Raw genomic sequence first — 266,956 nt, 5'->3', positions numbered from 1 at the left:
CATGGCAAGAACAAAAACCAACTCCCGCAGGCATTCCCTAAACGGGACGCAACCAAATGCGTGCGAACACGCTCTCTACATCACCGCCAGGCCGCTACGCCATGGCGAAATAAACCCAACAACTGAACAGCGCTAACAAACAGTTAGTAAGAAAACATTAAAAAAAAAAAAACGTTCAGAAAAAAACCGCACCCGAGAGACAAAGTTCAGCGGGGCGAAGAAACACACACGAGTCGGCCCCACGACATTGAAGTCTGGCAGGATGACGGCGTCCAGATGATGCTCGAATCTGTTCCTCTCTCTATTACGCACATCCACGACGGCTGTGCGGAACAGTGGCTGTATGAAAGGAAGTGAAGAATAGATTCGAGCAGGCGATGCGCGAGAAGGTAACCGAGACTATGCTTCAAGCTTCATATCGGGAGAGGAGCTTTCGAGGTAGTTTCTGCAGTTACTCAAACTTTCTCTTTCCCCTTCCCTTTTTCAAAAGAACACGTCAGCCGGCGCTAACGTTTCATCTCGGGAGAAGCCCACTCTTTACAAACGGTTATAGTTGACAAGGAGGCTGACTTCGACCCAACTAGTCTCCGGGCAGAATACAAACACAAGTATATTTACCAACACGCTCGTTTTAATGTCAGTCTCCGGGCTTTGCTGTTTCCAAAAGAGATAACCCTTTATAAGGACAGAACGAGCGGGTTGGTGGGGATAATTAAACTTAAACACTCTTTTCTCGTTTTCTTCCTCAAGTTTAATAGATAACCCTTCGGCGCTATCGGATCTTCCCGGAGAGAGAGAGAGAGCACGGCCGTTTCAAGGTAAGGATAGGGCGCTCAAAGCTAGGGCAAACAGGCGGTATCGTTTCACGCATGCACGGATGGCTGGTATCAAATTTCCCCGCATCCCTAACGAAACCGGCCCATCTTCGTGTGTGCGTCTGCGGGATTTCTGTCCCGCGCCGCCGGTTTTAGCGCGCACGCAGCGTTGTTTTGGCTGGCAGAACAGTTGTTGACCGTCGACATTGTAAGGCCGTGGTGTCCTCATCCTTTCAGGCAACGATTCCTTTGCTTTCTCTTGTGCAATACTCTGACAGACTCCTCCTGGGTGGCTGTCACTGTTCGCCGCGTCAACGACACAATCGTACCATTTCACTAATCGTGACACAGGGTGCGCTGCTCGCTTTACTGTCACGGGCCGTCCCATCTAACACAACGAGCGCGAAAGGTCGTGGTCATCTGCTGGCTCTGAAAGGGCGGGACGTTCATGCAGGCCAATGAGGGCCCCGAATCAATAAGACGTCTGCCGACTCCTACACGTTAAAAATTTGCGACACCTGCTGGTCTGTTAAGAAGTGTTGCTTTCTCTTTTTGGAACTCCTCCGATGTAGCTTGCCGCCTATAATAAAATTTAAATAATCAATAAATATATCAGGGTGGCAATACTGTATTTCATTTTTATGTGGGAACGTTGAAAAAAAGAAAAAACTCTTTCCAAGCTTGTGAAGACGCGCAATTCGCAAGTCCATTTCGAGCCGTAAAAACACGTTTTTGTACGATATTGATGCTTAAATGTAGAACATACAAACAAAATATACACTTTCTAGGCTTGATTTTCGTGTAGACAACTATCATATCTACATTTGAACAAAAAATAAAAAAAATAAAAAAATGGGTTTTTTGAGAAAATCAATTTCAAAAATGGTACTTTTTGGTTTTTGCATAATATTAACGTAAACATACCTCAAAGGATATTTTATACACCCAAGATATATTATAATAAATATAAAGAGCGTGTTTTGGGCTCTCCGTGGACATAAAAAATATCGGTGTAACCCAAGTAGATCGCCAGTAATTAATTGTCAAAGTTCGTCAACAATTGACCGAGGAGGCGTTTTTGACATTTTTACAGAAAAAAAGCAAAAGGCCTAAAATTATTTCATGGTAATGGAGCCTTTTAAATGTGTCCACAGAGTGCTTCAAAAAATATAATATAATGTGGACTGAAAATCCATGGCGGGAGATAAAGCGAAACATCCGACCCACGACGGGTGTGAAAAACACTGCTTTTCGCCGCGGCCTCTTTAAAAATTCATAAGTCGAGAACTAAAAATCCGACGAACTTTCGGTTTGTGTCGACTGCGGTTTTAGAAACGGCGCCATAACATATATTTTTTTCATCGAAATTAAAAGTTCGACCCTTTTTGCCTGCACGATTTGAGATGAAACCACCCATATATATATATATATACATATATATTGGTGGTTTCATCTCAAATCATGCAGGCAAAAAGGGTCGAATTTTTAATTTTGCTGAAAAAAATATATGTTATGGCGTCGTCTCTAAAAACGCATTAGCCACAAACCGCAAGTTCGTCGGATTTTTTGTTCTCCACTTACGAATTTTAAAAGAGGCCGCGGCGGAAAGCAGTATTTTTCACATACGTCGTGGGTCGGATGTTTCGCTCGATCTCTCGCCGTGGATTTTGAGTCCACATTATATTACCTTTTTTCAAGCTCCTTGTGAGCACGTTTAAAAGTCTCTAATTCCATGAAATAATTTTAGGCGTTTTGCTTTTTTTCTGTAAAAATGCCAAAAACGCCCCCCTCAGTTAATTGTGGACGAACTTTGACAATTAAATACTGACGATCTACTTGGCTGACGATCTACTAACTGACGATCTACATAAATATTTTTTATGTCTACGGAGAGACCAAAACACGCTCGTTCTATATTATAAAATGACTCGGTTGTATGAAATATCATTTGAGGGGTGTTTGCGTTAATGTTATGGAAAACCAAAAAGTACCAATTTTGAAATCAATTACCCCCCCCCCCCCCCCCCAAATTTTTTTTTTAATTTTTTGTTGAAATATAGATATGATCGTTGTCTACTCGAAAATCAAGTCGAGAAAGTGTGTATTTTGTTTGTATGTTCTATATTTGAGCCTCAATATCGGAAAAAAAGACATCTTCGTTTTGCAAGACCTAAGTCAGACCGACCTGTGCGTTTCTATCAATTGTGAAAAAGTTTTCTTGAATTTTCGTCTACGTTTTGTAATCAATTATAAACTTATTTTGTGGTATTGAATAGTTATTTATGTTTTGATAAGAGCAGGAAACCACGAGAAACATATCTAACGAAATCAGCAGGCCTAGTAGACATTCAATATCGGAGAGGCACAGACGTTGTATATTGTTTCGATTTATAAAACTTTCACTGCAAACTAGCATGACTAGCTATTAGCTGTCATATTACTAAGACATAGAAAGTCACCACATCGTTGATATATGAGTATACAATATATATATATATATATACAATTCTTTCCGAAACCAAACGCTAGGGTTTGTTCACCGCACATCGCACAGATCACCAGGGAATGGCCCTTTCCCTTCCGTAATACGCAAAAGTGATGACAATGAAACGGTCCGAAACACACGGAGAGACTGTCGCGGAGAGGGGTAGGGAATAAAAAATAAATAAATAAGAATAAAATTACCCAACTCCGATCTTCACGAAAATTGCGTTAAAAAAATAAAAGATTTAGGTTCGAGCGGTGGCAAGGCGATAGGTCCACGCCTGGTGGAGAGTCAGACAAAGAAGTCGACGACACGTAAAGCTAAAAAAATAAATATATATATATATTGTGGGCACCCTGGCGGCTCCCAAGCCAAGTTGCCCGACTGCGAGGCTCAAGCCGAACTTTTCCCGCGTGGCGGCGACGTCACGCCAGCCACGCGCACATCGGATGCGCCGCCTTGATAAGGGAGATCAGAGGCGGCGCACAGGGAGTCGCTGCCTGGACTCAGGCGCCGCTGGTAACCATGTTAATCGTCTCGTCCATGTCCCATTAAATGTAGTTTCTTGTTGTTGAAACCGTTGGCTCCGTGTTATTCCTCCGGGTCGGGTATGCAGCAAGGCAAACCGACCACAATGGCGCCCAACCGTGGTATATATGCTACCCACTCGCAGGAATTTCACGGGGCTTGGTTTCTTCTTTCGGTAAGCCTTTTTCATATTCCCCGTGTTTCCTATCGTTGTCTCGTGCTTCCGTCACGTCCACGTTTGTTGTATTGGCGTGTTTGTGACCGTGTCTTTGTGAACGCGGCAATCGTTTTGCGCGCTTGTGTTGGGTTTTTGGGGGCGTTTCTTTTTTTTGTGCTTGCAGGAATGCTCACGCGGGAGCAGGAAGCCGCGATGGCCGCAGCAGCACAAATGAACCTGCTCACGAAGGTCACGGAGATGTGCGACTCCGTGATGCAGCGCCTGGCCCACACGCCTGGCCAGCAGGAGACCCCACCGCGAGAGCCCAGGCCACACTTGACTGTTCCGGTCTACATGGGGTACGACGACGTCAAGTCTGTGGCAGACTTCCTGGGCGAGCTGCAGACGTACCACCTTGCCTCCGGTGCCTCAGAAGCCTTCATCGTGGACCGGATTGTCCCGCTGGCGTTACAAGCCAGCGCCAGGTGCTGGTTGGGGTCACAGGCCCCCTTCGCCAGCCTGGCGGACTTCCAGACAAGGCTTCGCGAAGAGTTCCTGCCTGCAGGCTACGCGACGCAGATTCTCCGAGAACTCGAGGCAAGGACGCAGCACCCGGATGAAAGTCTGGTCCGGTACGTTCGGGTCATGCAAGAGCTCTTCAAGAGGGCGGACCCGAAGTCACCGGAGTCGGACAGAGTAGCTCGGGTCAGAAGACAGTGTCACCCCAGGTACCACGTCTACCTGATCAACCGCACCTTTGAGACCCTTGAAGAGCTAGCCCGGGGCGCCCGCCTCATCGAGGAAGCTCTTCATGCCGAGCGGAACTACGTGCCGCCGCCACCAGCCAAGTACGCGCTCGAGCCGGCATGCGCATGGCGGGGCCCCGAGGCCTCCACGCAAGTGGACTGTCCGAACGAGACCTCCCTTCCCCACCACGTCAACCAGGAGAGTTGGCGTGGCATGCATGGTGAACTCCCGTGCGGGATAAGCGTATGTTCGCCTAACTCTCCCCGAGAGGTCCCCGGAGGTCACAGCGAGGCCCGTGAGGGTTTCGGGCGGGGGTCGCCACGACAGGTGGGAGGTCGTTGGCCGTGCCCTATCGCAAGCTGGGGCCCAACGGAGATCACCACCCAAGCGAACCATCTTCATCAGTCTGCTCCTGCAAGTGCTGGCGAAAACTGGCACGGTGCGGTCGCAAACCCGCAGCCCAGCAGCATTGACCCCCGCCGCAACGGAACAAGCCCTCCCCACAACAGCCAGTCGCAAGCCTGGTGGAGGCCCTCCCATAGTGGTTCCTTATCCGATCACTGGAGGCGGTCCGACGGGCACCTCGGTGCCGGTGGCCTAAGCAGGCAACTGTCGTCGGACTGCTGCTACGAGTGCGAGCAGCCCGGCCATCACCGAAACCAGTGTCCAAGACTTCCGGACACTACAAACAAGAAACTACATTTAATGGGACATGGACGAGACGATTAACATGGTTACCAGCGGCGCCTGAGTCCAGGCAGCGACTCCCTGTGCGCCGCCTCTGATCTCCCTTATCAAGGCGGCGCATCCGATGTGCGCGTGGCTGGCGTGACGTCGCCGCCACGCGGGAAAAGTTCGGCTTGAGCCTCGCAGTCGGGCAACTTGGCTTGGGAGCCGCCAGGGTGCCCACACACATAGCGGCAAAGGGCCGGAACCACAACCAGGGAAACTACTACGGCCGGCGACGCTGAAACCAGACAGCCACTCGCCGACGGCCGTTGCAGTCCCTGGGAGCAGTGAGGCCATGGCACAGATTCCATCGGTATGTCGAATCCAGCCTGAGCCTAATATCATTGAACCGCGCATGACGATTTCACTGCTCGATTTTCCCATTGCCGCACTTTTGGATTCCGGGGCCGCTATCTCGCTCATAGGGGATTTCGTTTTCGAACTCTGCAAAGCAAAAAAGATAAGCCTCCGGGAGTGCGAAACCCGTTTGCAGCTAGCTTCTGGTACAGCGATAACAGCTGGAGGAGCCGTGAGGCTGCAGATTCGGTTTAATGGAAAGAAGCGGCGTCAGCGATTTCTTTATATGCCAGGACTTGTGGTACCCGTGATCTTGGGCCGAGATTTCATTACAGGCGAAAGCATGACACTCGACTTTTCTGGTGGTGGATACCGGCTGGGACAACAACCGGAGCTGACTCCATTTACCAAAAGGGAGGACTGCATCCCTAACTCGACCACTGCAGCCCACTTCACCACGGTGCCCGACGTCTTGCCTGCCGGCGTTCGAGAATCGTTGCGAAAGTGCCCCGCAAGCAGCCAGCAGAAGCAGGTGCTGCAAGCCGTCCTGGAGTCTTTCTCACCGATGTTCACGGAAACACCTGGAAAGACTGACATTCTGCTGCACCGCATTGAAACCGGTGACGCGCCGCCTCGGAGGTGCAACCCTCGACCGATCAGCGTCCACAAAAGGGCACTCCTTGATGCGGCGCTCGAGGAAATGATCGACACCGGTTCAGTACGTGAGTCGAAGAGCCCCTGGGCATTCCCCGTTGTTCTCGCCCCGAAAAAAGACGGAACAGCCAGACTCTGTGTGGATTACAGGCGGCTTAACGATGTGTCCGTACGAGACAGCTACCCTTTCCCCAGCATTTCCTCCGTGATGTACGCGCTCGGTAACGCGACCGTGTTTACAACGCTGGATTGCAGTCGCGGGTTCCTTCAGATAGAGATTCACCCATCAGACGTTCCAAAAACGGCTTTCATCTGCCACAGAGGGTTGTTCGAGTTCACCCGACTGCCGTTTGGCTTATCTAACTCTCCAGCCAGTTTTCAACGCCTGATGGATGTTGTACTTGGGAACTCGAAGTACGAATTTGCCATGGCATACATGGATGACGTGGTTGTTTTCTCGAGAACTATCGAAGAGCATGTCGAGCACCTTCGCATTGTACTTGAGCGAATGCGTAATGCTGGGCTCACGATTCATCCCGGAAAGGTTCAGTTAGCCGCGCCCAAGATTAACCTCCTTGGATTCGTTGTGGCATAGCCTCCTCTATACGGAGAAAGCCTGGCACATCGACGACGGAGCCATAGAGCGCGCGGCCGCAGGAAAAAGGAGAGGAGGAGCGCGCCGAACGGTGACCAATATGGTAGCGCAGAGCAGAAAGGGCAGACCTAGACAGCGAGCGCTTGGGTCATGAGCGGCCGCTCCCCGAACCACGCTTGGTTTTGTGTTTTCGTCACCGTCGTTTTCGTAGTCCGGGAGAAACGGGCGCGGCGATTCGAAAGGGCGCAGGGAGAAACGGGAAAGGGTGAACGTTGAGTTTCTCCTCTCCGCGATGGCGACAAGAAAAGAGAGAGAAAAAAAAAAAGATTGTTTCTGCGTTTGGCCGCTCGCTCTTTTGTGGCGCTAGTGGTCAAGGTTCTCTCCGCTCCCGTTTCTCCGCCCCTCCTTTCCCATTTACGGCGGCCGTCTTTTCCCGCGACGCGCCAGGCTTTCTCCGTATAGAGGAGGCTATGGTTGTGGATAACGGCACGCTCCGCCCCAACGAAGATAAGTTGCGCGCGCTAACGGAATACCCAAGCCCACATGACGTAAAGAGCCTACAAAGATACCTCGGAATGATTGCGTTCTACAGGGATTTCATTCCACACTGTTCCGAGATATCGCAACCGCTCAATCACCTCCTAAAAAAAGGCGTCAAGTGGTGTTGGGCCGAACAACAACAATGCGCATTCGCAGCCCTTTCAAAAGCCGTGACTGACAACGCTTGTTTACAGCTCCCAGACTTGAACAAGCCGTTCGTTCTGCAGACAGATGCAAGCGACTGTGGCCTGGGTGCTGTATTGCTGCAGGAGTATGGCGGTGTGCTTCGGCCAGTCGCTTTCACGAGCCACACGCTAACTTCAGCCGAGCGCAACTACAGTGTCGCAGAACGTGAATGTCTCGCCATTATTCATGCTTTGAAGCGCTTCGATATGTACCTAGATGGCGCAACGTTCCAGATTCAATCTGATCACTTAGCGCTATCATGGCTAAGGGGACTTAAGAATCCAGCTGGACGTCTTGCTCGTTGGGCGCTTACGCTACAACAGTACGACTACTCCATTGTGTACCGCCCGGGGTCAACTAACAAAGTTGCTGATGCGCTTTCTCGTGCTCCACTTCCTGAGGAACACTCGCAGGATACCCATGGCTTGGTGACCATCGCGGCCACGACACGAGGATCCCCAGATTCACGGTGGGGTACATTGGTGAGCCGCGAGGAGCTTCGCAAGGCGCAGCTGGATGACGGACTCTGCCAACGCGTGTCCGCTTGGCTGGCAGCAAGAGGTCCAGTTGACCGCCCAAGTGACGAGGAGTTCGACTCCTACTTGATGAGCGACGACGGCCTCCTGCTGCGCTACATCCCCCAGGCCGACGACGATCCGGATGGCTCGGCGTTCCGGACCGTGATACCCCGCAAGCTACGTAAGCTTTTCATCCGATACATGCATGACTCTGCCTTGGCAGGACACAGCAGTGGGAGCAAGACTTACGAAAAGTTATCCCAAATTGCTACCTGGCCAGGCATGAGGCAGGATGTGCTCCGATACGCTCGTAGCTGCTCGGTGTGCCAGAAGGCAAAACCACGTGGTGGCCAGCCCCCCGGTCTCATGCAAGCAATCGCGAGTCAGAGCCCTTGGCAGATTTGTTGCTGTGACGTCATGGGCCCCTTCCCACGTAGTACCCGGGGCAATCAGTACTTGTTCGTGGTAACCGACCACTTCACGAAGTGGGTTGAGTTATTTCCATTGCGGAAGCTAGATTCGCAAAAAATCTGGGAGTGTCTACTCGAAACATTCGCTAGGTTTGGCTTTCCTGCACAGCTTGTAAGCGATAATGCCTCCTATCTCACGAGTAAGGTGTTTGTGGACGCATGCGCGGTGCTGGGAATCAAGCACAAAAGAACTTCCCCGTACCACCCGCAAGCAAACATCACGGAAAGGGTAAATCGGAACCTTAAGATGATGCTAGTGGCCTACACCGAGCGCCACAAGGACTGGGACGCGAAACTGCCCGAGCTGGCATTCGCAACCCGTACAACCACTAATCGGTCAACGGGTCTCACTCCTGCCCAATTAAATTTCGGCAAGGAGCTCGCATTCCCGCTTTCTAACAGCCTCCATTCTACAGAGTCTGGAGGAAGGCCTCGCCCCTACGTGAAGTTCGCAGAGGACCTGCGAAAGCGCTTCTCCGATAACCTTCGAGAGGCCAGAGAAAATCTCGACGTCGCCCGGGTACAGCAGGCTGAACAGTACAACCGGGGGCGACGTGACTTGCAGTTCGAGGTGGGAGATTTTGTACTCCGGCGTACTCACCCACTGAGTGACGCCGCTCGAGGCTTCGCAGCCTCCCTCGCCAACAGGTGGGAAGGTCCGTTTCGCGTGCGTGAAAAGTGCTCGCCACTCACTTACAAACTAGTTAACTGTGAGTCTAGTGAGGAAACCGGACCTGTTCATGTCACCGACCTTAAACGATTTTTCCAAGCAGAAGACGAAGATTCCTCGCAGGACCGGAACGACACTGACGGCAGTCCCGTTCCGGAAACCCCCTTGTCTCCACCAAGGCGGCGGTATAACCTGCGACGTCGGTGACACCAAAGAGAGAGGAACCTTTTTTTTTTTTGTCTCCTTGGCTTTGCCTCTCTCGCATTTTGGGGGTAGTTTTCTACTTCCACGGATCTGCCCCTTTTTTCAAGAGAGGGGGGAGAAGATTGTGTGCCCACCTCAGATCCGTTATTTCAAACTTTCTGGAAGGGGTCCAAAGATAACGTCAGGCTCAGCCCTCAACTGAGTCCCATGTCGTCTGCTTCCATGTTTTCTACGAAGCTGACTCATGGACAAAACCGTCGCCACACCCGCCATCTGAACGACACGGCGGCCGGTCTCATCGTGGACCGCGGCCACCCTCTACAGGACTCAGCAGCAGCTGGCTAGGATCAAGGACCACGTGCAAAGCAGCCACCTGGTGGAGCCCTGATCCCGAACAAGCGACAAGCTGGAGCTGACCGAGCCGCCGCGCTCGTCAGCAGCCGCCGCGCTCGTCCAGCAGGCGCCGGCCGGACTTGCAACGTCAGTCCGCCCAACAGCGCCATCCACCCCCTGACGCCCACAACGTCTCCGTCATCGACATGCCGGACGAAGCTTGAGGGGGGGGGAAGTGTGGGCACCCTGGCGGCTCCCAAGCCAAGTTGCCCGACTGCGAGGCTCAAGCCGAACTTTTCCCGCGTGGCGGCGACGTCACGCCAGCCACGCGCACATCGGATGCGCCGCCTTGATAAGGGAGATCAGAGGCGGCGCACAGGGAGTCGCTGCCTGGACTCAGGCGCCGCTGGTAACCATGTTAATCGTCTCGTCCATGTCCCATTAAATGTAGTTTCTTGTTGTTGAAACCGTTGGCTCCGTGTTATTCCTCCGGGTCGGGTATGCAGCAAGGCAAACCGACCACAATATATATATATTAGTAAAGACGGAAAAACTCAGCCGCACATGGCAAGAACAAAAACCAACTCCTCCGGGCATTCCCTAAAAGGGACACAACCAAATGCGCGCGAACACGCTCTCTACAGCACCGTCACGCCGCTACGCCATGACGAAATAAACCCAACAACTAAACAATGCTAACACACAGTTAGTAAAAAAACATTCAGCAAAAAAAAAAACAAAAAAAAACGTTTAGCAGAATTGCACCCGAGAAACAAAGTTCAGCGGGATGAAAAAACACAAAATGAAAAAAAAAAAAAAAAAAGTCTTAACTGACCGACGCCGAGTCCACTCCCACGACACTGAAGCCTGGCAGGATGACGGCGTCCAGATGATGCTCGAATCTATTCTTCACTCTGTTCCGCACAGCCACGACGGCTGTGCGGAACGAAGTGAAGAATAGATTCGAGCAGCGATGCGCGAGAAGGTAACCGAGACGTAACATGCCTCGAACTTCTTATCGGGAGGGGAGCTTTCAGGTACGGTTACTGTAGTTACTCAAACTTTCTCTTTCCGCTTCCCTTTTCTTAAAAGAACACGTCAGCCGATGCTAACTTTCATCTTGGGATAAGACCACTCTTCACAAATGGTTATAGTTGACAAGGAGGCTGACTTCGACCCAACTAGTCTGCGGGCAGAATAAACACAAGTATATTTACCAACACGCTCGTTTTTAAAGGGGCGATGCAACAATTTTTGTACTTTGCGCAAATACCGCTTAGAACGGATCCCTGACGTTAATGACCTATGAAACACGCGTTCGTTTTTCACCCCACGCAATAGAAGTCCCAGAAAAAAAATTAAGGAAAAACGAGCAGCGTTCACCTCCTCTACTCGCAGCCACAACAAGCGGCCACGTGATCTGGAGCCGATTATATGCCGCCAATGTAGATCATAGCCACGCGCTGGGGTTGGCAAAGCACATGACACGCGCTGAATTCCAGACATTGTTACGGCTCGGCTATTGTCGTCGTTGCAGCGATTGGACACGGGCCATTACCCGAATGCTTCTCGAGCTAGTAATTATCACGAGCCCAAATCGAGTGCCCACGCAATGCTCGGGTCCAATCTATGAACAGCATTCAAATATCGTCATATGGGTGTACTGCGATACCCACGTTACGTCATAAAATTTTGCAAAGGAGAGATTGAATGAGAATGATCGCTTTTGTCCTTGAAATTACACCGCAACAAAGGAGTTTGTTTGGCCAGCGGAGTTGCGTGCGAGTATACTTGACTCCCACTAGTGCCAGTAAGCACATGTATAGTGAAGAACATTCCAACTGAATATTGTTGCACAGCTCCAGTCTCCGGGTTTTGCTGTTTCCAAAAGAGATAACCTTTCGGTGCTATCGGATCTCCGCGTAGAGAGATAGAGCACGGCCGTTTCAAGGGATAGGGCGCTCGAAGCTTGGGCTTGGGCAAATACGGGGTATCGTTTCACGCGTGCACGGATGGCTGGTTTCAAAATTTCCCCACATCCCTAACGAAACCGGCCCATCCTCGTGTGTGCGACTGCGGGATTTTTGTCCCGCGCCGCCGGTTTTAGCGCGCACGCGGCGTTGTTTCGGCCGGCAGAACGGTTGTTGACCGTCATTGTAAGGCCATGGTGTCCTCATCCTCCCAGGCAACAGTTCCTTTGCTGTCCCTTGTGCGATACTCTGACTGACTGACTCCTTTTTGGGTGGCCGTCACTGTTCGCCGCGTCAACGACACATTCGTACCATTTCACTCCTCGTGACACAGGGAGCGCTCGCTTTACTGTATAAACACAACGAGCGCGAAAGCTCGTGGTCATCTGCTGGTTCCGGAAGGGCGGAACGTTCATATAGGTTAATAACGGCCGCGAATCAATACGACGTCTGCCGATTTCTACACATTAAAAATTTACGACGCCTGCTGGTCTGTTAAGAAGTGTTGCTTTCTCGTTTGAACTCCTCCAATGTAACCTGCCGCCTATAATAAAATTTATATAATCAATAAATATAACAGGGTGGAACTACTGTATTTCATTTTTATGTGGGAACGTTGAAAAAAAAAAAAACATACTTCCAAGTTCGGGAAGACGTGCAATTCGCAAGTCCGTTTCGAGCCGTAAAAACACGTTTTTGTACGATATTGATGCTTAAATATAGAACATACAAACAAAATACACACTTTCTCGACTTGCTTTTCGAGTAGACAACTATCATATCATTTTTAAAAAAATTAAAAAAATTAAAAATGTTTTTTTTTAGAAAATCGATTTCAAAATTGGTACTTTTTGGTTTTCGCATAAAATTAACGTAAACGTCCCGCAAAGGATATTTCATACAACCGAGTCATTTTATAATATATATAAAGAGCGTGTTTTGGGCTCTCCGTAGACATAAAAAATATTGATGTAGCCCAAATATATCGCCAGTATTTAATTGTCAAAGTTCGTCAACAATTAACCGAGGTGGCGTTTTTGACATTTTTACAGAAAAAAAGCAAAACGCCTAAACTTATTTCATGCTATGAGAGCCTTTTAAATGTGCTCACAGAGTGCTTGAAAAAAGTTAATATAATGTGGACTCAAAAGCCACGCCAGGAGATCGAGCGAAACATCCGACCCACGACGTATGTGAAAAATACTGCTTTCCGCCGTGGCCTCTTTTAAAATTCGAAAGTAGAGAACAAAAAATCCGACGAACTTGCGGTTTGTGGCTACTGCGTTTTTAGAGACGACGGCATAACATATATTTTTTTCGGCTAGATTAAAAATTCGACCCTTTTTGCCTGCACGATTTGAAATGAAATCACCCATATATATACAGGGTGTTTTTTGTTTAAGTTTAACATATTTGTTTCAAAAATGTCGTGAGAGTTACACTTATTGCGCTTGTGGAGGTGAGTTATACGGCCAGGGGGACATATTGTAGGGGGCTAATCGTAACGATCAGTCATCTAATTAATTAAAATCTGTTAATTAACTTTTTAATTAATGAAAATAGACATATGGTTCCAATTAGAAACTTGCTCAGCGTCATTGAAAACCACTAAATCAGACATTTTCAGAAAGACTTTCGGTGCGTGAGAAGCGTAGTATTGTACTAAAGTTACTTCTCGTGGAGCAGGTAAAAGCCTGGCGAACACAAGCGTCGCTGTGGTCGCCGCGCCCGGATTGGGTGAGGTGTACCGTGACGTCAGGGGGAGTACTCCGCTCCGCGATCTCGCATCGGCTCGCTTCCCAGCACCGGTTTCCTGGTTTGGCGTTGTGTGCCGCAAGCTCTTCGAGGAGCTGGACTTCGTTTACCTGGTGTGCAAGACGTTGAGTTAAGCCGATATTGACGTGCTTCCGTACATTTTATAAGCCTGCGTCCCTTTTAACTTTAAAATTGGGATAAAAATCCCGAAAGCTATCGGCGGAGGCAATTCCGCCGATGTACCTCCCCGGTCGTCCACACGACACAAGGCAATCTTGTGAGGGGTCGGTAAAGCGGTGGCGCAAGTGTTTCAGACGCTGGAATTCTGTTCCTTGCACGTTTATGATTTAAGACGATATTACATCCCGCTTTCAAGGAATTTGAAATGGCATTTATATCATGGACCTTTGGGTGGTCGGCAAATTAGCTCGCGACCCTGAATCTGCGCTGCCACTCTGCAAGCGCTGGTTCGCAGATGTTTTAAAGGCCCTGCGTCTGATGATTTTGAAAGTGCTCATGGAACAGGGTTGTTTTCAATAAATGTAGTTTCTTCGTGAATTAATTATATAGTTTACACACGCATGCAGGCATATTTCTTTGAAGCTGCACAATTACTGGAAATTAGTTTGAATGGTAGCAGCAAAAACGGCCGAATTGCCCCCAGTTGTCTGTATTTATTTATTTATTTATTTAAAATACCCTCAAGGCCATTGGCATTACAGAGGGGAGTGGGGGTTAGTGGCAGTATTACACTTCGCAGCTCAATCTGAGCAGTATAGATTATTTATGGCAGTCCTAAATAAATGGTCAGGAACAATTGTTGCGATAGATGCGGGAAGGTGGTTCCATTCCACTGAAGTTTTCGGAATGAATGACTCTTGGAATGCATTAGTGTTGCATTTTAGAATGTCTACTTTATACATATGATCAATGCGAGGTGAAATATAAGAAGGTTGATTCAGCAGTCGGTTGTGAAGTAATGAGTTAGTATGGTATATCTTATGAAAAAGACATAAGCGAGCTATTTTACGACGTAAATTGAGGTTAGGCAACAATAGCCTAGTTTTCATTGAGCTCACGCTTGCGGTGCGATGAAAGTTATTAAGAATAAAACGAGCAGAGCGATTCTGAACTAATTCCAGGTCGTTAGTTAGTTTGGAATGACCGGGGTCCCAGAGAGAAGCAGCATATTGTAATTTAGAGCGTACAAGCGTTTTGTACAGAGTTAGTTTCAAAGATGAAGGGGCAAGTGAAAAGTTTCGTTTTAGATAACCCAGCATTCGATTAGCGCTATTAATAACATACTCAACATGCATTTGCCAGGAAATATCTGAGGTTATATACACGCCTAGGTATTTATAAGAAGAGACAGAATGTAAGGGGACATCTTCGAGAAAATAAGAAGGAGGAAAATTACATTTACGCGATACTGTCATGGCCTTGCATTTAGTCGTGTTAAGTTCCATCCCCCATAATTCACACCACTTTGAAACATGGTTGATGTCAGTTTGTAAATTCAGAACATCCAAGGCGTTAGTAACTTCTCTGTAAATAACACAATCATCAGCGAATAAGCTAATTGAAGAAGAAATCGAATTCGGCAAATCGTTAATATAGATAAGGAACAATAGCGGACCTAATACAGAACCTTGCGGTACTCCAGAATGGACGGAGGCGAGCGGGGATGTTTCATCGTTAGCGGTTACAAACTGGGAACGATTAGTGAGAAAACAAGTTATCCAGGACAGAACATTTGCGTCAATGTTAAGACTGTTAAGTTTTAATAGCAGCAGCTTGTGTGAAACTTTATCGAATGCTTTGGAAAAGTAAAAAAAAATGCAGTCTACCTGGGACCCTCGGTCAAGCGCTATAGGTGCAAATCATGGGTGAATGACAAAAGTTGCGTTTCGCAAGAGAAGGATTTACGAAAACCATGCTGAGCGGTGCTAAAAAAAAGGTTAGATTCTAAAAATTGAACTAGTTGTGAGTAGATGATATGTTCTAGTATGTTGCATGGAATGCTAGTAAGCGAAATTGGTCGATAGTTATTCGGGCAATGTTTATCACCTCCTTTGTGGATTGGCACCACCCTCCCTATCTTCCAATCAGCAGGCAACTCTCCAAGTGAAAGCGACAGGGAAGAAATTTGAGATTATATCAAAGAGCAATACATTTTTGTGTTCTTGAGGAACTTTGAGTTAATGCTGTCGGTGCCAGCGGAGGAAGTTTTAAGTTATCGATTATTTTAACAATACCAAATGGGTCGACAAGAACGGGTCCCATAGGCAAAAAATCACTCGCGTCAAATCTACAAATAGGCGTGTTAATAACAGACTGAAAGGACTTAATAAAAACATCATTCAAAACGCGAGCACATTCATCGCTATTAATTACGTCTCCATTCGCGTCCTTGAGTGAAATTACGAATTTTTCTTTTTTACTAACAACATTCCAAAACTGCTTTGGGTTAGTGGCTAACATAGACGGTAGCTTAACGTTAAAATACTTGTTTTTTGCATCTTCAATAGCACTTTTGTAAACTGCATTGGCGTTGTGGTAAGATTCCCAACGGTTACAGGTACTGGAAGATTTAGCGGCACGAAACAATCTCTTTTTCTTGTTCGATAGCCTCCTCAGTGATGGTTTATACCATGGTGATTGATGGTGAGACGTTACAGATCGCAGTGGAATGTACTTGTCGGTGAGAACAGCGACTTGACCCTTAAACATATTCCAGTTCTGCTCAACAGAACGCTCGGAGCAGTTAACAAAATAGTGATCAACAAACTGACTCAGGGCATCGTTTATAGCGTCGAAATTAGCTTTTCGGTAGTCACGAATAAGTTTTATCTGCTTTCTACTATTACACTTTGGTATGCTTAGAGAGATGAGTAACGAGCAGTGATCACTTAGTCCTGGTAGGTGAGATATTAGGGATACAAGGTCAGGTGTGGAGGTTAGAACAAGGTCAAGAATATTTGCTGACGTGGCTGCAATTCTTGTGGGTTCTGTAACTAGCTGCGACAAGTTAAAATCGGAACACATGTTCAAGAAATCGAAACACTCCGACGAAAATGGGTTAGGAAACGGGCTCTCATGTGACCAACAGATGTTTGTATGATATGTATTGACCTGCCAAACTATGCACGGCAATAGTGCCGTAATATGCCATGTTTATACTTTTTCCTGACATTCTTTATTCCAGCCTTGGGTATTCCGAAAATACACCGTTTAGTCTGAATTGTCATTTCCAATTAAAAGAAACACTGCTGCAGGTACCCAAAAGCTTCCTCAGCCTCCAAACTCCCTAGAGCTGGACCCTCTGACATCAGAGGCAAACAGGAGTAAAAGCAAGCATTCGAACGTCTGTCCAGTGGTAGATGCAGCACTAGCAGCAGAAAATGTGGAACCTGTGAAGGGCGACAGTCTGCGTGAGAAAAGCTTCTGGTATTTTAGCTTCAGGGCAATTCGATTTAAGTAAAATTTCCATTTTAGGGCTTAAGGGGCTAATAACGAGCTAGACACCTTCGCTTACGTTTGTTATACATTACTTGAGGGTTGATATAAACAAGTCCACAGATACCACCCGTGTAGTCCATTGAAATACCATCCGAATCCAGCAAAGGTCAAATGCGAGCAATGTATATAATAAATGTTCCTTGTTTTTTTTTACTTTGCTCTTGCACTTGGGCTGTCTTACTTGTAATTCTCTCTTCATGGCCCAGACTGTATTTAACATGTTGCTCGAGCAGCATGTAGCTTTTCTGCTTCGGCGATCTTGTTTAAAAACAGAGATACAAAAAAATAATATACATAACCTGCCAATTCATTCATACCATCAGCACCATTTATTGTGCAAAAGGTAAATCTATAGTGATGCTCCTGCAATTGTGGCCATATTTCTTTATTTTCATATGCCAGCTGTGATTATTGCGTTGCCTGCCCTGTCAACCATGCTTAAAATGTTGGTTGAAGTTTCGCCTGTAACTACAGGCCATACCTCAATAAAGGCTCATATAAAAATTTACACTTCCTACGAAAAACACGCCAAAAAAAAAATTAAATAGAAACGAGCGCGCCGTCAGCTAGCGTCGTCACAGCCTCCACAGGGCGAGCGGGCCGAGTCGGGGAAAAATTCTCTCCTCGCCGTGACGTCACCCCGGTTCGCCGTAAGGGGGCGCCACGCGAACTTCTCGGGGCTAATAGATAAGATATGGAAAAATCGCGTGGGCGCCTTATCGGTAACTTCAATGCACTACTACGCTTCTCACGCACCGAAAGTCTTTCTGAAAATGACTGATTTAGTGGTTTTCGATGACGCTGAGCAAGTTTCTAATTGGAGCCATATGTCTATTTTCATTAATTAAAAAGGTTAATTAACAAATCGTAATTAATTAGTTCACTGATCGTTACGATTAGCCCCCTATAATATGTCCCCCCGGTCGTATAACTCACCTTCACAAGCGGCATAAGTGTAACTTTCACGGCTGTTTTCAAACAAATCTGTTAAGCTTAAGAAAAAAACACCCTGTATGTCAGCCCCATTCCCCATGACATTCATATATATATATATATATATATATGAATTCATTCATTTTTATGACATTCACACACACACACACACACACACATATATATATATGTGAATAAAAAAAATCGAGAAAAAAAGTTTGGCAAAATGGAACCGTTTTTATCCCACTCCTATACTACGCTTCCCTAAAGTCAGAGTGCAGCAGAGGCTACAAGCTGATAGGACCAATAAAGCAGTGCTGAAGACAACGTAATGACACTCGTCAACTTCAAGTTGTATGTCTAACCGGCTAGTGACTTCCATGCTTCATCTTTGTACAGTGCTCTGACTGCAAATAGCCATAGAGCCGAGAGAGCGATAATAAAAATTTTATGAACTAACGGCTCTTTTAGTTGCTTCATAAAATATACCTCGAAAAGCTGGAATACACTAAAATATAAATAACACGTTCAGAGTCGCTGCCTATGGCAGCAACTCTGTGGCATCCTATGGCATCGGGCGCCATAGGCAGCCCGATGCCATAGCTACACGGTGGTATTGGTGACAGCGAAATTATCCCCCCTTCATAAAGGATTATTAAAAAAGATAGAGGATCAAGGGGCTGTGGCGTTGCAGTTATATTTAAAGATTCGGTACAATTGGCGCCAGTGAATTATGTTATCAGTGGCGAGGTATTATGGTGTAGCTCGACATTCCAACAGTAGGTCAGCGGCACCCGGGGCGGTAATTCTCAGCGACACCCGCCCCCCCCCCCCCCCCACGCCCCCCGGCTCGTTGCCCACCTCCAATGCCCCCCCCCCCCCCCTCCCTCTTCTCGTGGCCCGCCGTGACACTCCCCTGGAGCGCTGCCGGTCCGCCCCCCCTCGTGACGCGTAGACTACTTTACGCGCCGTTTACAGGCCACCAAATACCTTGTCAAAACTTTTAGAAGATTTATATAATTACATGGCACTGCACTTCGCCGATAAAACTAAGGTTATTTTAACGGGAGATATTGATTGGACATCCGGTAAAGTAGGTAAAACAGAAGTCGCATCCTCTGAACTTCTGTTAGATATCTCTCCTTGTTTTATATGCGACAGCTAGTGAACGCCCCTACTACAGTATCAGACACAAGCCAAGCAACGTTAGATTTGCTTTTTGTTAGTAATGCGATCGAAGCTTATAAAGTCGATGTTATTGACGGAGTCTCTGATCATAAAATGCTGGTATTCTCTATCCAACTTTCTGAATCGTCATCCCCGGCCCGGGGGGTTGTGCTGGGAATTCAAACAAAGATCAGAAAAACCAGCTCTCCCCTTCACCAGCGCCCACTCAAAAACAGTCAAGCTAGGCCTGGTTACGTCCCTCCTGAAGACTGCGCGATCTAGGTCCTGCCCTCATCTAGCCACAAACAGCGTTATCCTCCAGATAGATAGATTGCGGAAAGGCGGCTATCCAGAAGACCTTCGGAGAAATACTCTAAAGAGGCTTATTACTTCCTCCAACACACCTCCCTCTACACCCCGACCCCGCCGAAAACAATTCGCCGTCATTCCGTACACGAACAACACTTCACATCGCCTCAAGGCGCTCGCCTCACGTTTCGATGTAGGAGGATCGTCTTCAAGTGCAAATTCAAACTGAAGCAGATGTGCCGTCAGGTCAATAATCCTTCCCCTCCAAATCCCTGTCTCAAGAAACATGAAAAGCAGTTCATTTCTTGCCTGAGAGAGGGAATCTATTCCATTCCTTTCTTTTGCGGGGGAGAATATATCGGGCAAACGGGCCGGTGCCTAAATGAGGTCGCCGATCCCAGCGAGGAAACGGTGCACCCGATTGCAGCACATCGCCGCACATGCGGAGAAAGTAAGCCAAGATAAAAAAATTAAAAAAATAAAACGCGCGTGCTTGGGCGCCATCCTCAGAGATTTGGCAGGGAAGTTATCGAATCTTTTGCGATAAAAAAACTCCGGAGTCAATGTCTCTCCCCCCTCGCTAGCCCTCTCTGATAGAGAGATTATCTGAGCCAAGAGGCTGTCCGGGGTTTTTAGACGACCTCGGTGAGCGGCCCGAACAAAACACTCTTCCGGGAAATGTGGTTAGAGATTTCAAAACTCGGATGATGTGTCTGTACCTAGAATGGCATTTTGATGATTTTAGTCAACTTTCTGACGTCAGTGAGCTATGGGGAAAATTTAAGGATTATTTTATCCCACCGTGTATATAATTTTGTCCCATCAAGAAACGTGAGAGCAAAGAGCGTCCATCCTTGGATTACGAGGGAAATCCTACAATTTAAACGAAAAATAAAACGCTGAAGGAAAAGCCGAGTGAAAACTTCCACGGAGATAGCCGATTTTGGGCGAAAGTTAAAGAATCTCATCCACAAGCTAGAGAAAGCTTTTGTGGTAGCGCACTCTCACGGTTCTTGAAGAAATCCCCACAAAACTTTTGGCGCTTCTTTTCATCACCACGCAAATTACAGTTAATAATGAAGCTGTTTCTTTTCCCCTTCGAATTGCAGCTGAATTTAAGAAATACTTTGAGTCCGTTCTTACTGCGTCACGCGACCGATCGGAAGACCCTGCCTATGTTTCTTATCAGTCAAAAATGCCGGATCTTGTTCTGTCGGAGGGTTCTCCCCTGCCCTTGCTTCCGCTGTGAATATTTTCTGAGGGCACCGTCCCTCACGAAAAACAATGTCAACACATACCTTTACGCGTAACTCGTATGTTTTGACGATTCTCTTTTGAGCATCTGTAGTTTCAGGCATTAAGAAAGCAATAAAATTGGCACAATGGCCCAATACTAATGTATATTTGCGGGTGGATGCACGATTGGTTTTAACTTGCTTTTGAACATAAAGGATAAAAAGGCATCTGGCCCATACGATATTCCGAATGCGTTTCTAAGACGATACGCAGAGTGGGTGTCCCGGTACTTATTTGTAATTTTTCAAGCTTCTCTTCGGCAGGACAAGTTACCGGCAAATTGGTTATGTGGCAAAGCTGTGCCGATTCACAAGTCTAGGAACAAGATGGCAACTGAAAATTATCGTCCTATATCTTTAACAGCGACATGCTGCAAACTCCTAGAACATATCTCGAAACATATTATTCACTACTTGTAAGAAAAAAATGGACGGGTTCAAACCCAAAGGGTCTTTCGGTACACCTAAGCATTTCTTATGAGTTGTGAATGCGAAAGCATGCAAGCCGCTCGTCCGCTCCCTTTGTCGTCTGCTTGTCCGGTCTCTTTGTCGTCTGCTGTGCACTAGCGCGCGCGCGCTTCGGGATCTCGGAGGCCATGGCGCAGCGGCCAATGGGAGCCCCGTCGACGCGCGCCAGCCAATGGAACCGAAGGCGAATCGCTCCTATTGGGATCGCGGAAACTAGGAGCCGTTTTCGTGCTTCAAACTGATGACGTCAGCTCGCTCCATGAGACAGTTAATGCTTTCGCATTAATAACTTACTGTATAAGCATCAGCACGGTAGGCAGGGTCTATCAACGGTCACGCAGCTACTTGAATGTGCGCATACGTTTGCGTCTGTTATTAATGAACGTGGTCAAGTTGATGTAATATGCATGGATTTTTCAAAGGCCTTTGACCGTGTTCCGCGTGACAAATTCCTTGAAAAGCTACGTAAATTAGGACTTAATCAGAGTTTGTTAATATAGATACGTTCATATTTAAGCGACTGAACGCAGTATGTTAGTTATAACAATGTATGCTCTCCCCCATTGGCAGTTTATTCAGTAGTACCCCAAGGTTCGGTTTTAGAACCACTCTTATTTTTAGTTTATATTAATGACATAGCTTCGAATCTGCCTTCTTCTGTACATGTTAAACTTTTCGCGGATGATTGTAAGCTCTTTTCTAAAATTACTGCAGTTCGCGATCAAGAGTTACTAAATGCGTCTTTTGGGGTAATCAGTTTGTGTACTACACGGGGCATGGCTATTCATTTTAATAAGACGGTGTTTTGTAGTATTACCAACAAGAAAAAAAAAATATTTGATTTTCGTTATACTATAGGGAGCACAGAACTCGCAAAAGTAGATGAATTTAAGTATCTAGGTGTGATTTTTAGTAATACATTGCACTGGAATAGTCGCGTCGACTATATAAGTGCAAGGGCGTACATCAAAAACTAGCGTTTCTTAGAAGGCACCTGAGACATGCAAATAAAAGCGTTAGATTAACTGCATATAAAGCATATGTGCGTCCGATATTGGAACACGCAAGTTGCGCATGGGACCCCTACAGGAAAAAAAACAGGTCACACAAATGGAAAGAATGGAGAACCTTGCCCTACGATTTATTTTCTCGGAATATAGGCGTACGTCGTCTGTTACTGCAATGAGAGCTGAGGCACAGCTGAATACCCTGGAAAACAGAAATAAAATTTGTAGATTGAAAGAAATATTCACAATGGTAAACGGACTGACAAAAGTTGATTCCGAAAATTATTTGTAGCGTTCGACAGCCCGTTCCCAAAGAACGAGTAACATTAAATCAATTGCACCGTACGTATCACTCCAAGAACGTGTTCAAACATTCATTTTTTGCGGAACAATTATTGAGTGGAACGCTCTGCCAGAAGAACTTGTCAGTTGTTGCAGCCCTGAGCTGTTCGGAGTCCAATGAACCGATTTTTGTTCTAATTAAGTACTGCATGCATTTAAAAACTTTGCGCAGGCACTTCGAATTGCCTCCGCACGCTTTACCCGCACAGAGTGCGTGATTGTGTATTTATTGCGTATTTTTATGTTGCCTCTCCTGCGTAGACCGAAAGGTCTGCAGTATTGTAAGTAAATAAATAAATAAATAGTCCCGTTTCCCATTTCCTACAAAGCATCAAGCATATCATTAAAAAAAAAAGAATTAGGTAGTGAATTGTTTTATGCTGATACTCCGTACATGCCCATTGGAAGCCCGGAAAGCAACGAGCGTGTGGCTTTTGAAGCTGCTTCTTCAGACCCGTTGCTCTCGGACAGGGGGCGTGAGCGCGTCCGCAAGACGCGATCATATTATGCTGGCAGCACTATCGTGGCGGCGCTGTAACGTTCGATTTTGGACGTGCCACGTTCGAATGCAAGCGTCTGTCAGCATCTGCAGACGCGCGATAACAAAACGTCTAAAAACAGAAAAACAAATAAAAAAGAACAATGAAGCTCGTGGCCTCAGCGTCCCATTCAGCTTTATTATTTTATTGCGTTCTTTCGTAGCTTCCGTGAGCCCGTATGTTTCACTTTACGTGATAGCGAATCTGAAGCTACTTGCAAAAACATGTTCCCCCGAACGATGCTCGCACTGCACGAGCGCGCGTGCTTGGAAGGGACACTGAAAGCCCGGGCCCTTGCGGAGCACGCGCGCTAGCTCGTGCAGTGGAAGTATCGCGTTCAGGGACTCAGTGCAACATGCTCGTGCTTGTAGCTTCGACCTCGCCTTCGCATAAAAAGAAAAACAAGTTACTGTAAACGACTTAATTTTCGCGAATATCATCATCACCGTAAACTTTATTAATTGATAAAGTGAACCTTTTGCTAAATTACCCAAGCACCAAGAGCGTGCTGCGAGTGTAGTTACCCACGTAGCAAGAGAACGTCCTGAGAACATTCTGGGAATGTTCTAAAGAACACAGGCAACATTCTTGGAATGTTGCAAATTTACGTAAAAACATTCTATCAACGTTGTCAGAATGTGGCGTAGGCACTTATCGCTACATTCGGGGAATGTTTTTTAAGGGACATTCTTAGGACGTCCTGAGAACGACATAGAATATTATTTAGACATCTACAAGGCAGGGCACAGGCGCGTAAGCCTACTTCTGCCGATTGCTTTTGTTTGTACGAGAATTCCAAGAGAATTCGCGCATAGAAGACACTTTCCCAGTTGACACGCTCGCACCCGTGCCTTTGCCAGCACTGCAGAGAGATAGGCTATGTTCGAAATCTTACTCCAGTAACCTCCTACGTCCGCTGGTAATACCACGTGACATGATGACATCGCGAGTAGACAATCCGTGACTCGATCCTGAAAACCGGGATTATCACCTGGATACTACGCGGATGGGCTTCGTCTTGGGCTACGGCAAAAATAAAACAGCAGCGATGGCGGAAGATAGCAGACGATCGCTTTTGATCATGGAGAAATCACTCGAAAGCACGATAATATTAACCGCTGCGAAGTTTTTCTTTGACAGCGACGACGCGGTGTTCTCGGAGGTGGCTACATCGGCTCCACTTACTCACCTTCGTTTTGGGTTGTATATTAAGATCAAAATTACTTACTCCTTTCAGTTAGACACAAAACAAAAAATTGTGTTTATTAATCAGCGCGATCGCTGCAAGTCTAGTCCAGGTGCCCCTAAACGTATACGTTCCACGCATCGTAGTTTGCACCGGTCACGTTTAGCAGAAATCTAGAGTCCGCTTCCACACGACGTACTTGACGCGATTATGATTACAAAATCACAGAGGGAACTTCCAAACCGCTATAGGCATTTTCTTGAGGAGGGAGAGGTGGTGTGGACTTGTTGGCTGATCATGTACATGAAATCTTCGAACCCTTCACTGCTTTACAAGCGTTATCCTCTCATTACGCACACTCTGGGGAAAAATTACTTCTACATCATCTACTGCGTTCGAACATCTTCAGCCGCGAACGTAAGAATACGGAGTTCACTCCAACGCCGAAGACGAGGATGTGGAGTAGCTCCTGTTTACAATCGCACTCTAATAACAACAGGTATACGTTCCTTCGGAAGATGCACGGTCTGGATATGGTTAACAGTTAACTCGTGCGTTGAAAAGAGAAAATCGCAATAACCACACATAAATGGCTGCACCTCGATTCTCTGCCTTTTTCGAACGTCTGCCTGTTGATTGATAAAGTGTTTAGTGCTTTACCAACCTCAGAACAGACTAGTTCCGAAAGTTCCGAAATTCGGAAAAGTTTCGAAAAATTTTCGCATTGAACTTTTCAGAAAATTACTTATAACTTTTGAATAAGGTATTGGATCGGGCTGAAACTTTGGCCTCTGGTTGTGACCTCTAGCGCTACCCTTGGGCGGAGAATGAGCGTTCGGCGATGCCTAGTTTATTTTTGCGATAAAAAGAACGGGAATTTTTTTTTTTTTTTTTTGGTGACACCTTGCACATCTGTAACAGTTCGAGACGCTCAAGTTTGTACTACCCAAAACAAGTCCTAACGAGTCTCCTTTCGCAGCGCCCCCTGGGCAATGCAGGAGGCCTATACTCCGGAGTCGGATCGAGTAAATTTTAGAACACAGCCTTGGAGTAGAAACAGTAGACGCCCCAGAGCTCGCGCTACCTGTAACAGGAAGCAGAAATAGACACCTCTAGAAAATGCACGTCATAGAATCTTGAATATACATAAGTGAACCACACCACCGCACGCCGTGAATACCTCGCGGCGGAGTAATAAAGCGTTGCACGGACTCACTCATCATTGCCACATGGAGATCAGCGAGCTGAAAAAAAAATGGTGTTTAGCAGACGAATTTTTTATTTCAATGAAGCGCAAACTTCCTCAATTCATTTCGTGACGACAATAACCCGAGGAAATGTATTAGCAGATATAGATTCACAAATTCATTTTACACTACAACGCGGTACTGCAGTTTGCATTTATTCTTTAATTTAATTTCTGGGACGCTTGGAAGTAGAAGCTTTAAAGAATTGTTTTTGTTTTTTTCTTTCTCAGAATTCGAGGCCCCGTAAAACAATAATAAACGCAAAACCGAAAATCGGCATTCCGCAAAGCTGTTAAGTTTTTTTTTTTTTTTTTTTTTTTTTAATTCAATTATTTTTACGCCAATAGGTTCAGTAGTTGCTGAGAATAAAGACCAAAAAGTGGCCATAAGAAATTTATGGGCTCTTCTACTGTGATATATCCTCTAAACGGTGCTTGTTGGTCACGATAAGCGTCCTCGTGAACTTGATTATAATATGCACCTCCCCACGATGTATGCAAGTTGTCTTTTTCTTGAAAAGGAGAAACGAATATCAGCAGCGGCGTAGATTTTCCATTTTCCCGGGGGGGGGGGGGGGGGGTGCTTTTCCGCGCAATTTTTTATTACATCGACGATTATCAGTAGTTTATTTTAGGGGGTACATTTTACAGCGTATGTATATCCCCATGTGTCCGTCGCTGTGTGCTTTATTTTGTTTACATGCCACTACTCGAAGCTCGTTACATGGCACGTAAACAGCGTCTCGGTAAGAATCATGGCCGAGGGGGGGCACGAGCCCCGATGCCCCTTCGTAGTCTACGCCTATGAATATTAGTAAGTTTAAACGAGCCTACCTTCTCAAAAGGCTTAGAGTGCGCGAAGAAGCGACAGCTGGAAAAAGCTGAAATTTCGTGCTAGGGCTGTTGGCCACGTATCAAAAAATATTTTGTTTCCCCCGAGCACTCTATCATTCCGCGTACCACTTTTGGAGAAAAGTACCTATAAGCTTATAATTCTCATTAGACAATTTAAGAATCCTTTTAATTGCGATTTCTCTTATTTTTCTAATAAATTAGACATGTGTAGGAAAACCCTCATAAATTAAACATTAACGTCCAGTCTACGCATCAGCCGTACTTTCTTTAATTGTGTGTTAAATCGAAGCCAACAAATACTTTGACAAGGTAAAAATAATTAATGAATTAATTAATAGGCATACAAATGACGATAACCAAGCTTCGCACATTGAAATAGAACTTGGAATATATCGTTCTTTTATGTACGGATTTGTATGTCCAAACCATATATTACATCTGATTTTTATTTGATGTTTTAGACCATCCCGAGAGCGTCATACAGGAAAAAAAAAAAAAACAACAACAACAACAACAACAGTGGTTTTAGTTTCCTCTCGTATTCAAGAGCGTTTTTTGCTAAAATACCTTTATTTGACTATAACGACATTCTGCTTGTTCAACTGGTATTTGTTTAAGCTTTAATTTGATATATAGTTTATTCCATAACATTGAATGGATCAAAAGTTATCAAAACCAGTTAGAGTTTCGTCAAAGGAGCCGTGTTTTGTATTTCTTACAAAAATAAATAAAACCCAAAATGCATTTTTATTATTATTTGACGCTTTTAATGTATCATTTGCAAAACCATGTAAAATGTTGCTATGTTGTGGGGAACGTCTGAGCCAGGTGAAGCTACCAAATACGTACGCGACCTGTGACGCAAAACTTGAGAGCTAAAAATGTGACGCAAAATGAGTTTTCAGTTTCGTCTTAGTGAAACATTTTCCCAGCATATATATATATATATATGAGACGTACATGACCCCTTTTTCCTGCACGATTTGACATGAAATCGCCATAGGTATGGTGATTTCATTTCAAATCGTGCAGTAAAAGGGGTCATGTGCGTCTCAAAAGGGGAAATTGCCGCTATGTCGATTTCTCGCGATAAATATTTTGTTGAACACGTACTTCTACCTTATTTCGAAAGTACATCGTGTATGGCGTACTTCGCTAAAATTTAAAGTGCATTTAGCCTAACTTTTTCTCTTTTTTGATAGAAATATGAAGTTTAGGATGTCCCTTGAAATTTAGCTCAATTGTTTTTTTTTTTTTTTTTTTCACGTGTACAATATCTAAAGCTGCTCAAAACTAACATTCGGATAGGATGTGCGATGGGGGACATAGGCACAGATTGTGAAATGTGGGGTTATACGCTAACGAACTAGCGGCAGGGACATACGGGTATAGACTCTGTCGCTGATGTACGGGGACCAACGTGCGAGACGACTTCAGCCGGTCTCCTCTGAAAGCACCCGCACGACTAAAACGACGAGACAGCAAGCACGAGGCGGCTGTTCTCGAATCAGCGCCCAGAGTCCGGACCGTGGCGCGAACCGACTGTTCATGGTCGATCATCAAGCACGGTGAATGATCGGGAGCAGGTTTCGGCTCCGGCAGCCGCGCCCCACCAACGGGGGAAGCCCAGGGTCCTTCTCCTCCCATGCCAGCCCTCTTGGCTTTCCCTCTGGGGCGAGGGGTTGCGGGGGCGAGAGGCCCGTTAAATACGCACGGCCGGACCGAGGCTGCCAGAAACATGTCCGGGAGGATCACGGTGCTGGCCGCTGTGGCGTGGTTGGCGGCGACGTCGGAGGCCTGTCGCCACCTCGCCGTGTACCAGGCCACTCTGGTCACCGCCTGGACGCCTGGCAGGTTTCCCAAGCAGTACCCGCACTGGCGGCCGCCTGCACAGTGGTCCCAGCTGGTTGGTGAGTCGGCCAACGCAGCTGCTCCCAGACGAGCAGTCAGCGTCGGCCTTGGATGTCCGCAGTGATGACAGCAGAAGTCGGAACCCGAGGCTGGCGGAGACAAGGTCACGTCCACGCGCGATGAATTACGCGTGGCGGTTCCGCACTCTAGAGAAGCCCGGCACACATGGGAAACAGCATCACCGAGCAGCAATACCGATCTGTGAATGGGACTTTTCCACTTGATTCGGAATCAAAAGCAAAGGCAGCACAAACCGAGTTTTAGGCAATGTCGCATCACTCTGTCTGGCGTCCGATTTGCTTTTGTTCACACTGTTCGCTTGTCGTGCTGCACACCTCGAGAGTTTGATTTGCACGCTTTGCTCGAGAAGCTCGCGAAATGAGCTGTTGCTTATTAGGTTTTGTTGCAGGTTAGGAAAAGCAGGACAAGTTCTTACTGCCTATCCCTCCACTCTTTCCACTTGAGCAGAGCGATCGCTGGGGCCCAGCGTGTTCACTGAGGGCTGCGTTCTAACCGTTCGAACACAAAGCAAAAGATAGAATGTTTACTTCCGTGAAGCGTGGCCTTTTCTTATTCGAAAGCCAGCTCTGTTCTTTTTTCCCCAATTTTGATCAAACCGACCGGGGGTTCATCTTTTTGGATTTGTCGGTGCTTACGGAGAAAAAGGAAGTATTAAGACCTCGAGAGGTGTATACGCAGTAAAGCAGAAGCACTAACGTCACCTCATCGGCCATCGTGGTGGCCTTGCTGCTGAGCGTATACCCTATGCAGCATGCATTCTGCATCGCCGAATTTGTTTTTCTCGGCAAGAACAAATATGAATGACCCAGTCTGACCACCAGCAAAGGGTCATGGCGGCACGTACAAGCCATTTATACGTAGTACACTACGCAACACAGCGCGAACAAGGCATCCGCGCTGTTTCTTTTAGAAAGGGTGTTTCAGCGAAGGCTTTCGAAAATCCCTTAAATTAGGGTGGTTGAGAAAAAGCAAAACTCTTTCCGGGAACAAACTGCCAGCCACGCCGAGCGTCAAGGAATACAAAAATAAAAAAAAACACAAATTAGCTAAATAATTAGCTAAAATGAACTAGTCAACTTATTCATAATTGCAGAAAAATATATGGTTCCAATTATAAACCTGCTGAGCATCACCGATAACCACTATATCAACTCATTTTAGACAGATATAAGGCGGGTGCAGCATCTTATGGCGTTCGGATTAAACTCTCAATTTGGACGCGTTTTTGGTTTCGGTTTTCTGTCGGAGTGCATCTTTTCGCCAGCGGTCCTGCCCCCATGCGACCGAGGCTCGCAACGCACGTGCGCCGTACTTTCCTCCGTCCTACGAGGCAGGCGGCTTCGCGTCTCAGCCACCGGGGCGCAGGGGCTCCAATCGGGACACTTGGCGAAAAAGTCGCCGATGAATCCGGCGGCTGTGATTGGCCGGCGCCGCGCTTGACCTTGGCGCCGTCCAATCACAGCGGTTGAATTCCTCGCCGACTTTCTTGCCAGGTGTCCCGATTAGAGCCCCAGGACCGCTGGCGCAAAGATGCGCTCCGATAAGAAACCAAAACGCGTCTAAATTGAGCGGTTTCCTTTTTCGCCGTAAAATATTGTATTTGCCTTATATGTTCATTTCACTAATTTTATCATTTACAATCCCTTACGTCCGCCGCGGCTGGCAGTTTGTTCCCGGAAAGAGCTTCTTGTTTTCTCAACAACCCTAGTTTTAGCGATTTTTGAAGTTTTCGCTGAAACACGTGGTACAGTGTCGAGCGCTTAAGCACTAAGAAAAAACAAAAACAATTACGTGTTTGTTCTGTGTCGTTCCCTGTGCGGATAAAGGCATCAGATTGCCGAGTAAACGATTAATGATACCATTCAGTCAAAATGGTCCCGAAGTTGCGTTCCCCCAGAGACGACTGGTGTAAGTTATCTAGAGCTCCGTGTTCCGAAAAACTCCGAAAAACACCCGCCGGTAAAATTTTGGTCAATTCGTATTTATGCAAGAACCCCCCCCCCCCCCCCCCCCCCCCCAAAAAAAAAAAAAAAAAAAATTTTTTTTTTTTTTGTTTGTACAGTTTGATTAGCACAGAGTTAATGGTCCTGGGAAAATTTTACCATAGTTATCTTTCAAATGTCGGACCGTTGTCAAAAGGAGTCTTGCCGCTTGTCTCGTCACGGTTGATTCAGGGCGGCAGGTCATTGTACATTCGGGTCACGACAAAAGCCACTCTTCTGGTTTCCAGTTTGGGCCATGCGATTTGTGATTTAGAGAAAGGAAAGGGTATGTTTTAGTAACAGTGAAAGCTATGGCCCATAGGGATTGTATAAAATTGGGAAGAGGGGCAGTTCAAACTCTCTATTACCTCTTTAACCACTCCACCTCGCGCGACCACGGGCTAGATTGGTGGAATAGGATGGGATGACTACGAGCTTCCTAGCGACTACCTCCGGGACTTTATTGATTTTAAGGTATCGGCGTTTATCGAAGCGCCACTTGTGTGTTACTTTTGTCGTGGATAAATTAGTATTTCCAATGACAATGGCACTAACGCCAAATTCAACTGAAGATATTTCAATTGATACAAGCGCGTTTTATTTTTTTTTATCTGGCATACGTTTACATTCGGTTATTAATTATTTATTTACTTTTAATAGGAAACACAGCGAAATTCTAGCCCGCGGCCGCGCGAGGTGAAGTGGTTAAGGATGTAATAGAGAAGTTTCAACTGCCCCTCTTACCTATTTTGTACAATCCCTATGGGCCATAGCTTTCACTGTTACTAAAACATACCCTTTCCTTTCTCTAAATCACAAATCGCATGGCTCAAACTGGAAACCAAAAGAGTCGCTTTTGTCGTGACCCGAATGTACAATGACCTGTTGCCCTGAATCAACCTTGAAGAGACAAGCGGCAAGAGTCCTTTTGACAACGGTCCGAGATTTGAAAGATAATTATGTGACATTTTCCCAGGAACGTGGAGTCTGTGCTAATCAAATTGTAAAAAAAAAAAAAAAAAAAAAAAATTTTTTTTTTTGCGGGGGGTGGGGGAACACATAAACATTCGGAGTTTATCGGAGACCAAAATTTTACCGACGGGTGTTTTTCAGAGTTTTTCGGATTTATCAGACAACACGGAACCCTAGTTATAACTTCAGTATGTCGGATGATAAAGGAAAAATATCGGTAATAAAATAAAATAGGTCGTTTTGGAAAAGTACAAACTCGTGGCATCGATTTTCACGTGCAACATGCGAAGTCTCTTCGTGCTTATAGGGGATATTCAGGGAACGCCATTTTGTTGGACAATGTTCAAAACGCATCGCAAGGGTAGCTATAGCTTTGCATCACGGCCTGCGAGAAATGCACCGGGATGCACGTTCAACGTACATTCCACACAATCAAAATTGTTGTTCTTGAAAGATCATAAATGGGAACTAATTTTGAGCACGCGCGGCGATCAACGTCTCACAACATGGTGTCCCGTGAATACCCCCTATAATGCAATGCAGCATAAGATCAGCAGGAGAGGCTTCGCCCACACAGAAGGCTGCCGTGCCAGTTGGCAGTGGGTCTCTTATGGTAAAACACCACTTATATTCCGTCGGACTAAAACCGTGCACACGTGCAGTACAGCCAAAGCCACAGGGGAGAAAGCGTGTCCCAACCTGTTCAAGAGGAGGGAAGGGAGGAACGAGAGAGAGAGGCTGGGCTTTGGCTGTACTGCACGGGTTTAGTGACGAAAATTCTATAGATTAGATAATTTCCAAGTAACTGCATGTTGCTCGGAAATTCCCCGAGGGCACCTTGAAATTCCCCGAAGACACCGAGGACCGATCTTGCGTTGCAGTTGTTGGTTTGAAGAGGCTCTTGGAAAACAAAAACTCTCGAGCTTGCCGCTCCGTCCTGCAGGGCTGAGCCACAACAGCAGCGTGCGCCTCTGGCAGTTGGGTCACATGGCGACGGAGGGCGTGCGCCAATTCGCGGAGTCTGGCCGCGTGGGCCGCCTCACCGGCCGCATGGTCCAGGGGGACCGGGGCGTCTTGGACTTCTTCCACGCTCCGGCCGTCCCCAAGGGCAGCGGCACTTCCCAGGCCACCTTCTTCGTGGACCCGCGCCACCGCCGAGTGAGTGCACGACCCCAGCTGACGGAGCCGATCGAGCAACGGTGCACAGCCGCCCTTGGGCTGTCCCCGGCTAAAGAAATCACGCACAGTGAATGCGCTTTTTTTTCCTCTGCGTGATTGGTTCAGCCCGTGATAGGCACAGAGACCGCCGTGACGATGTTGACGCTGACTCCATCGGTTCCGTCGAAGCGTCGGCTGCGCTACTCGTTCCCGCCGGACCCAACCCGTCCGTCCCGCCTACCGCATGCTCAAATACGTAAGGTACGCGTGCACCGTTTTTTTTTTTTTTAGAGGGTTTACTGAAAACAGGTATTTCGTGTAACTAATTATGATAATATTTTAGGGATTTTGAGTTGGCCAACTCTACGTAAGAAAAAAACGCTTCATTTTGTCTTCCTTTTTAGCCGAGCAGCATGCTTGATCTCCGGGTTGCGCAACTTTAGGAAACGACGTAATAATTAATGTGTTCTAGTCTGTTGAGAGTTAAGAAATTCAAAGTCCCTCCGACAAAGGGTCCACATTACGTTTACCTTCGCAGACGACAAAAGCTACGGCTCCTGCGACCCATTGCGAGCTGTCAGAGCCAACCACGCGCCTCCCATGGCCATCCCATTACTTCCTGTAATGTAATTACCCGAAAATTAATCAAATCATCGACCTAAATACCCAGAGGGAAAAGCCAGAAAACATTTACAACATTTATTTTCAATAATTATAAAAAAAAGTAATATAATCGGACGAATTCAGCACGGAAGTTTGAGCAACGGAAGGGCCCGTTCACACACTTGAGACTTCTTAGAACGGTGTGCCTTGAAACCTCTTAACAATCCTTAGGACGAGAGAACACACACACTGGCACGCTGGCGCCATCTATGCAGTGACCCTGGAACTGCATTTCACTAGAGCAGGGGTTCTCAACCATTGATGTTTCGCGGACCCCTTGTGGATCGGCGGAGATGATGGAGGACCCCGTTCGTGGTGAGGGGTAGGAAAAGGTACAGGTTAATTATGCTAATGATCTAATAAATGGATATAACGAAGGGCTTGTGTGAAGGAGACTTTGCTGAGCAGGACGTAAGGGCGCAAGGGAGCTTTACTTTGCTCATTGACATACACACGAAAAAACTCACCCGAAAATCAGAATGTTTATTTTCAATCTGAAACAAAGACAACTTTTATTGCCGGGAGACTGACGAGGCAGGGCTTCGCGGAACCCTAGAATACCCTCGCGGACCTCAAAGGGTCCGCGGACCCCCATTTGAGAACCACTGCACTAGAGCAATGGTTTCGCGGGATTTCCTAGGCTAAATATGCGTAATACATATGAGCAATGGTCTTTTATAACATTGGCAACAGTTTTTCGAGCGAAAAAAGAAAGAAAGGATGACGCTTGAGACAAATAGAAAATATACCGCCCATTTTCCACTGCTACCCTATTCGCGACTCCAGCGACCTATAGGGGGCGCCACCACCAAACAAACATGGCGGCTGAGTCCAGGTCGCGTCGGCTCGGCCGAGCCGCCTGAACAGCTGGCGCATTCAATTGAACAGATTGTCTTTTGATTAATGCCCAATTTTACAGGTATTTGAACTGAGACTGCTAAGTGTAGCCGGTGCACATAAACTTGCAAAGCATAGTTTTGTTTTCCCGGTGTTTTTTGTTCTTTTCATGTCAAACTTTCGTTTCTGAGATTTCGTTCAAAACTAATCAGTTTTGATCATCTAAGGAAAGCGGCGATGACTACAGAATTGTTCCACCGAGAGTAATTTTCAGCTAACTCACATGCCTCAACCATGCGACTTATCCGCCCGCGAAATCGAGCTTTTGTGCGTATCCGCGTTTTCCAGTCGTCTTCTAGGTCAACAACACAGGCTGCAGGAAAATCACGAAAATTTAGCAAGCACTTCTTGAGCCAAGGAGCATGTTAACCTGCGGGCGCCTCACTAAGCAGCTGATACTTGTGTTTCAATTGAGGTTTTAGTAGCAATGGAGAAGTCATTTTGACGAGGGGGTTATGTATTATTTACGTACTATGTCCCACTAAAGCCATATTATTATATTCTTCGGGTTGAAATACAAGCTTAGTTGACTAGCTATTAGGTGAACTGCTGAATAAAAGTATATTTGGCAGAGAGAAAGATACTACTTAAACTTAGCCAAATGGTTCTAGCCAGCAGCACGGAGACGAAGAGTCTTCATCAGAGATTCACGCAGAACCTCTCTGTATTCAACTTTGCTTCGAATCCTGAACGGAGAAGATGAGTATTTTTTTGTTGCCGGTCAACCTGAGCAATGTAGACGTATATTGCTGCTGGCTGCGACAGTGGTATAATATAAATATTGGAGGCGCGATAGATCAAAATGCCGTGACAGCTTCTACCGTTCCTAGACTCGTCCCCCACCTTTTGAAAACAGATAATTTCCCTCATTCATCATTCGCAGCGAGCAGGTTTTTCTGAATCAATTGCGAAATCCGCCCAACTTTTTCAGTGTGGTCCAGAGGCTTTTTCGGCGAAAAGCAGCCAAGATGAATAGCCAACGCACCGACCGGCGTGGGTGGCTCAAACTTGAAGCTAACCGAACGCAACCAAACTCAAGAAAAGCAGCTATCAAACCTTCCCATTCACTTGACTTCAACATTGGTGTTCCCCCCAGTGAAATGCCTCGTCTGGCGTCCTCGGTCCACTGTTCTACATCCTTATAAAAAAAAAAAAAAAAAAAAAAAAAACACTTATCAGTTACTAAGCAGTCATCACTTTGAATGTGATTCGAGACAGCCAAGAAATCAAAACCTTTTTCCGTGTTTCCTCCCCATTCAAGAAATCGAAAGCATGCGACTGTGTGTTGTGGAGTAAACGGGCTTTAAAACGCGTGATGGAAGGAAACTATCTACTGAGGCTTCCCCACACTAATGAACACTCAGGCAAACTTAAAAAAAATATTCGGACCTTTGTCAAATCACGTTGTTTGCCACCGCGCCGACAACACGTGTCCGCAAAAGCCACCAGAGACGCGGAGGGGCGCGGAGCGACCTGGTCCGGCTGGTTCCCGGTTTTCCCGCTTGGCGGCGTCCGTTTTGCTGGAGTCGCGAATAGATGGCGCCAGTGTGTCCTCTCGTCGGGCCCTGCAATCATAGTTAAGCGTCTACCTTTTTTGCGGTTTCCACGTCTCTTGGAGTTCGGGCAAGCCAGCGGGCACGGAGAGAGTAACTAAATATCATTGCGTCATATTTTAACCGGACGACGCGAAAACCTCCTCCACCTACGGGGGCGACCCGCGGTGCCGAAAGCGCGCGATATGTGACGACATCGTGACGTTTTAGGTCCTGGCCTTTCTACTGGTCAGATCCGCTAAAAGCTTCTTTTTAGTCGAAATACAAAATATAAGTGGCGCGAGCAGTTTTAATTATTTATAAAAGTAGTTTGTGTTCAGTATTTTAGATCAGAAAAGAAACAAATGCAGTTTATAAAGTACGGAAACAAGAAATGACATGTCGACATACCCGCCACCAAGCGGTGGAAAAGATGGCGCATACTAGAAAGGTGTAGTGGGATCAGGCACCAACGAGCGGTGAGCGCAGAAAACTCCCGGATGTACGCGGCGGCGCTGCGGTCGTATGGACTGGAGGATCCGACCGGTTCCGAGCATTCCCAAGGCACTTCGGCGAGCAGCTTTGGCTTGCATTTTGGCTTTTTGGCGGTATGGCAGCGCGAAGTGGCTCCCGTTCTGAACTGATCTTTACTAGGGGTGTCGCGAACTTTTGTCGAACCAGATATTTTGGTCGAACTTTCGTGGTTCGACTGGGTCGAACCGGTTCGACGAACCTTCGAACTTTTCACCAGATTCGACCGGTTCGATTTTTGTGGACAGTGTGGCCAGAGCTTGATACAAGCATGTCTAGGTTTGGAAAAAAAAATTTTTATGCAAAGGGTTATTTTATACTGTGAACAGCTGCAATTAAAAGAAACTACTTCTAATCAATGAAGAAGTTAATAACTTAATTTCTAGTACTGTATTAACTGAAATACCCAATGAGCGCTGCACTTAATTTATCTCTTAGCCATTATCATCCAATCCGAAGCCAACTGGCCTGTCTGCCACGCATGCGCACACGAGTCGAACCTCAATAGAAGGTTCGTCGAACTTTCCACTAAAAGTTCGAAAAAGTCGAACCTGGTCGAACTCGAACCGCGGCCGGTTCGCGACACCCCTAATCTTTACCCTGTGTTTGCTGTCATTTGTGGCCAATGAAGTGTCATGCCGAATAGGTGTCTAATTGCGCAGCAAATGCAATGCAAGCCGCCCTGGCTGCCCGCTTCATACAGCCTAGCCAGAACATGCTTTAGTGGCGCCCTCTCGAGGCGTCGACACGAAGTGCGGCAGCCGTGACCGCTCGCTGAGCTCACTACCCCTCCTCTAGTTCACGGTCACTCAAGCAACCAAGGACGTCATGAAGGAGGTTATTTTTTGCTCGTTTTTGTAATTTTAATTTGCCTATACGTTTAAAATAAAGCGAAATTCGAGAAAAGAAAAGTTTAATTAAGTCACTACGTTCAGTGCGCTCAGGTTCGGTGCAAATTAAAAACCAGTAGAAAAGTCCTTCCAGGGTCCCTTTAAGAGGTTCCAACTTCCAAGGCACTCGGTCTTAAAGAGCTGTGCAACAATTTCAGTACTTTGCTGAAATCAGTTGGGAGTTGGTGTCTCGACCTTTCTGAAGAACAAAAAACCGCTTTTGCCTGCATGTTCTAGGTTTTTATTTTAAAAATTGACAAAGATTGAGGTTTTCGGCATCTCTCAACTCCTTCACCATCGTCCGAGTCACGTGCGCTGTGACGTGTGAAAGGGGGACGCACGGGGTTCCGGTGAAGCTCTTTGTAGCCATCAGTGAGCAACTAGAACTTACTCGCTCGCAACCACGTGACCACATGCTTGCGCGGCGCGATCAACATGGCGAAAGGAAGAAAGTCTCGTCCGGGTCCGGCCATCCCCGTCCAGCTGTGCCCCCGTCCCCCTCCGACATCTGGCGGCTATTCACAGTAGCAGGTAGAGCTGACGGTTTTTGTTGATCTCGGATAGATGGCGCCACTAAAACTCCGAATGATAGAAGTTTTGTCGATGATACCAGGTTTTTAACGCATTTATATTTATGTTGGAACGACAAGATTTATAGAAAAATTACCTTTTATGGAGCAGGTAATTGCATAACTTCCTATCTTTTTATATGTACCCCATTGATGTCACGCCGCGTGATTCTCATGGCCGCCGCTCGCGGCTGCAGGTCGGAAAATATTCTAATTTTTGCGATTACGCGGCGGAATTGCAACATTTCGAAGGAAGGATATGTGTTTTCTGTCCTTTTTGACAAGACAATGTTAAAAGTAGAAGATGCAAATTCTTTCAACGTTAAAAACGTTGCACAGTGTGTGAACGGGCCTTAACGATCCCAAAATAGTGCCACGTGACTTACCGACTTGCCGGCGTAGATCCCGAGGCCATTCGCATGAGTGGCTTCAGGGATTGGCAAAGACTCGGGACTGACGGATTGATCAGTCGGTTCTGCTGAAGATGATAGCGTCTAGCTGCTGAATCACCGATTTGCGAATGCTGGGAGTTGCACATTCCTGTGTTGATGTGAAGTCCGTAGATTCCAAATCTCGACTATTTTGAGAAGCAGGTAATTATCGTATTTGACTGTCGCTTCAGGCGGCTTTGCTGATGTAGCTCATACTAAACTCTCGGGTTTACGCAGCAGCACACTGCAGTCACACTCGAAAACAAAGTTGCAGCGAGTGCACGGCATCGGTGCACAACACATTTTGGTGATTCGATGGGCCTGAAAGAACGATCGAGAGAGTATACGAAAATAACTAAATGAAGAAAGACATTGAGGAAGAGAACGAGATAGGGATAAGTAAGAAGTCAGTCTCCTAGCATTCAAGTTTACAAGGCGAACCAAGGCGGCCCAAGCGGTGTAGTACGCCGAAACTATAGACCGACACGCGGAGCGGCTCTGTTTACCAACACGGCCGGAAGGCCGCGCATGTGCGGTAGCTATGTGGGCAAAAGCAGCCCGGCTGTCCGTGTTTTCGCCATAGCGCTCTATGGCGTGCGCTCGTTGTTGGCGTTGTAGGGACGCTTGTATCTTTATTTGTGCGTCGTATTTCCTCATAACGTATGTCGTATGCTATGCCCGACTATTTGAGCTCGTTGCCCGAGCCTGAACGGCAGCGGTATCGAAACAAACTGTGCGTGGACGGCGTTGCCTACGAGGATCCGTACGCCTTATAAACAAGGCCTGCTGGACTTCCGACGTAAAGTTGCTGCCACGGAAGTCGACGGCTCAGGTCGTCGTTTATTTAGTTTTTTCGCCAAGCCAGTTCACGGCCGACACGGTGCAGGCGTACAAGTCTCTCGAGGTCTACGATTACATCGAGTCGGTTTCCGCACTGCCGGCGGGATCAGCAGACTATGGGTCGGCGGAAGTGTGTGTATTCATTAATTGATTAAATACACAGAGCGTCTTCAAGTCGAGGTATGATATTTTTCATACCCTCATGACCACAAGGCATTACAACCAGTAAAGGTTTGTCCGTTCTGCAGTCTTGGCGGTAACAGGTTACAAGTAACGGCGTTACCAGGAACGCGTTACTTTTTTCAGCGACGTAGTAACCTACTCGTTACGTTTTCGACACAGTAACGGGTAATGTACTTATGTTACTATTTCAAGTAACGTAGTTACGTTAGTCGTTACTACTTCCCAAGTCTTAAAGAAATTACACTTCAATTGTTTCCGTGTTTTAGGCGTCAAGCCATGTTTTTCTTTTGCGTTTTTTCTCGTAAGTATTTAGGTGAAACCGTGAAAAGAGCTAAAGTAATTATGTTCAGTTTTTGCATGATCATAATGTTTCTTGATATATGACCTGCATCGTCAAAACCGTAAAATGTGTTACATCATAATTTAAAAAAGTAACGCAGAAGTAACGTGCCTTACTTTTTATCGGTAGCGGCAACGCGTCCTTTTATTTTTAGATAACGTAGCTCAGTAACGCGTACCTTTGATTTGCAAGTAACGAGTAACGTATTTCGTTACGTTTTTTTTTTTATTAACGCCTACAACACTGCCGTTCTGTCGTCGATCCCCTTCTGCTCGCTAGCACGGGCGTAGCGAGCCTCCGACGAGCGCTTGGGGGGTGCCCGGGTGCGTTGTGCGCGAACACCGAGGAAACAAAATCCGGGTGGTCTCGATCAGACAACGGTTTCCCTGCACATACGCAAGCCTCGGGACGGAGATTGAAATGGAAGCTGCACTTGCCTCCAAGAAAGTGTTTGCCGCACAAACGGTCGTTCGCGCGAGGCGACCATACTTTTCGGTGCACGGCAGACTCTGAAACGCATTCTATGCGTTTCAGAGTCTGCCGGGAACTTGTGGAAACTCACTCCGCTGCTTTTCTTCGCTGGAATGCTATGACGCCCATGCGAAACGTGCGCGCTTTTGCCCACACCCCCCGGCTCCGGCGCGATCGCAGCGCCGCCGCAGCTCCGTGACGTCAAGCCCGCGTGTCGGTGTATACTGTCACTACGGTAGTGGTTACTGCATACGCCGAAATCACCACGGTATAGTTGTTTTGGCGTACGCAATAACCACTACCGTAGTCTTTTCCGCGTACCCCAAATTCCCACTACCCTCAAACCGAATTCAACACATCTTAACTTTTTTAGTTGGCTTTGAAGAACGTTCTTCAGTCAACGAGTAAACCACCATGATAAAAATGGGTGCGTACACGGCGGCATGCGAAGGCAGAAAGGTTTCTTCAGCTGTGATGCAATTACAGGCGGCAGTGTGTGGTTCAAACAGTTCAAAGGCGAGAGAAAGCCAATGGCATTCTTGCGATCAAGCGGCCGTGGTTTGAGCGACGGGGGTTCGTTTCGTTTTACGAAAACACGTTTGACAGGCACCCGTTTCGTCAGCACTGAAGTATCGTGGAAACCCGCTTCGTGAACCGCACGCTCCCGCAACTTTTAGGTGGCTTCACTTCGCATGTTATCGTAGTTGTGCCTGTGACCGCGGGTTGCTCGCGACCGTGGGTTGCATCTCTGAGGCGTGCCCGTGAGTAGTGCTCGTTATACAGCTAGCTGGGCCACCACCGCGAAGCTCTAAGTTCGGTTTACAACAGGCCTCGCTCTGGGCGGTTACGCCTCACAGCTTTTGGCAGGCAGTCAAAACCCTAAAATTTCGGCAAGCGATCATTTGAAAAAAAAAAAGAAAAGAAAAAGGAGTTCTGGCTGGAAGACGTTGTTTTCGCGAAATGGAGAACAATTCACGGCTTTCAAATTCCTCGAGTAGTCCAAATGAACATGTTTTTCAATCATTTCATCTCAGATTTGCACAAGGAGCAGACTCAGCCACGGGCAATACGTTACTTGTCTCAGTTGTCGGTCGCCCTTTACGGAGTAGATGGTGACCTCAACGTGAATTTTAAAGTACCCGGAAAATAACTAGCGTAGTTGCTTTCGCGTATGCCGAAAATACTACGATAGTGGTTTAGCTATAAGCAATAATGGCTGTAGTGGGGTTTTTTTGGCGAACAAGTTATATCAGCGTCCTACACCGGCCGTTATTATTATTATTATTATTATTATTATTATTATTATTATTATTATTATTATTATTATCATTATTCTTTCAGCAGCAGCAATGTTTCTAGAAGCTTGTTCAGGGTGTTTGGGGAGAGACCACAGTGGGGGAGACTTAAATGCTGCGTAATATACTTGTACGGCATGGAATGTGTGTACTGAATGCTCTTCCGGAGCAGTGCCCGCGGCGCGGCGTTCATTTTCGTCGCGGGCGCCGCCGCCGGCGTACTGTCGCTTTTCCCCATCAAAATGCACGAATGCGCGCGCCTTCACAATGCGCACTCTCGCAGGTGTACACATGGCGTACACCATCTGTGCGAACGAGTGCGTGCACTCACAATATGGGTGAAGAGGTTCCCCGTAAGGGGTGCTTTCCCTAAACATTTTCTCAAAGACCACCGCAAAAGCCGGCGGTAATTTTTTGTTTTTTTCTTTCGGTTGTACACGGGGGGTGTGGGCAACTTAGAGCTTTGCCCGTCTATGGTTCGAGGTTTGAACCCGACGCGACGTTTCCCTTCCTTTTCAACTTTGGGACATAGTTTTTATTTTTTTGTCCACTTCGATTGCGGGTTTAGTCGGAAAAAAGGAGCCAACGCTGGAGAGGAGATAGCCTCCTCTCCCGTGTTCATTCCGCCAAAAGGGAGAGAGGTGGAAGGAGCTTCCACTGAACTCTTAACCTGTCACCGACAATATGCCCGCAAATTTGCCTGACTAATAATAGCAGCAAAAAAAAAAAGGGGGGGGGGATGTTTACTGCATTGAATATTGAGTACCGTAGTCCCCACTGAGCACAAGACGTCTCGTAGCCGGCTTGAAACAGCTCGACTAAGCTAGAGACGTTTTGGGCTACGCAAGACGTCTATAAAACATCTTTACAAGACGTCTCAAGATGTATTGACGTAGACGTTTAAAAGATATCTCAAAGAGGCGACTCACGTCTTGGGCGTCTTTTAGCTGTCTCTAAGATGTCTAGGAGATGCCTTGCAAGACGTCTTGTAGCCCAAAAAAGAGAGGGAGCGTTATGAAATCTACAGGGCGGCTACAAGATGACTCAAGACGCCTTAGGCTATCACCAGGGGCGGATGCAGGAATTTCCTGAGGGGAGGGTCAGCTGTTGGTCAGCGTACCATATGTCTAGGAACCCCCTCCCCCTCTCCCTCGTTTCACGCCCTAAATTTTACACATGCAGAAATCAAGAGGGGGGTCAGGACATCCGGACCCCCCCTCTAAATCCGCCCCTGGCTATCACGTCTTGCAAAGACATATAAAAGACCTCTTGCTCGTCTTGCCAAGACGTCTTTAGACGTCTAATAGACGACTTCGTGTTCAGTGGGGTCAACATGTCTAGCAGTGGCAAGCGAGGTGCCATGGCGACAATAGAGCGGGCCTCAGCATAGGTCGGCATTTCAGGACCCACTCACTCACCATCACATCACCGAAATCTGAAGCCCATCAAAGTCATTCGGAATCGCATCACAAAGTACACCGTCATTCACAAGTCGCATCCCTTCACATCACAGAGTTCAACCGTGCCAAACACTCATCGCCAATCAGATCACGTCCCCTCAAACTCGCCCATATCACGGCTACTGACACTCATGAGGAGGAGGTCTCAATCACGGCCAGTGACTCACATCACGAGTCCACAACCTCTCAAACTCGCCCATATCAAGGCTACTCACATCCATGAGGACGAGGTACCACTCACGGCCATTCACAACACGACCCCTCAGAGTCAACCCATCACGACTACTCACACTCATGAGGAGGAGGTCCTACTCACGGTCAGTCACTCACATCACGACCTTTCAGAGTCGACCCATCACGGCAACTCACACTCATGAGGACGAAATCCCACTCACGGCCAGTTACTGACATCACGACCCCTTAGAGTCGCCCTCCTCACGGCTACTCACACTCATGAGGGGGAGGTCCCACTCACGGCCAGTCACTCACATCACGACCTCTAAGAGTCGACTAATCAAAACTCCTCAAACTCATGAGGAAATCCCACTCACTGCCAGTCACTCGCATCACGGCCCCTCAGATTCGACCTCCCCCCCCCCCCCCCCCCCCCCCCCCATACTGGCTAGTCACACTCATAAAAAGGAAATCCCACTCACGGCCAGTTACTCACATCACGGCCCTTCAGAGTCGCACCCCCCATCACGGCTACTCACACTCATGACGGGAGTCCCACTCACAGCCCCTCGAGTTGCCCCTATCACGGCTACTCACAATCATGAGGAGGGGTTCCCACTCATGGCCAGTCACTCACATCACGGCCCCTCGGAGTCGGCCCCATCACGGTTGCACATACTCATGAGGAGGTCCCACTCACGGCCAGCCATTCACATCACGGCCACTCAGCCGCTCACCATCATGGCTCCGCATCCCCTCATCGCGGGGCTTCGTCGCTACTCGCTACGAGCCGAGCCCGCCGAGCGGGCCCGCGCCTGCGGCACTTACTATGTTGCTCTGTTTGCCTTTTCTTTTGTTTGTATATTTTTTAAGTTTTTAACACTGGACGGGAGACATCCACGTGACGGAGACACCACAGCGCTATTGAGAATAAGAAAAAAAAAAGCTATTATACAAGGCTGCGTCGTTCGAATCTACTTCTTTTGTGGTATAGACCAACTTACCTCACTGACGTCACGCTACTGCGGTGGCCCTGCTGTCGGTACTGTGCATGCGCAGACGCTTCACTCCTCCTGATTTTGGTTTCTGCGCATGCGCAGTGCCCGCACTTGATGTGGACGAATCGGGCTGGTTTTTAAACACTGTGTTGGCGTATAGCGGATGAATTAAACGATTCGTGGCGTTCGTCTGAAAGAAAGGTTCTTGATGAAAAAACGGTTAAAGTACAGGCGAGCTGGTGGATATTTACCATGATGGAACTTAACCCGAGACTGGGGTAGAAACAGAAACTTAAAAGTAGGAGGGACAGAGACAAGTGAAGAAGAGACGTTTTCCATCACGGTTCGGAACGCAAGGAGGAAACTAATCGAGTTCGCCAAAAGTAGAAACGTTCCCTTCAAGATAACATTTGACAAGCTAAAGATCGATAACACCACTTATATGTTCATCGTCGAGAATAACTGTGTCCAGCCAAAACACACCGAAATCACAACCTAAAAACGCGACTAATCCTTGCGCTATCACCATCACCCCGCACTTTCAATATATTTCAAGTGTAATCCCGAAACGCGATATATTATCATTTCTTCATGATAATGATTCTAATATCGCAATTCTACCAAAGAAATGGCTAAAGCCCGAATTCCACAATAAAGAAATATTAACTAATAGCTCTCAATTTAACATTTATCGTCGCGATAGGTTGCTAAAAAGAGGTGCTGTTAATGACCGTTAAATTTCTTCATGCGAAATTCCAACTGATTGTAGTTCTTTCTCTTGACAGCTGTTCTAAATTCATCGACGTTCTCCACGACCAACCCAAATGCTAATGTATTCCAATTCGGTGATTTTAACTTTTCACTAATAGATTGGCCCTCAGTGAATTCACGCGATCAACACGAAATAAACTTTTTGGACGTTTATCAAAACTTCAACCTTGTACAAATTATTAATGACCCCATACGAAATGATAGTATTTTAGATTTAGTTCTGACATCTATCCTGAATCTGTTACCGCCATATCATTCCTCAAAGGTTTCAGCGATCACAAATTAATAAACAACGGTATACACCTTCATAAAAAAAAAAAATCGACCTCTAAATTAATTAGCAATTATAACAAAGCCGACTTTTTTCAATTAACAGCGCACTTTCTTTCTTTTTTTCACGCCTATGCTGATGGATTTCAAGCCAGAACAGTCGAACAAAACTGGCACTTATTCAAGATTAAACTTTCAGAACTGATTGACATCTTCGTTCCACTCGTTCATATCCGATTCGCTAGTAACCAACCATGGTTCACTAAAACGCTAAGAAGCAAAAAGAAGAGACTATTTCGTCTTGCTAAATTGCCCTATGCTCCGGAGGCCTGGACAAGGTATAAAATGTCTGAGAAATATTTCAATTCCTCCATTGTCCTTGCCAAGAAAAAGTACTTTAACTGTGATCTGCCCTCTCTTCTAACTACTAAACCTAAGAAATTATGGAAGGTAATATCACCACAGGAATCGCATTCGTCCATTTCCTTATCAGACGAGGAAGGTAACCCAGTGCCCGATGCCCTTTGTCCCACAGTTTTAATTCTTCACGTCAGTATTCGCCAAAGAAGATCATTCTAACATTCTCTCCGTAGTAGACCTTGACTATACATTCATGTCACCTATTTTGATCAGAAGTTCTGGAATCAATAAACTCATAACTAATCTTGATATCCGACATCATCCGGTGCCGATAACATTTGTTCTAAAATGTTTAAAAATACTCGTACAATTTCTTTAGATATGCGACCCTAATATTTAAACAGTCCCCATCATCTTGCTTTAGTCCCACAGCCTGGAAACTTGGCAAAATTGTCTCCGTTTTTAAATCTGGCACTAAATCATTTGCAGCTATCGTCCCATATCCGTAACCAGTGTCGTGTCAAAATTGCTAGTACATAAAATTTTCTCATTCCATGAGTCATCTTGAAAATAACTTCTTTTACAAATATCAATACGGTTTCCCAAGTGGTACTCACGCGAAGCACAGCTGATAGAATTCACCCACGATATTCATACTAATATGGACAACTCTTCCCAAACTGAAGTTATTTTTCTTAGACTTCTCCAAAGCATTTGATCGCGTTCCCCATTGTCGCCTAATATCCAAACTTTCCTCTTAGTTCAGATCCCAGTTGAAAATTCCCACTGTTTCTGACAATTGAAACCAATGGGGAAAAGTGTTTGTGATTTCGGACTCCTCATTGAAAAAATCCCAATTGGTTCCAATTGTCGAAACCCAATTGAGCATTGCCAATTGGAACCAATTGGGCACGACAATTGGGAAAACCGTTTGTGATTTCGGACTCCTCATTGGAAAAGTCCCAGTTGGTTCCAATTGTTGATACCCAATTGAGCATTGCCAATTGGAACCAATCGGGCACGATCAATTGGGAAAACCGTTTGTGATAACTGGACAATTAAACCTTAATAGATGGTATTTGACCTTTTTTATTGGAATTTAGAGATTCACTCCTTCGGCCTCCTATCGGTTGGCCGTCGTCCTGTTGTTCAAGCGTTGCCCTCTGGTTCGGTAGTTTCCTCCTGGTCCAGTTTTGCCTCTGCAGCTTTCCTAGGAGCACCAATATAGGTTAAATTACTACATGGCCCATATAGGTCTTCATATTTAGCTTGCGATAAGGAACAATGACGTTTTTACTTCATAAAACATGATTATTTATTTAGAAATCAAGTCTTCGATGCTGCAACAAAAGCGGCCAAGGCCGCACAAGGCTTTGCAGGCGGCATTTTGAACTGGTCAAAATATGGATCCGCTAAAATTCTATATTGCTTGAAGGAGAGCATTCGGAAATATCTGCAGTACATCCATAATCGATGGGTAAATTCTGGTAGAAGATAATTAGGAGCATGTATTTTTACGTTGCAAAGAAAAAGAACTGTGACCATGTTGATTAAGTCCGATTCCATACTTCAGGGTACTCAACGACTAGCTGCTTCCTATGAGCCACTGATGCATTCTCTGCTGCAAGGGGCTAGGGCAGTTAATATGCTGTAACTCTACATACACTGCATAGCTGCAGCATCTACAACATAGTTACACGTACTGCATAGTTACAGCGGTTGGAGAGACAAACTTCTGGTGTGTCCTCTATGTTAATAAAGTTCTCCAGCGAAAGCTTTTGCTCCAGCTCTAAAGCGCCATTCAGTTTTACAAAAACAAGCTTCAAATGTACTGCGTCTTTCCGCGAGAAAAGAGAATAGTGTTTTTCTCACCGCAAAAATATACAGATCGTAGCGCGCTCAAACTTCGCCAGATACGTAACCCAAGCCTTTGGTGCAACATGCCACAGTTTTGGAACATAGTGATTTGATTCAAAACGTAGAAGCAATTTTTGAAAATTTCAATGACCAACGTGTTGCCTCCCGCTATCATTTCTTCGCTAAAACGTCAATCGTTCATGTGATATAGACCCCAAAGTTTCAGGACCTACAAGTGTTGTTTTAGCTAATTTCGGAGACACTCTAAACCTCATTTCCTCATTTAAAATTTCCGAACAATCGCTTCATAAGTGTTCAATCAGACAACCCTAAATCTGTGGCAAGTCGGTGCTTTCGGGAATCTATAGTATATTTTGGAATGCTTAAAGGAGCTCTGCAACAATTTCATGTTTTGCTTAAATAATATGGGAGTTGGTGTCTCGACCTTTCTCAAGAAAAGAAGAAAAACTGCTTTTGCCTGCATGTCCTACATACATGGGGTAAGTTACTTCCAAAATGTAATTTAATTACAAATACAGTAATTTTGCTCCAAAAGTAGTTTAACTACAATTACAATTACTACTACGTGAAAAGTAATTCTTACAGTTACGAATCACTTTTAAAAAGTAATGCAATTACTTTACAATTACTTATTTCTGAGAGCTACTCGACTTGGGCAACATAACTTTAAACAAGTTGTATAGAATGCAACGCATTTGTTCATTCCTTGCCCCAATGTTTGAGGAGGCTTAAGCATCGCTGCATAAATGTCACATACTGTACTCTCCTTTTATTATTTATTTGTTAAATTCATGATAGAATTTGACAATTTGGGGAAATGAAGTACTACGTTCTTATATTTTTAATAAATAATACTAAATCAGTTCATACGCTGGAAGACGCCAGATCGCTAAAGAAAAAATTGGGTTGACAGACTTTGCCAGGCAAATAAAAATGCGACAATTAGTCATATATAAATATTTTAAAAGTGTTGATATAAAACCAAAATCCGCGCGCGCTATTACGACCACATTCACATACAAACATGTTAATGTAAATTATTTACATTGAGATGAAATTATAATGGCTCAGAAATATATAAGAACCAAATCGGGGCTCCCGAATCATTGGTGCGAATATTAACAGGTGCGAGGACAGTCTCCAAAATGCTTATGCAAATAATGTCCGAAGTGAAACCAACAGGATATAAACTTGAAAATACTACAAAGATACAAATATGAGGCAATACTGAAAGAGGAACGTGAAAAGCTGAAAAAAAAGAAAAGAAAAATAACTTCCATATACATCATAGTGAATTAAAATTCCCAACCTCGGTTAAAAGGTGAAGCTCAATTTTTTTTCTTCAATATTTTGGCATGTTTACGCTATTGTTTTCTGCTCACTCCGCAGACGGCGCTACACGACATCGTTGAGTTATAGCTCCAAAGAGGATTTTCTCTCAGCCCACAATGTAAGCAAAAAAACAAAAAAGCCAAAAACGCGACGCTTTTTTATTGTATGTGCGTGTGCTTGCGTGTCTATGTGTGCAAGTGTATCATCGAGCGCTAAGACTTCCAGAGAGGTTTCGTCGGCGCCGCAAAGTCTTGCAAAAGTGATTGTAATTGTGCCTGAAATTTTGCAATTACTTATGCTAGAAAGTAATTAAATTACAATTCCTTTTAACCGAAAGTAATTAAATTACAATTCCTTTTAACCGAAAGTAATTAATTGATATTAAAAATTACCAAAAGTAATTAAATTACAGTAATTAAATTGCAGCAATTGAATGAGTACCCAAGTATGATGTCCTAGTTTTTATTTTTTAATGGACTAAGATTGAGGTTTTCGGCACCTCCCAGCTCCTTCGCCATCTTCCGAGTCACGTGCGCTGTGACGTGAATGGGGGAGGCGCAGGGTTCCGGTGAAGCTCTCTCTCTAGAGCCATTAGTGAACAGCGAGAACTCACCCACTCGCGACCACGTGACCACGTGCTTGCGCAGAGCGATCAACATGGTGAAAAGAGGAGAGTCTCGTCCGGGTCCGGCCATCCCCGTCCGGCTGTCCCCGTACCCCTCCGGCTTCTGGCGGCTGTTCGCGATAGCAGATAGAGCTGGCGGTTTTGTTGACCTCGGATAGATGGCGCCACTAAAACTCCGAATAGAAGTTTTGTCGATGATACAAGGTTTTTGACGCATTTATATTTATGTTGGAGCGACAAGATTTATAGAAAAATTACCTTTTATCGAGCAGGTATTTGCACAACTTCCTATCTTCTCACAAGTCCTCCATTGACGTCCTGCCGCGTGGTTCACATATCCGCCGCTCGCGGCTGCAGGTCGGGAAATATTCTAATATTTGCCTCGCGATTACGCAGCGGAATCGCAACATTTCGAAGGAAGGAGATGTGTGTTTTGTCCTTTGTAGCAAGATAAACAATGTCAAAAGTAGAAGATGCGAATTCTTTCAAAGTTAAAATCGTTGCACAGCTCCTTTAGAACATTTTTTTTTTCGCACTGCCACCCGATTAAACTGGGTAGACTTTCTGACTGACAGCTCGGAAAATTATCTTCTGTAAAGTTCCATTCGTTCAGGCTCCTACCCTGTACTGACCATAAAGCTAAAGGTGTCTCGGCATATGTATTAAGAGTAAAGCTATACGTACTACGTAGTGCAACTTCAAACGTGAAAATAGCGCAAACATTTGACAAAGGACGAGTGAAAGAAGTGCGCGGACAAAGCGCTGACTATCAACTAAAGTTTAATTTTCAAGCGAACCAGAAAATAAACACAGGGAGCATAGGAAAGAACCAGTCAAGACACAAACATACAACCCTTCCTTCACTCGTCCTTTGTCAAATTTTTGCGCTGTTTTCACGTTTGAAGATGTTCAACCAACTCGCCCAACTTATCGCCTTGTTGAACTACGTAAAAGAAGTGTTCTTTTACGTAGGAAAAGAAACAAAGAAGTGTTCTTACCTTGACCCCATAACCGTTTGTTATCCATCCTTCGCGCTCCAACGAAGTGGCAGGCCCAATGGCAGTGGCGTCGGAACTATTTTTCCCCTGGGGGAGCAAAAAAAAAAAAAATACTACCATAAACATCATCATCATTATCATTTATTTTCTTTGAGGGTTCATGCAGACACTATACAGGGGTCGTGCATATGATTACATGAATAAATAAACACAGTTAACACACCGTCATAAGACCATGATGTAAACACGCTACAAGTGAGCGCACTAACTGTGACAGATAATTAAAAAGCTAGAACCAAAAATGTATCCTTTATGTGACATTTTCTCAAGTTTTTGTTGCCGATATTCTATTTGTGACACTGACTGTTTATGGCAGTGTCACAAATAGAATATCGGCAACAAAAACTTGAGAAAATGTCACATAAAGGATACATTTTTGGTTCTAGCTTTTTATTTTATTTGTGTTTATTTTTTTGACACTGACTGTTTGACACGATGACGTTTCTCCTGTGTTCATAAATGATTAACGTAATTATGGAGAAACCAAATACCAGAGAGGAGTCGGTAATTAGAAGGAATAGGGCAATAAATGCGATATATGAAAGATACGTGCATATTGATGGCGCAAATTAACTCTAATTCAAAGCAGTCCCAGTTGCTTAGAAAACCTAGGAAAGGAATTTCAGGAAGAACTAGTGGTCGAGTTAAAGGTAACAGAGGTAACATTGAGAAATCTATAAATCGATGACACGGTAGCTCTGTCGCTGAGGCAGCCTTGGAAGCGACACCAAAGTTATCAAAGCTACACACACACAAGCCAGCCCACGTGTCCCGGTATATATGTAGATAGAAAAAAGGAAGGTTGGTCAGCAGTACCCCAGATTTTCACTAATCACATAATGTGAACTCCAGACATACAATAGGATATTATGAAACATAAAAAAGATTCTGCGCGAGATATTGTCAGCTGGGAGGAACGAACAACCAAATGTTGTAAACGTGGTCCAGGAAAAATTACAACATGCGCATATTTGTATCGTAGACCTAAAGTAACATTGCAATAGTAATGTGCCTTTACATTGTCAGCGAGAAAATGACGTCAACGCAATTATAAACATAATTTACATATTTTGTGCATACTTTATAAACAAAGAAAAATAAACGAACAATATTGGCCGTAAAAACGAACAGAAGCGTCGCTACAGTTTCCACCGTGACGTCATGGGGAGAACAGAGATTTTTCTCGTGAGATTATGATCGCACGAATCAAAATACAATCACGCTATCGAAAAATAAAGCAAAAAGGATCTTCCCAGTTATCAGCAGCCGATACCCAACTGTCCGCAAGTTGACTCGGCTGAAATATTGTCTCCTTGACGGAGCCACTGAAACTTCTCGGTGCTAATAACAATAACTTGTAATAAATATAGAGTTTAAATATACCCTCGTGAGTGATGTTAGAACTGGTCAAAAGTCACACAAACACACTTAGGCATTTGAACATTTCACAGTCATGCTGTGCCAAACGTGGACTTCCTTTCCGCGGTTCGTGCGACGAAGGTTTGAATTACGGAATCAAAGCTCAAAGTGGCCGTCAGCGCGCCGTGCACGTGCAATAAGAGTAGATGAGTCAACCTTTCCTGTGACATTTGTGCTTCGAAAGCAAGTTTTCATACGTCGTAGGGCACTGATGGATCGTTCGGATGATGCCGACGACACGGGGACTGTGAGAACGAGAAGCACAAGTTTGAAAACTTCCTCAAAAATTAGTTTCACGTTTGGAGCTTGATCTTTCAGCAATGCATGAACATCTTGGATGGTGTCGCACTTGCTGCTTCCAAGTGACGGCAGCATTATCAATTGTGCAGCAAGGCGGGAGACGTCGAAATCAGAAGTGAGGAGCCCCAGTTCCTCTTCCAAGACTGCGGCAGAGGGAGGCTTCCCCTTGGCGGCATCAGTCACAATTCTTTCTAGACGAACAAGCTCGTCGAGTCCAGGCTGCGTGAATCTCCTGTGAATTTCCGCCGTCAGAGTATCGACCAGCTAAAAAAAAAAATCCTCTCTCAGGGCATCCTGGCGAACTTTCGAGGAGGCCGAGGCCTCGTCAAGCCGTTTAAACACGGCTTTTTTTCTCGGCCTCCGCCATTTTTTGAAATGGAAAATAAAGTAATATTATTATTATTATTATCTTGTGCTTGGGGAATCTATTTTTTATAAAATTACAGTAATGATTACTATTGTGGTGTAACAAGCTGACGTCGCGACCAGTACTACTGTTTTGCATCCAGAAATTGTCGAGAAAATCAATAAAATTGCTAATAATATAAATACTTATATCAAACAATAAAACTGAGGGCTTACCAGTAGGGGTGTCGAGAACGCAGAACGAGGAGCTTGTTGACCATGAGGGCTTTGCTCAAAAACTTTGAAAAATTGAGGCCATATGAAGGTGAGAGTTCAGCTGGGGCAGGGGATTGAACAGTTGAAAAAGACTCCAGAAATATTGGTGACAGGCGAAGCTCTATATCTGTACTTCTCCACACTCGCATCATGGACAGAGAGGACAGACTCTACAGCAGCAGTATGCTGTTTATGAAGGATTGTGACAGTAGCATTTTAATTTTTCCTCTGCTCCGCCCCATCTCCCTCCACCGCACCAGCCAACAAAATGGACGTCGCTACTGGCGGTATACACCAACTCAACTCTCCTACGTCACGCCGCGGTGGTGGCGCGCCGGACGCACTTCCGGTCTGTGGCGGTGGGCAGAAGTCGCCGTGCCAGACATGCATTCCTGTGTTCCCTTGGAAGAAACGAGTCAAAAAACCTGCTTTCTCGTCAAAATGCTGCGACGGGGGTTGTACCAAGAGAGTCTGGAAAGGTTTGAAGATCAGTTTTCACGTGTTTTTGTCCCCTCCGTTCGTCCGAGAACGTGGATAGTAGCCGTGAAAAGGGCGAACCAGACGCTGTCGAACTACGATTGCGTGCGCGGACAACACTTTGTGGTCGCCAGATGTATTTGCTTTGTTCCAACATAAACGAGAGAAAACCGCCAAGTTGTCCGAACCACCTACGGGTTCAGTGCGTCTTCAAAATCACACGGCCGCCTGATCGTTCGAACTTTCGTCTGCTCTTCCAAACGTCTGCTTTTTGTCGTCTGCTCGTTCAAACAAAAGCGGCCCGTAGACCAAACCTTGACCCGGTGATTGCAATAAGAAGTAATTGTAGACCTCAAAAGACTTAAGTAGGCTCGGTGTAAAAAGTAGATACAAGATGTTGATCATTGGTACCGGTGGTCATCACTGACTTGTTAAGCTTGGTCTGTTCCCGCTTCCAATTTTCAGTATCGACGTCGATCACCTCCGCTACCTTCTACACTTTTGCAACACGAGCGACGTCGCTAGCGAAAATAGCTGGAAGAATCTCATCATGGTTTTGGCGTCCATTCTGCGGCGTTCATGCGAATGAATCGCCGCACGTCAAATTATTTACGGAAAGTTTAGCGGCGTAACGAGCCTTGATAATTTCGCTTAAGCGATTAAAGTGGTAAGACATTGCGATGAGGACGTAGAATCGACAATTCCAACGCGAAAAAGAGTAGGCAGACTCACACAGACGCCGACAACGTGACATTCGAGTGGTTTGTTGACGCGGGACGGCGGTGCTTCTTGCCCGTACCCCATTACGCATGCGTTCGAACTGTCGTCTGCTCTTTCAAACTTGGCTGCTTTTTGTCGTCAGCTGGTTCAAACGACAGCGGCCCGGAAACCAAACGTTGACCCGGTAATTGCGATAAGAACCAAGTGCAGGCCTCAAAACACTTTTGAAGGTTGGTTGGGGTAAGTAGGCTGTGTAAACAGATACAAGAAGATATTTATCAATATTGTTACCAGTGGCCATCACCGACTTGTAATGCCCGATTCTGCTTGCGGTTTTCAGTATCGACGTCCACCATCTCAGCTACGGTCCACGCTTTTGCAATCCGAGCAACGTCGCGTCTGAAAACAGCGAGCAGAATCTCATCGTGGGAGTCAGGCTATAGCGCCCATTCTGCGGCGTCCACGTGAAATGAATCGGCGCACGTCACGTTATTCACGCAAAGTTTTGCCTCGTTAGTTTTGCTGAAGCCGCTCAAGTAGTCAGACATTGTTAGGAGGACGTAGCATCAACAATTCCAACGCGAAAAAGAGCACGGGGACTCCCACCGACGCCGACAACAACGCAATTCAATGGTTTGTTTATGGGCGACGGCGGGTTTCTTGCCCACCATCCACCGCGCATGCGCGGCGCCGGTGGCGTCCGCTAGGGGCGCTCCGGTTTGTTTGTAAACATGAGTTGGTGTATATGCAGACATCGACCCCGTCTAAGCCAAACAAGGCTGCCTGACCTTGTCAGGATCCTTAAAGTAATCCCCCGTCGTACAGACCTTTCCGCTTATCCCCAAGCTTCCGAAGAATCATCTACCGGCCAAAGGAAAGCGAGTCGCCTTCTTCCTGCTTCCTAGTCTCAGCTCTTCATTCGCCGACACTGCGGCACTGGACCTTTTTGAAGTAGTTAAATGTCCCCACTTCCAGGAGAGAGGGGGTCGGCAGGTCGAGAGATGCTTCCGGCTAGTTCAGAAAGTCACTCACAGGAATAGTGCGGCTAACGCTAGAAGCCCCCAAGGGCGCTAGGCTGACTCCCGAAAACTCTTTGGAGGCGAAACAAACAGAAGACGCGGTCTTCACAAATTATCGCGGCGCTTCCCCCAGGCATTGCGATTTTTGAAGCTTCTGAAGGTCGCGCACTTGTGGCTGGCGGCCTGGTCGAGTGGTGTCTCTTTTTTTTTTTTTATCTATGTACAGTCTGAAGGTCATTCACGGGAATAGTAAGTTTAAAACGGCGAGTATACCGTTCACCGACAATCGCAAGCTCTCCAGGGACCCAACTGCCACCCCCCCTCCCCCCTTACTCAGTGAATCGGAAGGGCATTTTAAGTTAATTCAAGCTCATGAAGACTTCTTTTGACAGTGAAACGGCTTCCAGCTTTTTGAAGACCCCGAAGGCCGCGTACTTGCGACGGTAGGTTCAGCTTGAGGAATTCTTCCTACGAAGGTCATTTACAACAATTTATCTGCTGAAGACGGCGAACGTCAAAATCGCTACTTTTCCAAAGTCTTTTTCTCCTCGGCCAGGTTTACGCTGGGGGCTTATCCTTCGGGCTAGGCCCCAAATGATCGGCTTTTGTGGCGATAGCTCGAAAATCTGACTGTACGAAAACGGAGAGGCAGCCACAAAACAGCAAAATCAATAAGCGAAAAAGAAAAAAAAAAAAACTTTGACCGAGGTAGATTGGGGGAGCCGTGCTACCTCATTTGTAAATAAGGGGGAGCCGTCGCTCCCCCTGCACCCCCTGTTCCGGCGCCCCTGCCCAATGGAGTAATGATCACCGCACTATTCAGCACTCGCAGCAATAAAACAACACAACCTTCTTGAATCTCTGCTGTAACCATGCCACAGATGCCGCGCGTGCCATCGGTGCGCTTAGTGCCATGTGCGCCATCTTTGACCAGCGTGTACAGACGGTTCCGACAGTGGCCGCCAGTTTTAACAAAACTTAAAAAAAAAACAAAAAAACACACGGGATATTTAGGAAAAACAAATCCTGACATATTTAATTTACGTGCACAAGTTTTCCTCATTTTGAGATTGAAAACAAAAATTATGTGCAAGTGCTATTAATTGGGGACGCCCCATGTTGGGTTGAATTCCAATAAAAAATTTTACCACTTGCAACTTATTTATTTGAACTGATGTTGGGATGATCGAATACTCAATGAAAATACGATTACGATTGGTACCAATTGATATTGTAATTGTACCCAATGGGTATTTTAACTGGGCTGCCGAAAACAAAATATGTACAATGGTTTCTACAGACGACTTATAAATCAAAACCTTACCCAATTTAAAGTAATCGCGCGTTTTACAAGCCTATTTTAATATGTAGTGCCAACTACACCTGCATGTTCAGTGAAAAAAAAAAGTGAAGCCACTTGATACTGCAAGTGGGACATCTATACCAAAGTGGAACGTCATTTGAAGTGGACCAGTTGGAAGTAAAGAGGGACCAGTTAGATCGGTAAAGTTTGACCACTTAGAATAAAGTGGGACGACTTGTAAAACCACTTTAAATTTTCATTTGGGCTAAACTAACTAATGGAAGACAACTAAAGATACAATTGTGTATGAGGTGCCAATTGAAAAGTACAGTTTCAGTTGGGATAATCAAGTGGACATTTTCGTCCCAATTGACATAACCAATTGTTCATCTTAATGCCAGTTGGATTCAACTAGTTACAATCGGTGCCAACTGAACTTGCAATTGGTGCCAATTAGCACAACCAATTGTTTACTTAATACCAATTGGATGCAACTACCTGCAATTGTCACCAATTGAACTTTTAATTGGAACCAACTGGCAAGAACAATTGTTTACTTATTGCCAATTGCATCCAACTAGTTACAATTCGGCATGAATTGAACTTCCATTTGGAACCAGTTGGAAACAACTGGTACCAATTGAAATTCCAATGGTTCTCAATGGTTATTTTTAACTGGGATTCCTTAGCACTTTCATGAATTCTTAATTTTATAACCCTCAGACATCAATTTACCGCGATTAATGAATTTCAATCCAGCTCCACTAATGTAACCTCCGGAGTCTCACAGGGTACAGTTCTTGGCCCCCTTCTTTTCTTTATTTGCATTAACGATCTCCCAACCACTATATTATCTACCATGCGAATTTTTGCTGACGATTGTTTGTTATACAGGAAAATTAAAGGCTCCAACGAATCATGAAAATTTTTCAGAGTAATATTAATAAGGTTTTTGACTGGTGTACAAAATGGCAAATGACACTAAACTTACCTAAGTGTAACTTGCTTTCATTCATCAGAAAACACTCCATCTTATCATTTTCATATTTGTTAAATAATGTCCCTCTCGCCTTTGTTTCCTCATATAAATACATCGGCATACACCTTACCTCCAAACCTGTCCTGGGTGACTCATATTAACACTATCACCGCTGAATCGTTCCTTTTACACTCGGTTCCCTAAAACGAAACTTCAAAGCCGCACCGGCACATCTACGCCAACTAGCTTACGCTAGTTATGTCCACCCGAAACTTTAATATGCTTCATCTATTTGGAATCCCCATCAAAAGTACCTAAGTACATTTAGAATCCGTTCAAAACCGTGCCGCTCGATTCATACCATCTCCGTACTCTAAGGATGTCAGTGTCTCCCTCATTAAGCAAAATGACACTATTCATCCTCTAGAGACCCGTTGACTAATCTCACTTCTTTGTCTACTTCACCGGTTACATTAGAACCCAACTCAATCCGGCACATCACTTTTAGAAGAACCCGATAGAATATATCATCGCTAAAATAACAGCAAAAGTTTCAAACGCATTTTTGGCTGATCATTTGCTTCTAGTAACTCAGCCCTCCGTCTTGCCGTCAAACACTGAAATGGTCTTCCTGAAACCATTTTCATCATATCAGATCCGAAAACATTTCGCAGTGCTCTCTGTAATAATTTTTTGCCATGATAGCGCTCTGCACACTCACTATTTCACATCTTTGAAGCAGACTTGGGAAGTAATCCGTTATAAGTAACGGATTACTTGTAATCCGTTACTTTTTTAAGTAATTTTGTAATTGCCACGTCAGTTTTTTTCGGAAGTAATTTGTAATGTAATTCCGTTACAAAATATTGCTAACGTATTATTTTAATTACTCGTTACTTAAAAAAATACGAACATAATACAGAAACTGGAGCAATATGAGCAGGCATATCAGCAGAATAAAGATAGCAAGTTCAGCAAAATAAAAAACATCAGAAAGGAAAGAATAGCCGAAAAGCAAAGACGATTTTTTGTATAACCGCGGTCACTAGAACCACTAGAAAAACGGGCACTGACAAAACTAGCAAGTAGGACGATAAAACGGAAGTTATCCTCACAAGTCAGTCGTTTGGATGCGTTCTAGCATTCAAGCGGTGGAGTTTCCGTCGCTCAGCAGGACAATCCCACTGTTCCAGTGGCGTCACGAGGGTCGGCGGACAAAATTCAAAGGGCGCTTCAGTTCGGCGCGTTCTTTACGTTATGTTACGTCAGAGGCTCCGCTGCTCTGAAGGTGAAAGAAGAAAATGCCATTTACGCACGCTTGGTTTAAAATTACTCGTCCAGGAAAGCACATAAAGTTCTGATTTGTCATGGAAGATGCTTTTACAGTTATTGACACTTAAGGTCTAAATGTTTTCTTCAACACGAAATTTGACCGGATAATTCCTTTATATAGCGTCATCGGGCCCCGTTCGCAAAGCCTTCTCATTAGAGTTTTAGTAGATCGTTTCAATGATTCCGATCGATACCCGATACTCCGCCGCCGTCTTTGCGCATGCATCGTATCGTTGTAGTATAGGGGATCGTTGTTGGGAGTATCAGAGGTATCAGAACGATCTCTAAAACTCTCTATTAAACCCGCGCTCGTTCCCAAGCCATGCAAGCGTGTGCGCGTGGTCTAGTCGGTAGCGTCACGATTTCCATTTGAACTTTCCCGCTAAATTTTGCGGGAAAATTTCCCGCCAAGATAAGGTCATGACGTCACAACCACGTGTGATGTCACATGTGGTCGCGGGAGTTGCATTATGGGATTTGTGGTCCCGCCGACGCCGGATTTTTGGCGACATAAGCTCCTAAACACTCGCGTTAAAAAAAAAAAAAAAAAAGTGAAAATCGATCAATTTGTTTGTCAACCTCGCGCCACATTGTTTTTGCTGAATTTGTGCGAAAGTTGTGGAAACATTCGGCTTCTCTGAATAACACCGTCGTCGGATGTTCGACAAAAGTTGGGCTTCACTACCGGAAGATTCGGCACTCATTTCGCTAGGAATAAAAGCAAGACGTGTGCTTTGCCAGTGCCAGGGGCGAATCCACGGCCAAAAGACACCGTGTCAGCCATGTCGTGTCCGCTGTTCACAGGTGTCCACCATGTCTAGGCTCGTGCCCAGCCCCGATTGGTTCGTGGGCGTGGACAGCCTAGACCTGTGCCTCAAAGGACGGTGGCGGGACAGGGTGACGGTGGACGCCGACCCTCTGGACGCCGGCACAGACCAGGGCTTGACGTTCACGGCACCTCGCTGGGCGTCGCAGCCGGCCGCCAACATTTCGCGCATCTCGTCCCGATGGCCCACCCACCCGGCGGCCTCCTTCTACTATCCCGAGCTCGAGCGACTGCCCAGAATCGGCTACTTCCAGTTTCGGAAGCTGCGCGAGTATGCCCTCGTCTTGGAGAGAGCCAGGCAGGACGTCGGCGGTGCTACCAGCAGCAACCACATCCTCGACGATCAGCCCCACCGGCAGGCCCCCGCCGCCATCACGACCGTCGAGCCCACATCTGGTTCGATTCCTGATTTTAGGCTGACTCGGTCTCGGCGAACACCCAGCTTCGGGCTTGATACACCAACTCGTGTCTATGACGTCAAACGAAGGCTCGGCCGGCGCGTGTGCTGATGCCTCACGCTTTGAAAAATAGCTCTTTGCGCACACGCAGTGCCTATATACAGGTTTTGTGGGAAAACTCGCTTGTGTCTAAACGACGAGTTGGTGTATGGAACGTTCAGAAAGATGGGAGATTCCTAATATGCTTCACTAAGGGAAGAGTGGGATAGGAACGCGACAATTCTCGTATTAGATGCAAGAAGCCGCGCTATAACGCGCCGGAAGATCCTCTTTCGCAGCTACAAACATACGAGTTTTTATAATGTACGCTAGAGGTTCAACTGGCGTAGTGTCTATGCGACTTCCGGGACGCAACTTGAAGCAGACAGCAACCACTCTATACCGGGCGTCCGCTAGAAAACCGAATTCTGTTTTTCGCACCGCACAAATAAACAGACGTCGCAGAGAGCTCAAACTCCGTCAGAAGGGAGCCCCAGCCATTCGAGTCGTCTGTTCCATAGCAGGTGTGTGAAAAGGAGCTATGATTCTAAGAAAAATAACAACCGAAAATAATGTAGAGTATGTGACGCTGACGGGTGACGCTTATTGCTAATGTGCCCGTCCTGTCACTACATGAAAATGACTCCGTCGTGCACCTTTACGAGTGGTTAAAAACGTTCGAAACGTAAAGAATGAAGTACGTGGGTTATGGAAGGTGTTTTTGTTTATTATTTCCTATGCCGGGCAGCTTTTATTGGGCACTTGTGCTCCCCTGGCGTCTCCCTATATTCAAAGACTTCAAGCGTGTGGGTGATGTTTTAAACGCAGAAGCATCTTCGCACATATTCATGAGCAGAAAGAATAAGCAGTGCTTATTTATTGCAATATTACGTGGCCTTCAATTTATTTTGAACGGCTACATGCACGTGTAGTTACTGATCCGGTGTTACTGCGTAGTTCTTGCCGTCTTTCTTAATTTCCAGATGTTCTTCGTTCGTTTGGCACGTATATCCCCCACGCTGAAAAACGCCGACGCCGTGTTTACACTAACAGTGTCCGACAGTGCACAAAAATGCATGTACGAAGCGGTTTTAGCACAGTTTTCAATGCCGTGAATTTGAAAATAGAAACGCCTTAACTGACCGATTAATGCGACAGCATTAACTGTCCATTGGAGTGAAGCCGGCAAACGACACCTAAATTCCCATTGGCTGCGGCGCGTCATGTGGCTCCATAACAACGACATCATCGTTGCTAAGGGAGGTTCCTGTAAACAAAGTAAATCTTTGAAAAGAAACTTTGGTACATTTCGGTCTGGGTGGGAATCGAACCCGAGCCTCCGGGGTGCGAGACGACTGCGCTTGCCTGACGCCACGGCAGGTCCACGGTTCTGGCACGGAACTACTGCGTAGTTCTTAACTTCTTGCCGTCTCTCTTGGTTTGCCACATGTCCTTCGTTTGTTTGGCACGTTTATCCCCCATGCTGGAAAGCGTCGACGCCGTGTTCGCGCTAACAGTGTCCGGCAGTGCACATAAATGCATGTACGAAGCGGTTTTAGCACAGTTTTCAATGCCGTGAATTTGAAAATAGAAACGCCTTAACTGACCGATTTCGTCTGCGTGACTGAGAAAAGTTCAAATCCTAGTACGTACAAATTATTCGTGATATTTGTTCTTGTAATCGAGCGGAGGGAGTAAATGTACTCGCTTTTTCCAAAAGAAATGCATTACCGGAAGTCAATTTCCGACTGGATGCTGTCTGCTTCAATTTGCCGCAGCGCGCTAGCACCAGTTGAACCTCGAGTCTAGCGTACATTATGGCCGTGTTCCAAAATTTACTCGATATTACTCCGTTGTGGCATTCTAAAACCTTTGCGTTCTAAAACCTACCCGGGTCTAGCGTTTTTCAACCAGTATGGCGTGACACGACCCGCCGGAGTAACTCGGATCCATTTGGGTAAGATTTGGAACACAACCAACATAACTCTATGGCTGATAGAGGCCACCATGTTGTGCCTCCTATCGACGTCGACGCAAATGCCTTCCCTGTGATGAATGACCGGGTGTATTTTTTCGTGCATCATTCCAAAACGAATGTTAAAACGTGACTTTAATTAAAGTGAATAGTTTAGCAGAGACAGCTAATGTATGGAAATTGGGACTGAACATCCACCCATTAATCGATTAATGCATCAATCGCCGACTAATTTATTTAAAAATTGGACCCTTCTACGGTGTTGGCACGGGCGTCATCTTCGCGATTGTCAAAACTCAGCATGCGTCCCTATATATTTAATCATCGGCGAGACATCTGCTCTTCCGGGACGCTATGTCGTCAAAGCGCATAACAACGATCAGTTCTCTCAAATATGAATTAAGGGAAATGACGGATCCGTGAAGCACCAGTTTCGGGTGGTTGAAGAAAATGACAATTAATTGAGCGAATTCCGTTCCCCAAATGGAGTGTTATATTCCAATTTCGCATTAGTTCAACAATTCGATCAGCGTCCACACTAGACCGACTATTTAATCGATTGAAGGCCACCGATTAATCGGTTAGAAAAATCTTCACCGGTGCATGTCCATAACCGAAATATTTTAAAACTTTTTCTCTCGCCCTCTCCCCGAAAGGAAATCCCGAGTTTGCCGCCACTAGTCGCTTCCCCGCATTGCAACCTTTCAAGAAATAAACTGGTCGGTGCGAGAGCATGCTATTTGAAGGCTGCCAGGGGTGCTGCCAGAGTGTCGCGATTGATGCAAGTTGTTGGGCCACTCTCTTAACACCCAAGAGGGTATAAAAATGAGTGAACGTCGAAAACGAATTTTTACTGGTTAGCGTCCGGGGTGAACAAATTCTACCACACTACCGGTCAGCTACCAGTAGCTGTCTACCGGTAACTGCTAAAAAAAAAAATAATAAAAAACATTAGCGTGTTTGTGTTAATTGTCGCGCGCTGTGGCACCTGTTAACTGTAAGTTAAATTTAGGCCCTTAGGGTGCCAAGCATGCATGACAGTACAATGTTCAAACCATAGTGCTTTACAAAATGACGAGTCATGGAACAAACAATCACATTGACAAAAATCTATGGTAGCTTACTGCAGCAACTGCTCATCTTAGAGCGAAACACGTTCTGACGTCATTTTAAGGTCTAATCCTGTTCCTTTTATGAAGTATCCGAATTTTACCTTCAGTAGAATTTGCAGTCTCATTTTAAGTATAGTAAATTCGCATAAACCGCTTCACAGCTATTTCCACGTAGGGATGACATCACGTGCATGTTAACGGAGACCATATAACGGGCACTTTTACTAGGGACTTTTCGTAGACCGCGTTTCCTCCTCCGCTAAGCTCTTTGCAACGAAGAAGCCATCACTGCGCCTGCGTGCCGATGGCCTTGACTGCGCGGGTTGGGGAGAGTGTTGCGCGAAAACTCCCTATTAGTGGGAGGAGTGAGACAGTCAACATGTTTCTTCAGTGAATAGTACCAAAAACTTGAGCTGCTAGACTGATAACGCCGTGGCAGCGGTGCTTAACTCTAATGGCGTGCTACCTGTTTGGCGTAGCGTACACGACTTGAGTCGGTGGTAGCCACATCGGCGCTGTAAAATAGCGGACTCGTTTTGCTCGATTCTTGAACCCCAACGGTTTGGCCAACGGCTGTAGTAAACTAACATTGAAAAGGTGCGTTAATCGGTTGCTTTTAACCACCGCTATTCTAAGCTTAACATCTCACATGTTGTTACAATTGGCAACTTACCGTGTGCAAAGCACTTTGGGAGGGATGGGACAGCGTCTCAGTCCTCCCTTTATAAAGATCGGTGCTCTGACTGGCAGGTCAACACTAAAGCTAACATATGATAATGGTGAATCATTCAATTTTTGTTTTGTGTAAAAGGTTACCGCACTCTTAATTCCCGGTCCAAAACCACAGACAGCCGGAATGAGAAAGACTGCAATCGGTCTTCACGTCTAGTGAAGACCCGCCTGCCCAGCCCGTGACCACGGAGATGAGAGTGAGCGCGACTCAAACCGGCCAGTTCTCGATCGGCGGTTTTCGGGCGGAAAGAAACCGAATTTCGAGCCGCACATTCTGGTCTCATATGTCATGTACAACTAAAAACCTCGGCGAGCATAGATACCCTGTCAGTGTCCCTAAGTTCTGGAGGGAAAGGAAGGCTCAGGAGAAGGAAGCAGACGGAACGCTGGAAAGAGAGTTTCCTTCTCTCCTCTCCGGCATTCCGTTTGCTTCCTCTTCGCCAGCCCTCCTTTCCCTCGAATACTTTATTTAAAAAGCCACTAAATAAAATAATAATTAAACAGTCTGGTTGGGACACGCGCGTCAAGGAATAAATTTTACGCGAAGAAAACAAATTTTCCACTTTCCACTTATTTTCTCTCTCGGCATTCGGGCGCGTGGAGGAGAGGTGGATCGGTTTGGCCATCACGTTGAGCTGAGGTGGAGAGTGTATGACCATTCCGTGGCGTCATGAACTTTGCGCGCAGAATCGGAAATAAATTTCGCGCCGTCAATATTGCTCTAATTATGTTTTATTTATTTTTTGTTTGTGTAAAATTCATTTTTTGACACGCGTGTCCCAACCAGACTGTTAAAAAAAACGTTTTTTATTCTTTTTAGTGCTTCTTTAACCTGCAACTGAGAATCGTCAAAATGTTAGCGCAATCTTGTATGTGTCACACATTCCTCCTTGGGGAGAGGGTGAAATAAAAAATATTTTTGTTCTTAATTTTTTTTTTTTTTTTTTTTTACGTTTTTGGAATGGGGAAATGTCCTGTTCAGCTGATGTGAAGGGTCTTTCACGCTACATTTAGGACCATTAAACTTGTTTCAATGTGTCCATTAAGATACAGAAAAAATTATAGTGTGAAAACTGTCCCATTCTTCCCCTCTCTCCCCTAGTGACGTATTAATGGCGATAATTTCCAGCCGTGACCAGGCGGCCTGAAAACATCTTGGCTAACGGCGAAGGGTGTCGAACGAGTCGCGCTCCGCGATATGAAACGAAAAGGCGGGTGAGAAATTTAAAAAAGTGCCTCGCAAGTTTCGCAATACCTAGCCAAAACCGCATGGTAGCGCAACCATCTCCCCTTCTTAAAGGGGCGGTGCAACGATATTCAATAGGAATGTTTTTCACTTTACACGAGCTTACTGGCACTAGTGGGACTCAAGGATACTCGCACGCAACGCCACTGACCAAGAAACGTCTTTGTGGCGCTGTAATTTCGAGGACAAAACCGAGTGTTTTCAATCAATCTCTCCTTCGCAAAACCTGATGACGTAACTCGGCGGTAGCAGTACCGCCCAGTGACGATATTTGAATGCGGCTCATAGATTGGACCCGAGCATGGCGTGGACACTCGATTTGGGCTCGTGATAATCGATAGCTCGAGACGCATTCGGGTAGTGTCCTGTGTCCAATCGCTGCAATGACGACAACAACCGAACCATAACAATGTCTTGAACTCAGCGTGTGTCCTGTGCCTTGCCAACCCCAGCGTGAGGCTATGATCAACATTGGCGCCATATAATCGGCTCCCGATCACGTGGCCGCTTGTTCTGGCTGCGAGTTGAGGGGGTGAAAATGCTCGTTTTTGTTAATTTTTTTTCTGCGACTTCGGTTGCGTGTGGTGAAAAACGAACGGGTATTTCACAGGCCATTAACGTCGGGGATCCGTTCTAAGCAGTATTTGCGCAAAATACAAAAATCTTTGCACCGCCCCTTTAACCTTCGTGCGTTTCGCGAAACGGTGCCGTATTCAAAGTACTTGGGGGGCAACAGCTTATCGCCGACACCGCAGACCTTCCCCATTTAGATCCAACGCATAGCGATTTCAGCAACTCGCTGGCGCAAGGGCAGTCTCGGGCGGCGTGCCAACCCATCAGACACCCACCGCGCCGCGAATCAGTGCCTGTCCTACTGCTTTTGTTGGTTTTGTCGGGCTTCGTCCACCACACACGCCGCAGAAGACGTCACCCGTGGACTAGACGAGTCAGCGACGGCCTCCTCTCTAAACATAAGCAGGCCCAGCTCGCGCGAGATCCTCGACAGGGGAAATCAACAAAACTTGGGCTCCCGGTACGGGGCGAGGATTGGAGTGTGACCAACTGCGCGGGTGGGCGCAGGTCCAGCGACCCGGGTGGCCTGCCTGGTTTCCGACTGGTCATCCTGGTCGCCGTGCAGCCAGTCTTGCGGCCTCGGAGAGTCCTGGCGCCATCGTCAAGTGCTGCAGCATCCTCGCGGGGGTGCTCGGCCCTGTCCACCATTGCGCGAGCTGCGCTGGTGTGGTAGTGCTCGGAGCTGCCGAAAGCCCCAGTCCTATTTTCGATGGTAGCAGTCTCCGTTACAAGTCCTCGTGAAAAACGTGGTTCTTCTGCTTCGGCGGATTCTCGGGTGGTCAAAAAGTTGACCACTGTTGACAACAAATGGATCGAATTAACCCTAACCTCTTAACCAGTCCCTTCCTACATACATTTGTTCGTAGTGTTTCTCAGGATGTTCAGGCGTCTTTTGCAACTGCCTCTAGGGTGGTTTCATTTGAAATCGAACACGCTTGTCGGAATGGGTTTTTCGATTTTTATTTAAAAAATATATGTGATTGCACCATTTCTGGAAAGAACAAAACCGCTTTTTAAAATTAAAAAAAAAAAAAAATATTTCGTTTCACAAAAAAAAAGAAGAAAAAAAAAAAGAGTGAGTGGAGCAGGGCGAAAATCTGTTTTTACTCCGTGATTTTTCTACCCAGTTCTGTACGCTGGTATGAATACGGAAATCATACAAAACTCACAGTAGTTTTTTGTGCTCTTGTATGTTATTTCGACTATTTTTTAGTTAAAAGAAAAGTACTTTTGTATTTTTGTTTATTGGGGTAAAAAAAAAAAAAAAGCCAAACATCGTCTCTGACGATCCGATGGCATCTTCAGAGCCTTGTAACCAGTGGCGTAGCCAGGATTTTATTTCGGGAGGGGTTCACCGGCATTATTACCCCCCTCCCCCCCAAATGACGAAGCAGGGTGAACTCGGCGGTACGGACGCTCGCGGAAAGATTAGGGAGGCGCTGTTAAGATAAAGCGGGTAAGGCTGCATTCTCATTTTTCAAAACGGAACAGGCTTCATTTACACGAATACGGCCATGGTGGCTCACTGTTCTACCGTAGTTGCGGCCCACCAACTTTAAAAGCTTTTTTACAGCACATAACTCCCTCCGCTTTTTGAGGTACCACTGCATTACCAACGCGTGCCGGCCAGACAAAACAAAAATATAGCTATACTGTCATAAAAAATTAAACAGCAACACACAAACAAAGCTGCGAAATTAGAGCAAGCGTTTATGCACAAACACTTAGCAATATTCCAAGCCGCCATTAAAATGGCCGAGACAGCTGAAGTCGAAATTTAGATGCCGCGAGTAACAAGTCGGCAACGTCACCGCTCTAACATTCCCGCTGGAAGCACGGAAGAGCATTTCAAGCGTTCCGTGTTCCTTCCTTTCATGGATTACCTGATCACAAAGTTAGATGGGAGATTTAAAAAGCACTGGCGTACGTTGCAATTACTTTCGTCGCTTCTGCCTGCAAAGATCTTGGAAAGCGGGGCAGGTCTCGGTGCTGAACAGTTTTTGGAGCTCCATTCAGGCCTGGTTTCATTTCCTGAACTCCAATGTGAGCTGCTCATAAGGGCTGCCAAATGCAAAAGGGAGAAATGTGAAACGCCCGTCACGTGTGTTCCGGAGGCCCTATTCCCAAACGTCCATCGTCTCCTCAAGATCCTAGCGACTCTGCCCGTAACAACCGCGGAAGCCGAGAGCTCGTTCTCTTCACTACGACGGTTGAAAACATACCTGAGAGCGTCCACTTCGATAGAGTGACTGCTCGGACTAGTGCTTTTGAATGTTCACCGCGACATTGAAGTTCAAGCAGTGGACATCCTGGATATTCTTTGCCGTGAACGCAGGTGGCTGCATCTTAATATGTAGGCGCTTGGCACAGATGAAATGATCAAGAGAGCCTGTTAATTGCTTTCTGAAATAACTAGTCACAGTTACTTTTTTATTAGTGGTAGTTTACGGTGTGCTAAAGAACGCTACTACTTCAACGTGTTCAAGGCAGCAGAGGGGTGTACGGGCGTCACGCGGAAGGAGTTAAAATTCTCTTTTAAATGAAAAACCGGTCCTCTATTTCAATTAATAAAATAGTGCTTAACGCTGTTGAACTAACCTAACTTTCTTTTGCAAACGCTTTTAACCTGCATTTCGTGAACATTGGAAGCGGAACTGTACCTGTAAAGTATTGCGTCTTTGATGATAGAAACAGTAGCTTGATCTTTTTAGATCCGGTTGTAGAACCTGAGGTCATTAATGTGATTTTACAACTTAAGAAAAATGGAGCTTGTGACGTAGATGGTTTACAAATAAGGCCTGTTAATTGTTCATTTATTAGCGTCAGTGCTAACGCATATATTTAATCTTTCTTTGATGACTGGTGTTTTTCCTAAACGAATGCAAATAGCAAAAGTGGCTGTACTAAACAAAAAGGGGAGTGTAAATGTTATGGGGTAATTACAGACCGAAAGCACTTGAAAAGGTACTTCATACACGTATAACTAATTTTTCAACTAAGCATTACTTGATATGAGTTTGATTTTATAAAGCGTAAATCTACCGAGGCTGCACTACTCGTCCAGAAAAAATTCATCTTGAAAATTTTGAAGAAAAAAAATTGTTCTTAGAGCATTCATAGACTTCACAAAGGCTTTTGACTGCCTCAATCATTAAATTTTACTAGCATAAAATTTTACTAGCAAAATTGGATGCATATGGGATTCGAGGGCATGTTTTGCACAACTTGAGTGAAAGTCTTACTTACAACATCGAGTGCAATTAGTTTATATTAATGGATATTCGTCAAGTTCGAAGCTTATTCTTACTGGTGTTCCACAGGAATGTATATTAGGTCGTTTTCTTTTCAATATTTACGTTAATGATATTGTAAATATTAACCCTGGTGCAACATTTAACAGCTATGCCGACGACACTAGTTAGCTTTTTTTCAGCTGAAAATGTCGACGCGCTATTTGACATGGAGGCGTTATCTGCATTAGCAATTTGGAGTCGCATTAATTCACTTCCAATCAACGTCGAAAAAACAAAAGCAGTGCTTTTTCGCCCAAAACATAGGCTAGTCACAATTACAAGAGGTATTGTTTTGAAATCCTCCAAAATAGAGATTGTAAACTCTGTCAAGCTCTTAAGTGTCTTTTTTACCGAGAATATGTCACCGGATAGTCATGTCAACTACCTTATTTCTAGGCTGTCACAAGTAGTAGGTGTGATAAACCGCCACCGGTACATGTTACCAGCAAAGCTGAGATTATTAATATACAATTCGATATTTTACTCTTACATAAACTATTGTAACTTAGACTGGGGTACAACGTCGTCGACGAAAATAGACAAAAAACACTTGTTGCAAAAAAAACAAAAAAACGTTAAGGGCTATAGAAGACGTTCCATTTGACTTCCACACAGCTAGTTTATTTAAAAAGTTTCGGGTTATCAACATAGGTGCTCTATTTAGCCATAGACTTGTCACTAGACTAAAACTACAACAAATTACGCGTACAAACTTTTTGATAAACCTTGGGCAGCTCTCTGAAAATATTCACGCGTGTTCTTCCCGTCGTGCGGAATGTTGGGAGGTGGTCACTGCAAGAACAAACTATGGCACACAAATGCTTAAGCATACTATCCCAGAAATACTTAACCTACTTGAAGATAAAAGATTGGAATTTAGTAAATTGTCTCTTGGAGAAATTTTACTAATTTTCTCCACAAATAAATCTGAGTATGAACTAATCTTTTGGGGTCTACAAATAGGTCACTTTCCTGTTATAGCCGATGATAAAATATATTATGTTCGAAACACGCTTTGTTAAATTGTGGTAATGAAGATTTGTAAATGTTTTTTTTTTCCATTAATTTGTCAGGGACTTGTCAAGCTGTGCCATACAGCTTTTTTCCTTGATCGCCACCATCAACATACGACGGATATAAATAATTTTAGTCGAAAGCACGTAACTCTGATCAGTACTCAAGGTGTGCGTGAGCGCAGCGCCACCCCTTTGCTTACAGTGCAGTTGTTTTTAGGATTCATTCAATATTCCTTACATCACTGACATTGTTTTATATTATCAACATGTGTTCGCTTTATTATGTTCGCTTTGGTTTGATTGAACTGTGTATTTTAGTGAGGATAGCTTGTTATTCTTGGCCTTGAAATTGCCATCCTTCACCCCACAAGTGTTTCGAAGTATCCGTTCTCTAGATATCTGAGATCAAGTTCCACAACCCAATGATTGAAGGAATATTGCCCATTTTATTTATTTGAGCATTTTCTACCCCACAAACACTCTTCCCGAAAACATGTAAGTTGGAGATAGTTAGCGCTCCACCTTTGCTCCATGTCCCGCGCAAAACCGACTGCCTGTGCAGGGGAGCCAGCGGGCCCCCCCGGGGGGGAGGGAGGGAGGGGGGAGAGAGAGAGAGAAGGGCGGAGGGGAGGTTTGGCATATCGGGGAGGGGGGTCTCGACCCCCCAAACCCCCCCTCTGCCTACGCCACTGCTTGTAACTCATGAGTTATTATATCTGTCGCTTACCAAATACTAAGCGGGTGTAGTCCCGCACATGGGCTAACACCATTTGGCGATAAATAGTCACTTTTATTCATTAACGCTAATATATTTAGGATGCACTTGTAAAACAATATGTTGCTGTGCTTTAAATAGTCCAGTTCACGAGCAACGCAATATTGGAACTTTTTTGACAACGGCATCGGCTTGCCTCTGCGGAGACGATCGAGCGCGGGGGCAAGCTGGACTTTGTACCGCAGCGGTGGGATGCATGCCCAGAAGTTCAACAGCGTGGTAAGTCAAGACGAACAGAACGAAAGCTGGAGCCAAAGCGAGCGAGCGGTGAACCCGAGACGGTGGCCCTTCTGTTTGAACGAGTGTGTACAGTTAAACAGTAAAAAATAAAAGAGTTGGGTTTTGTTCACGACTGATCGATATCTCTGAATGCCAAGAAGCAACGATTCCCACATGCACAGAAGGCAGCGAAAGCAGTCACTTAATGTCTCTGTAGACTTTTAGTTTCTCCATTTTGTCGCACCGAGCTTAATGTACAGCCTTCGGGAATATGGAAAAGCGATTTGACGATTTTATTTTAGGTGGCTACGGTAGATTTGCTTTGGCTAGGCACACATTGCTTTGGTTTGGGAATAAATAAGGGTTTGTTCTATTTTCTCCTTCAAAATAAAGCGCGTCCGGCCAAGGCGGACTTGGCACCGCTGCATAAACAGCATCGGCGAATGTGTCTTTCATAATGCCGGAGACTGTACATCTCGTGCTGATGTCACCATAGGTTCCTGGCCTGGCTCGCGACTGTAGACCACACATGTGAGGAGCGTAATCCTGTGCGAGCACCTACTGAGGCCCATTCTTCTCTTTTGTGCTTCCTGAATATATCGATTTTCTTTCTCCGGTAAGTCGAAAAGCACAACGCTACTTGTCATTGTTTTAATTATTTTTTTTTTCAACGAAGTCCTTTGACGTTTGTATCTAGGAGCCGCCCTGCGAACAAAAATTGTGGAATGCGGCGCGGTGCTTCAAGCCTTACAACCTGTGTATAATACATATATATGACCCCGGTCTGGCTACATGAAGAGCTCGTTCCGTTTTCTCCGTCCTTCGTACCCTGGCTTTAGACATCGGATAATGGAACATCCGCTGCACCGCTAACGATCGGACTAAGGAATGTCGGTTGTCATCATTACAAAATTAAGAAAATACAGTATGTAGCCAAGCACGAGTGTTCTCCATCAAAATGAATTTACCCGCTGCAATTGAACACACACACACACAAAAAAAAAAAAAAGCAGTATAGTTTTTGCAGTGAAGCCGACCTGCGGAAACGGCGTTTGGCCGTTCCGAGAAAGTGGGAGCGACTTCGATCACTTTTAGAGAAGATGCAACAAAAAAAGGGGGAAATAGCATCAAGCCAATTGAAAGTTCATATGATCGACAGCAATAAAAAAAATAATTTAATGAAATAAATTTTTTTTCGCGATAAAGAGAGTTTAAAATATCGTTTAATCTCATTTTCAACGATATATCAAATTTTATATAAAAACATTCTGTGAAAATAAATTAAACTAAACTTATGCCCGTCGATAGCCCATGTGTAGGACTACACCCGCAAAGTACTTTGTATGCGACAAATATAATAACTCATGAGTTACAAGGCTCTGAAGATGTCACCGGATCGTCGAAGAGACGATGTTTGGCATTTTTTAACTCAATAAACAAAAATACAAAAGTACTTTTCTTTTAACTAAAAAATAGTTGAAATAACATACAAGAGCACAAAAAATTACGGCGAGTTTTGTATGCATTTGGTATTCACACCAGCGTACAGAACTGGGTAGAAAAATCACGGAGTAAAAAACAGTTCATCCTACTCCACTCAATATTTTTTGTGAAACGAAATACATTTTTTTTTTAAATCTTGAAAAGCGGTTTTGTTTTTTCCAGAAATAGGGCAATCACATATATTTTTTAAATAAAAATCGAAATACCCACCCCGACAAGCGTGTTGATTTTCAAATGAAACCACCCTCTAGACCAGTGTTGCGGAATGGGCACCCCCATTCCATTCCCATTCCGGGGAATTAGAGTTTTCGATAATTCCACACTGGGCCCATTCCCACTCCTGGAATGGCTGAGTCGCTCCATTCCATTCCTCCAATTCCTAAACGTTAAAAGTGTCACTTGACAGCTGCATTACGTTGCAGGGTTGGGCAGAAATATTCAGAAATGTACTTGGAAATACAAATACTGGGGCAGATGAAAATAGTTGCTAAGATACTGATGCTCAAGTCTCAAATATATCTATAAAAACGTATCGTAATACGTATCGGAAATACATTTTAAAAAAAGGCAAAAAGTCTTTGGAAATACAAATACAAGAATGCATTTTAGGGAGGGCAGAAATATAAATACTGATAAACAATAAATTTTTCAAATTTCTTTGAGACGCCAACTGAGATGAGGCTTTAAGTTTAAAATTAAAGTTCCATTTTTTTTTTTTTTTTTTGTTCCCGAAATTACTTTTCTGCAGGCTTGGCACTTCGCCTTGAAGGTAGTGGTTCCGGACTAAGAGTCCTGAATGGGTTTAAAAAACATTCCATCAAAGATTGACCGTGGTCCCTTCCCTGGCATCTTGTCTGACCGACCAGTGATGCGAAAAGACTTCGACCTCTAAAATAAATTCCACCAAAACATCACCACTTCCCTGTCCAATAAGGGCGCCCCTGTCAGCACTGCATGACGTCACGGTGGGATGAACCCGTATTCTTGTATCTGTAGGTGTCGCCTTCAACATGAAACTTTACCCACGCTGCTGTATGAAAGGACAATACATACTTTCGTTGTAGGTGACCTCGTTGAAGACCATGCAGGCAGTTGCATTTGGAATTTTCGAGAAAAGTGGACCACCTGAAGCATCCTGAAGCACATGTATCATCTTCTGTTACGTTGAAAAATCGATCCGGTGGCATCCCTGTTGTGACGGTCCTTCCTGCCGACTCGCCGCCTCCAACGCATGAATGGCAGTCTTCAAGTTTCGCCTAGCATCATTCAAACAGGGACCTCGTGGATTGCGACCTGAGATGGCCGGCACAGGTGCGAGCTCTTCGAGAACAGCGCGCTCGAGACGAGTCGAAAGTGTACGAAGTCTGGGTCCGCACAGCGAGGCCACGTCTGGCCTCCTTCCTGGGTATCGGATCACCAGAGAAGCAGGTCACGTTCACGTCGGCTGATGACGTACAGTCGGGGACAAAAGTCCCCAGGACGTGCGAGATCACACAAAAGCGCATGCGCGTCCTACTCTGCCTGCAAACGCGTGTTTTCCCGCTCTTCTGGGGCACAGAGGAATCGGGCACTTGGTACCGCCTCGGAGATAGCGCTGGCGGCTGACGAGCGTCTGCTACACATTCCGAAACTCGAGATACCGCCTGGGGCATTGAGCCGCATTTCACCGTGTCAGCGCAACTTGCTTTATAAACATTTCAGCTTATCGCTCAGTTGAGCTGCCGTGACTTCTTGCTTTATAGGTGCCATGTCTGTAGGCGCTATCTCCGAGGCGGTACCACGCGCCCGATTCCGAGTTTGGCGCCGCACCGCAGAAGAGCGGGAAAGCGCACATGCTTGCAGGCACAGTAGGACGCGCATGCGCGTTTCTGTGATCTCGAAACCTGGCGACCCGCCGGCAGATGGCAGAGCAATGCATTTCAGTCACAGCTCGCGTGTCCTGGAGACTTTTGTCCCCGACTGTACCAGCCGTGCAATACTACAGGCGCAGACGAATTCGGATATGTGTTGAACTTCACTGGTGAAAGGCGCCACCGCCCACCCCCCTCCCCCCTCTGTTCTTTGCTTTGACGCTTGTTTTTTTTTGTATTGCATGTTTTTCTTTTGCGCATAAGTCTGCTAGGGCCTTACGCGGGTTCGCAGTTTCCCGCTCATTTTATTTCTGTACAACCGACTCCCTGACTGGCACGGTATAGCTGAACGTAAAGAATAAATAAATAAATAAATATAAAGAACCTGGCCCATTCCATTCCATTCCGAGCAAAAGGCATCTAATTCCATTCCCATTCCATTCTCCTGAACGTTGCCGCCATTCCATTCCCATTCCATTCTGGGGTCGCGAAAATGCGGAATGATTCCGGTGGCAACTCCGCAACACTGCTCTAGAGTCTAGACGGTCTGTTGCGCGAGTCACTCCAAGTAGGCGACCGTAACGTTACGAATGGCAAGACAGATTGTAAAGGGCATTCAATTCATTCTTCCAGTTCTTCGACAGTTATGGCCACACAAGCCCAAAGCGCGCCCATATTTACAGCCTAGAGTGCAGACACACAGACACGCATTCAAGTGTTCTCTATGCATATTTATGAATTCTTACTGGTGAACATGTTGAGGAAACAACTTTTTGAGTCAGGAAATAGGAGCCAACTTGGCAATTTTTCTAGATTCCCGGACACTGGAAACGGGACACTGCATGGTCGTCCAACTTACAGGAACCATGGGGACCTCTGCAACCGAGAAAAGGGTTGAAAGTGTTAGCTGCTTGACTCAGCACTTATGCAAGTGTCACATATGTTGGTAGCCAATTAGTCACATCGCTCTTGGTTATCAATTCCTTCATATGCTTAAAAGGTCTCTCCAGCCTTAAATGGGGGTTGTTAGTTTCATATAGAAACCTCGTGGCAGGTACCAGGACCTATTCGTGGAAATGTCCACGAAATTTCAGCTCGCGATTTGAAGAATACAGCATATAAAACGCTTCTGGAAATTCTAGTATTGCAACCAACTTGATAAACGAGTCGTGACGTAACAGGTTGCCGTTGTTTTCTAGCTCAACGCATCTCTGGTCTCTCTTCTGAGAGCGGCTCGATGTTGGTGAGGAGGGGAACCAAAAATGGCGTGACGTCACGATTCAGACCAGTTTCTGTGCAGAGGTTTGCATCGGCACGCGGGCTGAGTCACCTAAAATGTGTGGAACATAATGCACGCGTCTTTTGCTGTCTCAGGTAAATGAAAACTCAATTTCCCTGACTAATGCTGATTGCAGTAGAAATCCCCCGACTTTTCCCTGGATTTTCCAGACCCGCCGAATTCCAACAATTCCGTTTTCCAGGTACGTAGGCACCCTGAATTATGTTCTTTACCTTTGGACCTAGGAAAGCACATGCAGAAGATAATTAAATACAGAATTTTCCAAATAAAAATCGACCATCTTGTGTTCATGTAATGCGAAATTTTAAATTATCTAAAACTAAACATGACAACTTTTAGTGTTTCCTGTGTCGGGCTTTCCATAAAATACAGAGCACTCCTGCATATTCAATATGCAATGGCATGCTCCACGGACAGATCCACCTATAGTCGGTGACAGCCTAAGAGTTCAGGGAAAGCTCCTCCCACCTCTTTCCACTTTAGCAGAGCGAACGCTGAAGAGGAGGCAACCTCCTCTCCAGCATTCGCTCAGCTAAAGTGGAAACAGGTAGGAGGGGCTTCCCCTCAACTCTGAACCTGACACTGACTACAGTGCAAGACGGTGCTTCAAAAGACAGTGCTCCAAGGTAATAAAAAAAAGCTCAGGGACGCCGCCTGAAGTATCGTCCACTTGCTTGCAGAAATTTCAGTGACTTATCCCTGGTCGACGTCGTAGAGCCATACGATAATTCAAGAACTTTATATGCCTTCATTGCAGCAATCCCTTAAATTTAGCATGTCTCTGGAAATATTGCAGCGGTACTGGACAGGGTGAGAGCACATGGCAACGCACACCTCACAATATCTCTAAAAGAATATCTCACAATGTTCTCAATAAACTTTGGCTATAAACCCCCCCCCCCCCCCCCCCCTCCCCCGAGTACAAAAACATTTTCAATGCCACATTCATGTGCGAAATACGATGCCAAGCTCTCTTTGGTTCATCTCATTTTCGCACTGGAGACAAGTGAAATTGCCTCTGTAAGTGTGAACACAGTCACCTATTTCTAAGCCAGGTACTCCTTCTATGTTGTTCGCTCAAGCATGGCCCTCATTAGCATCCAAACTTGATCCCAATCATTTTCACTGTAAACGGGCTAGCGTGTGCAATGCATTTTGCAGCAGATGTTTTGTTCTCCACGGGCTGGAGTCACTTTTGTACACGGGCTACATTCTTTTTAAAATAAGCACTAACCTAACCTAAACTAGTAGTTTTAATGGCTGATAACATGTGAATATTATCAAGGGTGAAAGATAAAGCATGCCCACCCTATAACCAAGTATGGTGGTTTTTATCCAACGACAGCTGAAGTGGCACGCAGGCTAAGTTATTTTTTAAAAAAAAGCTGGGTTTTACAAAAAAGAAAAGAAAAAAGAAGCTTTTCTAAAGCAAATCTGTTAAGCCTGAAAAAAAAAATATATATATATATATATATTTCTTTTCTCAGTCATAACGCTTTTCGTTTCACTTTCATGTTTAATTTTTGCTAGCATTTTCAGCAAGTTACCATCACCAGAAACATATTCTATGCCAAAACTCGAGAGGGTTTCATTATCTTCAACTGTGGAAGTCATCCGGGGTGATGCCAGAAACAAAAATCGAGGAGGTGGAGCCTTCTTATTATCAAGTTTACTTTTTTCGGAAGCTTGTAACCGTAACACGTTACTGTTTAGTGGAAATAACTTGTAAACGTAACAGGGTTAGTATCTATTAAAAGTAACTGTAAAGAGTACCGTCATTAGTTGCTTTTAAGATTTTAAGATTAACACTATTCCACACACGACCACCAAATCGTCTCGTAACTTGTGAGAGAGGACACTGCAAGAAATTGCGGCAAAAACAGTCTAAAACAAGGAGAGAAAAAAAGGAGAAAAAAAAAAAAAAAAACTAAATTTAGAATGGTCCCGCTTGGCCAAGCTGGTCCCACCGACTGGAGAATGGGAACGATAGTGTCCCTAATTGTGTATGGTATATCACCCACAGTGCGCGTAGATGGAACAAAGCGCGGCACCTTTAAAGTGTTTCTCTTTTCTTTGTCCGACTGAGGGATTCGGAGCTTTTCGTGGAAGATCGTTTTTTGTGATCCGTTACCAAAACGCACCTGTGGCTTAAGGTACAACTGATTTTTCAAACCTCCACTTTTTGCCGCTAAGCGTATGTTTCCCCCTAATTTGAATCGTTCAAGTCCCAGATGCGCTTTTATGGATCTTGACTTCCCGCCTTAATCCCCCACCCCACCTGCCTTCCCCTTTTTTACAAACCAATTCAGACCTAAGCTTTTCTCCCTTATGTCACTCGCTCGTTGCTGCCAATTCTCTGCTCCCCGAGTCCCGTCAACTTGAGAAAGAGGATTTGCTAGCTCAAAACATCATCTCTGTCGTTCTGCCTTTTTTTGCGTTTTCTTGATACTGAAAGACCGCCATTAGCCAGGACCAGGGAAATTGTGCATCGCTTGATTTGTAGATGTCTGCGTCGTGGGTTCTCCTGGTGGTCCCTTCTAGATGCATTGGTGAAATGAAGTGCAAATGTGTCTGATCTCATTAAAGGGGCACTGACACATCAAAATCATATTTTTTTTTATTATCCGAAACGGTCGAAAACGATGCCGGGACATTACCCTCAAAATTTGAAATTTGGGAATTCAGTATTCGTGAAGTAAAAAAACAATTTCCAAATGCCGAATTCGAAGTTCCCGCGCGATCGGCGCCGGTGCCTTGACGTCAAAAATTGCGGAGACCTGAGAGTCCCCTTTCCTGTCACCACTCCCTGCTGTTGCCATGGCGACCCAAAGCGAGGAGGAAAGGAGCGAGCGCCGGCTAGCGCCGGCGTTGCGGCGGACCGGTTTTGAGCGGTGTCGCCTGTTTTCCGTTGGAGGATACAAATCCAGGAGACGGCACCACAACGAACTCCCGATTTTCGGTATTTCAAAAAGAAGGGCCGTAGTGCGTTCGCAATTGCGTTAAAAAACATGTTTTAGGATGGCCGTCATTAAATGTTATAAAGATGCCGCCTACAAAGCTTCTAAATTTCCTGATTTTTGACGTCACCGATCAAAAGAAGCGAGGAGGCGAGAGGCGGGAAAATCAAACGCCAAAAATAAAAAGGCGCGCGTGCGCGCGGGAAAATTTTTTTTCGCGATGCGGTTTTTTTTGCGTGTCTATGGCTGCAACTTGCATCGTTTTAGACAATAAAAATAAATACGACCTTTGGGGTGTCAGTGCCCCTTTAAAGGAGCGATGCAACAATTTTTGTACTGTGCACAAATACCGCTTAAATCGGATCCCTAACGTTAATGACCTATGAAACACGCGTTCGTTTTTCACCCCACGCAATAGAAGTCCCAGAAAAAAATTTAAGAAAAACGAGCGGCGTTCACCCCCTCAACTCGCAGCCAGAACAAGCGGCCACGTGATCTGGAGCCGATTATATGCCGCCAGTGTTGATCATAGCCACGCGCAGGGGTTGGCAAAGCGCAGGACACGCGCTGAGTTCCAGACATTGTTATGGCTCGGCTGTTGTCGTCGTTGCAGCGATTGGAGACGGGTCACAACCCGAATGCTTCTCGAGCTAGCAATTATCACGAGCCCAAGTCGAGTGCCCACGCAATGCTCGGGTCCAATCTATGAGCCGCATTCAAATATCGTCACTTGGGTGTACTGCGATCCCCGAGTTACGTCATCAAATTTTGCAAAGGAGAGATTGAATGAAAATGATCGCTTTTGTCCTTGAAATTACACCACAACAAAGGAGTTTCTTGGCCAATGGTGTTGCGTGTGAGTATCCTTGAGTCCGAGGTGTGCCAGTAAGCTAGTGTAGAGAGAAAAACATTCCAATTGAATATCGTTGCACAGCTCCTTTAAGAACTCATGGAGCAAATATTGAGCTAGATTTAAACAGCCAATTGAAATTCTTGATGCAGTGACCCTTTGTGCCTCGGTAAGTGCTTCCTTTACGCCACTGCCATATGGTGTCCAGCGAATTTGAGGGAGCAGTATCGATGCAACATTGATCTTCAAGTTTTCGAGAGAAGTGCCGTGTTCCATGAAAGACTGTGCACACAAAGTAAAAAAGGATTCGACCTACAAGTTGATCGGGGTGTCTTATAAGAACATCTACAAAACTGATCGCAAGATATGACTTACAATAATTTTTTTTGTACCTGACGATTTTTATTGCTTGTTTCATTTGTTCTCACCGAAGATATCCGCATTTATGATTGACTGATTATAACTCGCACCGCATTTGGATATACCCGAGATTATTGGTCACAGGTGTATATGTGACATCTAAACCCTAGGGGGGTCGTCCCTATTTTCAAGTTTTTCTTAGATCCTGGATCATCAACCAGCATCAGCTGGCTCACCATTGTGAAGAATTAAAGTCGTTTGTAATTTTCTCAAAAAAACTAACTAGAAATGCTTTATCCACGTCTAGTCAAGTAGTATTTGTAAAAGTTACGAAAAAGTATAATGGCATTACTTTTTTGCATTAACTGTGACTGCAACAAGTTACCCTTTCAATTTTGTAACCGTAACTGTAACAGTTACTTTTTCCCGATTAACTGTAACTGTAACACAGCTACTTTTTTTAGCAGCAATATGCCCATGACTGCTTGAGTGATGGAAGCAGCATTTGACCTTTTGTAGCAGGTTCTCTAGCAGGCAAAGCATTTGTCTGGAGCAGTCCACTGATCCTTTTTGAGCAGGTGCCAACATCTGTTAGCACATCACTTGAGAATGAAAAAGTGATTGCATCCCTAAATGAGTTCATTTATGATAGTGATCAAGGGTTCCCCTTTAATACTCGAGCATATTACTTACCGTAAAATACCGCGGAAGCGCCCATTTCATTGAAGCGCCCACCATTAACATTTCCCAAACTTGGGAATTCTGCAAATTATACGTTAAGCGTCCAATTTGACTGGACAAGCGCCTACCGTAGAATACTGCGCATCTGCCCATTCCACATTAAGCACCCATATCCAAATTTCTAACATATGAAAAAATATGCACAGTACATTTATATGTAAAATTTATGACCGGAAAAGTGCACGTCCCCCATTTTTTTTTTTGCGATTATCTCTAAATTTTGAGTGGGCGCTTGTCCGGTATTTTACGGTATTTCTAGATTAACCCAATATTCAGTGAAAGTGGGGTGGGCACTCACCAGTATTTTACGGTATCACCATTTGTAATAAGAATAGATAGGGCGTGAAAGGAACACAGTCTTCTTAAAAGGCCCCTAAGAAGAAAAAAAATTTTTTTTTTTTAAAGTCTGATTGGGACACGTGTAACAAAAAATTAATTTTATGCAAAAAAATTTTTCTTTAGAGCAATATTGACGGTGCGAGACGCGATTTAGTCGGTAGTCACCTCCTTTCCACTTGTTTTCCCTCTCGGCACTTCGGGCGCATGGAGGAGAGATGGATGAGCTTCGCCTTCACGTTGAGGTGGGAAGTGCGAATGACCATCTCGCTGAGGTCGAAAGAGTGAACGTCATGGACTTTGCGCACAGAATTTGAAATAAATCTCTCGTCGTCACTGTTGCTCTAAAATTATTGTTTTTTTCGTATAAAATTTATTTCTTGACACGCATGTCCCAACCAAAGTGTTAAAAAAAAATTTTTTTTCAGGGTTTTTTTAAATCAGGCTTTAGTCAGAGTAGGTTTCATTTACAATGGGTATTAAAAAATGGTTGAAAAGTGAATCATAGTGCAACACTTCCTTAGGATATATCCTCTCTCCCCTCCCCATGTTACACTCGGTAGTCTGTTTAGCCTGTAAATATAATTTCTAAAAAAATGCCAGCAAGAACCAGCATATCCGTTAATACATCTACCAGTAAAAATGTGTCTTGTAAGTTTGATAAACCTACAAAACTCGAGACTAATATCATAACTGCAAAAACAACCCCCAAAAATATTATAAAAGCCTACACTTGCGCTTTAAAGGTGACACTGCTCTTTAGCAGCGTAGGAACCAAAGTTATGCCAAATTTTGCTGCTTTATCCATTGACAGCTGCCTGGAAACTACCGTGACCACCGTATTTACTAAAATATATATGAACCCATGTTTTCTTTTTTTTTTTTAAAGGTGAAACAGCGCAAAAAGACACGGATAGGAAAGATGTACATACACAGAGTACTGTGTGCGTACATCTTCCCTGTCCGTGTCTTTCTGCGCTGTTTTACCCTTTTAAAATGCAAAACCAACTAGCCCAACTCACCACTGTGCAACCATGTATTCTTCCCTCTCTTTTTCCCTGCTCAGTTTTTTTTTTACTGAGATTAACTTACACTTACGAAAAACAAGGTCGACCTGTAATAATCCTGAGTATAATTTGCGTGCCTATTGCACTAAGCCAGGCGCTCCCCCAGGTCAACTACTGCTCCTAGCACTCCGATGCAAAGCGGTGAAGCTCAACGTGCGCATGCTGGTGAAAGGCAGTGAAGGTTGACGCGAGAGGCGCAAGTGCCACGGTACTCTGCAGCCACCAAATGAAGGCATGTGGGAGACATGATAATCAAGTGATCGTGTCAGGAGCACAAGACCCTGGTTCTGTTTTATCACAGTAGCTGCGATCAACAATCCTACTATTTTGCAAAGTTTTCTCGGGACCCTAGTTCCTGACGTTGCCGACATCGTCTGGAAATTTAGGCGATGGCGGCGATGTTTTCATGTCCTTGTTCATCCCTTCTCTTGTAAGCATAAGAGGCCATGCTGCCTACGAGAGCCAAGCAGTGAAAGCAAACAATGGAGAAAAAACCTCCTCTTGGAGCTTCTCAGCATTGCCGATACGCGGCGTTGATTTCGCTAAATCTCATATTTCAATTTTGTCAGCAGAATACAGCCTTCATAAAAGAAATACAATGTTATCGCATTTCGACATGGCCTGCAGCAAAGTATAGCAGAATCATGGGCCCATCTTTAAATCGACACGTGCAAACGTGAAGCGACAACTGTTTCAGATTCCGGTAAAGCAAGAGAAGGCAGGGTGGAAGGGTTCCACAAGATGGAGCGAGAGCTAGTCATGGTTTAGAGCATGGATTTTCAAACTGGGTTCCTAGGAACGCAGGGGTTCCCCAGGGTGCCCTTATTGGTTCCCCAAGTTCCCAAATGTCCCCTGCCATCCCTGCCCCTAAGCAGTAAAGCGTTTCTTCAGTTTAAGCACTATTTTAACAGATAAGAACCACCCGCTGATGCATAACTAAAGTAAAACCTCGGTAATTCAACCCCCGCTAATTCGGAAATTAAGATAATTTGAACTGCCGATTTGGTCGCGTCAAACGTGTGTATTAGTCAATGGCACCAAACGCTCATTAATTGGAAGGCAGTGGCACGCTATGGTTAATTCGGATGAATTCGGCAGGTGCCGCAAGCTATCACCTGTTCCAAAGGGTATGATCGCTATCCATCCGAGGTGCACACGTGGTTTTTCCAATGGTTCTTCGCTCTTCCGGTTCTCCAAGTTTCGCACCAGTTTTGCTCTGGATTGCTGTGAGTCAGCGTGCTAGTCTCCTGGCATGGAAGCGGCAGAAGTACAGCTGCAACGGAAAAAGAGTAACACAAGCAACCGATGACCGGAGCGGCAAAATCGCGACACGCGGCGCTATTGTTCCCGAGCGCGCTGATAGCAACAGTGATGTTTCATGCCTCAAAGCGGGGGTGGCCGGCAGAAAGCAGCCCATCCTAAAGCCCGCATTTTTACAGCTATCTTATCCCTAAATTTTCTGCCGGCCACCCCCGCGTTGAAACATGCAACGTGACTGACACTCTCGCTATCAGCGCGCTCAGGAATAATAGCGCCGCATGTCGCGATTTTGCCGCTCTGGCCATCGGTCACTTGTGCTAGTCGCTTTCTGTTGCAGCTGTACCAGGCCAAGAATTTAGCAACGAAAGTGAAAATACTGAGGGCCTTGAAAGGCGGCGTCCCTCGACAAGAAGTGATGGAAAGGTACGACATCAAGAGAAGCACTTTGGCCATGTACGTGAAAATTGAGGCCGAGATCCTACAGGCTTTCGAGAGCGAGAAGTTCAACGCGAAAAGAAAGCAGCTGTGGAAGGCGGCGCACCCGAAACTAGAAGAGGCTTTGCTGCCGTGGATCGTCAGCGCACGGGATGCGCAGCTCTGACAGTGCGAGTGCGGTGGAGCACCTGACCGTGCCCAGGAAAGTTGTCGTCTCCGCCCAAATGTCGTCCAGAAAGCAGGCGGCAATAACAGATTTCTTCTCAAAATAAAGGTATGTCACAGGGAAACATTTTCGGGCAGTTTTCGTTGTCCTTTCGATATTTCGACTTTTGGATAATTCAGACATTTTTGCCGGTTCCATGAGATCCGAATTAACGAGGTTTTACTGTACGAGCCAGATGCCCCAAAGTGTGCACATTACTGTTCACATGGTCAGGAGGCTTGTTTACTGCTTTTCTGCACCAACTTCGTGACAAGGGCAGGTTTTCTTATAAATACAGGTAACTCTCCCGGCGGTTAAATCTCCCGCAAGAGGGATTTTGAGCTCACGTGACCGTCTATGTGGGGAAAAGGAACTAAAAGTATCACGCGGCTACCGCGAGTCCATCCTCACTTAGAATATTAACCCTTTGAGTGTCGTGCCCAAGTATACCGTAAAATACCGGGCAAGTGCCCACTCATAATTTAGAGATAGCCGCAAAAAAAATGGGGGATGGGGGCTAGTCCGGTCACCAATTTTACATTTATATGTACTGTATGTATTTTCTCAGAGCTTACGAATTTGGGAATGGGCACTTAATGTGGAATAAACGGATGCGTGGTATTCTACGGTACTCAGGCGCTCCCCGGCACACCCCTGCCCCGCCGAACTATACTCTTTTCGAGTTTTTAATTTATTTCTTGCCGCTCCCACCTTAAGTTGATAAAAAAAAAAAATTTTGCTGGAAGCGGAATTTTTGGATAAGATTCCGAGTTTATTTTCTGTCAAATTCAGAAGGTGTTTTTCCCAGTTTATTTTTTGATGAAATTTCAGTTTATCATTGTTCAATTCAAAAGAAAGTGCATGTATCAATTAATCTTTCTTCAGCCGGATTTGACATTGGTGCCATTGGCAATACTAATTTGTACCAAGACAAGTTGGAAACAAGTGTTGCTTCGATCAACGTTGATACCTTAAAATAAAAAAATTCCCGGTGTTGTCACTGGGAAGCTCGTATTCATCCCAATCCTATCCACCAATCTATACCCCGCGGCTGTACGGGGTGGAGTGGTAAAGGGTGTAATATATAGAAGCTTCAACTGCCCACCACCTCTTCCCCCTTCTATGAAATCCCTATTCGACACTTTCAGCGATGGTGGTACCACAGTGTGAAAGTTGCTCTCCCTAACTCAGGGATGATAGGCTTCAGAATAAAGGTGCTTGCCTACATTTCCTGGCGTGAAAAAATTAAGTAAGGCTCTAATACTGCTCGTATATAGCAAAACTAGAATTACTTGCGCGTCGCAGAGCCAGCCTCGTTCTGCTGTTCTACGACGATCATTAAGATGACAGCCATCTCGATAGGCTCTAGTGCGCCCCCTATAGATCGCGAAAGTTGCGAATGGTTCATAGCTTTCACTTACAAAAGCACAAACCCCCCCTTCCTCTCAGAAGCACCGATTGTTTGGCCCAAACTGAAGACTGGAACAGTGGCTTTTGTCGTGACTTGAAAGTACAATGACCCACTATCCTGAATGAAGCTTAGCGAGATAAACGGCAAGAAAAGATCCATTTTGTCAATGGTTCGAGAAGACTGGGGTGGCATTTTCTCGGGACCATTGAATCAGTGCGCTGAACAAGCTTAATTGTAAAATTGTTTGTTTTTTCTTCTTTTTGGCATTGGTACATTGAAATTCTGAGTTTATTGGAAAAATCGAAATTGATGAAAATCTTAAAGGCAGGAGTTTTTCTGAGTTATCCGAAAACACAGAACCTTATCTATGCACAACCCACTAACTATATCTTTTAGTTGTGGTTTTGCCTTTTGACGCCAGGTGAAGTTTTCTGGAGGCAACTTCTTCCGTATGTATTTCCGAGTCAACACTGTTTTTGAATGGCGAGCCTACGTGCTTCAACTTCGCACTCCTTGATGGATGCTGAAATCCAGAAACTGCTAATGAATTCAGAATATGATGACAGTGAAACTGAGTGTACTTGGGAAACTTGTGAAGTGATGCGAGGTGCCACTTTGCGTGGTGCCGTGTTTCGAGGAGTACCGCACAAAGAAAGTTTTTTAAAATGAAGAACTTCAGAAGTTAAAGCCCTCTTTGAATGTCAAGCAACATAAGCTGGTAAATAAATGTACATATTGAAGCATGCAACTGCATTTCTGCATCCAAACATTTTTTTGTTTTTTCGTACAGCGAAAAAAACTTGGCACATGGTGCATGCTGGGACGAAAGAAACCCGGCATTTACCGCCGAATTTACAAACCTCACTCCAATTGAGAGGCCCCTCCACTTCCTCGAAGAAGGTGCAAGGGCCGGCACTGGCCAATCGCGACGGCGGATCCATTATCGCGGTTGGCCAGTGCTGGCCCTCGTGCCTTTTTCGAGGAAATGGAGGGGCCCCTCAATTGGAGTGAGGTTTGTGAATTCGGCGGTTAAAGGGTTAAAGTTAGATTTTGCGCATAAAAAAAAGGCGAAGAGACTTGAAATGTAAGTTAAATGAAAAGCATTCATGTATCATACTTTAGAAGCGGCATGAAAAAGTCATTTCTAGGGAAGGTCGTGTTCACTGAGAATTAAAGAAAACAACAGGTAAGGCTTCTGTCTGTCACGTGGAATCACCTGGAACACTAGGTACTTTCTGCCAACAAAGCCGGTCACATGACCCCAAGAACCCTCTTGCTGGTGAATTAACCGCCGGGAGAGATACTTGCATTATCAGCAAACTGACCCTGGGGTCTGATTTTGGTCACCACGAGAGCGAGATCTAAATTGCCTCTCACAAAGCAAGCAAAGATAGCATATATAGATGGTTTGTCTGCTAACACGAGCAAAGAATGTGGTTTGTCTGCAAGGAAGCACCATTTGCAGATGGAAATAAAACAAGAAAACACAGTACGTCGTCTGCTATTTCACACTGGAAGCCATTGACAACCCGCACTTCTTTTGCAAACCTCAAGCTGCAGTACACAAGCTGACTTCGACCGGTAGATGGAGTACTAAGGACAAGCACATCAGAGGTTGCGAGACCTTTCTTGCTACTTGGTGAGACTGTCTCACCAAGATTTTGCTTGATTTTGAACTCGCGAACGGGTAAAAACTGTCTCACTGGTTGATTATGTGCAAGCTGTGGCGCCACGTCCAATCAGACGCCAAGAACTCTCACTCTCAGCTTGACGAAAATTAGTTAAAGGGATACTGAACCGATATTTCGAGCTCACAAAACAAGGCTGGACGGATAGGCGGGAAGCTGCAAAACCCAAAAGCATCACTCGCACAGTGATATCTTATTGGATCGCCGTATATTTGTAAAAGAAGTGCGCGATTGAACACGGCCGACAAAGGGGGGGGGGGGGGAGAGTCAGGTGTTGGTCAGCGTATCATATGCTTAAGATCCCCCCCCCTTTCCCGTTTCCACGCCCTAAATTTTTACACATGCAGAATTCAAGAGGGGGGTCAAGACATCTGGACCCCCCCCCTCTGAATCCGCCCCCGCCGACAAGACAAGGCACGTCACGACTCCCATTCCCTCTCCTTCTCACTACGTCCCGTCGAGCTGGTGATTTGAAGCGAGGAGGAGAAGTGAGGCCGCTTCCCCTCATTCTCAAATTCTACCGGAGGACGATGACATCAAAGACCTCGCGTGATTGCGCCCTTCTTTTCCAAAAGTACAGCCATCTGTTTGAGATATCGATGTATGAGTGATCTTTTGGAGTTTGTAGCCTCCCATTCAACGCTTCTGCGGCCTTATTTTGCAAAATCTAAATTTCGGTTTAGTATCTTTTTAACCATGGGAGAACTGGGGGCTTCTCGAGGTTGGAAAGTTTGAGGACCCCTGCTTTAGATATATCAAACCTCACCTGACGCACTCAAAGCCACGACAACTCCAAGCATGTTTTCTGCTGTTGTTAAGTAATAGAAGAGGGCGTCACCAATCGACATCTGCAGTGTGTCAAGGGTTACACAGGCTGCCAGGGTTTCAATAGTAAAAAAATTAAAGGGCAACTCCGTTTCATTTTTGATATTGAGAAAACTATGCAGCTTTCTTCAGTATCATCTAGGAAGACCACATGTCAGATATTATGATCTAATTCCGTCTACTATATATTTCAAAAACTGGCCAGCAAACTTTCAAATGAGATAAGTTGCCGAAATCTGCTAGCTCTAGCGTGCGACATGAGGCGCGATCAACAGCGCAGTCAACACCATGGAGTAAAGAGAACACTGAGCCACTATGTCAGAGTCATGTCTACGTCGTTCTCCCGTTTTTGTTTCTGCTTCCCAGAGCAAAATTAATGACGTCATAAGTTTCTCCCCTCGGTGTTGGCTCAATGGCGTCTACTTGATCACCGTAACACGGATTCGCTAGTTTGCGCTGCCCTGCATGCTTCTCGGAGCTGAGAGCTGGGAGTAGTCTGTTTAGTCTTGCCACTTTTGCAGTTTGAGAACGTCTTGTTTATGATATGAGCGCGGGCCGCGTCTCCAGTGCCTAACTGCGATGCGTGGCGAAAGACCCATAGACTCACAATGTTGTGTTGCTGCCTGCTTGAACTACCAGTTGACCAGCCCGGGGTAAGTCATTGTCGCCAAATCGCAGGACAATGATCTGTACCAATTGCTTATGCTCATGACACTAATTTGCTCTTACTAGCTAAATCGAACTGTGTGAAAATATCAGTTGCGCTGGGAAACCAAATGAATGTGCACTGGAGCATACTTATCACGGCATTCATAAATTTCCGCTGACTATTTTGCTATTGACAACGAACGTGTAGTCTGTTGTACAGCTCGATAAAAGTACACAATTCAGGCTACTAAAGCAGGAGACATGTGCACGGTCAAATGACCACCGCGTCAATTGCACTATGTGCTGGGTGTTTCCCAGTGTACGAGTATATGTCTCGCACCTGCAGAAACAAGGCACGAAGACTCAGCTTTTTTTGGGAAAATCAATGTGAACTTTGAGATTCATGTGCCAGACCTATGAAGGGCATCCGGCATGCCCCAGCGAAGGCCTGATGATTAATTTGGACCACCTGGGGATCTTGTGACGTGTAACCGAGATCTCGGTTACACGTCACAGGTGCCCGCGACAAATTGCAGGCACCTCCGTCGAGATTCCAACCCACCAACTGGGGATGTGCAGGTTGAGCTATATATTAAGGACATTTTGTGGCATTTAGAAAAAAAAAGGAGTGCAGCACACAGCTTTGATCGGTGCTGAAAACCCGCAAGCGCATGGGCACACCACCTTCATTGCCAAAAAAGTCCTCCCCGTGTTATGAGCTTACGATGTATCAATAAAGATTTTCTGTTCACGGTGTTCACATAATATGGGTGGTCCCTTCCTGCCGAAAACTTTGCTGTCGTCAAACTTTCGGTGACACATTATTGTGGCGTGTAGGAAAAACAATAATTTGGTACGTCACCTCACACAGCAGAGCTTCGTGGGCTGTACGATGGTTGTTATAACTAAGCTCTATTGCGTCAACGTTATCGGGAGGACAAGTGAATGCACTACGCTGTTGACTCTGCTACAGTTCATTTGTTTGTTCGGAAATTGGCTGTGACATGTTCGTGCATATACATGTGTTGCTTAGTATTCCTCAGCTTCGACAAATGCTTTCGAAATATGCATTTGAGAAAACTAACTTTTTTTTGGAAAGCTCAAGCTGGGCCAGCAGTGGTGCAGACGTCGTTGGCGAACTACATTAGTGAAAAGTGCGAAGCAGACGACACTTGCACTTTGCTCTGCGTTCACCTGTCACGTGGAGGACCACGTGACCTTTCAGACTACACCTGGTTCGATGTGACGCGCACATGACTCCGACGACACGAGACCAATGTTATTTAAACTAAGATTACACAAATAATATTCCACATTTCACAAATCCAAAGACGTAAGGCTGTTTAGTAGTACTTTGGGAAATGAAATGACATGCAAGCCTTCCTGAAATTGAGTGGAGTTGCCCTTTAACAACAACTCTCCAAACCCCTCGCTATATTTAGAGGAAACAAAACTGCAACAGTCATTTTAAGCTAAAAGCAAGAATTCATATGCAAGGGGACATGAAGAGTCCCTAAAAAAATAATTATCACCTAAAACATAACAAAACATCACATGAGAAAAAAAAAAAAAGCAACCGGCTGTGGCATTAAAAAAAAAAAAAAAGAACCAAATATGCATTGCCTTCAAGAGTGATAGACGAAAAACAAGAAAAAGACAATTCTTGTTCCAGCAAGGTCCGAGTCCACTCAAATTTAGCGAGCTTTTTCACCATTTCTTGAATGTTACTATTCAGTCACCATGCAGTGCCTTAAAAGTTTTGATTGAGGTAACTTTTTAGAGCATAGAAAATACTCATTACCGTTCCAGCAGGTCTGCATATTTTACTTCTTTCACAATGACATTGTTAAACACTCCAAGTCATATAGCGAAGGACACATGCAATAAACATGGCACATGCACCCAACAAACGCGATCAAATAGCAAACATTTTACTACACCACAGTTTCGTGCTAGCACAGAGAATCATGGCTTAATAATGAAAGGATACCACTCTAGCAAGTACGATGTCCCCCATCCGGAAGCTCTTGTGCATTTCCACCTGCAATAAATGCAGAATACTACTTTTAGCACAAGCAATGGCTTGGAAAGCACAGATCGATTATGTCCAAACTTTTTAGTGCCACCCTTTTTAGTTTCTTCTCCCTTCTACAGAGATTTAGGTAATTTCCCTGGAAGAGACATTACAAGCCCAAAGGCAAGTGAACTTGCGTAAAGCTTACACAACAAAAAAGGCTCAAAAGTGAGGAGACAAAGAATATAGAATTACTTAAAAACAATGTATTGGTAAGGTTAAATTTTACACACGAAAGAATAAACAAAGAGGATGGAGAACAGAATATGACATCTTTCAACTATAGTCTGTTTCACCTTATGATGTACCGCAGGAAAGGCTACAAGCGCGAGCTCCTTGCTCTAGGGCACATCTTGGCGGCACAAGCTCTCATGCGTTAAGAGCAGCTCCCAACGCTATGAGCTCGCGCTTCTAGCCTTCTCTGCGGTACAACATAAGGTGAAATGGAGTATAGCAACAACAAGAATGAAACAAAACTGCCCCCCCCCTCAAGGCGTCTAGTTTTGCAAACACCTTTGGGGGCGGTTTTTATTTATATATTTATTGAAAGTACCCTCAGGGCCCAAAGGCATTACAGAGGGGGAGAGCACATACATAAAACAAAGATAGTAAAATAGCAACAAGTCAACAATATTAAATATATACCAAACAGAAAAAAAAAGGTCATGGGTCACTGCTAAAATAGTTAGTGATGGAATGGCTAAACAGGTTAGCATCAGTTATAGTAGCAATCAACCCTGAGAGGTGGTTCCAGTCCTCTGCTGTGCGGGGTAAAAAAGAAGATTGAAATGTTGTGGTAAATGAACTTGGAACTCCAACTTTGTGCTGATGGTCAAGACGGGATGAAATGTAAAAGGGGGGGAGTAATCATCTGATTGCATAGGAGAGGATTATGAAAATGCATTGTATGAAATAGACATAGGCGTGAAATTTTACGTCGCAAGGAGAGAAGTGGTAAACATAAGCTATTTTTCATCAATGTGACACTAGCAGTATGGTGGTAGTTGGAAAGAATGAAACAAGCTGACCTATTCTGAATGGATTCCGATTCAGTGATTAGAGTATCGTGACCAGGATCCCAGATGGAGGCTGCATATCCTAATTTAGGCCTGATTAATGTTCTGTAGAGGATCAATTTTAGTGAAAGAGGTGCCAATGAAAAGTTGCGTTTTAAGTAGCCCAACACGCAGTTAGCACGGGTAGTGCAGTATGGTGGTAGTTGGAAAGAATGAAACAAGCTGACCTATTCTGAATGGATTCCGATTCAGTGATTAGAGTATCGTGACCAGGATCCCAGATGGAGGCTGCATATCCTAATTTAGGCCTGATTAATGTTCTGTAGAGGATCAATTTTAGTGAAAGAGGTGCCAATGAAAAGTTGCGTTTTAAGTAGCCCAACACGCAGTTAGCACGGGTAGTAACAAACTGTATGGGGGGTTTCCAAGAAGGGTTATTTGTTAAGTGAACACCAAGGTACGCCATCTAGGTGGTAACAGGAACTGTTGTTAGGTTTACAAGACACTCTCATGTGTTTGCATTTACTAGTGTTTAGTTTCATTAGCCATAATTCACACCAACGAAAGACAGAGTTAATATAATTCACACCAACGAGAGACAGAGTTAAAGGGACCATGAAATGATTTTAAAATCTAATTTCATCCACCGCACGTCGTAAAAGGTGTGAAAAGAAACACAAAAACACAAAACTAGGGAGCCAAAAAATATTATTTGCTATAGAACTTTTAAAAGAAAACTGGACTCTTTTGCGACTTCTTTCCTTCGAAAGCTCTGCCTTTTCACTACGATGCATCCGCAGAAATGGAGCAAGTCAGCCGAATCCACGTCGCCTATTGGGTAAGAGCCTACCTCACCAGCACCGCGATCGTAAACAATAAATAGCCGGCGAATGTTTCCTAAAAGTTTTGTTAAATAATATTCAGACCCACATCTTGTAGCATAATTAGAGATGTGTGGCGAAAATTGCCAAATTTGATAATGCTGAGAGCGAAGCGCCATCTATCGTGTGGTAAACGAAGCAACTACTGCGCGTGCGCAGTAGGGCAGGGGGGCTATGTTGCGCTTTTTGGACTCCCAGGAGACTAGGGAGAGGGAAGTGACATGAACGACACAGCAAACGCAGATTGGGTGTTGATTTCGTTTTCTTCTGTCAACATCCAATCTGCATTTGCTGTGTCGTTGACGTCACTTCCCTCTTCCAAGTCTCCTGGGAGTCCAAAAAGCGCAACATAGCACCCCAGGGCTGGCAGGGCCGAACTCTGACTAACTGAACGTTAATTTTTCTACGTGTTCATCTCGCGCGTGCCGACTTCAAGCAGCAAGAAAAAAATGTACTTAAAACAGACCACAACGAACAAGAACGCTGGATCCACAAACACCCGAGAAGAGCGACAACAGCCGCGAATCGCGCTCCGACGAAGCTCTCAGAATATAGGCCTAGCAGGCACTCCGACTCGGCGCAGCGTTGCTTCGTCGCAAGACCGTCTGTCTGCCTGCGACCGGCTGGCGTGCTGAATGGAATATGCCCGCGCTACCCTTGTGGGGTACCCTTGTGGACCCTTCCCGTAAAATAGTTTGATCGCTGACCTCAATTTTACGTTAAGAGGTGAGGTCAATCTCTTCCCCTTGTTTTCCGAGGCAGTGTTGACGAACACTCGTCGAAAAGGGACCCTCGTCGATTCTCTCTTCTTGTTTTGTGTGATATAGAGCTGAAATAAACGCTGTATGGATTACCTTCGTAACACGGTATGTACACTTCGTTATTGGTATGCCATTTTTATCCTGACAGACTGCACGTCACTGTCGAGCTGTAACAGTTCGTGAGAGGTATACGTGCAATACCGGTCCAACCTTTCTTTGCCGAGTGTCGCGTCAGTATCGAGTTGCAATCATAAAAGATTGGTCCCGAAGCGCTTACCAACAGCGCGAATACAGCACTTCCATCAAACGCGCGCGTCCGCTCCGAGTGTTAACAGGTATTTATGTGGCTCTTGCTGACACTCGTAGTTCAAACGTATCTTCTTTAACGTCGGCTTGCTCCTGCATCTCCGAGACCGCGAAAAACGCCGCGGCAATTTGTTTCCATCTACGTCGCTTTGCAAACGACTGACACTGGCCGCCTTTTGCCAACAATGACAGTTGGGTTGACTTCTGGAGTCTTCACCGGAAGACTCGCTGCACTTCCCAACAGGCATACCGGTGTATGGGACTAGTCCCATGCTGTCGCTGTAGCGCAACATATCTCGTTGAATTTCGCTCAGCTGCGATGCGGCGATGAGAGGCGCCGATTCAGAAAATACATCGGTGACATCGGCGCAGTAAAACCTACCGGCGCACCCCAACTCGTCGCCGCTAATGCTCCCATCTCCTACTGCCGAGAGAACTTCCGGTTCCGGAAATAGCGTACGTCACGGCTTGTTTCGCGGTCAAGAAAAAGTTGATATTTCATTAATTTTTTGTGTAGAAGTTAATAAACCGAGACGAAAACGGATGCCTGTTCGGCATTCAGTGAACATTGACGGTTTAATGTAAAAGTTATCTGGAAAAAGTAAAAAAGTCATTTCATGGTCCCTTTAATATCACACTGAAGTGCAGACAGGTCAGAATCATGACAGATTTCACGGTAAATTACACAGTCATCGGCGAAGAGACAAACGGATGAAGACACATTAATGGGAAGATCGTTAATATAAATGAAAAATAGTAGTGGGCCTAAAGGAGACCCTTGAGGAACTCCAGAATTCACAGACACAGGTGGAGAGTTTTTGTTGTTAATTGTTACAAATTGTGAACGGTTATTCAGAAAAGACCAAATCCGTGAGAGAACGTTAGGGTCAATGTTAAGTTTTGCAAGTTTTAGCAGTAATAGCTCGTGACACACCTTATCGAATGCCTTGGCGAAGTCTAAGAAAATGCAGTCCACCTAGGAGCTTCAGTCAAGAATAGAATGAATGTCATGAGTGAAGAATAGGAGTTGGGTTTTACACAATAATGATTTATGAAATCCGTGCTGTGCTTCAGTGAAGAAATTATTTGACTCTAGGAAATGTACGAGTTGGGAAAAGATAATGTGTTCCAGAAGTTTACATGGTATGCTTGTTAATGAAATTGGACGATAGTTGTTAGGAATCACAAGGTAAAATACCATCTTGCAGCGACTGTTCAAACAATTTGGAAAGGATAAGAGATGAGTATAATTCAGTGTTTTTCAAAAACTTGGAATTAATTCCGTCCACTCCTGATGAGGATGCTAACTTCAGTTTATCTATAATTTTTGCAATACCAGCGGGATCAACAAAGATGGCTTTTGTTTCATTCTTGTTGTTGCAAGTTGAAAGATGCCATGCTCTATGCTCCTTCCTCTTTCTTCATTCTTTTGTGTGTAAGAGGATACAGACACCAAAGATGTGTCCACACAGCTGTGTTTGAACTTTGAAGACTTGCTCTCGGTCATATCGGTAACCTCTAAGCTTTAGAGCTGACGATACAGAAAGAATAAGTTAATAACGATGTGTTTGCATTAAATGAATGTTAACTCTTTCCCGACCGCACCCATAGAGTGTCGATCACCTGTAATCGATGGGTGCGGAGGCTCATTTCAAAACTCCCATGGAGCTCCCATGCTTGCTGCATATCTCCTACCGTAGAATACCGTGCATCTGCCAATTCCACATTAAGCGCCCATATCCAAATTTCTAAGATCTGAGAAAATATGTACAGTACATTTATATGTAAAATTGATGACTGGACAAGCGCCCATTCCCCATTTTTTTGCGATTACCTCTAAATTTTGAGTGGGCGCTTGCCCGGTATTTTACGGTAGGTAGTTTGAAAAGTACAGATTTGGTTTCTGTGTTTCTATTTCCGTGCGACAGTGATTTTTTGGCTGAGCATGAAACCGATGGCGCGTCACCATTGTTGACCCATAGCCGCTTCTACGAGTTCGGCGTGCGCTCACAAACGTGGCAATTCTCGCAAAACCTCCATTGATTTTTCTAGCTCTGATAGCAGCAGTGGGTCTGATGAAGATGCCATTTCATATATAGTGCAATCCACTTATAATGATACCACATATAACAATGTACTGCTTATCACAATCAGTTTTTAGAGGACGATGCGTATTTGCATGGGGTATCCATTCCAGATACAACAACAATCAGTTATAACGACAGCATTTTCGGGTTTTCTCATTACCGTTTTAAGTGGATTGCACGGTACTGCAGTTCTGATTACCTGTGCTTCACATATTGAGAACTCCTTAGCCCAATGGCACGCCACAATTATGAGGGCTCACTTGTCATTTGGTAGCTTTAATTCTTTTTTAGCTAGTACTCTAGGTTTTTACAGATTCTTCTTATCAAAATAAGAAATATTTTGTTTTCTTTTTTTTTAGTAGTGTAGCTATACTATACATTTAGCTAGTTTAAAACAACCTTTAAAAAAAATTGTGCTTGACAAATTAAATTTTTTGTTCAAATTCAAGTCTCTCCTTTGATGTTTGCATCATTCAAAAGACAGCTATTTAGCTTCATTTGTATGTGTGACATTAAATTGTAAACCTAATACAGTATTTTTCGGTGCATAAGACGCATCCCCAATTTTTCGCAAGTTTCTAAGTAAAAATGAGTATATAAGACGCACCGCCGAAAATTTTGGAAAAAAAAGTGTCTTATACACCAGAAAATACTATAGTTTCATTAAAAAAAAAAAAAGCGACACAAAACATGCATTTTTTTTTTATGGTCAGGATAGAGTGAAGTTTGCGCTCAGAATAATATAATAAGGCCATTTCCATGAACAATGAACTAAGCCCACATTACTAAATATTTTATTATGTCATACTAGAGGGTGCTCACTATACTGCGTTTCATACTTGGTGTAAATCACCATCAAAGCTGCTGGCACGAATTAATGGCTTGATCTCCCCGTTCATTTGCATGTCCTCTCGCACAAATGAGCCAAAAGATGAAGCCATGTGCTTATGCCAGTAACTTTGACTGCAATATATTACTAATGTGTGAAACAGTATAAAATCCTGTTGCATCATTAAAATTACAATGGCTTTACCCGTAGACTCACACGCTTTGCTTTGAAATGGCCAAATGCAGTAGCCAAAATAATTCCCATGAACTATGAAAAAGGTTAGAGCCAATCAGCCTTGCAGAGCTCAGCTCAGCGAGGCTGGTATACAAGGGATTCAATTGGTTGTTTACTCAGCACAGCTGTTCTATGTGGACAGGCATGTTTTTGTTCCACCATATTTCATGGAAAATAAAACTTATTATTATTTTAAACTATTTTCTCGAGAGTAAAGCAAACTTCCTGCCCTGCAAGTTAATCAGAAGTTGCCAATATTTCTATTATTGAAAAACCCTTTCTCTCAAAAGAACTCGGTACAACTGAAGTGAGGCGTCGCCATGATTCAGATTTAGAAATGTGATCCATGGAAACACTTTTTCTTCTGCCACTCAGCAGCATTTCTAGTTAACCGGCAACAAGTGCTACCCTACATGGCGCACGTTACCATATAGTTCATGGCGCGCAAAATGCAAATGGGCACTATACTTGTCAAATCGACTTACCTTGTCCTTTTCTGTCTCATGAACATCTTCTTTTCTGAAAGTACATATTTAAGTTTAGAAACAGCCCTTGGAGAATGAAGGGCAAGGGCTACGAAGATCACGCACCTGATGATTCCGCGGAACGGTTCCCAGAGCTCACAGTCTTCTATGGCAATGATGGAACACTTGCAGAAACGATGAGTAACGGCAGTAATTTTGGCTGTGACTATATTTCCTGGAGTTGGGACGTTCTTATCCATTGATCTCTGCACTTGGACAATCTTCTGCAGAATGAGAGACAGGCGAGAAGCACTCTTGGTAAGAACCGGTGAGACTTAGACCCGCAGCTTCTATAGTGACTCACGGGGTCAGAATGGCAGGGAGGTTTCTCGGTGCATGAGCTTCCCACCTTCTATAGCACTTGGGCATCTCACGAGCCTCGAGTGTGCACGTGCGCCAAAGCACAGTGGAAGGCAACGAACGCATGTCGGAGGCCGAGCATCCGAAAGAGACACCCCGCCATTCTCCTTCCATCGGTGACTATAGGAACACTGATTTACTAAATGTGGTAAGAACCAAGCAAAGGCAACCAGATAATTGTACTTATTTGGCTATTGCTACAATAAGTTTCGTTATATCGTAGAAGGATTTATCTCAGCATGCTTTATCTTTCTTGGAAGTACTTCTACTGTGGCCTCCTCAAGGGGAACTGGATGGACCAGTTTCTTTCTCAAAGTATGGGGAGCATGCGACTCCTAAAGAGGGTGTGCCGCTCTGCCTTTGAAGCATGTTGGCAGCGCCAACGACGCGCGCAAGTATGACTTTGCGTTTAGACGCGGCATCTGCTCCTCCACATTCTAATGTGATCACTGCGTCCATGTCTTCCCGTAACTGTGTTCCTCGATCTGACCCCGGAGTAAACGTTTCATACCTTGATTTTCAAAAACCAACCTGCACTCAGCGTGCCTGTGTTCTCGTGCAACACGATCCGCAGGACTGGCTTGAAGCTCGGATTTACCAGTGTGCTCGCAGAGTAACCGGTGATGACAGTAACTTAGGACCATGTTTTCTGTGTACCTGTGCCTATAATGCTTGCGTTCGACAATGATCTGGCAACTGCTACAGAACGACAATGTCGGTGATTGATGGAATCAGCATGAACAGTTTTCTTCGCTCCTCATTTTATCAGTGCTCTTCTCTCGCTGGCGGATCGAGCGGGGCCTACTGGGAATGAGATGATCACAGCTTTTTTTGCCAGCGTGCCGACAGTGGCCCCGAACGCTTGTATAGCACAATGTTCAGCTAAGAATACATTGATTAGAAACGACCGACGCAGTGCTTGCTGTTTGTCGGCTGCTACACACGATGTGTATGCAAAAGGGCTGATCGCCGGATAAGGTCAACCCAATGGTTTCAAAGCTAAATGCAGTTTCCCAGAGCTCGGAACGAGCAGCTTTCAAGCAAGCTTACCTTGTCCTTCTGACGCTCGATTGTGAAGCGACCGGCCAGACTGGAATAGATGTAGCCATGCTGGACATAAGTGCCTTTTCCACCAATGAAAGAATCACCAGCGGCACATAGCCTCTGTCCTAAAGAAAGATGAGTCATCCAAACATGAATATCTAAATTTCACTTGCTGATCTATCATGTATTCTGTACATCTAGGGTTATCCTTGGAGCTCCAGAAAAGCACGAGAAATTAATTTAAAAAAAAATAATAAGCTCCATAACAGCGGCACCTTTAGTAGGCTCGATAAATATTGCCAGTCACAAACATACTTCAAAAGGTGCCACGGATGTAGCTATTTTGTGCAAAAGCCAAAAACAAGTTTTGTTTTTATTTATTTTGAGTTGAAATAGCTGTTACGATGAATTTCGAATTTGGGCTTAAGACAAATAATTCGCCCAGAGTGCACTCTCTCTTATTAATCATGTTTAGAAATAAGGGAAGACGCACAAAACACGAGGACGGACAAGACGTCGTGTCCGTTTTCGCTTACTTCTCACCGCTACCATCAAGCTCTCCAGCTCAAGTATTAATCGTCTCAGGCGCGCAGATTTCTGGGTACAAAATACCAATCTCACTTGGAGAAGCACACTAACCTGGAATACATGACATTTCAAATGATGACACTAACACAAACCCAAAATGCGTATGCAAAGCAAGGCGCAACTGAATCGGAGCAGTGCGGGGCCAGCGGGGCGCGGGGCCGCGCAGTTGAGAGCACCTTTGGGTGGATGGATAAATGAATCCGGCTGAGCCCTTTGGATCGGGCGGTAGCTTACGCCACCTAGCCATTTTGTTTTACCATTTAAGCTTAGAATATTTTGAATGTGAAATCTATATTCACTCCGCACTGCAAAGAAAGTGAGGCTATAAAACCCCCTTGCCATCAGTTAATAAGAAAATACCTTGTTTTCTCTCGCTTTCTGCCACCATGCACTTAATCTTTGCTTGGTAATCTCTACAGTCTTGAAATCCACTCTCCCTTCGCTGTCTACAAAACCCAATGACTTTATTAAATCTATGTTGTCTTCGGTAGGCATAGGGTGAAGCCCTTTACAGTAGAGTATCAAGTGCTTAGCCGTCTCGTCCTCCTCTCCACAAGCAGTGCACACTGTATCCATGGTATCCATTTCCTGGTACTTCGCTCTGTATGTTCTGCTGGTTCGCAGGACACCCGTCCTCGCCTCAATGCTCTCCCTCTAGCCACCGATCTCTTTCTGTGGCCTTAACCACTGGCCTTAACTTTCTTCTTAACTGAGACTCACAAAAACTTTCCTCTTAATTTCGTAGTGCGCTGTCTCCACTTTGTGTCTATACTCCTCATGTATAAATAGCTGAAAACCTTTCGTGCCCATTGCTCCCCATCCATTTGCCTCAACCGATCCTCAAATTCTATCTTGCTCACCGCTTCCCTGCTCTCAAATGACGCCCATCCCATGTCTCCTTGTACTCCCTGGTTTGGCGTTTTGCAATGTGTCCCCAAAGCCAGCCTACCTACTTCGCGCTGTTTTATTTCTAGTCTTGCATGCACTTCGGATTTCATGCATAGCACTGCGTTTCCAAAAGTCAACCCAGGCAAAAATCAGGCCACTTCCAGCTGGAAGTGGACTGATTTTTACCTGGGAAGCCAGGCACCATGACCTTTTTCCAAATCTCTCTCACCACCTCATACCTGTTGTAATTCCAAAGTGCTCTATTTTTCATCACAGCTGCATTTCTGTTGCCCTTACCTACTATATACTTTTCATGCTCACTGAGATATTCTGCACCATCATATATCCATTCTCCTAGATACTTGTATTTACTAGCTCTCTCAACTATAATATTCTGTATCTTCAGCCTCTCAACTTCATCATTGTTAAAAATCATGACTGCTGATTTTTCACTACTGAATTCGAAACCTAACTCCTCTCCTTCCCTACAACAGATGCTCATTAATTCCTGCAACTCTGTCCTGTTGTTAGCCATTAGTACGATATCATCCGCACACATCAATCCCCGTAAGGACTGCTGAATGTTTTGGCCTAGCTTACTGTACGGTCGAATCCAAGCCCACTCTTCTCTAGTTTATCCTCCAATCCTCTCAGATACAACATAAACAGCAAAGGCGATAACAGGCACCTCTGCCTATGGCCTCGTCTTATCTCAATTTTTCCCGTCGCCTTTCCTTCCCATGTTATAATCACCTTATTATCTTACCAAGCTGTGAGCGCCACCATGCGTCACCTCACGTTTTGTTCGTTTTTTCTTGCGTACGTCCGAGCGCGGTGCCTGTCTGCTGTCGATTTCTCGTGGCTTTTGACTCGCGGATTTAGCAGCGCCACACAAATTAACATTGTGGACGTGATTGTCGATGGGGTCGCAAACTTTTGTCGCACCTGATATTTAGGTCAAACTTTCAGGGTTCGACTGGTTTGAACCGGTCGACGAACCTTCGACTTGCTTTCGACCAGATTCAAACAGTTCGACTTTGTGGACAGTGTGGCCAGACCTTGATACAAGCATGTCTAGGTTCGGAGATTTTTGTTTTTATGCAAAGGGTTATTTTAATTTGATCAACAGTTGCAATTAAAAGAAACTAATTCTAATCACTGCAAAAGTTAATAACTTAATTTTTTGTAATGTATTAACTGAAATAACCAATCAGCGCTGCCCTTAATTCATCTCTTAGCCATCACCATCCAATCCGAAGCCAACTGGCCAGCCTGTCGCGCATGCGCACACGAGTCGAACCTTAATACAAGGTTCGTTGAACTTTCCACTAAAAGTTCGACAAAGTCAAACCTGGTCGAACTCGAACCTCGGCCGGTTCACGACACCCCTAGTCGCGACGCAGAAGCCCAAGCATCTCGCGCTTGCGACGCCACCAAGATACAGTCACAATTTATATTTCACACAAAATGCTGTAACTTTAGAAAAAAACAAGTTTTTTGGTCCAGAGTACCATTTTAGATTTGTTTAAACATGAGAATGCGACGCGAGCGGTTGACCGGCTATATCCGCTTGCGTCGCCTCAGCAAGAGAGGTCTCATGTACTGACCTTCGCCGAGAAATGTTTGCGCGTCGCAAGCATCAGGTTGCCGGTGATCGTTGCCAAACCGAGTACAATGCTGTCCCGTATTAAAAATCACAGTCGCGAGAATGCCGCCGACGTCGCACTCACGACGCCGCCAAAGCAGCCGCCAACATAATCCTGGAAGCCGCCATTAACTCTGCTCGTCTTGGCTTTTGCCAACTTCTCATCACGAATCCTCCTTGGAGAAGTGCAAAGACTCTTTGCCTACGCACGTTATTTCCGAGAAATAGCGCACACTAAAATTGCGCACGCAAAGCGCAAAACGTGGTTTGTGTTCAGAGCATGCGCAGTGGTGACGACGCTATTCTTTGCATACACAAAGCTTTAGCGTGCGCTATTCTAAAACTCCCTAATGACAGTTTCAACGAGTTGTGCCTTTTTCCTGCTATGCTGCGCTTTCGTAAAAATGTTCACGTGTTCTTAAAGACAATTCTCACTATTTACACAAGGTTTTAAAAAAAAATGTCATTATTGAATGACGATGAACGAGCAGAAAATGTGTCTTCGGCACGCTGCCGCCCAGCCTCCGCAATGCTCCAAAATGTTGATTTTCCGTGTCCCAAGATGGCCATCCGATGGCTGGATTCGCGGAGGGGGGAAGCTTTATCTAGCAATTGCCATAGAGATCAGTGGCTATTTCACTGTGGATAGCACAGCTTACGCTCAGAGCCGTGTATACAGAGAGTTTGGTCAATGGGAGGCGCGGGCAGAGCCACGGCGTGCACCAGACGCGGAAAGTGGGCTTGGCATGCTCTCTTGGCCAAACTAGAAGCTGAAAAGAATCCCCTAGCGGTGGTAGCGAGAAGCAGATTTGGTCGATTTATTAAGCGCGCAAGAGTTAAATGTAGTAACCCTTTATGGTCGAAAATAGGGTTTTGCTGCTCGGTCTGGGGACCCGACAACCAGGCAACTGGTTGCCTCCCTCGAATCGGTGCAACGTCGCGCTGCCTTCCCGAACACCATCCTATCGAGAACAGAACATCTTCTCCATTCAGTTGGCTGGGACCCACTTCAACTTCGGCGTCAAGCGGCAACCACACGGTTCCTAGCCACTTTTCTGCTACCGGACCCCTTTCTCCCTTTTGCCTCTTCCCTGCGGCGTACCCGCACCGGTGGTCTGCAGCCCCTTTTGACCCAAACGCTCCGTCACTCGCACTCCTTCGCACCTCGTGCAGTGCAACTTTGGAGGCCTCTCCCCGCGGCAATCACCAGTTCACCACCAGTCGACAGTGCCTCACTACAAACATTTACAAAGAGCGTCACAGCCCACCTGTGGAGCATCTAACTCAATTTGGGTTCTCCCACGGAACTTTCCCCTTTATCTATGTACCGGTTCTAGTTATTTATTATTTTTCTTTTTCTGCCATAGAGGCACTGTGGACCCCTTGGTATGGGCGTAATGCCCGCTCACAGTTGACAAACGTTTCGATCATGATCATGCAGAAAGATGTAAGAAACAAATGCGCCACTCGACTCTGTTTTGCTTGCACAGAGTGTGATCGCTCGGAAGGCAGATTCTCGGCCCTTTGCGCTTGGCGTACATATTATGTCATCGTTCCGCTAGTCGCACTCTTCCACCATGATTTTGAATGACCGTGATTGAAACATCACATGCACCATATTTTCAGTCACCAAGAGTTACTCCGATGCACTTATCAGGTTTGTTCCTCGCGGCCACCGCCAGGGTATTATTTCCGGCTTCTGGTTGGCCACATTCAAATTTGTAAAGATGCCCTGGAACACGCCCAGCCTGCTTTCAGCCAATGGCGCCTCCTCATTTGTCTCCTATACTTCCCAACGAATGGCCAAACTCTCTACATATACGGCTCTGCTCACACTTAGCACGTCCCCCATTCGGCTACAGGATTCTCTCTTCCTTTCCAAACACTTTCTCTCTCTGTCACTCTTTTTATTGTTGATTTTACAAATTTTATTGTTGAAAGAATTTGTAACTTGTATTTTTTATATTGTTCATCTTGACAAAAGTGAGAAAACTTACATCTTCCCCCAAAATACTGAAATTTCGCTGTGCAGCCGAAAAGAAAAAAATGCAATATTTCCCCATCTGCAGCCGTGTTCATATCATTTTCTCATTTCCTTGAATAAAACACGGGGGAAAAAAAAAGTATTGTCTTTCATTTGTTAGTTCACAGAGATTCCCACAATTAATTTGCCAAAGTGTGAAAATCATTGCGCCACCCCTTTAAATGTTGATCCTCAGAGCAATTTTATACTTCTCTGGACTTATTTCCCCAATACAAGAACATCTTCATTGTGACTACAATTTTTTTTTCGTCTGTGCTCTCGTTCTCATCAGCGAAAGCCAAGTACTCCCATGCTAGATCTGTGGCCCCTTCTGGGAGGGCACGACCAAGTTCCATACCTTTGGAAGCTCAACCAGTGAAACAGAGACAGGACTAAATTAAAAAGGCTTTATTGACAGACACTCGGTGAACACAAACATGGAGCACATTACAGAGAGGGCCAGGAACAGCTGGCCATGTATTAACAAGAGTGAAGATGCTTACAGTAGGTATGATGCAATGACCTGCTAAAAACCCACTGTCTAAGAAAAGGAAGTCCTCCCCAGTCTCTGTCTGCCCCCCCACACGTGCCCAGAGTCCTGAGCGTTGGTCACACGCCCCCAATGTTGAAGCGGCGTAGGTCGGCTAGGGGTTCGAGCGGCCGCACGGGCCACACGCGAGGCTTCTTGATCGCCAGTGCCTCGTTCCAGAGCCTCTCTAGGCGCAGCACCAACGGATAGATGTTCTGCTCGATCCACTCGGCCACGGTGTACTCGTCAAAGACTTCGCGTAGCACATCGCGTGCCTGGTGCACCAGTGATGTAAGGCTGTACAGTGTCGACGAGTGGTCTTCCAGGACTTGGTCCACTCTGCTGGGTAGCGTCAGGTTGCGACGCACATTGTAGTCGGTGACCCAAGCCTTGCCGATCGTCACATCGTGGATGTAGTCTTGGGCCTTCTTCACTGTCTCACTGTGCGTCTGGGTGAGCCGAAACACGGCAGAGCCCGGAAAGAAACATCCGTATCCCTTCTGCCAGAGAAAGGGGTCGCTCTGAAGGTCCATAGGAGAACGCGAGTGGGTGCACTTTAGAAGGCTGTGATACCTTCCCTGGAGATCGCTGCTGTAAGCCCCGTTGGTTAGCACCAGTAGGTTGAGGATGAGCGAAGGCAAACCAGCAGGCAGCAGCTCGCACAGTGTGGCAAAGTGGTCGTAGCGTTGCCAGCCAGTTATCACTATGCCTCGGAAGCGAGGGAACTTGGCATGCTGCTCAGACATGACCTCTAGCCACCCTTCATTGTTCTCCAGGTGCATGCGGGCATTAGGCACTGTCAGGGTCTCTCCAAAGGCACCCTTAAATGCGCTGGCTGCCCAAATGGACTCGAATGCTTCGCTGTACGTGCCCCAGTTGTTGTAGCTAATGAAGCGGTAGACGTCCTTCACGTACGACCACACCATGGGCTCGACCAACTTGCCCAGGGGCTTTAGTTTCTCGGCACTGATTTGGCGCAGCATGTCGTCCCAGATGATAGGCAGACGGCCGTGCCGCTCCCGCACATGCCGTGCCACCCGCTGCACGTGGCTTAGAAACAGGTCCTCCCTGTCCCGATGGCTGCAACGTGAGCAATAGCCCATATGGAACACCTCATCACAACCAATGTGCAGCCACTTAGCCTTGGGATGCAGTTCCAGCACCTGATCCACAATGGTGCTCACAACCACAAAGCTCTCGTTGCGCGAAGGGCACAGGGCTGTCGGGTGCTCGTCTATCTCGCGCACATGCCTAAACTCGGGCAGCTTGAGCACAAACTCCAGGTGTCCAAAAGTCTGTACCAGTGGTATCACTTCCAAGCTGTTCTCCTTGGCTGCAGCCAGAATCTCGCCAATCTCTGCCTTGGTGTAAGCATTCTTGGCGCGGATTGGCTCCAGTGAGCCGTGGTAAGGGAACATGTCCTCATACTCCAGCAGAAGCCCGTTGGCACCAGCTTCCCGGAGCAGTGGAAACAGTTGCTTCATGTAGGCCACCTTCGGTGGTGCGCCCTTGAGGTCAAGGTGAACAAAGCGTAGCTCGGGCACATATGCCTTGGAATGGGCCCCAGCCGGGAGCTGGGGCTTTGGTTCAGGAGCAGGCCTCTGCTGCTGGCCAGCCCACTGCAGCTCCGCAGGAACAGGAGCAGCCATACCGATGGGAGAGGCAAGCAGAGTCTCCGGGCGGACGTTGGTGGTGCCCAGCGAGCTATACTGGAGCAACACCACAAGGATGACCACCAGAAGCACTCCAAAAAGCAGGATCGGCTTCCTGCGCCACATGGCCAAAACAATCTGATGCACGCAGAGCTTTCCAGTGGCAAACATTGCACTGCTCACTGCAGGGACCTGCAACAGATAATGACTGTGAGGGTCACACATCTGCATCAAGTCTCAAGGACACACAAAGAATGCATTGCCTGTGGCTGTCCACACGATGAAACTGCTCAGTTTGCGACTCATAGTCACAAGAGTATGAGTAGTATGAGCCTTGTCGCATTGCTCACATCCTATGAACCAGCCTGCCCTCAAACCTTTGTATCCTAAAGAGCAAGCATGCCAGTGGGCATTGCACCAATATTTCACGTTCATCCACCAATTCTTTGCACGCAAGGAAGCTGGCATGGACATGGCACAGGCCAGCTGTTCTCGCAGCTCGCATGTGGGCATGTGAACTTTAAAGGTGTAATATTAACTCTAAAGAACAGCTGTTTGCATCAAAATATAGCATTTGGTATTTTAACACCTTTGTATCGGGCACAAGCTACCGCTCAATACAAAGGGTGGTAGTTGGCGCATCAGTCCATCCACACAATACCAAAGTGACCAACGTTGTAAACGGTGGCCACCACGTAAAACCTACAACTAAAAACATTAACAAGTTTTCCAATAGCAATGACAAGTTTTGTTGGTGTTCCATGCAGCCAATAAATAGAGGATGCTATTATTCAACATATAATAATTACAAATGGCATTATGCAAGCTCATCATCAATAGATGCAGATGCGAAACTCCTACACACAGCTAAAGCTTCAAAGCAGCTCCAGATGAGGTGATGGGGAGCACCCAAACACAACACAAACATACTTCAAGGCTTATAAAATTAAAAGCACAAACAATAGACGAAGCCCAATAAGAGAGGCGAACAGGATGAGCACTTACTCTCAACTGCAGATAGATTTTATGGACACATGCCGATGGGCAACGTCATTAGGCGACTCAGTGTGTTTTTATCAGTGGTTGTTAGCTTTAGCTGTTTTTCAATACATGTTCAGTCGAGAGTAAACGCTCATACTGTTCGCCTCCCTTATTATCCTCGTCTATTGTTAGAGCTTTTAATTTTATAAGTCATGAACCAACTTGCATATTTCGCCACTTTAGTATACTTTGTGCATGGGCGTACCAACCGGGGCGCCCCCCCCCCCCCCCCCCCCCCAGTTCTCAGAGCGGGGGGGCAAAGCATGTGTTTTGCCCCCCCCCCTGAAACAGCCGCCACAGGGCAGGGCAAACACTGGCCGGCAACGCCCAAGAGAAACCAAGGGCACCGCCCTCCCTCCCTCCCTCCCTCCCTCCCCCCCCCCCCCCCCCCCCACCCTGTGGGGGGGGGGAAGGGGGAAGGGAAGGGAGGGGGTTTGCCTCTTCACTCAAAAACAAGTTCGTACGCCACCGACTTTGTGACCTTAGAATCTCAACCCCGAAACAAGGACGTCTGCATAATTCCTAAACCCCCGAGACATGGACGCCTATACTCCATCTTACAAATGTCTGCAATAACGACAAAGGCATAGGCATGCGAGCCTAGCTCAGCAGTATACTTTTGTTTGTACAAGGACTCATGCATTGTAGGCACTTTCTTAAGTGTCCTCGGGCCCATGCCCGTCTTCACTGCAGATGGTTGTATCTAATTACTACCTCTGTCCAGTTTTGAGTATCTACCTGTACTGAAAATGTATGTTCCTCCTTGTGGACAATGATGCTTGCCAAAATGAAATAATGAATTTGCAATGGTTAGACACAAATGCTTAATTCTAAGTTCTTTTTTTTTTTAAAGAGTTTATTTATTATATTCTTGTGCATATATGGTGCGCCGGTTTAAAAAACATGGCTTTTGACCAGAAGAAATCTAACTGAACAACCGCGAATGCAAGTGCACGCCGTTACATCGCCATGTCGTAAAAACAGAAGCAAACCTCCCACTCAAAACACCTGGCCTCTAACGCTAGACATAACAAAGGTCATGCGGGAAGGTTTCCCCAACTGTTGTGCAGCTGTAAACGGTTCATTACAACATAGAGAGCTTCCGCAAAATGACTCATAAATTGAAGGCCGGTTAAGGACATTCATGCCTTTGCTACCCCAACAAACGCAACCTAAACAAGCTTTTTTTTTTTTTTTTTTTTACTTTTTTTATGGCGGCGCACTGAAGCAAGCCGAGATCGGATATCAATGCACGCACAACGAACGGGCAAGCAATTAGGAAGTCCTAGCCACACCATCGCAAAACCTTCGAGGTTTTGAACACGAAAATGGCCAAATCGGCGCACACACCGCGGAAAAAAAAAACAAAAAAAAACGGTAGATCTGCACGTTCTGGAACAACGTGAAAGGCGAGTGCTTGAACAGTCTGGCAAAATCGAAGCCGTGCCTGGACTAGAGCAGTTAAACGCTTCGATGAGTTGCGAACGATAACACAAAAATCGCGAAAGAAAGATCAAACGATAACAAGGAAAACGCGCGTTTCTCGACAGAGCCGAGAAACGACATTTTTCAATAAAATTTTACCGAGAATGCAAACGCCACATTACCCCCATGTTAACGTCATTATTGAAGACGACGGCGAAGCACTGCTGTGCGGTGAACGATGACTTCTAAGATGAAGGGGACATCCGTTGACTAGGACACGACAGGCGGAAAACTGTTAAAACCGATTAAATCCAGGCTGCAGCATTAATGCGGATAAAACTTGCAGGGTTATGTAGTGACGTAGTCCCCGTGTCCACCTCCGGTAAGAAAAATCTTTGCTTTTTTTCCCTTTTTTTTTTTTTTTTTTCTTTCTTTCTAACGAGAGACGCGCCGCGCCATCTACGCGGAGACGATGTTCCAGGACGACGGTAAGACGGCAAGGAGGAAATAAAAAGTAAGGAAGAGAGAAAGCCGCCTGAATTAAATTTGTGAAAACACGTGCAACGTGAGTAAAGCCGTGCAACCACAGTTCGCTGGTTTAAGAGGTACACATTTGCGTAGGACTGCCGGTCACTTTCGAGCACGGTGTCCTCCAGGCGCATATGAATGAAAATGAAAGCCGCAAAGCTACGTAACGCACAAGCATTGAGCACGCGCTGCGTCATGATTCGATAAAACAGGCACGTTTTTATCGAAGCTCGGTTTAGAGAACCGGAAGCTCGGTGTAGAGGGACGCTGTTTAAAAACGGGTAGCGCGTGATTTACTGAGGAGCGTTCTCGTTTATCCACCGCTCGTGGCGACCGCGCGAGGGCGCCAGGTTAACAGGGTACATCTAGGGAGGCTCTAGTGAGTGAGGGTGAGAGCAACTAAAAATCGGAGAGCGTTTGTTATTTAATGGCGGCCCCTGAGGAAGGGGGCGGGTTGGATGGATGGATAAATGTTAATGGCTATACCCTTTGTAACGGGCAGTAGCTTGCGCCACCTAGCCTAAGTCTAAAAGAGACATAGGCCAGGTGGGAAAGGATATGCACCAATGTTGCCTGCACGAGAGCAGACGCCCGCTCTGTTGCTCCGTGTGCCTTTCCTCCTCTCGCCTCCCCTTGCAAGCAACGAACGCCTTGGCGTAGCCTTTCTCGCTTCAAGCAGAGTTGCCAGACAAGCAGCAGCCTCCAAGATGGCGGAATTTACCATTTTTCGCTTTAAACAAATAGTTAACCAATCAGAAGTGAGTCACGTGACGTCAATTTCCACGCTAAAATTGGCGGGGAACGCTTCTCGCTAAAGTTAGCCAAAAAATTTCCCCGCTAAATTCCCGCTAAAGTTAGCGGGAAAATTTTCCCGCTAACTTTAGCGGGAAACTTAACCCGCTAAATTTAGCAGAGAAACTGTGACGTCCCATAATGCAATGCACGCGGTTACGCCGACGGCGATGCCGCTCAACCGAGAAACAAGCACCTAAGAGCTGCGCTCTAAAATTGAAAAAAATAAAAATAAAACAATGCCAAAAAGAAAAAGAAAATTAACTGTCAGTAGCTGTGTACACGCATCATATGAGGAGGGTGAACATGGTGAACACCTGCGATGCGCCGCTAAGAAGCGGAAGCAGATTTTTTTTTTTTTTTTAATCTCATATGTGAATGACCTCTCATATCGAAGTGTTGACATTTAAAAAAGAGCAACACTTTTTGGTGTAAAGCCTACAAGTAGAAAAAAATACTGAGCCAATACGGCAGACATATCCAGGAATGCCCATGTCACATGAGCGAATGAAGTTTCAGCGAACAGTGGTCATTTGAGCGAATTAACGTTTTAGCGAATGACGTATCACTGGGGCACGTGTTAACCCACACGCACCTCTTCTTCGTCCACGCTGCTTCGTGGTAAGTCTGCAGCGGTTCGTTATAAAAATGTTAACACACCTGGCCACCCATACATGCCACTTCGCGGTGGCCGACTATTCGCTAAAGTGTCACTCAATGAAAAGTCAGGGGCAGGACTTGGTTCGCTAAAACACCATTCGACCAACTGAGTGCCGCCACCTGGAAAACCATGTTCCAGGTGTATTTTATGAAAAATTCTTCAAAATAAGTGCACATTCATATCCTTTTAAATTTTTTTTTTGTTATGTGATCATTTTCAAGAGTATTACAATCTAGTAAAATAAATAACCTAAAATATATGAGTCTAGACTGGTGTGCTTCAAACCTTTCTATACTCCGGTTCGTCTTATGTTGTACCACAGGAAAGGCTGTAAGCGCAAGCTCCTTGCTCTGGGGCAGATCTCGGCGGCACAAGCTCTCGTGCAGTAAGGGCAGCTGTCAACGCTATGAGCTCGCGCTTCCAGCCTTCGCTGCGGTACAACATAAGGTGAAACGGAGTATAGCACTCTCGCAAATATTCCACATATTGCAAAGACCCTCAAAAAGGCAAGGAAATCCTAGGGGAAACAATAGCAAAGGTAATATATATAGCCTCTTTATCAATTTGTTTACATGTGTCAAGTTTCTATAGTCAATTGGGGGAGAAAATAAAATAATTAAAACTAATTGCCCTCGTATATCTAAATAAAAAATGTGCACAAAGATTATGATCTACAAACGTTACCCAGTCTACTTTGAAGAAAGGGACAAACACTAACATTGTTGTGTCCGTCCCCGGTCTTAACAATATTCGTCACATTGTGATATAAGAAACTCCTTTGTGTTGGTACATTGTGTGCTATACAATGAGCCCAGCTATTGTGGTCTCTAACAGCAAGAAAGGTGTGGAGTAGAGAAAAAGAAGCGAACTCTGCTACACTGAGCAGATGTTGTAAACTCCGTCATAAATTTAGGTGTCTCGCTTCTCAGCGATGAGGATCGATGCTCAGCCTGACCTACATCGTTGGGTATTACAGTTGCCAATTTTAGTATTGGTTGTTCTTTGGCACCTGGCAATGTACATTTTAGTTTATCTTCATTTACATGTGACACCCCCAACTCTGACGTGCACAATAAAAAAAAAAAAAAAAAAATTGTAGCATGTTAAAACAAACCTTTAAAAAATATAAGAGCAAGAGATACATTGTTGCAGGAGGAAAAGCACAAAGCAAAGCCACAATGAAAATGCAAGATTACTCCAATAGAAAAATCGAAGATTAATATGGCAGGCTGAATAGGTGGCACGGAGAAAAACTCGCAAGACAAAAATGCACAAAAAAAAAAAAAAGCCAATTGGAGAAAAGCTTACCCGACATAGCTTACTGCAAAAACATTGGATGCAAGAAAAGCTCAACAGCTTACATGGATTCAGAAAAAAGCTCCTGCAAATCTGTGAGCGGATTCAATCTTGTTTCTTTACTGCTTGCTCTGTGGTTGGACCTTCAGAATGTCCTATTGTCTTCTCATGCCCACAATCTTTTCAGACTTGCGACTTTCCAGATCTCCTTCTTTGCTTGGAATGACAGCACAGGTGTTCATCCTTACTTTGCCACCATGCACACTGGAGTAAAAAATTAAGGATATGCCTCTTGTCACGTTGTCCCTGAAGTGCACTAGTCACCACTGCCTAAGCTGTGCCAATCGACATATTTCACCATTTATAAAAAATGCTTTGAAATCCAGCCCCTTCCAATCGGCAAACCAATGTGATATTTTCCCCCATTTCAGCTATGCACATAATTACGATAAGTTCATGTAAATGTCTGCCAGGATTTGAGGGTTGGTCAAATAATGCGTTCAGAGACTAATCAATACATAACTTAATTTTATTTTGTTCTATATGAATTGAGAAAGTTCAGACAAACTTCCTATGCATATCTATCAGAGGTAGCGCTATCAGGACTGGCTTGATCAAAGTGCACAAATACAATGAACTTTAGCGCTCTGTCCGCACCAGAAGCATGCGGAATGCTAGCACACAAGACTGGTGACCAGATGCTGATTATGACCTGCTCCATTCTTTGAGCTAGCCAGCCTAATTATCTTTGATTTATGTCAAGAGTTCTGCTTTGTAGAGACAACTGAACCATTTAGCAAAACAAGACCCAAAATAAAAAATAAAAAAAAAAAAAAAACCCTCATTGTTCAATGAATCCAGAAGCAGCACCATTCTTGATCACAATGTAAGCACTTTTGTGGCATAAAAAAAAAAAGTTACCAATTTATCACTAAAGATGTTTAAAGCATGTTATTTTACCAGTCCAATAACTTGTTCTAGAAGCAAGAACTGCAACAAAATAAATCTTACCACAAACATAGGCTCTTTAGATTTACTTTCAGTCAACATAACATATATTTCATGTCCCAATCAGTCCCCTTCCAGCTGGATTATGGAACTGGTCCCAGCTGGAAATGAGGCAGTCCAGCTGGATTCCAGCTGGACCCAGTTGGAATCCAGCTGAACTGCCTCATTTCCAGCTGGGACCAGTTCCACAATCAAGCTGGAAGTGGCTTATGTCCAGACGCAGCCGACGCTATGGGGTAATGGGACCAATCAAGAAGCGTCAAAAGCGCAAGTCACTCGGCCTGATGAATGAACATGAACTGAAACACGACAAACACTATGATGGTGAGCTTTTGAAGCTTTCCGATTGGTCCCATTAGCTCGTAGCGTCGGCTGCATCTGGACTTAAGCTGAAACGAAAGTATAACTGCAGTCACCTTTTCATAAAATGTAAAAGGAAGGGTGCAAAGTTGAATCCAAAACTGGTCCCTTCCCCACTCTTTAGTGGACATTTGTTTACATTTTGCACACACATGCAGCATCATTCGTTCACAAAAAAGTAATACTATTCAGGCAATCCACATGGCATAACAACCCGGCTCATGGCAACTACAGAGTTTACATGGTCACCAGATGGTCCCACATAGATAGGCCATAGATTTTCCAGTATTCGATCAGTTATAATGAAAATTGCCGGATGTTTTTCTGTTCATTTATGTAAAAAAATATCTCTGTATTTCGGCCATTCATTTTGCACGGATGCTAGAAACGGTGATTATCGGTGGAAAAATGAATGAAAAACTAAGGGTGAAGCAGAATGCGCAAGTAGGCTAGCTAGTTGGTACATATATACTACATAAAAGTGGCAAAAAACAAACAAAAAAATAAACGAGGACAAAGAGTAGGGGTGGACACAGGGAGCACTCTGAGAGTCCACTCCTACTCTTCATCATTGTTTTTTTTTTTTGCTTTTGCATAGTGAGATTGCAAGTTCAATTTACAATCTGTACACACCCTTATAACGCTTCAAACTTGTATCATAATGCAACAGTTCTTTCAAACCACGGATACAGGTTTTGGCACAGGTTTTGGTCAGAGTACTCTTCAACGGCCGCAGTTTTTAATTTTCTTTGTATCTTCCTACCCTTCTGCTCTGCACAATTGACAGAAATTTAACTGTTCTCAAGCAATATTTTTATGCCACAAGGAAGGCAAGTTGCTCTTGTTTCTTTCCCTAGATTGAATCTGCACTGTAGTTTCGAACACTGTAGTTTAGCTCTGACCGGAATAGAACAAAGACATTGTGACAATCTGTGGTTACCGACTAACTGAGCTAGTTCTCATGCGACTGCCCGAGGAACGTCTGAGAAGGGCTTTAAACGGTCTTCGCTTGGGGAAAAATATTACAGAAGTTGCAGTTCTTTGGTTTTAACTGATATTCTGTTTTTGACACCAGCGGATGTTTATCAGAGTTTTTCGGCTAAAACCAGAAAGTCTAAGGCCCATAATATAACTATGGCTACCAGTTTTCAATAAAAAATATAGGGATGTCACTTCGACAATTCCATACATTTAATTCTGGCCACAATGCCTTTTTAAGGACATTCAATCATCCAGTGTTCATGAGGATGCATTTGAGATAGCCAAATATCCATGGAATGACCTTGACTAATTATGAAGCACAAATAAGGTCACACAGCTTTATTGTCATCTGTATTTTGTCACTTGCAAGGAATTTTTCTTTCTATGCTTCAATTGGCTCTCCACATGAAGGGTGGTCACACTATTTGCCGTTTCTATTAAAACAATATTAATTATGGAAGCAATACAAACTATGAAAACAGTACAAACTTACATCCATATTTTTACAATAGCCAGGGTGGAATGCTAGACGTTGGGGAACCATAATGCACATAACTTTTCCCCCTAAGTAAAACATCTGTGAACTTAGTGCGGACATATCTAAGAAAAAACACTCCATTTCAGTCGAAATTCAAACCTGCACATTATACACCAAGTGTGGACTATAATCAAAAAAATATATTACGATAAAAAAACAACAACTTTAATTTATATCACTGATCTTGAAAGACAAAGGTGGATATATCCATCAAAAATACCAGTAAGCATATGGATAACCAAGGAAGTTCAATTCTCTAATCTCAGGGTTGCCCAGTGATGCATGTTGCACGGGAGCTAGGTCTTGCACAGTACAGCCCTGAAGCCAGAAGCTTTGCCTCCTCCTTTCATTCACCTAGTACCTAAAGCTCATGCTAAGTTATATAAATTCACCCTCCCCAATACTGATTCCGGAGGAGGATAGACACTCCAATGCCAGAAGTGCTAACAGGTCATACAGGCCGACACAGTTAGTCCCTGGGCAGCCAAGTCGAAATGCAGAGAAGGCTGCAGCAGTTAGGGTGCCGGAGCCTGGGCGCCGCGCTTGAAGTGGTGCAGCTGTCTGGCGTTTTCCTTAAAGTTGAAGGGCATCTTGTGGTGCATGTGGCATGCGCCGTAGAAAGCAGTGCCCATGGCCGCAGAGACGGTGGGACGGAGCAGCGTGAACTCGGGGACCTTGGGGCAGAGCACCTCCTCGAAACCTGGGAGAAAGTATGCCCCCCGGCTGGAGAGGCTGCACGCCGCCTGCTTTCCCCCTGTTGCTCCGATTTTCTTTGTACCACCTACAAGACGGAGCTTGATTGTACTGCCCAAGACAGGGAGCCAGGGATGAGAGGCCAAAACACACCACAGACGATGTGTTGTAATTGTTCAGTGTACATTTATTCTTTTCACGCCAACCCCAGCACATGCAGTGGCGCTGATATCAGCATGGTTAATGATAGCATTCGTACAACACACATTAGAGCAGTGTTGGGAAGTACTTTAAGTACTTCCCGGAAAGTACTTTAAGTACTTCGAGTCATTTAACATTAAAATACAGGGGGAGGACAGATGCATAAGTGCCCTGTCAGTGCATCTAACAGACAAGGAATTTGAATTTTTACTTAAGAAGCCCGATTGGGTGTATAAATAGTGTGTTGTTTCAATAAACATTCAGTTGAAAGTAGTGTTTCGTGTTGTCTTACCTACTCTGTCCCTGTCTTGCGGCGCATTTTGTCAAAAGAAGTCATGTATCAACTGGCCCATCTGTCACTATTGATACTTTAAGTACATTGTACTTAAATTACTACTTCAAGTATGTTTAGGAAACTTGTACTTTACTTGAAGTACACTCTCTGAGTATGTACTTGCACCCTACTTAAAGTATTTTTTTCTGGTACTTTCCGAGGAAAGTACAATTCCCGATTTCAAAGTACATTCCCTAAATTTGGTTTTGTTAAATTTGTATCACGAGATGATGCTTTGTCAACTCCGAAGAAATACTGGGAGGGATATTCTACTCTCACCAGAAACGTGAACAGATGACGCATCGCTCCGTGAACAGATGACGCACCGCTACTTCTCGGTCGGTCAGTGCAAGCGAGGAGTTTTAAAATATTAGGAGAGCAAAATTAATCATAATGTAGCACCTGAGACTGCGGTGCAGGAAAATTAAATTTTCAAGTCGAAGTAAAAGACAACAGAGGAGAACGTCACAATGTTTTGATACATTTTGTCTTTTCCTTCTTCTTGAAAGTTCCTTAAATTTTTCGCATCCCAATCTCAAGTGTCACATTATGAATAATTATCACGAGCTCATTTGCACACTCACTGTTTTTGTCGTCTTTTTTTCATTAAGGAGAGGACACTCCTCTATGAGAGGATTGCTTGCGGAAGCTACGGGGCTGACGTCATGCTCTCTCCTAGTACATTTAACCCCCTTAGGTGCAACAATCCAGTGCAAGAGGTGCCAGTTTCAGAAGAGGGACTTTTGAATTTGGCTCCATTCCTGAAAATAACTACTCTGTGGCCACTTGACTATCAAATAAGTTTGCCGCTATTACCCCTGGGCAATGCATACCAGTTAAAAATCGCTGTATAGGGAAATGAAAGGGCATTATGAAAGATGGTGTTAAAATACTTGTACTTTACTTTAAAAGTACACTGTATTTATAGTACTTTACTTCAAGTATGTTGTACCCAGTGTACTTAATACTTTACTTAAAGTATATCACACCTCATTTACTTCATACTTTACTTGAAGTACCTTTTAGATGTACTTTACCCAACACTGCATTAGAGATAGAGATAAAAGAAAAGTGCACAATTTTCATTGATTAGAGTAGACTAGGCCTACAATTTTCTGTGTTATTATCTGATGTAGATGAAATTATCCAAACTACTGTAATTTTGTGTGCTTATTGTGCAGATATAAGAAGTTTAGTTATGGCCCATCTCGGTTATCTACTCTACTAATTTTGTGTGCTAAGCACAGGTAGAAGCTTATTTATTTCCTACTTAGTTTAGTTTTTAGGAAAAGCACGACCTAATGACAAACATCTCTGCCCGACCATAATATATAATGGTAAAATATACCTCCGGTATGTATATTCTACCAAAAAAAAAAAAAATAGTCACATTAACAAAATTTATTACACGTTGAAACTGTTTAAACAACAATAAGAAATTAATAATTATAACTACTGGCAACTACAAGGGGCATACCATATTAATTTACACTTTATTTTCTTGCTGCAGATAAAGGCCACTAACAGGTCGGAAGATATGTCCACCTTCTTGACAGACTCTCCCTGGAGTCGAATGCACTTGCACAACCTGCGTGGGAGCCTTTCCACACCCTGCCAAAGCCAGTTTTTAGAAGTGTATCACACCCATGCTTGGATGGCTGCTCCCAGCTCATCAGGGACTTCGAAATGGCATCTTCTGAGGTTTTTTTTCGTAACCCCGAACAGGTGATAACCACTGGGGGCCAGATTGGGCCGTACACATGCACAACTAAGCACCTGACAGCCCAGGCAAAAATCGGTCCACTTCCAGCTGGATTATGGAACTGGAAATAAGGCAGTCCAGCTGAATTCCAGCTGGCTGGATTATGGAACTGGAAATGAGGCAGTCCAGCTGGATTCCAGCTGGCCCACTTCCAGCTGGATTATGGAATTGGAAATGAGGCAGTCCAGCTGAATTCCAGCTGGCCCACTTCCAGCTGGATTATGGAACTGGAAATGAGGCAGTCCAGCTGAATTCCAGCTGGCTGGATTATGGAACTGGAAATGAGGCAGTCCAGCTGGAATTCAGCTGGACTGCCTCATTTCCAGTTCCATAATCCAGCTGGAAGTGGACTGATTTTCGTCTGACAAGCCGTATGGCGATTTTACTGCAGGTACCGGCCTCCTGTGTGTGGCCAGTATCTGCAGCAAAAAAATAAAATGTACAAATCAATATGGTACGCCCCTCGTGGATAATGTTGTACAGACACCCCTCTACATAGACAAAATTTTCAGGCACGCATCCGCCCCATAAAATTCCTGCCTCGTTAATATAGAAACGTGCAGTCCAGACTATGGATAGTTAGTCTGGGAATGACCTGGGTAAATACATGAATTAAGTTTTATTATTCTGGAAATAAGCTTTCTAAATGCAAGTCAAAAAAAAAAAAAGCTTTTGGGCCAGAGATATACTCTGAACTTTGCTATTGTCTGTTGTTGATTGTCCTTCCTAAGAAAGAGAAAATACCTGGGTGCTAAATAATTGTTTGAATTTTCAGGGCTTTCCAGACAAATGGGCCACTTGCCCTTATGTCCCTACATGTGTTAGGGCCGCAGACAACAAATCTGAAGAACATTCGTAGGTTGTGTCATCTGTATACCTCTTGTGCATAAAAGTAAAGCAGGCACTTCCCTCACCATTTAGGAGGAGAAAAAATGATATGTAAAGTGACAGTGGCAAGAGAGACGATGGCAGACGTAAAACCTAAGCGACTGCTTTTCTGGAGCAGGGAGGACACGGAGAACATGCCCCACAGGTAGCAGGTATCCTACGTTTTTGGATAATAAAGTAGGCACCAAGGCGTTCATGCGGATGAAAGTCTACACATATTTTCTAAATAAACAACATCCTTTTGTAGCCACACTTGTATATTGCAATGTAGTGACAAGTTTCACTGTTTTTGCTAGGCTCAACGAACTTCCATCTTTTCGTTTGTCAACCCTGTTATACATATGTTATCAAAAAAGCTAAGTAAAACCTACCAGTCATGGCTTAGACAGCAATGTGTCTGGCTCATGTCATTACAATTGGTGACGAAAAACTAAGTCTTATCAACGAGGATCGAAAGACAGTTGAGGACGGCGACGCCAGTGTGCACACAAGTGCAGAGAAGAGCTCAACTCATGAAAAAAAAGACAGTTGCTACCGTTGTAACGGTAAGCATCTTCCAACTTCGTGCAAGTTCAAAACTTCAACGTGTCATAAGTTTCAGAAGCGAGGGCACATCGCTGCAGCGTGCTGTTCAAAGAAACGGGCAGAAAAGCCAGCGACGGCAGGCAAGTGTGGAAACTAAAAAAAAAGTGTTCTTTTCCGAGTGTAATTATTTAAAGAAATGTGGCGCACGACGTAGCAATTGAGAAAAAAAGTCTGAGGACACCAAAGCACTTCTTACGAGTAGTGAATGCGAAAGCATGAAGTCGTTTTTCCGCTCCCTTAGTTCATCTGCGACGTCGCGGCGTGGACGGCCACGTTTCGCCGGCCGCCGGCCGAGTGCGCGCTCTCGCGAAGTGGCCTCGCCAGACTGAGCTCGGCCGTACAGCCTCTCCGGAGTTTGCCCAGGCGGGCTGTGCGGCCGGGCTCGCACCGCCGCACTTCTTACCGGCGGCCAGGCCGCTGCGTGCGATGCGCCGCCATGGAGAGGGCTTCTCTGGTGGAGTTTTTTGGAACTACGCCACACGAGAGCCACTGGGAGCCTCGTTCCTTGATGACGCACGCCAGCCAATGGGAGCCTATCCATCAGATCGCGGCTTTACTTCGCTCCATTGGGAAAGGGGAGTTTAGGTGCCATTTGATGCGGCTTCAAAGCTGATGCCGTCGGTTCACTCCATGGAACCAGTTAATGCTTTCGCATTAAAAAAGCCTCAACAGTTCTCTAACCTTAAATGCATTCCCCCAAAGGTTGAGAAGTCTGAGGCCCTTTAGACGCATAATTTGTACGCTTAAGGCGTAGGACATGTAAACAGCAACAAACCTTCACGCAGCAGCTCCCAGCTGTTGAAGACAGACCCGACGCAGACAATGGGCAGGCCCCCTTCACTCAGCCGCAGAGCCTACGTGGGAGACCATCACATTATGGAACGCAAATTGAAAGAGTACCACTAGCACGAGGGAGTGCACAGATATTTTGCAATTTTAGCTCTGTAGACATCAACACATTATTAGTATTTAAGCAACAAAGATATTTGACTGAAACTTTTATTATATTAAAAAAAAAAAGAAATGGTAAAATTAGCCAAAATTGACTGCTTTGACACTTTTGCGTTCGAAGACAATTTATAAAGTATTTACGCCACAAAACACCTTTTACAAGGCGTACAGCACCATCCACAGTATTGAAAAGAATACCGGAAACTTGCTGTAAGAACCGGCTCTAGCGGACGTCGGAGGTCACCGACCAATTCATTGGTAGGTTACCTCCTTTAAATTATGTGGAATTAAAGGGACACTGGACTCCCAAAAATCTTCTTTTTTCCATTAACTGCCTGGATAAAACAAAAATTCACTTACCCCAAAAAAAGAAAAACAAAAAATTCATATTTACGCTGCAACATACATTTTAAGACTGGAATAATTTTGTCTGCTCGCGCGCGTCAGCTCAAAAATTAATTTTAATGGACCTTTTTCCAGTATGCTTCTGCGCATGCGTACACTGCCCCTGTTGCCATTTTCGCAGGACACCGGGACGCGGTGCCCTGCGAAAATGGCGACAGCAATACTATCACCATCTATCTGCGCGCGTATTTAGTCTATTTTGACACTTTGTTTTTAATATCGGTAGTATGGGGTATAAAAAGCACCGAAAACCAATACAACGGCACGATGCCAGTGTGTTCTGACGGGCGGAGGCATGTTGGGCTGCTCTTCCTCTGCAGTTCGCAGACAATTCGCAGACAACTCCTCAGAAGGCGCTCGCTACTTGGAAAAGGTCCACTGGAGGTCAATGTCACTGTGACGTCAAAACAGAAGTAATTTTGTAAGCCTCCCTTTGGTCGGAAGGACCGCAAAGAAATATGCACCCACTGCATCTCCACAACTCGGCCCTCCCCACCAAAAAAAAGGCAAGGAAGGAAAAAAAAAAGCGGAGAGAAAGATGATATGTACGTTGCATCCACGGCTAGGTCTCAATAGACCTTTTGCGTAAACTCCAATAGGCTGTGTGCGAAGCGTGCAGTGAATTATGGTCCTGTATGCTCTTCATTGCCCCTGCAGCATCTATATATACAGGGTGTTTTTGCGAAAGCTTTAAAAAATCTCTAAAAATATGCTGTTAGAGATGAAAGCAAAGTCTTTGCGGGAGTAAACTACCAGCCTTGGTGGATGTCAAGGATTGCAAAAACATACTAATCAACAAGATAATTAACCAAAATTTTCTAATTAGTCTTTAATAAGTGAAAATAAACATATGGTTCCACTGAGAAGCTTGCTACACATTATCGAAAACCACAAAATCAACTATTTTTAGAAAGATGTAGGGCAGGAACAACATTTTCTAAAAAAAAACTTTCAGCCTTTCCACTCTGGTGAAGGGAGACCAGCGAAGCTGTACTATGGTGGGACGACCTTAAAGAAGACTTCTTGGACGACCTCAAGACGACGCCTAGAGGAAGGCATCTAGGATGACCACAAGAATGACTTCTAGAACTACCTTGAGGACAACCTCTTGGACAACCTCAAGGACAACGTCTGGGACGACCTCAAGGACGACTTCTAGGACGACGCCTAGAGAAATTCAGCCTTTCCACTCTGATGAAAACCAGAGTGGAAAGGCTAGAAAGGTTGCCACCATCTACGAGTGACGGCGGTAGCTGTCCAGTTTTGTGTCGGCATTTATTTGGCGACGGACACGAAACTAAAGAAATTAAACCTTAACAGCACCGCTCTAAAAAAAAAAAAAAAAGGCTTAGATTGGACACATTTTTAGATTTCAGTTTTTTATAGAAGCGCATCTTTGTGCCCGCGGTCCTGCTCCTCGGTGGTCGCGGCATGAAACCAGCGCCTCGCCTCCCTCGTAGGATGAAAGGAAGTATGGCACATGTGTGTTGCGCGGCTCGGCCACTGGGGAGCAAGACCCCAAACGCAGAGGCACACTCCGGTAAGAATCAAAAACCTAGAAACGCGTCCAAACCAAGTTCTTTTTTCAGAACGCCGTAAAATGCTGCCTTTGCCTTGTATCTTTCTTAAAATGCGTAGCTTAGCAAGTTTCTCAGTAGAACCATGTTTCTTTTAACTTATTAAAAAAATTAATGAGTAAAGTTTAGTTAATTACCTTGTTAGTATGTTTTTGCAATTCTTAACGTCTGCCAAGGCTAGGAGCTTGTTCCCACAGTTTCTTTTTACCTTGAACAGCATTTAGGGATTTTCTAAGTCTTTCACAGAAACATTCTGTATATACTCCATTAATTTCTCAGCTGACAGTGTGGTGGATGCTACATGCTCATTGGAACAGTCTAACATCTGTCTTTCGTCACATGATCATTCTCATGCCCATACCAAGCGCAAAGAGCGGGGTCAGCTGATGAAAGGAAGGCGGTCCATTGGTCCGGCAAGCGCATAGCTTCCACTGTGCTGTCAGCTTAGTGGTAAAGGGAGTATACCGTATAACACTGAAAAGAGAGAGGGAGAGGGCAGTGCAGTTGCCCATCTGCGAATCCTCCATTGCCTCCAAGGTCAACTCTGTTGTCTGCCACAGCTGGTTCTATACAGTCAGTCGTCAGCATTTCCTGTGGACAGTGCTGCATGCTTTGTGAAAGATCTACAGTTGAACCCGGATAATATAGAATTCAAAGGGGACCGTAAAATAGTTAGGTATACCGATAATTTGATATACAAAAATATGTTAACTTAAGCTCCAGTTGAAATTTCCGCGCGTCTCTGCTAATACCGAAGGCCACGAAAAACGTGACCTTACCAAATAAAGCCATTAAGAGCTCCTAAATACAGTAGAGCTTAGATGAAGATCACAAACACCGCCGCGTTTACGCGACGGTGGTTGCGATCGTTTACACCTGGCCACGACCTCAACACAGCGCGGGCAACAAAACATGAAATTAATTTAGAAAATAAAAGAACAGAAAGAGCAAGCCGCAAAAAAAAAAGACTCAATTCATAAAATAAAGTTAAGCAATAAAAAAAAAACGAAAAAAAAAAAGGTAAACAAAACTAAAGGCCCGTTCACACTCTTGCGACCTCTTAAAACTGGTTTCCTTAAAACCTCTTACAACGAGAGGACACACTGGTGCCATCTATTGGGTAGCAGTGTAAACTTGGTGGTCCGGCATATTTTCTATTTCTCTCACGCATTATCCTTCTTTCTTGCCTTGAAAAAACTTTTGTCAACATTATAAACAAACTTTTCTTATAGGTATTACGCACATTTGACCTCGGAAATACCGCAAAACCTTCGCTCTTGTGAAATGCAGTTCCAGGGTCACCGCATAGAAGCGCCAGAGTGCCAGTGTGTTTTCTCGTCGTAAGAAATTTTAAGAGGTTTTAACAAGTCTCGGTCTCTCTCGGTCGTACTCGGTTGCAAGAGTGTGAACGGGCCTCAAGTCGTTCAAAGTGCGATTGCTCAATTGTTATTGTCGACACACTCGACTTGACTAAGGCTTTTTTTTCTTGTTAAATTATTTTATTTTGGGGCTAAGGCGTCGCGCAGCGACAGCGGTGTTCGGGAAAAGAGCGCACGCTACCATTCCAGCAGCGAGCAACATCCTGCCCTCCCTACGCGCGCGCGCGCATGCCCTTCACCTTGCGTTTGCCATCCACCACTTTTTTTCTTTTTTTTACAACTGCTCTTTTGCTGCGTATCCCCGTGCGCGTGTGCTGGCTTGGCGGTCTATGTGCTCGCCGCGGGCGCAATCCGACCACAGGAGAAGCGACGGGCGGCCGTTTTAGTTCGCTAGGCACAAGCAAACTAATTTTAAAGCTAATTAAACAATCTTTCAATGTTCACCTGGTGGATGCATGTGGAGCCTATTTGGGAGGTAATCTAGCAACGTTGGGGAACTTGCTACGTAGTCATGGCGTAGCAATTTCCTTTGGAACAGCGCCGCTCTTTGCAGTTTTGACATTTTTCTCTTTCCTCCTCAACTCACAAATCGCGCATTGTACCAAACAGTTCAAGAAGATGGAAAGGAGGGACTCCCCTCTTTCTCGGACCCTCGTTTGTGAACCCGGACACAGCCATTGTCCCGCTAAAAGATTAGCCCGTCGTTTAAAACTCAAAGAAAAGTTGCTTTTCCTACCCCGTTCAGCCCTAAGCTGACAGTGTTGTGGAAGCTAATGCTCCTTGGGCCAGTGCTCCTTGGGCCAGCCACACGCTCGCCACCTTACGGGTACTCCGAACGGCTCGGTTGTAACTCGTTGAGGCTATTGACACCACTACAACGCTGACAACACCACCAACGGCAAAGCTCATAACCACGCCAGCATTGCTACGTCACGAATGCGGGGAATCTTTTCTTTCTGTTTTTGTTTGCGCCGGATATCCCATGATGCATCGTGCTCTCCGTTCGCTTCTCTTGGAGCGCTTGCTCGAGTGCACCATTCGGAAAGAAAAATATAGCCAGTCGTTCAAAATGCAAACGTGTGATTGTCATTTGACTCATTCCTGAATGAAATTTGAATATTTCAATATTTGTTTCCGTACCCCTTTAAGGGTGAACAGAGTATAGGTGGGGCGAGCTACAGCCCATTATGAAGAGTACATACAGCCTTTACTATCTAGCCATTCATCCATCGATCATTTTACTTCATGCTTCTCACTTCTGTCTTTAACAGTAAAGGATACTCTTTCACACTGCAATTAGTTTTCTTATTTTATACCCCCCCCACACGCACACACACACTTTCCTTTCTCCCGCTGGCATGGGGTCCCCCATCACTTTGGTGCCCCAAGGGGTCCACGACACATCAATGGTTGAAAACCACTGCCCTAGACCTAGTGTCTAAATAAAATCCAATTCACTTCATTATGTCAAAAATGCATTTTCACCCCCTAAAAATAAGAACAACATTAATGCAATATTTACTCTGCACAACGCAATACAGTTGAGCCCAGTTATATCACACCTGGGTATTGGAATTATTGTTTATATCGAACAGTCCAAACATCCCCTTGAAAATCATATGTAAAAGTATAGGAGCGTTGTTTTTCTGTATCAAACTCCCATGGCCTCCCATGGCCTCCCATGGCGGGGTCACTCGATATAGCGAACAAAGCAAGCACAGCCGCGCCGGCGGCAAGCACATAGCTCGCGTTACGAGGCTGGCAGACCGTCAAGCCAGCATACGCGCATAGGGATACGCAGCGAAAGGGCAGGAAAAGAAAGAAAAGGGGAGGATGGCAAAAGCAAGGGGAAGGGCAAAGAGTGCTTGAACGGTAGCGTGCGCTCTCTCCCCAAACACCGCTGTCGCTGCGCGACTCCTTAGCCCCAAAAGTAAAATAGGCAAAAAAAAGAAAAGTCTTTGTCGAGTGTGTTGACAACAACTGATGAGCAAGCGCACTTTGAATGCCTAATTTTTGTTTACCTTTTTCTTTTGCAGTTTTTGCACTGCCTTTTTTTTTGCCTTTCTTTTTTTGTGGCCTGGATGTAGTGAGGTTTCCTTTTTTCTTGCTTACTCAACTTTATTCCATGGATCAAGAGTTCTTTCTCATGCGGCTCACTTTTTTCGGTCTTTCATTTTTTTTTAAATATTTTTTGTGCTTTGTTGTCGGCGCTCGATCGCAAACACCATCGCGTAAACGCCGCAGTGTTTGTGATCTTTGCCAACTAAGCTCTACTGTATTTAGTGGCTTTCAGAGGCTCTATTTGGTAAGGTCTGGTTTGCTGCAATCTTCGGTATTAGCAGAGACGCGCGGAAATAAACATATTTTTGTGTATCAAATTATCGATATATTGAATTATTTTACGATCCCCTTTGAATTCAATATATCCGGGTTCGACTGTAATGAGTAGCGTATTATTTGAAACTATTGCCGTATTTACTCGAGTAATAGCCGCACTGTTTATGAAGAAAACCTGAGGGTTTGCTTTTCAGCGAAGCACGCAAATTGCCAATCACCACAATAGGCAGCATGATTCCAGCGGTTTACAGGACAGATAACGTCTTTGTGTGAAGATACCATCTGTGAAGATTGCATTTGTATGAAGAATCATGTTCTCGATCTAGTATTCGCTATGTAATTTATGCGCAACGCGATGATTGGCTGTATATATGTTTTGCGGGAAAGCAGACGCAAGGGCCTCGTTCATAAACAGTGCGGCTATTACTCGAGTAAATACGGCATTCAAAAATTCACACAACAAATCGCCCAATAATCAGATAAAAAATCTTCGTCGGTGCACAGCCCGAGTATGCAGCGATACACTTTTCAAGTGCACATGATCTACAAGCCAATCGTACCAAACGAAGGATGTGACCGCTCACCTGATCAGCATGAGGAGCGACCGCAGCCACGTGGTCTGCAAGATCCTTACCCGCCAACCGGAAGAGGTGCCGACTCAGCTGGTCTCCTTCAAGGGCCACTGACACAGTGACGTGCATTTGGAATACAAATCAGGTTAAGCTAGCAATCAGACAGCAGTGCTATTGATACTAGGGTGCCCACAACGCATGTCGGACTGGTGTGCTTAGCGTTTTACACTTTCCATGCACCGGAGTGCCTGCAAAAAGGCAGCAAGCAAACTATGTCACTGGGGCCTTCCAGATGTGGCTCAGCTCATCACAATCCTGGTGCAGTTGGTTGTATAAGTGCAGCAGACATATGGACATGGCCTGTGCCAACGTAACAACATCCAAACCTGTGACTGCTCAAGCTTCCGTCAGCCAGTCAAGGCCGGACACGGCTGAACAGGAGTCTGCCGTCTCCCAGTTCCATTGGCCAATGTGTTGGCAGTTGCCAGAACCAATGACAGTGTTGTGGCAAACTGATACAATGCGCAATTGTGACATCCCTAGGTAGAAAGCAAGTGGATGAGACACGGTAAGCACACCGAGTCAGAGGTGCATCCTAGACATGCTATCAATACTTCACTTTAAAAAAAAAATACTCACATTTTGCCAGCTTAATACAGAGTCCCGCAATGAATGACTTGTCGAAGTTAGAGTAGAAGTAAGGCAGAAGTGCAAACATGTCCTCCACCTGCAAGGAACAGGACTAACTTGAACATGGCAGCTTATATATGGCAGTCCAAAAATGCTTCCCTCTGTCTACACTAGCAATGAAGAACATATTGGTATACATCGTTTTAAGTCCTAGTTAAATGCTTACACTGAAGTGCTCCTTGACCAGTTCCCTGATCCTTTGAGCGCTCCACTTTGGTGGATGGAAGTCCTCGTCCTCACTGAGAACTGTTTTGATGGCACGTACGGAGATGGTGTAGCCTGGACCATGAAAACACGAGCGTGACACTTGTCAGAAGCGGCTTAGAGTGAGACTCTGCTCAGGAAGTTTGTTTTGTTGCTTGAACTTCAAATTTTATATTTTAATCATACTGCAGAAATGCACAAAACAATTTCAGTGTGAGTTTAGGAAGAAGGCACACAAAACTGCCTTTTCTGTGTTGCAATGTCTGACACGCTCCAATGACAGTGAGAGTTTCGGTACTGCGAAACGTTTAATGCCATCGTCAGACAATGGCAGTGCTTCTAGTTTGCACCACAATCTAAGGTTGCATGTAAAAAGGGCACTAACTGTTGTAAAGAAATCCAAGACTGAAACTTCTAAACATGATAGTTATGTTTGTTCTTAACCTTTCTTGGCAAAACTTTCTGGACACTGCAATGAGATGATCCAAAGGATTAACAGGGACCACTGCATGGTAAAAAAATAACTTTTAAATGCTACCTGGATAGGCCACATGTGTCGTAAGACGCACTTCCCCGAAAGAAAATATTAAAATCTATTAAAGGGCAACTCCGCTCAAGTCCGAAGATTTCGGGAAAAAAGTGATTTCGCACTAAAAAGCCCTAGTAAAAGACACTACGTCATTTGGTTCGCGAAAAATGGGATATATATTTTTAAATCTAATTTTAAACACGAGCAGGAATCGAAACTGAATCTTCGGCCCCGTCCAACAACGTTGGCCTCGGGCCACCAAGAACATGGCTATCACGTGGTTCGAGATGTCACGTGCTCCTCTACGCTAAGACGGGCTGGATTGGGGCGGGCGTGTACCAGGCGCAAGTGTCGTCTGCACCGCACTCTTCACCCTGTTTTGGTGTCTACGACATTCGACAATGTCTGAACAACTGCGGCATAAGTCTGTGCACATAGTGTCTATAGTGTAGACGAAACTACCGGAGACAATAATCGCAAACGGTGAGACAATGATGGCGGTTGTGACGTGAAAGACGGTGGTAACGGCGGGACTACGACGGGGCGGCTGAATGGCTCCCAAGAAGCATGCTGCGCAGGCGGGCCGAGAGGAAACGTTGCCGACGTCGTCTGTTACGCTTGCCCGAAGAACTAAAAACAAGCAAAAGGGGGCCATAGCCTTGACTGCGCTGTTGGTTGCGCCTCAATCTGCCCATTTGAGTCTGCCGATTTCGGCAACTTGGCGAATTGCAAACTTTGCCAGACTGTTTAAGAAACATTTAGACACAACTAAAATTTGACCTCCGGTCATCTTAGATGATACTGAAGAGGACTGCATTGTTTTTTTTCAAAAACAAGAATGAAGCGGAGTTGCCCTTTAATGCAATATTTACCCCGTGGGACGCATAGTTCAAAGAAATCTCATTCGCTCGTGCACGCTGGCTCAAAAATGGCTCCCATTTTGAGGCCAATGTCATAGTGACATCAGGATAGGAGCCACTCTCTCAGCCTCCCATTGGCGGGAAAAAGCATGAAGGAGAGGTACACCCGTTCCCTTGTATCGTCACACACTCTCCTCCGCGCGCTGCGAAGAGGCATAAGAGCAAAAGTGGAGAGGAAGTTGACATGTACGGCTCTGTCAAATTACGCTTCGTAGTATCAAAATCATGTTGCTCTTTTTCTTTTTAAAAAAGGCAATTAAAAAAAAATTATCTTAAAGCAACTTTTTAGACAAAGTTTACCTTTGGAAATCGTCAGAAAGCAGATATGGAAAGAAGCCTATGCTTGGATACCACCCAATATATACTATACCCAACCTGATCCTTCGTCGCCTAGGAGGTGACCCCAGCCACCACAACGGTGCACCGAATTGTCCGGGTTCACCAGCAGGCAGTTGGTGCCGGTTCCCGAGATCAAGACTACACCACCTGCAGGGCACCACACAGTGAAGCCGGAAGACTGAAGGTGTTCTATAGACTGACACGCTGTTTACAAACAAGCCCACACTTGCCCACACCAGGTGTGGGCACTACGCGTGCGCAGAAACCTAATTCGCGTGAAGTGAAACGTCTGCGCATGCGCAGTGCCGTCGACAGCGCCACCGCAGCTGCGTGACGTCAGGGCTGCATGTTGGTCTATAGTTTTTTAGAGCACAAACAAAACAGAGCCTTCAATTCCCAGATCTAGATCACTATACCCAAGCGAAAATTTCTAACTGGGACCAGTTGGCACCTCAACTGGTTTCAACTGGGACTAACTGGTACCAACTGGGAATGAACTGGGACCAATAGGAGTCCAACTGGGACCAGCTGAGGGGTCAACTGGTTTCAACCATTCCCAGTTGGGAGTCAACTGGTTTGAACCATTCCCAGTTGGGAGTCAACTGGTTTGACTCCCAGTTGGGAATGGAGTGAACTGGGACCAGTTAGGGAAGGAACTGGTTGGAGCGATTCCCAGTCGGACTTCAAATGCCTTTCCCGTTCCCAGTTCACACGGGGCAACAATTTTGACAAGTTGGGGGTGTACTGAACTTTGCTAATGAAGAAAACTAAAACACTTAAATTTTACATTTATACAAATAGGTAAATTTTTAATTACTGGGTACATTTATATATTTATAAAAATAATATAAACATTTTAATTACTGGGAACATTTATATATTTATAAAAATAATATAAACATTTTAATTAACTAAATAATTTTTTTTAATTGGAAAATATAATTAGTGACAAAACGTGTTCACCTAAATGAACATTTAGCGCATCATTAAAATATATTAAAACATTTATTAAAACACCTACCATATTTTTTTTTTCTTTTAATAAATAAATGTATCTTCTGGCCAATCAGAGCTAGCGGGCCGCCGTGGCACGCGGGTGCGGAATAGTGGTACGCGCTGTCGACAGATGGCGCTGCCTATGCTGACGCCGGAGTCGGACGGACACGGTAGAGAAGGGTCGCCATCGCCCAAGTTGGCGTCGTTATGAAAATGGCAAAACTACAGCTGCGCTTCTTTGGACCTAACTGTAAACACACCATGGTGGCGGCGGTGAACTTCGAGGATGGAAAGATGCAGTGCAGCGATCGGAGGGCACCCAGGAAAGACCGGACGCACATAGGCCGGACAGAAGAAAACGCCGCGGAGGGCACAATGGCGAAAATGGCGGGAGGTCTACCTCGAAAATGTTCGACTGTTGTGACAGAGATTGCAAGGTGGGAGCGCTACCGCATCCTATCGGGACTTCACCTGCGCAACGCGGGATCACGGGTAAGCACCTTTCTTCACGCGATGGGGAGAGAAGCTGAGGACGTCTCGACTAACACGCCAGCGGCCGATCTTTCTTCATCTCACGAATACTACCTCTGAAAAAGCGCTTCAATCGTCGCAAGCAAGTGGCTAAACCCGGAGCGTGTACGTCACCGAACCTATTACAGTTGAACCTCGATGTAACGAAGTCGGTAAAATTCGCAATTTACTTCGTTACATTGAAATTTCGCTAAATCGAAATTTGGCTTTAGCATGCGAAAAAAAATTCCGAAACATTTTACGGGTATGAAAACTCACCGAAAATGACATTTATTTAGGGGCGAAGTAGTCCGCGAGTTTTGCTTGCGCCTTGTCCGACAGTAGCAGCGGCGTCATACGGCGTTCGAGCGCCCAGAGCGCTTGCACGGCATCCTGCTGCCCATCCCTTAGCGAAAACTAATACGTTTGAAATATACCACATTCTAATATGAGTGTATTTGAAATACAATTCATAATTGTAAGTAGACGAAAAATATACCGAAAATATAAACTTCTTTTTTTGTTACTTAGTACTGAAATATACTTCTAAAAATCATTTTAAAATACCTTTACTTAAACTACATTTGAAGTTCCTTTCATGCGTTTTGAAATATGTAAATACCAAATTAATAGGCACAAAATACCTTTCACATATATTTCTTGAAATATTTATTTAATTCATGCAAAATATACTCCAACCCTAAAAAAATGGAGCAATCAAGAATACGTGCAGAATACTCTTAAAATACCTGAAAATCGTAAATACTGTTGTGTTATACTCTAAGTACCTTTTTACTGCAATACTTTGGTAGTTTGACTTAAACTACCAAAATATTTAAAAGCTCCCCTTCTGAAGTTCACTTCAAGCAGATATGGAGTACACTGAAGCGCCTAAATACATTTGATTAGTTTGGCAATTGTATTGCGCAGCATCGCACTGATAAATCAGCCCAGTTTATGTTATTGTTTCCTTTTTTCTATCAAGAACACACCTGATCAGTTAATTGCACACCAATCACAAACGGGGTTCGGGAACTACAACCACAACATTTGGTGATGCTGGAAAGCTTCAGCAGGTGCTGTGAACAGATACGTTTGGCGTGGTTTTGTTAGCACAATGTTAGTTCACTGAACGTGTATACTCACCATTGTACGTGATGTGAATAGTGACTTTAATACAGTGACATTAACTACCATATTAAATAGTCAACTACTAAAAAGGAAAGGCAAAACAACTACTGTAAAATATTTATTTTTCGCGGGCTCAATATTTCGCGATTTAGGTCAAAGTTGGAGTTTTGGAATAATTCGCAAATTCTAATTTTCGCGACGCGCTGGGATCGCAATATAGATTTTAATGTTTTTACATTTTGCCGAAATTGTTCACAGGACCTATTTTTCGGAATTGTAGGCGATTCGCCAACTTTGCGAGAATTAGGTCCTCACGAAAATAAAGTCGTTTACAGTATTTTAAAGTGAAGAAACTGCCTTGATTCGCTTCGCCCTGAGTGGTGCTACGCAGAGAAGCAATAACATGTATTTTATGAGCCGTTTGTGTGGATATTGTTTTAGGGCTGTGCCGAATTGTTATTAGTTGTACCAATGCCTTTTAGTAAGAGATATCGTCCACGAACTTCAAAACACTGTTTCCCCCTTGACAGACTCCCGAGGAGAAGATCGAATACATGTAACCTTAATAAGCGCAGAGGTGGTCACCGAAAAAATTATTACCTTCAATATGTAGGCTATATAAGGCTCTAGAGCAGTCGACGGGAGTGTGAATGAGCTCTTCAGTGCGTCATGGTGTTTGTGTTTGTGTTCGTTTCTAATGTGGCTTTGTGAGATGTATTTAGTAGTGCCTTCAAATACCACAGGGACACCATTTTTTGACAAAATCGAAAATAAAAAAAAATTGTGTAACCGGTTTTTAATTCACAAATGGCATCTTGAGTGTGAAGGAATAATATTTTTGGTATATCTAAAATATTTTTTGATTCATATTTATAATGTATTTTGAATACATTACGCGCGTATTTCGAATGCGGCCAAAATAATACAGAATAAATACAAAATGAATATTCGTACTAAATATATTTCAACTTCGTTTGAAGTACGGCCTCTTTTTGCTAAGGGATGCGACGCCGTGTACCTCCTCAGTACGTCCATTGCGTCGAGCACTTCCCGAGTGCTCGTGATCTCGGCAGTTTCTTCAGGATGGCGTCCAAAACGTTTGCTTTCTCATCCAAAGAAAGAACTTTACGTTTCCTTATGGCAGCAAGCACGTAAGTGAACCGCCCGGTTAAAAAATAAAGCTGTTTAGTTTAGGCAGTTTAGGCGGTGCCAATGTTTCCAACCTACACAGCACTCTTCACCGCACAGTTTACTTGCCCCCTTGCCACCCTTGCGCCCACAGTGATGCTTGCGCCGCTTGCGCCCACGCTCGCAAGACGATAATCGGTCTTTTCGGTCTTCTCCTAGATGGCACTGCCCGTGCGGTCGCGCCATCACGTCGCTCCCCCGCTGAAGTTGGCTCCCGCGCTACCCGCGGTGCAGTGGAGTGGACTATGGTTATCAGTGAATGTCAGTGGTGATGCTGGTATGCCGTGTTAACTTTTTGCTCGGCATTTTCTGGCCAACCTCGCGGAATCCGCTTTGCCGCATGCCTCGCCGGTGCTACCGGCGCCGCATCCTCGGGCAGCCTGGGAACGTTGGAAGGCCTGTCCCCGTTAAGTAACCTATCAAGCGCTCGCGTTTGCGCATAATTTTTTTTTTAACCACAATTTTTTTGCGAAGTTGTTTTTTAGAGTTGATTTATTTATTGCCTTCTATGGCAATGGCACTTCGATATAGACTTAGACTTCGTTATATAGAGACTAAAAATACATGGGGTCTATGGGCAAGAAATTATGAAAAATAAAATACTTCGTTAAATCGAAGATTTCGTTACATTGAAGTTCGTTATATCGAGGTTCGACTGTATTTAGTTTCATTCTCCAAGTTTTTGACAATAAAGTCTTGTCAACCTTCCATTTTGTGTCGTGCTTCATTGTTGCTGGAGTTGGTACGCAGCGGTAACTGGGACCAACTCCAACTGGGACCAGTTGTAACTGGGACCAATTCCAGCTGGGACCAACTCCAACTGGGACCAGTTGCAACTGGGAATTGTTCCATAAACCAGTTGCAACTGGGACCAGTTGAAAATTTTCGCCTGGGTAGTTGTTTATTAGACGTTCCAAGAAACAGTGATTCCTACGTCTATAGTGTTTACGAGCTGTGCACTTGGGAGTATAATTACCGTAAAGTTCCGAAAGAATGCCCACTCAAAATGAAGAGATAAATGGTAAAAAACATGGAGTGGGCTATCTTTGGGAATGCCACACCAAAACTTTATCAAAAATTAATGATAAACACTGGGGTACCCACTACAAACCACGTGACACGGGACCTGATACTCTAGATCGCGGACACCGCAAATTCTAGTTTCACGATGCGATAAACACACGAGAATTCGCTACAAACTCCCGTGTCACGGAAAAAGATACCGCGAGTTCCAGACGCAGCAGATTCGCGCCTTACCATGCGAAGGACCCGCCGAGAGCTTGTATCTAAAGGGAACGAATACTGTGAATCGCCGATGCAGCACATTCAAGTTTTATGGTGCAATGAACACGCGGGAACTCGCTACAAACTTGCTTGTCACGGGAACCAATATTGCGCGGGCAGATCGCGGACAAAAACGCGGGAGTCCGCTACAAACTCGTGTCTGGGGAACACACACCGCAGATCGCGGACGCAGCAGATTAGCATTTCACGACGCAATATACACGCGAAAACAACTCGCGTGTTATGGGAGGCGATATCGTGCTCGCAGATCGCAAACAAAAACGCAGGAACCCGCCATGAACTCCCTTATCAGACTTCCCGGTATCAGGTGCGATTCCCGTCGGACATTGCGTGACGTCCGACGGGAATCGGGGGGGTGGGCGATGTTTCGGAATTTTTATGTTGCAGAAAAACGGGATGGGCGATCTCTCGGGGGCGGGCATTCTTTCGGAACTTTACGTAATAACATTTTATGTTTTTTTTGTTGTTGTTTTTTTCGCATAAATTATGTATTTACATTTAGAGAGGTTTTTAGTTGCTTTTCTTTTTTCTACTTTTGAGCGTTATCAAAAGCATATACTACATACATTTCCAACTATGATAATGCCAATGTTCAGATGCAAACGCTATAGGAAAAGGAATGAAAAAAAAAATGCTTAAAGGATTTTTGTTTCCAATTACCGTGGCAGACTTGTTTGCTTGACGCTCACTCACCATTTGGGGCGACGGTCTTTAATGCACCGATAACGTCACTTTGCACCACAACTGTCTTGGCAATGTCGGGATGTTCTTCCATAAATGCTTTTTCCAAAGCTCGGTTGCTCGTTTCCTGCTCGCAGCCACTCATGCAGAGACTCTGTGGGGTAGAAACAAGCATAACTGTATGCAGGTGCCTGGAAAATAAGATATATTTTCTTCTCAAAAGAACAGTCTGGCCGTAGAAAGAAAGGTTGCCTTCGTTTTGAGTGAAAGCCGCAGGCTCAGACACTCGGCAGGAGCTCTCACAGCAAACTAAAACGAACACTTCAGTCTTGAAAAGTAGGGAGAGAAGGGGCAACAAATTTGGAAATTGATATCCCCACACCGCCCCCCTCTGCAAGATAAAAGTGTTCATGTCAATGCAGCTTGCCTGCACCCATCCTTAAAGGGATACTGAACTCCCCAAAAACATTGTTTAAGTGCCTAAATGGGACACATATATGTCACAAAATAAGCTTCCCAGAAAAAAAAACAAAAAAAGGGACATTTTAGTGCAATACATTTACCTATGTCGAGAGACTCATCTTGAGTTAGAACAAAATCCGAAACACGCTCCTATTTCGGAGTCAGCATCTCAGACTCCAGATAGTGATGGTAGCAAAAACAAATTTGAAGAGGGTGCAGGAAATTGGTGCTCTTCAGAGTTCCTTGCACTCTTGGGAACCCATTGGATCCGCACCACCGCTCATCATTCCTCAGTCAATGGCCTGGTGGAGCAAATGCACCAACACCTGAAGGCCGTCATCACCGCATATGGTGAGGGCTCACGCCGGACCAAAGTATACTGCCACTAATGATGCAAAACTATCGAAAAATTTACTATCAATAGTATTGATAGTCTTTCCAAAACTATTGATAGAGTCAAAAACTACCAATATATGGACTATCAATACTATCGAAAGTCAGCTTTCAGAAAACTATCTAGCGTTGCAAAATTGAAGCACTACCCGAAAAAGAAATGATGATCAATATGTACGGGCAGAAAAACATGTGGTTGTAGGAAAAACAGAAATTGAAAGGAAACAAAACATATGCCTGAAACCGAAAGCGGGCAAAAATGGGACCCGCTTTTCCCATTGAAATTTTCGGAAAATCACCAAAAAAACTTTGAATAAAATATAGGTTCATGATGAAACCACGCATATTTTATTTTAGCGGTGAAAAAAGCCCTGTAAAGATTTTTTCGAAACACCCTGTATTAAGTGTTTTTATTGCTCTTACAATCATCTTTTATTTTCAGGTACCAAAAATAAGAAATCGCGTTAATTATTTTGGACACGAGTAAAAAAAAAAAAAAGAATCTAGATTAACATACAACATGTCATGCTTATGCGACTCATCATCCATTTATTTACCTCAATCACATGTATTTTATCTGAATCGAAAGGTTGTCACGAAGTAAGGTAGGTTGCCTAAAGTACCCGTGATTGGTAGAACTTTGCGTGGCAGTATTAAACGTTGAATCGTACTGGTGCTCTCGAATTAAAGAATTAATAACAGTGCATAAAATCGTGGGATGGCACCTGATCATCATATTCATCATGAAATATAGTTTAGGAAAGACATTTCACAATACAGTCAAACCCGTTAATAACAAACAGCAGGAAACGCTACGATCAGTTCGATATAGCAAGTAATTCAATATAGCAAAAACCATTTACAACGAACTTCCACGATGCGTTCATTGTAAGCAGAGTTTGTTCTTTTAGCTTATCTCCCCTTCCAAATCGCTTCTCCTCGTGGGCAACCATTTTGGGATGAAAAGTTTTTTTTTTTTTTCTGTGCGTGCACGCAGAGTGTATTTTTTTAGCGTTCTGCCATCTGAATTGCTTCTCTTCGCTCTATTTTGTTCGCAACTTGAGCTTTTGGAATTTTCTGTCTTTCTTCTTTCCTACTTTTTTTTTTTTTTTTGGGGGGGGGGAAACAGGTTAGAAGACGATTGTTTGCACGTTTTTGGAAGCCTTCCCGGGGGGAAAAGTTTGATATAGCCAATATGTTGTTCGTTATAAAAAATACTTTTTACATGCATTTTTATTTGCATAGTTTGTGAGTTCAATATCGACAATAATTCGCGTTACGTGGGTTCGTTCTAAACGGGTTTCCCTGTATATATGTAGGGTTGTTCGTTTTGGGGTAAAACTCTATTTTACCCGATTTTTACACCCCGAACATGTTTCAGGAGAATCGGGTTAAACCCGATTTCTCCCCGAATTCGAAAACCACATAACCAACCCATTTATTTTTACGCCGCACAAAGTTTGCGGTGCTCACATGCTATCTACCCTACCTTGGGACAACAGTGGCTCATAGTTCATTTCACAAGCTGTGTGCAGCACTGTTCTCAAACAACCGCCCAACGAGCGCGCCTAATTCATTGTGACATTCTACAGAGGCCGGCTGAAGAAAAGTGACAACAGGCGTTCGGGCCTCGGAGGGACATTTCCGTCTTTCCGCTGTGCAGGTGGAACCGCCTCGGCACGGCATGTAGCTTTGGCCCTGCTGCACGGAGCTTGTGAAGTGCACTACCAATTCCCCTTTCACCGCTGTTAGGTGTCGACGCACAGCAGGGTCTCTCGGGTAGCATGGCCATCTCGCTGGCGGTTTACCTTTCTCACGAACAATGTCCGAGCCAGTCAGTCGCGTAAACAGATCGGGACAACTTAACAGGTTTATTTCATAGCAAAATATCTGATCAAAGACGACCGTCCCTCAAACGGTCAGGGTTATGTTGACACCTGAGGGAGAGGAGGATTCCGTGGGAGATGCCTCCATTGAAACGACCGATGGCAATCGGAGCTGGAAAACCCTGATGTCCCCCTGATTACCAGCTTGAAACAGATCCCTAATTTTAACACGTTAGCATTGAAAAGCTCGTAATACCCTGCGAAAAAAAAAGAATGTATTACAGAGTACATTTGTAAATTTAACCCGAAAAAACCCAAATTTCAGAATGTTTCCACAAAAAACCCGATTTTTACCCCCCGAATTTAAAAAAAATATAAAAACCCGAAAACGAACAACCCTATATATATGATGACCACGCCGCAACTGAGCTAAAAGCAATAACACTTTCAAAATGTCACAAAGGTGTTAGGACAAGCCCTTTCAGTCTACCTCTTATACCTTATATTCCTGATGGACTCCCCCCTCCGTCTGGGGTTGTCGATTCAATAATTATATTTGCGCCACTTGTTAACACTGATTCACCAAAAAACGGTGAAGTATAAACAAAAGGCGGAGGTGGTCGAAGCTTTGGGAATAACTCGAGAATGATACTCCTGTGAGACTTAGAGTGGCTGCCAACGTTCGGCTGTCCCTTTCTTTCTTTTCTTTTTAGGTGACCCTCCCATGCACACTTCTAGTTATGTATCGTCGGATTAATAGGTCACATTTAGGCCTTTCAATGCTTCTATTGTCGGGGACAACTTTCTAAGCCAATTTAGCAACAACGAAAATATGTTTCGGTGCCTCAACGTAAGATGGGTTGTGCAACAATTTTCATACATTCAGTAAAAGCCGCTACGAACTAATCCCCGACGTTGATAACTTGCAAAAACTCCCATTAGTTTTCCTCTCCTCTCAATGGCAGACGCATAAAAAATAAAGGAAAGAAATAACTTTGCCCCCTCAAATTGCAATTAGAACAAGTGACCATGTGATCCGACGCTAATTATATACCGTCAGTATGTGGCAAAGCATAGAGCATGGGCTGAGCTTCAGACATTGTTAGAATTAGGCTAGTCTCGTCTTTGACTGAACACAAGCCATTACCCCAATGTTTGGCGCTGCTCATTGTCATGAACCCGAGCACCCGACTCGGGCTCATGACAATCGAGTATGTCGCGGTGCAAAGTCCTGATGTCATCTGACATCAGGGTGTCAACAATGCTAATATCTAGTTAAGTTCTAAATTTAAATCGATTTGACGCAGTGATCGACTTACGCGACTATGCCACGAGGCCAAGCAACATGACATTACTTGAGAGCATGTCTTGACACTACTACAGTATGTCACGTAAATATGTGACACATGATTAATCATAGTGCCAATACAAAAGCACAACGAAAACCCACAATTTCTCATACATTGCAATTCTGCATATGACATTTGATCAATACATATATAAGTATACAGCTGCCAATTTTTTTTTATTCTCAAATAATCACTTTGTGATAGTACTAACAAAAAAATAAAAGATATTGCAGTGAACCGTTTTTGAACTGGTTACCATTGTATTTTTTTACGGTTCAGTTCGGGTTTAGTTCCAAAATGGTGTCGAAGCTTTCGGTTCGGTTCAGTTCTGATTCGGCTCCAGTTCTCGGTTCGGTTCCGGTTCGACACTCTGCTTGCAGCACTCTCAGACATGTTCTGAAGGAACGAAGTGCATCTTATCCATGGCCTCAGAGATCCCGAAGTGCGCATGTCGGGATCTCAGAGGCCATGTCTTATCACTGGCGAGCTGTCCCAGAAATGACTTTGCGGCAGCACGTGCTTGAATTAATCTTCGGGGACTACTCCAACGTGAAGCCTTGTCTCGGACAGCACGCCAGTGATAAGGTGGACTTTGCTCCATCAGTGCACGTCTGAGAGCGCTGGAAGCGCGACGCGCAGGCGCGTTGTCACGTGGTCTTTTTTTATATTTTGTAGCCTTTCTTTTTAGTTTAATAAAAAGAAGCGCACAAAGTGTATCATGTAGGAAACACCTTAATTGAGACTTTCTCAATCCGCTCTACAACTTTTCAGTTCACATCTCGGCTCTTAAAGAGACACTGACACCCCCCAATTTTTTATTTTTTTTTTCATGTTTTGCCAGGCGCTTTATTATGGTGTCGGAGGACTACCCAATTAATATTTTGCAACTGAGTATCGTATATTTTTAATAAAGCCAAAAGATGCAACTGCTCGAAACCGAAACTGAAACCCGCGCACGGAGGTCGGAGAAGTGGAGAGGAGAGAGTGGAGTGGCGGAAGTCACGTGGCTACACCCAACCGCGCGCTTTTTTTTTTTGTAGCGTGAGCTACACTGGCCGAGGTTGAGCAGTTTCACGTGGCTCGCATAATGAGCCGTGCTCCATGCTGCGCATGAGCAAGGAGCAGTGACGTCACACGGCGCACAGATGGCGCGCCGGAGCCGTGCCCGCTTCGCCGATCTGCGCATTCCAGAGGAGTGACGTCATAGCCGCGGCAAACGCACTGGCGCCGTCGCGTGCCCAGCTGTGCGCCTCCGCTGCGCAGTAGCCAAGTCTGACGCTGCACCGGAGCCGCTTGATAGCGCCTCTCATTTTGTGCGCATAAGCTCACGCTACGTATATCCTGGCATAGCCGAGCTAAGCCACCGCAATTATTTTTTTTCCCTCTCTGCGTAGCAGACGACATGCGTGGCGGCGTAGCGGAACTGTTTGTCGTGCAATTCTTTTGCAGTTATGTTTGTTCCACTCGCTGTTCTGTGCTTCAAGAAGAGTTGTTTTGTACATTGAGGAGTTGGAGATGAGTAGTGAGTGCCCGTGGTGAATTTCAGTGTTCGGCTCCGAAAAGAATATACCCAAGATGTTGCGTGAAGAGCTGGCTCACATGTCCTGCGTCCGAAAAAAAGTGGCATTGTGCAACAGAGTTTCCGAAAGATCAACGGGATTGGGACCAAAGGCTGGCTGCGATTCCTGTAGAACATTTACGGGCACCTCGGAAAGCGGACGCTACCCAATTTATGTGCTCCTTGTATTTTGTGGAAAGTGATTATATTGACTTTGCAGGTGTCAAAAAGGAAATCCCATTCCATTTAGTTCAGCAACGTTTCGTCCACAACATTTGTTTGTTATTTTTCTTGTTTGTTTCTTCAGTGACAATTGTAAAAAAAAAGAAATGTAAATATCGCAAAATGTTTGAAAAAAAAAAAGGTACGCTTTCACTGGGGATTGAACCCGGTCCTGCCGCGTGTGAAGCGGACGTCTTTCGTCTGAGCTACTAGGGGAACTCTTGCCTCAGTAATAATGCAGCCGGTAAACTGTAAGTTGGAAAGTTTGCTGCCGATTTTCCTCCAACAAAAGCACTCTCGGGTCGAAGTTGGGAAGCACCACGCATTGGCATCATTCGCACCTAGTAAAGAAATCGTACGAGTGCATATTCAACTCGAAGTACACACTTCGTGCTTGACGTTTGCGCGAGCGATGTCTTCTAGCCACGAGAAGGGAGCGACGGCTCGGCGACATTTTCGTGCAGGTAGAGCGTTCAGTGCGCGCTCCATTCATAAAATGTTCCGAGCACAGTCTAGAGGATGACGTTGGGGAAAAGTTTTTTCGGTTTATGGACGCAACCCACTGCAGCCGGAGATTGGGGTCATGGGGAAAACGATGCAGCTTAAAGACATTGCAGCCACACTTGCGGAATTCCGTGCAAGCTACATAGGTCCTCGGACAGTATTAAACGCTTTCTGTTGTTATTCATGCACCCTATAACCCAGCAATGGTGTCCCGATGACCGGGGGGCTGTCGCCATCAAGGCCCGTGGCTCAAATTAAGTTTGGGAGTTTAAAACGGAGAAGAAAGCGCGAATGAAGTTCGGGCAATGTATACACCCAACACCGGCGAAGCCTCTCAACCGGGACTTTCTCTCTTTCTTTTGCACAAGCAAAGGGGGAAAGCGCCGGTGGCCCTTTCCCCTTTTCTCTCTCACCCTTTTTTAATAAAACGATCTATATATAATTATACCCCCTCCCCTAATTACAAATGCTTCAAAACCTAAAACTTTGGATGTTTTCTGTGCCCATTACTTCATACATAGTCATTAATTTGCATGGTGTTTGTTGTCCCACTTCTTTCATGACAAATAAATAAACAAATGGCATCTCCACCAGGATTGGATTAACAAATCAGAGAGGTGCAAGAAGGAACACCTTACCAGGCATTCAAGCTGACTGCTGGGATCCAATCCTGCATTCTTCTTGGCATCCACGACAAGTTTGTGAACCCGTTTTCGACACTCCTCCATTCCAACCAACTGAAACGAGTGTTGGGGTAATTGGCTGCTTTTAGGTAACTTTCAGAGCTCACCCAGTGGTTCATGGCCTTGCCATCCGCCCAGGCTAAGACACTGCCACCCTCATCCAGCAACACCACCTTAGAGAAGGATGCACCGCTGCAACAAGAAAAGAACAAACTTGCATAAAAGCACATCTTCCCAAGTTGGAACAATTCAAGACAGGAATTATAACACTAATATTTTTCGCTTAAAAATAGGAAGGACTGCTGCAAATCAAAGCATCCATTATTGGATCTGACAATAGGTTTACCAAGATAGGATAAAACCCAATTTTTCTTTCGACACATGGACAGAAAAAGATTTTCTTTTCTAACCTAATCAAGTCTCAGGTTTTCATTGTGTGTAATATATTTTATAGTTTTTTTTGTTTTTGTTTTTTTGTGATGTGCTATTTATTCGCTTTTTGAATTTGGCACTTCTCACCCTTGACCTTGCAGGGCACTGCAGTTGCAATTTAACACACAAATAGCGCAACGAATGAAGATGAGCAGGAGCACATGTCCTGTCTTCCCTTCTGCTGTGATTGTGTTTCGTAACGATCAACCAACTCGCCCACCAGATTATTTTGCCACTACAGTTACATTATCTGTTGCTTTTTGTTTTTTTATTTGCTTTTCTGACAGATTAAGGTCACTCTGCAAGAGGAATATGAGGAAGACGTTCTACTTGATTCATGACTCAAAGCAACGAGTTTGCTGAAGACTGGAAAAGAAAAGGCACATCTTTTGAGATTCACACTGAGTTTGATTGCTGTCACTGTTGTACACAATACAAACATCTATTAGGAAGACTTGGAGGGTGAGTGACCACTTTTATGCAAAGCACTTTTCAAATTTGTGAACCGGTATCATCAGCAGGTAAGCCCTCAAAATTTCTGAACACAAAAAGGTACCGGGCTCCTTTTGTAAAAGAGAGATAGCCCACCTAACATACCAAGAGCATATTGGCTGAAAATATGAAGCGGGCTCCCTTTCGTTGTATAATCAAGAAAAGTTGTAAAGTGCTATTTTTAGATTGTGTCCCTTCCAAGCTTGTTATAATGGCGAGGGGCAATGAAGCAAAGATGATTGTACTTCCCAGTCAGCAACGCTCGCTTATATCCCGCCATAGCGAACCAGCCGCATTTACGCCGAGGCCCATCATTGATCCCAACACTATCTATTACTATGAGTGGGCTATCTTTCGGTGTTTAAAAATATATAGCAAATCAAACCAAAACTAGAGGTGGGCTGTTATTCGGGGGTGGGGCATCTTTCGGGATTTTACGGTAGGTCTCATAAAATGCACATAATGCACCTCCTTTAGCAATGCCTGACGAGGGCCGATTTCCACTTTTATGTACCGGGTGTCCCAAATAGCGGCCAGGTTCTTTAAATCAACCAAAAAATTTAATTTCTTAACCTATCGCGCTACGATTTTGGGCAGCGCTGCTCACAGGTGGTGCATTTTTTCTATAAAATTTGTGAAGAGCAAAATTACCCGAGGAAAAAGAAAAAAAAGAAAAAGGCTTAGCTCCTATGGAAATGCAGCGAAGTCACCGGTTTTCAAACAATAGGGCGCCCTTTTGATTGAAGATCGGTGGCCTCACTGGGTTTCTATAGGAGTTAAGCCTTTTTCTTTCTTTACTTTTTCCTCGGGTTAAATTCGCTCCTTGCAAATTTTACAAAAAAAAAAAAAAAAAGCACCATCTGTGGACAACGCTGCACAAAATTGTAGCGCGATAGGTTAAGAAACCGAATTTTGCGGTCGATTTAAAGCGCCTGGCCGCTATTTGGGACACCTGGTATTTTTTCAGCGATCCCGAACTTCGCTGTAACCTAATGCAGCACGTGGTGGATGCCGCAATTGTGAATTAAAAAGTCTGCTCATTTTGTGTCACAGATTAGAAATTGAACTGATAAGGGTAATTCCAGTGTCAGCCAGCCCATATTTTTTGGAGGCTAATGGCCAGCATTAACACTGCTTTATAAGGTGACATCCTGCGTATAATAACACATCCATTTCTATTTCTTTTTAATATTTCATACATTAGTGAGGAAATGGTAAATTTCAGTAATGCATTTTTGTGAGACATTTCAGCTGGCTATACTCCTAATCGCCTTTCTATGTGGTCCGTTTGATATTGATTTTATTTTCAGGCATGTGTTGGAAACAAATACCTGATCGCAAGATAACACAAAATGGACACGGAACATGAACAGCGAACGGTTAGATATGAAATGCACATAATGCCCATACAAAACAATCGTTAAGATTTTGTGTTTCCGGATAAATAAACAAAACGAAAAACAGAAAAACACTTGGCCGTAAAGTATTTTTCAATTCAGATTTATATGAAAATCTCAAAATTTTAAGGTCACAATGAAACAAAGGAATAAAAAAAATATAGAGCACAGGGTCAATGGTCCTGAGGAGAGGCCACTCCAGTTTCCTTTAAAATCTCGGACTATGGGGGTATTTAGTGGACATCATATTCGAGGGTGCTGTTTAAAGCGCATACTCATAACGAGCTCATGTTACTAGGCTGCTAAGGCTGGCAATCTTGATGGTGTGGACAGCACGTTGCAAAAGACCTGTGGAAGCTTGCCCGCAGCATACACTCAGCAGTCACGCACACAACTATGGCCGCCAGTTAATAGGGCATTCACTGTTTACCTCGCCAAGGTTTGCTCAGGATAACGGATCATCGTACCTCCGGATCACATCAAAACCACTGTTCTGGTTTCCAGTTTCAACCATATACTGTAAACGACTACATTTAAAGGCTCAATATTTTGCAAACATTACGAGGTCCGCATTTCGGGAATATTTTGTGGACACAAAGTTTTGCAATTTGGAGTCATATAGGCTGTGTATGTTTGGTACCATGAGGCGGTATATTCGCATGATAAATTTTTCAAAGTATTTTTCAAGTCACAACATTAAAAAAAAATAAAAAATTAGGCTTTCACAAAGATTGAGTCCTTTACAGTAGTACTATTTCTGCTTTTTTGAGGAACCAAGAAAGGAGGGGAGGTGGTTTTCTAAGAGTGGCTATGAACCCATAAATTTCATAGTGGGGAGTGGGGAGAGCAGCTGAAGATTTCTATACATTACTTCCTTCAGCACTCCACCCTAGTTATGCAGCCACAAAGTGAAGTGGTGGAGTGGGATGGAAATATACGAGCTTCCCAAGGACTATGTTCAGGGGTTGAGATTTTTAAGTATCATTTGTTGATGCACTGTCAGTGCAGGGGCACCAATGCCAAAGAGATATCCGATACGGGCGAGTTCTTACGAATTTAAGGTATACATTTGTGTCCAGATACTACTTTGGATTTTAAATTTTAGAAACTTGAGAATCAGAATTTAAATTTTAATTTCGGAGAATCGGGAATTCAACAAAAATGAACTCCGATAAACCCTGAATTTTCGGCAAAAAAAACAAAAAAACTAACAAAACACACTTGAAAAAAAGGAAACAATTAACCAGCGAATCAGTGGGGCAAAATACGAAAGACCTGTGTGGTCTTGTCTACTTTTTCTATGTTTATTTACGTACTTTTCGAGAAAATGAAGTTACAAGGAGCAGACGACAAGACTGCGCGTCAGCAGAAGCTCCGAAAAAGTTTCAAAGGGTGGACAATCGCGCGCCGCGTCAGCGAAAACGTGCGATGGAACGTGCCAGTATGCAAAATGCGGCGCAGATCACTAGCAATAATTAATCGAACGTATTTAAAGCGTCCGAGACGGATAAACCCGGTCCACAAAAAAAGTTTCACGGGTATGGTCGAAGGGGTGGTAGTCCGCTCGGAATTTATTTAGAGCGACTGGCATACGTCCGCGAAGGCGCCCCGCTGATGGACGCCGCTACATAGAAGCAGGACCGTGCACCCGTTACGATAGAAAATAAACAACGTACCCTTCCACGCCGCCGAAGACTTTCATCGCGCCACCTGAACCTCGACACGCCGAAACGTACTATCTGGAACGTCTGAACTCTTTTTAGCACAGCGGTATCGAGCTCAAACCAGATTGCCACGCAACAACTCTACGCCCACAATACGGTGTGGTAAATAAAAAAAAGAAAAAAAAAAGAAGTCGATACAAAATTTTAGGGAAGGAAAAAAGAAAACGAAACGACACGAAAGAGATAGCCTCGAACACGATGATCCCCCTTTTTTTTTATCCAGCCTCCCGCGCCTGCCGTCTGACTTTACCTCCTGCTCACGAACGTATCGCGAGCAGCTGGCGGTGCATTATCAGGTACTGTATTGCCAGCAATGCGACGGACAGGTAGAGGCAACGGCTACCCCTTTCGAAAGGCATTACCGCGGAACCTCCTCATCCAATACTCGTTTCGTTAAATTACTCCTCTTCGGTTCGAAGTAAACGGGGTATGCCGCTGGCAGAAGTACGAGAGCACAGGCGACGCATTGGATAACAGTGGTACGATTAACAAACAGCCTATCCGACCCACTGTGATCCGGCCTATCCTTGATTAACAGCATATTAACAAAGACCACAAACACCGAACCATAGAGTTATTATAACTGTTATAACTCTGATTGGTACAGACAGATGGATAGAAGGATAGATATTGGCTGTTCTCTTTATACCGGGCGGTAGCTTGCGCCACCTAGCCTTAAATTAATTCAAAAATGTGTTTTCTTTTTTTTTTTTTTATTAACATGCCTAGATCTTTGCCTTTACGTTCGCCTCCCCTCCGGTTCTATCCCATCCAGGAGTAGCCTGGTATGTACGGTGGTTCCTCCCCATCTCTAAGGTGCGTTTTGTGAAATTTTCAGTCTCTAATTGTTCACCAATCTCCCCCCACTTTATTTTGTTTCAGCCTCCCTGCATGTTTATGCACCCTATATTGAGTTCATTCTTTCTCTTCTTTGCGGGGCCTCCCTCCTGCTCCTGCGGTACTCACACCCAGAAGCTTCTCCAGACTCTGGTACCGGTGCATATGGCACTGGTACTACACGCACCGGCTCAACAGGTTTTCCCAATATGTTGCCATCAACGTTACTAGAACCGCTCAGTTGGGAAACTGCCATAGAGACTGCTCGGAAAAAGTGGCCCAAGTGGCCCCAATCTCTCCACCAGAACCGAGCTAATGGCGAACACAACGCCGCCATTTCTCCCGTAGCGGCCACTCGAGGAGCTGCACTTTACTTCTATTTTGGCTTTAATCGGCCCTTTTGGCGCCGAAACAGATACAGCGGAAGAGGTTACAGGGGTGCCACCCCCGTCTCCCCAGCGGACGCGCCGAAATGCACCTAGGTCGGGACGCGCTACCTGAAAGGACCGCTGAGGCATGGTTGTATAAAAACGATAGGATTATAAAAACATCACGCGCCCTTTATTTTGTACTAAACTCCAAAATATTTCATACAAAAAGAGTCGTTTCCGTTTGTTTTTACGCAAAAACATGCTTTCTAAAAGCTCAAGGTGACCACAGTACAGACAAATGATAAAGAGTGGCGCTGTTGTCGTATTTAGCTCGGTCTCGGTGGACGCCAACGGCCCAGGTTTCGACGGCGAGTTTCCCAACTGAGTGTTCTAGTAACGTTGGTTGCCATGGAGCCTAAGGTGCTCTGCACACTTATTAAACTTATTAATGCGAAAGCATTAACTGTCCCATGGAGCGAGCTGACGTCATCAGTTTGAAGCGCGAAAACGGCACCTAGTTTCCGCGATCCCAATAGGACCGAAGTAAAGCTGGTGGATTTCCCCTTTGGTTCCAATTAATGGCTGGCGCGCGTCGACGGGGCTCCCATTGGCCGCTGCGCTCGTTAGTTCCACGACCGCTCACGCCATGGCGCTTCGTGTCCATGAGCGCGCGTTTAACGCGTACCCAGGGGAGCACGCGCGCTGACCGGCGACGAAAAGTACGCAGCAGACGAAAAAAAAGAGCGGACGAACGGCTTGCATGCTTTCGCATTCCCAACTCATGAGACATGCTTAGGTATACCTCGAGCTTTTCCCTCCCAATCGGTCGATTTTTGCACTAAGGCTCCGATTCCACCACCTCTTCTTTGTCCCTTTGTTCTATTGCACCCTCCCACACGTAGGGTTAATGGATGGCTGCTCTGCATCTCCAAGATGTGTTTCTACAGATCCGGGCACACTGATTTTTTTCTGATCTAGTTGTTCAAATTCCGCCCATTTTATCCCATTTCTGCTGCCCTGCCTGTTTATATAGTTTATACTTCCTTGTCCTTTGGATTTTTGTGTTCTAGCTCTACGTTTTTTGTTTCATCCCCCTCCCAGCCCCGGCCTCTAGGCTTTGCCTTTAGGGTCCTGTGTGTATTAAAAAAAAAAAAAAAAATACATCGCTCTACATCTAATCCGTCGACCCATACTTCCAGTGTGCTCACAGTAGTGAATACCGTCTGCACCAAATGGAACGGCAGATGCTGGGTGGTACACCTCTCCGTTTATATCCATTCCCGTACCCCAGCTCCCGCCCCAGCTCCCCATATGACCGCATTTGCCAGGACCACCTTCCTCTCCGTTTTTACACTCTGCCCCGTAATTATGCACATGACGATTTGAACCCATTCAGACGCGTCGCCCTCAGTTTCCGCACCCCGTCTTTGATTTGTCTCCTCCCTGCAAAATGTTCAGCCCAGCATGTACCACCACCAGGTTCTGCCCGTCCGTGCTGTCCCATAAGTGGTTCTTTGCCCCCTTTATAACTTTTCCGATGCAGGTACCTGGGTACGCTTCCATTGTGACCCTTTCATCTTCTTCTACTTCTCAAGCGAGACCTGCCTTGCACCTGTTCACGTTTGAACTTCCCACTACAAGGACCCTCTTTTCCTCACTTGACCCCACTCCAGTTGAGCCACGCCCACCAACAGCCCTGTCTGGTTCACCACATTTGTCTCCTTTTTACTATTCTGACGGTGGCTCTGCTGACGGTCCTGCATCAGCGCCCCCACATAGCTTTGTCTAACTGCCGTCGTCCCCATCCCCGTTGCCCACACTGGTGACAGACCGCGCGCCTTGTCGTCCTGCTTCGTCTCAACCTGTCCGCTATTCTCTGTCCGACTCCCCTCTATGTTCTTCAGTCTCTCCTCCAGGGCCTGTCGCTCATCTCTTTTCCTTCTCAGTATTGGCTCTACAGTTCTACAATGTGCGTTACCATTGTCATGCTCTCAGCTTCAATCCTATCTAGACGTGCCTGTAAGACTATAACTTTCATATAAAGTATCCTGCCTCCGCTTTCTCAGCGCCCTCAAACCTAGTTTCTGACATATCAACCCAGCTGAGGCGTAGAGGCAATAAAGGTTTTAGCTGAGTTTGAGACGTTGTGTGTCCCTTTTTCTTCCTACTTCACGAGTTTCCGTTTTTCAAACCAGTCTCAGGTTTCAATCATCATGTATAACTTACACCAGCTCGCCTGTACTTTAACCATTTTTTCAGCTTAGACGCTCCCCGCACTGTACCTGAATGGCTGCTCCCAGAGCCCATGCTGTCCTAACACAGCACAAAACTTGAACAAAGGGGTATGCTGCTTCAAATCTAACCGATCCCCTCCCCCTCCCCCCCCCTATCTACTCCACATATGAAATGGGCTCTCCCCACGTGTCTATAACCATTCAAACAAAGCTTGTGGCATCGTCGATAGACTCCCGTGCCTACAAAAGCAAATAAATGACGGAAAGATACCAGCGCACGCGTACCCTAGACGCTCAAGAACACTTTGAAGACGTATGAAGTATTCCGACCAATGACCATCCCACTGCCACTCTACACAAACATCGCCTCAAAAAGCGGCCAAAGCGGCGCTTTTTGAGGCCATGCTTAGTTGCCGCAGTAGTTGCAGTCAAGTCCTTGAGTTGCAGTGGTAGGGAGGCTCAAGTGAGGGTGGGTGCAACTGCTAGATCGGCGATCACGGGACATGGACGCCATTTAATTGCTAAATTTTGCTGGGAGTCTATGGGGCAAAGGGTCGTTTTCTTTCCTAACTCGGGTCATAAAAGCCCATTAAGGTGCTTGAATAATTTACACAAGGTATAAATGATTACTTTTCCATAGCCACCAGTTTTGTTGCGATAGGTTAAGTATTTTTTTAACGCGAAAAATGGTAAATTCCGCCATCTTGGACGTTGCTGCTTGTCTGGCAACTTCGCTTTCTCCGCTCGACGTTTGCAATTCTCGGAGCGAGAAGGAAGCGAGAGAGGCTGCGCCAAGGCGCTCGTTGCTTGCAATGGGAGGCGAGAGGAGGAAAGGCGCATGGAGCAACAGAGTTGCAACAGAGCGGGCGCCTGCTCTCGTGCAGGCAACACTGGCGCATATCCTTTCTCGAATCCTCTCCCTCAGGCGCCGCCATTAAATTGCAAACGCTCTCCAGGTTTTGAGTTGCGCCCACCCTCACTAAGTGGTAAATGCGGTGGCGCCCACTGGTGGCGCCCGGCTCGCCCGACCAGAGTAGGGGGGCTCCCTAGACCAGAGCCCGAGCCCGGCGGCCCGGCAGCGCCGCGTTGCCGTAGTGGTCGTGGTAGTAATGATCTTTCCCGGCGTTTGCCCCATCCGGCGTGGTTTACCGTCACCGCCGACGGACAGCGGGCTCTCGCTGTCCATGTATGGCATGTATGGGAAGCGAGTTGAAGGGAAGCCGATCGATTAGAAGTAAATACTGACTCCGCGCGTCCGCCGAGGATCCGCCGTCGAAGGAAAAAACAACAACATCGGCAACGAGCTGCGGAAAACGCCCCATCTTCCCGCAGAGCGGAGAGCTGCGGTCATGTTGCAGGCACTAGCCCGAGCAGTGTTTTTGTTTGGAGGCTGCGTGCTCGGTAAGTGGGATGAATCGCGCGGGACCGTCCCTCTCTGCGGCACTCTCGGGGTGATTCTGTTTTTTCTCTTTTCTTTTTCACGGGCGCTTTCGAATTTGTTTTTGGCCTCTCTTTGCTCATTTCAGGCTTGAAAGTGCAAGATGTCCAGAACGAGCTTTTGCAGACTACTCAGGTCTTTCATTTCTACATAGACAAGAACATGTTCGATGCATCCATAGGTGTGTATGCAGCTCTTTGCATTCGAAATACCACCGCATGTGATTTTGAGTGAGACTGACCTGTCACCCGAGTGACTGCCATGTTGGGCTTTGTACGAGTCCTCGGAGCGTCAGTGTTGTTCCTTTTAGGTAGCTACGGAAGTACAGAATTCAGAGCTGCCTTGCTAGGAAAACCTGACCTCCCCAAGTGGATGTTTTTAAGGCAACCAAGCAATTCGGACCGAGCGCTTCTGTATGGCTCCTATCATGATCATGGAGAGCTCAACATTGAGGTAAACAGAACTGGCTTCGCGCGTGTGCCTAATTCGCTAACGCCAACGTTATGGGTTCCAGATTTGCGCCATCAACAAGTACAATTACAAGACTTCTCTTCGGGTGGTCAGTCTTCAAGTGGAAAAGCGCCAGAGTGAGTAAAGAAGGTCAAAACAACCGCATGTCTGTGTTACGCTCTCCCCCGGGACAGGTTTTCCTCATTAATAGCATACATTTTGTTTGGTTTTTAAGGTGAAGCACTTTACGAGGTGGAGATGAAGTTCTTGAATCTGAATATTGAAGACCTCTTTGATGGAAACTGGCTGTCAGGCTTGGAAGAAATATTTCGAGATCATCTGTGGAAAAACAGCCCCGTCATCTATGTTACCAAGGTGGCCTCTGTGGTGGACATTGGAGGCAGAGTTCCCGTCAACCCAAAAGATAAAGAAGGGTAGGAGAGAGAATCTTTGCAAATTTTCTTTTTCTCAGTAAATTACTCGCATGCTGCAAAATCTCCCAGGTTAAGCACATCTGTGATGTCACACGTCATGTATAGGATGTTATGTCAATCCTGGAGCTCTCTCTAATATCGGCCAGAAAATTTGGTGCCTGCACATAGCAATATCAAATTTTCATCAAAGACGTGTATTTTTGTTTTACTAGTGGATTTTACCTTGTGAAGTTGTGACGCATAGTTCCCTTCCCATAAAAAATTGAGAACAATTTACCCTTCACATGGCCAATGGTGGATGCAGACGACTGAGTTAGCTGAGGGTTGTGCTTGTGACGCCATCTATCAATAGGTGTAGCAAGCAGACAACTCACTTGCTTGAAATCAGGTGACATCGTCATCTACTCTCTTCTCCTCTTGGGAGATGCCAGTGCAAGCAGAACCCTCAGTTTGTTTGGTCGTTTGCTTCTGCAGCCACCATTGAGCATCACAAGGGTATTCTTATTTTTTACAGAAAAGGAGCTACGCCTTGAAATTTCATTGGGTAAAATCATCCACAAAAGTACATCTTTCATAAAAATTTCAGAACGCTCCGTGCTGGGACCCATTCTTCCCACCGATCTTAGAGCGAGCCCTGGCATTGATAACACCCCAATTTTCTTATTACTTTGATCATGTCTTCACCCACCTTCTGGAGTATTTTTGCACGTGTTGATAGAGCCGGCATTCGACAGCGCAAGGCCCAGAGGAAAAACTAAACCGAAAAAAGGAGAGGGGTATATATGAATAGTTCAAAATAATTTTTTTACATTAGGTTTCTGTGTGCCTCTATATTTGATTGCATTCTCATGTACAAAAGATAAACTCAAATAAGCAAATGTTCCAAAAAGTGACAAAATATACCTGCAAACTGAGAAAGCAGAACTGTGTGAATGTTCACTTTCTCTGTGCATATTTTGTATATTCCAAAGGGTACAGAAATAAGGTTCTATACTTTGCAGTATGCCTCTAATGATTAAAAAAAAAAGTGCATTTAGTTCTTTGGTTTGTCCAGCTAAGGAAAACATTCCGAAACCATTTTGTGTCCTTCCGTTTCATTTATTTTTCTTCAAATAAAGTCCCGATGAGGACAGTTCATGAAATCCCATTCTCCTGCGGACACTCGTACATCGTTCAAATGGGGCGATGCTTAAACATCAGACTTCGCAAACATCACAGTTCGTTAAAAGGTGGAGTGTAATTCCATTTATCAATACATTGCCAGTACTGCAGCTGCAAATCATTGTTCAGCGACACAAATATCTTGTACAAACATCAAACTCAGTTATTTAGGGAGATTATTGAGAACCTACCATATTGCAAAAAAGAAAACAATGCCCGTGAGCCAACTATCAGTGAACCTCGGGGTCAGTGAGATGGCCTTTTTGGACCATGTATGACTTCTCCTTCGAAGAAAAAAAAGTAGCGACTCCACAGTGAGAGAAAAAGAAGTGACACCACAGTGAAACAAAAGGACCCCATACCTGCGTGTTTTCAAAATAAAAAAAGTTGATAGTCAGTGCCTTGCCTTGTTTGTATTTCTCGTTTCTGTGTGTGTTTCGCGCTGTTTTTCATCATCCCGATGGGTCATTAAGGATTAGCATATCAGTTTCCAAATAAGATTTGAGGAACTTCACTGCATGTTACGCAGTGACATGCAGTGATTTTCTATCTTTCAACTACACTACCTTGGGTTCGGTTTATCTTTTTGTGTCTTCTGATTGTGGCATCACTCTCTAGAAATCAAATTAGAAAGAGAAAGAAAAACAGGAAGCTTTTTTAGGCAGAATACACACTTTTGTTTTTTATTAAAATAAAAAAGAGTAGCTCGCAGATTTTTTTTTTTTTTTTTTTTTTTTCAGAATGGCAGTGCATGACCAAACTTTTTGGTTGAGAATTCAACGAAGCTTTGTCTTCTGTCGAAGGGCAAGAGGCACAGAAAAACAAGCCAACTAGGGAAAAAGGCCATTGTTGCTTCGTCTTTTTTTCTTTTTTAATTTTTCTGAGAAGACAAGTAAAGAAACGCTAGTCGGCAAGAGCATGGGGCCTCTCTGGCAGTTGCAGGGCCCCATTGCTAGAATGGGGCCAACTTCTCAGTCGCCTATGCCTCTACTTCGTTCACCCTCGAAGGGGCGATGCAACGATTTTCGGTGGCCAATTAACTGCGGAAATTACTCTGTGTCACCTATAGAACGAAGAACAGAACATTGTTATTTCTTGCGAGCACTAGATTTTATATTAAAAAATGAAACAAATTGAAGGTCAAAGTGCCTTGGTCGCCTTTCGAGTGACATACTCTGGGGGATCATGTGGTTTCCCCTTGGGTTCTCTCTTCAGAGTCCCCAGCCGCTTCCTCCGCGATTGTCGACTTTTAAAAGATTAGCATCGTCGAAGGTCATGGCGAGCGATCAACACAAAGTGCTGTTCGCCATGGTGCTGACGGCAAGTGTCGCAGCGGAGGGAGGCAGGTTTTATTGATTTCCGCGAATTCCCCATAGACGCTGTCATCATAGTTCCCGTAACCGCCACACTTGGCTGGAGATTGGCAAATAATTCGTTTCTTTGCGATTACGCAGCGGAATAGCAGTTTTTCGGGGCAAGGTAATGCGTTTTTGGTCACTTGTGCTTGGATAAACAGTGTAAAAAATACAAACTGCCAACTCCTTCAACAATAAAATCGTTACACTACACATTTAAGCTGAGACCACGGTGGGAGCTACGTGGCCGCTGGACCAATCAGCCGCCTCCCTCTTATCACCTGACCCTCTTTTGCCCCGTGATGACGGGGCAAAAGAGGCGTATGACAGGTCCAGCGAGGACGTAGCTTCCACTGCAGTCTCAGCTTAGGGGTGAACGGAGTATAACGCCGTCTCTGTATGTCCAACAGGTTTCTAAAGAACCACCATATAAGCAGGGCCTTCCGTTTTTGGGTTTTATATTTAAAAAAAATTCTGGAGGTGAAAATTGTGCGGCAACAGGTTTTTCTAGAAACTAGTATGAAATTCGGGTTTTTGGGTTGTACTATATAAAAATCAATAACTATAAAGTGAAAAAGTGCAAATAATTGGGAAGCAAAGAGAAGGGGACAGGACAGAGCACTTTCTTACAACTGACTGACATGTATTGAAATAAGTTGAAAAGGACAAAAAGGAAGTGAGGGAATCATGAGTGATGAAGAAGAGCCATCAAAAAGAAGAAAGCATAAGAAAAGGAAAGGAAAATCAACGCATTGAAAACATTTTTTAAACAAGAAAATAATTAAAAGAAACATCATCAAATTGAAATGTAGGTGTTGAGAAAAGTCATATGAATTGTTCCAAGTATAACTGTTCTTTGACTAACAGTACCACAGACGGTGTGCTAATACGGGATGCTCCTTTTGACAAAATAGTCTTGATAAAGTTCACAAGCTCTCTTGTTGTGAGAACGCTTTAGAATCAACGTATCGTCGAACACTGGGGAACAACCACAGTCTTGCACGTGTACAGCTAAGTGGCTGGATGGCCACTTAACGATTTGAGCGAAACGGCATGCTCCCGCTGTCTAATGTTTACGCACTGGCCAGTTTGTCCCACACAAACTTTTCCACAAGTGCACGGGATGTGATACACATTGCCAACGCAGCAGCTAATATACTTGCGCACGTGTCTTGCGTCTCATTGGTCGGTGGTGTTTTTTGGCATGTTGACTTTGGGGCAAAGTCTTGAGTTTCTCCGGTGCCGAAAAAACAATAGGCATGTCAAACCGGGAGGCTATCCCCTTCAAGTTGTGAGATAGGCAGTGGATGTGTTGAATTTTAATCAATAACTATAACTGACAATAGGAGTATTCATGGGTTTTAGGACATAGAATGTTTTATTTACACAAACAAGTAATTAATGTGCAGTTCATTGTATTAGTACATGGTAGAAGGGCTGACTTGGTCATTTCAATTTTCAACAAATTTTTCTTGATACGCATAATCGTCTGCAGGCGCAGCATTTCTGTCACGATAGACCTGTCCAGTCTTCAGACATATTTTAACTGAGGTAATGTTTTCTCATCATCAAAGCCTCCGTTTGCAACGCAGAGCAACGTCAGTCAGCACAGCATTCGGTAGTCTGGGGTGGCGCTCTCTTATCAAAATTGCGTTTGTGAAAATATTTTTTTTTTCCCCAGAAAATATTATTTGAATATTTTTTGCGTTGCTTCTGTCATGCACACTTTCAACAAGTCTTGTTAATGAGATTTCTACAATGCCAAAAAACTTGAAAATTGTTAGATATTTGTTTTGAATTCGGGGAAAAAGTGTGTTTAACCCAATTTTCAAAAAATATATTTGGGGTATAAATATAGGGACATTTTGGGTTTGACCCTGAAACGAAGGGCCCTACGTATAAGTCTTAGTTTTCTGCAGTTACTGAAAAATATGAATGAACATACATTGAATGTTATTTCTGACAGCTGGAAATAATCTTAGGCTCTTCATGTGGAAAATAGCAATAGCTGGTTGAAAGAACTCGAAAAGGAGCCTCCTGGAAGCCTCCGAATGGCAGGTGATGTCTCTCAAAGAGACGTCGCTCACCTTCTTCACACATTAAAGGAATGCAAGCATCGCAGTGCGGGTAAACTGAGCAGGTGTCTCGTCAGTAAGTGTGTTCCACACCAGCAGCTACCACACCACCTTAAATTGTCATGCTTTGCTTTTGGTGGCACCTTTTGAATGACTATATCCAGATGATTATAATTGTACTACTGGATACCGTTGAAGTCTGTGTGATGGCCGGCCCGAGGCTTGTACCGATGGGTGCGTCCCTCTTCTGTCCAGGGTGGTGGTGCGCATCGGAGGCACGGCCAACTTCTCTCAGGACCTGCGTACACTGGAACTGGAGGCCAACCAGCTCAGAAATCGCGTTCCCTGCCCTCCTGACTATAAACGCACCTCGGCTGAGTACCGCTTCCGGAGGAAGAATTTTTTGTCCGACTGGTGTGGATTCCGACTAATCACGGTTAGTTTGGCCACAGAACTGCCTTTGTGTGTGGCAGTATTTCTATCTTATATATTGTTCTTTTTTTTTTTTTTGCATCCGCTTATGTGCCCTTCCCTTCTGTGTCAGCCATTGATGGTGCTTGCTTGGCTACCTTATCAACGTGCACACTCCACTCATTCTTGATGTTGCCTGTTGATGGCAACATAAAAAAACTCCTTGCTCAGGGCTTTGGCCACACTACCAATGTAGAAGGCGGATGTCAAATGGAGTTTCTCACTGCAGAAGGGGCTAAAGACCTACAGTTGAACCCGGTTATATCGAATTCACAGGGGATCGTAAAATAGTTCGATATATTGATAATTTGATATACAAAAATATGTAAACTTAAGCTCCAGTTGAAATTTCCGCACGTCTCCGCTAATACCAAAGGCCTCGACAAATGCTAATTAGAGTGAGCTTAGTTGGCAAATATTCAGAGTTTATTGGATAAATCCGAATTGACCAAAATTTTATTGCGAGTGGTTTACTAAGTTTTTTTTGGATTTATCCGAAAACACTGAGCTCTAGATATAACCGGGCTCCACTGTATCTACAAAATCATGCAGCTGAGGGGTCTTTCAGTTGGGCTGATTAATGTCCACTTTAAAGGGGTACGGAAACAAAAATTGAAATATTCAAATTTCGTTCCGAAATGAGTCAAGCATGACGGATAATAACCGTAAATGATAATCGCTTGTTTGTATTTTGAACGACTGGCTATATTTTTCTTTCCAAACACTGCACTCGAGTAAGCACTCAAAGAGAAGCGAACGGAGAGCACGATGCATCATGGGATATCCAGTGCAAACAAAAACAGAAAGAAAAGATTCCCTGCATTCGTGAAGTAGCAATGCTGGCGTGGTTATGAGCTTTGCCGTTGGTGCCGTTGTCAGCGTTGTGGTGGTGTCAATAGCGTCAACGCGTTACAGCCGAGTCTTTCGAAGTACCCGTGGGGTGACGACCGTAAGGCTAGCCCAAGGAGCGCATAGCTTCCACGACACTGTCAGCTTAGGGCTGTACGGGGTGGGAAAAGCAACTTGTGTCCGAGTTTTGACAGACGGGCTAATCTTCTAGGGGGAGAATGGCTGTATCCGGGTGCACAAATGACGGTATGAGAAAGAGGGGAGTCCCTCCTTTCTGTATTTTTGGACTGTTTGGTACAATGCACGGGAGGAAAGCTAAGAAGGAAAATGTTAAAATTCCAAAGAGCGGCACTGCTCCAATGGGACTTGCTATGTCATGACTATGTAGCAAGTTCCCCAATGTTGCTAGATTGGCTCTCAAATAGGCTCCACATGCATCCACCAGGTGCACATTGAAAGATTGTTTAATTAGCTTTAAAATTAGTTTGCTTGTGCCTTTCAGCAAAAGACTGGTATTTTTGAGGTTATGCTGCAACATGCAACACATTAAAGCTAAAAAATGGGCGCTGGAATTTCGTTTCCCTACCCCTTTTACACTTTAAAGGGCCCCATTTGGTGTTGGCAACAGAATTTCAACATTTGTGGAGAGATAACAGCTACTTAAGATCCAGATGTAAAACTTGCATCTTGAGACTGTGGAAAACTGTTTAATAGTACTTTGGTATAGTGTGATATTCACTAGGAGATGAATAGCTATATTCATATTCTTGGAAGTGTTGATCGGAACGAGTTAGCCCCATTGAGCACGCTTTTTACAGAGCACCGGTGCATTGCAGAGAAGCTACACCCACAAAGCTCGCGGTACGGGGTGTTAATTCTTTGCGGTAAGAAGCGCACCCAACGGCGCTAATCTGTTGTGATCAACACTTTAAAAAGCACGAATATTGTAGTCGTGCGCTTAGGTGAAAAGCACACGTTCAAAGCGGGATGGTACACTCGCGCACCTGTTGCAATAAAAAGAAACGGGAACTTTGTGAATATAAATATCTACATTGTAGTAAATTTTTCAAAATTGAACTGTCGCTGTTATGCAAAAGTGTGTGTCAGGCTGAGATGTCCCGATCACCTGCTTATAACAAATCGCTACTTTGCCTCACATCATATTTAGATGAATTTGTGATAATTCAAACTTCTGATATTTCAAACTAAATTTTGTGGCTTCCTGGAGTGTGAATCAATGAGTCAACTGTAGGTCACTTGCTATCCTCACCCCCACCCCTCATATTATTTGTCTAAGGTTGTGGATGACAAACCTGAAAGGTCATATGCACCCCCTGTGCATAAAAGTTTCAATGTACCATGTCTTTTGTGTTCACACTCGTCTATAATGTTTTTGACCTTGGTCAATTATTATGAAAGATTTGCTTACCTAATAGCAGGCACAGTTGCTAAATTTTGCACCTATTGAAGCACAAGTTTGTGGCCACTCAGTTCTGGGGCACTGCTAGTAAGCTGAAAAGCTTGAAGGTTGTTAGCGAGTGAAATTGGTTGCACTGACAAAAGGTGCTTTACACAGCTCCCGGAACGCTTGGATGGAGAGGGCATGATGCAGCATCACGACCTGGCCTTTTCCCCAATTTCCCTGGAAGAAGACAGCTTTGATCCTCCTGGTATTGATCACATACCCCGGCGGGATTTTCTGGCCGACTTCTTGCTCTCGCTCGTGGTCCCGGCCTGCGCCACGGCCGTCTTGCTCAGTGCGCTCGTGTGCGTCATGTGCTGCCATCACGAGTGAGTATGACACACCCCATTTTTGTGCAGGGCTCTGCCAAAGTTTGAAAAGTCGGACTGAGTTGAAGATGGGCTGACTTCTGCTGTGCTACCTGACCATGAGAGCAGTGGGATGATCTAAGAGGGCTAGCGTGTTGCAATAACTAACACTCTTGCTCGAAGAAATAGGTATTTAAACACCTGCTTATTTTTAGGGATTATGGGGTGAAATACTAGTTGAATGTGTATTTCCAGACTCCAGAGCTTGCCCTCAAATTGCCTGACGATCTTACATTTTTTTCGTCTGAGTCCCAGATTACTGGAATCGTCCTTCTCATTTTATGATCAATGTGGACATCTTTCTTCTTTAAAATATAGATTAAGGACACTTGGGGTGAGCCAGAATTGCGTATGCTTTCGCTTTTTTTATATAAGAGCTGTAGACATATTTTGTGCACCATAGTGTGCAAACAAGAGCCAAGTAGTATTCATTCAATTTTTTTTTCTCTTGGTTTTGTGTCCCTTGACTACTGGATATACAACAGGTACCCAAACTGGGTAACAGCAAATTTACGTACTGACAAGCTTTCTGACAGAATAAAAGTGGTGGAGGCATATTGACCCAACCATTCTGGCAGCATGAAGTGCAGTGCTTTCTATCTAAAAGGATTGTTCTCTTTTTCCCCCATTGTAGGGAGGACGTTCCGAGGTGAGTATGCCAGTAGCTCGTAGTTGACCCGCTTGGACATCCATTGGTCGATTGCCCAGTGTGCAGCTAGAGCAGCACAGCTCCATCGAACGTGCCACCAACACACTGCGTCAGATGGCCTCCAGACGCAACCTGTCCTCTGCGGCATCGTCTAGGGTCCACTCCCGGGCGGGCAGTCCTCTCGACTCCTCTCTGCCTCGGCCGTAAGTCAACTCATAGTTTGTAGCTGCACGAGCATACCCAGTCTATCTGCGGAATGTACATGAGCGCCATTGAGTCGTAAAACAGAATCTTGCAATAAGCCAATCAATCGAGGTCAGTGAAACTTCACAAAGGTGTCTTTAGGTGGTGCATTTGTCATACCCAGATTGAGTGAGTTCCTGAGAAAAATACGAGAAAAGGAAAAGGTGCCATCTGCGGGTAGTGACGTCCACCGCAGTGATGTGATGGCTGCGCCAATTGCGCCAAACTGCGCCAAGGGGCTAACACTGCTACATCCTGCTACATTTTGCCAAAATATGGGTAATCTGCGCCAAGCCTGCGCCAAAGGGCAAATTTTGGTCGCCTTTCAAAACCGAAACTAAACTAAGTACCGTAACTGAGCATGCATGAGCTAGGCGGCGCAAACGGCCGCCCGACACAAAATACCCTGCATCAATCGTCCATGGTTTTTTGCATGATTTTTTCCGCCATGCCGTCTCTTCTTTCACGCTCTCGTCGTCTCGTAAGCGTAAATCTCGTCTTGCGTTTTTTTTTTATTTTTATTTTTTTTTAATTGATAGATGCCGGCGTGTGTGTGTGCTGCGACGCTAGCGTGCTGGGTACCAGCCATGGCGTGACGCTGTGAAACGAAACTATGTTTCGGCACGGCGGGAGTTACTTTTTGAGCTGAAGCTCTCGCTCCTGAAATCAACGGCCACACGATGTTGCAGATATGGAGCTTCCTAAACTGAAACATAAGGACCGCCGCATGTTCATCAACATTCATGTTCTTGTTTAAAACATACGCTGCTACAAAAATCCCTGTCTATCTCAAAGACTGCTGTGTCGAAGTATTGATTACCTAGGTTTCTCTTGGTGGGCTTTCTTTCGAGAGGGACCCCGGTACGCGAAAAATGTGTCGCGAAGAAAAGTTGAAGTGAGCTAAAGCAAAGAAGGGAATGTCTGCACGCTAAACCCGCAGAGCGCGCTTGTTTGTCTCGAGTTCAGTCGTTGCACAAAGCGACCCTGGCTCGCGATGTCTTGCATCAATGCGCTCAGGTTCTTTTCTTCTGTGTTTAGCTCGTACCTCGCCTGCCGGCCTTGCAAGAAGCGGCGCTGGACTCTTTTTTGTTGCATGCTTTTGCATAGACTTATGGCAACCAGTTGGCAACGGAGCGGAGAGGCATGGTTTCGGTTTCGATCGAACAGCCGTTTCGCTTGTGCGACGAAGCACGTGCACCTGCAAGCCTGCCGGTGTTGCCCTCACGTGCATGCGAACCAACAATGCAAACATAATTGCATGACAGAGGCACCAGCCGGGACGCTTGCAATTCATTGTTTTACATTTAATTACTTTAGACGAAAATCTGGCACGTCGGCAATCAGTAAAAAACGATGGCAAGCGGTTTTTCGGAATTGCTTGGCAACGCCTACAGCACTGTACACTTGTGGGATGTCGCAATGTCTCTTTGGAGACATTGAAATTGGACATTCATTACTATCTTAAGCTAAAGCAAAGCTTGCCCCAGCCTTGCAGAATGTTTCGAAAAGCAAAAAGAAATGTGTCATGTCATTGGCATTTCAGTTACATCTTGAAAGACTCTCAGGTTGCCGAACTTGACCATAATTGGTGTATTTCGGCGAGCAAGATTCCCTTGGTGTGTCCAGCATTTAAAACAAATATTTTTATTTTTATTAGAATATCTGCTTTAAAAGCTACTTTTGCTGCTCCAAAACACTGTTTTGGCTGCTCCAAAGGCCACTTTTTCTGCTCAAAAACACTGTTTTGGCTTCTCCGAAAGGTGCTCCAAAACGGCTTAGGCCAATCACATCACTGCCACCGTCAAGCAGATGGTTTGTTTTCGTTTTTCTCCCCGTGCATCGTAGGAACAACGTATTTTTTTTTCTTGTATTTTCAATGCTGTACCATTTCTGGTACTGCATTGCTCAAGATGTGCGAAATGCTCAAGATTGACCCTTTGTAAACGTGTAACACAAAAAATTGTCATTGCTGCGAGCCTGCACTCTTGCACTATTTTTATATTTCTGAATTTAAAGAGCATCAAATATGATTGAATTTTCTGAATTGCTGTTATTAGAGTTCAGACAGATATGGCGGTGCTGATTTCAAGGAAAGACAAGAAGTTAATCAAAAAATATAATAAGTCTGTTAACAGACTTATTATGGTTATTGGTAAAAATAAAAACGAAAAATTGCAGTTGAGTTTGAAGCTTATTGTTAAAAAAATTTTGTTGATTTTTAGTTAGACAACTTTTTCAATTTTTCTAGACAGTGAATTTTGAAGATGACTCTTTGTAGACAGACTGGGCTATTGACAACCAGGGCTCACTATCTGTGACAGGAAAGGACACGATTCTAAAGTGGTATAATTAAAACAAGTTTAATAACCAAGATATCTGCACATTCGGCGCACACTGTGTGCATTCTCTCTGCCAAAATCTGATCTGAGCTGGCCACGATGCTCTCCTGGCAGTCCCAGCTTTGGGTTGTATGTATTCTTCTACGTCCTTCCTTTCCTTAAAGTTAGATTTAAATGGCCACGGAAAACCTGTGGCACTAGACCAGAGTTCTACATTTCAAAATGTTTTCGAACCTTTTGAACCCCTTGGTTTGATCTTCGAACCTCAGGTTCAAAATAAGTTTCCGACATCTGCCTTGACGACGCAGGAGATTCGCGTTTTACTGTGTGATAAGTGCGCGGGAAACTGCTACAAACTAGCGTATCACGAGAACCAATATTGTGCGTGCAAATCACAGACAAAAAAAAGAAGAATGCGAGAACCTGTTACAAACTTGCATGTCACGGGAGCAGATGCCATAGATCGCGGACACAGCAGATTCGCATTTCACAGTGTAATAAACACGAGGGAACTGCTGCAAACTCGCTTGTCACACGTACAGATACCGTACCTGTGACAAGAAAGAAAGAAAGCCGGAACAGCTTCACGGTTTGAGTACAAAGTGCACTTGTTGCTGGGCCGGATAGGAAGGGGGGAAAAGAAGACTGCCATTTTGTTTGGTGCAAGCAGCGCCGTGTGATTCCCGGTGTGTTGAACGATGCCAAAGCACTGCATTGCATTTGGATGTCGGAAACTGTACCGGAGGGGACGAGTTTTTTTCAGTTTCCTGCGGAGAAATTCGACCTTGATGGAAAAGCAGCATGGGTTTGCGCGGTGAAGGGTGTTGACCCGTCAGGCCCTACATAGGCTTGGGAGGCAAATGAGCATACTCGACTGTATAAACAACTTTATTTTGGGAGAGCCTGATTTTTGCAAATTTCTCAACTTAAATATTACTGCGAAAAATAGATCCCGCAAACATGTTACTCTGTGGTAAAGAATACATAGCAAACTACTCCCAATTGTAAAGTTTTATGCCCACAAAATATTTCCAAAATTTGCGAAAAATTGAGCCCACAAAAATAATGTTGTCACAGGTCAATCACTTTAATCGCACCTAAGAAAAGCACGCTAGAAAGTTGCAGGATTATTACGTTGCCGCTTTATTAGGCAGGAAAACATAGCTGTACGAACATCACCTAAACTTTGTGACGACTGTGTTCGCTGACACGAAACAACGACAAGCTCGATTGCTACGAGCGATGGAAAGATTGCGCTTCCAATAAAGGTAGGAAATAACAGCCTACCAATGCCGCCTATGACTCTTCCGGTGCTTGTTGAGAACCGTGCCGATAATGTGTGCAGCGCCTTCTTCATTGACGGAAGGTAGACGCCCCGGACGAGGCATATCCCAAAGCCATCTGAGATGTTCCATCTAACGTTGCTGACATAACCCTCTTCTTTAAAAACCCATCCTCGGTGGGCTTGTCACAGTGGGTCCGTCTTGTAGTGCAGGTATTGCCACACTTTGTCCCACAAACCGCGGTGGCTTCAGAACCCTGTCATCGGGCTGAAACTGGAAAGCGATGTCCTCGGCCATCCTCGGTTGTCACCGAAAAGTAGCGGAGCCACAGAAACTAGACAGAAAGCCGACGCACTGGAAAACAAACCTAGCAATGGGCAAAGATCAAACCTAATGATGCCCTTGTTTTCCAGCCAAGAAACCCTAAAACCCAGTCACAACCAGGTTTCAATGTCTGCCGATAGGTGGCGCCACATCCGGGGAAAAGGGTGGATTCGCGACGAACATTGTGTGATCGATGTTCGGAGGAAATTGGGGGTGCTCAATGTTTCGGAATTTTTACGACATGGATATTCAGCCAAAAAAGCGGGATGGGCAATCTCTCGGGGGCGGGCGTTCATATGGGATTTTACTAGTAGAAAAACATGAATGCTTCCAGCAGTAAATGTGTGCTGTGAATTGAACAGAATAGCAGACACTGTTCACGAGCTATAATTATTAGAATATTCAAAGTTTCTACGGGACATTGCTGACGAGTGATTTCCCTACACACCACCTAGGGAAAGTGTACACCTCCCTTGTTTTTCTGAAGGCACCCCCTTAATTTGCAACGACTCCTCTATTCTCAATGCCCCCCTCCCCCCCCCCCCCCCCCCCCCCCCCCCCCCTAATTTCAATTCCTGGGGAAACCCTTGTTGCTAACTTAGAATTTTCCATTGTTCCAGGTCGAGGCAAGCCACACTCAAACTACGGGCGGTTCCACCGCCCCCTTACTCCACAGCGGAGGTTGACGTCTAAGTGCCACCCTTTGTGCCGCATATTTAGGAGGTAACAGGGGCAGGTAGTTCTGAGCAGATGTCTGCAGTGATGCAAGGTGCGGTGGCAAGGAGCAGAAGACCAAGCTCGTGGAGGATTATTTGTTGGACCGAGTTGCTGAACTTGTACTGTTCCATCTCCTGCTCTTGCCAAGGGAAGTCACAGTTCTGCCTATAATCGTTGGAAATGTAGGGCCTTTGTTGCCTGCTTACCATTTGCTTTATATAGTTCAACTATGGTTTACTCTGCGCATTGCAAGAGCCAAGATGTGCAGTCTGAGCGTGCTTGCCTGGAGTGCATTCCCCTACGAAATCCAAACTGATCTGTCATGTCACCTCATTGTGTGTTCTGCAGGGATCTTGTTGGCATAAAAGGGCATGTGAAAGGTGCATTAGCCAGTCCACATATCAAGAGATGTGCATGTGTAGAAAAAGGCCAGAATCTACGTAGCATTTAGTCTGATTTGGGCTGTGCTTGACAAGGTAGTCTTCACTGCCTTTATGTACCCACTGCAAGCTGAGGTTTAAACTTCATATGATATTACCATTGGATAGGTAAGGCACATTGGCAACAAAACAGTCTATACTGTGTCTGCATAGACTAACACTGGCACGCAAGGACTACAAAAGCTGGCTCTAAAATGCAACAGCACTTGCAAGGGAGTATTGGGTGCCAGTGGTGCTTACGTCTCTTGTAGCAATTCCTTGCTATGCTTGTGTATAGAGCTCTTCACACTAATTGCAAAGACCTCCCTTGTTCTTCCATTCTCTGGAGCACTGGTTCTCAAATGGGGGTCTGCAGACCCGTTGGGGTCCGTGAAGGCAATCTAGGAGTCTACGAAACTCTTCCTCATCAATCAAGCCCGGCAATAAAAGTTGTATTTTTTCACATTGAGAAGAAACGTTCCAATTTTCGGGCGAGTTTTCTCGTGTGTATGTCAATCAGGGTGTCGAACCGAACTGAACCGAAAACCGGAACCGAACCGGTATTTTTTCTGGAACTGAACCCGAATCCGAACCGTTATATTGTTATCGCGATGAACCCGAACCGGAACTGAACCGGAAAAAAAAATAACGGTTACCGGCTCATGTCAAAACGGTTCGGCCACGCGCTGTTGACAATGAATGTGCTATCAATGCCATTTGTTTTTTAAGTGCCGTCAACTGACACACACCTCGCTTACATATTTTTCTTCTCCACACAGTCTTGGGAATATAAACGCTGCATCCATGAATCTTGACAAACGCTGCATCCATGAATCTTGACATAGGAACCAGTATTGCGCTGGTCGCGGCTTGCACGGAAGAAAGAGAATTGGAAGGCTGTGCAAAAAAATAAAAAATCGCGTAACGGGACTTCATTTTCCTACAATCTCGTAAATCCTAAATGCTGCTGTGTGCTCATTTCATAACACGTTTCTAGAACGCGCGAGTTCTTGAAGCTTGCTTCCATCGGAATGAGAAAAGAAAAGGCTGTGGAGTTTGATAATAATGCATCCGGTTTTGTATAGGCACTTAGAAGCTAACATATTTGTGAGACAGCGAACTCTTCTATTTTAATATTTACCCTATTACGTCCTTCTGGCGTTGCGTTCGGTGAAGTGATTTTCATATTCCGTATCTTGTTTAATGAAAACTTCTTTAATTAAGGGTCTAATTTGAGTTACCGAAGGCTAGTTCAAATAAAGAAAGCTGTATTCTCTCCCCACTGTTCCTTCAATTGCTTACACGCCGAGGTGGCGGGATAGTTAGCGAGTTCTACTTGTAAGTGGGTTTGTAAGGAGGTCGCGGATTTTACAGCTACTGCGTCGGACCCAATTAGATGAAGTCCGAATGCGTAAACGTCGGTGAGGTAACCTTTGAGTGCATATAAAGAAACCATTCCTGGTAGAAATCCCTGAGCCTTACACTACGATGTATCCCGTTTCGTATGTGCTGATTTCAGATGTTTTATTTGTAATTTATTTTGATGTTGCAATTTGTCATTTAAAATTTCTGAACCGGTTCGCGAACCGGTTCAGCGCCCCGAACCGGTTCGCGGATCGAATTAATTGAACCGGAACAAAATAAATTTACCTGAACCTGAACCGTAACCGAACCCGTATTTTTTTCGGTTCGACACACTGATGTCAATGATAGAAGTTTACTTCACACTAGCCCTTAGTTATATCCATTTATTAAATCATTATCATGATTAACCTATACCTTTCCATTCTCCTCACCACAAATGAGGTCCTCCATTATCTCCGCCTATCTACGAGGCGTCCGCGAAACATCAATGATTGAGAACCACTGCTCTGGAGTGTCATTTGTTGCTGCTGTGAGAATATCAAACTTGGTTCTAAAGCTCATCCTCATTTTTATTCTGAGCAATTCCAGAGAAACTCATGCATAGGATGCTTGTCAACATTCTTAGGTTGTACAATATTTCCACTGCTGTTTTGGACAGGACATAAGGAATTATCTTCGCTAGAGAAAAAGAGGAGGGATTCTCGCCAGACAGACGTTCCAAAATAATATTTGATCAAAACTCAGTCCATTCATATAATGTGTTTATTTATAACAGAAGACAGGACAGAAACCTTTGCTATTAAATTTTTGACTTTATCGAAATTTCGATTGGATGCCACGGTTATATTCTTTTTACTGTGCAGAAGCACTCGGCATGTGGATAAAACTTTAGTTTGCTGAAAACTTCATGTTAACAAGACAAACTTTTGTCGTCTTGTATGGAATGGCCCTTGTTCATTTATTGTCAAAGGCCTCCCCCCCCCCCCCCCAGGGGGGAGGGGGGCTCATGGTGTTTCGACCACCCCAAAACCTTCCATTTTGCTGGGGCCTCCTCTCCCCCTCCCCCTCACAGCATTTTGTCATAAGCGGGGTGCCCCTCGAATTAAAATCCTAGCTACGTGCCTGGTCGAAGGAATTCACCTTCACAAGTTGACATAGATTTTTTTTTTTTTAACTGTTTAAAGTGAAGTTTGATTTAGTGCAATGTAATGTAATACATACTTGGCGTACAATCTTCGAAAATAAAATGCCAAGACTACCGCTGCATGTGTGGTGCAATGGATTTTATTTCTCGAGACAAAGAAAGGGAGCCAACAAAGCTATGCAATACATGCCTTGCAGGTAATGTTCATTCTGATTGTCTTAACCACTGACAGTGGTTCCAAGGATATTTGTATCTTGATTCTGCTGTACTGGGTCCAACCATCGCAAATTGATCATACACAACATTCATCTTTGGATATGTATAAAATAAATACGAGCACTTAAATATCACTATTTACAAAACACAGACAAGATAGCATTCAGAGGTACCTGAATATTGCAGGGGTTCAAATGTGCCATTCCCCAAATTGTTCATTTTCTCATACTGCGGTAGTAAAAGAATATGCCTCAACATGGTTCACCTATCACCCATGTTTAGTGGGCCTACTTGATTCCCAACAGATTGTGTATGAAGAAATAGGAAGTTAATGAACTCGACGCGGTTCAGTGGTTGCACTGCGTCCAAATTTAAAGAGTTGAAAAAGTGGCAAAGCATGCAACACTGTGTACAAAAGAACAAAGAATGTGCAGTTAGTTAAGCAACCGGAAAGAATAAACACAAACAGTTGTATCGTCTGTTTGCGTCCCGAATTTGTGTTTATTCTTTCCGGTTGCTTAAGTATTTACCAACACGCTCGTTTTTTTAATGTTTTAATGCAGTTAGTTCCCCTTGTTTGAACGGCACACTACTCGACATCACCATCATCATAAGCTCGGTGACAACTGACAATCGAAGGAAGGATCAACTCGATGCATTTGCATTCTCGCAAATGCATGATTGACGGAAAGCCAAACTCGCAAGCGCCTCGGAGAATTCTTCGCATGCGCCAAAAACCTGGACACCTTTCGACAATCGACAAGTCTTCGGACGAGGAGTGCATCATTTACTGCTGGTAGTCCAGAGCGTTGCCGAAATCGTCCTTGGTGGGTTGGCACCGGGCATCCCAACAGGTCATGCCGGCGTCGCAGGGGCAGAACAGGGTGTATGTGTTGTGACTGGCAAACTCGATTCCATGGGGGTACCACAAGCTGCGGTTCTCGGGTGCGTTGTTCGGGCGGCACGTGTCGCCGATCTGGCCCAGCTTCATGCAGATGGGGATGCTGAAGCGCTGCATGCCTGCAAGCACAACATGGGGCTTGTCAGAGAACAGTCTCCTCACCATGCGCATTTTACTGCCCCAAATGATTGAGCTTGAAGGAATAAAAAGAAAAAAAAGTTTGTAGACGACATGGCAGGCACTTGATTAAAGGTGTGTTGAATATGTTCTGGGGAGTTAAAAATGCAACAAAGAAAATCTGATATATCGCAGGAAAAGACAGCACTATGCAGGGGTATAGTAATTTTTTTTCTTCACTACGCAGGGGAGCTTGGCCGTCGTGGATGAAGGATGCAAAAATACTCAAAAGCCAGGAGGCATCATAATTGAAATAAGAGAACCGACCTGACACAGAAAAAAACAAAAAAAAAAACACAATTTCATTAGACGTTTTGCCTCCCATGCGAGAGGCATCTTCAGTAGTTACAAAGCAAATGCAAGGTTCAACCTTGCATTTGCTTTGCAACCTCAACCCAATGCTATTTATCAGGAATGTTCGTATAAGCTTCGTGGAGAAGGCCGCGGTTTTTTATAACACACGGATGTGCCCCTGCGTTCGAACCACGATTCTAGGAGTTTCCGGGGCCTCCATTTATCCCTCCTTGCCAAGGTCGCCGCGGCCGTAAAGAACAGTGTTCACCCCGCAATAGGTTTTTTTTTTTTTTTTTTTTTTTGCGAGGCAGAACAGCAGGACAAGTTGCTCTTCCTAGATGTCTAGATGTATGTGTATTGAGGACAGGTGAGCCGGGAACCACCTGGTTGAAACGGCTGTGTACCGCAAACCATGTGAAACAATTTTTTGGATATTTTGTCCCATCACAAGACGTCGGTAGTGTGATCGTTTGTACGCAGATCAAATACTGCCATCTAACGAGTTCCGTGGCGCAAATGAGATGACTCGTTTACAGGAAGCATTGAAGAAACGTCACTACTAAAAGCGTTTTGTTGAAGAGGTCAACAACCAAGTGAAAGAATGTGCAACCGAGCGAAATGGAAAGAAATACAAATAGTGTGCATTCCCTATGTCAAAGGGGTCTCCGAATCTCTGAACCGCGCTTTGAGGCCTCTTGGCATTGGAACTGTTTACAAGCCATGCAGAACTATTGGAAATCCCGTTTCCAAACCAAACTCAACCCCGGCGAACGTTCAGAGAGGCGTTATCTACAAGATCCCCTGCAATGACTGCCCGAAGTCCTACATTTGACGATATCGGACAGAAGAGAGAGACCAGACTCAAAGATAGGGTGACCAGACGTCCCGTTTTGGCCGGGACAATCCCGTTTTTGAGGTCCGCTTCAGCCGTCCCGTCTTTTTGTCCCAATCAAGAATCGTGTCCCGTTTTTGCAGGAGTGCATAGTTTCGGCATTGGCGCAAAGCGAGTTGAAGCAAACCGAAACAATGCCTACTCGTTATAAGTATAGTTTACAAAAATAGCCGTAGGTACTTTAACATATTTACCCACAGTAAAATTTGGAAAACTGTTCTTGCCCACAAACACTTTTTCTCTCGCGAAGACGCGTGTGTAGACATACTGAATATAGCACGCATGCAGTATGTTAACGTTTTCAAATAGCAGTTATTGCATTAAATGTTTTCTCCCAATCTCAATCTTTAGTACGCTCCCCCCCCCCCTTCCCCCCCTCCCTGGGCTGGGATGTCCCGTTTTCTACCTTGAGGAATATGGTAACCCTACTCAAAGAACACAAGCGTGACGTCAGGTACGCATCCTACGCGACGCGACTGAAGACAACTTGCGGACCATCTCTTGATTTTGCGCTCGCGACGACCTTTGCGAGGGAGGCCCCAGAAACTTCTAGAATCGTGGTTCGTCGGCAGCTTGGTCGGCAGGGACACGTCCGTGTGTAACAAACACCGCAACTACTCAAGATGCCTCCCCCATAAGAGGCAAAACGCCTGATGAATTTTTTTTTTCTTTTGTGTAAAGTCGGTGTTTTTATTTTAATAATGTGGATGAAGGAGATGCACAATGACGCAGTGAAAGAAAGCCCGGCTGGCTCGGTCGCCACCAAAAGCGTGAAAAAACGTCAACTGAAAAGCGGAGCGCCCTTGTCATCCCCACCGGGGCACCGAGGTGCGCCCCGTCGTCTTCGATCAAGTGCACCGGTGCGCACCGGGCGTCCTCGATCAAAGGAGCGCACCCTCCCGGTGCGGCTTTTCGTTGCCCCAACGCGCACCAAGAAAATGGACGGTGCGCCGGGGTGCAGTCCCATCAGGCATTGCGGCCAGGAGCGGGAATCGAGGAGATGGCGACCTTGCGAAAACGAAGACGCATTGCTGCTGCACTCGATGAAATTCTCAGCTCTTCTGACAGCGAGGACGACGAGCTTCTTACCATCGCCGCGATTACCGCTGATTGCTGCGATGGCAAGCAGCGCCCGAAAGTTATGAACTTCGTGGAAAGCGTTGCGAGGCGTTTCGATTACACCGAGGTACGGCTATTATTTGGTGGTTTTCTTTCTTGAACCAACAGTGATGGACATGTGGAATTGTCACCCGCTTCGTGACCCCATCGCCAATCACGTCCACGATCTTCGTTTGTGTGGGCCGCCAAATCCGCGAGTAAAAAACCGCGTTATGGTACGTTTACACCTGAAAAGAAATCCGCTGCCGCGGGAGCGGATCCGCTGCCGCGGGAGCGGATCCGCTCCCGGCGGCGTCGGCGACGAGCTGGTTGTGTTTACATCTATTTCCTTCGAGCAGTGGCGGCAGCGCCGGCTGCGGCAGCGGTTCCCGTAACGTCTCGTCAAATATGACGAGAAGGCGCGAGAGTTCCCGCCTCGGCTCTCTCTCTCCCGGGCGTTGCTGCTCCCGGAAGAACGCGTACTCGTGACGTAGGCAGCGTCGCGCTGCGCAAGAATGTCACATCCGGTCAGCGAAACGCCTCGTTCGGCGGCAGAAATAGATCCCGGACCTATTCGGCTCGCCGCCGCGTTTTCCGCCCAGCGTTTCGCCCCAGCGGCAAAAGCTGGGCGGATCCGCTGGCGGATCCGCAAGTGTAAACGTACCATTAAGTCCGCACTCCTTTACTCCTACTCCGAAGCTCCCAGTTTCATACTCCGAGCGCAGCAACTAAACTGCGCATGGCATACAGGAGCGCGACACACCGAAACTGTCGACGAGCCACACGACCTCCTTCCGACCTCACGGTTATGACGAACCCGGCATCTCGTGGATACGTGTGGCAGAAGCCGACATTATTTCGAAGATAAATCAATTAGGCCCGTATGGATATGCATGCAGTTCATATAAACCGTTTGTCGACGCAGGAAATAGCTTGGCACGCTCGTTCGATAGCTCAACTCGTTTTCAGGGAAGACGCATGAACAAACCTTTTTCCTCGACGCTGACTGATGTTTCGGCTTTCCAATCGAAGTATCTTTATTCGCTGGGCTAAGCATTGGGAAGTTTTAGTAGACCGTTTCCGCAGCCCTCTAAGCACCCGGATAGCGCTCCGTAACCCGCCACAAGGCCTTGAACTATGCAGACAAAGCTGGCGTCGCGCATGCGCAGCTGCGGCGCTTACTTTACGGATACCGTAGCGGAGGAGAAAAACGATCTACTACAACTCCCTATTATAAGGGGCGGCGGTCCGGCTTTGGTTTTCGCCGTCCCGCAACGCCGTCCGCAACTCACTACGATACCCGAAACTCTACAGCCTTGGGTTTCAAATCAAATCGTTTTTACCTGCTGGATTAAGCACTAATCAATTGAAAAGGAGCAGCGGTCCGGCTACGCCTTTCTTCTCGACAGTCTCAACAACAGTGCAGCCATCTTGTTTGTTTACAAGGCGCCACGGAGCGCGAAGAAGTCACTCGCGCTCCGAGAAAGAATCGGTGCACGGAGAGCGCGCTCGAGTGTCAGGATTTCCGGCGGCACTCCTGTTTAGTGAAAAGAGCGCTTTTGCACTGTCCTGGTTTTAGGGTGATTCCGGTGCGCGTTGATCGAATATGCTAAAGCCCCGTTCACACTCTTGCGACCGAGTACGACCGAGAGAGACCGGACCGGTTTTTAAGCCTCTCGCGATCTCTTAGACCAGCTCCGCGCTGCAGTGCATCCGGTCCTAAGAAGTCGCAAGAGGCTTAAAAACCGGTCTGGTCTCTCTCAGTCGTACTCGGTTGCAAGAGTGTGAACGCGCCTTAATAGTTGTACGCAGATAGAACACAAAGTACCAAAAATTATTCCTGAAAAAAAAAAAAAAAGAAGCTTGGTGGAGGATTGCTTTTTTCCTTTTCTTAACTTTTTTTGTTTCTTTTATTATTTAGACGACCATTTACAGACGGAACTTTAAAGCGTGCCTTAGTCACACGTATTTTGTTGAGGCGAAAGTTTTATCTTTGTCCCACTGGCTTTGGGGTTAAGTCAACTCGCCGCGAGTGATGCGGCCAAGATTATCAGGTGCGGCAATCTTCGATGTCGCAAGATCTAACCTAGAAGTGTCAAGGAAGGCAAGCGCGATAGACATAGCCCCCGATCCAAAAATCGAAATCCAGCACGTACCTAAGACGCAGCACTCCCCGGGCTGGCAGTCCTCGGGTCCACTGCAGGCCTTCTCGAAGCCCTGTGGTTTCTGCGAGCTGGCCTGTGTGTACCACGAGAAGACAGGTTTGAGCTGCTAACACATTTCACAACCGTAAAAAGAAAAAGAAAAGTGTAATGATTGCTTTTTTTTATTATTATTATTTGCAAGATGGGGAATAGCCGCCTCGGTGGCTCCAAGGCGAGAGCGCTGGCCTACGGATCCCCATGTGGCGGGGTCGAATCCCGGCCGAGGTGCCCGCAGTATGACGGAGGCTTATTGCGGAGAAGGCGCCGTGTAACCGAGCTTTCGGTTGCACGTCAAAAGATCCCCAGGTGGTCCAAATTAATCCTCAGTCCTCCGCTGGGGCGTGCCAGATGCCCGTCGTAGGTTTGGCACGTAAAAAAACCCCAAATTTGATTTTATTTGCAAGATGGAACGAAGATTTAGACTCATCGGTACAGGCATTCCAACTGATCTGAAAGCGAGGTTAGGGCCAGTTTGGATCTATATGAGCTAAGTATTTTACGCTAGAAAAGGTGTTTTACGCGAGTAAATATGCAACTTGTATTTATTAATATTTAGGTCACCCCGGGTGGCGTGCGAGGCTGAGTAGAAAGATAATGCGGAGCGCGAGTTCGTCTGCTTCTTTTGCGAGGTTGTGGTGACGTCAGAACGCCGCGCTCTGATTGGCTCTGATAAAAGGAATCGGAACCAATCAGAGCTCGGCGTTCTGACGTCGCCACAACCCCTGCAAAAGAAGCAGACGAACTGGCGCTCCGCATAGAACCCGTACGCACGTTCGCCTGGGAGCCCGCCGCCCGGGATACAAGCTCAAAAATAACAAACACCGAGCTCAATGGGGGTCGACTTCACTATGGGTATGGCTACTGCTGCTGCAGCGAGACCAATCGGCGCTTTTCTGCAGAATCAGCACTGCTATGGGACCCCGAGGAAAGTGCAGATCATTTCGACTTCTGATACTAAAAAAAGAAGAAAAAAAAAATAATTTCACAACTTTGTTTGTGGGCAACGCACCGTGCACGAGTAAGTATTCCTGTAATTCTGAAAGATTGCACAATGCGAAACAGCCTCATGGTCCCAACCCCAATTAGCGACTTTTTTTTTTTTTTTTTTTTTTGGAAACTAAAAAGATTTTTGCAATGGCTTAAAAAAATCACTTTGCCGTTTAATTTGTTTAGCGCTTTTCAAATACACCGAGCGATCATTCCAGCCAAGTTCCGGGAATTTTACGCTTTGTTTTTGTCAATGATAGCGTGCACTTCTTTTTTGTTTCTTTACTCGGCTGTTGTCATCCAAATTGACAGCTCTACAAAAAAAAAAAAAAAAAGGTCAAGTTTTTTTGTTTTTTTTTGTAAATGGAAATGTTCGTGGCGTACAAAGAGCGCATTCCAGCCGCACTCTCCCACCGACGCAAATAAGCTTGTTTCTAAAACGTCTTCAGCACCAGACCGGTTTCCTGTTACAAAAATAAAACAGCAAAAAAAAAAAAAAAATGCTCCAGGAAGAAAGCTACACGCGCCAGGCGCACAAAATCAATTTTGTTGCGTCAAACTCTTGTCTCCGTTGTCTCCGCGCACCAAACATGCGAGTCCAACCACGCGAGTGCAGGAACTTTCCTGTCCGTCCCCAAGAGATATCGAAGACCGCTCTCGCTTACGTCATTTATTTTATTAATTGTTTTTTTTCAAGATTGATAGAAAAACTACGCACGCGGGCGGAACACGAAGCAACGCGCTCGCGTGGTTAAAGAAAAGAAAAAAAAAGAAAAGGTATTGCGAGACCGTAAATATTCTAGATTTTCGTACCCGTACCCTCGGTGCGTATCAGCACCGAACACCGAAGATGTCGCACTCCCGAGCGGAGCACCCGCCGACGCCGGCAGTTTTTACAGACCGGACCGCCCACGCGAAGCGACCTTCCCACGTGCTTCGCGGGGAAGGCTTCATCCCGGGCTCTTCTCGAAGCCACTGATAGCGGGCGTGCTCGAAGGATCGGGTAACGTTCATTGCGCGGTCGTGGCCTTGAAGACAGCGTGTCGATCATATCGGTCGCTTAAAGGCCGACGTAAAACCTCGCTCCCCTGCAGGGAAGATAATCCTGTTAGCGTCTTCCTCCTAAGACTGTGAGGGAAGTCGTGTTGGGGTTTGGTCGTGGCAAGTTCAAAGGTTGAGAGAATATGGGAAATAAGGAAGCGAGAAAAAGTGAAAAGAGCGAAGCGTACGTCGGCCTTTAAATGCATCTGACATCCGACACTCTTCCGATAAATTCGTCCGGACACTTTTCTAGCGCTTGCAGTTTTGTTCAATCCGTTTATATATATATATATATATATATATATATATATATATATATATATATATATTGTCCTATTCTCCTTTATTCACACTGGCTGTGTTCAGCTGCGTTTGCGAAACGGTTGCGGATGCGGTTTACGAGAGACCTCGTTCAGACACACGGAGACGCGATTGGCGGTTTCTCGGCGATCACGCGTGATCTTTTGAGACTTCCATCTGGCAACCTCGTTTTACAATCCAAAATCCAGTTTAATCCACCGTTTAAAGTCAAAATTTAGCTAATTTAATACTGAAGTTTTTTCGTTTTTTTTTTTTTTTTTTTTTTTAGTATGTTTGCACGCATTACGATTTTATGCAGCGAAAAAGGAGACATCGATACGTAAAAGCCGCCTGCGATTTCCCTCGACTTCGCATACAAGGGGAATGCCCAGCTAGGCGCGTCTTGGTGACTCTAGAGCAGGGGTCTCCAACACGTGGCCCGCCGGCAAATGTCGAGCGGTAGAAATGGCATGCGCCGCAGTGATCTCATCGCGCCGATTCCTTTGCGCTCGAAAAGTTGCTTCGCTCTTTTAACGTATTCACGCAATATCTATCTGTGTTCACTTGCCGCCCCCCCCCCCCCCCCTTTTTTTTTTTTTTTGCCTCTTCAGCTTTTGTAAGGTGGAACGATTTCGCTAGGCTGGAAGCGCGAGCTCTTCGTTGAAGAATGCATCTCGATTGCGCTGACTCGATCCAGGAGCAACTTCCAGAGATAAAACTAAAAGCTCTGGATCCTCGTCTTTAAAAAAAAAAAAAAAAAAAATATATATATATATAGAGAGCCATCAAAAGACAAGTAGTTGTTCAGACTGTTGTTATAAAAATCGCCAGGAAAGCAAGAACTGTCAAATTAACCGATTTTTTACATTTCTTTTTAGGAACGTGTTGAGTTTAGGTAATTTCTGAGTGAATTGAGTAACGGGAACGGCAGTGTACTTGTTCTCTTAAAAATGCCAGCACGTTGGCATGTCGGTGTCATTTGAATTCTTGGTATCGCAATAGGTCAGGGCCCAACGTAGTCGTATGCACGAATCAGATCTAAAGATGTCACCGACAAAACTGAGTTTACAAAAAGCATAAAGCATGAGTTCTCTTCGCTTCAAAATTTTCGCGATTCACGAAAGCGGTTGGGAGAAATCGGTCTCGAAGCGGTTGGCACAAACGCGCTCGTACCGCTCGATTGCCGCTTTGCGGTTGAGAATGCGCAGACTTGAAGCGCCCGTGCTGGTGTTTTGTGTTTTGTGTGTGTCTCTCCCTGTTGTGTCCCCGTACTTTTGCGCGGTTACTTCCCTCAATGAATCTCTTGTAGACCCTTCGTCTCAACAAGTCAAGAATGACCAAAGGATGCCTCTCGGCACAGGTGTACGGAAAGGCATTCGAAAATCGAAATATGGGAGTTTCGTCATATATATATATATATATAGTATTGCCGCTCGAAAATCCCAAATATGATATCGTCAAGACCATATTCGCGATTTCCGTACCACAAATGTTTTTTTTTTTTCTGGAAAAACAGTTTTTTTTTTTTTTTTTTAGATTCGATTTTTTGAACGATTTTTTTTTCTTTTTCGCTCGGTGATGTGCGTGAAAAACAAACCGAACCTTCCAAGAGAATAAACGACTAGGTTCAACTCAAGGTGCGCGGTCTACGAAGCTCATATGGCGAGGTTGGCCTATTTCGCTTAGGGAGTCGCATCGTCCACTTTCCAAAGCTTGTAGTCAAAAGGCTCGAGGTACACCTAAGCACTTCTTATGAGTTGTGAATGCGAAAGCATGCATGTCGTTCTTAGCGCCGCGGCCGTTTCTGCTCCGGCCCTGGCACGCAGCGCCATGCATGGGGTGGTGCCAATTGAAACTGACGGGCGTCGGCTTCATATCATTGCCGTTTTTACGTGGATGTTTGCGTGGTTTCAAAGCGGGGATGCCTGAGATCCCGGCTTCGGGAATTTAGCTGCCGTTTGGCGCGGCTGATGACGTCGGCTCGCTCCATGGGACAGTTAATGCTTTCGCATTAATAAAGTGACGCCAAAGCGACCGATATCTCACCATGGCGCACAGCAGCAGGATAGCTCCAACCGAGAACAACATTTTCAGACTTGGGTATCTGGAATGAGACAAAACGAAAACATATAATGAACATACAAAACAAACAAACAAAGAAAGGATATTTCTGACAACACTAAGGAATAGGGGGTGTATCGGGGTACACTCGTTGCCCCATATGTCACGCCCCCAAACAACGATTCGACGTTCAACACCCAGACGACGAACCGACGACACCCACTTTCACGAGCGGCTTGATACTCGACCGATACAACTCATTCAAATAGCTAATGTACTTATTAAAGGCTACAATCAGATAATGAAGGTTTTTTTTTGGTCCTGCTGCAATACCTCAGTGTTTTTTTTTCTTATTCTAGTTTTTGATACGCACATTAGCTATTTAGTACGTTATATCCAACAGCTATCAAGCCGCTCGTAAAAGTTGGTATCGCCAGCTTAAAGTCAGTACACTGAACGTCCAAATGTAGCTTTGGGGGTGTTACATATGGGACAAGGGGTGAACCCCTATACACCCCTATTTCTCAAAGTGAAGATATTTGAAACGTGTATCAACGGGATGGTTCCGAAACCAGCTTCAAACGTTCTTTTTGTGGCGTAATCATAAAATAAAGAGTGAGAGAGAAAGAGAGGCAAAAGATTTTAAAAAGAAAGAAACAAAGTATACATCACGCGTGAGACTCATTCCTCCACTTTCTCTTTCATTGAGAATTGGCGCTTACAGGCAGGGAAGTGTATAACCGCCGGGGAATTCGCCGCAGCCGAGGGTGCCTTATCTTTCCGCAATCCTCCATTGTGTTCCCGTATAAAAAGCGGACTATCGTGCCTTGCATTAGCCCGATTCTCTCCCTGCTCGGCGGAGAGCAATGCGGAACGACTCCGGTCTCGTGCACACTCAGTTCAGCGGCAAGAGATGCGCCTCGCTCATCTCTCATCGGATCCACATTCACGGCGAATATTTTTGTACCAATACGTGCAAACATTCGTCGCGAGCGAACACCCCCTCCCCCCATTTTTTTTTTTTTTCTTTTTCGAGCGCGGGGATTGTATTTGATATAGCGGAGGCTTTTTCAGCGTTGGGTCGTTTGGAGCGGCAAACTAGGGTGCCTTCATGTGCGCTTTGCTTAGGGTGATGACATCTTGCCATTTTGTTCCGAACGCTTACTTTTATTTTGCTTCTGAAGCGCGTGAAAGAGCGTGTCCCTGCGCTGACTGTGCTACGGCGACATTTTGTTCTCGACGATTTCTTTGTATTTTCCCTGTGAGCGCTTGCCGTCGTCATCGGGTACTACAAAAGATGGCATCCGCTTAAACAGAAGGACGTTGAGGCACCCTACGACAGTCAACTCTCCGAGCCTTCAAGATAAACTCGCCGTTACGACCCGGACGTGGCGACTCAGTTACACAACGCGCTGGCGGATCGCCTAACCAGACCGCCAATCTAGATTAGTTCCCAGAATCTAAGGCTCAGCTGACAGCTCCAAAATACATTAAAGGGCCCCAGAATACGTTATTCGTGGACCGCCTGCTCTCGACAGTGATGCGGTTTCAAACGAAGCCTGGAAACAGCTTTTCCTTTCCGAAATCGGGCGCGTCCGTCGACCATTTCACTTTTTCTGGCGCGAGAGTGCAAATGATAACACAAAAAAATATTTCTCTACCTTTTTCTTTTTCTGCAACGGGAGAGCAGGTACGCGCGTAAAAAGAAAATAACGAAAAACAAATAACGAAAATAAAACGGCGCATGCATTATACATGATGCATACCGGAGACCGATGGCACAAGCTAAAAAGACGGGCAGCCACAATAAATTTTGTACAAGTAATTAAACATAACGATTGCTAAAAAAAAAGACGAGTTCATAACAGACCAAAACCAACCAAACTAAGTGCCGCGAGTTACAGCCTGTACCAGACTCCGAACCAGGACTAATGACCGTGATCGGCTACGTGGTCGCAAAGGCCGAGCCCTTCTGCCTCCCCCGCAGGACTCCACACACATGCACACGAGCACCAAGATGCGGAGGGCGGCCTCCAGAGTCCTTGAGCCTCTGACGGCCGCTGCGCGGATTTCGACAAACGGAGCGGCGCGCCGTAAACAATCGGATGACAGGGACGTTGCCTCAAAGAGAAAGGCTTCCAGGGCCACCCACACCCGCAGGCTGCCCCCGACCGCACGGCACAGGAAGAGGAGTCCGGGAGTCAAGGTCGGAGCGACAAGGCCGGGCAGCCCTCAAGGCCGACGACCTCGACGGACAGGCAGCCCACGTCTCGACAGGCGGTCCGGGTGGCCGAAGGCGCCTTCTCCGCGAAGACTCCTTCCCGAGAAGACGGGTGCCTCCCGAGAGGTCGAACACCCCGGAGCGTCAAAGGGATGCCTCCACCCTTTGCCAGGGCGCTCCCTTCTGCGCGGAGAACGCCGGCCCAAGATGGATGGGGCGAAGGTGGAAGGTGCCGGTGTTGGGTCTCTAGAAAGCTCTCCAACAAAAAACCAGTCTCGGTGTCGGCCACTTTCGATTTTGATAGCAGCGTTCGAGACTGGCGCGCCTTCCATGCCGCCTTCTTTCCGGCCTCTCGTTGCTCAATGAGGATCAATGCCACGCGGGAAATGTCGCCGACGGGGGCCACTTTCGGACTTTCACGAGACACGCGACGGCGCGTGGTCACCCCAGGCAAGACTACGCGTACCTCGCTATCCAGGATGTGCGGCCTTCCAAATAAAGAGGCATTCTTGCTCGTAATTGCCTTGGCCTTGCGCGTCTCGCGGCCATTGTTGCGCGCAATGGCTGCTCGCCTGCCTTCACTAATGACCACCCACTTCCACCAGTCATGAGCACCTGAACTTGAGCACACGGGACTCGAGATTGCCGCTCTGGTCGCGCTCTCGGCGTTCTTCGGTACGTCTCGAGAACGGCCACCTTCGGGCTGTGTTCACATGCCAGTCACTCGAAGCGTTTTGAGAACCAAGTGGATGTTAGACAAAGACACACTATCGGATGTAAAATAAACCAACCGACTGTGGAGTCCGCTGCCGCCAAGCGGCCGTTCAGACAGGTTCGCTTTGACGTTTCGTCGCATTCTTTGCTTGCCATAAAAACCCAGCGAGCCGGGCGATTAGTCACATCTCGCAGACTGATTAGCGGCGATGATCTTTCCAAGGGTACACGCTGGTACTCGTTACTTGAAAGAGGTCATGTCTAGTAGCTCTTTCCGGTGGAATCTTGGAGCCTGACGTGGTTTCTCTGGGACAACATTTCATGTGTCTGCCTGAGCCATGTTAACAGTTGCTTCGAACCGTTCTGTTTATAGCGTACCGAATATATTGCACCCAATTACTAAACATGCGCTGCAAGAAAAAAAAAAAAAGGAATGGTGGAATTTGATGCTTTGTGTACTGAATGCCATCCCTGGGGGCTTATGGCACCCCCGGGGTTTTCATTTTTCTGCACAGCCTTGTTCGCCACTCAGGATGAAATGATTTGCAAATATTAATAATAATAATAATAATAATAATAATAATAATAATAATAATAATAATAATAATTCTTATTATTCTTATTCTTATTATTATTATTATTATAGGGATTTCTAGCCTTGCTGTACAGATTAGACAGCTCTTATAAGAACCACCACGGGGGGGGGGAGTGAGTGAGTGAGAAGGAACGAACTTTTTAAAGTGCCGCATGGCAGGCCGTATCAGAGAACACGAAGGGGCTCTGACTCGGCTATGACGAGAGTGAGAGCAGTGAACTTAAGGCGGAACTGCGTACTCCCCACCATACGTTTGGCATCGAGCCGATACTGCATCAAGTTCCATATTTATCGGTGCCCCGGTTCGACGCTCGGTTATCGCAGGCGTTGTTTCTCTACTCCTTGCTCTGGGAATAGAAAACGAGACAGCGCATCTTGGCTGAAACATTTGGTCGCCGATATAATTTGTCAACGACCTTTTCGAATAAAGAAAGTCAAAAGTACATAAACGGCTAAGGTTCCTCAATATTAGTGGCATAAAGCTTTCCGTCTGAACCGAACGTCGTGAGCAGAATGTTCAGCATAAGGATGATGAGAGCGGTACGCGAGAAAACATAATGCATTTAGAGGCACGTGCCTCGTGGGAAAGTAAATAGAATACGAAATATCTAGAGGAATCTTCTCTTCTGGGAGGCCCGGGTATAGTGCACTTGCGATAACGCCATGCCAAAAAGCCTTCCTGGCAGGCCGTGGCGGCACCGCACAAACATGCGTGCATTCCTGGAAAGGTCAAAGCAAGATCCCGGAACTTCGGGTACACTTGAAGACGAGCAGCAGCCGCGCGGTTCTCTCGCTCATCCTGTCCACAATCCCTGGAAGGCCCTCGGGCTGCTTCCAAAGCGCGCAGACAGTGAGCGTTTATACAAACAGGCGATCACGGGCCTACGCTAAGCGAACAACCGCTACACGAATCCGCAACAACCTGATATTCAAACAACCGGGGGTCACGAAGTCACGGTCCCCCAGAAAAGGACGGCTCAAGACTCACCTCTCGAATCTCTGAAGAAGTGGCGCAAGGACGTCGCGGTTCGATGGGCAGAGAATGGGTCGTGGGGGTCTTGGGGTTTCGACTCGGGTTCGGTGGAGAGCTCTGGAGTCCTGGCGTGGAGCACGAGGAAGATGAGTGTCGGTCTGCGCGTATCGCTCGGAAGTTGAACAGAGCCGGCGGTGCTACTAACGCTACGCTGCCTCGAGCTTTTATGCGGGAGAGAGTAGCGGTGGTAGCGGCTCGGCGACGGCGCTGCCGGCGCTGCCGTCGGAGTTGCACGCGGCGCGTCTGCTTGGGGAGGGGCGGGGGAGGCGCGCGTTGCTGGACACGTGCTCGGAAGCGTGGCTACGCCGCGTGCCGCCCATATTTCTGTTCAGAAACCTAGTCACGTGATTGGAAACTGCTTGCCCAAGCCGGACCCACTGTCGCGGCGTCAACGTCACGATGGAACCGCTCCTTATGGGGGCTTGTTTTCCTCTTGCTGTCGGGGACGACAGGACGGTCACTTCCACCGTCTTTCCGACCGGGGCACGTTGAGAAATTTCTCAAGTTGTCACAGTTGCCGTCCCGCGGCACCTCGTCTTGTGCGTCGGTGCTCATCTGGCACATGCACGCAGTACGGGCTCTGGACGATGAAGATGGCGAGTGACGCTTTCAACTGGCTTCCTGGAAAAGAGTTGAGCAAAGAGGACTCGTCGCAACATGTCTGCATTTGACAAGTTGGATAGACCTCTTAGAAAGACGCGTGCTCGACGAAGTTACAAGCTACCCTGCTATGTGTTTTGCAAGGTCGCAAAAAAAAAAAAATGAAAATTTTTTTTTCCGAGGAACAAGTCTTCAAAAGTCTGAAGCAGACACAAGGTCCTAAGTATACAAGTGCCACTAAACGCTGTCCATCAGCGACTTTTAAGCACGTCCTTTTACGAACGCCAAGACACCGTACTTGGAATGCCTCTAGGTCAGCTTCGTAACGGAACTAAGGCCTTCGCCGTGTGACGCCTAAGTCCGATGCGGCGATTTACGGATGCAAAATACGAAGCTGCAAAAACTGGCCACCTGCGCGTGCGGCGTCAAAAAGACCGTTCGACGTTTCACCTTAGTATTGTTTATTACAAATGTTTTAGTCTTAAACATTATCCTCTTTTTTGCATCTTTTTTGTTGAAGTTACGTCATCCCTATGGAATATTCAACGTCACGTGTGTCGCTGTCATTCTCTTTTCACACATGACACACCTTTCGCGTTCCGTGGTTCACATTTATTTATGTTGATTTAGAGTTTGCAATTATTTCTTGATGGTGTCGAGCTATGCATCCGATACGAGCTTCCCAGTGTAACCAAGTGGGTACTGTGATGAGAACTGCCGTGGCGACACAGTCGAAGTGTGACGATTAAGAAAAAGAAAGCTCAGACGCGACATTGTCGAATGCACGTGAACGGGTCTACGTGTTGGCTCGCTCTCTTTGTTACCGAAGAATATTTCCACAACAGTCATACGACTGGGTCGTTACCACCGTGGTCGTTACAGTCGAGTGATTGTCATCATTCGACTAGAAATGAAAAGTGAACAACGTAAAGTTCGTCTTTGACAAAAAGGACTAATGAGAAAATATATACTTTAGCTTCCTGGTCCTCCCAACAATCGTAGGCCACGATAAGTAAGGGAAAATGCTTCAGTGTTTATTTAAGATATCTCATAAAGTCAAGCACACCAGCCTCACATAAAACAAGAAATTAAATCAGACACCACTGGCACGTATTTCTCCGTCAAATTATCAGAAACGATACTATGCCCCTGCATGGTTAATTGGTGCATCTCCCTGTAGTGTATTTGAACGGCACGAACCGTTTCCACCAAGGAAGGAAGATCACGAGGTATTTCACAGGTAATATCAGTGAGTATATGATGCTTGTTTCATACTCGGTCTAGAAGGCTAAGAGATCGACTGAAATGGCGCTATAATTTATCTACGGTAACATACAAATTTAATTGACCGCGACTTTTGGACGGACAAAGACCCGCAACAGATGGAGCCTCACGGTCACTAATGTTGCTGTAACAAGCAAACGGGGGACTCTGAACACTATAATGATCCGCGTGTCCTTCAGAGGTGTAGATGAGTCTACAAATAATTAGAGACAACGTGCGTTAATTCATAGATGTGTGGAGCTGGAACACTACTGCGCAGTTCCAAGTGCGAGAAGTAAAACGGGTGAACGAGGGACGGTCATTCTTCCATGAGAAGGGAACCCCCACATCGTACTTCTTGAATCTTTTTTTTTTTTTCGGTGGTATTTTTTTAATAAAAATATTATTATCGTCCCCCCCCCCCCCCCCCCCCCCCCCCTAAAGGAAAAACAAAATATAGTTCTTGACTGTCGGAAGTGACCTTCTAACTGCGACGGTGTCAGCATACGCGTGTCTTCATCGGAATTCGTTGCTGAATGAGCAGCGTGCCCGAACGGAGCCAGTAAAGTTGTTGACGTCTTGGAGCGCGCTCTCTAACCGTCAGCGCATTCAACGGTGGACGGGTCCGCGGACAATAAACGGAACGTTATGCTGCGGGTTGTCCCCGTGCACGAGTCCAACGAACACTGCCCTTTCATTGCGCAGCAAAAACCACGCGCAAATGGTCCGCTCCTAACGTGCACAGTGCGAGCTAAACCATGCGAAGCCGTTTCCGCGAGGTGACGCAAGAGCCCTCGATCCCATCCTGGTACCATGGCAAATACTCCAAAATTAATCCTTTTTTTTTTTCTTTGAGACAACCAGTCTCAAAGTGGGAATGGTTCGGCTGTCTTCTCGGATTCGTTCACCTTTTAACACATCCTCTCTGTGCTGCGAAATATCGGCCGCGCCAAAGAGGACTCGCCCTGTTAAACGAGTGCAGAGTAGGTACAGGCGTCGGGTCCAATCACGAGCCAGTTAGGTACCACGGGATGTATTGCCCTGGCGTGCGTAACAGCTAGTGCGTGCTTCTCGAGCACATGCGTGCACGCATGCCGGAGCAATATGTGGTTTCTGACCGGCTCGGGATTGTACCTGGCCGCTGTACTTTTAGCTCAAATCCACCGTGTGGTGAGGCGAAGTATACGGTTTGGGTAGTTTGATGGCATTGCAGACCCAGCCGAGTGTTTCGTTCCCCAGCGGCGCCTTCCCGATGCACGAAAAGAGCTTTCGGGAGGCGGCACAACGTATGCAATATATTCCCCGGATAACGCATGAAGTAAGGAGCCATGAGGTGGCAGGAACCGTCTTGTGCACTCCTGCGTGCACCTCCTGTGAACGAAAGTTATGGCAGCGTCACGCATGCGCCGAACGCTTAGTGAGATCGGTCTTTTACGAAAAAGCCGAAAGAAAACCAATGTTAGCGTTTGCTAACATTGGTTAGCAAACGCTAACCAATGTTAGTTGCATCGTTTGCAACGAGTGCAAACGATGCACTTGCAAACGCTGACAACTCGAGTCCACTTAGAGCACAAAACACCATCAGCAAATAGGGTGTTTACAAAATACGTTTGAACGGTTCGAACGTGGTAACTTCGGAGTCAGTCGGAGTCAGTTCTTTGTCTAGCTCGTGCCCCGCGCCGGCCGTTAGCCCCTGCCGGAAGCGGCGGACACCGGGAGAAGAAAATCGAGCTCGCCTAGTTCGGCGGCGAACAGCCCGTGGCCCGAGTGAACCCCGAGAGCCCGACCTACATGCGTAGCTGCGAGCAACTCGTTTGTCCCGGAAAATATTCTGCGCCATCTATGAGGCGGAAAAAAATCTGCGTCACAATTTCATTACTATTAAAAAGTGTAAAAATCCTATGGGGGGGGGGGGGGGGGGGGGGGGGGGGGGTCAGGAATAGGCAAATTGACAGCACAGAGGCGGACGGTAGATTTGAAGGAAAAATTTCTAATACATTTTCGTACAACCGACGCAGAAATTCCCATGGGCCGGAGCGATCGAGAGGTGCTACCCTGTAACATGCTTCGCGGTGCCTGTTTAAACAGCCGGCGTGTAGCGTCTCCGTCTATGCGACGTACAGGAAGAGTAAAAAAAAAAAAAAAAGAAAAAGACGTACAGGAAGCAACCGGAGCGACTTTGCAAACAGATCAGCCTCTACAACCTTGGCGGTAACATGATGAGGTAGGGCGCTGCAGAACCTGAACCTGCGCCGCCTATGAGTGCCAATAGATCCGCCGCCGTGGATTTCCGCACAACGCGTTGAAAATAAAGATACTTAAAAAACAACAACAACAGCAAAAATAATTCCGATTGACTGAAATTGTCTGTATTGGGCGTTTTCAGATGGGATCGAACGACCATGTTAGGTCGACATTTTTTATTTTTACCAAAATATACATTTTACTTGTTGTGCAACCGCAAAAACATATTGGAACTTTTTTTTGCGGAAAATAAATTTTATCTTGAGGAACAAAAATCACAAAGTCGCTATCGGTATACGCGCACGTTTTTGCGACTTGCGTGAAACTGTCCCTTTATATATATATATATATATATATATATATATATATATATATAAAAAAACTGTTTTCGCCTTAGGTTTAATTTTTGTGTGTGCAGATATTGTACATAAAATAAAAGGAGGTAAACATGTATTACCGATTACGAAGCAATTCAGAGCTTCATGGATCCGGATCCTAAAAGACTGGAAATCCAACATTTTTAACATGATTTGGACGTGTTTGTTCAATATTCGCTTAAATTGTCATTTAAATTAAAAACAATAACCTTTCTAAAAAACAAAAAAACAAAAAAACACTGAAATGTAGACAGGTTACAAATTTTTCAGTAATTGGAAAATCAGTTTAAAATGAAGGCCATTTGAATTTTTTTTCTACTTTTCACAGATCAAGGCTCATAATCTGTCCTATCAGGCCCTTCAAAGATGATTTGCAATCTTTTTTTTTTTATTTTACAGGGCGCAAAATACGCAGAATTGCCGTAACGGAAGTACAGAAAGGTAGGACGTTGCCGATTTGAAACGAGGGCAAGAAAGGGGCCGAAAAATGTAGGAAGTCTGTAGAGAAAGCACTGTGACAAAAGTTCGTGAAAATTAAGAATTCATACGAAAGATTAGAGGTGATTAAACACGAGGAAGATACATAGAAAATGGGAACGGACATTGTTGTCCGTCCCCCCTGTCTATGTATCTTCCTCAAGTTTAATTACTGTTACCAGCACGCTCGTTTTGTGCTTATTACAGGTGAGTTTGAAGCACAAGCCACCAATTTAAATACAGATTTCTCAGATCAATGAATTTCGGAGCCTACCCTTCGTAGGGAGGCTGGGCTGCTGACGACCAGGTTTAAATAGTGATAAGAAAGAACACATGTTTAAAGTGGTACAATTAAAACCAGTTTAATTAATCAAGATCCTGTGCGCACAATCGGCGTTTGCCGCGTGCATTCCTTCTGCCGGACGCTGACCTGAGTCGGTCTCGGCGCTCTCCTGGCACTCCGAGGAGGAACATTCTTTTCACGTTTTGCCTGTAGCGATCACTGTTCGTTTCTTCGCAGTTGCACCGCAAGCTCGCTACCTCGATTTGCTCTTCGCAGCCATAAGAGACTTTACTCTCAAAGGTATATCTTTTCTGCGTGTACTGTTATTGCTACAAACAGTTGTGGTTGCGAAGTGTCGGACCGCGTAGAGTGCCACAAGTGACAGGTTTGAGTTCCACGCACAACAGAAACAGAGTCCGACTTCTTTGCTTTCATGTCCCTGAACGCTTTGGCGTCAGCTTTCGGGAGGTGGATTAGTTTCACGTTTGGCAGTTTAGTGTTCAGTGGGGCAACCATCTCTGACGCCGACTTGATCACCGACGTGGTGGGCCATCAGAGGTTGTACAACGTTGCCTGGTACTAGTGTTCTACACGTTCCTCAAAAAATGGAATGAACGCTCGTTCCTCGTTCCTACTGATGTTTGGAACGCGTTCCCGTTACAAGTTCCATATCTGAAAAAGGAACTCATTCCCATTACAGTTAAAGAAATGGAACGTATCGTTACATATACGTTACATTTGTATTTTGACGATTACCATATACAATTAGATCAAACAAAGTGGTTATTGTTGTTTTTTTATCTCTCCCATCAAATGGCAACGTACAAATTTGAATGCAGTGATGCAAAGGCACCAAGAGAAGAAGACAAGCAAAAGCAGTGTTTCATTTGTTGATATATTCACCTTTAAAAATCTCAGCTTTTAACCATATAATGTGGTGGGCGACTCAGACGAGCCAAATGTACTGTTACCCCACATTGCACGAGCGTTTCACAACAACCTCACGCGTTTCAATCTAACGAAGTCACTTGTTCGAACATAACAACAGCTGCTTCTCGATGTTGCTGTCCGCAAGACGAGCAAGTGAAGAAGGTAGGGCTGTTGGAAGGTCAGTCTTGAAAAGTACAAGTCCTTCTTCGTGAAGGTTGGACTCGTTGTTCAGTTTGAAGAAATAAAAATTAATTTTTGTGTATATTTTATGTCACCAATATTCGGGATACAAGGGTACGTTCGATACCGGGTAACCTGCTCTTCTGTTGTAACTGTACGTCTATTTGTGGAAGTTCAGTGATGGTTGCACTCGGTCTTAGATTTCTGGGTGTACGAGGTTTCGTGGAAGCAAAGAAAGTAGCTGAGTTTGAAACGTCTTTTTTTTTGTGTCTTTTCCTTCGAGGAAAAGTTTGACTTTCTCTACCGCAGTCTCGGGCACTGAAAAAAGAAACGATGTCCACTAGCTCTCCTGCACCCGACTGTCACCAAGCGAGTATCACAGAAAATTAACCATATGGCAAGTAACCAAAAAGTTAATGAAATCCTGCTCTTCGTACAGATGAATATTGTTTTTATACTTTTAGAATTTCCCTTTCAGAAATAAAATACAAATTACTCCACTGGACGAAAAAAATGAACGCCGTTCCTTTTTCCGTTCCAGTAAAAATGTAACGCGTTCCCGTTCCAGTTCCAGGGATGCAAAATGAAACGGCGGCGTTCCTTCGTTCCTCCTAAAGGAACGCGTTCCAGGAACGCCGTTCCTTGGAACGCCGATCCTTGGAACGCCGTTCCGCACAACACTGCCTCGTGCTTGACACAACCCCCGATTCTATCGCAGGCACTCTTGCCATGTCCAGTTGCAGAAAAAATTACAAAAATACGTAGGTCACATGAGCATACCCAAATTAGATTTCACGATTCTCCATACCGTTGTCATATAAATTAAGTTACAAACAATCTCAGTCAACTAAAATTTTTTTCTTGCAGTTTTTTTTTTTTTTTCGTTGTGCGGCTTTTTACATCGGCGGATCTAGTGGCGCTCACAGGCGGCGCAGGTTCAAATTCTGCCGCGCCCTACCTCCTATATCATGCTACCGCCATGGTTGTATGCTGATCTGTTTGCAAAGTCGCTCCGGGTGCTTCCTGTACGTCGCGTAGACGGAGACGCTACACGCCGGCCGTTGAAACAGGCACCGCGAAGCATGTTGCAGGGGGGCGCCTCTCGATCGTTCCGGCCCATGGGCATTTTTGGGTCGGTTGTACGAAAAAATGTTAGGAATTTTCCCTTAAAAACTACCGTCCACCTCTGTGCTGTCAATTTGTCTTTTCCTGACCACCCCGTAGCATTTTTACGCTTTTTAATAATAATGCAATTGTGAAGAACGAGTATGTGCGCGCCCCATTTATGGCACCCGCGTTAGCGTCAATTTGGCCATATTTCTCGCTTTATAACTTCAAAGCCACACAAATATTGCATTATGTTTTTGCAGATTCTGTTAGTAAATGTTATAAACGTTAATTTCGGAGAGTTTAAAGAATATCAAAGATGGACTCTTTTTTTTTATGATTTTCAAAATATGCATATTTAGTTAGATGATCCTGTGTGAGAAATTCTTGTACATTTCTCCCGCTCACCAGGACAAAAATATTTCATGCAAAGATGAACTATATAGAGGGCAACATACTGGAAAAGTTTGAAGACCTTAGCTTTTATAGATACGGAGAAAAATATTCTTTAATCAAGAACGTTATTGCGCAATGTGCCGTGTTTACGATTTTGTTTCTCAACATAACGACCCTAATACTTTTGTCAATCCTTCCTACGCCTAATTTGTCAGTAAATATTTCTAGACCGGTAGCCAGAACAGTTTTCTGGGGAAAGCCCCCGAAATGCCAACATCGCGTTATACGCAAAACGTGCACGTGACCGAGCAAGTGCTTAAAAATTTTTTTTTCGCAAAGACAAACATTTTTTTTCCAGAACAAGGATTGGTTTTATTCTTCTGGGCATGGAGCGAGAAAAAATTATTTTTTCATCAAAATTAAAAATGGTCACCGGACATGGTTGTTGGATCTTACCTGAAAACGCCCTACAGTTTATTTCTTCTACATCGGTCTCTTCTTCTGTCATCTGTTCTTTTTCCCTTCACTAACCCTATTCTTCTGGTCAACCTGGCAGCCCAAAGTGTGAATATTGCTTCATCTTTCTTTTCTTCACCTAATATATCAGCGTTGTGAGTACGCGCCTGTCCGGACCACGTGGAGCGAAAGCTCGCGCTGCAGAACCCAGGGATCCTGGGTTCAATCCCAACCCTGCCCGTTTCGATCTGGATGAGCATCGTACCGGCGTGCGGTCGTGTATCACTACTGCGTGAGCACGTTAAAGACCCCAGGCTAGCAGTCATACTGCACTGGCTAAACTGCTTATCTACAGTGGGTAACAATGTCGCCATGTTCTGGCCGACTAAACTCCTGCTGTTTTAACAACTAACGACTAATTTGTTTTGTTTTTCGTGTTCTGTGTTCCATCCTCTTTTGTTCTCGTCTCTTTGTGCGCGATTTTTTTTATCAATTTCTACCTGCTTTTGTGCAAGACATCACGAAGTGAGAAAAAGATATTGGGGCTTGACTTACTAATTATTTATTTGTGAATTAAAACTAAATTCTCGGCATAAACGTTTAGCAGGCCCTCTTCTTCAAGATTGACGAAGCCGTCTGCTAGAAAGGTAGCGACGCTTGGTGATTCATTTGTCTGATCAATACGATAACAATTGAAAAGCGACTGGATGTCACAGAATACTGTTTAAATCAACAAAATGTTAGAGCTCAAACTAGCTGGGGATGATTGAACATATTTTAAGACAAAACCCCGAGACCGGAGAAAAAACGAGTAACTTTGGTGTGTCGTCCTTTGTTATTTTTTTTTTTAATTAGTCTTGGGCTTTTTTTTGAACATACTGTTTCACAGGAGGGCGCTGCATATTTGTTAAAGTGCCTAGATAAAAGCTGTGTCTATAGAGAACTGTATTTCTTGGGGTGCCAACTAAGTTAGGCTAAGTATATATCGTTCCTATAACTATATACTGGATACTTCGCCGTGCCTTTTTTGCCCATCCACACAATATCGCTATCAAAAGTCAAAGTCAAACTGAACGTTTAGTGATTTTTACAGCGTGAGATCGGTCTGCCAGGATAGGGCGACGCTGGTTTACACTGTAGATGAGCGATTTCGCCGGCGCAGTACGACTGCTAACCTGGGGTCTTTGACGTGCTCACGCATTAGTGATACACGACCGCACGCCGGTACGATGCTCATCCAGATCGCTACATCGCTATCAAAGTGTAAGAAGTATCTGGATGTTTTCATCGCAATTCAGGCGCAGGTTTGGGGTCGCTATTTTGATTTTTACAAAAATATATAATTTTTGGGTCCATTCTTGAAATGCAAGAGAACGCGAACGGCAAGCTTGACGGATTGTTTTGTTTTCAAGTTATTTACCATTGATTTTGGACAAAGCCAGAACTGACGTTTCTTCCATCTGTCGGGGATCGCAAGTTTGATTGCTCGCTTTTTTGCCACTTCTCAAGCAATTGAACTATAGGACTCTAATCTGACACTTGCAAAATAGATTTTATTTCTGTAAATGAAACAAAAAGAAAATATTGTGTTTTAAAATAATATAACACAATGTCTGATGATTTCCCGTTGATGATTTCCGTCAAAGTTTTGCAAGTTCTTACGTCAGGCCTATTTACGATATTTTAATGACCTTGATATCACCAGAAAGCTCAAATGTAGCCATTTCATTTAATATAATTTCGATAATATATGTACAAATTAATACACGTTATATGCATTTGCTGAATTTTTTTTTATCAATAGCAAGGTATGATCATTGTATCTATCATGAAATAAATAAAATATATAGTAATTTGTGCATATAAGCGGAAATAAAGCTTGAATCTTGTTAACTAAATGTGCGTTTGATTCTTTCTATATATTGTGATAGAACACAATCATTCGCTGTTAGTGTTACTATAGTGAAACACGAGGCAAATAAAACATTATTTTTATGAAAACAGGTTTCAAATTTGCATTTCGAAATATTTGGTCATTGAAATATATAGCGTCTCCCCTAAAATATTTAGTTATTTACACAACAAAAATAAACTACGCACACCGAACGTTTGTTCGCCGCCCAACTGTAGCGCTAGCGGTTCGAACCATATGCTAAAGTTTCAGCGCTAACCTTTCTCTTATTGAAAATTTAATAAGTAAATTTTTTTTCTTTTTTTTAATGTTAATGGGAAAACGGGATCCATTTTCGCCCAATTTCGGTAACTGGCGCCATAGAGCTCCGTGTATTCGAGAGCTCTGTCGCCCGCCATTTTCCCGTTAAAAATGTAATAAAAACTTTGTCATCTGGTTCGTACTGCTAGAGCTACATTTGGTCCGAAAATGAGCGTTCGAGAATGCGTAGTTTATTTTTACGGTGAAAAACACCCTGTAAATATCTTTTGGGAGACATAACAGATTTTATTTTGTACATATGTTATTGAATTTATATGAACTAAAAGAGCTAGATCTGATATTTTTGGTGATATCAAGGTTTTTAAAATACCCTATGTAGGTCACATGTAAGAACTTTCCAAACTTTGCCAAACTTTGCCAAAAGTAATTGAAAAGAGAAAGTTCGACTTTTTTGTAGTTATTCTAAAATAATTTTTTTAATTATTCTAAAATAATTTTTTTAATTATTCTAAAATAATTTTTTTTTAATTTATTAAGTGTCATAAAATTTATTTTGAAAATGTCACAGAACAGTTTCTAGTGCTGTAGTGTGAGAAGCGAAAGAATAGCGACCGATCAATCATGCGATCTCCGACAGGTGGAAAAAAACATCAGTTTTCGCCTTGGTCGCTCTCGCTTCAATGATCGATAACATCAACGCAAGAGATCCGCCATACTTGCCGCTTGCGCGGTCGTTCATTTCAGAAATTCCCCTAAAACGTTTATTTTTAATTAAAAAATTGGACCCCAAACCCGTGCCTGAATTGAGATAAAAATTCCATCTACTAAATGGTCTTATGACAATATAAAGCTTATACATATTACTCTAAACGTCTTATATGGGATACCAGGATACTTGGGGCAAAAAGGTTATTATCGATGATCAGAGAAGCCTAGCTCGGAATTCCGCACTTTTCCAGCTGCCCCTTCTCTAAGCACGCGAAGCCTAATGACTCGTTTAAGACTTCTTATCTTTGTTTCCTCTTTTCGTAAATAAAACTTGCATACACGTAGGGAAAGTAGTATTTCCTTAGTTTAACGACGCCATGAGATGGTTAATTTTAGGCACGTTTTGTGCTATTCGTGGGCCTGCTGGTCGAATTACGTGGTGGAGCCTTGACCGCCCGATTGTTGTCGAGTTATCTACCTAACTTCCCTGAATGAAAGCCAACTTTTTTTCTGAACATTGTTGGCGTGTAAATGTGGAAGGTTTAGGGGAATGTCACGCTAAATCGTCACAAGGTCCAAGTTAGTTCTGCGCAGCACTGCATGCGAGAGCCTGCTTTCCCACGGCGCCATGTGTATCTCGCATGGTGAAGCTTCTAACAGTGTATTCACACGACGGAGATTTCTTCCACAGAGGGGAGCAAACGTCATCTCGCTTCGACGTCACGCGCACCACATCACGGACGCTTACTAATCCTCGGACGCCGCCGAGAGCCGAGGATTGCCTCGTCGAACGACAAGTTCGATGGCGTGTGCAAAAACCATGTGGCAAGCTTGAAGTCGTCGTGTTCTTACACCAACAGCGTCAAAGTTGACAGTCTGACATTGCTCTTGTGGCGTACTCCAACGACGGAAATTTTCTCCAGGTAGAGGGATATACGTCACCGTGTTCTGAGGTTACGTGGGTCACGCCACGGACGCTTGTTAATCCCCGTACTCTGCAGGGAGCCGAGGACAAACTGTTCCCTTCCTACAGATTGCCCCATCGCTCCGGCGAGAAAGGAAGATGGCGTCGAACGTTGAGTTCGATTAGTTTGATGATGTGCGTGAAAAGCAGTGCTGATGCTTGAAGTCGCTGCCTTCTTAAACCAACAACGTCAAAGTGGACAGTCCGACGCTGCTCCCAATTCCGTCGACGAAAGAAAAATTAACCCAATGTCAGACTGTCCACCTTGCCGCAGTTGGTGCAAGAAGGCGATAACTTCAAACTTCCACCATGCTTTTTACACGCAACATCGATCTTGTAGCTCGACGTCATGTTATTTTCTCGCCGAAACGGTGGGACGATCCCCAACTCTCGGCGGAGTGGCGTAATACGGGGATTAGTAAGCATTCGCCAGGCGGCGCACGGGACCTCGAAACGCGATGACGTCTGCTCCTTTCTGTGTAGGAAACCTTCTTTGTGCGAATACACCGTAATTTGCATTGGGTGCTTAGGCAGCGGAAAGTTAAACTACCCCAAGTGGCGCCCGGTGTCTTCGATGTGGGCGAGAAATTTAGTACGCGGGTACGATGCTCATCCATATCAAAACGGGTGGCGGCAGTGGCGTCACTAGGGTCAGCGGCACCCGGGGCGGTGGCCCTCAGCGGGAGGGGGGGGGGGGCGGTACCCCCCCCCCCCCCCCCCCTTGCCCGTCCCGCTCGCCGCCCGCAACGAACTCCTCCCCCCCTCGGGACGCCACTGGGTGGCGGTGTGGTTTGAGTCGACGATTCCTGGGTTTTGCGGCGCAATTTTCCCCTCCGCGTTATTCTCCTTATGTGTTTAGGTTTTAAGCCAAGTGTGCCGATGCACAAGCGCTTGCCTCGTTCAGCAGTTGGAAGAACCATGGCCGGGCTAGAGTGAACAGGTGCGATCTGCGGCCGCAGCTCGAAGTGGTCGCTGTAACCATACCTTTTCTACAGCGCTTTAATTCCTTCTGTGAGGCACGTCCACCTCACCGCGTTGGCCTGTTTGCTCTGGGGTTGAGTTGTAGAAGTTCCTGGAGTAATTAGGCATACGGGTCATCAGGCCGTCTGCCTTGCAGCGACGAACATGAGAGTAATTTTCGCCTTGTCGTTTTGAGGGATTCCCGCACGTTTATTGCTCTTTGCTGCTTCGAAAGTTGTCATGTCCTTGACCACGTATTCAGTGAAACGACTTATGCGGAACACCTCTTCCTCGTCGTCTTCTCAAGAAATTAGTTTTTATAGACAGGCGTTTAACTATCGTAAGCCGAAACATAATTCACTCGCCTCACTACAGTTACAGATACGCATATTGGTTCACATTTTTCATCCCTGCGATTGGGAAACAGTTGTTCAGGATGGCTCAATCAAGGTTGGGCAAGGTAGTGTCACCCACACGCGGGTAAAAGGTTCCATTGCTCTTAGGCAAGAGTGAAGGCCGGAAGAAAAACCTCTCTCTAGCCTGGCCATAAAAGAACATGGCAGGGCAATACTGATCATCTCGCTTAATTTTATTCCGCAACACTGATTGTGGGTACTTGTAAGAACGAAAGAGAAGCGCGAGGAAACTTCACGAGTTGTAATCCTGGCTGCTTATCCATAGTTGCTAAGGACAAGAGTCATGGTGGGTGTAAAAAGCCCAGTGGAAGCTTGGACTCGTCGCATTATTTAACTAACACCGTCAAAGTTGACCGTTTGACATTTCTCTTATTTCAATAAATGAAAGAAAAATTATTCGCAAGAAATACGACTTAGGTAGGGCTTAGCCCATCGTGCAACAGCTCTGGTAGCGCCCTTCACGAATCACGTGCAAGGGTTTTATTGGACCCTTTTCCAGAGCGTCAGATTTGAGTCGCAACAACTGGCTTTCTGTTGCCTCACTGAGATTCCCAGCCCCTAAAATTGGTAATAACAAATTAAGCACAAGACAACTTTTTGGACATAACGCTGGTGTGTAGAACTCAAGAACCGGTCTCGCGACCACAGGAATGAAGTTAAGCGTACCAAATGATAGGGAGAGAAAGTGTTAGTCATGGCTGCGCCCATGCACATCTGCTTAAAAGCGCCACCCTAAGAAGTTTCCTGAACAAGTAGTTCTTTAATTTTGGTCCCAACTTAACAGATGACAAATCGGCCATAAAAACTCCAAAAGAACCTGCTGTTATGTTTTTTTCTGTCTTTAAACAAAACTGAGCAACGTTTACTGAAACCAGAAGCTGCTAATTTGTATACGCAATAATAATTTAGCTTGTTTACACTAACATTATTTTTCAAGCGGTAAAACATATATATTGAAATTACCTTTTTTGTCTAAAGAAGGTTTAATTCCTCTGCAGTCCAAAAATTTCTTCAGAAGCACTAAACGCAAAATTTGAAAAAAGGGCCACGATATGCAAACGCACATATACTATTTAAGTTTCTCTGCCTGAAGTTCGGATACTTTGTGTTGAAAAAATTACTAAGGGCGGTGTATTTTCACTCCAAAACAATGTTTGCCTATTTTTGGCATTTTTATTAATTTTCACGCGAGCCTTAGAGCAAACATTGAGCATCAATGTTAATGGCATTTGCACACATTTTAAAGCTATACGAATTAATAACTGTTACAAGTCAGACGTGAAAACCGAGAAGTTGTGGAAAATGATCGTGAATTTACTTCCATGAAGCCTATTTTGCAAGAGATGTAGCTCTCAATATAAGATGAAAATGAAAAAAAAAAAGGGTCACGATATGCAAAGCAAGCACTCTTTATTAAACTCTGCCCATTTGTACTACCAAACCATGTACGGCCAAAAAACGTCTTTTTACATGCTCCCAGCGAGCAGAATTTCTAATATACTCATATAGTTTTTATATCAAGGTGAAGATCATTTCGTACTCTATATATTGGCATCTAATAAATATTTTTAGAAAGCAACCAAGCGTGAGAGTTGCTATGCAAACACCTGCTTATATCGTAATGATTTCATGGCCGCCGTGAAGCCTCAGCCTTAAAGGGACCAAGAAATGAGATTGGGGATGTGATAAATTGGGATTTTACTAATCGGATATTGTTTAGTCCGCCAAAAGAAAACTAGTGAACGAGGGTAGAAAGCCAAAAGCCTGCTTTTCGGTGGCAACATTTGAAAATAGAGCGGACTATTTTGTAGCCACTTTCCTTCCAAAGTGTTCCGCCTTTTCACTGTGATGCATCCGCGGTGCCCAGGCGCGTCAGCCTACTCCAGCTCACGGATTGGACACAAGCACCGCGTCACTCCACCGTATGCGTTCGTCGACAGTCAATTCGTCGACGAATATTTCAATTCGCGTTCGTGGCCAATGAGTGCCGTGACGGCACTTATCATCACTTGCCAATGACAAGTTCCATGGTGTGCTTAAAAAGCACGGTGGAAGCCTGGAGTCATCGCCTCCGGTGCCCAAGCATGTCACGATCACGTGATTTCGCTTTTCAGTTCAGGATCAAAGCTAAGTACGAAGAATTAAAAAAAAAAAAAAAAAACATTTCATGGTCTCTTTAAGGAGTAGCAAATCTAGGCACGTGAGTTCTAAATCTAAGCGGCATTTATTAATTCCTTTTTTTCCCCCTTTCAAATCGTGATCACGATGCAACTCTAACGCTTTTAAATTCATTTCAAAAAGTAAAGATAGCTTTAAAATACATGTTGTGATCCTTTTTTCCGACTTACGTAGCGTAATCAGGCATTTTTAATGCTGTAATAAAAGGGTTGTCCACTACTGCTTTTCCCGGTAACAGGAATGCCAGTTGACCAGGTGAAGTGCGAGGCTGGCGCCACGACTCGATCTGATTTCCAGTTGTTTCTCCTAGTGCGTTGCACTAGACTTTTGTCGAGTACATTCACAACACGGGTGCACAAATGAAGATAGAAGTGGAATGTACGTGAACCACACAAGCTGCAGTGTTCGCACATATACTGCGGCAAATCCACCTTTACCGGAATCTGGAGTCGTAATCTTCGCTGACACGACGGGGAGCGCATATCAGTATTAGAGTAGGCATCCATCCGTCAGTGACAAGACTACAAAAGAGATTTATATTACTACCCCCTCCTCAAAAAAAAAAAAAAAAAACATTGTTGACAGAACTCTCACATATCGCCGACAATTTTTTTTTTTTGGTTCGCGGGGGGGGGGGGGGGGGGGGAGGGGGAGGGGGGGGAGATAATGGTTACTTTCACAATTTAGCGCATTCGCAGAATAGCGACGTGAATGAGCCTCGATAGCACGCCCTTGCCTCTTTTATTTATATTTTTTTGTTATTTTTCTAGTGCCAGACGCTAACGCGTGCAGTGTCGGACAATATTGTCACGAATGACAGGCGGAGAGATGCTTAATACAGTAAAAAAAATTAAGCGTTTAATACGGCGAACTTGCGCCCAATACAAAACCAGAGGTACAGACGTCGCGGGCGTCGAAGGCGGCGTGACAGCTGGATCGAGTGATGGCGAAATACTGCCCATCTGCAGCCACGGGCAGGCTCTTTTATAGGAAGAGTAGCACACATCGCGTACGATTAGAAAGTACTACAATAACGTTATGCATAAGCATATCCGAGAACGCGGCATTTTGAGGGATTAGGCTCGATCTGGTTTGAGCTATGCTCAGAAACTGGTTGCCTTCCATGTCTCAGCTTTCAAACAAAGCATAAATTTGACGTATGAACTTTCGTTTGCAATTTCGATACAATGTGGCCAGCGGCGTACACAAGCTTGGCTTTGTGCTCAAGCTCTTACATGTTTCATAGCTGTATTTGTTCGGCCTATTGTCTTACCGAACATTGCCATTCATAGAGCTTCTTGATTTTATTTTCTTTTTTTAGAATTTTGTAAGTATTTTTTGGACGCACGTTTGTACAATTAGAATTGTATTTTTTTTTCTAAACCTCTTGCATTCCTTCCATTGCGCTGGGCCTTTCAGCGCAAACAAAGCCCGGCACTGAGGTAGCACCGCTGTGGTGGCGCTGCTGTCGCATGCGCATTTCAAGTGAATTTTGGATCTGCACACGCGCAGTGCCCCCTCCTGGGGAAATGTTGACTTGTTGGTAAACTGTGTTGATCTTTATGTCGCTGGGACGCGCGTACAAGTAATTGTTGCGAGTTTTTAAATGCGACAGCATTTCTTTCAAGAAAGGGTGGGAAACTTTCAAGAAAGGCCGGGAAACTCGGAATGCACAACGCAGGTCAAGAGTCACGCAGGTCTCCACAATCTAAGAGGGTGGCAGAAACTTTCTGGCTGATAGGGGCCGCTAGTGTTGCGTCAATGTGAGCAAAATGGCAACGGCCGGAGACTTGGGGCGCTTGAACCTTTCTGATATCCTCGAAGAGCCAGGCTTATCATGACAGGTGTCTACGTTTCTGACTCACCAAGATATCAAAATAAAACAAAATATCTGACTAATGTCTGATATCGAAGCTCTTCATTCGGAGGAAACATCGAAATATCTATCAAATTTCCGGTGTTTTTGTGTTCCACCAGCCGGTCCGTTATAGATTATTCGGCTTGCATTCGTCAATGTTTTCACGCAAATACAAAAAAAAAAAAAAAAAAAAAAAAAACACAGAACGTTACTTATTCACTCACCTCGAGGTCGTGCTCGAAGCGAACTTCTATTATAGTTCGTTTTACGCCGCCATATTTGTAAAGTGATCAGTAAGATCGAGACAGTGGTACGAGCGTGATCATGACGGACAGGCTCAGCAACCGAGTCTCGAAACGGCGACGTTGTACTGCGCGCGCGCATTCCCACACTGCTTCTTGATACAAATCAATGCTTTATACTCCTGACCTCCACCAGCTCGCATCACCTCAGAGTTTGACAAACAACGTGGTATCTAATAAAGAGGCGATTGCACCAACGCTCTTGGTCGGGCCTGTGGTCGCCAATGGCGCTCCTCGGCTTGTTGCATATGTGTGAAGTCTGTCCCGGCTTCACTGGTTAACTGGAGCGAAGTGGTATATGAATCAATGAAACCAGTGATTCATACACCCTTCTCCAATACCGCCCTGACACATCCCTAGGCTGAGTCCAACAAGGTCCAACCCCACGCCCCGAATTTCCTACGGAAAATACACAATCCTATAGCTGACCCCCCTCCCCCCCCCCCCCCCCCCCCTTCCCCCCGAGCCCTTCCCAGAAAGTAGTAACCCTCCCCCAGATCAGATTGACAATCCCGCATAAACCTCTGGGCGGAACTGTCAATCCTACAGGCCCACAGAGGCGAAAAAGATTGCTCTTGCCTGAAATTTAACTCTAATGGTTTTAGCTGACGAGTCGCCCTCTTGGAAACGGTCCTTATTGTTCCTGCCATGACTTATCATGTTGGGCTGCCAATTACACGGAGTGCATTTGGTCGCCTGTGACGAAAGATAGAAGACAAGGCTTCTTGCCAATGAACGCTATCGGTGTGCTGCATGCAGGAGAGCGAGAATCCGAAGAGAAAAACAAACAAGATGGAAACGCCAAAGCGAGTCAATTTAATGTTTCCGGCGGTAGGCTTCCGCGCCAGAGCTCGTCGACGACCAGATATCCTGCGTCGAGCATTGCAGGCCACGGGTGTCCCACATCTTGGAAACAGGGGACACATCCCGGTGGCCCCGCGTCCATAATTCATCGATCGGGTGGCGCCCGGTCCTCGTTTCCAAAATGTCATTGAACGCTGCATCGCTGCTTCTCCGACAGAGACATCTATTTCGCGACACAAATAAACAACAACATAATTCTGTTCCGTTAAATACATGGGCCCTCGTATTTTGCACCGTGCCCATTTGTAACATAAAATGATTGATCTAGCAATCAAATAAAGGTAAACCGGCTGAATGGCTCGATCCATCGATCACAAACAGCGCGCGTCGACACGATCGGGACCGGCTGTTACCCGCACTTTTTCCATGCGGCGCCAACCTTTGCCGGCTGACTTTACTACTAACGTATGTGCATAAATTCAACCAGGGATGGGCATTATTTTAAATACAAGTATTTGAAATACGTATTTCAAATACTTCGTGTATTTTGCATTTGTATTTAATTACAAATTGGGTAATGTATGTGACGTGTGTATTTAAATACTAAAACGTGGGTATTTCAAATACAATTGTAATTAAATACAATTTTGTGGGCGAAAATACATCCCTCAAATTTATTGTCACTGTCCAGAGCAGGAATAAAACTACGTCTGCACCGAATGCAGTGTCTCAATCAAGCACAAGCGTTTAGTGACTTTGGGATTACGGTGCTAGTCCAGGACAAGAATGGTGACGAAATCGACGTTCACAGGCAGACTGGCAAAAGAAGTGCCTGTGACAATTCTTTAGATGCTTTCCAGCCTGATTTCCATCCATATTTTTGCCTGGACCATTCTTAATGCGCGGGTCGTCCAGATTTTCGTAACTGGTGCGAGTTGCAACTATAAAAAATTATCTAGCTAGTGCTGCACGTCTTGGTCGTCTCGGTTCTTTGTTGGTCTATACCAAAAAGTAATCGACAAAGAAAGCTGCTCGAAGCTCTGTACTTTTTTCACCTATTACGTCCAAGCTGATTACATTTTTTTGTGATTATATTTCTATTACGTTACTAGAGCCTCGCGCACTAACTCCCGAGTGTGCGATGCAAAATTAAAATGAGATAGCAGGTGCCCTGAAGTCGCTGATGCTAATTTTGAAGAATGTATTTGGAAAAGTAGTTGGAGGAGACCAAATATATTTGGTTGTATTTGTATCTTGTACTTAAATGCTTTTTTTTGTGGAAATGTCAATAGATTTGTAATTAAATACATTTTTGACGAAGTATTTTGTATTTGTATTTCGATACATATTTGTATGTATTTCGCCCATCCCTGAATTCAATTATAGCAGGGCTGGCCAGATGAACATAATCAAAGAGCAAACAACAACAACAACAACAGCAACAACGAAAAACAACAACAAAAACAAAAACAACAACACACAACAACAACAGAAACAAAAACGACAACAAAAACAACAAAAACAGCAACAACAAAACAACAACAAAACAACAACAACAACAGCAGCAACAACAACAACAACAACACAATTTTAGGTGAAAGCAAAAAAAAAATAAATAAAGTGTGTGGTCAAGGAGAAATGGATTATTCCATGAACCAAAATGGCGACCATTCGGGGACCTTGGCTCTGATTATAATGCAATTAAATGCAAAGGTGCAAGCGAGCTAGACAAGAATGACGAAAATAATCCCTAGAGAAGGGGAGCAAGAGGGACGAGGGACAAACACTAATCTCCAAACACAGCTAGGTGACTGGTGCCCGACCGAAAAAATCGGCCTGCGCCCTGGTAACAGCCTAGAATGGGCTGGAATTCTTTAGAAGAGTAGAACATTAATAAAAATGAGGATCCGGGCCGCGAGCGGGATTCGCGAGCCCCATTCCCCTGCGTGACTGCCGCATCCGTTGCCGACTCCGCCACGCGCGCGGCAATATCGCCTACACTTTGCTTCACCTAAAGTCCAGACGCAGCCGGCACTACAAGCGGATGGGACCAGTCAGACAGCGTCAAAAGCGCCCCATCATGGTGTTCGTCATGTTTGTGTACGTGTTCTATCGTCGCTGAACCAATCATAAACATAAAAAAGCCCAGTGACTTGCACTTTTTACGCTGATTCCTTAGTCCCATTACCTCATAGCGTCGGCTACGTCTGGACTTGAGCTGAAAGGAAGTATAAAAACTATCGCTTATGCGGTATTTACACCACGTCCGAATGTACAACAAGATTAAATTTATTATATTTATATCACGAATGCAGGGTGTTTATTTTGGGCCTTACACATCATTTTTAAGAATTCGTTAAGGCTACACCAATAGTTTAACGTCATCACGATGAGTTGAATACTTAACTAAAAGTTCTCGAATAAATGAGTAAACATAAACATATTCGTCAAATGAGAAGCTTGCCGAGAGAAATCCCAAACAACTAAATCAGTAAATTTTAGAAAGAATCGCCGCATATGGGAAACGCGGTGGTGCGCTAAAGTTGCCGCCACTCGTGCTGCAGGCGCAAGGCTGGCGGTGTGTAAACGCAGATGATAATTTCCTCATCCGCCTTCATCGTGCCGAATCAGCAAAAATCAACTCGCATACCGAGTAGCATAGATTCCGTAGTGGCGGTGGTTCGGCAGTTTCGCATTCGTTCATCTTTTGAAATTAACTGGTGACGAAATTCAAAATTTAGGGCCTTCGACTACAATTAAGCTGCTGCTGTGGCAAATCCTCTAAAATTGGCCATATTGGAGTAAACTTGTCTCGAAGTGGACACGCTTCGACTATTTCCAGGCGTTCCTTCGTCATTTCAAATTCGGGCACGTGCGCCTCATCCAGGAACTTTTTAAGATTAGCCGAGTTCTTGACAGGTGACGAAATGCACAATTTAGGTTTTTTTTGACTAGAAGCTGCTGCTGTGGTAAGTCCTCTAAAATGAGCCATCTGTGAGAAAGCTTGTCTCGAAGTGCTCGACTGTGTTCAGGCATCAGTTCACTATATCAAATTTGAGCAGCCGTGCCTTGCCCGGGGACGCTTTTAGATCGACCGCGTCCTGAGCTGGTGACTAAATATAAAATTGAAGGCCGCAGACTACAAGCCGGGGCTATTTAAAAATCTTGCGATTTAGTCCTCTTCGATGAAGATATCAAGTCGGATATTTCAATGCGGTCTTTTCCCGATTTTCGTTTTGTCATGTTTGTGTGCAAGGCGTTAGAGACAATTAATTTAATGTAAGCATTTAGGACGTGCTTAAACTTAATAATAATAATAATGATGATGATGTTGTTTATTTTTCGTCAAATGCATGGCGGAGGAAAAAAGCTGCACAGACGCAGCTTGACCAAACCTCGCCCCCCCCCCCCCCCCCCCCCCCCCCCTCGTCCTTACTCTTGGCAGCAGGCACACGGAGAAAAACACAGATTAAAATAAAGCATTAATGTATTACGATTTGTGAAAGCAAAACGATAAAGTTTAACAAGTCATTTTGGAACATTACTATAGAATGAAAATGTATATAAAAATAGCGCTGCACATTTGCCCGTTTAAGATTTTTCAAAGCATTGTTCTATACAACAAAGTAACAGTAGATCGAAAGCCCGGCGTACAAATTTAACTAATTAAAAAAAATTCTCCAGAAGAATAACGTATGTAAGGCTAAAAAATAATGACTATCTTTTCAATCTAAATACAATTGCCACAAGAAAAAAAATCAGTTCAGAAAAAACGCTTGAATATCTTTTATTGATGACACCAGAGGCTGCATATTTTGTATATTGAGATAATTTAGCATGCTGGGAAGATTGTATGATAACATATTACTTTCGGCATGTGAATGTGAAGTTCATAAGAACTATCATCCTCTCATAAATCGTTTATTCACCGCAATACTCTCATTCCTTAAAATAAAAATCGCTTTGTTATAATCACAAAGCCTAAACAATTAACACAAATATTGTTTGTTATAATTTCAGTTTATCGTGTTATAAATCAGCCATTTTTGTTTGCTAGTTTATTGATGTCTATAGTAGAATACTGAAGATTATCTAAACGTCTAAACGAGGACGACGAAAATTGGTCTCAGGAACACAAGAAAATAAATTTGAGAAAAAACTATATGTACCGAGAACATTATCGATTCTTCTCGTTTACTGCAGTGTAATGGCAAATATTGTATTTTGTTGTATTTCTACATTATGCTCTCTTAAACTTCGTTGATACTCAAAAATTTGCGTTAGGTGCCTCCGAAATATATTTTTCTACAGATGTAATACAGATCTAGATACTACAGAATTTTCCATAATATCGTGGAGGGATTCTATTCAATGTATACAATTATAGCGAGTTTCTTAAAACAAAGAATAAACTGTACACTTCGATGAACCTGGATACTATCAGTAGGGACAATTCATGAAAAAAACGAGGAATCTGCAGTTTACACGGCATCTTGCAATTTTAGCACAATAGCGGTATATGATAGAATGAAGCAGGTAGCATGGCAAATTGTTCATAGCGTAACGTTTCGGTGTTACGGCGATATTTGTATGTTAAATACACCGGTTTCTATGGGAGCGCTGCCGTAACCCGCTAACAGATGGCACAAGCATACGAGGGCACACATTTCTGGGGATGGTAAACGAGTCGTTCTCAAGCTTTAAACAAAGGGAAACCACACTCTCAAGCAAGTCAAAATAGGGAGTTTTAGTAGACCGTGTTTCCCCCTCCGCTAAGCCCCTCCGCTACCCGCAACTCTACAGCCAAGGCCATCGGCGCGCAGGCGCAGTGGCGGTTTCTTCGTAGCGGAGAGCTAGCGGAGGGGGAAACACGGTCTACTAAAACTTGCCAATGTCTCTTCCTCTCCCATCACTTCTGCACGCCTCAATCTCATTTCTCAAGCGCATCGCGCAGCCTGCCTTCCGGGATTTCAAAACAACGAGCGTGAATGACTCAACGCATTCTAAAACACGTTCGATTCAACAGTTGAGTCAAGGGCGATTCAGACACTTGCGTCGAGTCTGACCCAGTGCAACTGCAACGGCTTGCGACCTACGGGTTGCTATGGCAACAGCTGCGTCGGCTCCAACAAAACCGGTTTTTGTCCCGTTTTGTTGGAGCCGATGCAGCTGTTGGCATATCAACCCGTAAAGGCCCGTTCACACACCTGCCACAGAGTAGGACTGAGAGAGACAAGACCGGTTTTTAAGCCTCTTGCGACGTCTTAGGACGAGCTCCGCAGCAGCGCGCCCGGTCCTAAGACGTCGCAAGAGGCTTAAAAATCAGGCTCGTCTCTCTCCGTCCTACTCGTTTGCAAGTGTGTGAACGGGCCTTAAGTCGCGAGTCGTCGCAGTGGCACTCGGTTGGACTCGACGCAAGTGGGTGAACCAGCCTTCAGCAGGAGAAAGCCAGGAGCACGAGGGTTTTGAGCAAGGTTGCGGCTTTTCAGTTAGCGACTACGGATGCGAAGGTCAAGTACAAACTCACGGTACAAGCGTCATATCCAACTAGCCCACCTTAAAATTTTGACTATACGGATGGCCGTGGTTCTGCTGGTCTTTTTCGAAATGCGGGCATTCCATCAATGGCTGATAAGTGTGGGCAACCTGGAGATCTAAAGCGTTGGACAATGTGGCCCGCAGGCCATATCGTTCATAGGCCCCCTGCGTTGCACAGGAGGCGCTGCGAAAAGGGACTTGTCAGGACTTGATTGGGGTAGAACAAACTTGAGAACGTGCCTGCACTGGTGCGGAACGGGATAACAAGGAACATACAAAGGGAAAAAAATTATAGCGATGTCGAAGCACAGGTACGATAAGAGCGTGAACGCGTGGACCAGGAAACTCCGTATATAACACGTTCCAAGCATAAAAAAAGCGAAAACAACAACAACAACAACAAAACTGCCTGGACGTTACATGTTTTTTCGTCACCACCTAGAGATAAGAGACGCGTACCATAGCGGGGGTGGCATGAATCTGGAACTTTCGATTGTATTGCGGCGTTGAATCTGGCCAATTTCAGACGTCGGTGTTTTTCCGTTCTTCAGCATCTAAACACACACACACACAAAGGAAAAAGAGAAAAACTCAGCAAAAGCGCAGTAAGGAGTGCGAGGCCGAATAAGGCGAGCTTGTACTATATCCAAAATGAGAGCGTCACAATTTGCTTAAAGCTTCAACGCAGGAGGCCTATAGTTGTTTGCACCGCGAGGGGGCCAAGTGCAATTGACCCCGCGAAGATTTGGCTTTTCGGAGCTGCAATGGGGGACAAGCGGGGTTTGGGGCGCCGGCGATGCGCCGCGAAGCGACGTGTACGGGAGGGCCAGGTGGGTTAATATTTTTTAATAAGCCATCCGGGGACTGTCGCCGCGAAGCGGCGTAAACGGGGGGCCCGGGTGGGTTAACACGCGACCCAGGGATACACCCTCTGTCCCCCATTGCGCCCCCAAAAAGTCCGCCCCGCCATGCAAGTGGCGCTCCGCCGCTGATAAAGGGCCGTCGAGGCTGGCAGCGTATCTTGGGATCGCGGCGTGGGCGATAACGGTCAATAAACCATGGAGTAATATAGTATATTAGATTGGTAGTATGGTGGCTAGAAGGGGAGTGTGACGGGCGCCGTATGCGCTCAATGATAAAAAGGGGCGCGCAACGCAATGAAAATTTTGAGAGAGCCTAGATTGTAGAGAGGGCCCATCTCAAACCATAGGGTACGTTTGCAATTTAATGGCGGACGCCACCGGCGATGATGTGTCGCAAGTGCGCATGCTCTACGTTTTCGCGTGGCGAGGGGGAAAGCAGGTGGAGAGGCTGAGACGCTCGCAGACGACCAACGCGTTCGTCACCTCCTCGCAGCTCGTATTGCAAACGCGGCCCAAAGACCACGTGACCCCGAGCGAGCAGTTGGAAACTCTCTGTGGTTGTAGGCTCTCTCTCGTCTGCTGGCTGCAGCGCCCCTAGTTGCCCCCTGTAACCTCTTCCGCTATATCTGTTTCGGCTCCAAAATGGCCGATTAAAGCCAATATAGGAGTAACGTACAGTTCCTCGAGTGGCCGCAGCGGGAGAAATGGCGGCGTTGTGTTCGTCATTAGCTCGGTTCGGGAGGACAGATCAGGGCCACTTCTTCAGATAAGTCTCTATGGTAGGGTGCCTTCATGTACGTACATGAAGGCTCCCTACTCTATGGCAGTAGAGTAGGGAGCCTTCACTCTACATGGCAGTAGAGTGGCCCCAGCGGACTCGCCGCCACGTACTACCGAAGTTAAAATGCACCTAGGTCGGGACGCGCTACCTGAAAGCACCGCTGAGGCATGGCTGTATAAAAACAATATCAATTGTGCCGCAAAACCCTGCAAACTAAAGATTTTAAAAACATCACGCGCCCCATCATTTTCTACTAAACTCCAATAAATTTCATACAAAAAGAGTCTTTTCTCTTTGTTTTTACGCAAAAATATGCTACGTAAAAGCTCAAGGTGACCACAGTACAGACAAATGATAAAGAGTGGCGCTGTTGTCGCATTTAGCTCGGTCTCGGTGGACGCCAGCGGCCCAAGTTTCGACGGCACGTTTCCCAACTGAGTGTTCTAGTAACGTTGACCAGAACTAAGTCTTTAGCTGTCATCATCACCACCACAGGGGTGTCACGTGAAAATATCGCGTCTCTGATTGGCTGCAGCCGCTTCAACCGTCTTCGAATTGCTCCGAGTTGCTCGCTTGTTCGAGCCGGACCCGATCTCAGCAATTCGCGTCGATCTAGGGAAAGCTTGGGAACAACCCGCCAGCAAGCTCAAAATTGCTGGAAAAGTTGCCCCGTCTGAAGCGGGCCTTAGGATTACAACATCGGCTAGCTGGTGCAGTGGTGCCTAATTATTTATACATTCGTTATATTTGTACCATTAAGATATAGTTTTATTTTAATTTACATATTTCTAAAACTATAAGTATACATTCGAACGTTTAAAAAAATATATATTACAGCGACTGCGACAAGACGCACGACGTTGCAGCCGCCATAACGGCATAATGGCAGTCTAGGAGGCGGGGGCGGATGTCGGGTCCTGTTGCCTTCACCGTATGGAGTTCTCGACGTTCCTTCTTTGTGGCGAAGGTGAGACGGTTAAAGTGCAATCATGTGGAGAATGTTGCGAGCGTCTCTGGAACGTCAGCTGCGTCGCCGAAAAGCTATTTTCTGTTTCCCATAAATTCGAACGAGCTGACGCTACAAACACGAGCGTGTCGTCTTGAAGGACGCTTTCACTTCACGAGCCTGCGTGCATTACAGGTTCGTTTGAAGCGTCGCGCTCGCTCTCGTTGCTCGCCCTTACGATGAAATGGAGTACACATTTCAATGGACGCCTGCAGGACAGTTATTTTTGTTATAATTGTCTTTGTGGTGAATAAATATTTCTGCATTACTCAAATCTCTCGTACGGTGTTCCCCTTCTTTTCTGAAGCAGTTTTAGTTTTATATTGAATATTGTGCATGGTCTGCTCTTCAATTTGAAATTTAGGCTTGAATTTAAGCGATCGATTCCTACCTAAATTCAAAGTTCTAATTAGTCACGGCAGACTAGGTGGCACAAGCTAACGCCTAATACGAACTGAATCAATTATACTAGTTATCTACTTATTCACAAAGCATCCGTCTATGTCTCTAGCCATGTAGTGAACGGAACATATGGAACGGAAGCGCCTAAACAGGAAGCCGATATCAACCTCACAACAGCCGCTAGGTGCTCTGACATTCGTGTGAGCCGCTGAGGCCTATATGGCCACCCTTTACGTTAGACTATATTACTCTATAAATAAACGACTATGTGCTTTTGAACCAGTACGTTGTGTCATTTCCCGAGGCGGGTAGCTGCAAGAGAATTCCTGCAAAAGGTCACGACATCGAAAAAGCGACGTCAGCAAAAAGTCAACGGCGTTGTCTCGTAGGATTCTCGCTTCTATGTTTCACCGGCGTAGATCCGCTTGTTTGTAGATTGCGCAAGTCACTCGGTGTCAACACTCGGAATAGGCAGGCGTCCCGGTCGCGACATCATATGCGCGCTCTTTTGCGCGTAGCAATGCTAAACACCCAAATTCTTAAAAAAAAAAAAAAAAGTAAGATATGTTTTGTTTTTTAAGGAGCGCGTTGGTATCGCATACAAGTTTTTACGCAAGAGTTACACATAAAAGATAGAACACGGACACCACATCTTAGGCGGCTATGTGCTTGCGTTGGGGGTTTAGTTGCGATCAAAACTGCGCGCACGTGCTCTTCGCATCTTCCGTCAATTTGGTAGGACACAGTTCCTTTTGCTATTCGTAGAATTACGCAATTCCAAAAGTATTCTGGTGGTTTGTGTGGTGCTGTGGAACTTAAAGCGCAAAGCCCCTTGATAAAATGAGCGCTGTACGTTTCTTCCAAGTACCGACAACCATTGTTGTGCGAATGCGCGAAACACGTTCCTCGAGCGACTGCTGCGCCGCCATTCGCTTCCAAAGGCCGCTCATTTCGGATATGCGCCGTCCTTCGCTTCCAAGTTGCTGCACGAGGCACGGCACTCGTGTTTTGACGCATTTGAGGCTACTTGCAAAACACATCAACACACGAAGGGGCTTTGTTCAAGCGGAGTTCGAAGCCCACCCTACCGGTTCGGATTTGAACAAGCAGACTGTTCAGATCACGCACTGAAATTTAAGATTCCAGGTTAGCGATGACCGTGCAGTTGCCGAATTCCCCTCTACAGTGATGAATATATGGGAAAATGTTTTCACACTGTATACGAGCATCCCTGCGGGCCGCAACTCTAATTTGATTTGCTTTACCGCACGGTGATGGGGAGCCACGAAGTTTCTTCGGGGCGGGATCGTTTTTGACGCGCAAAACCCAAAGAAAGCAGCTAATAAAGCATGGCTTATTTATCCTCGTGGCCAACTTTCTGGGACATATTCCGTAGAACAAAAAAGTTTTCGAGGAAATATCAAAATTCTAATTGATTTGCTTTTTATAATACCCTGGCAATTACAGTCCTCGGTAACATTACAATATTTTTGTGAAGAAAAGCAGGAATTTATCATTTTGTTAATGTGGCCTACGTGATTCAGTGCGAAAAAAAGAAAAAATCTTTGTAGAGCCGTAGAATAAAAACTATTCGCGTCCAAAAGTTTAATTACTGCTTCTTAGTATTTCACAAATGTCACCTAAAATATTCCCTAAAACCGTTGCGATGATATTTTTTGTTCAGTTGAAATTTTAATTTTAGTGCACTTAGCAGAGAAGCGCCAAGAGAGGTCCAAAAAAATTGAAGATCCATGTTTCCTTTTTTTTTTTCTGTTCTTTCATATTACATCTGGGATCGGGTGTATAATATATTCTTGTTTCATGTTGGGGATTAAGAAGAGCGATGAAATCTATGACTACCCAATTTAGGCACTAAAATAGATAAAAGGAGTCATGCGTTTGGGCTCCAAAAAGATCAAAATTGTCGATAAAAACACAAAAGAAGCCCTTTAATTTCATATCTTTTATAAACTTCGTTGTAAAGTTTTTTTTTTATAATTCCACAAGTTGGAACATGTTTTTTTTTTTGTTTTAACGACAGAAAACTGCAACCAAATCTACTAACATTTTACTAAAAAAAAAAGAGAGATGTTCTCATGGGGTTGACCATGCTTGCCGTCAACCTGCAGAGATTCGCGTCGATGTATGCAAGATCTCTTTCCAGATTTGCTTTAATGAACATCACTTTCGCCGTCAAGGGAGTAGCTCGCGTCGCGTACGAGCTGCCAAAGCAAATATTTTAGTACGTTAAAGTCTCAAATAAAGCTTTTCAAAGGCTATGCGCCGTGTTTTTGCCCTCCGCGGTAACTTTTTCTGCGAAAGAATAAAATAAAATCATCCATTAAAAATGCACATAAAAAAACAAAAGAACTTGAGGAATGGCAGCGGCGCAAATAAGAGCACATAGCTTGGCACGGTATGGCTACAACTGTAATAAAATAGCAACTAAAAAAAAAAAAACTGAGAAAGAGACAGACAAATTTTGAAACGTCGCATTTGGGCGTTCATAGGCGTTTATAACGAAACTGCGCCGCAGGGGCGTAGCAATTCGCGTGATTTCCACGTGTGTGCTACGTAACTACGCACGAACTTTGCGTAGGCATGTAGCACACACCTTGAAGGCAGTCAAGCCGCTGTCCGGCTACGACGACTGAAGAACCTCGTGTCAAGCCGCCGGCAGACATCAGGCCTAGCGTAAACCACCACCGATCACACACAGAACAGCTAGCACCAAACATGTTCTCGCGGATTCGCTGCACAAATTGCTCGGTCTCACCGGCGTGTCCATTCTTCGCTCGGTAACGTTCTCTTCCATCCTAGGGTGCCTTCATGTGCGCTTTGTTTAGGGTGATGAATCCGAACTATTCGAAATAGTGCAACTATTCGAAATGAATAGTTGAACCTCCAGCAGGCATTGCAGACCTTTGCAAACTTTAACGTTTTGATGCATAAAAGGTTCAAGATGTATATAGGGATTGCAGGTTCTTCTTAATTTAGTTGTCTGCTTTTGTTTATTATGAAACAAAAATATAGGGAACATCGACTTCAACAAATAAAACTCGTTGCCTCTCCGATCCAACAATAATACAGTCAATTATTTTATTGCGCGGGGATATTTGAGCACAATTGTAAAGGTGGTCATTATGAAAGACTAAAAAATTGATACAATTTGCAAAAATGCAACTTGTTTTCCTAGCGACAGGAATTGATGCAAATTAAGGGTATAATAATTCGGTGTGGCTTAAGGTTAGATAAGACAAAACGATGGCATTAAAATGTCCCCACCTATACTGGCAACTGAGTGGCGATCGAGGAGAAGTAAGCCGAGTATACTCTTTTAGTCATTTAATTAATAAACGTAGGATATAAATAATTAATATTTGTAGAGGCAATTTTTATTTTATTTTATTTATTTATTTATTCATACTGCTCGCCTTTTTCAAGGCTTTGGCAGGAGTGGTACAACATAAATTCGAAATACATTGCTCGGTTACATAAAATCAACAGCGTTGGCAGTGCCCCACAGCACTGCAGCACTAAATACAAGCGTCAATTCACACCAAAAGAAACACAAGCGTGCAAAGATAAAAGTGAAAACGTAGTTGGTCTCAAAAATAGAACACGATCGGAGTCTCACGGCTAAAGGAACAGCAAGGCAAGCGTGCAACAAGGTTTTGACCAAATCATATCTACTATAGGTTCGCGCCAAAAACCGTGACAACGAACCCCCTCGACCACGTCGGCTAACAATGACTGACAAGACAATAAAAAAAAAAAGACAAAAAAAGCACACAGCAAGGTTCAAAACATGATTGTCTATTCAATTCATGATAGACACTGTGATAAAGAAACGCTCTCGACCACGTCAGCTGGCAAGGAATTCCACTCGCGGATAATGCGTGGAAAAAACGAATGAAGGAATGGCATTGTTTTTAGCAGAACATTCTTTGATTGACAGTCGGTGTGATCTCCTCGTTGCCCGCGGTTGGAAGAAAGACATATAATTGTTTTTGTTGATTTTTAGGCTCTCGTTAACAATAGGATACACAAGTTTTAATCTGTCCCTCCGGCGTGTTTGCTCCAGGCATTCAAGGTTAGCGTCTGCTAAGAGCTGGCTTGGTGATACTGACCAGCTGTAGGTGTTGTAAATAAATCTAATTGCCTTTCTTTGTATTTTCTTCAGCTTCGTTATGTTTACCTCCGTATGTGGATCCCATCCACGGCAGCGTATTCAAGAATAGGCCGTACGTAAGTTTTGTAGGCCATCAATTTTGCTGATATGCTAGAATGACCAAGGGACCGTCTTAGATAGCCTAGCTTTTGGTACGCGCGATTTACAATGTAGTCGATGTGGTTGTTCCACCGCAGATCAGATGATATGATGACTCCCAAGTATTTAAAAGATTCCACTTTTTGCAAGGGTACGCCGTCTATCTTGCAGGGAAATTGTGAAATGTTTTTTTTTTTTTTAATTGATGGTCATACATACGGACTTTGCGTTGAGTGTCATCTGCCACGTTTTGCACCAATGATTAATTTTTTCCGAGGAATTTTCAATAAGGATGATCTTCAGGAGTAGTAACTTCTTTATAAATGATGCAGTCGTCTGCAAAGGGATTAATCTGGACTTGAATGTCGTTTAAGAGATCATTAATAAATACGAGAAACATTATAGGGGCCCGAGAACAAGACCCCTGCGGTACCCGAGAGTCAACATAAACGGAATCAGAGAATGTACCATTAATTACAACGGTTTGGCGACGGAACGATAGATAGTCACCAACCCAGCTGGTGATCGTGTCGTTTCTTAAAATTGATTTTAGGAAACAACACATGATGAAAGTCAACCATCACAAGAGGCCACACACATGTTGTATGAAGATATAAGTATAAGTAGCATAATTAATAAAATATGTGACGTAGGTTCAGAGTAAAAAAAATATAACCACGATTTTAAAGGATATACACCGAAAAGTCCGTAAATCCAAAAGTCCATGCACCGCCAAGTTTGTACACCGAAATGACCGTAAATCGAAATGACCGTATACCGAAACGTCCTACACCGAAATGTTCTAAACCAAAAAAAGACCCCCCCCCCCCCCCCCCCCCCCCCCGTCTTGCCGACTTGCCGTCCGGCCCGCCTCCGTGTCGGCTTCGTGACGACGGCCCGTTGCTGCAAAAGGATGCCGACCCCTGTCCTCGACCCCTATTCAAAGGACGTGCTTCTGCATGCTAGAGGTCCTAAATAGCTTGTTAGCGTTAAAATTTTATAGTCAAATATTTACTACACAGCGGTTTTTATAAAACTCTAAGAATTGACCTCGCACGTACGGTCCAGCTAAGAAAACTTCCACGAATATTAGTGATGCGTAATATGTGCAGGTGCACATTAGCTACGTGCTACTAGATGCATGAGGTTGCCCGACAGAGCAGAGGCATTCAAATTCGTTGAAATTCACGCGGTTTTCAATTCATTAGCAAACACCGGAAACGTTTCTCACGTCGGCGCGAAAGGCCGTTGCGAGGAATATTGTAACTATACTAAGGTAGCTTCCATACCGCCTTTCTCAATAAGTTATGCAATCTACGACGCTTGTCTGACGCAAGCCTCCGAAAGGTTTCCCTGACACCCGCGCGAAAGGGTTCGACCGAGCAAGGGTGGGGGCAGGTCCGAGGGAAGCCGAGGAGGCACACCACTGGCCATGAACTCTCGAACTTTGGAAGGCTTTTCGTCGAGCTCCGGTTTTTCCACGCTGCCTCCCTCCCAGGCGTGATTGCCGCTACTGCACGCATACCTCATACAGGCACTTGATAAACAGTACTCTTTATTTTTGCCCTTCTCTGCTTCTGATCCTTGCACAACGTAAAATCGCTGTGCTCGGAGCCGCGCCTCCATGACGCGAGCGCTCGTTCGATGGGATCAAATCAGATGTTCGCTCTCGCTCGCGCCGTGCTATGTGCAGCTCATACCAAAACTTCGCTAACCGACAGTTTCCGAAAATGGTGCCCGCAAAGTCAATAGACTCTGTGACGGGCGTATGTGGTCGGATGTGGCTCGGAGGGCTGCGCACGGGATTCAGTTATTCCCCTGATAATCGACTACTTTTTCTTCATATAATAACCGTTTCCTGTTTTTCATCGTCCATAGTCCCCAATCTTACTTCTTCCATTGACTCGGAGATCAGTAAAAATCTGGACAACGACGGAGAACAACACCACCAACCCCGTAAGTCTATACGAATGCCACGAGTTAGACTTGATTAACAAAATATGTGGTTCACTGTGTACCTATCGCTCTGATTGTTCAACCATCATCTACACACGTTAGAATGCAATTTATGAATGCGATTCAATTTATTTGTACAAGAGACTGGTGTGTGCGGAACCGTGTGAGAGAAGGGAAAAAAATGGTACAACCCTTCCGCGGGTCTATAGGGGCCAAATCGTCGCAAACCAACTCGTCGAAGGGCAACTCGTCGAACGCCAACTTGTCGAAGAGGCCAGCTCGTCATAGGGCAACTCGTCAAAGGGCAATTTGTCAAAAAGGCCACCTGGTCGCCACTGTTTTAAGTATTTTTTTTATATTTAGCCTTCGTACTCCAATAACAATATATTATATGACCAGTTTGTGCGGGCCGCAATTTGTACAATAGCTTCTTTTATTATTATTCTCGTACTCTCCAGTAATGTTTCTCGAGGGCGACAAAGGCACTGTGTAAATATGACGAAGCTGGCTCGAGGGGGCGGTTCACGGATCGGTGCAGCGTGGACGAGCCAGGCTAATGGCACACATTTGAATGTGTGGAAAGTGGACCATCACGGCGCTCGTCGTCTCTGCGCAACCACCGGCTGTACCAATCGCGCATAGAAAAGAAAGGGCACGGCTACACCGCAGGGGCGGTCGTTAATGAGAAACAAAGTAGAGTGTTCCGTCACTTTGCACGCCTTTTAAAGGAGCAATGCAATAATTTTTGTACTGTGCACAAATACCACTTAAAACGGATCCCTAACGTTAATGACCTATGAAACACGCGTTCGTTTTGCCCCCCACGCAATAGAAGTCCCAGAAAAAAATTTAAGAAAAACAAGCAGCGTTCACCCCCTCAACTCGCAGCCAGAACAAGCGGCCACGCGATATGGAGCCGATTATATGCCGCCAGTGTTGATCATAGCCACGCGCTGGGATTGGCAAAGCGCAGGACACGCGCTGAGTTCCAGACATTGTTATGGCTCGGCTGTTGTCGTCGTTGCAGCGATTAGACACGGGTCACAACCCGAATGCTTCTCGAGCTAGCAATTGTCACGAGCCCAAGTCGAGTGCCCACGCAATGCTCGGGTCCAATCTATGAACCGCATTCAAATATCGTCACTTGGGTGTTCTGCGATCCCCGAGTTACGTCATCAAATTTTGCAAAGGAGAGATTGAATGAAAATGATCGCTTTTGTCCTTGAAATTACACCGCAACAAAGGAGTATCTTGGCCCATGGCGTTGCGTGTGAGTATCCTTGAGTCCCAGGTGTGCCAGTAAGCTCGTGTAGAGAGAAAAACATTCCAATTGAATATCGTTGCACTGCTCCTTTAATTCCCCCGAACGCTGCAGATTGGGAGTGCCGCGGGTGCGTGGTGAGTTTTCGTGCGTCAAAGTGCCAGCACAGACTCTACAGCCAAGTTCGCGAGAATTGCAGAGATGACAAAACATTGCAAACTAAAACGTCCAAAACCTAATGAATTTCTGGATTGTGAGGATTGGGGTTAACGCGTAAAAGTTACTTGAGTGTTCCGAGAATGCGTCTTGGTGTTTTCAGAAGCAAACAACCTGTATAAAAAAAAAAAAAAAAAACGAACAACAATAAAAATGCTTTCACATGGAACGCCCAATTCGACAAATTGCCCTTCGACAGGTTACCTTTTTCGCCGAATTTTTCTTTCTGTAAATGGACCTATGACAAATTGGTTTTTGACGAGTTGGCCGAATTTCCGGGCATATGTGTAGAGGAGTAGCCCCCTTTCGAAAGACACGTGCAGATTATTACAAGGTCGGAACCACTGAACAATGGCGGAACAGCTGACATCGCGGATGGTGCAAGTCATTCCAGAAGATAGCGAATGCGAACGTCGGAGTGCGGCCAATTAACGCTAGGTTCCGACGAGCCAATCGAACAGCGTCGAAAGTCCAACGTCATTGCGCTCATCACCTTTTCCTGTAGGTGTGTCTAGCATTCATTCTAATCCAAGCAAACGCATAAAGTGTGCCATTACGTTGCGGTTTTATTCCACCATTGCGCAGGGATTCCACAGCTACCGCCAGAGGGCAGTCGCTCGAAAGGGGTCTATTCCCGTTGAAGCTTCTCATTACCAACACGAAAATTGACAATACCCCCAAAAAATACCCCCCCCCCCCCCTTTCCCCCGAAGGAAAAAAAAAATTAGAGTGCAGAAGGAGACAAACACAATTTTCTACGGTGCTTTTTTTAAAGGAACACCCATCTAGTGTGCTGATTCGTTGCATCCCAAATCAACAATAGCGTACAGATAAGACAGAAAAGCAACCATGAACCGAGAATGAATTTGAATTCTAGTCTTAATAGTATCGACTGCAAGCAGCCATGGTCGACTCGCGTCGAGCTGCCCATGCTGTCACGTGAGAGGACGGACGCAAACAAACTCCGCGTGGGACGAAAGGCATTTCAGAGCGGCGACGAGAATGATAAAAAGAACGGTCGTCTTCGATCCTTTCCCGGAAAATTTGGCCTGGCTTTGTTTGGTCGCCGATGTGCAGCGGTCTCTCCTCGTCCCACGTACGGTGAGACGTCGTCACGAGGGCGCCTCCCCGTACACAAGTCGGTTGCCGGATAGATGACGGTGGCCCGGGAATGCGTCGAATGGTTTCCGATGGTTTCCGATGCTTACGCCAAAGGGGGGCTGTTGCGTGCGCGATCCGCATGCAAGCCTGTCTCTCGGCGCGTGGGTCAAGGTCAAGCATGCACTTTCTCCACTCCCGGGGGTTTTCCAAAGTACCGCGTCAAAGATTTGTCCGCGTCCCTCCGACGAGGATATCCGACCGCCCAGGTAATGACGCACGCCCGAGGATGCCGCCGGCTCCTGAGGGTTGCTTCCTTGGGTGCTGGTCAGCCAACCGCGCGAAAGATTTTTCACACCACAGTCCCCCATCTCCCCACCCCTCGTGTTACTTGAACGACTCAGTTCACAGTGTTGAAATTTGAATTACCGCGGCCCGGCAGAGACAAAAGTTGCGAGTATGATCTAGGCTCCTTTAATGTTGCGACTTGGGGGTTGTTCCCGTTGCGGATCTGCCGGAGTGAATTTCGGCTGGGTACAGGACCAGGACAAGAGTTCCAGGAATAACGGAAAGCCGGGTGTCTCAGCCAAAACTAATATTACGTACTATATATAGCAGTAGAAAGCAAGCCACGATGCAGCTCAAGTAGGGACTTGAGGGGAAAAGTTCGCGAGCCAATATGGGTCGAGCAAGCGTCGAAACTACTTTGCTTTGCCCGCGACACTGTCTTTTTCAACAGGTTCACTCTTTACAGGATCGCACGCGTCTCCAAAGTTCATTAGAAAGCTTTAGTAGAACATTTCGATATCTCCGATACCCCCGATGACGATTCGAAGCATGCGCAAAGGCAGCGGCGGAGTATTGGGTATCGTTCTCGCAGTCACCGGAAAGGTCTACTAAAACTCTATCGTTTCGGTGAGTCATGACTCTCGACGGGCCACGGCGTACTTGATTTCTGGAAGCTGGCACAGTCATTGAAGACGCCTTCCCAGGTGGTCGTGACGTCAGTGATGGTTCGGACTCCGGTTGTTTTCATGTTTTGTCTTCGGTCCCCCCCAAGCGTAGTCGACCTATGGGGAAATTCACCCTTTTCAAAATATGTGCAGCCTCCTGGGTGCGCGACTCATTGATACTGAGTGGCTGGAAACAACGCGCTCGCGAGCTTCTCCGATCCACTCGACCACCCTCTTTGGGTACATACCCAACAGCGTCAGCCACATCCTGTTGGTTTTAGCAAAAAAAAAAAAAAAAAAAAAAAAAAAAACACTCACACAAACAAAATTTGAAAAAAAGTTTTGATTATATTTTTATTTACACAAACAAATAAAACAAATCAAGGAACAACACTACTATGGTACCTCAGTAAGCACATTCTCAGCAGGTTTCGAAGTCGCCACCCTCAGCGTCGATGCAGAGACCGAGGCGCTTCTTGAAAATTTCGGCGATGGGCCGCAGCTCCTCCAGCGTGATTCGGTCCCACTCGTGGCGCAGCGATTGCTTCAGCGACTCTAAACTTTATGTGGCAATTAGCAGAAGCCCTGGCCTCCAGAACTGCCCACACGCTGTACTTCACCGGGTTGAGATTCGTAAAAAGCTTTTCTTCTCTGAAGAGGGTACGTCCCAGCGGTATACCTCCGTGCACGTCAATACGACGTGTCAGGAGGACCCGGCCACCTGACATTGGGGATTCGCAACATGGGCTTCTGAAACTGGGGCTTTTCAAAAGCGGGGCAAAAAGGGCGGGGGCGTTTGCCGCGGGGCATTTGACACGGGGCTTTTGACATCGGGTGCTTTCGTGCGCCACCCGTCTTCACCTTGGTATGCGGTACACTGCCTATCCATTTCTTCATACTTTTCCTATACGTCCTAGTTCTCAATAATCTCGTTCTAGCTTCAAACATCAATGAACTCCTTTGCGAATTTTCATACCAATGTTCCTTCCCTATTTCCTGTTTTCGTACCACAGTTAAAGCCGAGTTTCCCTGCATTATTTCCTCCCACAGTGTCCTCTCGGCCTCCTTCACTTCATTTTCTACAGAGGTAGACTGCTCTGCCCCAGCACTGGTGGTATTTAAATTTCAGCTTTCGGGTTCGGTTTGTTCATTTAGCGTTCAGACCCTTAATTTATAAATCTTTATATACCTTTCTCGCCCATCGCGTATCCTCCATTGTGTCTAGTTTTTGTTCAAATTTTAATTTTGTGATCGCCTCTCTTACCTCCAGAAATGACCAGCCGATGTCTCCCTGCGCTCCTTCATTTAATGTATTCCCATGCGCCCCCAGTGCCAGTCTGCCACGCTCCTCTGTCGGCTCTCCAAACTCGACTGTACTTCAGATATCATGCCTAGTACTGCATTACCAAAAGACAAACCGGGCACCATAAATCCTTTCCACATTCCCCAAACTACTTCATATCTACTGTAATTCCATAGTGCCATATGCTTCATTATCGACAAGTTTCCTTTCTCCTTTCCTTAGCATATTCTCTTCCTATTCTTCTAAATATTGTTTTTCCTCATTCAACCACACCACCCAGATATTTATACTTCTCCGCGTGTTCTATTAAGTATCTTGCATTTCCAGTGGGTCCTCCTTTTTATCGTTAAAGACTAGTATTCCCGACTCGTCGCCACTGAATTTCAGGCCCATAGAGTTCCCTTCCTCTCCACAGATTTGAATCAGCTTTCGTAATCTAACCCGGCTATCTGACAGTACAATGCCGTATGCGAAGAACAATCATAGTATAAGTTGGTTTACTTTTCCCCTCCCTCTATATACGACAGATCAAAACCTATATTGCACTCTTCTAATTTCTTTTTTATTATACTCAGGGATATCATTAAAATCATGGGCAATACCGGACAACTCTGCCTAAGCCCTTTTTATTGTTGCTGGTTCCGTTATTTTTGTTCCCCATGTTATAACCACTTTTTTATTTGTGTATACCTGTGTAAAGGCCTAACCAAATGTGCACCTAAACTCTCGCAGTTGTGCCCATATATTTTCCTGACTCACATTGTCATACACCCTTTTATGTCTAGAAATGCTATCCATAAAGGTATTTTATTCATTCGTGCCATATCCATACATTGCGTGATGACAAATAAGTTGCCATCTTACCATGTATCTCTTCGGAACCTATTCTGCAGCTTACCTAGAGTACGGTTGCTTTCTGCACCATACTCAAGTATGCAGTTTTGTGTTTGTTTATTTCAGTTTGCCGATAGTCACACCATTTTGTCAATTTCTGTAAATGCTCCTTTACTTTTTTTTCAGATCATCGGATGTTTGTATTTCTGAATAGATAATTGTATCATCGGAAAAATGTTTAATTTTGCCCCCAAGTTCAAATCCTCGGCTTACGTCACTGATTAGTAATAAATAGCCGCAGCTCAAGAACGGATCCCCGAGTCACTCCCGATATAACGGATAAGTTCTCTGACATTCTATTATTCAACCGCACAAACTGGTTTCTACCAAGCAGATAAGCTTCAAGACATATCAGCATTTGATTATTGTTGCTTTGGATGAGAAACGCGATGACAGGTCTTGGCAAGATTCAAAAACACTAACTGGATGCATGAACTTGTCGTGGGTCACTTCTATTAGTTCTATCACTGTAGCGCGACCTAGTCTAGAGTCATGGTGATCACTTCCTAGAAGATTAGTTTCCTCAACAGAAGTAATGTGTTTGGCAATGACGTGTTCAAGGATTTTGCAACTGGTAGTTGTGAGTGACATTGGACGATAGTATTATACATATGTTCTTTCTCCAGTCTTTGCTATTGAAATTATCTTTCCAGACGTCCAGTCCCGTGCAAGGCAGTGACAAGATAGTGACTTTTCATATATGGTGACCCAGTGAAGGGTAAACCATTTTGCTAATTTTCTTCAGAATATATTTGGGACCTCATCAGGGACTTTCGACGTTTTGATATCTAAGTTCGGAAACAAATAAATGTCCTCTCGATTAATCCGAATATCATAAATATCTGTAATCGATGATGTGCGTATTTGAGAATGTGAAGTAATTCATTAGGCTAGAAATGCTTAATTTTTTTTAAATATTTTTTGCTAGGGCCAGGTGCCTCCGAAAGTTATCAAGGAATGATTCTATAAAATAGTGGAGTGTATTATTTATGTAAGATTGCTTAGCGTTTAGTACATTAGTTTTAGCTGTTGAGGCATGCGGCTCCAACGCGTTGGTCGGGTGATTCATTCAAACGCAGACAATTTCTTCACTGTTTTATGCGGTGTTTCAGCTTAATATACTCTGGTGATATACGGGTTTTGTCTATTGATTATTTTGACACGAAGTGAAACGAAAAGTTTCATAGACCTTTCCAAAAGAGGGCTCCTGGCCGGTTCCAGTTTCAGTGTTCGTGCGGATGGCGCGTTATTTGCTCGCTTTCCGAAGCGACCGAGATGCGCATGCTGGGCTGAGGAGATCGCACGTCATGAGCTGAGGACTTGTAAATATTGAAATGATGTATAGCGGCCTGTGCTAGTGTTAAAAAAAATGTCCACGCTTGCTCTGTCAATGTGGTTTCTAATAAAACTTATGGTTTGAACTCTACAAAATGTAAACCTAACATGTCAAGGACACTTTCTTCATCGGCCTGAGTAAAATCTTGAAATGTGGTCTTCTCTGATGGTCGAGAGGACTATGCAACTATATAGTCTGCAAAAGCGAATTTCGCGTGAAAAAAATAACACAACCTTTTCGTTAGTTCGTACCTGGTGCATAGTCCACATCTGGATCCTAGCCCGTGCGTAAAACGAATTGTAGACGGGACACCTTGACAAATACCTGCTTCATTAGCTCACAAAGAAGCTTGTAGTATACATAGGTCTTGTCTTTATCAACATACTTTGTCATTCAGAAATTCTGGCACGTCTAATCATAGTGAACGATCTCGAAAAAAACAAATTCTCGTATAGTCCAACTTGGAGACGCACCGAGGAAATTTTAAACTTTTAAACATGCATAGTTCGAAAAAAAAAAAAAAAGTACATGCGACGTTCGGGGAAATGTTTGGATGGATAGCCTCTCGCAACGTAAGTAACTACAATACAAACTCCGCCCAGAGCAAAAAAAAAAAAAAAAAAAAAAGAAAAAAAAAAGTCTTGTTAAATGTTTTTTGTGGAGCTAATATTGCGGAAACTAAAACCTTTCACCAAAACAAGAAGGGAGGGGGGGGGGGGGGGGGGGGGGGGGGCGAGGGCACTGACGGGTGCACTACTCTTTTCGTGAGCTCATAAGAATGTACACTTCCTTACTGAATGGCGCAGTAACGTCATTGTTCGGGGACGAAACCTCTGTCGCAGCTCTTAAGCTGCAGTGCACTAATGTTGTTTTTAAGGAATGCGCCATCCTACTAAACATTCCGTCGTTCTAAGAGTAATATTCACAGACAGAAGGACGGCGGAGAATTTGTTTTCCTGAGTCTGACTGATATTAGCGATCGTTTTGCCGTTAAAACACAAAAGAAACGCGTTTCGGCTAGATTGTTGGTGAAGGCCAACAACCTTTCGTGCGTCTACGGAATGTAGGGCGATAAAACAGTGCGCGTCCAAATAATGAAGATAAAGCTAAAACATATGGGAAAGGGGCGATAAAACAGTGCGCGTCCAAATAATGATGATAAAGCTAAAACATATGGGAAAAGGGGGGGGGGGGTGATAACGCAGCGATAGCTTCTAGACATACATTGTACAAAAATGCTTGGGTACTATAATAGGAAATATCCGGAAAATAACGGTTAAAATAAGAAAACGGTTCTGTTAGATTAAAATAGAGACAAGCTTATTGGCGAAAAAAAAAAAAAAAAAAAAAAACCAGTGGCTTATGTTATTCGTCGAGAACACATGTTTTTGGTAAATAAACATCCTAAATATACTTGTATTATTGGTAAAAAAACGCAGGTTTTTTACACAAAAAAAACGTCGTTTTTCTTTAAACTCTCTACAAAACGTCCCGTTATCTGTAAAAAAAACAGAGCTTATGTTGTTCCCACATCCCAAACATTTGTGGTGAATAGACAAGGTAAACAAAGTCAGATTACTGTAAAACAACAACAACATAGCTTTTCTCATTCGTGCAAAACGAATTAAACCAAACCCTAGTTTAAAAAAATATATACATATATATGAAGGAATGTTTGTTCGCAATGCAAGGTATCCCTCACAAAACCTATGAAGTTTGTGAGCTTCAAGTGTATTCTTATGGCGTCTGTTTAAATTTAATAGAAACTGAACATCTAATGATTTTGGTCATAAGAAACTCAATATCTATTAATCCACTAATTAGGAATGCAATTAAGTTTGGTCATTAAGAGCTCAATATCCATTCGTTTGAATTTATTCATTAGATGTGCAAACGAGTTTTATCGTTAAGAACCCAATATACATCATTTTGAATTTACGCATTACTTTTTCAAACGAGTTTTATCATTAAAAGCTCAATATTGATTATTTTGAATTTATTCATTAGATATATAAATGGTGTTTATAATTAAGAACTCAATATTCATTATTTTGAGCTCACTCACTATAGACACGCGCTTGAGTTCTCTCATTCGGCAAACATTTATTTGTCTTCTCATTAGTGATTCAACTGAGTTTTTATCGTTAAGTAGTAGACATCAGCAGACTTGCACCCTTCGCAGCCTAGGAATCTCAGAGGCATTGCTGAACAGAACCTCGAGTGACCAAGAATACTAGATTTGCCCAGATTCCCATGCGCCAGAAGTGGAATCCAAACTTTCGAAAGCTCTTAGAGCATATGGTTAAAAGCATTTATTGGCAACATTGCACAATGTATTGCCCCACCGAGTAACAGTTCACTTTCTGTAGCCAGTGCCAATGCGGAGAGCAAGTCGTCTGCTTTTTGCGCAGGAGTTGTGGTGACGTCAGAAAAACGCCGAGCTCTGATTGGTTTTGATTGAAAGGATAAAAAAAAATTCACACTATTTTCTATGGTTTATCTAAAATTGAACGATCACATTACCTCTTTGAGCCATTTTATGTATCGCGAGTATATTACGATCAAAAAGTTCGGGAGTACACGTCAAGTCTGATTTGTTTCGTAACTATTTCTTCTCACGAGCGATAAAAGAATGGAGCAGGTTGCCAAGCGATATTGTTGCCTTGCAAAGTCCAGAATCGTTTTTTTTTTTTTTTTTGAAACTCCAGAATTGTCTTTGAACAATATATTTGAGTGTGAATATGTTATCAACACATTTGTGTTCCTTTCCATGCAGACTAAGGTTGTTTCTTTTTTATGTATGTTTATATGCGTGTGCGAGTATGTATATTACTTTGCGTACTTATAAGTGTCTTGATGACCTATGGTGTGTTAATTCATTTTCGGTATTGTGACTCCCCCTACTGTAATGCCCTTCGGGGTGCTGTAGGAAATAAATAAATAAATAACTACATAGTGGGTAGACCTGAATGCTAGGTGCCTTGAGTACTACCCACTATTTTTTTTTTTCAATCAGCCAATACGAGCTCGGCGTCCTGACACCATCGCAACCCCTCTGCAAGAAGCAGACGAATTTACGCTCCACATAAAAAAGCAGCAAACTTTCTGTTGACTTTTTCTTCGAACATATCTTTGACTTTGTATCAAAAGTTTAAACTAAAGCCACTAAATGAGCTGCGCTTAGAGTATCGGCACTCCGTTCCCCGGCATTGTTGTGGGCGCCGCCATTTTGGCTCGTATGCAGAGCAGACGCAACTGCCGATCGTCATGATTCAAAAGTGCGACTTCCTCAGCATTAGATTCCGTTGTGGAAAGGTCACGCAATATTGCTTTGCTCTGTCACGAACTATTTAAACATTTGTGGAGGGCGGAAAGGCGTTTCCTGTGAATTCAGATAAAGCTTCAGATAACTAGCAACCATGATTTTACGACACAAAATGGCCAAGTGTCGTTACTCTGAAGCGTAGCTTATTTAGTGGCACTAGTTTAAACTATGTCTGTCTTTAGTCACTGACAAGGTGAGAATGACAGGAAGGAGCTTCACTTGTACCGCCACCAGCGCGAGCCTCCTACCTTCGAAAACACTTCGACGTCTCGTACCTCAAGCGAGCGCGCGCTGTGAAAGCACGGCCGAAGGCATGGAGCGCGTGGTGAAGATCGGGCTCTCGAAACACACGGCATGCCGTTCTCACTCTGTCAGTGACTATAGTGACTTCATTGAGCCAATTATAGTAGGCACTTCGTAAAAAAAAAAAAAAAAAAAGATGGAGTTTTAGTACGCCGCACGCTGGGGGACGGAGAGCGGCCCTATAGCGGGCGCGTATTCAATCCATCTTTCAAAGTGACGCACAAGTTCTAGCTAGCAAAGCGTAGCCTCCAGAGGCCTACTAAAAGTCTCTTATAATAAAAATATTTTAAAGCGGGGTAAACTACCGTAACTCTTTAAACATTTAGAAAGTGGAGACACATAAGGGACGATACAGACAATACAGCTTGTCCTGTCTGTATCGTCCCTTACGAGTCTCCACTTTCTATAGGTGTTTAAAAAGCACCAACACGCTCAAATAGTACAAGTTTATACCGAAACTAGTCTCGTCCTGAGTGGCGCTATGCAGAGAAGCGATAACATACCCGCTAGGAAGTGCTTTTGTATACTTTTACCGACATGCGCTAAATAAGTATTGCTTGTACTTTTTTTTTTAACTAAGGGATATAGTTTTTTAACGTCGGAGCACTCTTTACCATTAATCATACTTTCGAGGAGCAGAAACCATCCTAGGAACCTTAATAAATGCTGAGTTGGTTACCGGCCAAATCCATACCTTATATCGCAACTCCAACCCGCCACTCGCCCTCTCGTGGACGAAGGAAGAACCAGAGGAGTGGGGACGGCGGCGGAGACGGTGGCAGGGACTGGCCTCCTGGGTGTGCTGTTACCGCAAGGTTTTGGTCAGCCTATTCGTACATCAGGCAGTTTCACCGAAAAAAAAATGGAGTGCGTTAAAATAGGATTGCGTTCCGCTTCGCAACAGCGTTGCACGAAGGGATCGGGATCTCTTATTTAATTTGAGACTTTTCGTAGATCGCGTACGCTGTGGATTTTGGGTCCTGCGGTCGCCAGCTCAATCTATACTTAACGTGGCGTCAAAAGCTACCACTATAGTGGAAACGTATTTTGTACGACCTACCAAAGTCTATATTTTTTTCTCGCAAAAGTAGAAGAGAGCTGCTCGCTCAAAAGTGTGTCGAGCGATTGACATCGGGAATGGGTTAGCGTTTTTTGTGCTGAAAAGCCGTGAAAGGAACATGACCGTTTGCTCTAAACACTTCCAAAAGACAGACTACGCATACTTCCATTCAGATAAATATAAAGGCAAACAAAAATGCTTTTTAAGTGTTTGTGTAAGCCAGCGATTCGTAACGAGTGCTTAGAACGGACAGTCTTAGCGAGACATGTCGCGGCGCTGCAGATAACACGGCATAAAGGTATAGTATAATGTATATTAAAATATTTTTTATAGAACAATAAATAAAACCTTTAATTACGCCGATGGCATTATTATACAGCTTTAGCATATCGTTACCGCAGGCTACCGTGGGCACGGTAATGCTTCTAGCGCGTGTTGAAAATTATGCTTCAAAGGTGCAGCACGAGCTACAGGTTGCAATGCCACACCGAACAGCACCCTGCGTCCACGCTATGCTAAAACGAAGGATTAATAACCATGGAGAAGTTGATAACGCGTTGCTATGCACTAAAGCCGCGACGGTGTGCACTGACTTGTGAGCCTCTGACGCAGAGACATCAATCTGAGCGCTATCGTCCATTGCTTGGCGACACACACACAAACACACACACACACACACACACACACACACACACACACACACACACACACACACACACACACACACACACGCACGCACACACACACACACGCACACGTATACACGTACACACGTACGCACGCACGCGCACACGCACGCACGCGCACACACGCGCACACACACGCACACGCGCAGACACACGTGCACGCGCACGCACACACGCGCACAAACACGCGCACACACACACGCGCACACGCACACACACACACGTACACACGCACGCACGCACGCGCACGCGCACACGCACACGCACGCACGCGCACGCGCACACACACACACGCCTACACACGCGCACACACACGCGCACACGCGCACGCGCACACGCGCACAAACACAAACACGCGCGCACACACGCACACACACACACACACACACACACACACTTTCACCACCCTCAAGAATATTTTGCCACACACAATTATGTGACTGGCGCCATAAACGCGCTACGAACTGAGCATGAAACTGAGGTTTCCGCACCTTTTAAAAATGAACATGCTCGTTTTTCTAACGCACGTCAACATCTCCGTCACCTTTGTTATGCTCCTGCTCTGACAACTGCGAATTTGTAGCTAAATGAATTAATTTAAACACACTGACCAGCGTCAGCGAGCGGGCTCACGAAAAATCCTGGCAAATCTATCCCCGTTTTTAATGCCATCTTGGAACTACCGCCCAGCTATTGGAGTTGCAAACATAAGCTATAGGTGCTGGAGTAGTCAAAGGGGGTAGAGTGGTGTGCGTGCTTCATGTTGCTTGTGTTAGTTTCCTCCGCGTTCTTGTTCCTCCATGCACTTCGTTTCCTACATGTATACCATGCATTCAGAAATTATAGAGGCAAACATTCTCAGCAAATTGATGCAATTTTTTAAACCGCGGTTGCGAAAATTTTATTGGAACTCAGTCACCAAAATTATTGAAATTCAATTGCTAAACATTCAATTGAAACGCAGTGGCCAATATTCTGTGAAGATACAATAGCAACACAAGAAGAAACCAAATAAGTTTCAACTGAGACTCAAAAACAGATTGTTTTTTCACAAACTTCCAGAACAGAAACCCGCTTTTTTACAAAAAGTGTTTCACATTTCTTCAAGCAGAAACTGTTTTCCCACTAGGCTGGGCAACAGAAAGTCAGCTATTTTATAGAAAGGACAAAAATCGAAAAAGATTATTTTTTAACAAAAATTACGGGAAGAGAGAAACAGACAAAAAGTGATATTAACAAAATAGCACAAACTGAACAAGGACGAAGAGGCGCACCTACGACAGGACTTGCACTGTGTGCATCTCAAAGTGCTCACTCAAAGCTTATAAAACGGATAATAGCCAGGAATGGCTTACATGCGGCCCCTACATAAAGTTGCGAGCATGAAATGTCCTTTGGCTTCGATGCTCAGGTCAAGACGTTATAATCTGCGGGGTTCCCTACCATCGCACTATCGGGTGGGGGTGGTATTTTACGTTTTCTAGGTTAGCCTAGCTCGAAAATAGCTGGCATGGGCAGGAGACGACCCCTGATGAGGGCTATTAAATGGGGTATACAAGCAAACGGTGTTGTTTGTTCCGGTATTGACCAACAGGCGGTCAATCATGCCTGTGTCCCGCAGGAAGGCCAGCACTGGTTTGAAAGTCTTTTGACACTTCCGTCAGGGTCCGTCTGTGTAAAGAATGTCGACTGATGATAGAGGGTTGCCTTTGTTGATTCGGAGGCTCATCCCTGCTCTGTGCACTTTGTACGCCGGGCATGCAATAGGGTGTGGTGGACTGTCTCTTCTGCATCACACTGGTGGCAGTTTGGACTTCTCCGCTTCCCCATCCAGGCTAGGAAGGCATTTGTGTATGGTGTATTTGTGCGCAGTATTTATGCGAAGGTTTCGCACAAGAGTCTCCGCCGACCGAGGAAGCCCAGGCAGGGCATCTCTTGGTAGCATTGGTTCCTGTTTGTCCTGTAAGAGGTACCAGCGGATGCCAAGTGCCACGTAATAGTTGCGGGATCACGGGAGTCGCGAGTCTATCTGCCCGTTCATTCCCTTTGATACCGACATGCCCTGGGATCCATTGGAGGTGAACTGACGATCCCCGCGCTTTTAGCAATGCCAGTGCATTTCCGCACTCGTTGCTGGGTTGGCCATTTTTTTTATGGCCCATCTTGAGTACATCTGTTGCGGCGGTAGCGTGCCTGCTGCTTGGAGGGCCTTGTCAATGGCCACCAGCTGGGCGGTTGTAGAGGATGTAGGTGCATGCAGTTTCCCGCACCACTCCATACTTCTTTCGGTATGTGGAACGCCGCCGTGCTGGAGGTTTGCGACTTGTTTAGGGACCCATCGGTGCACATGTGGAGCCTTCCACTGTTATGATCTTCCAAGTGCGCCTCCATCGCTGTTCTGATCGAGATGGCTGGCGTATCTCTTTTGGACCGAACATGTTTGATTCGGACGTCGTTGGACACCTTGGTCACGTCCCATGGCGCCATCTTCGATTCGGTTGTGACAGCCGGTAGTATAGAGCGGCGACGTCATTAAAGTCTTGTACCGATTCCTTCTACGACACCTTTTCCCTGGACTGGGTATACGATGTAAGAACCATCCGCCTGGGAAAGTTGTTGCTAGTTGTGCCCGCTCGTTGAGTCTTCCTTCCCCCCTTATTTGACTTGCGAGCGACTTTGCTCCCGCCTCTTCGAGGGCCGCCCCGTTTTTGGCGAGATTGGGGATCCCATGTGCCGTTCGAAGTCCGTGTCGATGGGATCTTTTCAACCTTTCCATGTCCGTCTGGGTTGGGGCCATGTAGGGCAGCCTGTATACATAACTCACGATTTTATGGGCGGCAGCGACGGTTGTTTCTGTGCGCCCCCATGATGTCCCCGTCATGCGGCGGATCGCATTCAATGCCCGCCTGCAGGCATCAATCATTACCTTAACGGCTTGTGCCCAGCGCAGCCAGTCGGGGACGATGATTCATAGAAATCGCTGTCTGCTCACTTTTCTGACGCATTTCCCCACCTGCATGATATCTGCTAGGCGAAACTGACGTCCATTTCCGCGTTCAGGAGTCCAGACTGTCTTGCCTTTCAAGACAAAACAGCCCTGCTTCCGCTAAGAAGTTGTCCACCGCCTGGATGGCGATTTGTATGCTACGCTGCACATGTCTGGTGTATATTCCCGCCACCAAGAGGTATACGTCGTCTGCGTAGAGTGATTCTTGCACCGGGAGAGGCGTTTGGGGAATAGTGAGCAATAGAGTGGCCATTACGATATTAGAAAGCACTGGGCTCAACACACTTCCCTGAGGCAACCCTCTCTGAAGAGCACTCGGTGAAGACACGGTGCCCTCAGATCAAATGATCGCAATCGAGTTTATTCGACTGTGCTTGTTGTCTTCCAAGTCGCTCGTCAGGTTACTGTCTTGGACAGCAAGACCTCTTCTGAAGCCAGTTATGCATTCCGGGAGGCACTGGTGTTCATCGAGGTACCAGCGCAGACGCCCTTGCACCAGTCCCTCGAACAGTTTACTTACCCAGGAGGTGAGCGATACCGGGCGGTACGACTTTCCCTAGCCTGGTGGTTTCCCTGCCTTGAGATGGGGTATGGCATTCGCCTCCTTCCACTTGTCACGAACGTCCACAGTTGTGTATCGTCCATAAGGTTTGTGAGAGCCTGTACACCGTATTCTGTCGTTTCCGTCTATCTGCTCGACTTGTGCACGTCACATGGCGTGCCGCGTCATAACGTGCGCGTCACAGTCTTTATGGGGTGTCTTGGCATATACGTGTGACTGGAGACGAGCATAGGTAATTGAATAACGTCTTGATTCTTTAACGAAAAATCCCCAACTACCGTGGGGGTCGCTACTAACTTCCTGGCTGCTTAAGAAATGAAGGGCGTGACGAGCCCCGAGGATGTTGTTATCAATCCCCAATGAAATTGCGGCCCGATGCCGGAAAGTGAATCCCGAACCAAGAAGGGTGAACATAATAAGTCTTTGAAGCAATGGTGAGGGTGCAGGCTAGCAGGTGTAAATTGAGCATAGTGGAGACCAGGGTGTAAGATAGACAGGTGGGGAAACGAGAGCCAAATGAGCGACCGGATTGTGTCCCCCTCGGTTTTCTCTTTTTCTGTGGCGCCATCTATGTGGAGCACCGCGAACTTTCACTCCGGGTGGGCGAACGCTGGCGACCGGTTAAACTGACGGAAAAGGTTTCTCGTGGATTTTCAATGAAGGACTGTCGTGCTCTCAGTTTATTTTGCGCACTCTCCCATAAAGTTCCATGCAAATTCGATTCCAATTTTTTTCTTCTCGCCGCAGCGCCATCTGTCGCAAATCGGGGGTACCCGCAAGCCACCCGCAAGCAGACGAGTACACATCGGGTCACGGCACTGCGGCAGGTTTCTATGGGCCGTTTCCCCACCTGTCTATCTTACACCCTGGTGGAGACTTCGTTCGTGTCGTTCTGTGTTTGTCCCTTGTCCGTATCCCCAGTCTCGGGTTTACAACTATGCATAATAAGTCTGCATTTCTCAAGCTGTCGGTCGTTATGAAACAGCAAGGGGGAGGGCTTGTTCCGAGAACTGGCATGGGTGGCAGGAACGTCTCCGGAGCCCCTTAAAAGACGAGCTGTGGTCCATACTTGTGGAGTGCGGATGCCGTAACTTGGTATGAGGTCACCTATATATTGGGAATTGTGTATCACTAGGAGTTTAAGTTGAAATAAACATCGATGTTGTAGCGCTCCGCTTCTGAAAGGGAAACTGGAGCGGTTCCGTATTTGAGGATAAACCGCATAAATCGTCTCCATTTGGCCTCCGGGAACACGGATATCCAAATTATATTTTAGATTGATGAGCCAAGTAGTCACAAAAGTACAGCACTTTGGTGTGAGGAGAGAATCGTAATGTATTATACAGAGATCTCAACATTTTCACGGCTTCCGCAAGCCTTACCCGAGCAGTCAAGAACGCTGCACGCGTTCCCACACAAGCGTCACGCGCAGGGCAGCTGAAACCTTTGGGTATGACGTCACACCCAACGGTTGATTTTTCTTTTTCTCGCGTTTATTGATACGTTCGGGTCAAATGCTTGTGATATTCAAATTCATAGGACAAAAACAGAATTCACTTCTAATTGTTTTTTTCCAAGAACTTCATCGCTTCCCTCTAAAAGAAAGCTGCTGAGATCCTTGAAAGAACCGAGTTAGAGGTGAATTCTTGCGCATTTTTGTCCCGTGAATTTGAATACCCTAAGCATTTGACCCGTAAATATCACTAGACGCAAGAAAAACCAAAAAAAAAAAAAAAAAAACTAACTGGATGTCACGTTTTACCCAGAGGTTTCAGCTGCCTTTCGCGTGCCACTTGTCAGGGAACGTGTGCAGCGCTTGTGACTGCTCGGGTAAGGCTTGAAGACCGTGGGTGATCATTTCTTCTTTCTGTTTTTTTTTCTTCCAGAACACCAAATCGTTCACAACTAGATGATGCCATGTGTGCCTTCCAAGCAGGCTCAACTTCTTGGTCGACTGGTCGACTCAACTGGACGCTAAGGTTAAGAATACGTTTTGATTTTTATTCTGATATTGGTATTGCTTCTATTCTAGCTTAGAAAGTATTGTAGCTGATTCACTGTAGCCCTAGTCACTCACTCCCATTGTGAGATTTGCTGTGACACAACCCATTAACAAAGTGAAAAAAAGAGAGGTCACTGCTTACACACCTGCAGGAAGTTGAGGACAATAATGCAAAATAAGGTGGTGAGTTTCAAAGGAAGAACCCCCACTGTTATTTCATCTAAAAAATCAAACAAACCTAGGTATAAGTTTTTTTTTTTTTTTTTTTTGCAACTTGACTTTGATAGAATGAAGAAATATAAAACGAGCCTGGAAAAAGACAGTGGGGCGGTTCTCCAATAGAGTTAGTTATTCAGCTACCTAAATGCACTTTGGAAACGCCTATAGATGCTCTTTTATGATATATATATATATATCAGATACTCTGATGATCTATTTGGCCTGTTGCTGTATGTGGAGGCACACAGCGTCTTTAGTTACACTACACGACCTCATTATTCACTACAATATAGTGAGCATATAACTTATCTATTTAGCACCAGCACCCAGAATTTCAATTAGAATTTCTTACATAACATAAAATACCTTTCAAGGGATTTATTATTGCGCACAACTTGGTCCTTTGAATTTTATTGGATCCGTTTGGTATTGTATATTTTAGGTTTCACATCAACATGAGATGGTGCCAATGGCATTGTAGTTCATGGAAGGCTGCGAAACTGGTAATTTTAACATCTTTTATATCCAAAGCTATAAATCAATACTTTATTAATGCACAAAACGGTTGAAATATATAGCTAAATTTTTTATAGTTTTAAGTTCCTCGTTGACTGCTCTCAGTGGACTTGCAACCCTACACTGCACAGAAGAAAAGAGGGGAAGGGGCTAACAGGTGATTGAATTAATTTGTATATTATAAAAACCAGGGAGGGGGTACCAACGGGACTAATAACACTGCCTAAATTCAGCTAACGCGCAGGGCTGTGTTTGAAACAGACCGTTTTGCCTTTTGCCTGGATTTGAGATGTGTTAATGATAGGAATATATGCAGACGAGGTTGGAGAGTGTACCATAAGGAGGGGGGGGGGGGGGGGGGGGAGGGGAGGCAGGCAGAAACTATTCTGTTTTGCTGGCCTCCCTATTTTTCTGCTTCCACACCTGGGTATTTGTCTTCCCCCACCCCACCCCAAGTTGAATTTGTGGGCTATAACCTATAAGGCATACCTCAACAAGACAGCAATCTGAACTTTTTCAAGTTGCTTTTTGTATTCTCCTGTTAGGTGTAGCTGAAAGGTGGTCACAAAACAAAACCGTGCTTGGTAATCTGCCACATTCAAAATCAAACGTAAAAAAAAATGTGGACACTAAATTCTGTAAGTCGAAATCGCCAATGTTTCAAAGTGTCTTATAATACACCTGTAAGTGGTCTATAAGCAGTTGTGTGTCACTAAAGGCATCGAAACTAGAAGAACTTAATGGACTTTTCAGCATGAAACTGTTGAGTTTGTTTACAGTATAAAGTATGATTTTATTGCAGGATACCTAATTTCGACTTTCGAGAAACAAGATACAGAAGGCGAGCTGGTGGTGGCTAATCTGTTCCTTTGACTAAAAGTAATTTTTTTTTTCTGCACCACAGTTTCAGGTGTTAAACGACATGATTAGAAACAAGTGACGTAGGGGTAGGAGGAACGCACACCCAAGCATCGGCACGCACCGCGGAACCACCCTTTTTGACGCCGTGACGACATGACGATATTGTCGTCTGTCACTCTATTGAGAGACGCCAAGAGCCAACCTATCCCGTACCTACACTTTTCCTACGTGGAGCCTACTTACGCGAGCGTCCGTTTCTCCAGCAACCAGAGGAGGTTTTCCGCTTTTTAGCGGAGCAACGGCAGCCAATCTTGTGCGAGCTCGACTGTCGCGTCGCATCTATAATTAAAATAAGCTTCTAAGCGAAAAGGTTTCTCATTACGTGGTAATTATCGCAGATCAGCATAGAGTGCTATATGAATAAAAAGTTAAATGTAGGGCTAAACGTATTGCGGAGCGTTTCGGAACATGGCTGATGCCCGATAGAAAGCGGCCAAAAACACTCTTGCGGAGTTGTAGACGAAACATATTGTTGTTGTGACAAAGCTACTTCGCCGATTGAAATCAAGAACTCAGGGACTATTGGGGCCGCGTTTGCAGCTTTCTGAGCCCCGGCTTTGCCAGAAGAATGTGACGAAGCGCCTAAAGGTAAGGCAATCGCTCTCAAACTCTACAACCGGAGGCTAACTACGTCTCTACTTACACGAGAAAAGGAACAACAAAGTAGACGCCTGCGATCGCACGGCACTTGGTGGGACTGTCCGCTGCCTTTCAGGCAACGCAGCCAAGCAGAAGTATGACTAATAATATACAATCTGTGAAATTCGCTAGCGCGGGAGGGTGAGCTCGCTTAAAATCTCATTCGCGCCAGGTCTCTTTCGAAGACGAGCAAAAGTTATGACCATGATCGTCTTGCTTTTAGTGGAAGGCCCCCTAGATAAAAGTGCGCTCGCGCCAGCACATTTCAGAGATTATCATTTTACAGCGTTTAATCCGCCGTTCTACTGCAAATACACCACACAAAAGGCAGTCACTGTCTGAGTCGTTTCCCTCTATGATGGTCCCATTGGGCATGCAACAACTATCTGCAGATATGTTACATACGAATGAAGCGAACTGGGCGGGCTTGATGCGTGTCCGCCTATAATTCTGTCTGCGGCAAACACTGTCTTTTGTAGGATGTACGAGCAGTGCGGCTGCGCCTTTACGGTTCTATAACCTCAACGGTTCATCAAGTATGTGTTCGCCGCCTCGAAACTGTTCACGAAATGTTCTTCTTGCACAGTGTCTATTAATTAAATTGTTACATTTTCCACAAACACAGCTGTGTGAAGTGTTAGTATAGCATGTTGACTACTCCGTCAGGGATGTACACATGATTACGTCCTTTACTTGAAACATAAGCAAACAAGTTTAATTTTTTTTTTACTTTGCGTAAGTCAATAATTCCCATGCCTTACAGTTATTTCAACCTGCAGCATTGTCCGAACAACGTGACAAGGAGACATAAGAAGTTCCAGTCATTACAAATATTCAAGCTCCAGTTGGTGGTCATCATCCATGGGCATACCTCGGCAAACCTCACTCATGAGGGCCCTCACTCACCCTCACTCACCCTCATCTTCACAGGTGGGGTGAGGGTGAGTGAGTTTCTGAACCAGGAAAATTCATGAGTGTGAGGGTGAGTGAGGGCTGTGAGGGCTGTGAGGGCGGTGAGGGCCGTGAGGGCCGTGAGGGCGGTGAGGGCGGTGAGGGCCGTGAGGGCGGTGAGGGCCGTGAGGGCCGTGAAGGCCGTGAGGGCGGTGAGGGCCGTGAGGGCGGTGGGGGCCATGAGTGCGTGAGGGGCGTGAGGGCGGTGAGTGGCGTGAGGGCCATGAGTGCGTGAGTGGTGTGAGGGCGGTGAATGCGTGAGGGGTGTGAGGGCCACGAGTGCGTGAGGGCAGTGAGTGGCATGAGAGGCGTGAGGGCCATGAGGGCCGTGAGGGCCGTGAGGGCGGTCAGTGCATGAGGTCAAATTAAAAACATAAGCACAAAACTTGCTCGCGGATGCTACACACTACTAAAGGCTCGGGAGTTTTTTTAATTCGTCTATACTGCGCATTCTATACTTTGCATTTGTACATAGTCACTTGAATTACTGTATAGAGTCTTGGGGCGGAACATACACCACGTATTTAGAGCCACTCAGTCGATTGCAGAAAAGGGCTATGAGACTCATTACTTATTCTAGATATACCGAACCAAGTGGTCCTCTATTTCGATCAGTTGGTGTGCTGCCACTAGACCTCCTATACAACTTAAAAATAGCTGAAACAGTCTTTAAAATAATAAAAACTAACGACCCACTCCCATTACAGATATTTAAATTACCATTACGGAATACGAGAGCTGCAACAAATAATCTGTTTAATTTGCCATCTTGTCGAAATGTTTATGGAGAAAGGCTTATTGAATTCAACGGTGCCCTGGTATGGAATGATATCCCTACCGACATCAAATGTAAACCCAATATATTGCCATCCTTAAAGAAGTATTTAATTAAATTGCGAGCCAATGAATAAGTTCAATATCATGCCCTATATATTTTTTTCAATTAGTATGTATGTTGTTTTGTGAATACTTTGATGTGTGCGTACATTTGTTTTGTTTGCCTGCCGCATTGTAAAGGTTATTTCTAATGTTGGACCCGCGACTAGCCTCCACGGCTATGGGTCCAAGCAACGATTGTGTATTTAAAAAAGAATAACAAAGGAATAATAAAGGAAAAAAGGAAAAAGGAAAAAGGAAAGGTGTGTGAGGGCCATGAGTGCGTGAGGCCCCCTTCAGATCGAGCATCTTTCTCAGCAATTTTGGTGTTAATGGTGGGTTGTTCTCTAGCTTTCCCTAGATCGACAAATTGCTGAGATCGGGTCCGGCTCGAAATAAGCAAGCAATTCGGAGCAATTCGAATACGTTTGAAGCGGCTGCATCCAATCAGGGACGCAAAATTTTCACGCGATACCTCGTGCCGGTGATGATGACACCGAATGACTTGGTTCTGGTTTGAAATCGATCGTTTTATTGAAAATAAACTGTTTCAGAAAGGTGCATTAGTATTCTTAACGAGGTTTAAATGCATAAAAACACGTTTATAACGCGTAATTGTGTCTAAATAGTGCAAGAAAAATAAAATGTTATGATGACGATGGCAAATTGCAGCAATTGGTTGCTGCGTGTGATCGCGGGCGGCCCGTGTTGCTGGTGTTGCGACGTAAAGTTTCTGGGCGAAATTGCCCCATCTGAAGCTGGCCTGAGTGGCGTGAGGGCCATGAGTGCGTGAGGGGCGTGAGGGGTGTGAGGGCCGCATGGGCGGTGAGGGGCGTGAGGGCGGTGAATGGCGTGAGGGCGGTGAGTGGCGTGAGGGCGGTGAGTGGCGTGAGGGCGGTGAGGGCCGTGAGGGCCGTGAGTGCGGTGAGGGCGGTGAGGGCCGTGAGGGCGGTGAGTGGCGTGAGGGCGGTGAGTGGCGTGAGGGCCGTGAGTGCGTGAGGGCCGTGAGGGCGGTGAGGGCGGTGAGGTCCGTTAGGTCCGTGAGGGCGGTGAGGGCCGTGAGGGCGGTGAGGGCCGTGAGGGCCGTGAGGGCGGTGAGTGGCGTGAGGGCTATGAGTGCGTGAGGGCCGTGAGGGCGGTGAGGGCGGTGAGGGCCGTGAGGGCGGTGAGTGGCGTGAGGGCGGTGAGTGTCGTGAGGGCCATGAGTGAGTGAGGGGCGTGAGGGCGGTGAGGGGCGTGAGGGCCGTGAGGGCCGTGAGGGCGGTGAGTGCGTGAGGGCCGTGAGGTTCGGTGAGGGTGAGTGAAGGGCTGAAGGTGAGTGTGATTGTGAGGATGAGGGTGAGTGAGGGGCTGAAGGTGAGTGTAGCTGTGAGGGTGAGGGTGAGTGAGGGGCTTAGGTGAGCGTGGCTGTGAGGGTGAGGGTGAGTGAGGGCGACCTAAAATGCCGACCTCTGTCCATGGGCCGTCGGAGCTTCAAACCCTGTTGGGCCAGCAGTCTTTTCAGGCTATTCATCTCAAAGTGCATACATTTGATGAACTTAGTAGCCCCATTATGTGATAGGAGTGAAACCAAGAAACCTTCACCTGAACGAGGCGAGCTATATACTTGCAAGCAAAACAAAAAATTCACAACCACTTTGTAATAAAACAACATCCAGCATTGGTATACTCTCGTTTATTTCAGGCGTAACACACGGCAGCTCTACTGGCTTGTTCTGTCGCCACTGCTACACCGCAGCAGTCTGTCAAAGCGCATGCACTCTTGGTAAACTTACCAAGTGGTAGAAAGTGCCAGTCCGACAGGCTCGGACGACTGCAGTCGTCTGGGAACTGACATTTCAGAATGGTGGGGGTTGCAGTCTTTGGAGATTGTGACACGCCAACAGCAAGATCCTTTGCACGACACCGGTCCGAGACTTTGGACGGATTCCAACATGGCGCATGACGACATGACTTTTGTCATTTGAGCCTCTAACCAATCAGACCCGGTATCTTCTCGCCCGTTTCGTTTTAGGAGAAACAAAACATTTGTCGGACACAGCCTTCCAGGTCACTCTAAACGAACAAAAATATCGCATTGTTGTGATAATCAGATCAAGAATAAATTACCGTCCAGCTTCAGCAAAATCTCAGTCTCTTAAAAGAGGCCAGTTGCATTTTTGTTGTAGAAAAAAAGGCAACAGGTGACCTGCTTGTACCGATAGCGAAGTATCACCCTTTGTGTAGCGTGCTGCGCATGCTCTTTCTGGATGTTCGTGGTCGATCGAGCACAAATAAACTAGTTGAAACTTTGTGCTTGTCCGTGTCTACTCGCTTGTGATTGTCCATTGTGTCGCGCAAAAAAACCTCTAGACTGTATCACCCTTTGTGACTGTGCACTCAACAACTGAAGGGATTTGAAGAAACGTGCACAAAGTGAGAAGCTGCAAGGTTCGATTTTTTTCTTGCACTTAAAACAGGCCAAGTGCAGAAATGCCTGTTTAGCATTTTTCTACGGTATTTAACGCTTTAGCAGGTCATAGTCAGTTGTCCAGATCGAACCAAATCAATATTATTTAAGAACATTATATTGTTTTGCAGTGGGATAAACATATTTAAAGATGGAGGTGAAAGCTTTATTTTGAGCACGGCAATATAAATTAGATCAAGAACTATGATGACTTCTTTTATAATTATTTCACAAGAAAGGGTTTGCGAAGCAGAAACCTGACATTTTTACTCGAGAGAGTTCCCAGGAAGCATCGTAATGTTAGCCCATACTTGCTAAAAGTTTGCCTCTTTAGGGCCTATGAAAAGGCCTGGGAAAAGCGGAGCCACTCGAGTAAACATGGACTTTGGCTTGGGTTCGCAGTGAATCGACAACACATAGATGTGCGTGTTAGAGAAATTTTATATTATGTGTTTCGGTATTGTGCCAATTACATTTCTAATTCACAAGGGTTGTAAATCGGCAATAACAACAACTTCTATAACCTGTCTGAAACATTTTTCTTCTTAGTTCGTTTTGTTTCCATTCACATTGAGTCACAATGTATAGGATTTTGGAATTAAAGGAGCGAGTGAAGTTGCGATTTCTTTTATTTTGTGTTGCTTTCAGAGGTTAAGTCACCATGCTCCTTTCATTTCCCCCTGTCCAACGAGTAACAGACAGCAATTTCTGTTGTGGACACGGTAAGCCAGAGCTTTCAGAATTTTTTTTTTTCGCATCAGAATGGCTGTTTGGTTTGATGCTACTTAGACAAATGCCAGCCAACAACTTCAATCCAAGAAACCAAACGAGGAAATATATCTGGTTGGCTAACAACGATATTTGTGGTTATGAGATCTATATGCTATTAATTATTACATTTCTACTGCTGTATAAAAGATAGTAAACCGTGTGTTTAGTCCCAACTGAAACCCTCTTGAATAATTGTAAAATAACAGTCACTAAAACAATGCGCGTTGTTTTTTACTGTTTTCTGGTGGTGTTTCTATCATTCAGGTACCTGTAATTACGAAGTAATATGTACTTCTTTCTACGATCCACCTCCACCCCAACAAACTGTTTCTTTGTGTAACCACGGCAGGACAAAACATGTTTGACCCTCATTTATTCGAAATAAATTCTTATAGACGGATTAGTGCTGGTGAAAGGTATTCGCCACCATAGGCGTGCGCACGAGAGGGGCAGGGGGGGGGGGGGGGGGGGCGGGCGCCCCCTCTAATCATCTAGGGGGGGGGGGGGGGGCGCAAAGTTGGCCCGACTCGAGGCGCGACTGCGCCGGCGGTATGTTTTCTTTTTCGACGGCATAAAACACCGACGCCAAAGGTCCTTCCCTCTAGTGCGCGCAACGAAAAAAAAAAACAACCATAAAAAGACACCGCGACGTAGTCAGTCATCGAACAGTTCGCGACAAAATCGCGTAGAATTTTGCTTTTCACGATTGGTGAAAAGTACTATATCTCCCACGTGCTACACATTTTTAGTAATCTAGTCGTAAAATATTTTTACCACCACATAACATATCGATTAGCTTGTATAATGTTTGTTGAGCATGACATAATGCGTGCGTGTTATCTTGTGCAAAAAAAAAAGTAATTATAGCCCAAGTTTCTATTACATGTTTCTATCAAGCGCCAGAAAGTAAGATTATCAACTGTACATTTGGATGCTCAGAAGAAAACAAAATGGCATGTCATAGCGTTTATCTTCAATAATTACTAAATATTGTAACTTGCTGTTTCTCGTATTTCTAATCTGCGGTATATTCCTGTGCTTTTAAGCGTTGCCATTACGTTGTGTGTTGGGTGGCGTTTTTCGTCTTCTGCATGAACGTTGCAGACGCCATATGACCGCTTTCGCCATGTGTAGGTGCAGCCTTGCGTTTGCCCTGTATGTATACTATATTTTCCATACTAGCAGAGCCACGTTGTGGCAATATTTTTAAATATTGTGTGCTGTTAAAGATGGCATATGTGTCGTATCTTTCTCTGGTTTAGAAAGAATAAAAATTCTTTGTACGCGCGTTGTGTCACTGACGCCTCAGCTGCACAGGGACAACCTTTCTTTGCGGACGTTTCACAAGAAAGTGAAACCAACTGCTTAATAATATTTTGTATATGTTACAATTCAATATTGTTGAAATAAACGTTTCATAACCATATCTCGTCTCAGCACTGCAATATGAGCGGAAGGACATCAGTGGGAGTGCGTTGATAGAAAGGGGGGGGGGGGGGGGGGGGGGGGGCTCTGGGGAAACCTCGCCCCCCCTAATGAAAAATCCTGCGCACGCCTATGTTCGCCCCATCACAGGTGCTGCTGCCTGTCTTTTGTCCGGCTACTAGTGATGAACATCGCATTCTGCCAAGGGGCAGAGAAGACATCGCTCTTCATGAATACAAAGTTTTTTTTTAATCTATTGAGCTACCTGGTGAAGGTGCTTTACATGCTTAACGTTTAGGTCAGCTTTTTTTTTGTGTGTTTTTGCAGGGGTCTCACGGTGGTCATTTTGAAAGTCCGGGTTTTTGTCTTTATTTTTTAATATACAAGAATAGTGGCAAGTGTCTATTTGCAAACAATTTCTCGTTGCTGTGAGCAATTTGTAAAACGATTACATTTTAGCGATACTGTTTGAGGAGGTAATTTAATATTTAATTGTTGTCACGCAGTGACGCCAAAAAATAAAATGCAATTGCACCGCCCCCGCCCCCCCCCCCCCCCAAGTCCCCCTCCAGGCATTTCAGGTTCCTAGCAAACGATTCGGGGGAACTGGAGGGAAATCCACTCCTGCCCGAATACTTACGATGCTCCTGTTGAAGAAGAGGTGTGACAAGTTTTACTTTAAAAAGCTTTTAACTTCCCTCGAAACTAGCATGAGATGTGTTAAGTCTATCATATCTTCACTGGAATGCTAACAGAGAAATATATTACGCACAAAAGCTGACGAGTGTATGCTTAATGTTGTTTCTGACTGTCATAATATAATCTGTTTAAGTGAGACTTGGCTCTTGGCCGAAGTTCCAAGGAGTCTTTTAATTTCCAGGTTCATATACGGTTTTTCGCAGCGGCAGAGATTATGCTTTAGCGGGCCAGAAATTTGGCGGCGGCGTCTTAATCGTGTTCGACGAATCTGTGTCATCTTTCCGGAGGACAGATTCATAAACATACCAGGAATGTGTCTGGATTGAAGTATTATCAAGCGACGGGTTTAATCACCTCATTGGCAACCAGTATTTTCTGCCTCTGTTTGACCAAAGTAGCTTGTGCAATCGCCTTCGATATACAGAAAGGAAAATTAGTTTTTCAAAGAATCCCGTTCATATTTACGATGATTTTAATCTTTCTTGTGTAAATTGGTCTTCATTTCATTTATACAGTACCCGCAGCGCCTTTCGGCATTATAGCGGGGGCGGGGGGGGGGGGGGGGATACACGCACAAAAAGGAAAACAAATTAACAGGTAATAATCTTCAACAACATTTTAAAACCTCGCGACAACAAAAGTATTCCGACCAGTGGGGTCACTAAAGTCAGTGGCACCCAGGGCGGTAGCCCGCCGAGCCCCCCCCCCCTCGTGGCCCGCCGCGAGACCCCCCTGAGCGCTGCACCCGGGGTGGTCCTGGACTCTGTCCATCACCTGAGCAACGAGCGAGGTTTTAGAAGCTATAGCAAGGCTGATGGCCAATTGTCAGTAGGAATCCATATGCTACCCAATTTTTTTAGCAAAGACTATACAAGTGTAATAGCTCATGTTTTATGTCACCATATTTAACCTTTCCTTAATAACTGGCTTTCTCCACCGAAAAAATGTTTGTTGTTATACAAGTGCATAAAAGCGGTGATAACTGTAATGCGAAAAACTATCGACCTATTTCTTTTACGAGCTTTTTCAAAGGTCTTTGATATGATTATTTACTCGCGTATTTCTTATTACTTTCAACAAACATTTTGTACAGTTCAACATGGGTTTTTAAAGAGTCGTTTTGTGGAAACCAATCTTTGCTCGTTTCTTGATTATTCGGTTCCCATAGTTCTTTCCCGAGGCCACGTAGGTATTGTTTACATTGACACGAGTAAGGCTTTCAATAAAGTGAATCATGATCTTCTTTTTACTCTATAAGTTATCCCTGTATAGCTTATCACTTCCACTTCTTAGCTGGTTTAAGTCCTATTTAACTGGTCGTCAGAGTTGTACAAAAATATTAAACAGCTACACCGATATTTCTACGCCAACATCTGGAATACCCCAAGGATCCATCCTCGGGCCCCTCTTGTTCCTTAACTTTATAACCGACCTCGTATTGTGCATAAAAAATTGACAGCTGTTAATATTCGCTGATGATATTAAGATATTTACGAATATGCGATCATCTGATGTCTGAGTTTTTTTGTTTTTGTTTTTGTGGGATGATATCGTACGTGTTTTTGAGTGGTATTCAGCACATGTTTCGTTGGCTTAATCCAGACAAAGCAAAACTACTGACAATGCCACGAAAACGAAATTTTTTATCTTACCCAGTATGTACTTCAGTCAGCAACTATTTCAAGAGTCACTATTGTTCGCGACCTTGGGATTTATTTTGACACCGGATTTCCTTTTCCTATCATGTCACGCAGATAGTCGCCTGTTCAATCCGAATCCTGGGCTTGCTATTACGCTAGTCTTATGCCTTCACTAATCTCTTATGCATTGTTCGTTTGTTTTCATGTCTGGTACGTACAAAGCTTGAGTTTGGCAGTGTGATATGGAATTCTTTGTCGGCTACTGATGCGTCGCGTATTGAATCCGTGCAAAAACGTTTTATTCGAATTATTTATGATAGGTTTTTTAATATAAGACGTTATTATGACGACGAATACCTACTGAAAAGTCTGTCTTCAATATTTATTAACTCGCAGACTCTCTCGTGGCTTGTTGTTTCTACACGAAATAATCCGCGGAAACTTTGACGCTGACGTGATACACTGCGTCAATTTTCACGTATCACCTCGGTTGTGCAGAAGTCCTTTATTTTATCGTTCTCTAAAAAAATAAAAAAAAAAAAAATAAAGAAAGAAAAAGACGTCGCCAATAATTCACATGCAAATATCATTTAACGATTTAGCATCACCAAAGTGAGATATTTTTGGTGAAATTGCCCCCTTCAAGCATAAACTGGGCCACGTGTTGCATACTGTTTAAGTCAACATTGTTAAGATGCACACTATTTTATTTTCATTGCGTATGTGCCACGACATCAAAACCGTAAGGTTGTTCTGGGGTACAGAGAAAATAAAGGATTATTATTATTTATCACTATTATTATTATTTTCTAAAAGGAAAGTAATGACATACTTTCGCAAGACCCACTACATATTTTTTTCCGTAAAGTTATCATGGCGAACTGCTGTCACGTGTAAGTGAACCGAGGGACCTTGGTGTTGTCTTTGATTCAACCCTGAGATTTGACACTCACGTTACCAGAGTGGTTTAATCGGCCCTGCGCACGTTAAGTACCGCGTCTAGCATAGCGAAGGAATTCGAAAGCTGGTCCTCTTCTTTCACGCTGTACTGTTCCTGAGTTAGATCCCAGCTAGAGTACACCTCAATTGTTTGGAACGACATTTCCAAAACTAACAATTTATCTATCGAACGAGTCCAAAGTAAATTTATTTCCATCTTCAAATATTTTTACCTTGAGAAAGGTGATCCTTGTTCGAACGTTCGGTGTAACTCGCAACTCGTCAGATTGTTGAGCCTGCTGCAGCTTGGGGTGAAGGCAGGTCTGTTGTTTTTGTTTAAGACCCTGCACGGCTCGATTAACTCTCCCAGCCTTCTGTCCGAAGTAAGCCTTAGAGTTCCACGTGTGCCTATACACGGCTTCAATCATCTATTTATATAGGTCGACATTTTAGCCACATAAACCCGATCCAAAGATCGGCTGAGTGTTATAACCGCTACTCTGATACAATCGATATTTTTAACTCATGCGGGAGTAAGTTGGGAAACGCTGTTCGAAACTTCCTCTTGCAACAAAAGGGCTGACCAATTGACGGGTTAGTGTTTGTCAGTGTTCAAGTGTTTGCTTTTTGCTCTCACACCTGATGATGTCTCTGTATTGTGCTTTTGATTTCCTTTGTTGATTGGAGTGTCTTTCGTACCTGTTAATATCTTTATTCTCAGACTGGTGAACTAAGCTTCCCTTTTGCACTCGTGTGTATGTGTGTTTTTGCTCGTTTGTCTTAAGTGTGCCAGCACTAAGACCGATTGGTTGTTCCTGGACACTATAATAAACACTGATTGATTGATTATTATTATTATTATTATTATTATTATTCCAACCAGCCGCTATTAGCTTTCGACGGACCCGCCTTTTTATATTGATTGAAATTTGTGCAATAAATTTATTATTATTATTATTATTATAGTATACTATACACTATATACTAGGTTTATACTAGTATTGGTTTTTCTGTTACCCTTTTGACCTTTTCTTTCCTCTTCTTTTTTTTTTTTTTCCTTGCGCCGCGCGACTTGCCAGGCCTTGCCCTACAAGCCTCACTTGGCTTGGCCAGACCAGTATCTTGTATTGTGTTTTGAATGTTTGTGGAAATAAAATTATTATTATTATTATTATTTGCGGGGTCGAGTCCTACAAGCCATTGTCGGCTTAGACGGACCCGTCATTTGACATACCGAAAGCGTCACGTGTGAATAAAAAGATTATTATTATTATCATTATTATTATTATACTATATTATACGTGTAGTGCGCAATCTAGATAAGCTGGTGTGAGGCATGTCAACTTGTTTTTCCATCCCAGATTGCACTTCGTTCAATCGGGTTTTGGGGCCTATACCTGATAACTCTTTAAAGGGAAGCTACGGAGCTTCTTGGAAAAAATGAGTTAGAAGTGAATTCTAGTGTATTTTTACTCCGTGAACCCGAATACCCAAACCATTTCCTGCGCAAGTATTGTTAAACGCGAGAAAAACGCGAAAGACAGTCGCTGTCCGTGACGTCATCGACGGCTCTTTTGGCTGCCCAAGGCTAGGGAGGCGGGGCTTCAGTCCTATTTTGAAATTGCTCGTATGGCTCTCCGGCGCGTCGCATTGAAATACAATTTTGATATCTGTTAATCTAAAGGCCAAATGAACGCAATTCAAGCGTTTTTTGTCAAATGTAGAAGTGCCCCATCTTCCCTTTAACGTTGATTCATGTGAATATTAGAAGCTTGCGAAAGCATTGGGACGAGTTTCAAATATCTGTAAACAGCTTGAAACCGTCAGTTGATATTTTCGTTCTCACCGAGATCGGCATCTGTTCTTTTCAGTCTAATCAGTTCACGTTAGATGGCTACAGGGCATGTTTTCGCACGCGCGATAATAGTAGAGGAGGGGGCATCGCAATTTATATTAAAGATAAATGGCTCCCAGCGAACTCGAGTGTATCTTTCCAGCACGCGGAAGCCTTAGCAATAAAAATATCACATCCAGATTTTCCTTCGTTACTATTAGCGGTGCACAGGCCTCCCTCGGAAAATGTTTCTCTTTTTTTTAGCCGAACTGGAAGTATTCCTAGGATAGCTGCGGTCTGAGGGTCAACTCTGCTTAGTCGGCGATATGAACATTGAAACGCTAAAATCTAAAAAGTCCATTGTCTGAAATTATCTTACACTCTTGTCACAGTATGGAATTGAAAATACAATTAGTCTCCCAACAAGGGAGGAACGTTTGTCTGGATCACTGGTAGTTTCCCGCACTGATCATATAAATATTAGAGCGGCCAATATTCTGATGAAATCTGCGGTCATTAACCAAAAGCTTTCGGATCATTACTTTATTGGATGTCATTTGCAACATCAGGGCTAGATACAAAATTTTAACAGGAGCGAGTGCACCCGTGTGACTATCACGGACGTGGTTAAACTTGACGCACTGGTAGCCGCTTTTGACTGGAAAGTTTTCCTTCGCTCTAAGGAAGACAAAACCTTGTATCCGGCCTTCGTTGGAATTTGGCAGTCATTTCATGTTGCTGCAAAGAAGGAAGTCTTGTTTTAGGAAACGATCGGATAAACCCTGGTTTAATACGGAAATTATGGCAGCAATTAAGGCGAAGGAGGCGTTGTCGCTGCGGTCTCTTTGAGCACCTAACAACCTGGGGTTAAGAGCTGAATTTAGGTGTGCAAGAAACCGCGTAAATGCAATTCTTCGGTCGGCTAAACGGCGCTACTTTCAGAAGAAACTCTTTAAGGCGAGGGAAAATCCGCATGATACGTGGGAGTTAATCAACATTATCAGAGGCCACGCAGCTCGGCAACCAATTGCACTTCAAAGGTACTTTGGCACCGACTTGCAGTCAACTGTCAATCAATTCAACGAGCTTTTTGCGGCGCCATCCGGGGTTGCCAGGGACAGTAGTATTACGTCACCTAGTACAAGCTCCAATTACAAATCCTCTGCTTCTGCTTTTTTACCTCCTCTTGACATCTATACGTTACGCACTATTTTTTTTTCAGTATAAAGCGAAATATGACGGTGTTGATAACGTCCGGGTTAGCGATCTAGTTCGAAATTTCGACGCTGTCAAAGAGGGCCTCCTCGCCATGATAAATGGGTTTTTACTGTCTGGTATTATTCCATCTAATCTGAAAGCTGCATTTGTTAAACCACTTTTTTAAGGGAGGCACGCCACATAGCTACGAGTGTTACCGTCCTATCTCTATCCTGCCATGTATTGCTGATGTGTTAGAAAAACACTTATTCACCGTGATGAGCTGCTTCAGTGATAACTCTGGTGTTCTGTCGCGCAGCCAGTATGGTTTTGTTGCTGACAGAGGCACCTAGCCGTTGCTTGAGGATTTTACTGATCTTATTTATGATGCTTTTGAAAACAATCTATTTCCCTGTGCTCTTTTTTTTTTTTTTTTTTTTCGACGTGTCAAAAGCATTTGACTCTGTTAGCCATAAGTTGCTTCTCTCAAACGACATAATTTTGGCTTCCGCGGGCCTTTCTTGGCTGTTCTTCAAAGTTTTCTTTCAGGTCGATCCCAAATAGTATTCGTCGGCACTTTCAAAAGTTCACGCGTACTAATAAAAGTCGGTGTTCCACAGGGATCCGTTTTGTCACCTCTGCTTTTTAATATATACGTCAACGATCTTTCAGCAGCAGTGTCTTTAGTGGCAGTGTCTATAGTGGCAGTATTTTTCAATATGCGGACGACACGCTACTTCTTTCATCTCCGATAGGAACTTTTCAAGAAACCAGGGCCCGTTTCCTCGAAGCTGGTTAACTTTAACCGCGGTTAAAAGTTAACCGCCCTTCCCTACTAGGTACCTTCAAGTACCTAGCCAAGTTTAACGAGGGCTGGATGAGCGATAGCTCCGTGTTTTATTATGGGGTCGTAGCTGGTGTCACCTACTGGCTGTAGCAAATATACGTGGCTTCCGTGGAAAGGTTCCCGAAATGGGGGGACTCAAAAAATGCGCGCTGCCGGGTTTTCGCTACGCAGCGCGGCATACATTTGTGCTTAAGAAACAATTTTTATTGCTCGTGGTACAAATAATCGGCAAGGTAAAACTAAATTAACTCTTGTTTGGAAATTCTCTAAATATTTGGCTGTACGAAGTGAAGAAAAGCCTCGTTGAAATTTCCTTCCGAGTTCGAAAGAGGACGACGAAGTTGAGTCCTAGAAACGATCAGAAAGAAGTGAACAGTGAAAGGGTGGGCGGTACACCGGCAGCATGTTGGAGACCTTTTCATCCTCCTCCGCATGGGCGCTGCCATCTTGGAATCACGTGACGCGGCAGCCATTAGGTTGCTTCAACTTGCTGCTCCGTTCTCCCCTCTGCGCCTTGGCGGATGCGTTGTATTCGTGTTTTTCGTCGCGTTTCACCGCGCTTTTTTTGCCTTATTTCGGAAACTGTAGTCCGATACGTCTACTGGACGACTAAGACATCACGAGGGTAGAAAGGTCCTTATGATAGCTGGGGTTTGTTTACTAATAGTGGCGGAACATTCTCAGTCAGAAGCGCGTATATTTATATCGCGCATTTAGGATCGGAAGGCGTCAAGAATAGTCAGTGCAAGCAGACTATCTGTATTTCCTGAAAGTAGCGTTCTTTGCATTCATAATATATCGAAAACAGATTCTTTTGATTACGTCAGGAAACTTGAGGAGGAGATAGACAACGAACGTTTAACTTGTGTTTTATCTGAGGCTAGATGTAACGGTTCGCCAATATCAGGCGATATGTTTGTTCATAATATCAGACCTACATATGTATGAGGTCTTCGATCTTTTTTGCGACGTAAACATTCGGTCGGTCGGTTACTTATGAAGTTTAAGAAATTGTATACTGTGATCGCTCCCACTTCGACAGTCATTTAAGTGATTTATTGATTATATTCAGATAACCAGTGATATCCACTTAATTAATTTTAACACGAAGGTTGAGACTTCCCGCGTAAGAAACCGCTACAGACCCTTAACAGTAGCGAGTTTTAGAATAGCGCGCACAAAGAAATAGCTTCGTTTCTATTTGCAAATACAAAACGCGGTTTGGGTTCGTCACATGCGCAATAATAACAATGTTTTTTCGTGTGTGTGTGTGTGTTTTTTTTTTTTTTGCGAGTATCTAAGGTCCGCAATATTTGACGCCAAAAAAACAACGACAACAAACAACAGAGCCGTCCACATAACAATCACTTGAGTACAGGATTGTCGATGGCGAATAGAGATTTATTTTCGGTGGCTGGCGACGCCGAAATTTACAAAGCGAATTTGTTCAACCAAATAAATATTTGTTCACACAGGTCCGTGAAGTGGTGCCTAGCGCTAGGATTCAGCTAAACTTGCCGAGGTATTTCTCCTGCGACTTTTAACTTTATTTGGCCAATTTCACGGAACACAAATGCATGCCATATTTAATTTGGCGGGCCTGTCACTTAAATTATATTTTGAGTAAGCAAAGATTAATATAAAAATCATTTATTTCCTAGAGCCAATATCGCATAATGATGTTTATGAGTACTTTAAGAGGGTTGATAATTTAATAATTTCCTACTTGGCCTGTCAAAACGTGCTCGAGTACTCAATTAAAAAGAAAAAGAGGCCGAGACGATACTACTTGTTTATATCAATTATCTGCGTCATTACGCGACACTTCGTTAGTCTGCGATGTTCACTAAAAGTTGGGTACCCACGAAAACCAAACAGTGAGTACTAAACTCGCGAGTTCATCTGTTCTGGCCGATTCAGCACAATGCTAATCAAACTGTCGATATGCTTCTTTAATTCACGTGCTAGTCTTTTCATTATTTTTTTTCCTCTGGAAACTGGTGTCATCGGTACGGCCGGTGACGATGGTAATCTTCCCTGTACCTCGGTCAGACGTTTCCCAACCGAACATAATCAGATACATCAAAGAAGTTGGTAAAAAAAGCCCACAATTCAGGCTAAAATACACCTCGTAGTCCTCAAAGTGGCTCAATACAACTGTTTCATTGGTTGTGTGCTACAAGGAAAATATTCGTATCACAAAATTAAGCAAAAACAACGTAGAACAGCAACATAGCCGCGTTGACGTTGAAATTGAAACCAAACAAATTGAAGCAACCTAATGGCGCCGGGTGCGTCAGCGCCCTCTATCCGCCAGTGACGCAACTACTAAAACGAAAAGGTCTATATAACACCGTCATAAATTGAAAAACCTGTAATTCGGCTCCACTGAAAATTGACCTATTAGTAAATTACCCGAACATCGAGAAGAACGCTGGAAGTGTAATTCTCGATCCGCACGCGCTGGCCTTGCACTTATAAAAGATTTGAAGTAAATAATCATAATAAATCTTTGACGAACGCGCGTGCACGGCAAAATTTGTTTTAGGCTTTTTGCTTCAGAACAGTTATTACTGCAGACGCCAGCACGTGCAGCGCGTGTAACTACCCTCGTAGGGAACGCTCTTTGCTTTTGTGTGCTATCAATACCCGGCCGATTGAGTCAAGGCAATCCACTTTCCAAAGACGTTGCCATGCCGACAACTATCGCGTTCATTTAGGCTTAGGAATGGCCAGAGTCGAAAGTCTATCTAAAAAAATACGGCGAGGTCATTGCTCGTTTTGCGTTTTAAGTGAGGTAAGGCGACGCAAAAACCTCCTGCACCATTCATTGCTGACTAACGCGCCCGCTACTGCAGCTACTACGACGTATTAGTTCCAAAGCGAGCGGCGCCCACTCACCGGGGCACCGCCATGTTTCCCTGCTGTCCTTACTCTGCCGGTCACGTGACCCAAAAATTCCCCTCGTAGGGAAATCCGGTTAACCGCGGTTAGTTAACCAGCTTCGAGCAAACGGGCCCAGATGGCACGCGCTTTAAAGGCGTGAAAAGGCGCTCTCCCTCCGACGCGAATGAGTGCGTAACGTATCTGGGTGTAGCAGCGAAATGAGAGCTCGTGTCTCTTAAAACTCCTCGGGAAAAAACGTACACCACATTTTGGTTCGTTACAGTTGCATTTCCTTCGGTGTAGTCGAAACGCAATCAAAATGCCGCTAGTGCATGATAGCCTTCACAGAGCCTTCACTGAGGCATGATGCATTGCAGATAATGAATTGGTTTCATGAAATTTTGATTTCAGTCAATGCGTCAAAAACAAAAATGGTTTGTTTCAGAAATCCATTAAAGAAGGTGGCCCTTAACGTACCGCTTTTATGTTACATAAATCAAGCTGCTCAAATTGTGCTTGTTCTCCGCTCGAATATGTTGATAATGTAAAGTATTTAGGAGCGTTATTTGATTCAGGTATGTCATGAAATTCACATTTGGCTCATGTTTGTGGAAAATTGCGGAGCGTTAGCTGTTTGCTGCACAACCAGAAAGTGTTTATGCCGTTTTCAGTGAGGAAGTCTATTGCGCATGCCCTTGGTTACAGTATACTGCGATACGGTATTACATTGTTCGGAAAGTGTGCAAAGTCGTGGCAAATGAAAGTTTATCGTATTTTGGGGGGCTGGTTAAAGAGCGTTGTCTATCACTTTGATTTTTTTCCTGACACGAACGTGTTCGAGTTTTACGTATGCCGAATTTCTCTTCCTTGTTTTTGGAAAGCGTGGTTCTGCGCCACTTTTGGAATGATGATTTTAAACAGCCCTTTGTTCCCAGCAGGAGTCTTCGTCACACGACCCATTTTGTTATCCCCCGTTGTACTACGCGCTATGGGAAAAGAGTTCGCTCCTATTATGTGCCCTCCATTTTCAATAAATTGCCAGATCGCTTCTTTGAGAGCACAACAAAGAGGAAACTGAAAAAAAAAAAAAAATGCTGACCAATTTAAGTTTGTAGTAACCCTTCGTTGTTCTGTTTTTACTTATCTTCTGCATAGTTCTTATCTTATTTTGAGTTGACCTTATTCTTTGGGTGCTTTCGCCGTTTCGACTTGCCCGGTCCTGTCCCACAAGCCTCCTGTGGCTTGGACAGACCCGTATTTGTATTGTGTCATTTAATACATGTGAAATAAAATTATTATTATTATCCCCTAAACAATGTCGTCTTTGACTTTCCAGTGACTTTGCACAACTCAAGGTGTTCTGACTGCGACTGATCCCCACTGGAATATGTAGATCAAGTGAAGTATTTGGGTATTTTGTTTGATTCAGACAGTGGCGTTGGCAGAGGGGGGGTTTGGGGGTCGAACCCCCCCCCCCCCCTCCCCCCCGAAATCTCGAAGCTATTCCCCCCCCCCGTTCATTCCTGTCAAGCACGCGCGCTCGTGCAGTGCAAGCAGTGTTCAAGGCCACATGCTCGCGCTTGTAGCATCAGCTGCGTCTGGACTTGAGCTGAAGCGAAGTACATATAGACCGAGCAGTCGCTCATTCGTAGTGGACGACTGCTCGCGCTGCAGAACCCAGGGATCCTGGGTTCAATCCCCACCCCTGCCCGTTTCGATCTGGACGAGCATCGCACCGGCGTGCGGTCGTGTACCACTACTGCGTGGTACACGTTAAAGACCCCAGGCTAGCGGTTGTATTGTACTGGCTAAACTGCTCATCTACAGCTGGAAGACAAGTCGCCCGTTGAGGCAGACCAAGTTCTAGGCTGTATAAACATACACACAACCCAATTTTTTTTTCGTAGTGGACGCTCCCAGTTATGTTTTCAACCGTCGTAGTGAAGAGAACGAGCGCTTGGTTACAGTATAATGGTATCACGATATTTGGCAACTCTTCGGAGTCGTGGCAAACTAAAATTGACCACATTTTGAGGGCCCTTTTGAAGAGCGTCGGTTATTATCTGGATTTTTGTTCTGGAGTGAATGTGTTTGAAACTGTGCGAATATTTAACTTTTCTTCCCTTTTTGTGCAGAGTGTGGTACTCCGCCACTTCTGGAGTAACAATTTCAAGGCCCCTTTTGTAGGCCCCAGGAACCTTCGCCACACATCGCGTCTCATAAACCCTCGTTGTACTACGCGTTACGGAAAAAGAGTTAGATCATATTTCGTGCCTTTCAACCACTACAAGCTTCCAGGGCACGTCATCAAAGCCAGCACGAAGAAACAATTAAAAAGCATGTTAAATAATTTAGCCGTATAACGTTGCCGTCGCTCCAGTGTTTCCTACATCCTCTGACTTTGTTGTTTTGTTGCGTGGTTTTCTTGTGTAAAACGCTCAGTGTTTCGTCGCTCGACTTGCCGGGTCATGTCCCGCAAGCCTCCGGCTTTGACAGACCCGTATACTTGTATTCTGTGACTGGTTTCCTGTTGAATAAATTATTATTATTATTATTATTATTAAAGCCACGTACGCGCACATGTGCAAGTAAATTTCGCATAAAAATGAGCTCAAAAGAACCTTTTATAAGTTGTTCACGAGGATCCCTTTTAGGAGGCGCTTAAAAGAACTTTTTAGGGTGCAAAATATGGACAAGCCGAAGAACCCCTAAGAGTCATTTTACGACCTGATTTTTTTAGAGCGAACCACGACAGCCACTGCAGTGCCACCAACAATCGCCACACTGTGTTTGCGTGAGGGGAAATTGCATAATCACCACAGTAACCGTCGCAAGGTTGAAAGACTTGTGGATTACAAGTATCGAAATAAAAATTTATTTCGTTTCAAAACACTTTTTGCTAGCGATGGGCCTATAAATATGCTGCATTTAAACGTGTTTGTCACAATGATCAAACATGCAGCCATTCTTCTTTTTGTAAATATTAGTTTTTGGGGTTCTTTTCTCGAGCAATGCAACAACCGACAAGCGGCGACGGTTCCACGATGGGCCAAACTGGTCGAGTTGTTGGAGGACAGTCACGCCTCGAGCTGGTCACACTTCAGCTGGGTGAACAACAAACATAAATATTGCTTCTTTTCTTAACTGAAGACGATTCGAATGATTACAAAAAAAAAAAAAAAAAAAAAAGACCGAAGTTTCGGCGCTGCAAGTTTTCTTTTGTAAAAAAAATAAATAAAATTACAATGATTACGCATGATTTCAAAAGAATCAACCGATTACAAAATTACTCCGAAAAGTAATCGATTCCAAGTAATTTGATTCCATGCAATAAGTACTGTAGAACCCTAATGGTTCAACTAATGGCTTGTTCAAAATGGCCGCCGTAATACCGCAACCTTAAAAACCATTAAAAAAAAAGTTTATGTATACATATACGAGGGGATGAGTAATGCGCAGCCCCGAGGAATATCCTGCACTCTAAGAAAGGCCTGTCCGTCTACTTACCCGCAAAACACGCAGAAATAAGCTCAGCGAATGATGAGGCGAAACATTCATATATACCTAAAAATAAATAAATAAAAATAAAGTGGCATTACGCAATGCAAAGCGTCAGGCTTGGATTGCGTAACGCCACAGCGCAGGCTTAATTTTGAGGTCTCAATGGATGTTCCGCCTCATCATTCGCTGAGCTGATTTCCTAGATTGCAGAGATTGGCTCTTTGAGTGTTTTGCAGGTAAGTGGACGCGCAGGCATTTCTTAGAGTGTGTGCATATATCGGATCGATCTGCATCATTCTATAAGTATGATCGCGCACCACTCACATACATATTCAGGAAGAATGCACCCTTACCAGTTGTCATTTGTATAGAAAAAAAAAAATACAAAGAAAGTTGCAGATTATTTTCTTTTTTTAATCCTGGTGGAGAGTTTCTTGGGCCTGTTACACTGCGCTACACAGTCAGCAAGCACAGAGGACATCGGCATTGTTTCGTATTTCACTCCCACACAACAGGATCATATGAACGCAAAATTTTACTTCTAAGCACATAAGTGCATTCTACAGCATTGAAGTCACTGAAAGACCGAGAATGGCAGAGCGTGTTTTTCAAACGCCTCCAGCACGCTCTCCATGCCTTTCGTGTCCTCCCTGTCGTTCTGAACTTGTCAGTGGCTAGAGTAGGTTTGACGATCGCGTCCCAGTTTTAAGCGTAATATATATATATATATAAAAAACCGAAAAACTGTTTTACAGCTTGTTTGTGCTAACTGTGCTGCACTTCGTGCATCATTATATGCAGACGATCTAGGTATATTTATTTTTCGATAGCGAACCACACGCTGCACTGCTGCATTAGTACCTCAATAAGCACAATAAGAGCTGAGGTAGGTATCGGCAAAACATTTAGTGGTGGCCACCGGTGCGATAGTTTAGTGCTACGGTTTCATTTACGTTCGGAGTAGCAGTAAACACGGTCGCGGCGTTAGATTCTTTCCCTTGCGGATACGAAAGGAAAACTCATTGTGTTAACTCATATCTGAGTGTTTTGATCGATTCAGCAAACTCGTCTAATCGCAATTTAGAATGGTGGTGTCAAGCAGCCGATGCAGCATTCCGCTTTAAGTGTTGTGGCTGCCAGCGAAGGTCACTCGAAGTATCGTTCAGTGCGCTTATCAATCACTCAGGAGGTTTGCCGTCCTGAATGTGCGCTTGCGCTCAAAGCCGCTTCTGTTCAGGCCACAGCGATTATTTGAGAGCTCCGCTGCGGTGGCATCTGCTCCTTGGGCGAACGTAGAATTAAAATAATATTTCAGTTATCTATGAAATGATTCGGATAACTAACAAAAACATTTTATAATCTTTTTTTTTTTTTTTTTACAACTGACATACTCTAACGTTATCATGTGAATTTGCAGAAGGCATGGACTTAGTCAATCCCTAAGTTAGTGGCTTTTGGTATTTCATTCTGGCATTTAATTTAGGTGATGACAAATAAAATTTTATTTTATTTGACTTCAAAGTGTTTCCGGAAAAGAAAATATAGGGTGGTCCAAGTCACCAGGCTCGATCTTAAATGGACCGTAAAAATCAACGCCTGCACGTAGCAATCTAAACTTTTCGTCAAAGGTATATTTCAAAGGTCGGTTTTTTCTTCTAAAATTACAAAGCGTAGTTCTCTTTTTGTAAAAAATAGGACCAAGAAACTTGCCAGGGTCTACGGCGGGCGGCGACCCAGACGACCAAGTCCAGCAGCGAGTTGTGTTTCGCGTTCGTATGGACGGATGGCGTCGGGAGCAGCGTCCGAAGGTGCAGCCGACCAGCGAAAGAAAGCACACGACAAGCAGACGAAATCCGTTGGCAGCAAAAGCGCCGTCGTTATGCAGACGCGTTTTTTTTACTTCTTTTGCTTTTATAGTCAGCATTGATTTTTAACCGAAGGTACATTTCAAAAAGATCATGTCAATTCTAATAAACCACGGTGGTCACGAGCCGTCGCGATTAGAGTTCCTGTATAGCTACCCGAGAGCTACCCGTAGGAGCTACCCGAGAAGTTAGGAAACGTCTCGGGTAGCTCCTACGGGAATGCACGGCCTACAAAAGCCTACCCGAGACGTTTCCGTGTATTCCCGTAGGAGCTACCCGAGACGTTTCCTAACGACCGCGGGAGGAACCGCTCCCACCACTCGTCCGCTCTGCCCCCGCAAATGCCCCCTCGAAAACGCCGACACCCACAAAGAAAGCTAAAAAAAACAATGCCGACGCAACTCTGGAAAGTTCTAACAAAAGAAAACACATTAATTAATAAGCCTGATTTCTATATACTTAACTGATGTATTGTAAAATGATTTTCTCTTTACTACCGTGCACACCACAAAAGATAGGGCAGCGGGGCGTTTCGCTCTTTTTGACGACTTCCTGACGCTTTTGTTGTATACTTTGTTTTACCTTATGTCCGAGTGCGGCCGATGTTATGAGCCGAAGGGCCAATCAAACAGCATAAAAAGCGCGACGTCATGGCGTGCTCTCTGCGCTTGACAAGCCGGGGGAGGAGCACGCACTGTGAGACGGCGAATACCGGCTGGTCCTATCAACTATACAGAGAGCACTGGATTCTCGGACAGGGAGATTTGGATTTTGGAGTCAATTGAGGAAACTTAGGGGACGGAGACCGAGCCTCTAGACGAGGCAGGATGGTCTCCCAGGTTGGGACTTGTAACTAGAGTGTAAATAAATGCACATAGTTCTATGACAAGCAGTGAGTCGACCCGTCACTCAGCGACGTTCGTGCCACCACTCTCCAGACCATCGGAGCGGAACACTGCCTCCCACACCACCGGGAGGACCAACAACTTAACTACATCTGTTGTAGTTTTCTTTCTTTTTTTTTGCTATTGCGGTCGTGGTTTATGCCTACTATTACGTTTTATTATTATACCGCCAGTTGTTTAAACTTTCAAATGACAGACTCCCAATTTTCTTTTTGATATATAATACGCCAATAATTAGCATAAAACCATTTGTTTTTATTGTCTTGTCGGGAGCCTGGTTCCAGGCTTCTTAGCTGTTTATTTTTACAAAACATGGAGGTTTTATAGTACCATTTTATGGTCCAAACCTACTCCAGAATAGCTCTCAGTACTTCTTTTTAGCGAGAAAAAGAGTACGTTCAGTGCTATATTTTTTTTTTCTGTTTTTGCAATGTTCAGTTTGGTAGATGCATTAAAGGGCTCGATGAGCTGTCGCATACTATACGCATAGCAAATAAAAATTAATAATCACAAATTAACTCAGGACACTATTTTATTTGGCGTGATTTGATTACCTGTACGCGGGTCGTCAAGGATAAAAAATAACGTTGGATTACAAATTTGTGTTTTGCGGTTCACTATTGAGCGTGTATTTGGTAGTGTAGCTGTTGTTTTTTGTATTTCTGTGGACTTACTAGGGGTTCGCACATAACAAACAGCACATAAAAATGAAAGGGCAACGTTAGAAAAAATTAGTTTACACATTTCGCGCAACCGCTGTAGAGGTGCGCGGCATCAGTTCTTCGTTTTACGCTAGCTTTGAGCGCAGCTAAGCTGAAAGGCACGAAGTCAAAGCTGTGGAAGGTACTGACAGAATATGTGGTGTGTAGTCTCGATTTCTACTTCTCAGGAGTCAGGGCGAAGAGGTTAAAAATCCGCAGACAACATCTAAAGGGAGGCGCCGCCGCCCCCTTACTTTGGCAACACAGACGGCCCAAACGAAGCATGGAGGGAACTCGTAAGTGTCGGGCATGGGCGTATACCCTCTGTAGCACTTTGAATAACCATTGAATACGTATCCTTGATCGTATCCTGCGATGGGCTAAACCGCAAGCTGCAGCCTGTCGGGTGCCACCATGAGCCTATTCAAAATACACGTGTTATATTAATCTTTATTCTCTTTACTCATTCAGCCTAAAGGGCTGCTACACCACAAAAAGGCCATTGGCCCATACCTGAGGTATTTCGTGAATACTCAGGTGGTTTCTAACGGGCCCTCGTGGTTGGACCCGGCGGGCCGTAGCCTGGCAGCCATATTTTACATCGCTGGGGTAGACGAACTATAAATGTAATATTTGGCTCCACGATGAGGTCATAAAACAATTTGCGAGAGCCGCAGATTGCGACCTTCAGTCGGCCTCGTCTTTCCATGGCGAACGTCACATTCTTGATAGCGTTTGTTATACGTCACGCGCGGCACTTGACCACTCGCCACAGGCGACAATCTCGCTGTTCAGCTAGCCGATGGAGGTGTTAGCCCCAGAAGTCTATTGAACCGCGTCAACTGACGTAAAACGCTGATAATTAAATATTCCCATCAACAGCAAAAAAGACATTGCCACAAGCTTGCCGCTTCAGCACCAAAAGAAATCTCTACAGATTTGGGGAGGTAAGATGTGCTGCAATGTTGGAAAGTGCGTGCGTCTTCCTCGGACGAAGGCAACGTAATAATTTGAAAGAACCTATGGCCCGGTCTGCCCTAAAGCTCAAGTCCCGATCGACCCGCGGGTCGGGGCCGGGTCGCGAAGCGTATGTATCTCTCAAGCCCGGGTACAAAAATATTTCGGGCCAAGCGGACCCGCAAAGCCGGGGCCAGCCAACCCAACCAATCCATGTCGGGTGCGGAAACGTTTTAAAACATTCAAAACAACGACTCGGCCCTCTTTTATATCGCCCCTGTCAGGTTGGGGAGGAAAACTTAATCGGGATCACCTCTGCAAAACTGGCGGTATGGGCCGGGCTCCTAATCAGATTTTAAAAACCTGTCGGGCTCACATTTTAAGAACATTTGTATCCCAGGGCGGGCTCAGGCCGTGTATACCCACCTGGCCAGGTCAACTGGAACTGGAAATGCCGGCCCGTGCAGTGCTCTAGTTTAGAATTTGTCGCAAGCTGCTCATTCCAGCAGTTGTTTACCAGAACGGCCACCCGGGAATGCAACGATTTCCGACCACTGATATGTTTTCAACACTCAGACAACGGTATTCTTATTCACTGACAACCAGACGGGGATCAGAGTGCGTTTTAATTCCCACAATCGTCACTATATTTTGAATAGTTATAATTTTAGATTGTTGAAATTAAGCCTGGTTCAAATTTTTTAATACTATATTGGCAAAGGATGCCGCTGCCCGTGTATTTTGAGGCGCACCGTATTTGAAAGACGGTAAGGAGAATACTCGCACTGCGGAAAGCAGGGATCTCCGGCTCGATCTCTGCACGTGCCCCTTTCAATCTCGATGAGCATCGTACCGGCCTATGGTCTTGTAATATTACTGTGTGATGCTTGTAAAATACCACAGGCTAGGTTTCACAGTGTACCGGCTAGATATTTCACCTACAGCGCTAACCATGCCGCAATAAATGGGGAGCCCGACCTCACGGCTGTGGTGTAGTGCCTGATTTGCTTTTGGTTTGTTTTCTAAGCTCGTCTATCTAAAAAAGGAAAGACCATGTAGCTTTCGATGAGACAGCAAAACTTTATTCGTAGTTTTTATTTACTCAATATAGCATGATTTTTTTTTTTTTTTTCACAGATAAACACGACGTGAGATCGCGTGCAAGTCCGAATAATGGGAGAATATATATTTTTTTTTGTTCGCTTAATGTGACGATGCTAAAATTTATTTTCACATATTTTGCTAATGTTTCGTTTCGATTTCACAGCTCCGTGTCAAATCGAACAACCTGTTCTGAACCAGGACCAACGCCATCATTAAGCTCATCAACCTCGAGTCTACTCAATCTGCCCAGCATCATCCCCAAAAATCCAAGCTATGGAAACTCTACCAGTATCTCAAATGTTAAGCTACCATACACAGTTCAGGTTTGCACTCTTCCACTCAAGTCGAAGGTAGAAGAATGGTTTCGGTTGGGTATTTCATTACCAAAATCCGTAAACTTGAACGCCATGATTGCCCGAAGGATACGCGTGGCACATTTCGATTTGTACATGTGGTAAGGCAGGCCTTATGATCTTGGTTTACGTTGTTGTGCACGAACTGCAATGAAGAACGGGTCATTTAAACTAAGCACTCGAAGTAAACCAACATCAACGAGGCAGCTGCAATGGGATATGTTATGCACCGGAAATGGGTTCAGCTTAATAGAAGAAAAATTCTCTCTCCTGAACATTCTTTGCATGTCGCCGAAAGTATTCAGCAAATATGAAGAGAGCGTAATTCTGAAGTGAGACTACATTTTGCTTTATGAAATGGTCACGGCTGGAAAAGAAGAGCACAGTGTGCAAATCCGGAGACTATACAGTGAGGATGGATTGCCGTACATAACTGTCATCGTCGATGCTGGATAGGCCCACCGCAGTTAGGGCTACCGATACACGTCAAGCTCAGGTGTTGCTGTCATCATTGGCTCACAAACAAATAAAATCCTATACCTCTTTGTTTGTAACAAATATTGCAGTACTTGCACTTTCTACATGAGCAAGAACAAGAATCCACGCAATAATGCCTGCTTCAAAAGTGGGACGGGCCTTCAACTACAATGGAGTCTGATATTATCACCGAAGGATTTTGCCAGAAAGCCGCGAGATACATGGCCTAAATACAGAAAACTTGGGGGGATGAATTTGCCAATGTCGAAGAGGCGCTCAAGACCAATGCTGAATATGGAAGGATGATAACAAAGGTGGCTTGCATTAACCACGTCATTAAGAACTACAGCAAGTCACACTATGGCATTAGGAGCTTAGGAGGAAGTCGCGCAAAGCATTTGACAAATGTTAAAATATAAAGATTGACAGCGCTCTGCAGCCCAGGCGCTCAAGCAGACAACTCAAGAGCTCGCGAGCAGTCTGCAAAAGGGACCGAGATATGCATTTGGAACGCATGACAACTGGCTCCCCTTACTACTGTCAACAACATCAGCAGCAAGCATCAACTACATTTGAAGATTTACCGTACACGCTACAAAGAGACCTTATGAGGACTGCAAATAATCTCGCCGACAAAGCTTCTTCGCTTACTGAGAACTCTACAAGTAATTTGGCGGAAAACTACATGTCTGTGGTCTCCAAATTTTCTGGCGGAAGAGTAGGTGCTGTGATCTGGTAGTATCGATGTCAGCGCGACACCCATATAGAAGTTGTCCAGCGTGATGAGAAATCTACGCCCGTTGCGGCTTCCCTTTCTAATGGAAAAGCTACCGATGGCAGTGCGGAACGTACGGGCGCACGCGCCTGCCTCCACATGACACATAGAACACCTCTGCCGAGGACAAATTACGGTACACAACAATTGGCATATTTAATACCTGATATACTAATCAAACATCCAAACATTCAAGAAATTATTCCAAACCCTGGGTCTAATTACAGGTATAACTATCTAATCAAAAAGTATACCTTCTGTTATGTGCGACGAAATACATATTTCAACATATATGTGTAATAAATTAAACCACTTCTTTGTATGCCTGTTATAATTCTATTGTTTATAAATGCCTTCTCTTTGCCATATATTCAACTACCTCAACGATGCTGTAACTACTGTATAAAATTTGTTTACTTTTTATTTTCCCAATCACTGTATTGTTGTGTTCTTTTTTTCGTGATAAGCTGAGCATTGTCAACCGGCAACGGGGCCACGTTGGGCAGAGCATATCTGCCTTTTGCCCGCCCTGTTATCGGAGTCTGTAAAGTCTGAATAAATAAATACACAAACAAACATGCAGCGTCACGCTCGTTGTTCTGATATCGCTAGCCCGCGCTCCGCGCAAGCCTTCAGGCGTCTGACACCCAGACCGGGGGTTATTTTGGTCTTACATGTAGCGCTCCAAACGGTGCACGTTGACAAACCCGATTAAAAACCATTCCTGGTCAGCTGGCGCCATCTTTGTTTGTTATCACGAAACTGTGACTTGTCGTAACGGAATGGGGAAAGTTTGATGCCCTATAATGAAGTAAGCGTGCAACCTATCAATATGTAATTTTCATGCAATGCAATATCAGGCAGCGCTTCGTACTTCGTGTCTCAAAATTTGCTTTCGTTCACACAGATACGTTTTTATAACGCAGAAAAGTAATGCTATTTTTAACTTTATTTTTTTTTTATTTTGAAACCTGAAGTATTTATTTAGTTAAATATATAATTTTTGTGATTGTAATATTCCATAGGCTAGACATATGACTGTAGCTCAAGAAAATAAATGTTACATCTTGAAAGTGAGGTCCACTAAAATATAAATGGAAAAAAGGCTGCTAAAGATAACCCTATTTTCTAGACATTGAATTGTTAATGGTGGCAGCTCTTTAATTTGGTACAAGGGATATAATAGACCTTATTCAGATTCGCGCGCCATCTATCGGACGTGGCGCCAACCTTCCTTCCGACGCCATCTTTGAGGCGACTGGTAATGCGCCGTGGCCGTTTGCGGCGCGTGAAAGCGACGTGCAGCGACCGCACGACTGCTCTCTTCCGCTATCGTATTCAACCAGGAAATAAAATGAAAAACAACCGATGTAAAGATTCGAATCCTATTGTTTTCTTTTCAAGTTAAAGGTATTATAGCCAGCGTTTTAATAGCCGTAGACAACGTGTTTTTCGTGCAAGCTGGATGTAGTCTGTACGGTGTCGTACGCAGTTGCTCGGCGCAAGCGGATTCTCTTTCACTTCGATTGAATGTGCTGTTCACTTTTACATAAATCAAAAATAAACGCCGCATGGATAACCTTCTTTCGTGGGGTAAGTACATCTTTTTTTTTAATTATTTCTTGGGTAGACTTTTCTCGCTGCGGGGACGAAGTTAGGACCGTTTAGAAACGGGTCGAAATAGAGCAACCATCTTGGGCAGCTACGCGATCATGCTAAAAGCGCAAGCGACAGTTCGTTCTGCAATCGGCGAAGCGGAGAAAGCGCTCAATTCGGTTTTCGGTAACTACGATCAAACGCCCACACAACGGCGTTCAATCAAGATGTGTCCGCGGAGCAGAAAGCAATGAGAGTTTCAAAGGACTGACCTGATTTTAGAGTCATCGCATCGAATCCAAAGACAACGCCGGGCTTCGAGCGCATTAATTCCAAATATTGAGTCAAATAGCGCATTTAGAATAGCATCTCAAGTCAAGCAATGTGAACGGAATGCTTATTTTACACGCTGTATGACATTTATTCATATCCGACGGCGTTGCATTTTCCACGGTTTCGACGGAAACCCGCGGAGTTTCACGTCTGCTAGGATTCCAGGGTTGCGACAGTGCGGTACGCAACAGTGCCTACAGCTTCGGCGTTTGCTCTTCTGCGACATCCGATAGCCACGTTAAGAATAAAAGACCAAAAACGCATGAATCAACACGTTCAACTTGATGCGTGAACAGCCCCAGGAGCAAACAGGCTGGCGAAAGGGCCATCTCAGTGTTGCAAATATTTTGGGCTAGATGGCGCAACGTGTCACACCAAACTTCTACAAACGGGGACCAGCCAAGCGGCGAGTGGAGGGTAAGAACGGCAGTGGAGGGGTTTAAATGTGTCTACTCCAGTGCTGGACAAAATACTCGATAAAAGTATTTAAGGTAAGTTACTGAATACCTGCTTCATAAAGTATTTAAAATACTACTCAAGTTACTTTCACTGAAAAGTATCTTGAGTAGAGTACAAATACTTTGATGTATTTCAGTTACTTTTGAAGATACTTCCGCATTGCTTAATTTGTATCGACGTCGTTGACAACGACAATTATGCAGCTACGCAAATCTGGGTTACCAGAATGGTTTATTAGCACGCTACAACACAAAACGAAAAAAAAAAAGAAAAAAAGTATCGTAGGGTTATTTTATGCAGTCCGACTATAAAGAGCAAAATATTGTCACGAATGATAAATGATGAGGCGGCGAATAACTGAAGAAACTAAACGTTTAATAGGGCGAACTTGTTGCCAAAACAAAATAGAGGAAGAAAAGCTAGCGTCGCAGGTGTCGATGTCGGCGAAACAGCAGGATCGACCGCTGGGGCGAGACTGACTCCGGACCGCCCCTCTGAGCACCTTTTGTACCTGCGTGTGTTTCTGGAACGTTCGGCGTCAAAAGTTCGGCGCCTAGGACATTCGAAACTCGATCAGACGGCAAGATTCTCGAACTTACCAAAATGTCAAGTTGAAGGACTAAATGAAAGAGAAGTCTGCTTTCTGGTATCGAAGCCGGAACCTCCGCGCGAGAGCCAAGCGCGGTAAACATTCGGCCACGCGCTCGCTGGGCAACGCGCGTGGCAATATCACTGATAAATGTTACAAAACATTTCTGGGACAACAAGAAAGAGGTCGCTTTAGCTATTGGGGAGGAGATCAGACCGTGGCGCCCCAAGCGGTTAACTTTAAAACATGATGGATGAGGACAACAAATACAATGGCTCAGCCTCGGCTGACCTAACCGGACGCGGCGTCAGCGTTCGGCTGGAGTTCGTGTTCTCCGTTGGGGGGGAGAAGGGGCTCTTTTGTTACCACTCCGGCCTGCATGAACAATGCAACATGCACGGTGCCCAGATCAGCACGAAAGCCCAAGTGGGTCAAGTTCGCATCCTCTGACGACTGCTTTTGGGGGAGATCCGGCACTTAACGTCACTTCGCTAATTGTTATTTTTACATTACACTGTGCCCCGCGCTCTATTAAAAGGATAACACGAACATGCCCACAAGGCCTATGGACATGTGCACAGGCCTTGTGTTGGGTAAACACCAAGGTTTGTGGGTGACAAACGGGTCAGAGCGCTTCGCCAATAGTGACATCGCTGACTATCACATCCTGCAGCGCACCTTAGACGCATCATTTAGCTACAATCCATATTCCCTATACGGAGAGTTCACTATAAAAGAACTTGGGACACGGATAGCCACGGCAGTGGTCGCACCTTCTTCAAGTAGGTTGCGTTCAGAAAAGCACTTTACGTTGGGGGACGTTTTGTTGGCATTTTGAGAGGTCATCCAGCTCCTAGTTGGACATCCCCAGGATGTCCTCAGGACAACCTTTTGAGGACATTATGATGTCCTGAGGATGTCCTCAAATGATCATGAAACATCCTAAAAACGTCCTATTGTCCGACCTCAGGACATCCTCAGAACGTCCTCAGGAGGGCAGCCAGGGATTTTTCTAGTACATTTTTAGGACAATGCACTGCAGGTGCAGCTGTTCACTGAGCTGTTAGGATGCTTTCATTTT

The 266,956-nt window shown here is 44.9% G+C and overlaps 6 protein-coding genes and 1 long non-coding RNA gene across 9 annotated transcripts; 2 read left to right on the top strand and 5 right to left on the bottom strand.

Annotated features, from left to right (window-relative positions):
- The first annotated feature begins 28,250 nt into the window (after positions 1-28,250).
- On the top strand, positions 28,251-66,183 carry LOC8032446 (spondin-2). The gene is made up of 4 exons (XM_002409954.4): positions 28,251-28,429; positions 32,349-32,563; positions 59,106-59,523; positions 65,710-66,183. Exons 1-4 carry the CDS (start codon positions 28,258-28,260, stop codon positions 65,916-65,918), a joined length of 1,014 nt encoding a protein of 337 aa, XP_002409998.2. The 5' UTR covers positions 28,251-28,257; the 3' UTR covers positions 65,919-66,183.
- On the bottom strand, positions 46,308-49,162 carry LOC121833696. Its single transcript, XR_006076778.1, has 2 exons — positions 49,062-49,162; positions 46,308-46,448 (listed from the first exon to the last, which is right to left on the bottom strand). It is a non-coding gene; the product is annotated as an uncharacterized LOC121833696 (long non-coding RNA).
- An 8,385-nt stretch (positions 66,184-74,568) lies between the features above and the next one.
- LOC8032441 (exosome complex component CSL4) lies at positions 74,569-98,810 on the bottom strand. The gene is made up of 7 exons (XM_040222952.3): positions 98,697-98,810; positions 98,064-98,182; positions 96,720-96,877; positions 96,615-96,648; positions 89,932-89,982; positions 87,235-87,316; positions 74,569-74,734 (listed from the first exon to the last, which is right to left on the bottom strand). Exons 1-7 carry the CDS (start codon positions 98,710-98,712, stop codon positions 74,637-74,639), a joined length of 558 nt encoding a protein of 185 aa, XP_040078886.1. The 5' UTR covers positions 98,713-98,810; the 3' UTR covers positions 74,569-74,636.
- Positions 98,811-103,594: 4,784 nt separating this feature from the next.
- Positions 103,595-108,526, bottom strand: LOC8032440 (hexosaminidase D). Of its 2 annotated transcripts, none has more exons than XM_029990971.3 (2): positions 108,031-108,526; positions 103,595-105,497 (listed from the first exon to the last, which is right to left on the bottom strand). In XM_029990971.3, the coding sequence occupies exons 1-2, from the start codon at positions 108,045-108,047 to the stop codon at positions 103,811-103,813; spliced, it is 1,704 nt and encodes a 567-aa protein (XP_029846831.1). In that variant the 5' UTR covers positions 108,048-108,526; the 3' UTR covers positions 103,595-103,810. The 2 variants fall into 2 exon arrangements, with proteins under 2 accessions (XP_029846831.1, XP_002410001.1); XM_002409957.4 differs by having other exon boundaries at positions 103,595-105,574; positions 108,031-108,283.
- Positions 108,527-112,029: 3,503 nt separating this feature from the next.
- On the bottom strand, positions 112,030-145,834 carry LOC8032442 (N-acetyl-D-glucosamine kinase). The gene is made up of 10 exons (XM_029990970.3): positions 145,184-145,834; positions 141,294-141,378; positions 141,142-141,240; positions 134,202-134,343; positions 128,415-128,525; positions 126,553-126,665; positions 126,336-126,423; positions 125,709-125,806; positions 119,251-119,329; positions 112,030-114,712 (listed from the first exon to the last, which is right to left on the bottom strand). The coding sequence occupies exons 1-10, from the start codon at positions 145,207-145,209 to the stop codon at positions 114,528-114,530; spliced, it is 1,026 nt and encodes a 341-aa protein (XP_029846830.2). The 5' UTR covers positions 145,210-145,834; the 3' UTR covers positions 112,030-114,527.
- Positions 145,835-149,809: 3,975 nt separating this feature from the next.
- On the top strand, positions 149,810-165,298 carry LOC8032443 (epsilon-sarcoglycan). 2 transcript variants are annotated; one of them, XM_029990969.4, is made up of 10 exons: positions 149,810-150,074; positions 150,200-150,292; positions 150,422-150,564; positions 150,626-150,698; positions 150,797-150,995; positions 155,842-156,022; positions 158,483-158,697; positions 159,371-159,385; positions 159,445-159,588; positions 164,195-165,298. In XM_029990969.4, the coding sequence occupies exons 1-10, from the start codon at positions 150,023-150,025 to the stop codon at positions 164,265-164,267; spliced, it is 1,188 nt and encodes a 395-aa protein (XP_029846829.1). In that variant the 5' UTR covers positions 149,810-150,022; the 3' UTR covers positions 164,268-165,298. The 2 variants fall into 2 exon arrangements, with proteins under 2 accessions (XP_029846829.1, XP_029846828.1); XM_029990968.3 differs by having other exon boundaries at positions 150,407-150,564.
- A 2,770-nt stretch (positions 165,299-168,068) lies between these two features.
- On the bottom strand, positions 168,069-182,198 carry LOC8032444 (astakine). Its single transcript, XM_040222953.1, has 4 exons — positions 181,909-182,198; positions 177,376-177,433; positions 172,954-173,035; positions 168,069-168,455 (listed from the first exon to the last, which is right to left on the bottom strand). Exons 2-4 carry the CDS (start codon positions 177,415-177,417, stop codon positions 168,223-168,225), a joined length of 357 nt encoding a protein of 118 aa, XP_040078887.1. The 5' UTR covers positions 177,418-177,433; positions 181,909-182,198; the 3' UTR covers positions 168,069-168,222.
- Between the last annotated feature and the right edge of the window lie 84,758 nt (positions 182,199-266,956).

The sequence above is a fragment of the Ixodes scapularis genome, unplaced genomic scaffold (genome assembly GCF_016920785.2).
Source record: "Ixodes scapularis isolate PalLabHiFi unplaced genomic scaffold, ASM1692078v2 PGA_scaffold9__187_contigs__length_104089568, whole genome shotgun sequence".
NCBI classification, from domain to species: domain Eukaryota; kingdom Metazoa; phylum Arthropoda; class Arachnida; order Ixodida; family Ixodidae; genus Ixodes; species Ixodes scapularis.
The sequence above is the reverse complement of the archived record's forward strand: the minus strand, read 5'-3'. Positions and strand labels throughout refer to the sequence as shown.

What these genes read in the sequence shown, in the direction of transcription:
- LOC8032446 (XM_002409954.4), top strand. Translation starts at nt 28,258, where the DNA reads ATGTCCGGGAGGATCACGGTGCTGGCCGCTGTGGCGTGGTTGGCGGCG. An exon ending in TGGACCCGCGCCACCGCCGA is followed by an intron (nt 32,564 to 59,105) that starts GTGAGTGCACGA and finishes CGCTGTTCACAG; the next exon opens with GTGTCCACCATGTCTAGGCT. An exon ending in GACCGTCGAGCCCACATCTG is followed by an intron (nt 59,524 to 65,709) that starts GTTCGATTCCTG and finishes GGGTGGGCGCAG; the next exon opens with GTCCAGCGACCCGGGTGGCC.
- LOC8032441 (XM_040222952.3), bottom strand. An exon ending in ACATCGTACTTGCTAGAGTG is followed by an intron (nt 87,317 to 89,931) that starts GTATCCTTTCAT and finishes GACACACTGCAG; the next exon opens with ATGTCGATTGGTGACGCCCT. An exon ending in CGTGGCTTTGAGTGCGTCAG is followed by an intron (nt 74,735 to 87,234) that starts GTGAGGTTTGAT and finishes TCTCGGTTGCAG; the next exon opens with AGGTCCCCATGGTTCCTGTA.
- LOC8032442 (XM_029990970.3), bottom strand. Translation starts at nt 145,209, where the DNA reads ATGAAAGTCTTCGGCGGCGTGGAAGG. An exon ending in CCTAGGCGACGAAGGATCAG is followed by an intron (nt 126,666 to 128,414) that starts GTTGGGTATAGT and finishes TTCATGGTCCAG; the next exon opens with GCTACACCATCTCCGTACGT. An exon ending in TCGCTCCTCATGCTGATCAG is followed by an intron (nt 119,330 to 125,708) that starts GTGAGCGGTCAC and finishes TCTCCCACGTAG; the next exon opens with GCTCTGCGGCTGAGTGAAGG.
- LOC8032444 (XM_040222953.1), bottom strand. Translation starts at nt 177,417, where the DNA reads ATGTTGTTCTCGGTTGGAGCTATCCTGCTGCTGTGCGCCATG. An exon ending in TCCTGCTGCTGTGCGCCATG is followed by an intron (nt 173,036 to 177,375) that starts GTGAGATATCGG and finishes TGGTACACACAG; the next exon opens with GCCAGCTCGCAGAAACCACA. An exon ending in CGGGGAGTGCTGCGTCTTAG is followed by an intron (nt 168,456 to 172,953) that starts GTACGTGCTGGA and finishes TTGTGCTTGCAG; the next exon opens with GCATGCAGCGCTTCAGCATC.
- LOC8032443 (XM_029990968.3), top strand. Translation starts at nt 150,023, where the DNA reads ATGTTGCAGGCACTAGCCCGAGCAGTGTTTTTGTTTGGAGGCTGCGTG. An exon ending in GTGGATTCCGACTAATCACG is followed by an intron (nt 156,023 to 158,482) that starts GTTAGTTTGGCC and finishes TGCTTTACACAG; the next exon opens with CTCCCGGAACGCTTGGATGG. An exon ending in GACTCCTCTCTGCCTCGGCC is followed by an intron (nt 159,589 to 164,194) that starts GTAAGTCAACTC and finishes CCATTGTTCCAG; the next exon opens with GTCGAGGCAAGCCACACTCA.